At 37.9% G+C, this 241,684-nt stretch overlaps 12 protein-coding genes and 7 long non-coding RNA genes across 46 annotated transcripts; 9 read left to right on the top strand and 10 right to left on the bottom strand.

Moving 5' to 3' along the window:
• Positions 1 to 2,141: 2,141 nt before the first annotated feature.
• Positions 2,142 to 3,939, bottom strand: LOC136251680 (uncharacterized). Its single transcript, XM_066044126.1, has 3 exons — positions 3,816 to 3,939; positions 2,623 to 2,901; positions 2,142 to 2,538 (listed from the first exon to the last, which is right to left on the bottom strand). The coding sequence occupies exons 1-3, from the start codon at positions 3,865 to 3,867 to the stop codon at positions 2,222 to 2,224; spliced, it is 648 nt and encodes a 215-aa protein (XP_065900198.1). The 5' UTR covers positions 3,868 to 3,939; the 3' UTR covers positions 2,142 to 2,221.
• Positions 3,940 to 6,045: 2,106 nt separating this feature from the next.
• Positions 6,046 to 12,961, bottom strand: LOC136249054 (uncharacterized). Of its 11 annotated transcripts, none has more exons than XR_010698016.1 (12): positions 12,658 to 12,961; positions 10,381 to 10,552; positions 9,138 to 9,952; positions 7,820 to 8,500; positions 7,714 to 7,770; positions 7,606 to 7,662; positions 6,888 to 6,961; positions 6,739 to 6,832; positions 6,619 to 6,687; positions 6,463 to 6,555; positions 6,305 to 6,409; positions 6,046 to 6,237 (listed from the first exon to the last, which is right to left on the bottom strand). It is a non-coding gene; the product is annotated as an uncharacterized lncRNA (long non-coding RNA). The 11 variants fall into 11 exon arrangements; XR_010698020.1 differs by lacking the exons at positions 9,138 to 9,952; positions 10,381 to 10,552 and having other exon boundaries at positions 6,055 to 6,237; positions 7,820 to 7,903; positions 8,049 to 8,105; positions 8,354 to 8,500; positions 12,658 to 12,952; XR_010698021.1 differs by lacking the exons at positions 9,138 to 9,952; positions 10,381 to 10,552 and having other exon boundaries at positions 6,055 to 6,237; positions 7,820 to 7,903; positions 8,065 to 8,105; positions 8,354 to 8,500; positions 12,658 to 12,952.
• Positions 12,962 to 13,102: 141 nt separating this feature from the next.
• On the top strand, positions 13,103 to 18,809 carry LOC136249079 (cyclin-dependent kinase 13-like). Its single transcript, XM_066040986.1, has 7 exons — positions 13,103 to 14,334; positions 15,482 to 15,611; positions 15,675 to 15,809; positions 16,111 to 16,438; positions 16,491 to 16,687; positions 16,740 to 16,934; positions 17,060 to 18,809. Exons 1-7 carry the CDS (start codon positions 13,304 to 13,306, stop codon positions 17,204 to 17,206), a joined length of 2,163 nt encoding a protein of 720 aa, XP_065897058.1. The 5' UTR covers positions 13,103 to 13,303; the 3' UTR covers positions 17,207 to 18,809.
• Positions 18,810 to 21,544: 2,735 nt separating this feature from the next.
• LOC136249084 (telomerase reverse transcriptase-like) lies at positions 21,545 to 43,915 on the bottom strand. 8 transcript variants are annotated; one of them, XM_066041000.1, is made up of 18 exons: positions 36,843 to 36,920; positions 35,905 to 35,957; positions 34,989 to 35,075; positions 34,845 to 34,932; positions 34,716 to 34,786; positions 33,544 to 33,684; positions 31,356 to 31,452; positions 31,268 to 31,302; positions 28,862 to 28,990; positions 28,742 to 28,810; positions 26,989 to 27,092; positions 25,573 to 25,666; positions 24,571 to 24,658; positions 24,131 to 24,210; positions 24,000 to 24,074; positions 23,794 to 23,885; positions 21,751 to 21,856; positions 21,545 to 21,690 (listed from the first exon to the last, which is right to left on the bottom strand). In XM_066041000.1, exons 5-18 carry the CDS (start codon positions 34,719 to 34,721, stop codon positions 21,622 to 21,624), a joined length of 1,185 nt encoding a protein of 394 aa, XP_065897072.1. In that variant the 5' UTR covers positions 34,722 to 34,786; positions 34,845 to 34,932; positions 34,989 to 35,075; positions 35,905 to 35,957; positions 36,843 to 36,920; the 3' UTR covers positions 21,545 to 21,621. The 8 variants fall into 8 exon arrangements, 2 of the variants coding, with proteins under 2 accessions (XP_065897072.1, XP_065897074.1); XM_066041002.1 differs by having other exon boundaries at positions 23,794 to 23,864; XR_010698033.1 differs by lacking the exons at positions 21,545 to 21,690; positions 21,751 to 21,856; positions 23,794 to 23,885; ... (9 more) ...; positions 33,544 to 33,684; positions 36,843 to 36,920 and adding exons at positions 36,939 to 37,012; positions 37,113 to 37,249; positions 37,445 to 37,512; ... (5 more) ...; positions 43,132 to 43,349; positions 43,429 to 43,915.
• On the top strand, positions 35,765 to 208,401 carry LOC136249080 (serine/threonine-protein kinase pakF-like). 7 transcript variants are annotated; one of them, XM_066040989.1, is made up of 11 exons: positions 35,765 to 35,889; positions 36,891 to 36,965; positions 37,773 to 38,051; positions 46,309 to 47,266; positions 47,347 to 47,470; positions 47,563 to 47,697; positions 47,753 to 48,080; positions 50,773 to 50,969; positions 51,022 to 51,150; positions 51,202 to 51,267; positions 51,319 to 51,462. In XM_066040989.1, the coding sequence occupies exons 4-11, from the start codon at positions 46,341 to 46,343 to the stop codon at positions 51,454 to 51,456; spliced, it is 2,043 nt and encodes a 680-aa protein (XP_065897061.1). In that variant the 5' UTR covers positions 35,765 to 35,889; positions 36,891 to 36,965; positions 37,773 to 38,051; positions 46,309 to 46,340; the 3' UTR covers positions 51,457 to 51,462. The 7 variants fall into 7 exon arrangements, with proteins under 7 accessions (XP_065897061.1, XP_065897064.1, XP_065897063.1 ...); XM_066040991.1 differs by having other exon boundaries at positions 35,802 to 35,889; positions 36,922 to 36,965; XM_066040992.1 differs by lacking the exon at positions 36,891 to 36,965 and having other exon boundaries at positions 35,790 to 35,889.
• On the bottom strand, positions 63,708 to 64,472 carry LOC136249087 (uncharacterized). The gene is made up of 3 exons (XR_010698041.1): positions 64,265 to 64,472; positions 64,151 to 64,222; positions 63,708 to 63,902 (listed from the first exon to the last, which is right to left on the bottom strand). It is a non-coding gene; the product is annotated as an uncharacterized lncRNA (long non-coding RNA).
• LOC136249085 (KRAB-A domain-containing protein 2-like) lies at positions 65,187 to 69,265 on the bottom strand. Of its 3 annotated transcripts, none has more exons than XR_010698039.1 (9): positions 68,728 to 69,265; positions 67,264 to 67,407; positions 66,805 to 67,204; positions 66,606 to 66,758; positions 66,223 to 66,556; positions 66,108 to 66,165; positions 65,683 to 65,808; positions 65,430 to 65,497; positions 65,187 to 65,374 (listed from the first exon to the last, which is right to left on the bottom strand). XR_010698039.1 is itself a non-coding variant. In XM_066041003.1 (5 exons), exons 1-5 carry the CDS (start codon positions 68,896 to 68,898, stop codon positions 66,420 to 66,422), a joined length of 1,005 nt encoding a protein of 334 aa, XP_065897075.1. In that variant the 5' UTR covers positions 68,899 to 69,265; the 3' UTR covers positions 66,221 to 66,419. The 3 variants fall into 3 exon arrangements, 1 of the variants encoding a protein (XP_065897075.1); XR_010698038.1 differs by having other exon boundaries at positions 65,693 to 65,808; XM_066041003.1 differs by lacking the exons at positions 65,187 to 65,374; positions 65,430 to 65,497; positions 65,683 to 65,808; positions 66,108 to 66,165 and having other exon boundaries at positions 66,221 to 66,556.
• LOC136249081 (uncharacterized) lies at positions 92,724 to 102,867 on the top strand. Its single transcript, XM_066040995.1, has 6 exons — positions 92,724 to 92,826; positions 93,593 to 93,733; positions 100,507 to 101,428; positions 102,104 to 102,224; positions 102,398 to 102,532; positions 102,589 to 102,867. The coding sequence occupies exons 1-6, from the start codon at positions 92,733 to 92,735 to the stop codon at positions 102,664 to 102,666; spliced, it is 1,491 nt and encodes a 496-aa protein (XP_065897067.1). The 5' UTR covers positions 92,724 to 92,732; the 3' UTR covers positions 102,667 to 102,867.
• LOC136251695 (uncharacterized) lies at positions 108,470 to 109,967 on the bottom strand. Of its 2 annotated transcripts, none has more exons than XR_010699156.1 (3): positions 109,203 to 109,967; positions 109,103 to 109,154; positions 108,470 to 109,045 (listed from the first exon to the last, which is right to left on the bottom strand). It is a non-coding gene; the product is annotated as an uncharacterized lncRNA (long non-coding RNA). The 2 variants fall into 2 exon arrangements; XR_010699157.1 differs by having other exon boundaries at positions 108,470 to 109,014; positions 109,130 to 109,154.
• LOC136249073 (uncharacterized) lies at positions 139,761 to 146,996 on the top strand. The gene is made up of 7 exons (XM_066040977.1): positions 139,761 to 142,783; positions 143,650 to 143,776; positions 143,837 to 143,971; positions 144,268 to 144,595; positions 144,649 to 144,845; positions 144,898 to 145,092; positions 145,226 to 146,996. The coding sequence occupies exons 1-7, from the start codon at positions 139,866 to 139,868 to the stop codon at positions 145,370 to 145,372; spliced, it is 4,047 nt and encodes a 1,348-aa protein (XP_065897049.1). The 5' UTR covers positions 139,761 to 139,865; the 3' UTR covers positions 145,373 to 146,996.
• On the bottom strand, positions 162,941 to 165,414 carry LOC136251570 (uncharacterized). The gene is made up of 6 exons (XM_066044037.1): positions 165,269 to 165,414; positions 164,466 to 164,586; positions 164,084 to 164,409; positions 163,794 to 163,941; positions 163,342 to 163,546; positions 162,941 to 163,283 (listed from the first exon to the last, which is right to left on the bottom strand). The coding sequence occupies exons 1-6, from the start codon at positions 165,412 to 165,414 to the stop codon at positions 162,961 to 162,963; spliced, it is 1,269 nt and encodes a 422-aa protein (XP_065900109.1). The 3' UTR covers positions 162,941 to 162,960.
• LOC136248261 (uncharacterized) lies at positions 166,349 to 171,738 on the bottom strand. Its single transcript, XR_010697742.1, has 3 exons — positions 171,634 to 171,738; positions 166,840 to 166,934; positions 166,349 to 166,538 (listed from the first exon to the last, which is right to left on the bottom strand). It is a non-coding gene; the product is annotated as an uncharacterized lncRNA (long non-coding RNA).
• Positions 172,628 to 173,637, bottom strand: LOC136249053 (uncharacterized). Its single transcript, XM_066040958.1, has 2 exons — positions 173,387 to 173,637; positions 172,628 to 173,291 (listed from the first exon to the last, which is right to left on the bottom strand). Exons 1-2 carry the CDS (start codon positions 173,628 to 173,630, stop codon positions 172,819 to 172,821), a joined length of 717 nt encoding a protein of 238 aa, XP_065897030.1. The 5' UTR covers positions 173,631 to 173,637; the 3' UTR covers positions 172,628 to 172,818.
• LOC136249052 (uncharacterized) lies at positions 179,812 to 180,619 on the bottom strand. Its single transcript, XR_010698012.1, has 3 exons — positions 180,515 to 180,619; positions 180,143 to 180,463; positions 179,812 to 180,106 (listed from the first exon to the last, which is right to left on the bottom strand). It is a non-coding gene; the product is annotated as an uncharacterized lncRNA (long non-coding RNA).
• On the top strand, positions 181,678 to 183,070 carry LOC136249051 (uncharacterized). 2 transcript variants are annotated; one of them, XR_010698010.1, is made up of 5 exons: positions 181,678 to 181,714; positions 182,208 to 182,269; positions 182,327 to 182,418; positions 182,653 to 182,808; positions 182,858 to 183,070. It is a non-coding gene; the product is annotated as an uncharacterized lncRNA (long non-coding RNA). The 2 variants fall into 2 exon arrangements; XR_010698011.1 differs by having other exon boundaries at positions 182,653 to 182,800; positions 182,858 to 183,067.
• On the top strand, positions 185,445 to 189,910 carry LOC136249050 (uncharacterized). The gene is made up of 3 exons (XR_010698009.1): positions 185,445 to 186,368; positions 187,978 to 189,642; positions 189,691 to 189,910. It is a non-coding gene; the product is annotated as an uncharacterized lncRNA (long non-coding RNA).
• A 6,752-nt stretch (positions 208,402 to 215,153) lies between the features above and the next one.
• Positions 215,154 to 217,538, top strand: LOC136251799 (uncharacterized). The gene is made up of 3 exons (XM_066044204.1): positions 215,154 to 215,348; positions 215,645 to 216,761; positions 216,976 to 217,538. Exons 1-3 carry the CDS (start codon positions 215,154 to 215,156, stop codon positions 217,536 to 217,538), a joined length of 1,875 nt encoding a protein of 624 aa, XP_065900276.1.
• Positions 217,539 to 217,542: 4 nt separating this feature from the next.
• Positions 217,543 to 219,170, top strand: LOC136251796 (uncharacterized). Its single transcript, XM_066044202.1, has 2 exons — positions 217,543 to 218,266; positions 218,311 to 219,170. The coding sequence occupies exons 1-2, from the start codon at positions 217,543 to 217,545 to the stop codon at positions 219,168 to 219,170; spliced, it is 1,584 nt and encodes a 527-aa protein (XP_065900274.1).
• A 7,008-nt stretch (positions 219,171 to 226,178) lies between these two features.
• LOC136249078 (uncharacterized) lies at positions 226,179 to 235,537 on the top strand. Its single transcript, XM_066040985.1, has 7 exons — positions 226,179 to 227,253; positions 227,715 to 227,835; positions 227,886 to 228,020; positions 232,558 to 232,885; positions 232,952 to 233,148; positions 233,203 to 233,397; positions 235,033 to 235,537. Exons 1-7 carry the CDS (start codon positions 226,196 to 226,198, stop codon positions 235,171 to 235,173), a joined length of 2,175 nt encoding a protein of 724 aa, XP_065897057.1. The 5' UTR covers positions 226,179 to 226,195; the 3' UTR covers positions 235,174 to 235,537.
• Positions 235,538 to 241,684: the final 6,147 nt, after the last annotated feature.

Raw genomic sequence — 241,684 nt, 5'->3', positions numbered from 1 at the left:
CGATTCTTAGATAAATATTTTAGAGGGTGACCATGCACGCACATGCAAAATTTTCGTGTCAGTGAATACAGGCAAGTAACATGTCGGGGAGAATATATCACTGTTCTATACAGTATACATGAATCATTACCACTGTTTCAGACTAGGTCCTGATCTACCCACAGTTGTAGACACTCCTAACAATTCTACAGGCCAACAGGAAAGCTTTTTGCAGGTTTTTTTATTAAGGCTTTACAGCACAGGTGCTGAAGGTCTGTAGGACACCTGGTCCTACAGCCTGTTTAAAGTTGTTACATAAAGTGTGATTGAAAAGGTGGGGAAAGGAGAAAAGAATCCATGACTGGACCTGCTTGAATGCTTACAAGAGTCTGCCAGGTGGTCAGGATGTTTTCTCCTTGTCAATTTCAAGTATACTTATCCATAGGAACTCTAGAGAGTGACTTATCTCAAAGTACCCCTTGTGGAACCAAATGTTCACAGACTGCTGTAGCAAAGGGAAATTTAGTTGAAGCAACCACAAATTTATGTTTATAATTATAAGCATGCATGGGGATTCCAAGAGTATTACTTTGAGGTGACATGTTGTGGTTTAACCTGCATTCCAGATTTTTTGTGATTCATATAATTATTTGTATTAGCTATATATTTTCAGTACACTACAGTATCATTCATAATTACAATCACAATGAGAACATATCCTTAACAAATAATAATTATATATAATATCTGCTGAAAAGATGATAAAGCAACTGATATTAAAAGTTGCAGCTATGGGTCCAGTTACAAATAAGGTAAGTTATTTGCCAAAACCATTCTATTGTACATAATAGCATTAATTTTGCGTTCGGAGGGTCCATGGCAAACTATATATCTATACAAGCACATAAAATTATTGTAATGTGATGGTATAGGGAGGGAGCTGATTTCAATCCCAGAAAACCGCTCTCTAATATGAGGAACAAGTACACAAAAAAATTTGGAATTTTCAACTAGAGTAGGGATCATATCGTATCGATAAAAAGTACTAAAATAAGTTGGAGTAGTCCATGATATTAAATCACAGTAAAACAATAAGAAGTGTCATCCCTACTGTTAGGCACCATGTACCAGCCTATTATACTGGCATAATTTTGAGCATAATAGGTGCCTGAAGCATCAAGCATAATGCTATCATAATAGGCATAAATAATTATGTCATACTGTAAGCAAAATGCATGCCACTGAAAAAAGTGGACAGAACAGTTGATGCCACAGTGGAGTATAGTTATTTGACGTGACTATTATAATAGTTCACAATGCAGCCAAATTCTTAATACACAACAAGTGTTAACTTTTACATTTAACCAGTTGTTCATAAGCAAACATTAGTCATTATCCATCAGAAAGTATCAAAACATGGGAACTGCAGAAAAATTTGAGCATAATTATGAGCATATTGGGCAAAATTTTTGAGCACTGCAGCATAGCATAATAGGCAAAGTTAAAAGCATAATAGGCTGGTGCCTACGTACTGTGCATTTTCCATTATGGTATATTGAGCACAGTAGGGATATAAACACTTCTTATTGTTTTACTGTGATTTAATATCATGCACTATACTCCAGCTTGTTTCAGTACTTTTTATTGATGCGCTATGATCCCTGCTCTAGTTGAAAATTCCAAATTTTTTTGTGTACTTGTATTTACATAGCGGCAATAACAAAATTTGTACCTGCAATGGTCCTGCATGCACTGCATATGGTACAACCTGATGTAAAATTCAGCCCAAGCTGCCTTCTAATGTGTACTGAATACAGTGCAATGTGCTGATTGTCACATGCAGTGAACTAAGTTAGCTAAGATGCAGGAAAACAAAACTAATTATGATGCTATAGCAATATAATTATGCTTTTTTTTCCCATTTCAGTTATATATAGTTGCAATAAACATAACTTGGCATTGTTACTATAATATGTATAGTGAGCATGCAGTTAGATGAGTCAGCTAGTATAGTTTATCACATTTTATAAGGGAGATATTTATGGGATTTCCCTTGATTTAATCATGTAGTACAAAATAAACCTTGCCAGTGGATATGGCTAGGCAGCTTATATATAGCCTACTTCACTGTAGGTATATTTATCTATGCTTCCACTATAGTCTTCAGTGGGATAGTAATTCAATTTAGCATAAATTATATGCATGGGTGTGTGCGCTACAAATATTGTACATATAGTTATTGCTATTTGTACAAGTCACATTTCAGATCTTCAGCTGCTTTTATCAGCTCAACAGCTCTCATTGCATCATACATGTTTCGCCAAACGTTGCGACGGCTTGTGTCTGGATCATTTGGGGTCCTTGATGTCCACCACTTCTTCAACATCTCAGTACACTTGCTGCCAGTTGGATTGCTTAGTTGTCTAATTTTGTCTAGCTCATAAGCTGGGATATCAAGGTACAAGCCAACATCATACCAGTCAGTAGCTATCCTACAGACAACATTGCTCTCAAGGTAAGGAAGGTCCAAGATCTTTTCTTGCCCCAGGAGCTTCAATTCTATGTAATAAACAAAAGAATTGATAAAGTTCATGAACACATTTTCACAGACCAAGAGCATGCAGTTTCTGCATGATGTCTGACCTTGCTGTAGTTGTGAAGCATAGTACATGTTTCCAGCATCTTTAATAGCTTGAATAAGTTCATTAACAGTAATGCCTTTGTTTCTCTGTCTCCATGAATATAACATCTCTTTACAGCATTGTTCAACTGGCATAGGCCGACAGTTCTGCTCAATCTGATCCAATTCTTCAGTAGAGAACATCAACTGAATTCCAACGTCATGCCATCTGTCTGCTATCCTGAAGCCCACACGTCTCATGAGCTGTACAAAACTGTCTGGTTTGTTTTCCATAACCTTTGCTGTATAAAAGAAGCCAAAAATTAAGACATGTAGTACAATATAATATTTGATACTCAGTCAAATACAGCATGTAACTTATCTGCTTGTACAGCATTTTTGTGTTATCTTTGTACTGCACGTGGCATGCACAGTTACTTAATAGCAAGAGTTCATAATAAAGGAGAGTATCCTACTCTCATATACCCCTGTAGAAAGGCGTATCGTGAAGTTATGACGTAACGACAAGATGTTGTGGTTTGTGACGTGCATGAAGCCGTAAAGGTGCAAGAATCGTTAGCACCGTTTCACACTTGCGACGCTCAGGATAGCCGTATTCGCGAATGGCCTAGTAAGAATCGCCTACGAAGCGGTCTTAACCCATGAAGGAACGATTGTAGTTGGATGAGAAACACTTAGAGCTGGAGTTAATTTGGTTGCTAGCGACGTTGGTAGGCACGCATTCAATCGATACCATGTTCAACTAATGACATCATTAATTATACAAAGAAAAACGGGCGAACTCAGATGTGTTACGTCATAACTTCACGATACGCCTTTCTACAGGGGTATATGATCTCTTTAGTATATATATTATGAACTCTTGTTAATAGGGATTTCCAAGGGATTCTCCCTGCTAGTACTCACACAAGCAACCACTTGTCAGGCCATCTATGGTTAGGCGTTTGCTCAAAATGTTATATGATACATGATCTACAGAAAGCTAGCAGTGTATAGGTATGAGGCATGCGACAAAAATTCGCCTTCTGGCTCCGCTAGAATACATGCCGGCATACAAATTTGAGACTCAGTGGTGTTGGCCATAAACCATGCACTTTCAAGTAACTGTGTTCCAGTGTACGCAGTTTAGCGGCTAGTGGACTAGCTATCTAGCTATGTTGCATGAAGACGAGCCTTTAGCTACGTAGCCACGTACCAATGTCGCTGTCTACACGTTGTTGCCACGGAGAGAGAATGGTCGAAGACATCTTTAGATAAAAACAAAGCCAGTATCTCAATTCACAATGGCGTGAAGTAATAACTACTCCGTTTTAAATACGATTGTGCATGCGGAGACGCGCATTGGGGAGGGGCACTGATTGCATCATTTGCTATTTATAGACTAAATACATGATTGCATCATATCTATTAGTATTATACAAGTACACAGAAAAATTTGGAATTTTCAACTAGAGTCAGTGGCGGATCTAGGATTTTTAAAAGGGGGTTTCTGAAAATTGATATATAGCTAAATAAGGCATCTGATAACAATTCTCCAGAAAGCTTTGAGATTTTAGAAGCTTGTAATTTCTAACAAAAAATAGCCTAAAATCCGATCTCAGAGCTTCTAAAATCTCAAAGCTTTCTGGAGAATTGTTATCAGATGCCTTATTTAGCTATATCAATTTTCAGAAACCCCCTTTTAAAAATCCTAGATCCGCCACTGACTCTAGTTGAAAATTCCAAATTTTTCTGTGTACTTGTATAATACTAATAGATATGATGCAATCATGTATTTAGTCTATAAATAGCAAATGATGCAATCAGGATAAATTCAATATTTTAAGCTGTAAATAATTACTAAATACTATAGCTAACCAATATGGTGAATATATACAAGCTGTGGCTTTGATTGCTCTATTAGAGTAGTTACTTGACTGCTCTATTAAAGTATCTTAATCGTTTTTAATGCAGTGGGAGATGAAAAATGAAGTGTTGCTGATGGTTTAATAGCTATAAATGGTGTTACTTAAGTGCAACTGCGTGCATGCTACTGGTATATAGTTGTTTGCTATGACAAATTGTCAATACAACAATGTTTATGCAATGAGAATGCCACTAAGCTAAATTTAAAAGGGGGTTTCTGTCGAAACCCCAGAAACCCATCTGGATCCGCCACTGAGAGTAGGGACCATAGAACATCGACAAAAAGTACTGAAACAAGCTGCATGGAGTATAGTTCGCGATAAATGAGTCACAGCAAAACAATAAAAAGTGTTATATCCCCAGGGGCGGATCCAGGGGGGGGGGGGGCTTTGGGGGCTGAAGCCCCCCCCCCCTTCATATTTAGGCTTTACTTGATCAATATGCTGAGTATTATAATGAAATTTTGTCTTAGCATAATTATATGATCACTAATAATACAAATACTCATAAAATCACCTTATAAACATCTTTCCAAGGTATTATCAGTGGATTTATGCTAAAGTTTATGCAACAAGGACCCGGATCAGCATTGGAGGTGTATAAGATCGAGATACTCTAATAGAGCAGTCAGCTAACTACTCTAATAGAACATTCACTGGAAACATGTAGTTGGTGGAATTTTTCAAATCTGCCTGCACCTATATATACAATGAAGTGCATTGGTCTGTTTAAAGGGCTTCATTCATCTACTTGTGTAGTTAATATGCACTTAATTCAGGTACATAATTTCCATTGAAAATGCTCTCAGATTCAATCTTGTATCATTCAAATTTCAAAATTTTCCACTTTCAACATTTTTATTCTAACATGCATGCACCTAGCTATTCAGTGTTGCATGTGTGCAATTGTGAGAGGGGTACATCATGTATACGTACTTGGTTGTCTGTACCTACCCAAACTTTTCCATTAGCAAAATGCTTCAGAGAGCCATACCTATAATCTAAAGGCAGTATATAAAATATCTACAGGCAGAAAATATTATGAATTTTATGTGGAAATGTCTCCAAATTGCATTATTTTAGCATCTATTTTTCAAAATTTTCCTGGGGGGCATGCTCCCAGGCCCCCCTAGTTCCAGCATGCTTTGCACACCTCTATCCAAGAGATTAGTACCTTGAGTTAGCCCCCCCCCCCCCCCCCCTTTATAAATCCTAAATCCGCCCCTGCACACTGTCAATTTATAATGAATCAGAAGAACAAATTGTTAGAGGAAAGGCCTATATATACTACCATATCAGATTGGTTTGTTAATCGGCTTGATAATAATGATTAATGGTGCACCCTCCTTGCTATCTAAGCCAAAATTTTCTATTTACTATCACTTGTTTCCAACAGAGAATTGAAGAAAGTTCCCAGCTATGAAATTCTGTTATAGACTGGTGGATTAATGAACTTAAGGTGGCTGATATGTTTATAAGGATGATGACGGATAGTGAACCTTTATGTATCTGGTACAGGACGTATTATTTAATCCCAATGATGACATGCACAAGTAAACCATGTGTTTGTGTTGCATGTTTTGTTATACTTACAAGGATGAAATTTCTTACAATATAATATTATGTATTGTACACTGACTCAAATTTTAATATTGTGTTAAATAATGATCTGAGGTGTTTCTTGAATGTCAGTAGACTCAGTATAGGTTTGTCCTGTGATGGATGGAAAGACAGACAGTTAAATGGACATGACTGGTTACATACTGTAGCACATACTCACTTGTACATGCCACCAGGTTGCCATGGCGTCATTAGTTTTCTTCACTGATGAAGTAGAACTCTTTAAGACGGTAACATCACAATTGTAGTTTGTGTGATGATGCTCCTTTGTGCAACCATGGCAACAATAATAGTTTTGTGAATGTGGTTGGTGCTCACCTGTCCTGCAACAGCTTTGATCATGTGGGTGGACACTTTGTTATAGTCAATAAATGCTTCCCTTATCCCCTTGGCAACACAGCCATTCTGAGGCTGGAGAAGTACATGGCCCTCACAACACACACCAAGATGGTAACAACACATCACCACACCCACCTTTATGGTCCGTGCTACCACTCCCACTGGGCTCTGTAGTAAGGCTTCAATTATGCTTATTTGGTAGGCCTGTTACGATGGCAGAAATGTGATACAGTAGTATGTTGTTGTCATGCAAACCTTGTGTTGTAGCAGCTATCACTATGGCAACATGTCACATAAATCAGGGTAGCTACATTTCGTGCTGGGCTAGTTGAGGTGTCCACAACCTTGCCTAACAATGGAGTGGCACAAATGATAGTGTGAAAAAATCACACAATTTATCATACCAGTGTCTCTGAAGTTGTCATCATGGTGATAGTGCCGTACAATTCATCTCATTATGAAATACCACAGTCAACACCTGTGACAAGATCACATGACCTCACAAGATAATACACAAGTAGCGGTTCCCACATATCACCTTTATTTTGTACCATGCGATTTGTCACAGCAGTTGCAACGGTATCGATATGCTGCACAAATGATTTGCTACACAATGGCTTTGTTAGCTTACAGTATAGTTGAAAACACCCACACAAAAAGATTCTTTTTATCATAACCTTCCCAAATAGCACTACTAACAAACCAACTGCTGCCACAATTAACATATCGTAGGAGTGGTCATTAATACAGTACATGAGTTTTCATGTCCCAACAACGGACCAAGTTAGACACCAATTGGGACCTATATACTTGACATGGTCACTAACGTATATTGAAGTGGTCTTATAAATGAGGTCATGAAGTACATCTCAGTTGTGTTTGGGACCTATATACTTGACAAGGTCACTATATTGAAGTGGTCTTACAACTCTTGGCATAGTGACATGACCGTAATTGTCATAGTGGGTTCACTCATTATATTACAGCCACACAACACCCAAAACACTACAGCAGAACCCCTCTATACAAGATATGTGTGAGAATAATTATACTTTATAGTTTATACCAGCACAAAGGAAGAGAAGTTCCATTGTATCACATAGAAATGATAAGATCACGCACCTCTTTTTGCTGACTAATTCAATTCATCATCTGTTGTACCTGACTAGCTCTCTCTTCCTAACAACCAATCAGAATAGCTCAAAGTTTAAAGACGTCAATGCTAATTACCATTTTCTTTTGAGCTTCGTCCAGTTATTGTAGCAGATTGATCTTGTCTTCTAGTTCCTGTGATGATGTCATATAAGCTCATGTGACATGACAACAGAGTATACACCTTCTTAACTGTGTCCCCTTGTGTGACCATTTTTACTGCTGTCTGTTGCTTGTGCACCTCTCCCTCCTCACGTACAGTGTAGCCCTGTGGTAAACAAAGTGTGACCTGCATAACGTAACCACCCACTTAAAAAGTCCACAAATTTTGACCCAAAATCTATATCCGTTTGCCATACACTACACCGTAGTGAGGCCAGCCAAGTTAAGTTACAATAACAGATTATACTCACTGGCTTCTTCACTTACTAACTTGCTACTTCTAGTTGTTCCTTCAGTGATACATTCCCCTGTACAACAACAACAACAAAGACAATTTCACACCGCTACAAGTCTCAAGAAAAGTTCCACCAACTAATAACAGTTTTACTACTCTCCCTCTAATGACTATTTGCACATCAGGGTTGTACCAGTAGCAGGATGCTCTGGGAGCAACAATGTTTTTGAGATTAGCAAGTTGTCTTGCAACATTGTAGAAAACCACTAAACACTATCTCTGTCCCATATGACTATCATCAGTCTAGCCCCACCCCCTTACACTGCAAGGTTAAGCTCGGCTATTTGGTGATACCCGTCTCGTTCCTTAGCTCCTCTTTCAGCTGTGTCATCAGATGCCTGCCTTGAAGCAGGTCTTTGCCTTTAGCTCCAGTGTCTCCTGAGTCATCTGCTCTATATCAGTGCATCCCTGTGACAATTTGAAACAATGAGCAATATTAACACACATTGTGTCATCAAATATACCAACCACATAACAATTATTCAAATACGTGATTAGCAGCACCACTTCTAACATACAGTAATACAAGCATAGACATGCCCGGGGTTATGATGCATGACCAATCTCCTTTAGTAAACATAAAGCTTCACCACAGCAGCACTATAGTATTTGATTATAATAGAATAATGGTTTATGTTATAGCTCCCAACAGAACTGCTTCTAGAACACCTACTACTGAAACTACTACTGCATGTGCACACTAAAAGGATTAGAAAATGGCAAGCCATAGATTATATATTCCCTAGGTGGGGAATATATAATCTATGCCTGAACAATGTGACTTCCGTAAAACAAACAAACGGTAAATTCACAAAATGTAAAAATTTTCTAACTCAGAAGTGGGCCCACAAAAATGAGTACTCCCTGCCAATTCATCTGAGTAAATGATGCAAACTTAGCTGTGCTTTTTGTGGGGTCACCAAGCTGAACCCTCAGCTGAACTGGACACTGAATGACTGACATACTGGCATATCAAATGAAGATAGCTTCTACTCATGTAGTCTCAGGTCCAATTAACCAACAATTGTAGTTTACACTATCATACCATATAGATATATTCAGTGTTCACTATTTCATGTTCTTATAGCCTCGGAATTGCCCTGCGCCTAGCGGCGGTAGCTTAGCAGTGTATATGTTCTATACCATATGCGTATTTTGTACCATACGCGTACGGTACGATTTTCCGTACCATACGCGTACGGTATAGACATACGCGTATGGTACGTACCGTATGCGTATTATGCCTTTTCTCAGTGTCTTCTAGCCTTGCCATCACCTAGCTACAATGGGCTGTCTTTACAAGCATTTCTAGCTGAGTAAACTTAGAACACAACATAATAATCTGCTTACCACTGAGCTGTAACTATAGATTTATTCATCAGCACACACATGCATTTTATCCTTGCCATGCTCATGCATTTTCCACTATATATATATACTGATGTACCTAAATCCTATGTACATTATCTCACTTTGTCTGCTGAACTTCACATGAATGGTACTGTGCATGTATGCTACTTTATAGCTATCAGAAGCATGCATGCAGATGCATGGTCTCATACTCAATTATAAGTGTGGATATCTGACAATTTACAACACAATTGGGTAAATAAGCAAGGAGAGCAATTACAACATGCATGGTAGCTAGTAAGTTCTAACTGAATTATACATATACTGCTTGTGCAAAGCTAATAATTTGAAAACTGAATGAACTTCGTAAGTGTCATCAGTTGTGCAACATGGCTTTGATATACTGTACTATGTACACTCTTCTTTTGAGGATCCAATTTCTTGTTTACGTACTTTTCTTGTTTGTACATACTGTAAATAGTACCACCACTCACATTCATCACACTGGACCTAAAGCAAAAATTAATGTGGATGTTGTTAACTTTAAAGAGTACATTCAGATAAGAGTAGCTAAACATGCATTGCCTTCCCATCCACAAGCATGACAGTAAGTATAGTGAGTAGCTATACAACACACTTAACAAATAAACAATGCTAGATAATATACATTCATTACTGAATTATTCATTAGAACTCATAAACTCGCTATAAAATCTTTGCCATGTTATGTTTCCTACTTCATCTCAGTAGGCAATGCACATGCCTCATTCAATAGCAAAAATTCAGCAAACTACAATTTAAAAAAATTTATTGCACAATTAATTAATATGCACATCAGTCTTAGAGTATAGCATGTCTAATATTGCTATAAGCTACACAGCCATGTAGGTTTACATTAATTTGCAAACTGACTCTACAGTTATATATCTCTTTCCTACCTCCCTCAATGTTATTGTATCAGCGTGCATTCTCCAGCATTTAGGCCTTCCTCTGTTTGAGCAGTCATTACATTGTACTTTTTGAACTCATCTGATTGAAATTGTCTGCTCAACATCCTTTAGCACCACCAGGCATAAATATCCATTTTTAAGTGGAAGTGTACTAACAACACTGTTAAAAATAAAGAGTAACCACCACTCTGAGAGTTCCCAGTGTAGGGAGGATTTAACACCCCATGAAGAGTAACCAACACTGTGAAGAGAATAATCATTACTCTGAAGAGTAAGCGACACCACCTTCAGAGCATGTGTTACTCCCCAGTTACTCCTTTAGAGTAATGGTTACTCTCCAGGGGTGTTAAATCCTCCCTACACTGGGAACCCCTTGAGAGTTGTGGTTACTCTTCATTTTAACAGTGAAATTAAAGGTAAACAAGATTATATGTAGCAACAATGAAATAAAATATTTAATGAAATAATATACATATATATACCTGAAAAAATTGCCAATGGATACAAATTATTTAATATGGTTGCTATGTTTTAACCAATCAGAATGCAGTATTTTAATGCATGTTTATATGGGTATTGTTCTAATTGTAGGGAAGCGTAGGCTCTTGGGCAGACCGTTTATAGGCAAAACAGGCCACTGTATATAATATTATTAATCAATAACTGAAAGAACACAATAATAACTACAATAATATTACAGGTATAGCTATGTGCATAATTACATTACATCATTAACTCTATTACAGATATGAAGGAGGCACAGCATTATGTAATAATGGCCTGGTTTTTGAATTTTCATTGTATCAATTAAACAATGGACCACAAATCTAATAGGAAGCAATATATGTGTAGCAATTGCAGCCACAATGTACTGTGTGGAAGAAGAAACAAAAATTAAAATTTACCATATGTTGTCAGTGTGTGCAGTTGCTATGCAACAGCTAGAAAATTTGTGACCATATTTGCAAAAATGTACCTTTTTCCCACACAAAAGTTTACCCATGCATATTTTGAACTTTGGGGTTTCATAAGTTTTTGAACATATACCTTATAATTGCCGGCAATTATCCACGAGTGTACAGTAGCTACTAGTATCTAGCAGCATTTTGATACTAAGAGCAAGTTTATCAGTGTAAGGAGTCAAGTGTTACACCATTTTGTTTGCTGGTATGTAATATGTGTAGAAAAGGTACCTTTTCATAAATCCGGTCATTTTAACTCAACTATTCTAAAGAACATACAGTATACCAGCTTGTGTATTTTCAAATCAATAGCATTTACACATACTGTATGTAGCTAGGTGTTATCATGTTTTTCGTAAAGCTTCCAACCCAGACGATTGACCTTTATTAATTTTGAATATGTAGAATTCCATCAGATCTTATCAGATCAGCAGGATTTAACACAATTCAAGACTGGATCTGCCAACAGTGTGATGAATTCATGATTGTTTTTATCATATATTGTCTTAAATCAAGATGTCAGTTTCATCACTTATAGTCATGCAATATATCATGCCATCAATATTCTTTTATTTTAAGGAATGCTTTATTTTAAATAGGTTTATTATTATTATTGGTAATACTGTGCAGACCTCTACTAGAGTATAGTGCACAGGTCACAACATACATACATGCAAGTATACAAATTAAATAATAGCTAGTTTTTGTTTGAACTGATCAATATCATCGGAGTCAATCACATTTTGGGGTAGATCATTCCAGATTTTGATTGTCGAAGGGAAAAAGGAGTACATATAAGAATCAATCCATGCCATTGGTTGCATAAATCTCATATTATGACCTCTGGTACTATGAGTGGATATGGGTGTCAGAAATGGATTTGCTGGGATATCAACAAGGTGGTTAATTTGCATCATGCAGTAAAGCAAATTATATCTTAATCGCAGTAAAGCTAAATACATCTCAGCTCTAGAGAATAGAATAGCTAAATATGATTGCTCTATTAGAGTATCTCGATCTTCATGCAATGAACAGAAACCGCTAAGCGAGACTAGCGTCTCCCCCCTCCCTCTTCCCCTAAAATAAATGAAAGCAGAGTGCCATCCGGGGTAGTCAATAGGTATGGCAGTGCAAAAACCTTCTGCTTGATATTATACGCATACCAGGTTAGCTACTGTATTCTCAGATGGTATGATTTTCCATACCATACGCGTATGGTTGTACCGTACGCGTATACGCATATGGTATGTACCATACGCGTATGGTACAAAATACGCATATGGTATAGAACATATATATTCACCTTTTAATCTAACGCAGATAGATTGAGAGCTCGAACATCAATATAATCGTCAGCAGCGCTTTCACCTTGCTTTTCACCCGGCATAACCACTTCCTCCTTCTGCGGTCCGATGACTCCATATCCCACAATCGATACGATGTTACTGACATAGCTAGCCTACATGCTAAACAGGAATCATAGATTCTACAGTTTGCTACATACAAAACTTGGTACAGTCACAGTAGTCTATTCTTGGCTGAAGTAAATTGGTAGAATACAGTATCTTGGCTAGCTATAGCTATTCTAGATTAGTCAGCACCATGCGGGGAAATTCTCGCGGGGGCAGTGGTTTCAGTATAGGGAAACCCAAGTAAATACCCTTTCGTATATTATGTACCATCAGCACCGTTAGAGCTGATATAAAAGAGAAATAAAGTAGAATATTTTTAGTTCAGTAGCTACAGCTTTTAATAATCACAGTTTTGACTTGATAATTACACGTGCATGGCGGAAGCTGTGGCAGCGCTTCACTCTTTGACTTGCAAGCACACTCCGTGCTATCAAGAGTGCCACGACTGTGTGTCTAGTAATATTGTCCAGTCCATTATCTTTGGTGGCGTTTGTCTGAAAAAATGTTTGGTGTTCATCTTCACAAGCCTGTACATTGATGCCGGTTCTGCAAGTCACTAGTGTTTTCCGCCAGGATGCGAGCAGAGCAAGAAACAGGAATAATACAAGTCGTGTAAGCTCTGATACAAGTCCAAATGCTTCGACGATTAAAAGCCATGATGATTGCCATGGTGAAAATCTGCCAAAGCTTTATCTAAATCTAAGTGAAAAGCAAAATGCTCTCAGAAATTTCAAGAAAATTTTTACTATAACTGAGCTGTGTGGAATTTTTGTCCCAAAATGTGTTTGCTGTGGCTGTAATCCATTATTGCTTTTACTTTGCCATATTGCTACTAATATAGCAACAATTGCTTTCAAGATATACATGTTTGAACTACACATGCATTTCACATTTTCATGGTCTCATTCAAAGCCAATTGTGACTGCAGTAATTAAGCACAAGTTTACAAAATTATGCACTGGGAAAAACAGTAAATTGGACATCTGCAAGGCAGTATATCGTGGAGATCGCCCTCTTAAAATTAGACAATCTCTAGAAAGTAAATTAACAATGCAAATGCTTGCTGAGCCATTTGTCAGCTCAGATGATAGAAAGAATCGCAATGAAGTCGGGTTATCTACTACTACTTGTATAGCTGTAAATAATTCCAGATCTCAGATAAAAGTTGGTTTACAGTGCTCAAAGCTTACAGGAGAGGAGAGTGTAGCTGATAAGGCAACTAATAAAGTGCAACTTGGTGAACAACAAACAACACTGAATAATGGACCACATAGCTATAGAGAACCACGTGTACCACCCAGTAACCATTATAAGCAACATAGCAGAAAAGACTTGGAAAAACCCATAAAGACATGGAAGAGGGAAGAGCATACACAAGAAGCTGTAGCCTCATCAGGATATAACAAACCAACTTATGCTGTGTTGGTAGGCAGGACTGTGATGGTGTATGATACAAGTAGGTTTGCATCATTGCCAAACTGCAGCAAATTTATGGTAAAAGAAAGAATAAAAGACTCTTCTGGAGCCACTAAAGTTAAATTAGCTCTGAAGTCTTGTGAAGAGAAAAGGTATATTCACATGGCATACTATTGGAGCAGCAATTTTTTTCTTTCGGTACACACAGTATAAATATTTTCTGCTGTATCAGCTAAATGGCAGCCATGCATCTATAAACACATCTGGTTGATAGAAGTAATAGTACAATCACAATGCAAATGGGACAACCAGCAGGTCCAAGCCTTTGCTTAGAATTCCTCCATGAGGTGACAGACCTCACAGATTTGTTATGTAACATCTGTAATGAGCAAGTATAGTTCTTAGCTAGTGTCTGGCAAGTATATGCAGGGTTTCTTATTTCCGTGTCCCATCAATAATTATAGAAGTATAATAGTTCATGACCCTCTAGTGTATAGATGATTTATTATAATCAGGGCCGCCCAGAGAAATTAAGGGGCCCAGGGCAAAGAGTTAAAGTGGGGCCTTTCACCCAAGTTGTAAGGTGAAGACCAAAAAAAAAAAAAAAAAAAAAAAGGTCACAACCTGCTGGCAATGACAATAACTACCCAGCACCAACCATATCTCCTTATCTATAAGCTTGCTACACTGCTCCTCTGAAGAATACTGTGACTGCTCTATTAGAGTATTTAGATCTGACTGCTCTATTAGAGTATATCGATCTTTTAAACAGGTATTCAGGGGGCCCTTCATGGGGCCTCCTGGGGCCCCTTTCAGGCTGGGGCCCGGGGCAAAATGCCCCAGTTTCCCCCCCCTGTGGGCGGCCCTGATTATAATCATCAATTTGAAGTGCATACTGTGCACAAAGCAACTATACACATCTTTAATAATTTGATATTGGAAACTTTTACTGTAGACTATATAATTGATGGAGTTGTATTAACAAATACAACTATTGTTACCTATCCCTGGGACTACACCATTATACACATAACAATAACATCATATGTTATGTAGTATGCTTCCAGGGAATATACCAACCAAAATTTTACATAATACAATCACTAACAATGAGCAGCTATAACTGACTGTCCAAGGGATTTTCCCATTACAAAACTGTCTTCTGTAAAAGGCATAATACATGATGTCATTGTATGTAATGGTGTAGTCCCAGGGATAAGTATAATGGTTAGCTGTGGTTTTAAAGTGCTAAGATAACATTGCTGATATTAAGGCTGTATGTGGTTACTGTTTGTATAGCACCTACATGCCAACTGAAGAAGAAAGAGATGGAGTTGGCAGAAAATGTAAAGAAGAAAAACAAGATGGAACTGGTAAAAAGCAGCACTTTCGCGAAAATATTAAGATTCCGGGCTGCATTATATACACTGTAAGTATTGTCGCTGAGGTATCGCAGATGGTTGTCATTAAAATAATATTTCAATTTCATTAGTGTGACCAAAGATTTTGTGGAACTATGAAATATCCATTACCAACAGAAAGAGCCACTGATTCAAAGATAGGCAAGGGTGGCAATGGATTTGTCTTCACAATCTATCATGAGCAAAAGCAATATGCTGTCAAAAAGGTTAGTATAATTGCTACTATAAAATCAGTACATTTGAGACTGGATTAGCAAAAAGGGGTCATCACACACTCTTTGCACAACTTCTTTTTTCCAAGTAATGTACAAATCAGTTTCATTTTTTTCTATTCATTAACTAATTGTTGCTCATGTCTGACAAACTTTAAGTCAATAGCTCATTTCAGTCTAAATGTCAAAGTCGGTAAATTAGTTTGATGCCTTATATATAATTATTCACAAATCCAATCACATATTCAATACATATGTATGTATTAATTAGTCATTCAATGCTATTTAATTATAGACTGTTTATCGTTCCAATGAAGTCAATGTCCACTCAGCACTGAACCATAAGAATATTTTACCTCTTTTGGCTGTACTAATGGGAGAGAGACATGAGCGTCACTCAGGAAAGTTCTACTGCTTTCATTTCATGCCAAAAATGGATTATGACTTGAGGCAAATTTTATCAGCTAGAGAAGTTGGTTGCCTAAAACATTTCTACAATCACTGCTCAAAAGATATTGAAAAGTGGCAGACAGGCTTTAACAATGTAAAGTTTATACTTACTGAGACTCTTGAAGCTCTTGCATACCTCCATAGTAATGGATATGTACACAGGGATGTGAAAGGTGGGTAAAGTCACAATGTAGTAATGATATAGTTATGGTAGTATGTATGTAGCCAGCAATATTATGATCAAGATGCAGTGTCGATGTCAGCCACTCTACTGTAAATGTAGTTCAAAGTTTCAAGTCAAACTTGGAGACTTTGACTCTGCTGGTACTGTACCAGGACTTGGTATAAAAGAGCCTACTGACCAGATGATCAAGTTTGCCTCCATCCTGCCACTAGGAACACCAGGATATCGGGCTCCTGAGGTGATGTTGTGCTTGTAGTGTTGTAGTTGGTTGATATGTGTATTAACTACAGGTATCCATGCACATCACCCTATCAGGACCTTATGAAACACTGTACACATTTGCAGTCGACATGTGGTCATTTGGATGTCTGTGTTTGAATATTTGTATTGGGAAGACTGCAGCTTTGAAGCAAAGAGAAGAAGCTTCTCTACTTTTGTCTAAAACCCATCCATGTGGTAAGGAGCTTTGGGAGAAGACAACCAAGGTACAATTTCCTGTGAGTCATAATGTAGGCATTTGTACCAACTCTTGCTAAGATTTTTTTGTTAATTTTACATGTATACCCATCATGAAGTATGTGCAAGTATGATGTTGATAATTTCTTTGCAGATTAAAGAACTAGAGAATACAAAGCCATTTTCAACTGAAAAAGAGATTCTCAACCTTATCAAGAGTTGTCTGCAAGTCAGTGGAGATGCTCGACCAACTGCATCAAATGCTGTTAAGGTATTTAAACAGCATTTACTGGCTGACTGACCTAAAACACCATATCACGGAGTGAATAGGGCCATGTAGTAAGATGCATTTGAAAATGAGCAGGGTTTTGTCAACATCTTATATACTGTTTGCTTGGCTGCTTGGTTCCTGAAAATGCCAAGTAAAATGGTACCATGAATGAAGAAGATATGTATGAAAATCTTCATAAATGCTGTGGACATAACTCCTTGCACAACTGAAATATAAGCAAGTGATGTAATAAATAGGAACAAACAGATGAGTCAAATCTATTTTGGAGGTAATTCTAATTGTGATGGTAAAATGGCAAGTCCAGCATATGGCATCTGAAGGGAAATTGGCAACCAATGCTGAGTTAGAAACTCTTTAAGTGCCATGTATTATGCATGGCATGATGCAATAAACCTAACAAAAAGTATGAAGCAAATTTAAAGGACACAGAGGCATCCTTTCCACAGCCCTTTCTGCTTTAACGTAACTACAAAAGGAATCCATGAACAGTTGAGATACTCTCTTGAGCCGTCAACAGCTCAAATACTGCAGAACAAAATATTTAAAATCAACATTGGTACCAATCTAATGAACCATATACATCCCATTAGCTCACTTTAATCCAGCAGTGATAATGTTTCACTACCCTGGATCTGTCCCTGTGGCATTGATTATATACCACTGTAGTGAAGTCATGATAATCAGCTTATACAATTTGTTACAATGCTATTGCAGTGCCAACTAGGTAACTGGTTTGCAGTTGCAGTCCCATCAGAAATTGCTGTAAATCAAACTGGTGATTGCAGACACATTCAAGTGACTACATGACAGGAACTTATGACAATATTACTGGCAATTGCAGCTACGTACATTGTATATGAAGTTACAACATAACCACATACTCATCTGTAAATATACTATCTCACTAGATGCATAGTTTTGCTAATATAGGTAGTCAGAATCTTGCAACTAAAACTCTGAAGAGTGCAGAAGAAATCCAGACCCAGAGGTGACTTGATCCCTAGCAACATTCAATCTAAGGCATGCCCCAAAGGAATCATACAGCTGAGACTTGATATCTTCTTTGCATGCAGGCATAATATGATTAAAATAAATGATGATGATTGCAGTTATAGCACAAGGATGAAAGAAACAGAAATACAAAGTGTCACTATAAAAGCAGCTGGTTGACATGGCTTATAGTTACTAATCTGCATGCAGTTGGTAATCAGCTGGATTTCTTTAGCAGGTGATCAGAATCTTGACATTGACAAAATTAATCTTGATAATTCTTGAACAATCCATATCCAGACCAAGTAGAAGAGCTACTATAGCTAGTTAAAAGTAATTATAGCAATGAAATTGATGTGCACTGTAAATACTGCAATGGATACCTATTTATTTGCATTACGGTTTTTCTATTTTTAATAAGATTTTCATTATTATTTATATTTGTAAATAGTAATAGTGCTGATCATTTGTTTTGTGAAAATAGTTAATTGTTGAACATTGTGTGGTTACACAATGCGTTTTAGAGTTAAATATTATTATTATTGAAGGAAAAACGCAATACACTATATATGCCTAAATTCAGTATACCAGCAATTACAATTAGGTATATAGCATTATTGAATAAACACATCATGTTAATATTTGTGCATACATGCATGATGTCTATAGAAATATTGTATATATAGTATGTACACATAACCAGATTACATGCCTATGCTCTGCAGTTGCATGCTTCATATATTCTTATTGCTCTCAACTGAATTTACACACTGCATTATGACACATAATTATAATGTGGGGTATACATGCATAGAAAGACAGGTGAGTAGTATATAATAAGACTTCTGACTGCTAGGCTATATCTATTTTCTACATAATGACGTGGGTGAGTTTGACTTTATAATTAGAAGCTGTGAATATGCAGATGCAGGGTAATTTCACACTCATTGGATCTCATATGATCTGACTGTATTGCATATAAGTAGTCCACAATCATATTATGCATTTTGAAAAATAAAGTAAGAATAACTATCACTTATGCAGCAAGGTGGCTAAGGATGAGAAACATTTGGCAGCACTAGCTGTGGACAGAGATGATTTATTCCCTTTAGTGGTAGAATGCTTTAAAGTCTGAACCCCTTTTTTCTTTGAAGACCTATGTATGCAATATAATATTTCTGACAGTACAAGTACCACTTCTCTCCAAACTTTGTAAAAAGGACCTGCTTCAGCATTTTTCTATATGGATGAACATTGCAAGTGTGATCCAGTGGCTAAAAAACTATTTTTTACAACTAGCCAAACCTGAGAGTAAGGGGGGGAGGGATTTGTTACACATGTAAACAAAATTTGCATTTATGTTTGATGTATATACATATTGTACTCTAATTATCATTGTGATTGTCTAAATAGCTAAAGTAGTGAAGAGAATTCTAACTTGTGTAGTGAAGTGTCAGTGGATGGGGGAGGCCAAAGGGGGACTAGGGGGGCTGGGGCATATATACTGCCCCAGGAAAGTTTTGAAATGTAGCTGTGATGAGATTGAATCTGGAAGCAATTTGAGAGAAATGACTGAAATCTAAGGAAATGGTGAATTGAAAGGATTTAAAGAGCTACATATATAGAGGCAGCATAGTTACAGGGTTTGAAAGTAGTTTTTTAGAATAAACTATTGTACAATTAGTAGCTAGATTTTAGGGCAGTTTTAGTCATGGACTGTAATAAAAGTAACTATGACTATAGGCTGAATTGTAGAGGCAATCTCTAATCAAATAGTGAAGTGGAGAATTTTTTTTTTGAAAAATAGCCATCTCAAGATAGGATCTCCAGGTACTTTTAGCCAAATCCCTGTAAGAGATTTAAGCTGCACACGTGTGCACATAATATTATACGTAACTTTGAGGTTATACTTTTCTGTGGTGCAGCTTGCTATTTTAGCCTGACTTTTACAACTAGCCCAATCACTATTTACAACTAGCCAAAAGTCACTTACAACTAGCTTTTTGGCCACAACTAGCCCCCTTTTTTAGCCCCTGGACTGTGATCCTGAGGCATACACAGTGGATTCTTTATCTCCACTCTTACTTTGTATTTCTCTGTATCACCAGTACTATGTAATGTGTGTATAATTGTTAGTGTTATCCAGGGGGCCTGTTATCTTTAGTGAAAGTGACTCGACATTAATCACTCTTACATTATCCAGTCCTACAGTAATATATTAAATCCAAACTGTATATAGAGTCGAAATGCATGCCTTCCATTACAGTAGCATCCCTGTTTAAAAGAGTTCCATAAAACTTGCATTTCAGATTTGAATCAGACACCTTACATACTGCTTCCTGCTTGCATAGGCCCCCCACACTGCTGCACGATATATGTATCATCAGGCTGCATGTATTAACAATGTGGCATGTTATGGTTGTGAAGCTCAGTATATATACAAATTTACTGTCTGCCGTTTATTAATAATATGTATGCCCAAGCCAGCCTGAGAGTGCGGGCATATACCAGGTGAATCCCTAGTGGCCATTGTATACACCATTCAGGTGTACAGTGCTCACCTAATAGGTGAATAGAGCAAACCCATGTTTGCCTCATTTTTTAAATAGTTATCTATGTACATAATTATCGATGGTGGTAACATATAGCACTTGCAAAACATTTCATATGCTATATAGCAAGTACACAGAAGAAGCAATTGTGGTTAGTGGTAGCCATCTAATTCAGGACACCCAAGTAAGTTATTTAAGTATACCTTGCAGTACACAGGACAATATCATGATATTACTAGGATACCATGAAAGGAACCATGCACTTGGGGTTTAACTTGCATATCGCCCAGGAAATATCATCAGAACACAGCTTGCTCACAGCTTTAATGCCCAACTAGTTTAAACTTGTTATATTAAGCGACATGGAGCATTTAATAGTGAGTTTGGGTTTACAGGTTAGGCTAGGCTCAATGTAGTTGCTAAGTTTCGACTAGCTGACTAAATGACGAATGATCAGTAAAATATAATCATTTGGGTAATGCGTGGATGCATATTTCTACCCACCATGTGTCAACCATTGAGGTAACTCTCACATTTTGGACCATGTACACAGACAATTATCAGTGTTTACCAATAGCTGTTGCCCAATGCCATCTTGTGGTTGATAGAGGAATAGCATAGTCAACAATTAAGATTGCGTATGGTGTAATTTGTAGACAAGAGTAGTTTACTGAAGCACATGAGCCTACATTACACTAGTTCAGATATGTACACAGTGTTAGGCCTATAGACTATTTATAAGTAGTCACCATGACTGAAAATGTATTATTAATGATGCATATTCACCCTATCTGATACTATCTAATCAACTAGATGAACAAGTGTCACATACTACTGCTCCAAACCATTTCTTTACTTGTACTGTACAGACATACAGAAGAATTAATAAACAACAAAATCAAAATTATGGTTTTTAACAACTTCCGTAAATCTCAACTCTTCTGATGGAGACTATATGGAGACAACTTAGCTACTACTAACAGTGTTATCAATAATTAGTTGCTCACACACCAATAAATAAGAAGTTCTTCTTAATGCTTTAGTAATCATGTATAATAGTGGCAAATGAGTGGACTGTTTTCTCCTCAAAGTTTTGACAAATGCAGTAAAGCATAACCTAACAACAACATGTAACAGTTATTTAGATATTTGACTAGCTACCTTGGTGCTATTTATATTTTACAAAGAGACCATTTAGGGATTTTACACATATCAAGGTATCCATTGTATTATATGTAAAATTTCTGGAGGAATGGTCTTGTGGGAAATGCATATTAAATCAGTGCTTTACAACTGACAGATAAAGCTTAATCAAATGTTTGTTAGACTTGAGCCTCACTTGAAATTCTTCTATATTCTGGCCACTACATTTTTTGGATGAAAGTTTGCAGCCCATTTGTACCTATAACTACTATAGTTAAAACTGTGCTATTCTTTGTTAAATTCAGTCTTTAACCTTTACAGTATATCTAGGCGCCTGTAACTTATTTTCCCTATACTTGCTGTACAAATCGATTTTTCTGTTGTTGCTACTTTGTAGGACTGTAACTCCTAAAGTTATTGGCGTATGAGGCTGAAACTTTGCCAGAGGGTACACTTGGCTAAGTAGATTATAAATATTGAATAAACAGGAAATTGAAAAATGCACGATCGTGTCGAATTTTCACAGATCCGGTCACATATGGTAGTGTGTCATGTGGCCCAAGAAGCCAACACACGACACTTAGGTGATCAAGGAACACGCTCTTTAACGATCTAGTTGTATTTACCAATTAAATACAAGCCTCTTATTGGTAGCACGATGAAAAAAGCTATGACCACGCCCCTTGAATACCACGTATAGTCCAGTTAGCTGAATCCACTTGAGATATTCTAAAATCACCATATTACAACAGCCAAAATATTCTAATACAACAGTCACATGTGTATATCATAGCTGTAGCTACAACAAAAAATAAGTATGTAATGTACAAATGAAGTAGGGATCTAGCAATAAAAACTAGTGAAACAAGGTTATATGAATGATCAACATAGTTCTGTGGGAAAATCCTTACCTTGATATTAAACAAAATAATTATGTAGGGATTTTTCCAGTTATAGTATAATTTTGTCTCTCTAGTTTTTAATGCTTACATCCCTACTTCATTTGTAAATTGATAATATACTAGTTACATAAAAAAAAACCCAGCTTGTGGCTGGCTTTGCTTTGGAGCGTTACACACACAAAAAGGAGTGATATCTATACCAAAACAGCCAAGTTGTGATAAAAAGAGTGCAGCCCCAAAAATTCAGGATAAAAAGAGTTGGTAAATCAAGAAATGGTTGCAGTGTCAATCAACTGGCACATGCACTTATCATTTTATTGGAAATATTTGTAAAATTTACTGCTACATTTGTTAAATGTATGCGCTTATCAATGACTACAAGGATACTAGGAGAGCATTATTCATGCCCAACAAGTTTCTCAAGCAATTTTTATACAGTAACGCCCAGAGGTAACGTTGCAATCCTTTGCGAGTACTCAAATCCAGGCCACTACTTGACATGATGCATGACTGGAATACATCACATGCAAAGGCATGCGGCTACTGGAGCAGCTACCCAAGGGAGCTTGCATGTCGTGACTACACGTGGTGAGAGTTAGCACACACATACCAAAAAAAAAACCACGGGTCAAAAATTGGCTACATGAGTGTCAACTGCTCGCGAGTGTAACATTACCTCTGGGTGGTACTGTACTAGTATTCAGTAAAATAGTTTGAACAACAATCTTGTGGAGCCAGGTGCAACTGTTAATACAGGCAGTAGTATTTGCTAAGTGTGCCTGATGAGGTAGCGAGTGTAGTGTGACACTTCTAATTTGTTTAAGCAATCATCTGTTGCTCAAGGTTACAGCAGCCATTTCGTCTAGTGCAAGTTTATCATGTGTGCTTAACAGGCATTATTTGCTTAATAATCAGGTGCGCCTAATAACTGCTGTCAGTAGTTTAAAATACTCTAATAGAGCAATCAGTTTTGTACATGTTGATTGAAGGCATGCCAAGTTTCTCTTACTTGCAGAATAAAGCTGAAAGAATGGATCCTTGACTTATGCCTTGAACTTGTCGATAATAGTTTCCTCCAAACTGAATAACATAAAACAATTTCTATAATAAAAGCACCAAATGCAGCAATGAAAAATTATCAAATAATGTAAAAACACAGGGACAAACAATTCGTTCTTATTTTATTTTGTCTTAACATCATGAACAAAATATTACCTTTACAATATTCTGAAGTATGTGCTTCTTCAGTGTAGCCAGAATAGCTTCCTTTTCCTCAAAAGGATACACCACCTACAAAACATCTTCACCATGACAACACCACATGTTATGGTCATGTGTACACATACCTGGTCTGATATGATAGCATTCCTCAGGGAACAATTTGATACTAAATCATTTGCAAACTCAGGGAAGCTGACAGTGTCACCTAAGACAGTCACATATGAAACGGACAAGTTGGTTATCCATGGCAATAGTAAATAGTGCAAGAGTTCATAACAGGTACATACATACACAGAGATGAATTACTCAACGTGAGGTGTTACCATTTGATATAACTGCATAAAACCCAAATTCTTTACAATAAAACCTATCTAATGCAGCTTTAGCTTAAAACATCCTTATACAAAAGGCATTTTGATTTCATGGCTCTCAACACACAGATACACACATGTACACACACGTACACACACAAATACAGGCAGAACCATTGTGAGTGTACATGTCTTGATTTTCATTGTGTGATTGTCCTTTCAATGTTGCTCCACTGTATAACTACTATAGTTACCTGGTATAGTAGCAGTTCTCTTGTAGTGTCTTCTGATCCTGTTCCTAGATACCATCACAGTCACATATCTCCTAATGGTGTACTCATCCTGTAATGAAATACACTTGACCTATGCTGAATATTGTATGTGAAGTATATACAATAGTCAGTTCAAAGATAGACATAAGCAGCTACCCATAGTAATAGTATTATAAATTCACAGAATGCATACATCGTTAACTGGGAAGGTGCACTGTCTTTATTTCTGGTGAATCCATGTTAGTCATGTAATCTTATATATACGTACTAGCCAGTCTAATGGTATTTAGTTTGATGTTGTTGAAGCATGATGGAGATACATATGTATGGCATGTAGAGTAATGGCGTACAATAATGGAAAAGCTACTTTCTTTTGAGTAGCCTAGCAGTAGAGATTTTCTTCAAACAAAGCAATGCTTGGCATGATTTATGATGAGTGTTAGCAAATTTTTGATATGTACAGTAGATGTAAGACAAGTCCATGTGTTGGGACCCAATATGCTTTGCATTAGCTGTCGAAAGGTTAAACAACTGTTATTTTCATAATACAACTATAAGGACAAACCCTAGAGTGCCCATTCTTAATAGTTGTTGAGTACACCTATACCTAACCATTGGTAACGAGTAAGTTTATAAAAACAGCTGTAATTCTTTACTCTTCACCCCTACAAGTTTGTAAGCAGAGGAGTGGTAGGTTTGGATAAACCACTGTCTTAAAATCATGAATTAACCTGCACACCATCTGCAATTAGATACACTAACAGAACAGTCAAATACTTAAATATAACAGTTAGTAATTCAATTACTGTAATATTGGAAGAAGTGATGAAATGTTACTAAGTTAAGTCTTTCGGCACCCACTTATCAGCAGGGATAGGGAGCATGCCTACAGACTTCCCTAGTATTAGTATAATATATGCTTCACAAATTCATGCCGGTCTACTTATTGTCTGAAAAGAATCCCCTTACTATAAAGCTACACACCTCCTGGATGATCTTCTTTATGATGTCACAGATCTTAGACAGGATGATGGAGTCATAACAACATGAGATGTCCACACTGATGAAGAACAGTGATCTGTAAAGAGTGAAAGTGTTAGCACACTTTACAAACTGATACATGTACATAATTAAATCACACTCAGCAAGGTAAAATCAACAATTATAAGACTTTCTAATAAGTACAATAAACTCTCTAATAAACACTAAACCTGTATTAGTGCAACTGTCTGAGACAAATTTAAAGGTCTACTGAAATGGAAAATTCACTTGCATTTTATTGAATAAATACATTGTCTGCATTATGCAATGCACAAAAACACCTTTTAATAATTGTTGCACCGAGATATTAAGCCACACAGTGTAGTTACGTCATGTTGTGATGTAAGACAAAGAACCGGAAGTACTGTTATTATATAATTACACACTTTACAATGGGAAAGGTAGATAAACAGTGAAAGTCTAATGTGCAGGTGACAATACCAAGCTCTCCCTTTCAACTTCATATATGGTGTTCCAAGATTACTTGAATATTCTGTTGGAAAACAATAGCACAGTTGTTCTGTAGTTGCCTATAGCAGCTCAGCCTTTGTGCCTCACTTTATTGAAGCTCACGCTTTATTGTGCTTTACTGAAGTAAGATTAGTTCGATTTGTTTACAAAGCTGGATTAGCAGTACCATGAAACAAACAATGGTATCTATATTACACTTTCCCAAGTCGCTCCTCCACCTAGTAGGGTTAATGTCTTGCCAGTGGCACCATTGTAATTGTTTTTCCTCATGTTTCTCTACCTCCATCCGCTGTATTGGATCCTTCAATGTATTCAAAACATCTAAGAAATAAACTTAGACGTGTTTCGACCACTGTACTGTTGATATACAGTCCCTTTAACAGGTATTCTCGAGCGTTCTTCGCCACAAGACCAGTGTGAATTCACTTACTGGCTTGTACCTACATGCAGTACAAGTTTTTACCATGTTTTAAGTTGTTATCCTAGATATGATGTGAAACTGAATCGAATCTAGCTGTACATGGACAATTCTGTTGCTTTAATGGCACCTCATGCATTCTTTGTCTGATGTGTTATGACGTAATATAATTGATACCACAATACACTAAAAAGTGTTACTACTAAACAAAACAAAATCTGATTAAATCAGATGCACCAACCTATCCCATTAGTAGCAAGGATTGATAATAGCCAAAGTGTATTCTACCATTTCAGTGGACCTTTAAGTAAGGACTGAACATACAACCACTGCAGAATAGTAGATTAATTTAAGGGGGTGTATAATATATAGTTTACTCTCAATGTCACTGAACGTCTAATACCTATTAATCTGGTTTTCAGGACAGATCAAGCCAAACAAAACAAATACACTACAACATCACAACTCACTCTGTTCTGTTTTCCTGTTGAAGTCTTTGAACAAACGGTAACAAAGTGTTATAAATGTCATTAGGACCAAACGCTGAATGACCTAGTTCCTCTGGGTGGCTCATCTGATGTAATGAAAGAAAACAACTAATCAATCTTTGCATTTAGATAATGTAATTATTGCAGTCCTTATGATCTTAACTGTTCAGTTACTTGACTAGAGGTGACTGTTCTATTAGAGTGTTTTACAATTTACGTATACACAAATGAATTACAGTGGAACCTGGGCAATCTGGATACTTGATACTGGTCCCAAAAAATCCCTTAACATACTGGAATATTAGGACACTTTTTGTCAGTCTTTAATATGTGGCTGGATTTCTTATAACCCAGCTTCCACACACACAAAATCAAACTTACGTTTTTACCAGAAATGGATTTCTGGTCTAATACACTATCATATTCCACTCTGTATTTCCTTCAGGACTGGCAAGTCTGGTTTCTGCAGCTGCTTTCTTCCGACCCTGTTAAAGCCATGAGTGGAATATTGGCGCCATTAAATGGCCATGGCTTTGTTGTAATGGTGTGTAGTGAGCTGGGACTCCACAGAGAGCTCTCTCAATCAATTTGGAGTGATTTGAGGGCCATGGAGGGTCCAAACTTGGCCCCTGGATTCCATTCGTCTTCTTGCTCCATTTTATACTCCTATATTAAGCCCAACCACTGCCCCTATTAATACCACCTGCGATATTATTACCCGCTTGAAAACAGCTGCCCAAAACAGGGCATATTTTGGGTATTAGAAACTTATACACCCACACAGTGATAGCTAGTAAATAGATGAATAATTGGTGCAAATTTTGCTAGCACAGCTGTAGGCACTGGGAAGTTATTACACAATGATTACTTAAAATGCCATATCTCCTAACAAAGCTTTGTGTGTCCAAGCTGGGTTTTGTCAAATCCAGTCACATATACAGTTCCACATACAATGTGCACACATAACTGGGTGAATTAGATTATTATGACAATATTTCAACACTTTTCGGTATACAATTTTCTCTATCAAGGAATGTGTTGTTACATCTATCTGCAGGTGGTATTGAAATTCCTGGCAGCACAGTATTGAACCTTGTGACACCCTATGACCTGCTCTTTCCTATTGACATACTACCATATATACCAAATGCATTTTGCTCACCCACCTCTCTTACGTGAGACTATTTGATATTTCTTAATTCATTGGAAAACATTTAAAATGGTAGGAAATCAGCTGATGATTCAATGTCCTGTTAGAGGTGCTCACCCCAGTCATGTTTTGAAGCAATTCTACTATTAGTTTGTGTGTCTGGAATTGCAAATATATATAGTGGTTTCTCATGTACAGTAGAACCTCTATTTAAGAGATACTTTGGGACCAACTGATTTTTTTGTGATATTTTACTGTTATAGGGAGGTTGTCCTCTTTCAGAGGTAAATTTGTATTGATAAAGGTCTATAGGGACCTCAGAAACTGTCCTTTATAAGGAGGTTAAATGTACAGTGTCCTTTCTCAGCCACCATTAAAAGAATTATCAGTGAAGAAATTAGGAAGCAAGCTTTGATTTGGTACATGTGAAAGACAACTCTTGTCACATATAGTAGCGTCTGAATTACCGATATATTTTATTATATGAAGAATGGTACTTTTAGTTAGAAAAGAGGGGTTTTGACCTTCATTGTACAGGCCTAAACACTTTTTTGGCAGTAATGCACATGTCACACTATATGGTACCTTTTCATAGGTGAGTACATGGAACACATTTTGTAGTTTAGAGTGTTCCTGTTTACCAGTTGTAGTCACCTGTCACGACACAATTAATTGTAACACAGTCAAACTGTACTTGATGTTTACCTGTACAAAGGGCAAGTTCAAACGTGACCCCATGTTCGCAATAAGCCTAACTCCACCCACTCTGGGCAGTAGCCATAGTTTAGCCACACCCACTGTCTGCTTCAGCTCAACTATCTCCTTTACTTTATCCTAGTAAACAGAAAATTGTGATCCTTAGTCACCCTCTGAGTAAAACCCTGCATTTTCTTTCTATGAACTCTTCGCTGCCTAGAGGGAAATAGTGCAGTACATAAGCCCTTAAAATTGACATAATCGTTCACTTTTTGATAAAAGCACCAATTTTTTTACAGGGTATATAGAACGTGCACTAAGTGTTTTAAGAAGGGGAGGCACGTAAAAAGTCCTCAGGAACACCCCTTTTTGCACCCTGACAAGAAAACCATTTGTTACTATTAAAAATCAATCATGTTTCTATCAAGTTAACTGCTGGGCCTAGTATCATAGTAGTACAAAGCATACAGCTGGAACATAATAGCCTATTAGTAATCTATAAAAAAACAAATAGTTTTCTCACCTAGGCAGTAAACAAAATCACTAAAATTTCCATTTGCAGGGATCCTGTTAAAGTTTTGGACCTTCAATGCTGATGATTGTGTAGTACTATGTACAAGGATCATCCTGATGTGTATTGTTTCTTTATTAAAGGGGTATAACAAAAGTTATTAATGCTAAAGTCACAGGTGGATATCTCAACAGAAAACCATGAACTACAGCAGTTCAATTATCAAGCACAGAGCTTGAACAAAAGGTCCCTTGTCCTTATACTGGGCACCATATGAAAGGTAATTAAATTTCTAGTTTAATGAAGGCAGTTGCAAGTTGTTTCAACATCTTGTTCTCAAGTTATAGTGCTTTCAATTCAGTGTAATATAGCATAAGCAAGAAAAGTACACAGATGAATATTAAGGTATTTCTTAGTGCTGTGATAATGCTCAAAATAAGGATAAAGGAGCTGGGTTCCAATGAAGTAAGATTTTGAGCACTAAGAAGTACCTTATGACACATCCTTGTGCTTTTCTTGCTTATACTATATTACACTGAATTGAAAGCGCTGTAACTTGAGAACAAGATGTTGTAACAACTTGCAACTGCCTTCATTAAACTAGAAATTTAATTACCTTTCATATGGTGCCCAGTATAGGGACAAGGGACCTTTTGTTCAAGCTCTGTGCTTGATAATTGAACTGCTGTAGTTCATGGTTTTCTGTTGAGATATTCACCTGTGACTTTAGCATTAATAACTTTTGTTATACCCCTTTAATAAAGAAACGATACACATCAGGATGATCCTTGTAAATAGTACTACACAATCGTCAGCATTGAAGGTCCAAAACTTTAACAGAATCCCTGCAAATGGAAATTTTAGTGATTTTGTTTACTGCCTAGGTGAGAAAACTATTTGTTTTTTTTTATAGATTACTAATAGGCTATTATGTTCCAGCTGTATGCTTTGTACTACTATGATACTAGGCCCAGCAGTTAACTTGATAGAAACATGATTGATTTTTAATAGTAACAAATGGTTTTCTTGTCAGGGTGCAAAAAGGGGTGTTCCTGAGGACTTTTTACATACCTCCCCTTCTTAAAACACTTAGTGCACGCTCCATACACCCTGTAAAAAAATTGGTGCTTTTATCAAAAAGTGAACGAATATTTGGCTTAGGTGTTGGACTAAAAAGACTGACAAATAAAATTACAGCCTTTTCTGGTGAATACTCTTGGAGCTTCAGGAAATATGAAATAAATAATATGTACATTGTCTCTCACAAGTGCAATGGAGTTGGAACCTGTCTCATTCTGTTCACTGTGACTTGGGTATTAATTAAGGTATCATTTAGACTTACGTACATTTTCACAAGCACAAGGCTATTCAACTTTATAGAAATGGTGGTGATAAAGTCATATTTTACCACAATGTTGTGCACATAGCTCACATTTGCTTAATGATAGTAAAATAAAACAAAAGATATTTGTATCTCTCTATGAATAGACAATTAAGATGTCATTTACCGAAGCAATTAAAGCATGCATAAAATTATTTTTGTATTATGCATTTTTAATGATGAATGTATATTCCAATCTCAAAAATATATAAGCTACACTGTAGTTGGGTTGGACACAATTATGCTTTGCAAAAATTGCATCTTAAACAATACAGTGGAGTCTGTGTAATATGGACTCTTTAAAACCAAAATGAACTTCCCTTAGCAGCCAGGATCATTGTGACAAGTCAAATAAGTACCAATTACATCAATGTAACGAGTGTATGTCACTACTAATGAGGCTGTGTGTTATCATGATATTAAGGTAGCCGATACGCCATGAGACCTTCAAATAAATGTTTGAATCAAAAAAACATGTCCTCATTTTCACATTAACAGTCTTTACTGCAGTACAAGATCTTACCTGACTAATCCTTGTTAACATAGTCTTTGTAATATCTGAGAAAAAAATACCATGTTACTGAATAATTGAAGATGACTGAGTTACCAACCTTTTAGAGAAAGTTGTTGTATCCTCTTCCAAACTGGCTTTCTGTAATAAAACACTTTGTTACAATGATTGGAGCTCTCAGTAATGTAGAAATATCCCTACAAAGAATAAAGATATGTCAATCCAGTGCAAATACACTAATAGAACATACACAAGAATAAGTTTCCATTTAAGGTTGCATACAATCACTGGACTGGACTAGTGGGGTAAGTAGAGTTTGAGGAAAACGGGAATGGAAAGTGGGAATGGGAACAACGTATGGAAAATGCCTGACAAATGTGATCATGCAATATACAGGTTGGATAGGACAGTACAGTTTCTTTGCAGTATTGTTTAGATTCTTTTGCTAAAATGATCAAAGCACTCTAATAGAGCAATCAACTGCACTAAAATACTCTAATAGAGTAGTCAAGAATGTTTTGTTAACTATTCCACCAGGGATCCCACATTGATGGCCTGTGAATTGATGGGCTATAGCTGTCATAGATTAGGTATATAGACAGGCTAAGTCATCAGCATTGAAAGTTAGCTATGCTCCATTGAAGCCATAAAATTTAAACCATTATAGCATAAAGAGGTTTACAAAATCTAATTAACCGATAGTGCCTGCATATAGATGCAAGAAGTTGTATTTGCGACCTCAGGGAAAAGTCACACGATGGGTATGTGGTAGCTGCAGTATGTGTAGGTGTTAGGCCATCAATAATGTGAATCCCTGGTGGGATACTTAACAAAACATTCTTGACTGAGTGTTTCAATTGTTTTAGTGAGAAGATCAAAACAATGCTGCAAAGAAACAGTATGCTGTAAAATCCAACCTACCCAACCTATATATTGCTTAATGACCATTTTTTCTCATTCCCATTCCCGCTTTCCTCGAATTCTACTTACCTGGACTAGTGGACTGGACTACTGGGCTCAGGTATTTTCCCCTTTTTATCAAACATTTGGGCAACTGGTTGTAAGTATGCTAGTCTCATGTAGTTAGACCACTCTCCCACTACTTAATTTAGCTGACTGGATGACTATATACAACTTGTATTTATATGATGCATGGTTACTACAACATTACAGGTTTGTACATGACAAGACAAATGGTAGTCATACAATGGAGATTATGGTGAGAGACAGAGTTGTAATTCAAACTACACACAATCCTAGCAATATCAAGTAGACAGGTCCACTTGTATATTTTACATTCAATGTAGCATTCATTAGCTACAACCAGTCCCCAAAGATGTGCTAAAAAAGAAAAACTTGAGTTAACTATACATATCCAATGGGGAAGCTATCTAAAGTACAGGACGTTACTACTGGTTACTAGTGTATCTTCACCATAATGTGTATGTAATAGCTTACAACATTAAATTATGTGTGACTAGTCTACATATACGAAGCGAAAACAAAGATGCTTTAAAAGCCACCAGGCTATTGTATTGTAGACACTACGTACTATTCATTAGGACACAATCAAAGACTGGTATAACACAAAATATATTGTATACATACATATGTGTCAGCGTTGAAACCGGGTCGGGTCATCCGGGTCAACCGGGTCACATTTTCTCCGGGTCATCCGGGTCCGACCCGGTTTACAAATTATCCGGGTCTGACCCGGATTGGATCACGTGAGAAATGAAATTGTTCGTTTGACGACGTGGAAACTTATAAACGTTATCGCATAGCTCTTTCGTGAGCCATGCCCACTTATCACATTACCAACATACGCTCAGCCACGCCCATTTATTAGTAAGTGCAGTATGTAGCACAAAACTGAGGGTATCTATGGTGAGGGGTAGCTATTGTCAGTAGGTGATGACCCTTTTTTTTTTAGTCTTCAACCTACAGCTAGACTGAAGTTGCGATATTTACTCAACACGAATCGAACGCTCAAAATGTAGTCTCGTTCGCTCGCTCGAGACTAGCCGAAACATAGCTTTTATCGCACACCTCGGCTTTAATTAATCCGGGTCACATCCGGGTCAAATCTGGGTCTCAGTGGGTCATCCGCGTCAGCAGTAGTGACCTGGTTTCAACACTGATATGTGTAAGTGTTCAGTCTAAATGGCATTAGGGAAACTGCATTATGGTATCCCTGTGGCCAATGAATCCCACAATCAATCAAGGTACTTTTCAGTAACACAATTATGAATACCATAATAATGTGTGAGGTCAACAAGAATTGTTACCTTTAGTAGCTTCACCACTAACTCATCCATCAGCCACAACAACCATTCACTGAAGAGTTGTTTTTGTTTATTACTATCCGTAACTTGTCTCCATCCACTACGACCACTAGTCTTGATCTTCAACCAGCCACACTGAGAAGGCTGTACAGTTGACACAAACACAAAATCATGTAGTTTATAATGATAATGCTCCATGCACAATGGTTCATTCTTTGAAAAGTTAATAGCAACAGTGTATGTCAGACACGCTTTAAGTGCCGAAAAAATTAATTACAATTATGAAGGTCTGGAGTGGAGTGAACAGTAGTCTCGATATGAAGCAGCGAGACATTGTCATTTCTGTTTATGATCATGTACACAATCAGTCTGATGAAGTTATACATGCGAAAAAGTGGATTGGTATGTATTTTCACCCAAAACCCTAAGCGCTTTTGCAAAACAAATTAAAGCTTATGTGAAGAGTGATCTGAATATCCAGCTACCCCACTATTTGCTTATTTTGTACTACACCTATTGAGGGTCACGTGAAATACCAAATGAAACTACAGTATGCAACTAAAGGCAATGGTTTTAGGTGGTGCTTAAAGCATGTCCAACCTCCTTTGAGTATATGTTTAGGCTAAAACATACTTGCAATCAGATCCTACTATTTAATTAGTACCTGTATGTGTCATCATTTTGCTACTTACAAATAACTTGCTTGTGAAACAAATTTGAAACTGCGTCACGTAATGTTTGTACTGTAATAGTTTCAAATCTCAAAGTGAAGTTGTTAACAAAGAATAAAACTGGCTTCCTCTACAGCTAGCCATTATTACAGATACTCTTACAAGTGTACATGGTTTCTGATATAGAGCAGACATAAGTTATGGCTTCTACGTACGTATGTACACTACACATAAGCACTTTACATAATGCATATTGCTTTGTAGGAAGCACCTACAAGGACAAGACAGTGTGGCAATCAGATATTGACTTTTCACTGAGCATTTCCCTGAGTAAAGTTTGGACAAATTCATGGGAAAATCGTCATTTTTTTTGTAGCTGCGTTAGTGGCAACCAATTTCTAATTCTCTTAAAGATAATTTTGGGATAGTGTATACTCCCATACAACTAATACATACAGTATGTAAATTTTGTTACACCATTCACACTGATACCAGTAAACTTACCTTCATCTTATGCAAAATCTGCTTCAAGGAAAATCGTTCATATCTTCCTAACTTGATAAATCTTCTGATGTCTTATCACATTAAGAAATCATTAATATTATAACTAACAAGTGATCATGTTAAAGATACGATGATAGAAAGTGTTCCTGTTTGACTTGCTACCCCACAACACATCAGGTATCACCTGATCAACTACTGATATTACAAAGTCACCAATCTACACAGAAAATGTGTTGTTAACTTCAGTGACTATTAGCTACTATTACTAGTTACCTGACTATGACCGGTATAACATCCTACTAGTATGTCAAATGTGTTGTAACCAGTCAGTTCTCCACTGGGGGACTTCTCATAGAAACCCTGTAGCCATATAAGTATCACTAAAGGGAATTATCGGTGGCATGGAATCACAATAAAGCGAAAATCTTATACTTATGATGTACAATGCTTATCAAGATTGGTCTAGGGGTATAGACCTAGAACAGTAAGCGCCCTCTGGTGTCGTGCAAAGCCATATAAGGGTCTTTATTCACCATTTTGGATGCATAGTTGTCCACCAATATTCTGGTACCATTTGTAGTACGTAAACCATGGAAACATAATAGCAACCGTCATGCTCACTCAATTTTGGTACTCAAATGGCATGGCGTTATAGTAGTTTAGACACTATAAATGGTGAGCATTGGTGGACAATCCTGTTACAACATTAATTCAGTCTATGACTCAACTTGAGTAGATACGGTAACCAGTAATGTACATAAACATCATACAGTCTATACATGACCTTTTGTAATTATTTTCTGAACATTGTGACCTTTGCAACATTTTGCTGAATTCACATAAATTTTAAAAGGGCTTTATTTTAAACCTTAACACTGCTGCACTATTATTTGAAGTGTGTAAGCTTTACAGAAGCCTAAATACATATGAGACAAGCAAAAGGAAAAGTCCCATGAAGCAGAAACTCAAACTCAGACTGTCATCAAATATCACCACTGGAATGATTGCACTGAGGTGACAAATGATATAGAATAACACGTGACTGTCGTGGTTTTTGTACCTATCATAACTGATAAATGAGTTGAGTGATAAAATGTTGTGTGTAGTTTAGTTGGAGTCAGTATCACACTTATGTACAGTATTGTTGATAACATCGTTCCAGATGATTCATATGGTAAGATTTACTTACTTGAGGTATATAGTGGACAGTAATTCCTCAGCTTTGCTTTGTAGTTGGTAGCCCTATACAGTGATAGCATAGTTATTGTGGTTTAGTGTTACCAGCACTCCTACTGTGTAATTTCAGCTGTGTACACATGTGTGCTAGCTATAGGGTCCGTAATCCAAATTCTCAACTATTACAAATCATCCCCCTACCATGTGGGATGTTTGTAGCATTCCATTGCTAATCCCCATGAAACTGGAGACACAACAGTTTACTTTTAAAGGCATAGCTACATTGAAGGAGTTTTGCATGTCCATACCATTTCCCATGAACCCTTCTACTACTTATGTTGAGTCCCATTTATTTACAGTACATCCTATGTGCCATCATTAGGATATGTCCTCAAAACTATAACTGGGTAACTGTTTATGGGCTCTCACTCACATATATGGTCTGTTACACCTCCAGTTAGGGTACAGCAACTAAGGTATATGGTAGCAAGATTCAAATAACACACAAACTGGATGCATGTTGCACCGCTGTTTGGGGCAAGCCCCACACTAGTTGGTAAGCTATGGCATCCGAGTGCTTGAGAATTGCTTTGCAAAGAAAGCTTTTTTGTTAACAAGTTAGCCAATTGACATGGTTAGCGATGGTATGCATAAACTGTATCAAATATGAGGCCCAGAATAGACACGAAGTGCAATAATTATTGCAAAATGTGATAAATATTGCCTAGACAATGTATTGCAGGCACTTGATTAGAAATATTGCCCAACCCTAGTACAGACCATGAACAATAAAATAAAGAGACTATGGTACATACGAGCATCATGCATATACAGTATCAGACAACAAAATGCTGAAAATCAAGGAAAGGTTGAGATCAACAATTGGTAGGTGATAATAGTACATTTGCTGACTGTGGTCCTATGTGATACCCTTTTCTCTGATGTACTTACAGACATATTCCATATATCATAGTACTTTGTATGATATTCTTTGTGCAGTTAAAGTGTGCAGCATATCATCACTGTGTAGTGTGGATTGTAACTCGCTCATGATTGGCTATCAATGACTGGAAGGTGGGGATGAGCTTTATCAGTCTGTGTGGTAATCTTACCATTGGCACCTTTTATAAGGAAAGTACAGTATGATGTAATTATTAAATAATTTTACTGCAAGAAGTTTTAGGGGAAAACCAAAAATAATCCCCTTACACAAAAACACACCTTGTTGACATTTGCTAATGATGCATGTTGCTGTTGAAATTTAATCCAGTCAGAGTTCAGTCTAGCAGTCCTAAAGATATCAACAATCAGATTCTTCCCTCCTCTTTTGCTAGATCTGACAATGTTCAAGACATGACCTAAAACAAGAAGTATATTTGTTGATACGTGAAACCTTAACAATACAGTTAATGATAGTCATAAACTGCATATCATCTTAATTACATAAACTCACAAATATAATATGAAATATTGCTAAGGGAATACTCTGCCATCATTAATATTATTGTAACATATTAAAATGTATGATATTTTCACTTCAATTTAGCACCAACCTGAATCAGGGAAACACTCCCTTTGACATTGAGTATAAAACAGTCCACTTCTATGAATAAATATATCCCTGAAAAAATTTCCAGTAATCTAGTTTACATATTCAGTAGGTAATTACCCACTTTACTTTCCCATTACTCCTCCATCCTATAAAAAACATTATTCATGTAAAAGGGAACCACAAGCACACATAACAGTGCAAACAACCTTTTCCCTTTTTAGCAGATTTCCTTTCCCTAGGTATCTTTAACAAATTACTGTAACTAAGCTTCAATCTTTTTTTAGAAACCATTTGTATGTAATCATTACTTCTTTTCATTCCCCTTTTAGATGGTTGATCATGGGATAGCCTCACTGGTGGTTTATCCACTACATCATTCTCCTCTGGTGACTCATCAGCAGTAAGATAAAGCTCTGACACCTCTAGTGGATTGGACTGCACATCACTACTTCTGATATGACTTGTGGTCGATTCATGATTGTCAACGGTTTCTGGTTTGTACCTCTTTACACTGGGAACACAATCATCGTTTTTACCAGTGGATTTTGTTTGCTTTCGTTGTTTAGAATGAAACAGTGTGGAGTAAAATTTTTGTTTAGACAAGAAAGGTATGCTAGCTGTAGTAAACAGGTTGCCTATAGGAGGCCCTGTATGGGACATATGTAAGCAGTAAACATGATGGTGAGTGGATACATACCAGTGACTTGTAGCAGACAACCTTGATCTAGCTTCATGTAGAGGGAACAGCTTTGCAATAGAAATATCATCATATCATCTCCAATCCTATAGGCATATAATCACTGTGCACAGATGTGTGTTGTGCAATACAACCATTTGGGTGTGACCCTTCAAATAACTTTGCTGTGGGTTTGAATGTTGTAGATGGCAAAATATACATCTACATGCCATATATGTGAAGGTATAACTGCAACATTTTGTCCAGAAATCCCCTTGCCACAAGACCAAATTAAACACAACTAGGAGCATGTGTGATAAGATCAGCTCCAAGAAACCTCTCCATCATATGAGCTCAAAAATTAAAAACTTATTGTTTCAGCTAAGATGACTTACATTCATAGTTAGAATTAATTAAAAGAAAACAGTACAAGTTTGGCTTAATATTACATCTGTAGAGCTTTCATCAAAAACAGAAGCTTACTAAATTCTATATATCTATATATATAGTTATTCATCCCTACTGCATCTAACAGATTTCCTAGGGGAAATTTATGAATTATGGATATAGTGTTTAGCAATCACGTCTATTTTTGGTTAATCATATGGAGGGTTTAATCAACTGGTTTTAACCCATAATTAGAATTGAAACCAGATCGGTATTGCTGACCTGGATGACCCACTAACTCCAATGGTAATCTGGGTCAACCCGGATCAGATCCTTATCTGATCTAGTTTAATTGGTTCTGTGCTGTAAAAAAAAGAACCTTTGCAAGTGGAAAAGAAAATTAATGCGTAGATTCAGGCTGTGAGCTTTGTTCATGAGTACTCTTAAGTAGAAATTGCGTGTGGCTACTAGGGCTGAGCGATGCTGCCATTTTAGTATCACGATCGATACTAAAGCCACTATTCACGATACTGAATAGTTCACGATGCTTACAAATAAGTCAATCATAGCTGGTGCCACATAGTGTATTGCTCAGCATTCCTGCAGGAAGTCCTTATAGGTGATAGAAAACTAGCCACTATCATCCTTGTTTACAGTAACAGTTATTGTAACAGTTATTGTAACACATGCTTTGAAGTTGTTATGGTGTTCACACCTCTCTGCAACGGAAACCTGATGGGTGGACTTTATCATTTACAAGGATTCTTAGCCAAGTACTGCATAACAAATGGATTTTTAATGACAGTAATGTACAGGCATGGTATCACGATAGTTAATAACAAAATATCGCGATATTGATACTTTCAAAACATCGCGATATATCGCTAAAACGGTAGTATCGCTCAGCTCTAGTGGCTATAACTGGATAACCAGTAGTGTTAAGCAGTAGTGCTTCCCCCAATGATTGATCATTGAATGCAGTAAGAATGATATGAAAACAGCTATCTGTTCTATTCATTAAAAGTGTGTGCTATCTAAGTGTCAAACAAACACAGAGCATGCATTCACATACCATCAAGCAAGACACTATAATCAACACATGTGATACAGTGCATAATCATCTGACTTGGACTGGATGACCTAAGCCCAGTTTCAATCCTGACCATCATTGCAGAAATGTGCTTAGCCTTACTTTAAAGTAGTGCTGAAACGAATAGCAATTTTTACTATTCGAATAGTTGTGAACAAAACGACCGAATATTAGATTATTCTTTAAGCTTATGGTTCTGTTAAATAAGTCCTTTTGTTATGGAACAAGGTAAAGCCTTTAGAAAAGCTATTTCTATCTTTTCTAAAATACAATTTTTATGGCATAGATACATCATTTCATTCACGATCTTAAGTTTCAAGGCTGGCTTTTCCATCTGAATACAGTGTACAAAGTGCTTACAATTATTCAAATAGTGTGTTAACAAATCAAATAGTGTCATGCTGACAGAATAGTCAAACAACTGAGCACTACTTTAAAGAGTTCGTTGACACAAGTTTGTCAAGAAAACTTAAGTAAAGCGTTAATATGAACAAAAAGCATAATGATCATTGTACATATGGTTCACATGCTGACCTTAGTAACCTGCATGTGCTTTATGACCAGCAGATCAAAGCCATGGTCACTTGGCCAGTTTTTACTACAGAATTCAAAAACTATCAACTTATGACACACCTGCTAAGCAATTTCTGCCACAATTGTCCATTAACATAAGTAGCAACTGTGTTAGGATAGTAGCTCTCTATATTCTTAGTACCGGCTACCAGTAAACCTTTGTTGTGTCGTAACTATAACAAGACATCATAAATTATTATACGCTCAGATGTACTACCCACTATAAACATGTACCTGCTGATATCCAAGGGACAATGCATTCACTGATGAATTCTTGCATATGTTCTACAGGAAACATGCAAATACAAAGCTTATGTTAAGATGCATCCTTAGTTAGCATTGATCCCACAGGAAAGTAATATCAAAAGCTACAGTATATGCAACTACCATGAGACAATTATTGTTTTACAATGGACATTTATAACAGCTCAAGGAATATAATTACTGGACCACTCTGATAACTTAGAAATGAATACATTACATCCACGCTGTGTCTTTGATCAACAGTACGCCTAGTCTCGTATAGCCAAGCCGCTTTTTTCTCATTGTCAGGGGCTGTTCGAATCCCACACTCATCTTCACACTACTCAGAAAAGTGGGTAGTATTAACCAAAAAAAAAACATGATGTGTTTTCAAATAGTAGCCACTTGCGTCTATGAATCACAAGCATGTATTGGCAATAGACACATTCCAAAATTACGTCACTGTCATAGCAACAGCCTTCTGCCGTTTTGAATGGGGCCACTGACAATAATCATGATTGCACTACATTGAAATATGATGATGAAAACAGCAACAGGCTATGGAAGCCTTCAAGGTTGCAACTTAATGTTTCTGGTTAGATGCAGGTGGTTATCAGGGTTGAACAGGTGTGAAGCAATGACAACAGTAATTGCTTTGTTTACCAGTACAAGGATAGCATTTTGTTTGGTAGTCATTACTGATGTATTAATGAAAGTGACAATGTAGCATAATGGTAAGTCAAGTCTATTGTTTTATCACAATGGAATTAGCACACGGGGCCAATTACACTGCATACTTGTGACATAACCTTGTGATGTGTCAAGATGATTGTGGGATTTGAAGCAAAAATTATGGAGCTTCGCAAAAAAATTCAAAGACTTCAGATTTCAAAATAGGTCAAGATTTAGGCTGTATTGCTATTAGGGCAGGTTCTTCTGATTTTAGGGGACTTGTAGACCCACCTACCCAATAACAGAGAAAAAAGCGGTCTGGCCACATGAGACTACAGTATGCAGAGCCGGCCTTAACCTTAGGCAGGGTAGGCAGCCTGCCTAGGGCCTCAGGCCTGAGGGGGCCTCTGAGCACCAAAAAAGGGGCCTCGGGTTTACGGATTGCATGCACATATATAATAAAACGCTATTCATACAGCCAATTTCCCTTACGCAGACATACGCTAGTGGACAGTTCTAGGTATTCCCAGGCTATGAATAGCCTTCTATCAACTTATATCATTACATAATAAGCACTTACATCGTCATAACAATAGCACCCAGGAATATTCTCTATTGTTCCACTCACGTGCAGAGCTGCACGTGATAGTGAGTATTTAAAAACTAATAATGGAGGGATAGTCAGTGCTGTGACGGTTTGGAGCATACTGTAGGAGAGACATGGCGACCGATGCATGTGAGTTGTACATTACTTAGGAAAAGGTGTACACTATATTAGCCATGGTTTGCTGTAGTTTGGCTGTTCGCCATTGGTGCTCCTTGACTGTGCTGCTTTGGCACATCCTTCGTTTCGCGCCTCTGATTTGGTGCAACTACGTGGTTCTGTAGTAGCTACACTGGATGGAAATTAACACTATGGTTACAGTGAAGTATTGTTCATGATAAAGATGACTGAGCGGGTGAGACACTAGTTATCGCAAAAGTCTGACGTTTCAAGATGAGCTAGCTGAAGAGCTGGAAGATTGCCATACAGTGCTATAGAGCTGTAAAGATATCTGTAAATTATAATAAGTTACACAAACACTTCTAGGATAGAAATAAAGCTGCAAGAACAGCAGCCATACATACATGTGTAGCTAGCATAGCTAGTAGAGCCGTGCAGTCCATGCTGTTTTGCATAACAAGCTTATAAATGTATACAAAGGCCCTACAAATGGGCAATGCTTTGACTCTTAGGGGGGCCTCTAACTTTGGCTTTGCCTAGGGCCTCCAGAATGCTAAGGCCGGCCCTGACAGTATGAGAGAAACCATCATTATAATGATGAACAAATTAAATGTACATAAGTTAAATTGCATGTGAGGCCTCGGGCAACATGCGACCACAAAGTGAATCACCACAACAGAATCACACCGTGGGCATGGCAAGGCAAAAAAAAAAGGTAGCTATTACAATACAAAATTGAAGAATAAAAGAGCCTATCATTAGTTTGTAGAGGTGTACCGATATGGGTTTTTGGCATGTACCGATATCTGATATTGATGTAACCAAAAGAAGCCGATAACCGATAATCGATCCGATATTTGCATTAATATTATAAGCAAACAAAAGTAAACATTTACCTACCCTACAGCAACATGTGCATGTATTCATTGCTATACTCTTCCTGTGGTGGTGTACAGCTTGGGTTTCTATTGTGCAATCCAGACAATTAGGCACCCACAATCTGTACCGATACCAATATTGGTAAAAATTACCATATCAGTGGCCGATATTGTAGCTGATCTGATTATCGGTACACCTCTATTAGTTTGTGTACCACTCCTTACAGTTTCTTGCCAGAAATATCCTCTGAGAAACAGAAATACTGGCAAAGGCAGCATCATCCAACCAATTCTTGACAGCAGACTTTGGAGAATCAATATCGGGGTGAACAAACTTTAAAAGATCAATCTATATAACTTTGCAGAAATCATGTAAAGGGGGTTTACACACTTGCAGAGCTTCCAACAATTTAAATAATTATTCTGTATACACTTATCTACTTACTTCTACTACACTATGGAGGATCTCCAGCTGTGATCGAGTTTGAATAGTGTTGAAGTATCCACCAGGAGTCGTACGAGCTGCAACTATCGTCGTGCGACAAAAGTAAGTGTAGCTGTCATTATCATCATTCCTTATTAGTTCACAATTTGGGTTCAACGTAGCAATAGTATCGATCAGTGTTTTGCAGTAAAAGTATAGGTGTTGGAGCACATCATAAGCTACGAATGAGAATGAATGGTACACGTGCATTTAATATCCACTCTTCACAAAATGCAACAAGAGCAACTCAACACCCACCTCGAAAATTCATTTATAAAGTTCTTCTTTTAGGTATGTATACTCTGGTACTAGCTATATTCATCATTCAGTGAATCAGGTTTATAAGGAGCCGGAAAAAAAAAAAGAAAGATTTATTAAAGCGCACCTCAATGTTGCTTCACTTCCATCCGATAAGTGCACGCGCCAACCGAAAAGGCGGGAAAAATGGAAATCCCTGAAGTAACACAGAACCAGCAGAGGAACCGGCTGAAGTCTGGTGTGTGAGACTTCTAAACATGTTGTACAGTATGATACGTACGCGTTCTTTAGCTGTTAAGCCGTGCACATATTGGGCTAGAAACTGAAATTGAGTCTTGGTTGTGTAATTGTGACGTTACGTTTTATTTGTTGTGTCTGCATGTATTTTCATGCATCTGGGCTAATATTAGGTTTGGTAGGTGGGAAAAAAGAGCAACATATTGCAAAGACCTGGGTTGCACAACTAACTAGCTTTTAACAGCTGCTAAAGCTACTAAGTGTTTGGAATTCTTCACTTTGAGGGTTCTCTTTAGTCAAATCTAGTTTTACTAGGCCTCCATATGACTGATGTTTGAGAGTATGCTGGAACTCACAAAACTAATGACATTAATGCTATTGAGTCTATTCAGTGAAGGGCTACTTGCTGGGTTGTAGGCAGCTGATGGGATCCTGTTTTAAAGTCTTGGACCAAGTCATTGACATATTGTTTCCTCTTTACAATTGGAAACTTATCAAATTGATCTCTGTATGTCTTTTCTGTATGATATTCTCCTGAGCTTACCTCCTTAGTTAGTTTTATAAACTTGTCTCTGTATTATGTTTGTGCCCCTGACAATTACCGTACAGCAGAAAACTTTGGCAAATGGCATTACAATCACCAAAGTTTTATCCGCTATTTTGTTAGCATGAGCAGATAGTCTCACAAGCTTGACAGCTCAGGCGATGAAATTGATCCACAGTGCCACCAAGAAATATGTTGTAAGTATATTCCAGAAGTGTCAGCAGCAGAGTGGGTATTGACGTATCGTGCGAGGTAGCATGGGCTTCCAATTCGGTTGTCATGAGGTTCACTCATCATTGCGAAGACCAAATCATCCTGAAAGAGTTCACAAAAATCCAAACATTGTTTTCAAGAACCAGCAAATAACAGGGCGTGGCATCCTGAGGCAATCATAGATAATTTAAAAATTAAGGTGAAGTCCCTGGCATTCGCCAAAGTTTTTCATTACTGTATATGATAATGATGAAGAAATAAATAAATGTGCAGTCACAAGGACTAATATCTATTATTACAGCTGTTTAAAGATTGTTTACTGTATCCGGAAAATTATTTTTGCAGTATGTAATTTTCACGGTTAGTATAGCTACCATGAAATTTTATCATGTGAAAATTTGTATGTCCTACAAACTTCAACTCACCTTACTAATAAATTAGTGTGGCTCCTGGTGTGTGATAGTATTGTAGGCATATGTGGACTCCACACATATGCTTACAAACAGTATCACACATTCCCGATTTTAAAGTAGGTGTGTCTCGCAAATGAAGCTGGCCTACTGCAAGACTATAGTCTACTGGTAGCTATGCCTCATAGAGAGATTGCCGCTACTGTGTTGCTTTGTTCAGACATGCTTTAGCAATCTGTATGATGATTGAAGTAAATATCAATGCAGTAGCTGTGTGGTTGAGAACAAAAATTTTCAAATCGAGCAACAGTAATCCGTGAAATTTAATATGCGAAAATTCTGGACTAAGAGGCATCCATGAAATTTAAAACGTGAAAATCCTGACTAAGGACATAACTGTGAAATATACATATTGTGAAAATTTCCGGGTATACGGTACCTTATCCTTCCAAGTTGTAGTTTTACATTACAAAATAAATCACAATTCACTACAAGTAGGCTAACCTGAATATGAGTGAATAAAGTTTCAAGCTAAAAAAGACCTCATTGTATGACTGAAGGCTTACCCAGTAAGGCACGGTAATGGTACATGTACACATCTAGCGTATGTGACTGTCTCAGCAAAAATCCGACTTGTTCACATGACTTCCAATATTTAAAATTTTTCTCAGCATTATCTGCAGTATGCAAGAAATGGATTACCAAAGTTTCAGCATTCTGTGGTAAATAAACTACAAGCCCTTTCATTCGCAGCTATAACTCCCATTTGGATTAGTCTACAACATTGCAATTTGGCTTAAAATGTTCACCATGGATTAACAACCAAGATATAGTGTTAGCCCTGTAGTCACTTACTACACTTGCGCATATGGGTATGAAGGCGGCTTAGTTGAAGAAATGACAACAATCTTGTTTACATTTACTGCATTGTAAATAAATGCATGTGACATGCATACCATTGGAGCTATACAGAAATGAAACAAAGACTTTTGAACTATCCATGAGCAGGCGAATAGCATGGTGTATAGTTTTAATTAATTTTACTGCGAGTAATGGCCCAATAAAATCTTGTGTATTTTTTCTTTGTAGCATGCATAATTTTACAATTTAAAAAAAAATTTCATTTATTCTTAATCCGCATGCTTGTGCGAACAAGTCGGGTTTTTACTGAGTTATTGCTGAGACGGTCACATATATTACACATGCTTTTATTTTGTACACATGCAATGATGCAACTATGCTTAATAAGGAATGTGTTTAATTATTAGTAATGGTAATAATATTTCCTTGTTGCATACAGTTAGTTGTGTACCAGTCCATCAGTGTATTAAATTTTGTTACGGTTTTTAGAAGTAGCTCAATACCAACTTGCTTTTATTAATGTAGAAACAACATGGAAACCACTACATCATTTAAGAACTAAATTTTGTTAAATGTCTGCGCCATATTTGAATGTGTGTATTTGTCTTAATGTAGGGCTCATTCGATTTATTGATTTACTTGATAACATGTTTCGTGGAAGTCACTATATATTTTCATGTCCAGTTCAAGAGCCTAATATCTGTGAAGAGCCTGTTGGAGTTCGTTTGAAATCAGCATCTGCAAGAGGTGATAAAGTACCAAAGGATAATCAAAGAAGTTCAAGGAACAAGAAACAATCTAAACCGGCATTGCTTACCACCAGTTTCCAACCATCACTAGCTACTCAGGATGGTGGTAGTCACCGTCATGTCGGAAGAGTTGTTAACATTCACATTGATAGCACTCCAGACTGTGCACAGGCATTGGAATATTGTTTTGAACCTGAACAACCAGACACATTGCAAAAATGTGACTTTATAAATGCAGAGTGTGAGCCTGATAAGCATGGTAGTGCTGCTACCAGTACTACTGCAGCAGCCAAGTCAATACAGAGAGATCATTTACAACTACACTCTGATTTTTTAGATAATGACTGTGTGCCTGGTGGAAATAGTGGTACTGAACCTGCTAAATCAGTACAAAAGAAAGATGATACACAGCTAGATACTGTAAATTTGGCTTGGAACAATCAGAATAGTATAGACTGTCATCCCAGCTATTCAAACACTATAAAGTCTAGGCATAAGACTGGTATAGTTACTGATACTTCAACTGCTATGAAAACACCTCAATATCAAGATCATAATTGGACTAGAGACAATGCTGTTGTTGTTGATGTACCACATAAACATGGAAAGACAAAAGAGAAAAATGAAGCAACTTTTGTTGCACCTTCCAAACCACAATATTATAATAAAGCAACTTACATTGTCTTAATAGGTGATAGTGTTAAACCAGTTAATACTAAGTTATATGCATCCCTTCCTGTCCGTGACAAATACATGGTCAAAGAGCGAATACCTGGAACAAATAAAGTGAAGCTAGTACTTAAATCAAGTGATGAAACTGAAAGGTTTGTATAGTATTACCTAGTTGGTATATTGTGTGTGGCAATTTAACATGAAAATTTCACTATTTTGTTTTGTCACATAGTGAAGTGAAAGATGGATATAAGCAAGTAAACAAAGACGAAATTGATGGGCTAGTACCTGATGGAATTGGTGAAAGATTACATCATCGAGAAAACTGTCGAAATCCTGGCTACATCATTTTTACTGTAAGTAGGTAGACGAATAATATGAAGAGCACTGTATGTATATTCATGTAGAATTACATGTAATTTACATCATTTTCCCATTTTTATTTCAGTGTGATATAAGGTTTAATGGAAATACAAAGTACCCCACACCGAGTGGACGAGCTACTGATAATAAAATAGGAAAAGGTGGAAACGGATTTGTATTTATAATGTTTCATGAAAGAAAACAATATGCTGTTAAAAAGGTATTTTTTAAGTTCTGCATGTCACAATCATTAGCATTTCTTGTGGTGTCTGCAGACTGTATATCGTCCTAATGAAGTCAATGTACATGCAGCTCTTAAACACGAGAATATTCTACCTTTACTGGCAGTTCTTATGGGAGATAGGCATGAACGTCATTCATCTAAGTTCTACTGCTTCCATTTCATGCCGAAAATGGACTATGATCTGCGTCAAATATTATCAGCTAAGGAAATTGGCTGCTTGAAACATCTATATGTTAATTGTTCAAAAGACCTTGAAAAGTTTAAGAAAGCTTTTAATAATGTCAAGTTTATGTTAAAAGAAGTACTCAAAGCTCTTGCATATTTACATTCAAATGGATATGTCCATAGAGATGTAAAGGGTAGGTAGATACTGTGTTGTATATGTGAAGTTTGTTGTGGCTATATGTGTCAGGGGCACAATTTGTAGAATTACTGTAGAGTCAGGTTGTTAAGCACATACGCTTATAATTTTCAGAAATTTTTTGTAGAAGTAATGCCTAATTAATAATTATGGCATATTTAACACAGAATGACTACATTGTAATAGAGTAGTTTGTGGTCACCATGCCAGTGTATAAGGATAATTAACTCCATTTCTGGGTGAAATCCTTCGAGAGATGACCAAGAATATCGTAATCCAGAAGGCTGATTTGTTGTATTATTACAAATTTTGTGACACTAATAGGTTGCCATACTACAAAGCTTTTTTTTTAATGCTGTACCGTCTAATCTGTTTCACAAGCTTTTGGGTTTAAGTGCATATCAAAGTTTACTGTGGAATTAATGCCAATATTCATTGAAACCTTGTTTCCTGTTAACTGCTTACATGCATACCTACTGCATTGGGTAATTATTATTGTAATTAAGATTTTGAGTTGAAGATCATGATAATCATAGAGCAGTTAGCTGCTGTAACACAGCAATCAAAATCATTGACTGGGAGGTATTTTCATAGGTTTGAACTCCTCTACATATATTGTAGCCATTTGAAACTATAGTTAGCTGGTGGACAGCATTTTTTTCATTTAAAGGTTTACTGAATTAATGAAGTAATAATAACCGCTCCCCCTTACTAATTAATAGCTCATAAGGTAACAGAAAACTAGTAATTAATGAATGTTGACTGCTTGTCATTTTAATTTCAGTGAAAGTATACTTATAGTGGGCACAGTAGACGTAAACAAGATCGTCGTAATTTCTTCAATAAAACCGCCTTCATACTAACCGCCTTCATACTAACTGCCTTCATAAGCTTTAATATTAATAAATACTTTGATTTAAAGGTAGAAAATCCATCTCTCCTGGAGGAGACTGAGTGTGGTGCTCGACTAGACATTGGGTGGCTTGCAGTTCAATCCTGGGATAGGAGGAATTTTTTTCCTTTCTTTGGCCCCCTTCTGTTTCACCTTATTGTTGTTAGCTAGGTCAAATAATCTTCTTAAGTCTCCAGTTCCAGTTTGTTAAGGCTGCAGCACATGCTGCTGTCAGACCTTCAGTGCTGGCAACTGTAAAGCTTTAATAATAAATATACCACTTTTGACACCTCAGATCGAAGGAAACCACAGGGTTACATATCACATATTGCCGTGACCACAGGGCGATATCTAGATATCATCTTGTGGTTAGGGCGATATCATGATATAGCCCTGACCACAACTGCCTTTGATGCTGAGGCAGCTACAAAGCATCAGTTCCCTTTGATTATTTATATAGAGATGCTTAAAGTTTTGCATTGTGGGTTTGAGTTAAACATGTTGGTTTAGTTAGGGACATTGTTGTGAAGCAAAAAGATTGAGTGAGTCATCATTGCATTCAGTTACTAAGCATCACTAAATAATCATTTTTGAAATGTGGGGATTGTTTTTCTACAGAGTACATTTCAATTGCATGAAAAGACGCCTCAAACATTCCCAACTTATATGTCTAAGTGTTTATTATTTTAACACCTTTGGTTACTTTATTCATCCACAAAGTGGTTATTTGGTTTAAAATGGTATCACTACAACCAGTGAAACCCACAATCATTTCTTTTTTGTGCCCACAATCGATGTTTGCAAACCTCTGCATAAATTAATGTGGTGAATGCAGCTTTGTCTTCCTTCACCTATTAGGTGAACATACCAGAATGGTATATATTACTTATACCATGGCCACGAGGGATTTGCCTGATATACATGCCCAAGCCCGAGGGCGCAGGCATATATAGGGCTTGGGCATGTATATCAGGTAAATCCCTCATGGCCATGGTATAACTGTTAATAATACTGTACATTTATGCACAAGTGACTACAGGACTAAAACTATACCTTTGTAATATTATTTTAATCCAAATTAATGCAAACAGAGGTTATGGCTGCGAGTGTAGTTTATTTTCTGTTTAGTTGCTGTACAAATCAATTTCTTTGTTCTCCCTACTGTTTAGCACTACAATTCCAACTTACTCACCACAATAAGCTGAAACTTTGGTAATCCATTCCTTAGACACTGTAAATTATGCTGAGAAAATGATATTTGGAAGTTGTGTGAACTAGGTGCTGAGACAGTCTCTCATAAGGGATTAATTGAATAAGCTAATGATTACTGTAGAATGTAACTAATTGTACTTTTATCATTGGAGAGAAGGTTGACGTTGCTTCAGCATGAGATGTGTCTTTTTGCCAACTACAATAGCTGCAATACGTGCATCATGGACCTATAGTACCTTTGTTAATTTTATTTTATTTATTAAAGCTTTACAGCACAAGTGCTGAAGGTCTGTAGGACACCTGGTCCTACAGCCTGCTCAAAGACATTAGATACAAAGACATTAGCTACATAAGGTGTGTTTGAAAAGTCCTCCTTTGTGTCCAGGAAAATAGCTTATAATTTAATCTGTTTTCTTTACCTTGTCATGCATGCATACTTATAACAATCTTTGGACAAAAACCATCACATATTTGTGTATTAATTAAAATTCATGCACACTATAAGTGCATATAGTTCATTGTAGTTAAGTATAAACACGCAGAAGAGAATATTATATGGAGCTGTATTGTTATTTAACCTCTGCAGCTAGCAACATAATGATCAAGATGAGGTGCAAGTGTAATCCACTCTACTGTAATTGTAGTTCAAAATTCCAAGTCAAACTCGGAGACTTTGACTCTGCTGGTACTGTACCAGGACTTGGTATAAAAGAGCCTACTGACCAGATGATCAAGTTTGCCTCCATCCTGCCACTAGGAACACCAGGATATCGGGCTCCTGAGGTGATGTTGTGTTTATAGTGTTGTAGTTGATTGATATGTGTATTAACTACAGGTATCCATGCACATCACCCTATCAGGACCTTATGAAACACTTTACACATTTGCAGTTGACATGTGGTCATTTGGATGTCTGTGTTTGAATATTTGTATTGGAAAGACTGCTGCTTTGAGACAAAGAGAGGTATTTGTGTTGTATTAGCTAAAGTGTGTTTAGTAACAATGTCTTGTGTAGGAAGCAGCACTACTATTATCCCAATCTCATCAGTGTTCAAAAGAACTGTGGGAAAAAACAACTAAGGTATATAGTAATGGTTGTGTTTAACAATGATTTAGCTATATCCTCTTACAGATTCATGAATTAGAGCAAACAAAACCATTCTCAGAAGACTCACAATTACTTAACTTAATACGATTATGTTTACAGGTAGATAGTAAAAAGCGACCATCTGCACTGAATGCACAAATTTATTTACAAATGAAAAGCTAACTTTCACATGTTGCTATATTGCATGCTTCCTCCAGATCAACTATATACTGTATCTGCATGAGCTTAGCCATGGATAGGGTAGAGAAGTATAGAAAAGGTTGCATAAGACACATTTACCATCAGCCATGGCCATAGTCGTACCAAACTTATGAAACTTAGAAATGCAGTGAAATCCTTGGAAGAGAGTTGCACCTATAATTATTATTAAGTAGTTGCAGGTTAGAAGTTTAGAAATGTTTAGCTAGCAAGACTCAGTAAGATCAACCTTAAAAAACCAAAAATATGTCAATCCAGCAGTGGTCCAGTGATTCTAATAATGCGGTGTGTATATACTGACAACATCTCATGTTTAGTAATTGGGTTTGAGTGTGTTCAGAGGGTCCATGGCGAACTATATATTTATACAAGCACATAATGTGATAGTGTAGGGAGGGGGGGAAGTTTCCATCCCAGAAAAAAAAGGAATTCCAAGATAAGGCAGGAGCTGAGCACATCATTTAGTGTAGAAGAACAAAAGAAGTACAACATGATACAGTACAATTAGTATAATTTGTAGTGACATTAAACTTAGATTTGTCTCTCAAGAAGATTGTTTAATAATGAACTACAGGGAGATACAAGCCCTTTAAAGTGCATTTATTAACCTTAGAAGGAGTGACTTGATGTTGGATTTCAGGATTTTTAAATTTTCATTGGACTAAGTCTTCATGCAATAAAAATTATTAATTTAAAGGGTTCCAGCGATAAAAAGCAGTGAAGCAAGAGATGATGGTAGCTATTAGGGAAAATCCTGGCATTGTAGCAATCGAGGGGTTGCCAACACCCCTACAAAATGCCGAAATAGTGTACAAGAATATATCAAATACATTACAAATTAATTTACTTACGCATGATAGCATGAAATTATGAATGACAGGGGGTCACAGAAGCCTCAACAGGAGCACAAGAGTCCTTTGCACAGAAACATATGGCGGTTAAATACCACAAACAGTCATCTTCCCCATTTACCTTGACAAGTCAATAATTCAGACGGAAATGAAAGTATCTGATTTCTAGATTAGTCCAGATTCAGGATTTCTAAATATTTAATAGATTTGATTTTCTCAGATAGTGCCAAGCCATTTGCGACCCCTCAGTTGCAATGTAGGAAAATCCCTACAGAGTAATGCCAAAGTAACCACATTGCTACAATACCAAGTAGCTAGGGATTTTCATGAAGATTAGGCTTGAGCCAATTATGCTTTGAAAATTGCCTATTATGCTTTTGAGCAGTGCTCAAAAATCCAGCATATTAGTACTAGTAATAGCATGGGTAGCAGTGAAATTTGGGATAAATATCACGAGTGTTGTATTGGAAATGGGAATAAATTTCACGAGGCGAAGCCGAGTGAAATTTACCATTTCCAATACAACAAGAGTGGTATTTATCCCAAATTTCACTGCTACCCATGCTATTCCCAGTTAATACCATACTCAGCTGTATATACGCATGCTGTGCATTAGCGTTGCTATGTACGCAATTTGTCATTACGTCGTACTACGCGTCAACACTAATTGGCGCTACATTGTTAACATAAATTCTAGCCAATGAAATTGCAATTATAACTTTTTCACTGCTACCAGTGAAATCATAGATAATGTATGCGTTCCTACTGGATTGGAAACGTCCGTATTATTTACGTAGTGACGTCATAGGCCATCCTCGTTTCGCTGCGCGTAAACTTTATGGCCTCGACAGGTGGAAGATTTCGCTGTTCTTGTAACCAGCAAATTAGTGTTTGTTGTTTACAGCTGGGTTAGTTATCACCTACACTAATTGGAGGCTGGACTGGGTAGGGACGCTGGAGGGCAGTAAACAACAGCGTAAGAAAATTCAGGTTCAAAGGTGAAATATGGTGTTTCAAAACGGTTGTGCAAATTTCCTGAAGAAACAGAAAGTGTAGCATTGTTTCTTTGCTGCTGTTTACACCACTTGTAGCAGGTAGAGTGTAGTAGGCTAGCTAGATATTCACTGCTTCGCTGTATATTTCCACTGCCTCGATAAAACTTCAGAAAACAAGCACTACTTTGTGCTATTGTTTAGCTCAAGCTGAGCAGTACTGAAGCATAAAATTTATTTCAATGTATCATACATTTCTTTGGTTGTGTAAATGCGGTGACGAGAAGTTGGCTAATAGTACTGCTGTTGAATTATTAGCTGGTGCGTACCTGCCATTGTCACCTGTCACAAACAATATTTCTCCCAGTGCCCACAGACACGCTGTGTTTTTGTTCAGTACACAACGCAACACAATAAACAATGTAAAAGGAATGTCCACGCCTTCGAACCGGCCTTCAAACAAGCAAGAGAAAGCCAAACAGCCACTCAACAAATTTCCCAATGTTTGGCGCACCGTAACTAGGATAGGAAAATAATTTAACTGGCGTTTCCAATCCAGTAGGAACGCATACATTATCTATGGTGAAATACGGGATAAATTTCACTGCTACTATTGAGACTTTTGCATGGGCAGTAAAACAGGTATGGTATTATGCCCAAAATTATGCTCTCAAAATCAAGATTACGCTCGAGAACTGACTGTTATAGCTAGCTATCTGCATTTTCTGACTGCTGTTAGAGTATTATAAGTGACTGCTTTATTAGAGTATCTCGATCTTATTCCATAAAGTGTGAATAATTAGTCAAGAAATAGTAAAAATAATAACACTGCAAGGCTTTTGATATGAAATACAGTAATACTGTTCACTGTGTTCATGTTGTGCAGTATTTTTGGCGCAAATACTTTAGTTTTGTAATTAAGTAAATTAAGTTTTAACCGGCTTTTTCGGGCTGCCAACACGGGTTGTTGGTTGACCCTCAATACGTTTACTGTATTGTAAAGTAATAACAATAATTATATAACCAAGTACTAAGAATAATACGAAACGCGGTTAAAATTACGTAATAAATAAATAAATAAATAATTAAATAATTAATAATTAATGTTTGAGAAAACTACGAGGCCTAGAGACATGAACTAACCGGGGATAGATTCGCCTGTGAATGAAGGCACAAACGTATAATCGTCGCTCCTGTTTGTGCTGATGACTTGACCATACGTGTAATTCTATATAACGCCCTGTACCACACCCTTGCTTAATTACTTACATATTGCGCGAAGAAGATTAGTGATGCCCGTGCAGGAGAGCCAGAAGCCACTTGTGTAAACAAGAAGATTACAGAAGCCACTTGTGTAAACAAGAAGATTACAAGTAAGTTTATATGTTTGTAACATCTCAAGTCTCCATGCCAGCTGCCAGTGGATTCACTGATTCATGTAAATAAACAATACAAGAAAACATTAAACTGACATATGCCACGCTCTTTACAATAAGCTTACAGTTACATATAAAATACAAGTAAACAATTTTGTCTTGTGCAGCTGGCATGGCGAACTTTCTTTGTGTTGGTGTCAGGCAATTCAATACGTGCTTAATCTTTTTTGCCTTCACCTGGCGTAGCTACTAGGCTCTAGTGGCTTGGCTGTCTTCCTTTATCTGGTTCATCTGGCTTGCATACGCCTACAGCATTGTGTAGCTATCTCCTGAAAGTTGTGTATGCATAACTATGGTGTGTCACCCATCACTGTGCCATTGCTACATCACTGATGAACCTTACTTAGCTCTAGTTGATGTTGATATGCATTGCTGTATATTGGCTAATAATTTTTATCTACATGGTGATGTTGCCTATAATGTATTGCTGCATACAATACTGCAATAATGTATAGTTCTCTCCTGTATGTTTTGTATACATATACTTTGTACACATCACTGTGCCATTTATACCACACCAATGATGTACTGGCACTTAGCTACTGGTGGCCTTTAGTTACGATGCCACTATAGTGTTATATCTGTCACTACTGTGACATATTGAGTTGATTTGGGGATAATGCATTCACCACCTAATAGCCTCACCGGGGGGCTGTCACGTTGGTGTATGTACTTGGTTATATGTGACGCGGTCCTAGTAATAATAATAATAATAATAAATTCTTGAAAATCGTCCATAATGCTTGATGCTTTTGTTAGCCTATTATGCTCGAAATTATTCCGACATAATTGGCGCAGCCTAATGATGATGTATAGATGCTGCTTTTTTAGTGGAGCACATCACTTTAACTAAGTTTAAGGGGGAACCCTACTAAACTGTAAGATCGGCACACTGTCTAGCGAGAAAGGAGCCTCCTCCTGGCTTTCCGCTTTGCAGACATTGGCGTATTTTGATAAATATTGTCTTTATGCTTAATGAGAAGATTTTACGCCAATCACTTCTTTATACCTAAAGAGAAGATTTTACGCCAATCTTCCCATTAAGTACTTAATGACAAGCTTTTACGCTAAAGTCATTGGCGTAAAAAGCATTATCCTACATGCACTACACATAAAGGGAATATTTTACGCCAAACACTTAAAATTCACTAATTACAGGATTATCCCCACCAACCCTTGTAATCACATGATCTCCACAAACTAAGTACTAGATGAAGGACAAAGAGATTTCATAATGGCCTTACCCATTTAATACAGGGTCATATGAAGCCATACAGCTTTTTATACTCTCCGATATCTCAGCCAAACTAGGCAGTGGGGGGTGTATATTGCTATATACCACTTTGACACCTCAGATCAAAGGAAACCACAGGATTATATATCACATATTTCCCCTGACCATAGGGGATATCTAGATATCACCCTGTAGTTAGGGCAATAGCCCTGACCACAACTGCCTTTGATGCTGAGGCAGCTACAAAGCATTAGTTCCCTTTGATTGTTTATATAGAGATGCTTAAAGTTTTGCATTGTAGGCTTGAATTACAGCTGCTTAAAGTTTTGTATTGTGGGTTTGAGTTAAATATGTTGGTTTAGTTAGGGGCATTGTTGTGAGCAAAAAGAATTGAGTGAGTCAGTATTGCATAGCTCAGTTACTAAGCATCACTAAATAATCATTTTTGTAATGTTGGGATTGTTTTTCTACAGAGTACATTTTAACTGCATGAAAAGATGCCTCAAACATTCACAACCTATATGTCTAAGTGTTTATTTTAGCACCTTAAGTTGCTTTATTCATCCACAATGTGGTTATTTGGTTTAAAATGGCATCACTACAACCAGTGAAACTCACAATCATTTCATTTTTGTGCCCACAGTTGATGTTGCAAACCTCTTTATAAAAGTAATGTGGTGAATGCAGGTTTGTCTTCCTTCACTTATTAGGTGAGCATACCAGAGTGGTATATATTACTTATACCATGGCCACTCGGGATTTGCCTGATATATATGCCTGCACCCTCGGGCTTGGGCATATATATCAGGCAAATCCCTCGTGACCGTGGTATAACTATTAAATGATTAATGTTTAAAATTAAGAACTATGTAAATAATTATGTACACAATGCAAGCCTTGTTTATTGCAATTTAAGGTAATTCAATTTTATATTTGGCTGTAAAAAAGAAAATTAACTACGTAGTTGGATTGTAAGACAAAGTCAAAAAATGGTGAAAATGGCTATCTCAAGATTGGATCTTGAGATACTTTTAGTCAAATCCCTGGGCCCTTTAGTGAATTGCAAGAGTTACGATGCACAACACATAGCTGGGTATTCCAACTTTGAGTTTATATACTTGAAATTAACAAGGAGAAGACATCCTGACCGCCTGGCAGACTGAAACTCCTGTACGCATTCAAGCATTAATCAGATGGCTGCTGGTTTGAGGCTGTCAGGGATTTTTTCTCATTTCTCCACCTTTTCAAACATAAACTTTCTGTAACAACCTTAAACAGGCTGTAGGACCATGAGTCCTACAGACCTTCAGCACTTGTGCTGTAAAGTCTTAATAAATAAAATAATGTTCACTTAGTTCCATTTGGGGTACTTTGAGATAAGAAAGTCACTCTCTAAGCTTCCTATGAATACATATACTTGAAATTCACAAGAAGACATCCTGACTACCTGGCATACTCCTGTAAGCATTTGAGCATTAATCAGATGGCTGCAGGTTCGAGGCTGCCCAGTTCCAACCATGGATTTTTTCTCCTTTCTCCACCGTTTCAAACATACAACTTTATAGGTTATAGGACCAGGAGTCCTACAGACCTTCAGCACTTGTGCTGTAAAGTCTTAATTAGTAGCTACTTCTCTGTGGTGCGCTGGACTGTTTTGTCTAAGTTTTACAGCTAGTGCAGTCACCATTTAAAAAGAAAATTAGCCAACCAAGTCATTTACAACTAGCTTTCTGGCCACAACTATAGCCCTTTTTAGCCCCTGAATCCAGGCTATCTTTTTTTACTGGAATTATAGTAGCATATTTGAAACCATAAACTTGATTAATCTGTATTCTTATAACTTGTAGATATGTGCACAGTAATGGTCTATAACTTTTGAGTAACTGTAGCTCACCACTGGCTTACACTATGCACATATCATTTAGGGGTAGCAGACCATTCAGCAACCATGCCAATTACGTACTCAGATCATCATTGCATGCAAGTTTTCAAAGGCTTGAAGCCAGATATTCATCCAGGATAAAGGTGAAGAAGAAAAGACAGTACAAATAAGTAGTGCATGCATTATTGCAAAGCCATTATGATGGCTATACTGATTTTAGCTGTAATGGACTTTCTGTTTGCTCAGCCAGTGACACGAAACCACCAATGTGAATATAAAAAGATTATCTAGATACCTAAACACCTATCGTAAGAAAGATAAAAATGTGCTTATTGAGATAAATCTTTGTATAGTCTATTGTAAATCCACAATCAGATGGAAAACTTGTGGGAAGTGATAAAATTTCTGACTAAATCACTCATTGACTTTATGTCAATAAACAATTTCACTATAGTATTATAGTTAATCAAATACTTGTTGGAGCTCTATTAGCAGACTGAGTGTTTACCACTGTGTAATAAAAACATCCTGCATGGATGATTCATTTGTGAACATGTAAATACAGTGTAGTTATGTTTGCCTACTAATCATTAAACAAAAGTAACAATGTCAGACTAAATCACCAAGTTTAACTATTGCCTGTTTGCTATATTCAAGTTTTTAACCATGATATTTTACTTCTTAACTGGTCGGACATCTTCATCTGGGAAGTCAACTTCTGTAGTCTCATCGTCATCATAAAACCTTACAATCCACTTCCCAGTATCAATGTTGAAAGTAGATAGCCATCCTCTGTACCACTTACCATCATTATAGCAAACTTCTACTTCATGCTTCTCTCCATTACCTAAATCTAGTTCTACACATTTTCTAGTTTTACTGTCTTGCTTACATTTAGCCTTTTTCGGTGGCTGTGACTTTGTTTCAAAGTGCTGCTTCTTATCAGGTGGTCCCAAAGATGCTGTTTTGTCACTACTAGCAAATTGGCGCGCCTTTCTTTTACATGCAACTTTCATTCGCTGTTCTTCAGATGCATCAGAGCGGCATGTTATTTTGGAACCGCCATCAGCTGCAATGTACTGCAATGCAAAAATCTTGTCCTTTTCATAAAGGGATTGCATTGCACAATGTAAAGATTTCTTCTTGCTGTCACCATTTTTGGCCAATGAATTTGCCCTTTCCACTCCATTGGTGTTTCGTGGAGCCTTATTCCATGTGCTGGAAGTCATCTTTGTGAACGGTTTGCAAATCATCCTTAGGTGGTTAGGCCTTGTCCACCACTCAACCCAATTACTTGCACCTGACCAGTTACATTTAGAGATAATTGCAATCTGTTCTTCTGATAGTGGTATGCTAAGGTGCTGAATCAACGAAAGCTATGATGTGTCACGCAGCACATTAAATAATTGCAAGACATACTGCCTTTCATTGACAATCATGATATGCTTTGAGATTAAGCAAAATACTTCCACAGCTGCTCTTTTGTTTCCTTTTAGCACACCAGCATTAACTCTTTCAGCAACTCTTTGGTAAGATCTAACCGAGTGTACATTACAACCCTTCAACACACATTCAGCTGTGTCTTCACCAACTACCTCACGTAACCCCTTAGCCTCGGTATTACTCCAATCAACAATTATGCCTTTTAAGCTTTCGCCCACCTTGAAATTAGGGTGATCCCTTTGGCATGTGTCAAACATCAACTTAAAGGCTAACTGATAAAACTCAGAGGGCTCTTTGTTTCTTCTCATTCGGGCTACAATAGCCCATTTCATGGTTTTGTAGTCAAAAACGGTTGCATTAAACAAATAAGCCAGCTCAGAATTTTCATTATACGTTGTGTCGGTTTCAACAAAGTCAGCTCCAGCTAAAAGTTGGCTCATTAATGGGCTCATTATGAATTGATATGTCACAGTAGCAGAAATAGCATAATCTCGCATATATGGCCTTCCAATCTTTTTGTAAGCTGCTGATATTTCATGTGAACTTTCATTGATAGCATCTCTGTCATCTATTTTGTCTGCAATCTTTTCCATATCTCCAAGAACAGTAGATACAGCACAAGTATCTCTAACAATCTTTTTCCTATGATAATTGATACGGTCATAACTGCTACCTGAAAGATCAGCAGATCCAGGTCGATATCCTAAACCTTGGCCACACTGTAATTGACGAGTGGTCAAATATGGGTTGTCATCCAAAGTTTTGGTAATATCCGAAACTACCTTGGTAGGGAGCTTGTGGCTCAAGCTTTGTTCAATTGGATGGTTGTGCAAACTCTGCATTGGTGCCACCTCAGTAGTTCGAAGTAACCCTCCAATCCACCTCCTTTGGTCTTCTGTGTTATGGGGGAAAATGTAGACAAATTCTACTTCACATCCTTCCGTAGAAATCAACTCAGCTGTTGGATGCTGCTTACAGTTGTTTTTAATGAATGATCGTGGCAAAACATGGTCACATTAACCACACTTTCTGACCCCATTGCACCGTGAAAGCCAATAATGTAGATGTTCTGATTTTGAATTAATCTGTATTGTAAAGTTATTTTTAGTTGTACTACTCTTACTTAGCTGAATGTCTGACCACAAAAAATGTGGACCACTGTAATGGGGCAAAGATTCAATGTTTTCAGCAAAGTACAATATGTTTCCAGCAGCACTTTCATCATTCCAACCTGGATATTTGTACCTTTCCTTGGTTTGCAAAGGCACCCAATTTTCACTGGAACATAGTAGGGTCTTGAGAATTTGAAGCATATGCTTTCCTTTTCCTGTTCTTGTGCTCTGAGTTACAGCTGTTTTAGACACAGATGTCTGCAATTTTACATTAGGCATGTTCAACTGTGGAAGCAATACTGCCTCTTGACTGGTCAACGCATCTCTTCCTTTACATGTTGGTTCTAATTTTGCATACGCTCCTTGAATGGTTGTAGCTGCAGATCCTAAAGTAGCTGGTTTAATTGCACGTAGAATATATCCTGCTGCAGCGTACTGATGAATAAAGCACCTCCACCATTCCTTAGATAGCCCATGAGGACTCTTCCCATATGCTGAAGGATTTGCCTTGACAATATTTTGCATCCAAGCAACATTTCCACCCCTCAACCATTCAGTAATTTTCACCTCACCTAAACTTTTCAATTCATCAATAGCTTGTATACGTAAGTAAGGCTAATTCTGGTTTTCTGTCTGTGAGCAAACCTATGGTTTGATCACAGATATCACAACATTGCTTGGGGTAAGTAATGTCAGAGAGTTCTTCTCCAAATAACTGAAGAAGCAATTTTCTTCTGCATACCCCTGCTAGATGAGCATAAGAAAATGACAAGGCAACACTAAACTGTTGTGCGGCATCATCAATGTCACTAGGATGATGCTGCCTTGCCATGTCTCTAGCCCAGTACCCAACATGCTGTATGTCATTATCATTATAGAAAATGTAAGCATAAGACTGTTTACCATCTCTTCCTTCTCTCCCAAACTCCTGTGCCCATGCACTGATGGATGGAGGTAAACCATTCCATATGACAAACCTTACATTACTCTTATTTATACCAAGCCCAAATGCACGCGTGGCAACAATCACCTGGATCTCTCCACCTTTCCATTTGATGTAGGCTTCTCTCTTCTCTGATTCTTTCATTTTGCCATAATATCCAATAGCCAGCACATCCCTGTCCCTCAAAGCTAAAGCAATAGGTCCTACGTGACAAGCAAAATCTGTGTAAATAATGCTACATTGCCCCTTAACCAAATCTGTTACGAGATCTGCAAAATTGTTGAAATCTCTGGAGTCCAATGAAACGGATTGTTTTGAGCCATCTGACCTTTCAAAATTACATACTTTAGCTGCTAAATAAATGTTTGCACGATTGACTGAATTTCTCTCAATTAAGGGATCATGCATAAAGACCTCAATTTTGCCTCTACTTGAGGAACAACAGTAGCAGAGAGAGCCATCAGAGGAACATTGGGAAACAATGCATGCAATTCTTCACATTTTCTGTATGATTGTCTGAAGTCTTGCCAATCATAGACAAGATGCGCTTCATCTATAGCTACTAGACCCAATTGATTGTTTGCATTTAGTGCCTGAACCTTTACATGGTTGTCTTTGTCACTAAACAACCATTCTGGGCTCACAACAACCACTGCTACACTCAAATCAGCACCAAATACCTTCTTTTCAGCATTGGGATCTGCTTGAGCTGATCCCAAGTAAACAGCAGAAATACCCAAGTTTTCTAACTCGTGTGCTTGATCTTGCATTAGACTAATAGTTGGTGTAATTACAAGCGTCAATCGCTTTGTATAAACAGCTGGAAATTGGTAACACAGGTTTTTACCACTGCCAGTAGGTTGAATAACCAACGAGTCTCTCTTTTCTAAGACCGCATCAATTATGTGACATTGAAACTCTTTGAAATGAGTTAAATGAAAATATTCAGCAAGTACACACCTTTTAGCAGCTCCATCTAGATCATAAGATGAGAGCAATACATCAAACTCATCCATATCACTGCAACTGTTGTTGAATGTCCTTTCCTATATCACAAAGAAGAATGGGTAATCGCTGAATTCATATTGAAGTCCATGACATAATAATTCATTTAAACATAGATGAGCTCATTATTTTATAGCAATCAGGCTTTAAAGCAGGCTTGTGGCATTGTAATCATACAGTATGATAGAAGAGATCATCAAGAAGTGGGCTTTTCTTTCCAGCCAAAAATATCACCCTTAAATCAGCCTCAATTTTGTCATGACATCTTAGCAGCATTGGTTAGTCAAAGCCAAACCCAAAAATGTAATCAGACCAGCCCCAAACCTTTTCCTATAGAATTAAAAAAAAACTTCTATTCAACATAATTTATGCCAACTGACTGATTGACTCACTAACTAACTAAACTAACTAACTAAACTAACTAACTCACTGACTAACTAGCTGATGTCTCTAGCCAAGCAAAACTTGACAATGGATAAGACTATGGGCTTGATTTCTTCACTGTTCGACATTGCTTTATCAGATGCTTCTCTTACTGTTCTTTGTTTGCAATGCTATGTAATGGAAGGAGCATAGCTGAAAACAGAGTATGATGGCCACCTCCCTTTCTGTTACATAAATGATTGTTGGGATGCCTATTCTGATGGTATCATCCTTTTTTTAATGCGATATGCACAGGTTTATTGTTATAAAAAGTAAGCAAACAAACAAGTAGAAGGAAAAGTTATGAATTTTATAGGGATCAAAGCAAAAAGTAGTGAAGCAAAGGAATAGCTAAAAGTGGTGAAGGTTGCCTATATAATTATTAATCTTAACAAATACTACTGTAGAAGGAAAGTAAAGAATTTTTAAGTTGGATTATGGATGAGTGAAATAAGTAAAAGTGGCTAAACAAGGAAGGTTGCCTATACCTGCAGAAATACTAATGGACATTAAATCCCTAAACTTCAGTCTATACCATGGTTTCAGTTGGGATTAGATGTCCACTGTAGGTGCAATTAACAATTCAATTAATATAGTGCATGGTCACCACTATTCTATTCGTCTATTAATCCCACATATGTACGTGTTGTTCAGCTAGTTACACAGCATTACAGATGACTATAAGAAACATCTCTCCAATGCTACAGAAAACAAGGATGCATTTTGTGACTGTCAACAGAGAGGAGTATTATATATGGATGAAGGAGCAAAATTAAAGAAAATTTTAATTCTATGACCTGCTATGCTACAAGTTCATTAAAAATCATGCCAATTGCCATACAAATTCACTGGTCACAATTCAGTATAAAAATACCTGGGAAATTTACCCTATATAACAGTTGCAAAAATGCTATTATCTAAACGTTTTAGTGTTACAAACATGTCATGCTTAGGCATGAATACATGATTATAGTTAATGCATTGTAATGAATTCGTGTACAGGGTTGGCTTTGTGGTTACCACGAAACATTAACAATTTAGCTAAGTACATGCCAGAGCCTTTGACACCAGCCTCCAGTGGTACTGCACCTGCAGATGTTGAATAGGCTAATATCACAGCCCACTACTGATTATGGTAAAACAGCTAATTATTGGCTTATATCAATACAACTCTTAGACTAGTTGTTGTGACTGATGAATCGTAACTCCAATAATTCTCAGCACATGAAGCATAAATTTCATCAGTGTATTAACTATTTTTCTGTAATTATTTGAGACCATTCCTTGAAAAGTTACCCTTAAGATAATCCATTGTACAGTATACAGTATATGTTTACCATTAACGTGCCCTGAGACTCGACACTACTGCTGCTAATAGCTTCATCCCCATGCTTGCTGGGGCTAACATCCTGTAAAGTACTCTAATAGATATGCTTTACAGCAATAAGTACCTGAAAAGTGTGAAAAGTTCGCTTTGGATGCTTGTGCCAAAGGCTATGGCACTCATCACACCTGTCTTCACTACAGTCATTACAATAGATTAATTCACTGCCTTTTCCACAGCTAACACACTCTCGGTCCATAGTCACTGCCACAGTGCTCAGTAAATGAACGCAAGGTGAAAGCCTGACACCTTGCTAGCCTCTTTGCTAGCACTGTACAACTGCAACCGCGTACAGAAAATTGCATTGTCTTTGCAACAACCGGCCATGCGCGGTTTGAGCATGCGCGTGTTTTGAATAATAATGTTAGGCGCAATCTGTGAATTTGCGCAGTTTATAAATTGCGCTGCGCATTTTGTGAATTCATAAAATGCGCAACAATTTATAAATTGTTGCGCAATTTGTGAACTACCGTAAGAGCTGCGCATTTTATGAACTCTTTGGATTCTGGTCCATTCAGTGTACCGCCGTTACGTTCTTGGCTGATCAAGTGCGTATTATGGCTGCTTTCAGAGAGGTGTAATAAGCCCCACAGATTGGGAAGTTTACTGCTCTGCATGCCCACAGATTGGTAGATGGCATGGATTGCAAATGATGCTACCAATAATTATCGTGTTTACGCCTGGTTATTAATGGTCTAATGTGATCCAATTTTTTCATTTTCTTTTATATAACTTTAATAAGCCCCTTGATAGCTATATGTTTACTACAAGGAACATGGGTCAAGACGGTTCCGCTTTCTCTGTATTGACTATCTCTCCATCCAAGGTTCCTTTGCGTACTCTGCAGTTGGATTGGATAAGGTGCATTCTGTCTGATCAAGTTCCTGCATGGAGCACACATCCAACACCACGCCCCTGATGTACAAGCTAGAACACAATATTTATATTCAGTATAGATCTAATTGATTTTTTAATATTCAAATTCAGCTTGTGACAAAGTTACAATTTTAACCTGGAATTAGCTCTAATACAGCAGTTAGCTATACACAAACACAGGCCCATTCTTTGAACAGCATGGCCCTACAAAGTTAAAACTGTTTTCGTCCTGTGAGATTGTCACTTCATGCCTTCTTAAGCACTGTCTGTGGTACCCCCATGAGCAACTATTGCACCTGACCTATACAGAGTTCACACACATAAATACAAGATTCGTTAATGTAACTAGCGCTTACCAAGGGAGTTGTATCATCATCCACCAAACCAATCATTCCACAGGAATGGCAATAGTCATTCAATGGTTCTAAATAAACAAAATATATATTTTTTTTCTCCACAGGATTATAATTATCACAAGGCATTGACTTCTATTGATGCACTATACTACGTATAAATGCATGTGAACACCATACTATTGACCTGGATGTCAAACCAATGCATGCATGCACATAAGTTTTGTCTACAATGTTTAACTTAACAATGTTTAACTTTTGCATACTGCAATTTCATTCTTTCGGCAGCATTCTTTCGGTACTCTAAGTCTGCTGCCTCCCGAATTGCCTTATGGCGATCACAAGTAGTGAGGTGATCATATGATTTTTCACTGTGTTTTTGCTAACAGAATAATAACATATTGCTATAAACATAAGGGCATTGCTGAAATCACATAGACAGAACACCAAACACTACAGTTATAACAAAACCTCCATGCTTAAACAACTTGATAAAAGAAATATAGGCCTCACATAATAAGGACAAAGATTTTCACTGAAACTAAACATTTTTACTTCTTGATATGAAAAAACCTTGATCCCACAGAATGTATTTATACATGGCTTGTGTAGTTATAACTAGGAGGTTTCACTGGTCAAAAAAGCTATAGCAGTCTACACAAAATTGGTAATGATTTGTACCTCTGAGACTCCGACTCCATGTGATCAGGCGGTGATGACGTATCATCTGTAGGAGATGCTATAGGAGATACAATTGGATTTGACAATGGTTTGTCAGGTAACAGTGGTGGCACACTTTGACATGATTGACGTGGTGACATCCTTGAGCTAGATAGTGGTGATGCACTTCTACTTGGTCGCTGTGGTGACATCTTTGAGCTAGATGGTGATGTACTTCTACTTGGTTGCCGTGGTGACATCCTTGAGCTAGATGGTGGTGATGCGCTACTACTTGGTCGCTGTGGTGACATCCTTGAACTAGATGAGGGGTGATTAACTTCTACTTAGCCGCCGTGGTGAGCTAGATGGTGGTGATGTACTTCTACTCAGTTGTTGTGGTGACATCCTTGAACTAGATGTTGGTGGAAACACAGTTGGTGGTAATTCATCAAATAGCAGTGACACATCATCTAGTTGAAAGCGCCACATGATTTTTTACATCACTATTGAACCACTAACCATCTTTGATAAGATCAGTTAAATCCTCTTCCATTATACAATGGTCAACTCCTTCGGGAAGTTCAGCAAATGGGGCTAACCTTGGTGGCTGGCCAAACACCACTTCATACCAGCTTTGTTTTAAAGTGCGACACACTTGAACATTTAAATTATCTGCAAGGGCACATTACATATTAGTTGGGCTCATACTAGTACTTACATTGAATACATGGCAGCCAGTCAGTCCAAGATACACAGTTGGAATCCTTGTGCTCACATTTAAATGCTTGCAACTGTATTTCTACAAGATGGTTGCTCTTTTCAATTAAACCTTGTGACTGTGAATGGCGAGGTCTACCATTGATTATTGTCACTTCTCCTGGCCACAACTTCAATATCTCTCTAATAACTTCATTAACAAATTCCCTTCCATTATCTGACTGCAATATTTTGGGGAGCCCACAATATGGGAAAACCTTGTGCACAAGCCCACTAGCTACTTCAATGGCACTCTTGTTTATCAGTGGCCATAGCACGTGAAACTTTGACCAGTGTTCCATGTAATGTGCAATGTAGCAATAAGAATCATCTGGCATGTGCCTCATATCTATCAAATCAATCTAAAATAAGCAAGAGTGAATAATCCTCTATGTAAATTATACTCTCTCCCACAACAAACCTGACAACGTGTTAAAAATCCTGATGAAATGATTGGCTTCAAAGGAGCAGTACAATTCTGTGGCTGCTTCAGCTGGCAAATATGGCATGTGCTACAAAAATATTGAGCTGCCTCCCTTGGCAAACCTTCATACATTCTTTGGACCTACAATAGTAACACAATTAGAAATTATGATAATTGTGGGCAAGTTTGTTAAATACACATACTTAAGAATGCCGGGAAATATAATTAGACATACAAACAAAAGTGGGCAAAGTGTGAAATAGGTACTGCTATCAAATACTAAAGAAAATAAATGGCACCTCTCAGAATGTTGTAGTTGAAAACCATACAAATGTGAGATGAAAATGAGTTTTGAATAGTCTTCGTGTATCAAACATCAATCCTGTATTTTAAAAAATAGTCAAAACCCATTTTTTTGTCTGCCTGACTGTCTGTCTGACTTGTCACAACGTCAGAGGCCAAACCAAAGCAAGCAGTACATGGCCACCACAATAACAAACTCACGGATAAACCTTTCTGGTTCTGACAAGTGTCTGTTTTCTGTTATATTACATGATCATCTCCTTCATGCAAGGAAACCATAATAATAAGGTGTTAAATTTCTGTATAGACACTTTCCTTAGAAGAACAAGTCAAACAACTATTTGACATTTAAACTACTGACAGATACAATACATGTAGCTTCAATGATACAATGACATGACTGGACCACACTCTTAAACAATCAGAACACATACATGCCACACTTCAGAGCCATACAATTATGTCCTTTAATTGCAGTCAGCTGCTGTTGAAAACAAAACAATGGGAACTGCACTCCTATACCTTTAAGTATTATCAAGACACTCTAATAAAGCAGTCATGGCCAAATGTGTATAACATAGCTATGCCATAACAAGAACAGTTAACACACTAGTGCAATCAGAAACAAGTTGATGTTGTGCTACTTCTAAAAACCAAGCACCATGCAGCTAGCTAACTCATCTGGAATTAACCATTACTATTTTACTATTTTAACCAATTCGTTTTTTTACTGATAGATATATGCCAATATATTATGGGGTCAACATCCAAACCAAATTTTCAAACTCTTCTGAAGTTATGGCTGTGAATATAAGCACTTGTAGTCAGTATATTCACTGTTCAAATTGATTTCTTTGCTCAATTTTCTACTGTGTAGCACTATATTTCCAAAACTACTTCCACAATAGGCTAAAACATTAGTTGATCATCTCAGCAAAAGCCTGCATTGCACGCACGTAATGATTTCTTTTATTATCTCAGTATTATTTCCAACTCAGTACTCCAAGGAATGGGCTCACATGTTTAGTTACAAAATTAAATTAAGCGTGGCTTTAATATAAACATAGGACCACCCCATCTTCACTATATTATGCAGTCTCAGTGACCATAAAACTTGGTGACACTTTAATAATATGACAGCATACACGATTCCCATACCTCTGCAAGCGTTTTCTTGTAGCCTACATGCCCATTTTCCGTTGAGTGCACACGCTCTAATATATCATAAAACTTCTCAGCTGTTGCCACTATGCGATGATGACCAAAGACAGTTTTGTCATTATCATTCTGTAATATAGTTTTGTGAAGAGAGGCACAAAAAACCATCATTTCTTACTCTTTGCTTGGCTGGCAGACATAGGACATTTTCTAACTTCAACTCTGGATAGTTTCATAAAGCAAACTTCTTCGTTTTAATAACCCAGAATTTGAAGGAGTTTGAAACATTGCTCAGTCTTTCAATTCCATTCAAAACGTCTATGATTTTCTTAGCCTTCTCCTCTGATACTGTCTTGCTTGTAGTGGTGTGATCAAAATACTTCGTTCTGCAGAACTTTTCGAACAGCTCTCTGTGACCTTCTTTCGACATACTGACTAGCTAGCTAACTCGTTGAAGCTCACACCTCGCAAGCACTATAGGAACCACGAGGCCTGAGCTAGGTCTCGTGAACCACCAGGTGTGAAACGAAATTACGTCTTAAATCGCGTGAACTACCAGGTGTGAAACGATAGTAGGTCGTAAATTGCAAACTCGATCGCACCGCGTCCTCGTTCGAGCTGCGCAATTTATAAATTGTTGCGCATTTTATGAATTCACAAAATGCGCAGCGTAATTTATAAACTGCGCAAATTCACAGATTGCGCCTAACAATAAAACGCGCGCAATACCGGGTGCCGTTCAATTCCGCGTCAGTTAAATCATTGTATAACCGGAATTATACACACTTTTACGGCAAGTATACCAGGAATGGTAGGATCATCACTAGTTAGCAAATACCAAAACCCTGTATTGCACGCATTTTATTATTCAAAACACGCGCATGCTCAAACCGCGCATGGCCGGTAGTTGCAAAGACAATGCAATTTTCTGTACTGCGGTTTTTCAAGTTCTTGCAATGCAAAGCGTCATGCGCTATACAAGCATGTATGTGCGCAGCTGTTCAACAGTGGATTTTCAGTGACAACTACTGACTCACAGGACTTCAAGGATGCCTACGCATACAACTTGACAGCCACAGAATATTACAGGAGTTTTTAAAGAACTGCGCATACTGACACATTATTAGCGCATGACGCTTTCCATTGCAAGAACTTGGAAAACCGCAGTACTGTGGTTTTCCAAGTTCTTGCAATGGAAAGCGTCATGCGCTAATATTGTGTCAGTATGCGCAGTTCTTTAACTACACCTGTAATGTTCTGAGGCTGTCGATTTGTATGCGTAGGCTAGCTTGAAGTCCTGTGAGTCAGTAGTCGTCACTGAAAATCCACTTATGAACAACTGCGCACGTACATGCTTGTATAGCGCATGACGCTTTGCATTGCAAGAACTTGGAAAACCACAGTATAGTACTGTATCTGTAATTAGTATCGCGCCAAACGTGACGCATGCGCATGAAGTACTTATTCTTAGTAAAGCACACTGTGAACGTTGATACTGTGGCCATGACTGCGATCATCTAGCGGGTTAACAATCCAACAGCATATCAGGGAGAGCTACGTATGTAAGCTGATGGAACACGGAGGTGTACAGTATGTGAACGTCACGTTGCTGTAGATCACGTGATAGTTTTGAGTAGTGTGGATCACGTGATTATAGTGTTGGTGAGGATAATCCTGTAATTAGTGAATTTTAAGTGGTTGGCGTAAAATCTTCCCTTTATGTGTAGTGCATATAGTGACTCCATAATGCTTTTTACGCCAATGACTTTAGCGTAAAAGCTTGTCATTAAGTACTTAATGAGAAGATTGGCGTAAAATCTTCCCTTTAGGTATAAAGAAGTGATTGGCGTAAAATCTTCTCATTAAGCATAAAGAAAATTTTTCACATTATACGCTTATGTATGTATGACCCCTGTAGAGGAGCATGGTTTTGCTCTGCATAAGGGTGCCTTCCGTGATGCTCTCTGCTTACGCTATGGGTGGCTCCCATCTGGATTGCCAACCCAGTGTGTTTGTGGTCAAGGATTCTCTGTGGACCACTCCATGAACTGCCCTACAGGTGGCTACCCCACCCTTCGGCACAACGAACTTAGGGATTTTACTGCTGCCATCCTGTCAGAAGTCTGTACTGATGTGTGTGTTGAGCCCCCTTTACAGTCTGTCTCTGGTGAAACACTCACATACGCTACTGCAAATCGTGAGGATGGAGCACGATTGGATGTTTCAGCTGTTGGGTTCTGGGGTGGTCACCACCAACGGGCTTTCTTTGATGTTAAGGTGTTTAATCCAACTGCTTCGTCATACCGTGCTACACCAGTGGCTTCATTGTATCGGAGATTTGAAAAGGAGAAACGTAGGAAATATGAGCAGAGGATTAGGGAGGTTGAGATGGGTTCATTTACCCCATTAGTCTTTTCAACGTTTGGTGGAATCAGTGGATGTACCAGCATCTTTTACAAATGTCTAGCCTACTTACTGTCCCTGAAGAGAGAAGTTCCCTACAGTAGCGCGATGTCTTGGCTACGTTGTCGCATCAGCTCCTCGTTGCTCCGCTCAGCGATTGCGTGCCTTAGGGGGGCGCGCTCCCACAGTGGTTGTCCCATCAGCCATAGGGCACTTGACCTTGTACTATCAGAGGGTCGGGTGCCTTCCCCCTAATTATTTAAATTGCTCCCTTTAATCTCAGTCCAATTTTTGTCTAGCACTTCAACATCTAGTGCTAGGGGTGGTGGCAAGGGGTGCTGGTTACCCCGGGAAAAAAAGAAAAAAGAAAAAAAGATCGGCACACTGACTACAACCTATTCCACTTTTTTTGGTTTTAACACTTTGGCATTAAAGCCCTTTTTCTGTCCTTTACTCTTACTTGTGACAAACCCAATTAAAGCTCTGTTGACGATAATCTTCTAGGATTTCAGGAAAGGAATAAGCTGGATCTAATATTTTTCGTGCATGTGCATGATCGCCTGCAATGAGTGTCAGTTGCCAGTCCCAAGTGACAAACAGGACTAGTTGTGGTCATAGACCTAGTTGTAAGTGACTTCAAGTTTAAAATAAATAGCTAGCTGCACTACAGTATGAAATGTAGTCAAAGTCATGTATATGAATGTGTACATCTTAAAATTAATCTCTTTTACAGTCTGAAAGTAAAAAGATCCAACTCATATACAGTTGAGTAAGTTGTAACTTCTGTTTATAAAACACATACATAGCTAATGCTATTATTATGTGCTTTTTTATCAGTCCAATAACATAGTGTGTGTGGTCCACTATTTGATCAAATTATATTATTGCTTGACAAACCATGCATCCTATATTATTTTTATTTTTCTTCTACCAGTTCCACATTATTCAGATGCCTCAAAATCTAGTTGCTTCATACCGAACATTCGCTTGTAATATGCATAGCTACTTACATTATTTACTTTTGGTCACTATTATTTCTTAAAATAAGATCATATTATAACCATTTCTCTCAAATTGCTTCCAGATTCAATCTCATTACAACTATTAATATTTTTCAAAATTTTCCTGAGGACTCCAGACTACCTACAGCTATATAGTTGGTGAGAGAACTCCCATCAGCCTTAACTATCATGACATGAAATAATTAATAGAGCACAAAATACCGGCCCATGCACACTTCAAATAAAAAATTTGTTTAGTTCAACTTCTTCTCTCCTGATCTCATGTTAGCCACTGCATGGGACTTTCAAATGAGATGTGGATTTGAATGTGGAATTATGGACTTGGAAACCACTTGTGAAATTAAAGATCTTGGTGTAAGAGTAGACAAGGACCTAAAATATCATGCGTGTACATGCAATTATCAGGGGCGGTTTTAGGGGGGTTTCTGGGGTTTCCAGAAACCCCCTCTGAAATAGCGCTTGCCCCTACAATTTTGTCTGGGTGATAAAAATTACAAAGAGTTATACATACTGACAATGATGATACTGTATTATATTATGGCTTTTTCTATTGGTCAACTTCACAGCGTGCAAAACCACATAGTGACCTTTTTTTTTGGTCTTCAACTTGCAGCTAGTGCAATTCCAGAGAACCAGAAACCCCTTCTGAAAATTTCTAGATCCGCCCCTGAATTATAGCAAAGCCAACAACTTGTTTCTATAAGACATTAATTTTTTTCAGACATGATATTCATACCCGAAGGCTTCCTTTTCTTTTACAAAGCTATGTGACAGAGTACGATAACACAGTTTGAGGCCCTTATTCACAGATATGCTTAAGATTGAAGAGGCCAGCGGTAAAAGGGGACAAGTGCCATTTGAAAATTTTGGATGGTGGGCATTAAACACAATTTTGAGACATAAGGCCACATAAACTTAATTATTAGTTTCTCATCCCCACCCGCATCGCCATTTTTCTTACCTCATCAAGGATTTTTTGCACCACTGGTGGCTAAGGGATGCCAATTAACACCTTTTAGTCTTAGGAAAATTGCATTTTGAGTCATTTTAGCTGCTAATTCAGCTATCTAGTTAATAAAAATCTGCCCTCCTGCACTGCTATTTTGAGTACAGGAGGATGAGAAACTAACAATTAAGTTTATGTGGCCTAATTAAATTATTGTAATACTTGCTAAAATTGATTGAGACTGCCATAAACTTTCTTTTCTTATCTAATTTGTCAAAATGACAGGGTGGCACCAAAAGGCATAGCCTGTACAAGGGTGCTTCCCTAAACACACATTACAAAAATAACACTACAACGACAAAGGATAATAACACAAAAGTACACTAGTTATATACAAAGAAAAGAAACAATAGTTACAATAAACAAAACACACAGAGAGAGACTTAAAAAGCTATGTAAAAAAATATGATAAATGGTGCGACGAAAAGAATTTACAGATTTGATAGTGAGTGTATCAAATGATACAGTGTTCCACAAAAATACAGTATTCACAAAAAAAGAATAACGGTGACTGTTGATAGAAGATAGTAAAGGTACAATAGACAGTTCATGGGCTCTGGTGCAGGAAGTATTACAGCGATAGTAATCATAAAAGATAAGAGATGTTCTATTGTTGAAGATATCATACAGTGTTGACACAAACAGATAGTTGCGACGATCGGTGAGACTAGGCCAGCGCAGTGAATTAACATAATCATCAGATGACTTACTCCATTTCCTGGAAATAGGATCCCACTGGCTTCCACATGCCCACCTAGCAGCACGACGTTGTACAGATTCTAGGCCAGATATATCACGAGCAGTATGTGGACTCCACACTTGACAAGCGTACTCAAGTAACGGTCTAACTAAACACTTGTAAACTACAGATTTTGCAGCTGTGGTAGCTTCCCATAAACTGTGACGTAGATAGTTTAGTGATCTCCTGGCCTTGGCAGAAATAACTTTACAATGATGAAACCAAGATAAGTTAGATTGAATGTGAACTCCAAGATATTTAACAATAGAATTCCACAAGATGGTGATGCTGTTGATGTTATGCATAAAATTGATCAGTTTCCTCTTGTTTGAAATTAAAAATGCCAAACACTTAGATGCGTTTAGATGTAGCTGCCACATGATTGTCCAAGAATAGATGTTATCAAGATCTTGCAGCAGTAACAAACAGTCAGCAGGACTTTTTATTTCTCTATACAATGCAACATCATCTACAAATAGTTTTAAAGTGGAGTGGCTTACAACATTCTGCAAATCATCTATGTATAATATGAACAGAAGGGGGCCAAGAACAGAGTCTTGTGGCACTCCTGATGTAACAGGGAGCCAGTTGGAATAGCTACCATTGATGATCACTCGTTGGTATTGGCAAGTTAGAAAAGATCAAATCCACTGCAATAACTGGCCAGTGACACCTAAACAATGAAGTTTAAGAATAAGATGCTCATGAGGTACTGAGTCAAAAGCTTTAGCGAAGTCCTAAAAGACACAATGAGTGGTGCTACGACAATCTAAACATGAACTCCAGTCATGTATAACAGACAACAACAGGGTAACAGTAGAACGGTTAGCACGAAATCCAAATTGATTATTACCGATACACCCTGACTTCTCTAAAACAGTTACCAATTTTCTGCTAATAACTTTCTCCATTACTTTCACTACAATGGATGTCAAGCTGATAGGTCTGTAGTTATTTACTAGACAACGCTCACCTTCCTTGTATATTGGAACGATATTGGCTGTTGTCCAGTCTTTTGGGAGAGTTTCAGATGACATTGACTGATTAAATAATTGACTTAGCGGGTCACTGATAAATTCTGCAGAAAGTTTCGGAATGATATGATCTGGACCACATGCTTTACTGGTGCCAAGGCTGGTTAACTCATAGTAGACGTCTTCAGGCATAAAAGCCACTGACTGGATGACAGAAGATAAGAATGTTAAGGAACTCTGTAATGCCTCTAAATTGGAAGCATTCTCATCAGTAAAAACAGAATAAAAATATTTGTTAAACATATCAGCTTTAGCACAATCATCAGTAATAATGGTATTTTCTGAATGAAGAGGTGATAGACTTGCATGGTGATGCTTCACTGAATTGACCCAACTCCAGAACTTCTTGATGGTAGAAGACTGAGAAAGGTCAATGGCTCTCTTCTTAGTTTCATATCTTGTCATAGTATGTATCAAGTTGCTAATGGTGCGATACTTCAATTTGTTAGCAGCTGTAGGATGTTTACGCCTAACGTTATATAACTTGCTTTTTTTATGTATCATATTTATAGTAGATGGACTAAACCAGTGTTTGAGTTTTCTGGATTTTCATTTAACTTTTGGAATAGTTGAGTCAATGGCACACAGAAAGAGATCTTTCCACATAGACCAGGACAATTCAATGTCACCATCATGATCAATAACATTCCAAGGAATTCTAGAATTAAAGTGGGTTAAATCAATATCACTATAGTTGTACAAAAACTGTGTGTTATTTGATATGAAGAAAGCACTGCAGACATTGAAAAAGAAACAGCATTATGATCGGTATCAGGTAAACTATCACAAGGACTGATGAAGGAAACATGATCTGGATGTGTAGTTAATACTAAATCTAATATGTGATCTTTACGGGTATTAAATGGAACCAATTGGGAAAGGAAACAGTCAGATATGACCTCACAGAAAATGCTTGCATCAGGTGTGCAAGGTGAAGGAGAGACAGTGGTCCAATCAATGTTTACTTTACTTTTAAACTCTGTTGTTTACTTAGTGGCAGCATTATTCACATGGTTAAAACAAGCCGTTCTAATTTTTAGAAAATGGAAAATCTAAAATGGCACATGTCCCCTTTTCCACTGACCCCTTCAATTGTTACAGCATGCATACAAGCCACTAGACTTGTAGTCTTGTTGTTGGCATTGGTCATTGTACTTATAATATAACCTGGTCTGACAAAACCGGTCTTATAGCATTTCCATTGGTAACTTATGATCATGACTTTCCAATTGTTTTTATGTATCTACTGGAAACTTGGCCACAGTATTGTGATATGAAAGCTCACAAAATTTCAAAGTGCTACCATATTCACAGGACAAGATATCATTTTGTCAAATAGAGTTAATTGGAAAGGCTGTAAGACTGCATTGTTAGACCTGGTCACATGTATATGAAGAATGTGTTCCAAGTCTTCAACAAGAATGTAAACCCTGATCCTAACTATTTGCTTCCTTGACCTAAATAAATAAAACTGTTTTTCGAGGCCTCCTGTGTCTATTGTTATTGAAGCTTTACAGTGACAAGCACTGAAGGTCTGACAGCAACATATGCTGCAGCCTTTGGATTACCTAACCTGGCAAACTGGAACTGGAAAACCTGATAACAGTACTTGGCCTAGCTAACAATAAGGTGTAACAGAAAAGGGCCAAAGAAAGGAAAAAAATCCCTCCTACCACTAGGATTTGAACCGCAGGTCACCCAATGTCTAGTCGGGGCCACACTCAGTCTTCCTCCAAGACGGCTGGGTTTTCTTCCTTTAACCCAAAGTATTTATTGTTATTGAAGCTTTACAGTGACCAGCACTGAAGGTCTGACAGCAACATGTGCTGTGCTGTGTTTATATCACCTAGTTATTATGACGTCAATATTAATGATTGGTTGTAAGTCACTCCATTTTTGCAGTGGATACATGTCTGCATGTGTAGCTACGTAGCCCTAATAGTTACGTAATTGTTCCCTATAGGTACTATTGCATCAACATACTAATTCATACATGAAACATCATAATATAGCAATCTGCTGAGTTTTGATCCATCAAAAATTCAAATCATTTAGTGGCTGGGGCCATGTCTCCAGTTCTATATGCATCCAAAAACTCACTGCTGCTGGAAACTTACTTTTAATATTCAGCTAGCTGTCCCCAATAATGCTGCATGATCAGGGCCGGATATAAGTTTTAACAAAGGGGCTTCTGCTTTGCTGATTATTATTGTAGCTACAGCCTACCATGCAAAAATATTCGAGCTGTATAAAAAGGGTGCAGCCTTTAAGAAACCTGGGTGAAAAAGTTGTGAAATCATAGGTGGAGGCCATGAAATGGCTGCAATGATGTTGATGATAACAATGCAAACATTTATTAGTGCTAAAGGTCTGTAGGACACCTGGTCCCATAGCCTGTTTAAAGATGACATAAATATATCTGCCCCAGTTGTCCGCAATCACTGCATGTCAAATCTGTATGCTAATTATGCAGAGCTATATTGTAGCCATTCAGATTTGTATGTGATGAAAATATGTTTGCAGTTTGACTTGGCGGATTCTGTGGCTACTTCAGGGGTGGATCTAGGATTTCAGAACTAGGATTTCAGAAGTGTGTGTGTGTGTGTGTGTGTGTGTGTGGGGGGGGAGGGGGGGGAGAGGTGCTAACAGGGACATTTATGATGGATGGGTAAGAAAAATTAACACATGCATGGTAGTTACACAGTGTGGAAATTTTACAAGTTAAGTCTACTGAGATTGAATTTGGTAATAATTTTGACTGAAAGACGATATTTCACTTTGTTGGAGTGGCTCACAATGCTTATATAAAGCAATAATAACAAAGTGACATCATTATTCCTTAGCAGTTGTAACACTAGCTATCACATGAAGGGCATGCACAGTCAGTAGCTTAAGACTATTTTTCACATCATGATCTTCACAGAAAGGGAGAGAAATGGGTATCAGCTGCACATGATTAATACTAAACAAATTTGCAATTGTGCTTTGTTATACTTTATACAGTTTCATGGCTCAAACTATAATATTGTAAATGCCCAAACAGTAAATAATGGGAGGGCTTGTGTGGTAAGTGTCAGCATAAACAGTCAGGATGTGTATATAGCATGCTCAGCTAGAGATTCTGGGGGCATATACTCCTCCATGAATTGAAGTTTATTGCAATCTGTGAGCTGTTTTTAACCAAATGTTGTACTGTAAGGTTGTGAAAAGAGGTTGATTGATTGATTTGATTTATTATTTAGACTCCAGCAATTGGCTATATATAGCCACTCTTCCTTACAATTAAGAGTTAAAAAAGAAGCTACAAAACAACAAACACTCACACTACACTAAAGCTCACAAAATACAAAAACACATGCACATACACAAAAATGCAATAAAAATATCTACAGAAAATAAAAATAAGAAATTACAATTTATCTAACAAACACATAATTATATAATAATCATTACAGGTTGAAATCTGAAAAAAATTCAAAGGTGGGCATGAGGTGGAGTTAAATCAGAAACAATTTAAATTAACAAACAGAACTACATTAATTTTATTGTTTGGATTGTTAGGCAATGTGCAGTAGTGGACTGTCAAACAGAATAAAGAGTAGCTATAAACTGTATGATTAGACTGAACTGTATAAGGCCAATGGTGGAGTAAAGAAATTTTCAGATTTGATCTTGAGAACATTTTACCACATTATAGATATTTAAAATGCACATGTTCATCATTTTGAATTTATATAGCCACTATTCTGTGGTGCAAGTTGCTATTAATATTTTTACAACTATAATATTATATTATAGTCTAAAGTCATTGACATACAACTAAGTTATACACATGGCCACATGTACAATTAACCCTCCTGGGCACACTGACAGTTTATAAATGCTGCAGTATGGTTTGAACTAAAAGTTGATTTTCAAGGGGTTTGGGGTCAAGAAGCTGTATATTTTTGATGCTGATAGCACTAAAATAACATAATATGATGCAGCTGCTTTCAAAGAGTTTGATTTTCAGTTTACTTTCACCAGGTAAAAGGACAATTCCCTCCTTTAGAATTACCTATGATGATTTATGCTGCAGTCTTTGGATGTAAAAGGAAGATGAACAGTATGCTTTCATTGCTTATGTCAATAAAGAACTATATATTAATTATACACAGTAAAAAAAAGTAGTGAATACTGTTGCAAATAATGAGCGTCACTGGAAATTCTTAGTGACAGTCACTAAAATGTACAGTGACGTTCACTATTTGCCACTGTATTCACTACTTATTTTTTACAAGCTAGAAGAGATAGCTGTATATGCAGTGGTCACATTTTGTTTGTGCTATAACTACAATTATAGAGAGATTTAGCATGGAAGTAACTGTAGCTCTGTTAACTTTATGGAACTGTTTTATTTGCAAGAGGAAGCATTTCAACCCAAGAATCAAGTTTGTACCTGAAAATACCCACTCTAAACAGAAGAATAGATTTTCAAGAAGAATTATTGAATTGATGTTTCAGCACAGTAAGGTAACTACAAACTTTAAGCAATTGGTATAGCAAGATGATTGGTATAGTGATAAGATATATATAATAATATTATATATATATATATATATAATAATATTATATATATATATGTGACTGGATTTGTGAAAAGGTACCTTTTTCACACACAAAATTTGACCCATTTGTTGAACTATAAAGGTTCATACAGTAAATTTTTGATCATGGCATAATTGCTTGAAAGTTTCAATGAATGTAGCTACACTATCTGGCTACATTTTGATACTAAGCACAAGTTAATCAGTGTAAGGAGTCAAGTGTTACATCATTTGTTTGTTGGCATGTCAAATGTGTGAAAAAGGTACCTTTTCGCAAATCTGGTCACATATAGTGAGCAGCTAAAAGCACAACTCTACTCAGATAGAATGATTATAAAATAATCTAAACCAAAACAGTCAAGCTGTAAAAAAGAGTACGGTCCCCAAAAAGGCCAGGGTGAAAAAGATGTGAAATCCAAGGTGGTGGCCAACAAATGGCTGTGATGGTAGGTCAATGGCAAAAAATTTACTGATGACAATCCAGGTGAATTTGTGTTGCTTCCTCCAAGTTTCACTAGGATTCGGCACAAAATACACCTGAATTATCATTATTAAATTTTTTTGCCATTAATCTACCATCGATATCACAGCCATTTCTTGGCTGCCACCTTGGATTTCACATCTTTTTTCACCTTGGCCTTTTTGGGGGCTGCACTCTTTTTTTACAGCTTGACTGTTTTGGTTTAGATATCACTTCTTTTTGTTTTGCAAGCCACAAAGCCAGCCATAAACTGGCTTTGGTGCTTCCTTTTAGCTTGTTTTTTTTTTTCCTTTCTTTTCACTGCAGGAATTGTGGAACAAAAGAAACAATTGTGTGCATGTATACCTTTTTGTCAGGTTAAATATTTGTATATTTAACATTGAATGATTATCACATAGGCAATAAGGTGACTTCTTACATAACTGTAGCTGAAACTCTCATCTCATTGTTGGTAGTTGAATTCCTTTCAGGGTGACTTGTTTCTAGCTGAACTCTTTACATGGTGATTTGTTTCCAGCACATATTTCTACAGGGTGATTTGTTTGTAGTTGAGGGTTACTTGTTTCTAGCTGATCTCTCTTCAGGGTGACTGTTCTATTAAAGTATCTCGATTTCGCACTTGCTACACCGAGTTGGATTTTGTGTTATAACTCTGTGGCTTTAAGTATTCTACACCACTGAAGAGCTTTTCTAAGATAATTACTCCATCTGTACAGTGATTTTCAAAGCATAACTCCAAGCGGTTTTTCTGGTAGGCGTGGTAAGTAGTCGTTTATTATTATTATTATTACTAGGCCCGGGGCAAATACAACCAAGTGCAATTACCAACGGGACAACCTACCAATAAGGCAGTGCATGACCAGTACAGTGTGTGCATGTTGGCACATAAATGCAATTATAATACATATGTAGCAGGCCTTAAGAATTCATACTGACCAACAAACGTTTAATTAAGTCTAGGATATTAATTTATGTATCTGTACACAATTTGTGCCCTCCTCATGTGATACCAGTTGTTTAAATGAGGATGGATCATGATGATGGATTAAGACATGGCTGGAGTTGCCAAAGGCAGACCACAGTGATATCTGGGACAAAATAAAGAAGCTGAGTATTTATCCCCCACACTTATATATGTTGCTCATTGTATATATGTGGGGGGCTGAAGCATCCCCCTCCAAAATTTTACAATGAGCAAGCTAGGAAGCTTCTAGAAGCTGTAGTACAAATGCAGTTGCATTTTATGCACAGCAATGAAAAGATGGAAAGAGCAAGGGGAATAGCTAATCTTATCCAAGAATTACTAAGAGGGGTTCATTATTATACTTTTGGTGTAAGTCTTACCTTGTAAACTGCTAAAATCAAAATACTCTAATAGAACAGTGAACTACTCTAATAGAACATCCACATTAAAACTATAAATTTCAAGAATTTACTAGAGTGTAAGCTGAAATTAAACCTATTCTTCTATACCTGTGCACTGCTACCATCACCATTAATTGTACCAAACATCCTGCTATATACCTATCACTTTAGAAAGATTTATACCTTTAATGTACTAAATTATATAAAACATTATTAATTATTGAAAATCTATTCTGAAAACAGCCTTTTCTGTCAAATAGTTAAAAATTTTTTAGGCTCTGTTACAAACATGATTCTTAGGTTGAAATGCTTCTCTTGCAAGTAAAACAATAGTCACTCTTATTATAATAGTGAATTTCTTAGCATTTATAAAGTTCACAAGGCCGCAAAATCTGAGAGCTGTTTGTTTCTGTTTCCCTTACTTAGTCATATCCCATTCTAAATCTAGCAGCTTCTGGAGTTTGCACTATCAAATCCCTTGAAACTCATCTTTAAATGTGACCGGATTTGACAAAACCAGGCTTCCACACACATCCAATTCCTATACTTTAACTGCTTGTAACTTGCTCAGTTAGCATGCTATTGCCGTACAATTTTCAGACAATTCTGTGTGCTAAAAAGGGGTTAGTTGTGGCCAAAAACTAGTTGTATTTGTAGACTAGTTGTAAAACAATTATGCATGGTGATCAGGCTTGTTGTAATTACCCACCGACAGTAATCAGTACAATTACAATTATTTTTTGAAGCCAATCTAATAATTACGATTACTTCAGTATGTAAAATAATGATTAATAATTACAATTACTTTTCAATTACTACTGTACGTTGGGGTACAACAATAACCTACAATTCTCCAGCATTAATCTTAAGGTATATTAACTGTTCAAACTTTTTTGGTAATAGTCTACTTCTATTTGGTCTGAGAATATTGCCACTATGGCTGAATACACACTCAAATGGTGCAAATGTTGCTGGAACTCCCAGCTATTCTTTGCTACTGTATTGTACTTAAAATGGGGTATTTATTTGCTTTAATATTCCAAAATTTTAGAGGGCTTTCATCCTTTGTAAACTCTGTCTCATCAGATATGTTTAAATTCTTCCTCTACTATTGAACATTATGTACCTCATGTGTATCCCATACTGTACATAAAATGTTAAACTATATGGTTAGCAAATATATGCCAATAATTCACTGCAGCTGCATGGACCACATGTCATACACATGGGATTGTGTACATAATCACTAGTCAAGTTATGGGGTAGTACTTTTATATAGCATAACTTTGATTCCTTACATTAATTTTAATTACATAATGATTATTGACTGAACAACTAATTACAATTACAATTACCATTACTTTTATGCTCAGTGAGCAATTCCAGTTCCAATTCTGATTACTTGAAAATTGCTAATGATTAGTAATTAATTACAATTACGATTACAATAAGCCTGATGGTGATGGATGGATCCATCATTTTAAAAGCTAGATTGAAATAGCAACCTGCACCACAGAACAGTGTATGGTTATATATATTAAGTAGATCCAATCCTGTGTTCATATATTCTCCTTGACCTTACATTCAATTAACTATACACTCTTTATTCTCTTTGACAAGCCACTATTACACATTTTCTTAAAATCCAATAATAAGAAACAGTGTATAATTCTGTTTTTACTTCCAACTGAACTCATTCATCTTGTACCCACATTTGGTTAAAACATAGTATATTCTACGGTACGTTGAATATGCTATCTATGGTTAAAAATAGCTTCTAAATTCAATCTTGTGATAGCAAAAATTTCCAGGGGAGTATGCCACCAGGGCCCCCTAGCTGGAGAATTCTATACATGCTGAGTGCACATGCACTCCACACAGTGGTGAGTCTACTTACCCTCTCCACTCACACTTACCCTCTCTACTGTTTGGACAGTAGTTTGAGCAATGAGACTGTAAATTATGCTATACTTCAGAACACTTAAATTGATCATGTGCAGCTGATACCCATATGTTTCCACTACTAGTTCTATAAGATTGGATTTAGCTACTGGCTGTGCTCTTTAGTTATATTGACAAACTGTAGGGGAATAATGCATAATATAGTATCACATTAAAGAGTGACATCATTTTTCACTCAAAATTACTACCAAATTCAATCTCAGTAGGCCAAATTTGCAAAACGTTTCTGTGGGGGCATGCCCCCAGACCCCCCTAGATAGAGCATACTCTGCATGCTGAGTGTGCGAAGCACACTAGTTGTATCAACTTTCTTGCCACATATATAAGTGTCCATGTTAGCATCCCCCCTTCTGAAATCCTAGATCCACCCCTGGGTCACTCCTGGTCGCTAATTTTCTCCTGGTCTTTGGAATCATGGGTGTGCTGCTGTGCGTTATATAGAATTACATGTTCATTCAAGCCATCAGCATGAACAGGTGTAATTATTATACGTTTGTGCCTTTGTTCACCAGCGAGTCGAACCCCGGTTAGTGCAAGTTCACAGGCCTTGTAGTTTTCCCAAACAATTATTTATTTCATTTTTTAATGATCTTATTATTATTTATGATGTAATTTTAACCGCATTTCGTATTATTCTTAGTACTTGGTTGTATAATTATTAGACTTTACAGCATATACAAGGGCGAAGTGACATAAGGAAGGAGATACAAAAAAGAAAAGAGTGTATGCTGATGGTCTGGCAGCAACCTGTGCTGCCAGCCGTAAGATTAATTACAATTAAACTACTTAACTACTTACAAAACAGAAAACAAAAGCTTTACTTACAGAAAAGAAAGAAAGGGAAAAAAAAGGCTACTTAAATTACTTATTCAGGAGTTATATAAGCACATTTATTACAAGGACACAAATAAGAAAAAGTACAGGGATTATCAGGGTTGAAATGATGAATAACATTGTTCCTTGGTTGGTAAATTATTTGCTTGTTTGTTGAAACGGAAAGGGTGCAATCAATTGGGGGTAGGGAGTTCCAGAGCCAAGCTAGTCTGTAGAAGTATGAATGGCGAGTAACATTGTTTAAGGAAAGTTTGTGTTCTAACTTGTTGGAAGTTGATGACCGAGTAGGACCTGTAGCAAATGTAATATAGTCGTGAATATTAAAATGTGTAGATGGTGACTTCAAAGACTTCAAGCAAAATACAATATCAAAAAGCTCTAAGGTGTACATCAATGGCAGTAATTAGAGTTTAACTAGGCGATCGAAATAAGAAGAGTGATAATCAATTTGGTAGATCTTCTTTGAACCTGTTCTAATAAAGTATGTCTTTTGTTAGGTGAGGCCTCCAAACTGGTGAACAATAAGATAACTGTGACCTGACCAAGGTTAAATAGAGCTTTTTCTTAGCCATAGGGTTATGTAAATTACCAAAGGTCCGTCGAAGTAAACCCAAAATTTTGTATGCTTTAGCAGTTATGTAAGAGATGTGAGAGGTCCATGTCAGGTCTGAAAGATATAAGGACTCCTAGGTCCCTTTGTAATTGCTTTATAGGAATATCAGAACCATCTAGGTGATACTGAGCATGAAACTCACATTTAAAACTCAAGTAGTTACTTTTTATGGTGTTAAAGATTAAATCTGTATCATGACTCCACAGTGAAAGAAAGTCAAGATCTAACTGTAAGCGAATAGTATCTTCCTGTTGATTAATTCTATTGAAAACTTTGGTGTCATCGACAAATAAGTAACATTTAGAACTTCGAAGATAGAGAGGAAGGTCATTAATGTAAATTAAGAATAACAGGGGGCCTAGTATGCTCCCTTGTGGTACACCAGAGTAGACTGATAGAAAAGTTGATAAGGTGCCATTTATACACACACACAATGAATACGATTAGAAGGATAACACTTGAACCATTGCCATAAGTTACCTTGTATGCCAAGGGAGTGTAATCTTAACAGCAATTTATTATGGGAAATAGTGTCAAATGCTTTCCTGATATCGAGATAAATAACATCTGTTTGAGAGTTTGATGAGTAAATGTTGTCTAGAAAGAGTAGAAGTTGTTGTAAAGGAGATCTACCTTTTATGGCTCCAAATTGGGATAAAGATAATTTGTCTGTAACAAAATTGATAATTTTATTAAAAATTATTTTTTCTAATACCTTGCCTATGTTACTTAGGATGGAGATGGGTCTATAGTTCTTAACTGATGTTTTGTCTCCTGATTTGTAGACAGGTACCACAATATGTATTTTCCATGCATTCATTTGAGATGCTGAAGGGGCTTGCTCAAAAAAGCAGCACATGATTTTAATATTAATGGTCCAATACCATTTATTCCAGTGGCCTTGGAAGTGTCTAGTGTTGAAAGAACTGTGTACACATCCTGTTCTGATATGAAAATTCTAGTAAAAAAATCAGAGGTTGATGAAGTTATAGGAGTTACTGTATAACTGGGGATGATCTTGTGAAAATGGAGTGAAAATATTCATTGAAAAGACAGGCTCTTTCAAAGTCACTTTGAGCAGTTGTATCGTCTAATTTCAAAAGGTTGGGGATACCTGAGTTTCCAGTAATTCTTTTGATATAGCGATATACTTTGTAATTGCTAGAGATTGTTGATCATTGTTTCCTCATAGTTGGTTTTGGCTTGTGTTGTAAGATGCTGTAGGTTCTCAGTAATGTTTTTAAATTTACTTACAGTATGATCAGTGGGATGGAGTTTAAGTATTCTGTGTAGGGTTCCATCCCACTGATCATACTGCAAGTAAATTGAAAAAACATTACTGAGAACCTGCAGCGTCTTACAACACAAGCCTTTTTATTGCTTGATTGTGTAATTGTTACACACTGTTGGTCTTTTTGTTGTATCTTCCTGGTTTTTAGTTCAATTTCTTTCAAACCACAAAAGGTTTGAGGTTCAGTAGTTAACCTATTCACGCACCAATTTTCAGCTTCTTCCTATAAGTGGTTTATCCTGTAGGTGTGACAACATATTGGTGTTATTGTTTGTGAATTATTGCTAATACCTCTTTGCCTGTTTATCGTATTCCAGCCAAACCTGGTACTATGATGCGCCTTTATGCCCCCCTTCTGTGTGCCAAATGTCAAGGCAATCGGACTTGGAGTTCATGTTTTATGGCAGTTTTTGTATTTGTGAGAAAAGACGAAGAAAAAAAAACGAAGAAATTAAGTCAATTTTTGAAGTCGCATATCTCGGGAATGCTGAAGCGATTTCGCTCAAATTTAGTGTGTGGAGTTGGCGGGTGTGTCCACAGCAAAATTATTGTTTTGTAAAGGCATTTCATTAAGCATTTCTTCTGCTTACCTCACTTACATACGACCAATTTTGGAGTATGCCTCTACTGTATGGTCCCCTTATGTCAGAACTGATATTGCAAGACTAGAAATGGTCCAATGCAAGGCTGCTCGTTTTGTCTTCAACACATTCTCGTCATATATACTCCAGTGTGACCTCCATGTTGTCTCAATTAAACTGGCAATCACTTGAAGTAAGAAGAACTAATGCCATCATCACCATGTTTTACAAAGTTATTATTTGTATTGACTTCTCACAAGATCTCCAACTAGTATTGTCATCTACCCAGGGCTACTTTACAAGATTCATCAGTTTACCTGCTAGAACTGATTAACTCTTTTTTTTTTTTTTGACATGTCAGACACTTGTTTTTACAAATTAATAAAGATAATAAATACTTAAACAGTGGGCAGAAAGGAAAAATCCTGGGAGGATGGTATTGTTGCCATTACAGAGGCAGCATTGCCATGTTGAACATAAATGGCAACCTTCTGAATCAAAAATTGGGTGGCTCTATTATCACCAGACTGTTCCATTACCTGGGAACCTATCCACCTCACTAATGAGCGTGCACATGATCCCCAAGCACCCAGGGTCTCAACACATAAACGGGAGAAGTGAAATGATGGAATCAGAGAAGAATACTTTCTGAACTTAGCTGACTCTGCAGAGTTTACCAGCCGACTGGTACCACTTGCAGAAGTAGATAAATTAGATGGGGCCAGGGTGTCTGAACAGGTAAAATCCCAGAGCAAGGGTAAGCCCCGTGACCAAGGAATCAAAGACTTGCCATCTGGCCTCTTACCATCATTACAACACACACCGACTGGCTCCAAAACAGCAGGTACACCTCCAGACACCAGAACATGACAAATAGTTTCATTCACCACAGCGTGCTGAGGAATACGGCCTCCACTACGCTTGCAAGACAAACCGTGAGTTTCAAAAACATCAACTTTACTGCCACAAACACTCATATTATCATTCTTTTCTCCCACATTCAATTCGACTTTAGAACTCAATACTTGCAAACTTAACCAATGCACCCTACTTAAGGGTGCTCTGTACAGTCCATGTACAGCTCCCATGAAATTACCATAACTCACAAATGGTTTGGGCAAGTATACTGTACTTTCTTACTGGATATAAGCTAACACTAGAGCACACTTTATTCCAAACTCAACTGCTAATTTGCTGTAGAATGCGAGTTATAATTTTTCCTTTTAAACTAGAACTAGTCTTACAGTTTACACACTAGAGCCTTGATACTTTCATGATACACTATACAAAACAGTACAAACTATTGTGCATTTTTATTTTTGTCTTTTAGCTTCTCAATCATCAGATACTCAACTTCCGGTTAACTTCCGGTTTGACACTGCCACCAATCTTTCTTTTCACTTCCATGCTATTTGTCACCTGAAGTTGCTATCAAAAAACCGCAAGTGCTCTTTTTTAGCAAAATTACTACAGTAACTCATCCAAAATTTTCATGCCTTTTGGGTGAAAAATGACAGACTAGTTCTATTTTAAACATAAGAGTGTAGAATAGCAAGGGGCATGCCTGTTGCCTAACACACAGGTGCTAAAAATTCAGTAATAAGTCACAGACTAATTAACGACCATAATATTTCCATCAACGTAAAAGATAACCTGTTTGGCCATGTGACTTGGGAAGCCTTACACAAACTGTACAGAGCACCCTTAAACACATTTTGTCACGCACTTCATCTTTGTAGACAACAGTAATTTTAAGTTTACATCTTTTTACATGCACAGAACACTCAATTATGAGGTATGTACATTAAACAAATTAAATTAAATTAGGCAGCACAGAGCTACGGAGGTACAAAAATCTTGTTTTCTTTCTTCCTGTCAATATACTCACGGTCGGTTGCGCCTTGGCTTCTTGGGTCACACGATACACTACCGTGTGTCTTGATATCCAAGAATCAGCTGGGATGAACAAGTTATGAATCAGTACATGTATAGTCCTGTGATGTTATAAGTCATGTGAACATGATTAATTGTACTGATGTTCGGAAGGTCAGTCACATGACAGTGCATGATACACACTATAGAATCAAACTGGTAATGTGGGTGACATTTCTCTCATTTGTATGTAGTGTAAATGAAATGATTAGTAAATATCAATTTTGTTTTGATGCATCCATGTGCTGCAGCTGATATTTTGACAATGTAATATTATTGGTGAGGAAAAAAGCTATGGCTCCAGAGGTGTAGCTACTTAAAACTGATTAAAGCTTTCTTGTATGAGGAGGAGTAATCTTATCTTGTTACTATTGCTACCATAAATTTAGATTACACGCTGACACTACTACATTGCTTTACAGATCTGTACGGAGTTAAGGGTGAAAACCACATGAGTTCACAGAACTTTCAACTATTGACTTCACACCTTTAATTAAATCGATAATATACTATGAACCCATAATATTATATGAACTCTTGATGAATTGCATATTATGGGGACACACCTGGCTGGAAATATTTTCAGTGATGTGATGAAAGTTCATGAAACGGCAGTGATGCAATAACATGTGGTGGGCCTAATGGTTGATATAATACAAAATAGTGTCATCAATGATATCATGGTTTATTATACAGGTCCATAAAGCTCAAAAGGTTACATAAGTAATTACCTTTAAATTCTTGATGTTATGCTTATGCACGACTCCTGATGATATTAATAATTTCTGAAAAAGAAGCAGAATCAACTTGGTATAGTACATAAATTGTGCATCATATACATATAGGTAGGATGACATGGATAAGTTAATTGAATCAATTGTGCACTAGAATTATATTGATTCAAAAGTAAGCATGTCGACCAAAAATATCAACTAATTGCAAGTTGATATTAACCAACAATTAGTTTGGTTAATATCACCTTATAGTAGCTACAACTGATTGTACATTAGCGTTCAAACCCAGTCGGGTGATTGCCAATTAACAAATAAATGAAAGCATACATTTAACCAAAAGAAGTTATTTTAGTAGTCTTTTAAAAGGAACTGATGCATTGTGATTTTGCAGTGCATCATTAAAAGGTATAGATATTGTGATGTGTAAGCAATTGGAAATATTTGGCACAATGGTGAGATAGCAGTGCATAGGTGAAGAAGTTTAATTTCAGTATAGCTACACAGTCTTTGTTCATAATAGTTTAGAAGAGTTTTAAATACTAATATATATATAATTTTGACCAACCGTTGTGATTCCTTAGTTCTTCCCTTCTTATTTTTCCATTGCCCATATATGCCAAGATGCAATGCTCCTGTAGTTTCTATTAGCCTTCTAGTTATTGGAGAGTGTATCCTCCTAAATCAGGGTAAGATGATATTTAAGGAAGTTAATGTTACACTCAAGCGATCATGCAACATATCACGAATATGATTTGATTAGCTAGCACATTAATAGGAATAAGGTATGCACTTTTAAATTAATAAGGATAATGCATGAGCAACAATGTGCTCAACCAGATACCACGCTTCTGGTTCTGGTCGTATATGTATGCACTTCCTGGCATCAAAGACTTAGTAAATTAGATCAACCAGTGGGTAGACAATTTACATGTAATCGTACTTCATTGAGTTTGCATTGGATTGCCTCTTGGAAATCATAGCTTATATTGTTGGCGAGTTACTGGCAATTAAAAATAGGTTCAAGTGGACACATGCATAATATAAACACACTATTGAAATATTTGCAAGCAGAGAACACCTACCAGGGAGCTTGCTCAATTTCCGAATTTTTCATCAGCCATTTCATTCTACCACTAATTTGACCTCTCCCACCATCTACAGGCCCTTCAACACTATATATTTTCATGACTGTAACTACTTGTTGCATATATCTTACACACATGGGTACATAATAGGCTTCCCATGCAGCGGCTAAGGTCTTATATTATACACCTATGAAATCCCTTTAATCACTAGATTGTAAGGGGAGCTAAAACTTCTGCTGGCAAGCACAGGGATCTAGAGGTGAGTGTTTAGCATTAAGAGTATAATTGTATAAGTGCTGTAGCTAGATAATAAAATTAAAATAGTAGTGATTAGTGACATCACTAAGAAGTTAGTTCTATACTCCATACAAGCACCAGTTGCTTGCAGACCCTTGGCATACTTGCTATAAAGTAATAATACATAATAAATAAATAAATAAATATTCATCATTCTAGTATAGCAGGCTGCAGGCTCCTGATAGCCCTTAGCAGCAAAATCCAACCTTAGACAGCATTAGTAAAACTCAGTCCAGTGTTTTAGCTCACTAGCCAAATCCATGCAGTGTTATAGTTAACACCCTTTACAGTCATCCATCTACACGAGTATCAAGCAACTAGTCGCAACTAACTATAGTTGTATGTTTTAGGGTTGCAGTATTCGACTTTAGGGCATGCGTCTAATATAGTTGCCCCATGCATTGTTCGACTTTAGGGCACTCGTCACTAAGTTGCCCCGAGTACCATATAGCCTGGGGGATATTTTTGCTGATTTTGCATTGTTACCAGCAAAAATTTTATCCTTGAAATATTTAGACCTTCATATAGTTTAATACATTTTGGGAGTGTTTGCAAATCCGCAAAGTTTTTATTTTTAGCAACACTGCTTGACCTCGAATAATTTGCCCCTTGAAATATTTAGGCTATACGGTTAGGAATGCGACAAGTATTATTACTATTAGCACTTTACAGTGACTAGCACTGAAGGTCTGACAGCAACATGTGCTGCAGCCTTTGGATTACCTAACCTAACAAGAACTGGAGACTTTAAATGATTACTTAACCTAGCTAACAATAAGGTGAAAATAGTAGCTATTAGTGTTTGGGTTAGGGTCGGGTTCAGCTTTTGTTTACTGTCGGTTCAATAGCTGGTACGACTTATTAAACTGACTTTCGGTTCAGTATCCATTGCCTAAATAAAACATCATCCTTGCAATATCAGGCTTTAATATACTAGGAAGTGGTTACTGAACTGAAAGGTTTTTATTTTTGCGTCTAGTAGTTTCCCCAAGCATTCGACTTTAGGGACCATGAAAAATAGTATTAGCGTTAGGGTTGGGTTCAGCTTTGGTTTCTTCTTCACCTTTATGTTATGCTCTTCTTACTATACTGAGACCACTACTTGAGTAACACATAAGATAGAAAGGTAAGGGAGGTGGTTAGCACACTTGCCTAAAGCTCCAATAGTCCAGGGTCTGAGTTTTGTGGTTTTTTTTTCGTTTAGTGACCCTTTTTGTCTAAGTTTTACTGTCAGTTCAATAGCCAATATGGCTTATTAAACCGACTTTCGGTTCAGTATCCACTGCCAATATACTAATACGGTGAGTGGAGCAATCAGCTCAATGTTCTGGGTGGAAATGTTTTTTAAATATCTATCTGCATGCATCATGAATACATATTTACTGTGGTAATGATCATAAATGATGCATCATCATGATGTTGCACATGCAGGGGCGGTTCTAGAAACTTTACTTACTGGTTTCCAACAAAAGCCCATTTGGGGCGTGGTCCATTTCTTATTTTACCTAAATATGAATAAAATCACCTTAATAAATCGTTTCACAGTTAAATCTTACCACTCTCAGTCTATACAGAAAGATTTGATGCATTATAAAAGAGTTGCAGAAGTCACAAATGCTTAATCGATAATTATTTTTAGAGGCGCTCAACAACATTCAAGGCTTGGGAGAAGCAATTTTGTGCTGCAGAGAAGTACTTTGATCATTATAAAACTATCTTTTTAGTAATGCACCTCGTTTTAGACTTAAATTTCGCATACTAGTCTATTTAATTATTTTATCGTTTAAAATAGCTGACTGGTTTCCGGAAACCGGTGAAACCCCCCTTAAAACCGCGGCTAGCTCAGTGTCAGTAGCTACATCATAGATACTGCTACATGTATGAATTGAGTAGCTAAACGTGGGGAAATTTATTCAGGGGATTATAGGTGATATCATGTATGATCTATCCTTAGGTAAATTACTTTACGTAATTAACAATAGTATAATAACTCTGCAAATGATGCTTTTATTCATAATTAGCTATAGCGTCAGTAGCAGTATGCTTGTTTCACCAAGTAACAGGCTTAATTTGCATTCACAAGATTCGGTGATGATTGCTTTGTATTCAACGTGTGTGTTGCTTATAGCTACTAAGGTAAGTGCACCTAACTCCGGACAGTTTTTGCTTTCGGTGCTCTATCTCCGCCATGCAAGTAAATTACTTGATCCTTAAAATATGGTGATAAAGCCTATCCTATGGTGCATTGGTCCTGCAAGTTTCATCAAATATCTTCATCCGTCGAGGAGCTGCGCTCCAAAATTCAACCATGTGTAAATTTCGCGCATGCTCCTAACTCCGGACACTTTTTATCATGCCTGATACAGCACTACCAAAGTTGATTTCGAATTTTAAACACCGCCACATTAAACTTGCATCTATTTCCCACCTCATACTCGATTTTGAGAGTCATAGTACCTTTCGTTGCCGAGTTATGGGTATTTCAAATCTAGGTGTATTTACGCAAATATTTATGCAGCTTCAATGAGACTGGCTCTTACAAAATCGTCTATAGCAAGTGTTTGGCTGATTGTTTGCAAACGAAACTTGGTACAGTGGTACATCATAGTTGTCCCTCTACACTGTATTAAAATCAGCCAGATAGCTCTTTGAGTTTGGGGATAAGCAGTGATAATCGAAGAATTTTTGACAATTTTGTTACACACTGCAATAAATAATCACCTCGTTTAGAAAAACTAGCCGGACTTTCAAGCTGATTTTAGGACCACAGCATCATTGTATATGAAGCATTAATCACCTAAATTTTCAAGTAAATGCTGTAGATACTTTTGGAGATATGATGCCAAACATTGGAAGTGTCCGGAGTTAGGAACTGTCCGGAATTAGGCGCACTTACCTTACTTTTTTCGTTCGTCAAAGTCGTGTGGTACCCAATGCTAAAGAGGAACGCGCTGCTATTCCTGGCCGACTACTGGGAAACGGACAACACCACTATGATGGCTCATATACACGGCAGAAGGAGTTGTCTATGGATAATTTTGGTATGGATAATTTGTGGATAATTTGGATAAGTTGCTCTATGGATAATTTGTGTATTTGTGTACTTGTATGTGTGGGTGGTGTAGTGTATGCTATTGTCTTGCTTTGTGTTTATCTTGTATATTCTTGTATGCTTAGTTAGTTGTTGTTGTTGGTTTTGTATCACTCAACAAGGAGGAACGGCATTGTGCCGAGTGTTGTGAGTATAAAATAATAAATCAATCAATCAATCAATCAGTATGACCCATTAGCTAGATAGCGTGCTGTATGTAGCTAGTCACAATTATAACTACGTAGAAACCTCCATACTACATTAATTAGGCCAAACTACTTAGCTAAAATTAATACGTTGCTTAAAAAGTTCATCCTTCATCTGTAGTTACAGCCGCGGTACTGAGCAGCCCTATATAGTGAAAAAATTAAATCATTAGCCGTATCAATGTACTGGAGAATACTTTTTTTAAAAATATAGAAAACATACTGAGAGGTAGCTAGCAGTAGCTGATTAAAAAACAAAGAAACAGGACAATCCCTAATATAGCTAAGACCTGAAATTTGTCAAACACAGATCTCATTAGATATAGTACATAGTCTATACCAATAGAAAAACTTTATTTATTATTAGCTACTATATGCGTTAACTTCCATTCACCAGCAAAGACTTTAGAAAATAGTACAGTTACAATACCTATAATACAATTAGATCTACAAAATGTTGATCGCTTAATAATAGTCAAGGGAGGTAATTTCTTTTTGTTATGGTTTGGTAGATCATTCCAGATTTTACAGGTGTTTGGTCCAAGTAGGTGCCGTCAGTTCTTGCAAATGGAACTGGTAAATTGTTATGTGAGATCTGGTTATAATGGTGGATGCTGCTGTGTGTTGATAGATGAGATTATATCACAAAGTGGGACGCATGTTAAGTTATAATCTTTAAAAAAAGAAACATAATGATCCAGAGTTATATCTACAAATTTCTAGTTCTTGCTATCCAAGTTGATGGGTCATGTTTGATACTTGATACACTGCTGGGTACGATAGAATTGTTAGAGACAAACCTTGCAGCTCTACGATTAATTTTCTCTAGCTTTTCTATATATCTCTTCTTTGCTATGGTGACCAAATTGCACAGTGCATACTCACACTAACAAAAAAATAAGTAGTTTCTTTGTGATGTTGGTTTACTTTAAGACCTTCATTAAAGAAAAGACAGTGTACAGCTAGCTTACACTATACATGTGATGTATAGTGAATGTGTTTGGACCACAGGTTGTACAGTGACACCCAAGTACTTACAGTTCTCAACTACTTCTAGTGGGGTATTGTGCAGGTAATAGTCAAATGTGATCTTATGTTTGGTGGCTCTTGTAACCTTTAAGATGTATCATATGTATAGGTACACTGAATTTGAATAGCCATGTACTTTCCCATAATTTATAAATACAGAGATTTTAAAATCTTCTTGGAGTTGCTGAACATCACTCACTGTTACGACTTCATTTTATAGCGTAACATCATCTGCAAAGAGGCGGACTTTACTGTGTTTTATGCATGGATTATGACTAAGATAGGGCCCAGAACAGTTCTCTGAGGAACACCAGATCTATTGCTACCAAGTCAGATAAAACATTTATTGTAACTTTTAACCAAGATTGCATGGGAAACCACGTTGAAACTGATGCTTCGTCAATAGAAAAGATACAAGCCATCTATAAACTGTTTTAAGGACGTTTTGTTAAACCATCTGAATTTACTTTGATTTTGTTTTGTATCTGTGTGTTATACTCCTTGATGGAGTCCTACACAGTAATAAATAAATAAATAAAAATAAATAAATAAATGTGTTCCAAGATTTTATTAACTGGCAATAATTTTGAAGAGCAGTACTTTCTTGTTTTTTGAAAACAGGCATCACATTTCTAGTCATAGGGAGCATCACCTGATTTTTTCAAATATATAGGAGCTGTGACTTCTGCAATTTCCTTCAGAATCTGGTACTTAATTTGTCTGGGGATCTGATGCTTTAGGTTTTGGAGTTGGCTATAACACTATACCAGGTGTGGTTATATTGAATTTTCCCATAATTGGATGTGGATTATAGGATCTTTGATAGGTAGCAGGTCCATTGGGAATTGAAAGCCTTTTCTTTACTTTACTTTGAGGGCTTGTGCTCCATTATTATTCTTCTTCACTTTCTTGATAAAGCTCCAAAATCTCTTTGAGTTCATAGTAAGAGGGACTCGGTCAACCTTTCTTAATTATTTTATTTATTTTATTGATTAACAAAACTCTTAGGGGTAACACGCTAATGTACAATTACAGTGATAATTATTAAGTAAATAAGTACAACCTAAATGTGTCTGTGTCAATCTAATGAAGATCAAGATAGGGTAAGGAATTCCATTCAATGGCCGTCTAAGGGAAAAAGGAGTTTCGATAGATTTCTGTTCTTGATTGGTAGTGAGAAAAGTTTAATTGATGGTTAGCTCTAGTGTTTGTTTGGAAAGGATGGAGACGGCAAGTAGTGGTGCGGAACAATAAGTAGATTATTTACTAATTTGAATAAAAGGATTAGACTATTATTTTTGTGTCGATCTTTGTAGAGTTGGCCAATTTAACTGGTGTAGGATTGCGGTAATACTGTTGTGGTGGTCTCTTCGCCATGGGTTGTTTGTGACAAACCGTGCAGCTCTGTGTTAATATCTTTGGGAAGAGACTGTGCTTTAGATAACAAAGTTGATACATCAATGGTGCAGTTTAATCTAACCATAGTATTGGTTAGTTGACTTATCATGATACTTTTGAAGTTGCATGAGGTCTCGAACAGATAAAGGAGTGATACTATTCTCATCTTAATTCTGTACAACCTTTTCCAACTAAACATTTAGCTGTTCTGTCTGGGGTACCTTTTGTTTGCACCATAAATTACAACATTAAACTTCTCAACATCTATTTTTTAGACTTGTTGGTGGCAGTTGATTGTGATGGACCAGTAGTATCAGATACAGTAGTGATACTAGAGGTTGTGTGCATGGTCTGTTCAGGCTGTTGAGCAGTACTTTGAAGGAAAGTAGTTTTCTCAGGATGAGTGTTCTACTTTAAGTGCTTGTTAAAGCTTTTGATAGTGGACTTTAGTAGTTATTGTTCCTAAATAGCTAGGTGACAGCATGGGAAGTAAATTAATGGTTATCTAAACATTTTTTAAAGAGTTTGTAAGAGGTCAACACACTGCCTGTGAAGCCAAGCATGACATGTATTACTTCTCATCCCTCTATCTTTGGTGGAATCAGTGATGGAATCCAGACAGACACGTTGATGAATGTGATTGCACAAGGGGCAGTTGCCATAGTAAAAATAATTTTGACAGTTTAAGTACAATGGTTTTCTGACCTTTTGAAGCATTGTATATGTTAAATGAATATTGACAATAGCATAATTATGTATTTGAGGTTGAAATCTTCAGTGTCTGTGGCTATGTAGTTATTCTTAGTACTTGGTTCAATGGCAGATCTAGGATGGAGCATTTGGAGCAAATTCCCCCATCACCTGGAGGAGCCATACTTCTGATTAAAATACTAAACTTTATGTCAGGCTAAGATCAGCATACAAAAACATGCACATTTTACTAGCATTTATTACAAATTCACCTGAAACCAAAGCAAACAAAACTATGAAATTGTCACCCAGCACCTTCATGCATACTAAGTGCCTCTAAAAATAATTATTGTGTTGCTGTTGTTTAAGACATTCAGAGACTTTACAGCCATCTGCAAGGGCCAAAATGGTAATATCAACAGTGAGATACGTACTACTATGAGGTGTATTATTTGCTGTTTCAAAAATGCAGCAGCTAACAAGATAGCTAATCTGCTCTCCCCTACCACCTCAACTTGGCCTGTTTGTGCCCCTTCCCTTGCCAGGTCCTGGATCCGCCCCTGTGGTTAATTGTACAAACCTGAAAGTTGACAAACTGTTCCAAAGTCTGATGATACTTGGAAAAAGGACGCTTAAATGAATTTGTAACTGCTTAAATTGCAATGGATGGCTGGCTCTTGTAGGATTGATGTCAACCAAGTTTTTGTCTTATACATAATAGCTAATGGCACAAAATTCGAACTTTTAAAGTTGTAGCATCCTGCAGAGGGCAGCATTTTATATATTTAAAAAAAGCAAATGCACAACTCAACAAGCCAAGCTGTAAAACGGGTGCAGCCTTCAAAAGCCTGGGTGAAAAGAATGTTGCATGGCAGCAAAGAAATATTTTAACATTGGTGCACTGTGTACATTATTTTATTAACAGTAATATCGTTGCAGCCATTTCTTGGCCACTACCTTTGATTTCACCCGTTTTACAGCTTGTATGAGTATCACTTCTAGATTTCACATAGCTATGCAATTTTGATCAGTAGCTATAGCTAAATGATCACAAAAGGTCAAACAGTTAGTGTAGACTGTGCATGGAAAAGAATAGATGCATGAACAAAGTGGGGTATTTCAGTTTAAAACAAATACTTTGATCAGTTTCTTTTGACTTCATACCCACTAGTAAACCTATGCTATTAACAAATCAACTTCTAAGGCTTCTTTTGAGGTTGAGGGTGCTTTCTAAAGTTGTGTTTAAGTGAGCATTTATTAGGGATTGGTAGAACATAGGTGATCTCTATAATGAACCATGCACTACTGTAGTTCGGATTTATTTAACGCCTATAGCTACTTTTCATATTATATCTGCAGGACTCAATATACAACTTTCTTAGCTTGTTTCTAACTTATAAATAAAGTTAATTAAGTCTGCAAATGTCGTTATGAGTAGCTATCGGACTGTAATCTGTGAGTTATCATTAAAATGTAGCAAATTGGTAAATGGTAGAGGTACATAACTTCCATCTATAATCTAACACTGATCATAACAGTCTGTTTTCTATATACTCAGTACTGTTTGCCAAGTTATTACACACATAATTGGTATAATCCTTTCTCACAAGTGATCATCGTGTGTTTCAATTCATCCTACATTGTAAGAAAATGAAATGCACTGTACACTTACTGAACAGTGCATATAAGAATAATTTATTTTAAAAATAAACCTAGGGTTTATGCTTAGCTACTTGTGTGTAGGCTTGTTGTTACTATTTGTTCAATGTTACAGTTGAGGTTCCACATAGCCACGTATCCACCACACTTTTCACTTCTGTTTAATGCATGGTTCCTTAAATTTTAAATACACTGTTTATTTGTTATTACTATATACAGTATAGCAGTGATAGACTGTTTGAACATATTTTCTTCTGGCTGTTGCGTGGAATGACTGCTGTATAAAGTCATTCTGTTGTTGCAGCACCACATTATGGTAAGTCCAAATGTTACTAAGCAGCCTGGATGATCTATATGCAAACTGCAGAGATAGCTATTCGCATATCGAATCTAGTTACGTAGCAACAAGTACACAGAAAAAATTGGAATTTTCAACTAGAGTAGGGACCATAACACATCGATAAAAAGTACTGAAATAAGCTGGAGTAGTGCACAGTATTAATTCACAGTAAAACAATAAGAAGTGTTATATCCCTACTGTGCTCAAGATACCATAATGGAAATGCACAGTAGGGATATAACACTTCTTATTGTTTTACTGTGAAGTAATATCGTGCACTACTCCAGCTTGTGTCAGTAGCTTTTATCGATGTGTTATGGTCCCTACTCTAGTTGAAAATTCCAAATTTTTCTGTGTACTTGTTTGTTAACTTTTTTTGTAAATAATAATTATGACTGGTGAACCCACGCATACCGCATCTGAAATGGCACCGCGCGCCCCAATTATCGCCTGAAAACTGAAGTATCCATTACGCTTCATTGTCAGCTATGTTCGACCTGTTACGCAGCATTTCAAATCAAGAACTGTTCGAAAAGCACCTCTGCAATCCACGCATACCGAAAGACATGGTGCCATGCGCTCCAGTTATATAATTATCGTCTGAAAAGTGAGGTATCCATTATGCTTTGTTTGTCGGCTATGTTCAACCTGTTATACAGCAGTATGAATCAAGAACTGTTTGAAAAGCACCTCTGATATCAAAATAGCCACTATGATAAATATGGACAATTTCCGTTACGAAGGGAAGCCATCATGTGCTATCGCCAAATCAACACTTTTCACTGTCAGCAAAGATGAATGGGACACGAAGGAGGACACTGGTAAGTCCACGAAGAACGCATTGTACATACTGTGGTATACCAAAAGGTACCTGTCGGTCCGAAGTGACATCAAATAGTGAAAACATCAAGCCCGTAGCCTTAGCCGTTATCGAGTTACGCTTGTCTGAAGGCATCAGTCAGTTACTTACTTACTTACTCAGTCAGTAGAAAATTCCGTTAAATAAATTATTTTTAAAATTCCGTAGCAACTTGTTCAAAGCATTTCAGGTTGATCTGAAAGCTTGTTTGGGCTTAGTTTCACCTAACCAATACTGCCTGATTGTCATTAGGGGAAATTGAGGCTGTTTTTGGGTGATATTATTTCGTGGGCCACACCTACTCCTTTATGGTCCCTACTATATACTACTATCGTAGTGTATGATATAAATTTAATAAGAAAAAATATGGACAAAGTAATGATTGATAATTACCCCAAAAAAAATTTTGGTGACTGTACATGTGTAACTGAAGAGTTGTTGCTGTATCACCAAACTTAATGAACTCTGAGCTAATAATTTCCACAGCTCATATACATTCTAATAATATTGAATTATTTACTTCAACTGTTATTTATGCTTAGATCTCACTGACTCAATCAAACCAGTTCATAGCATGATTCGACTTTGCATCCACTTCTATGCTATCTATCAGCATGATTCCCCGAGATCATTACAACTACAAGAAATTGCCTTCTTCACTGAATCCTTCAAAGATGTGGCAGATAGTATATTTCTAGACACTATCCGTGGTGACAGTCCACCAAAGGAGAACATTTGGAGCTTTGGGAATGCAAAACCACTGCAGAACAACCCACTGAGCATTGATCATAGACCATTTCAATCTCTAACAAGTCATGATGATGGATACCAAAGCACAGGTGACTTACAATCTGGTAATGGCAATGTCTGCTATAGTAGGGTTGAAAATCATCAACAAATTGGATTGACCACAAACAGCTTTGCTGGAGGCAATGCAGAATGTGATAAAGTTAATCTTGGTGGTATTCTAACTCCAGCAACTGGAACATGCACTCAAAGGAAAAACTATGTTGCATCAAAAGAAAACACAATAGCTTTGAAGAATGTTCATTCTGTTGCAGGCTCTCATAATAAACCATCACTTCTATCAAGTGTTACATCTGGCTTAGGTACTGCCACTGCTACAAATTCTTCCTTGTATACATGCAATGCAATGGACAATTATACATGTACTGTAAATACTTCTCAGACAAAAGATAATACAACCATTACTAAGCCTGTTGCAACAACTGGACTCTCCAAATTGGAAAAAAGCAAATCTAAAGAAGAGCCTGTTGTTTATGCAGCACCTCCAAAAACACCCTGCTATAATAAATCAACTTATACGGTTTTAATAAGGGACAGTGTTAGGGTAGTTAATACTAAGGTTTACTCATCACTACCACTTCATAGCAAGTATATGGTGAAGGAGAGGATACCTGGAACAAACAAAGTCAAGCTAGTATTAAAATCATGCTGTGAAAGGTTTGTAGTAGCTACTATATCATAAATACAGTACTGCAGTTTTGTTAGAAACACAGTCTGGACATAGCAAATTTATTTTCTATGACTTCTTAATCAGTAGGTTTATATTAGGGATCATGGAGATTTGGGTTTTCCTAGCCAAAAAATTCAACCAAAAACCAGCTTCACAACTCCATCCTGGCACCTTGGCAGTATTGGTTAGGTATAACCAAGCCCAAAAGTGCCTTCAGTACGATCCTAAAGGCTTCCAATAAATTGTTACAAAATTAAAAAAAAATTATACAATGGAATTGCCTGCCTGCCTGCCTGCCTGCCTGCCTGCCTGCCTGCCTGCCTGCCTGCCTGCCTGCCTGCCTGCCTGCCTGCCTGCCTGCCTGCCTGCCTGCCTGCCTGCCTGCCTGCCTACTTTTTTTTTCTATGATCCCTAATTGAACTTAAAATTTCTAATTTTTCCTTTGTATATATAAACAGTACTTTTACTGTAATGCTTGCATTGATCATATACATGGAGTGTCACTGTGATCAGAGCCTATAAAGTGTAGATATTATATATATACACTTTTCAAAATACGTACAGCCTTACAACTTAATTCCAACCACTGCATGCATACCTGATATTCAGTTAATTTATGTATGTTTAGAGAGAGAATAAGTTGTGCACTTTATCTCACTCAGTTCCATAAAAGAGTCAACCAAGCACCTGCCACAGTCAAATGATGATGAAGAGGTTGATGGGATTGGCAGAGGAGTTCACCATTGTGAGAATTGCAAAAGTATCGGATTCATTATTTATACTGTAAGTATATATCATTGTAACTGTAGTAGAATGATGCTAAAATAGAGCGGTGCAACTGTAAATCCCTTGATCATGATATGCATGCTGTGTTATGCTGTCATTGTGAGTCACCAAAACTGAATATACATATCTTTCATATTTCTGCAGTTAACGTGATGTATGTTACCATATAGTGTGATAAAAGGTTCAGTGGTAGCATAAAATATCCTCTACCAAGTGGAAGAGCTATAGACAATAAAATAGGAAAAGGAGGAAATGGATTTATTTTTGTTATTTATCACGAACGAAAACAATATGCAGTTAAAAAGGTACATACAATAATACACAGGGGGCATAGCTACATAAATATTGTCTTTACTATTAGACAGTGTACAGACCCAATGAAGTCAATGTTCATTCAGCATTAAAGCATGAAATATTCTTCCTCTTGTGGCAGTCATGATGGGAGAACGACATGAGCATCACTCTGGGAGATTCTATTGTTTCCATTTTATGCCCAAAATGGACTATGATTTGCGTCAAATATTATCTGCTAAAGAAGTTGGATGCCTGAAGCATCTGTATGTACACTGTTCCAAGGACCCTGCAAGATTTAACAAAGCCTTTGAAAACACAAAGTATATTCTCAGAGAAACACTCAAAGCTCTAGCTTATTTGCATTCCAATGGATATGTTCATAGAGATGTAAAGGGTATGTATCTTAGTTTATTGTAGTAATGATTCATTTTTTAATTTGCTCACACAGCTAGCAACATAATGATCAAGATGAGGTGCAAGTGTAATCCACTCTATTGTAATTGTAGTTCAAAATTCCAAGTCAAACTAGGAGACTTTGACTCTGCTGGTACTGTACCAGGACTTGGTATAAAAGAGCCTACTGACCAGATGATCAAGTTTGCCTCCATCCTGCCACTAGGAACACCAGGATATCGGGCTCCTGAGGTAATTCCTGAGTAAAGATAATAATCTAATGGTTGAAAACTTTGTGGTAGCTATACATACATGTGTGACAAAGAACCTGCTAGTATAATGTAACACATGTCTGAATGGCTTGCTTGAGGGACAATATCTGATTTTCAGGAGGATATTTAGTGAGGTTTCCTAGGGCTCTGGAAATCCTGAAATTTAAAGTTGTATGTAGCGTCATACTTGCAGCAGGAACACCTAGGTTGGCAGTACCAAGTTACAGATTAAATGGGAACAGGTCAAGATATTATAGATATAGCCTACAATTTAACAGGAAACTTAGTAAAAATGGATTAAGGAGAAAAAGGCATTGAAAAAACATTAAAGTTTGAGATACTCTAATAAAGCAGTCAGGTGTATTCTAATAGAACAGTTAAAACTACTCTAATAGAACATTCATGGGAGAATATTATTAACTTGAAGATTTAAAGGATGATTTAGAAGTTTATATCTTGAGTTTTCATTTCAATTTGATAATGTGGATCACTAACTGACCAGCCATAAACCACATTTATAGGACTTAAAGAGAACCAAACAAAATATTATTGAAAATAGTTTATACTATCGATCCATGAAATCATAAATCTATAATATAGTAAAATTTGAAGCAATTTAGTGATGTTTTAGTGGTTAGGGGCTGTGCCCCTGCACTAAATTCAATGCTAAATCTGAAAACCACCTGGATTTGTCCCTGATTTGTTGTAAGCCTAAACCACTATTTAAATGATAAGCAGCACTTACTTTATAAAAATCATTCACTTTAATTTGTACTGAATCATTACAAGATTTAAAGAGTCTACAGTTAATTTCAAATCAATATTTGGCTTGTGGTATTGATATAATGTAGGCATCTGTGAGGCAACAGCAATCAAGTCATTAGAGTATGGCCATTAGAGCATGGCCTGGCTACTAAAGCCCAAAGTTTGATGCCAGGTTGTGCCTGGTTTTTGCTGTTGTTGTTTCCTTGAGCAAGAAACTTTACTCACATTGCTCCAGCCTACCCAGCTGTATAAATGGGGACCTGGTGTTAACTGGGGAAGCAGTCTACCCAGCTGTATTAATGGGTACCCAGTATTAACTGGGGCAATCTACCCAGCTGTATATATCGATAGGTATGCCTGGGGAAGGAAATGCCAAACTGTCCTTGCCTTGCACAGAAGGTATAGAGCATTGGTTCCTTAGCCTTCTTATGTGAGACTTTGGTGCAGCCTCAGGTTACTAATAATAAAGTGTACATCTATATCCCAGAAGAGAGCTCTCTGTAAGTGCTCAGCTGTTTTGGTAAAAAATGTATGTCTCCTGTGCACACACAGGTAAGCTTAAAGCTTTCAAAAGAAGATTGCATTTGCGGCCACTTTAAAAACTATGCTGCTCTTCTGTGACCATTATAAATCATCATTATACAACTAAGTCTACTAGTGGCTGTAGTAATGCATTGCATCATATTATACAACTGGCCATGTATGAAGAGTTATTACTTGTAGCTATACCTTTAGTCTCCTTTGCTTGTTACAGCACGGGATCAGGTATTAAATACAAATTAGCTGAGTTTCCATATCCTTGGGAAACACAAGTAGTAATCTTTGCAGAAGATGTAAGATTTACCCCAATGCTGTTGAACATAATATTATATTGTTGCAGATTGTCCAGCCATTGCACTGTTGGATTGCCATCTCGGCAGTTCACTAGACTATAAGTTTAAGGCTTTTTACTTGTGCAACAAATGAGCACAAAGGTATGTTGGTGGACTAAGAGGAGATGATAATGGGCTAAAATACCCTGCAGCTGTGTACTAAATCTAGCGCAGATTAATTCTTTGGTCCATTTTACCTTAATCATCTCCTTTTAGTCCACCAACATACTTCTATGCTCATTTGTTGAGAAGACTTTAAATTAGTCCCTGTGTGTACCAAAAGGATCAAACAAGTGTCCTAGCTGTTGCTCACTGGTTGCAAAGTTCACTTCTGGTGTCATTGAAGCATCTGGTGGAATTACCAATGAATTTGAGTAGGATTGTAGGGTGATGGCATGTCAGGGTACGTATTCAGTCCACTGCTGCAATACTATGAGTGGAGTAATCCACTCCTCCATTCAACAAAAACTCTTGAGGTAGCAGGCCAGCAGCTGTGCCAAAGTTTTGTAGCTGCATGACAAGAGATCTGGTGGACTTCCACCATAATACGGAGCTTCACTAGCTGGCAAGAAATTTGGTAGTCTTACTTTAGTCTGTTAGTGTTCATCTGACCCTAGCCTTGTCTTTGTTAATAACCCTTGTTACATGGGCCAGCATGACATGACATTAAGTAGACCCATGAAACCCTATCAACACCATATACAGCAGATACTGAAAATGCGACCAGAAAATTTTGACAGCTAGATATAGAATGTTTGTGCTTATGTATAGTCAACTATTTTTCTTATCCAATTATGTTTCTACATTTTGCTGTCTTCTGCAGAGCTGCATTCCTGTAAGTTCCACTAAAGTAGCATAATATTGGTCTTTTGGAGGCTTGTTTTAATCCGGGATGGTATAATTTGGTTTGTTTAATTTTAAAACAACCATTTGCTAAACAAACCAAGATCCTACATTGAAAGTGGTAAATATTATTTTATAAGTTTACTTTGATATTACTTTGATATGTGTATATAAGGTGTACAAAATTTTCGCGATGTACTGTGGGACAGTGTGAAATACATACTTTACGAACCCTTCACAAAGTACATATATAATATTTGAGACTCTGTCATTCATCTTCATCTTGGGCAAAGTTACCATGATATATGCCATTTTTGGTGGATTTTGCCTCAGAATCATATTATACAAGTATAGAAATATATCATTGGAGGCTAATTTAAGGGTTTATAATTATGACGTTTCATTGACAATTTAATACGGACCATAAAACTAACTGGTGAGCATGCATGGTGGTCTGTAGTTTTATACTCTTTGTCTCATGTTGTTTGGTGCATGCACTATTGATAATGACCTGACAGTTGCATGCGTTTGATGACATGATGATGCAATGGTTTGGTAACGCTGGAGCATATGATTGTGATAAAGATGATGTAAGCTCACAAGTTGGCATACAATATGCAAAGAAGGGTAAAGAGTGCAGTTGAGATTACAAGACTGGTAGCCAACACATTAAGATGGTATTCAAACAATCTGCATATATTTTCAAGATTGGAGGGAATTTTCAAGTTAAGCTGTGCTGTTTAAGATCATCAAACTGACATAGAGTATGCAACTTGATTTTGAGTGACAGTGTATGAAAAGGTGTTTAACTTAATATAATATATAGTTTCTTATAGTGGAGCAGTTTGACTGGTATCACAAGTGGTGCAATAGTTAAAGCATTGTACACAATACAAAATTACAGCACAGAAAGGAATGTGCTGGTGCATACAGCACAAGGTGAAACCATTTCATATCTCAAAGCCATTCTAGTACATTTTCTGGCTTTTATTATAGGCAATGCTTAGCTACAGAGCATTTTTTGAGTCTGAACAATTCAGTTTTTACAGTCTATTTAGGGCCTCATTGAGAAATTTAAGTCTCTATACATATATATCTGCTTCGATGTTTGCCAACTGTGGTATAATACAAAGTAACTATTTTAGTGTTTTAATAGCCACAAAAACCATTGGAGCAACAAAATAATCTGTGAAATTTAGTACACTTGAAAATACCTCTCAAATGGTTCATTGTATACTTTTATATTTGTATCCTGTATGTAGAATGTGCTACATACACTAATCTTGACGCATTATTTTTATCAGGTATCCATGCACATCACCCTATCAGGACCTTATGAAACACTGTACACATTTGCTGTTGACATGTGGTCATTTGGATGTCTGTGTTTGAATATTTGTATTGGGAAGACTGCTGCTTTGAGACAAAGGGAGGTGAGATTGATTGATTGATTCACGTTCAAATGTATATATGTACTATTTTATTGTGTATTAACCCATGTACAGGAAGCATCATTGCTACTATCCAAAATTCAGTTATGCTTCAAAGAACTTTGGCAAAAAAACAACAAAGGTGGGCATTTGATATACATTGATTATGTACATATAGGAATTTTTGACTAAAATGTATTTTTGTATACAGATAAATGAGCTTGAGAGTACCCTACCATTTTCAGAAGATTCTCAATTGCTTGCCTTAGTGAGGTCATGTTTGCAAGTTGATAGTACGCAAAGGGCGTCTGCCGTGAATGCACAGAAGTATCTGAAATAGTACCAACATCAGAACATCTGTAGAAACATTGCTGCCAATATCACTGTCTGTAATATGGTATGCTGTGCAATTCTTATAGCACATACGTTAGTGTTCATACATGCATTTATTTCATCCCCTGTGCCCCTATGTATAGAAATGTTACATTTTAGACTTTAGAAAAGATAATATAAATAGCTGTAAATCGAAGCACATTGACATCTTTAACGCAATGTATAGCTGCTATACAGTTTTTCAATATTTTTATGTTCAATTTAAGTAGTTGCAGTTTGTAATCATTAGAACTAAAGACTGAAAGAGACTGGAGTGCTTACCACAAAATGAAGAATTTAATTAAAAAAATAACAGTGTGCACCAGATATACACTCAAGTAAACACAGATATATACACAAGAACAACACATGCAGGTACACATGCACAAGTGTATACTATACACACCATTGGTATACTTTATAACCTAACCATATAACCCTTACCTGAACCTACCTTCAAAAGCCGGCTCCAAATCAGTATATACTGGATCAACTACTAATATTACTGTACTCTTATCTAGGGCTATCCATTGTGTATAGCTACCTGTATCCTACATCATGCTTTCTGTATAGTGCTGTTAACTCTTGTATTGATTTTGTTTATTTTCACCATAAATGCTAAGTATTGAATGCTCACTATCTCTAGTTTTGGCTTCATCATTCCCATTCACAATACAAAATAGTAACCTACCTGCTGCATGTATTTTTGTGTCAACCACCTTGTGTTTTGAACATCTTGACTTATGCAAATCTGGAAGATTCTTGTTACCATCGAAATGTTACCTACTGTTTAATTGTTTGTTAGTACAAATGCATTGCAATTGTCTCTATGTATTGCTCTCCATCCACTAATCCTAAAGCTGCTCTTGAAGAGCTTACCTCAATCTTAATGTCACTTTCTTCTGCTGCAAAACAAGTGATTTTGACATGTGGTTTTTATATCAATTTGCTTTCTACGTATCTCAGGCATTCAATAAACCTTTTGTCTGACTGGTCTCATGACTACTTATCTTTCAATACCAACAAATTAATTTAGACACCTTTCCTTTAACACAGAGCTTACCACTTCTTATAACATAGACGATTCCTTGATAATGTCTAGCAACACCCATCGTGACCTAGGTATTATTTTATCCACTGACTTGTCTTGGAAAGATCACTACGATCACATTTCATCCAAAGCTTACAGAACACTTGGATTACTTAGATGTATATTCAGCTGATCTATCAACATTACAACAAAGTGAACCCTCTATTTAGCACTAGTTAGATCCCAACTAATCTATAGTTCCCCATTGTGGCATCCCTACCTTATCCAAGATATCTCTGCTCTTGAAAGAATACAGTGCCGAGCCACCAAATATATCCTGAATGACTACATCTCTGACTACAAAACATGCCTTATCAAACTCAACTTGTTACCATTAATGTATACTTATGATCTATGTGACATCCTGTTCTTTATTAAATCAATGAAAAATCCATCCGATCATTTTGACATCTGAACCTTCATCAAATTCTGCCACCATTCTACCAGGTCTTCTTCCTGTAACAAACTTGAACATGTTTCACATCATCTAACAAACAAAGAAATTTTTATTTCAACAGACTACCTAGAACTTTCAACAGCCTACCTTTGACTTAACTAAACCATTTCTTACCATCAAAGCTCAGTTAATCCAAATTCTATGGCAGCATTAATTTTAATGAAGAACTTTAATCCTGATAACTTACACAGTCTTCATTTTTCTTGTCCCTGCAGCATCTGTTCTAAACACCCCAAACCACCAAACTTTAATGCACACAATAGTTAGTTATTATAAGTAATTAAGTACATAACTTCAGGGTCTGGTACTTGTTACCAGATTCCTTTAGTGCAACTTGCTCATGCAGCTATAACTACTGTTTGTATCATTATGTATTTTTAACATTGCACTATAAAGCTTTTTACTACTACTACTACTACTTTTGTCTGACTTCAGCATGCTTATCAGCCATCTCGTACACGTCACAATGCAGTTATAGATTATGTTATTGGGTCATTCCATGTCAAATCACCGAGGAATTGTAGGGTCACCTCTCGGATCTTGACAAAACTTGGTGTGTTTGTAGTACCTATGGTGCTCACCACCCATACCAAGTTTTAGCCTCTTACACCCCACAGTTTCTGATTTATGACCACAAATATTTTGAACATTTCATGAAAAATTGGTTCATCTTTAGTTACAAAATCAACTGTAGCTCACCACTGTGTTAACATTTTCAAATACTAGCTGTGTTAATATTTTCAAATAAAATTTTCACAGATTAAAGACTGTTAATTCATCTTTCAAGTAATCCATAAACTATGGGATATCGTTTTAATTAAGGTTTTAAAAGGCTCTATTAAAAATTTCAATCCGTAAAATTTAAATTTCAAAAAGTGCTGCTTCAAATTATTTGAATTTTATTTAGTAAATAATAATTGGGGTTATAGTCTATTGTTGGTAATTTTTTTTGTGGTGGGGCCACAGTGGGTTCAAGAGATGTAATTAAACATGTTGTGGTATGTAGTGGAATTTTGTTTCCTATTATTGCTACATGTATATGGGAGTGTACACCTCTGATATCCACTCCTGATAAGGCCATGCCAATTATTTTTTCTTATGCAATGAAGGTGTCCAAGTACAGTGATACCTCATACCTGTATTAGTGACCACTTGTATTGAAAGACAACCTTTGTGTGCAATTTATTTAGCTGGATTTACTGTATGGGTAATTCCATACCAGTTCACCAAAGTTTTGATCCCTCAGAATTGGACGAAATTTGGTGTGTGGGTAGCCCAAGAGGTCATATGTGTCCCTACATCCATTGCTTGTATGGCTTCCCTGAAATGGCTTATTAAATACTCTATTTCTGCTGTGATTGTGACCATTCAAAGCATCATAACTTGGGTGTTTTTAAAATGAATTGTACCACTTTAAAGCTCAAAGAATAAGCTTTCGTTTGGTATATTTAACAGCTTAATTTGATGAAGTTGATAATTAGCTATGTCTCCTAATCTTTGACCTTTGCTCTACCAAAAGTACTGATTAGAATTTTTTGTGGATACTTGTCAGACATTCACCTATTACAGGTGTAGTTGCAAAAAGTTTCAGCTTGGGGTCTCTATGGGATTACCAGATATATAGGTAGCTAGCAGTGTTTATGGTATTATAGCAGAAACCGTGGCGTCCGTGGGGGTGCTCTTGGGTTAAAAATGAATAGCGAATAGCATAAATGGAGAAGGGTAGTGAATGAAGTGTCAAAGATATGGAACTCATCTGAAAATGTGGTCCAGTCTGGGAAAACCGGTCTTATCGTCTATAAAAGTATCAAGAAATGCTGGTTTTAAATATTCAGTGTGCTGCAGCTCACCAATAGATGAAACTATGAGTACACATGTTTTACACTAATTTCTTACCTTCCAGAGCATCCATCGTACAAGTAGCCAACAGCTAAGTTTCCTGCCATTTAAGATAGATTTTAAACTGAGATTAACTGTATCAGGCTAGCTCTAAAGGGGTGGGAGGCAGGGGCCAGAAGAAGGCAAGGGGTTATTTGAAAAATTAAAGAGGAAGGTGCAGGGATGGATTAGGTCAAGTTATGGGGCATTCAGATATCAAACTTGGCTGAAATGAAAAGACATTTGTAGCAAAAGTCTTTATTCAACACCACAGAGCTACACAGGTCATCCCTGTGGTGGCCAGAACTCCGTTAAGGCCCCAGATCACTTGTACGGATCGCCACTGTGTTTGGGAAAAGCAGCCAGTAAAAACTGAAGTTTGCTGATTTAGATGATGAAATTTGATAGTTTAGCTTTGTGTTCTTGGTGATAAATCAAATCTGCTGCCACGGGCGATAAGACTGGTTTTCCCAGACTCAGTCACATACATATAACCATGACACTGGATAGAAGTAAATTGATTTAGGATAGCATATGGCATCACAGCACAAGCATAGACTAATTATGTATCAGTTCCAAAGCCACATTCCTGTCAACTGAAAGTAATGAAATGGCACTTTTAATCCACCTGCAGCTCTCCATTGCATTGACTCTCAATGTTCTTAATCACATGATATTACAACATTCAAGGTCTCACAAGTGTGAAGTAAGCCGTTACTTCAGCTTTGTGTGATGTAGGCATTTCAAGTAACCAAATTACTTTACATGTACCTTTTCATACATGTTAAATGAATTGCGTATTATCTAACAGGTATGCATCATGGTAGCAGTGTTTAGTAGGGCTCCTCCTAAAATAAACGGTACTCGTGTGCACCATAATACCACTGTTATAAAACCATCATAGAACAACCTTTATGGAATAGTCTTAATTAGGATCATTCCATGCCAAATCACCAAGGAATCGTAAGGTCACCTCTCGGACTTTATGAAACTTGGTGTGTTTGGAGTACCTATGGTACTCATCACCCATACCAATTTTTGGCTTCATACACCACATAGTTTCAGATTTATGACCACAAATATTTTGAATATTTCATGAAAATTGGTAGATTAATCAACCCACCAATGGCACCAAGATCTACTATGCTGCTCATGAGTTTATGTCATCATTTCAAATTGACTATACAACTTCTTTATAGTAGTGTAGCATTTTCATCTAAAGTGAACTGGTGCTATTACTTTTTTACAGCTAAACTCCAAAATGTTTTTGTTTAAAAACAGCTGACAGTTTTTGAAGTTTTGAAAATTACATTATGTGGGTTGCACAGTGGAAAAATAAAATGTAGGTTAGCTTGATAGCCAGGACTCTTATTAATTGCCCCAATTAACAATACCAAAAGAATTAACAATATTTATTTAATGGTGCACATGCATGCACTCATACAGTACCTCTGGACAGACACTGGTATACCCTCCTTAGAAAGAAATGGGCAATCCTATACAACAAGTCAAGAAAAAGCGAAGATCTTGAACGAGTACTTCTGTACTGTTTTTACACCAGACAGAAATGATGAAGACCTGCCAAGCATTGGAGACTCTCCTTTCTCAAGTATTTCTAAAATCAATTTACAAGCCTCTGGAATAACTAAGCTTCTAAAAGATCTCGATCCATCAAAAGCTGCAGGACCCGACCACATCCCTGCTAAATTTCTGAAGATGTTTGCTGAAGATTTGACTCCATGTTTGTTCATTTTGTTTTCAGCTTCCCTTAAACAAGGCATAATCCCTACAGGTTGGAAAAAAGCAACAGTATCACCTATTTTCAAGAAAGGATCACGATCCGACCCAGCTAACTACAAGCCTATTTCACTCACTTCTTTATTATGTAAAACTTTAGAGCACATTATTTACTCACATGTGATGGGTCATTTAGAACGTAACAATATCCTCTCAACCAATCAGTTTGGCTTCCGCCAAAAACGCTGTGCTGATCTTCAACTACTATTAACCGTCCATGACTTAGCATCCAGGTTAAATGACAATGCACAAACTGATTGCATACTGCTGGATTTCAGCAAGGCTTTCGACAAAGTTTCCCATAAACTCTTACTGTTAAAGTTAAGGTACTACGGAATTACCGGAGAGACAATTAACTGGATTCAGTCTTTTTTAACCAACCGTAAACAGCAAGTTGTTTGTGATGGTTCTATTTCAGAAGCTGTCAATGTTACCAGTGGAGTACCTCAGAGCTCTGTATTGGGCCCCTTACTGTTCCTTGTTTTTATAAATGACTTACCCAGCTGTATCAAATCTACTTGTCGCCTATTTGCAGATGACTGTCTATTGTATCGCCAAATTCACTCTAAGCATGACTCCGATGTCCTACAGAATGATTTACATTGTCTGGAACATTGGGCAAACAAATGGTTTATGCAATTTAACCCAATTAAATGTGTTGTTTTAACAATTACTCACAAAGTGCATCCAAATGTCACACACTACACACTGTATGATCAAATGCTTACCCATGTACAGGAAGCTAAATACTTAGGACTTACATTAGACAGTAAACTTACCTTCAACAAGCATATTGAGTGTATCTGTAAAAGAGCTAACTCTGCCCTAGCATTCATAAGAAGAAACACTCATTTCTGTCAGAGGAATATTAGAGTTGATGCTTATTGTACATATGTCAGACCAATTTTGGAGTACGCAGCTTTTGTTTGGTCCCCCTATACCAACATTAAATTAACAAATTAGAATCTGTTCAAAGGAGAGCTGCTAGATATGTAATGTCCAATTTTAACAGATACAGCAGTGTTAGTGAAATGTTATCAACTTTACAGTGGGACAGCTTGAAGAAGAGATGAGATATTCAGTCTCTATGTGTTCTTTATAAAATCTTAAATGGTTTAATAGATGTTTCACTCCCAGAATGCATGATTAAAAACTCTCTTATCACTAGAGGTCACAACAAAAGATTTGTTACAATATCTTCAACAGTTAATAGCTATAAGTACAGCTTTTTTCCACGAGTAGTCCCTCAGTGGAATGCTTTACCAAGTGTCACTGTCAATGCACCAACTCTACAACAATTCTCTACACTTGTACACCAGTGATCTCTTCAATTACTTAATTACTTATACTTAATTAATTTACTTACTTAATTACTTACTTACATTCTAATTTAATTTGTAACTAATCATTGTACTATGCTCATGCATATGAGTCTTACAATTATAAAATAAATAATAATACATTTTTTACCTAGCGAATTCGGAAAGTATGTGGAAAATTTACGGTAAAATGACCATGCCTTAACAAGGGGGTGTCACGTCGGCTCACGCTGTAGGTAGATCTGCGACCGCGGTCAAAGTCTTGACCGGGGAAAATTTCACCTTGACCCTTGACTTGCAGCATTTATCGTCTTTGACCTGTGACTTGAGCATTTCTTGTCGAACTTTTGACCTACAGTTATTTCTCTATTTTCCTATACGCACCTGCGCTTGTAACCTAGTATAATATTTTCTTAGTGCGTGCTACCAGCAGCTGGGAGAGAAAAATCATTATAATTACGGCGAAATGCCTGTTGGAGCTTTAAAACATCTTCTTAGAGATCCTTACCTCTTGTGAGTTACGTATAATCCCATAAACTTGATAATAGCTACGTATAGTTTTCGATTGTGGGTTTCGAACCTTCCGTATCGTCTTGACCCTTGACCCACTGTAAGAGCTATTTAGTGGCCTTGACCGTTGACTTAGAGTTTGACCGCGGTCGCAGATCTACCTACAGCAAGAGCCTGAGTGACACCCCCTTGCTTAAAAAAGGCAACCCGTCTATAAAACCGGAATCGAAACGGGAAACGAAACGAAACGAAATCAGCCTAGTCTAGTGGAGGACAATCACTACATTGTGCACAGTTACACTATAATATATGTACGCACTGCCTGTTTATGCATCAAGCAAGACTCCAGGTGGCAGATTTCTCTGCACGGCGCTTATCGATTAGAGATATCAAACGCCTGCTCCTATCCGAAGCGTCTGGGGACTCTACAATATAGAGAAGTTCTGTGCTTGGGTAGGTGAGTGTTGATTGTCCCTTAACTACTTTCATAAGAGGTGTGCCATAATAGCCACAGATGGCTTCATCCCTCTCTTAAAGGCATGGCTTCAGACTCGTCAACCCACTGCAGCCAATCACAGGCCTGCCAACCTAGGAAACAGAAAAACCTTGAGACTTGGTCTTGACATCCAGAATGGACTGCTGTATCTGCACATTGTTATAGGCAGACACAGCAAGTTGCAACAGCCCCTCATGCCCATACAATGGGAAGGTAGGCCACCTTTACCATGCAACACACATATACATGCCCATCTTCATATTAGTGTAGCGGCACAACCAAAAAATTGTGCACTTTTTCATAAAGCCATGAAACTTTCAACATAAATAGTAGTACTCAATACATGTAATTTTAGATATAGTGTCATCGCTGAGTTGACCTTTGGTGACTTTTACGGCCATTTTTTGTACAGAAAATTGATCATTTTTGTCTTTAACTCCTTGGGGCAGTAATTAACTTGTTAAAACATGGTACCAAACAAAAGATCTTGCTGATAGAAACAGCTTGGCTTTTATTTGAAGTCAATAGGTGATTTCATTCTGAAGTTATGAATATTTTTATTAGCTGCAAAATTTGATATATTTAAGTATAATTATCTGCCCACAGGTAATTCACACCTCGAGGGCAGGTAAATTTATCAAATTTTGTAGCTAGTAAAAATGATTATAACTTTGTAATGAAATCACACATTGACTTCAAATAAAATCCAAGTTGTTTCTATCAGCAAGATCTTTTGTTTGGTACTATGTGTTTAACAAGTTAATTACTGCCTCAGGATGATAAAGACAAAAATGATCAATTTTCTGTACAAAAATGGCCGTAAAAGTCACCAAAGGTCAACTCAGCGATGGTACTATATCTAAAATTACATGTCATAAGGAGTACTATTTATGTGGAAAGTTTCATGGCTTTATGAAAAAGTGCACAATATTGCCAATTTTGGGGGCTACGCCGCTATACTATACCTGTGCCAAAAACAGCCCAGCTGTAAAAAAAAAGGCGAGGCCAAGAATGCACACGTACATGTTCATGGAGTAACTATAACCAAAAGACATGATAGCAAAATCTGGCCAAGAAAGCATTTACAGTATAGGCACTTTTATGCATTCATTTTCTATATGCTTCGCATTATCACATCCAACTAGCTGTACATGTGTGCTTGCAATATAAACAAACAATACTACTGAGATGATAAAAGATGATCACACTGCATTGTTACCAAAATTAATTTAACTAAAAATTTACAATTGGTTTCTACTTGGCCATCTTTTTATTTTAATATACAGTGCAAAAAGATGGCCAAGTAGAAACCAATTGTAAATTTTTAGTTAAATTAATTTTGGTAACAATACAGTGTGATCATCTTTTATCATCTCAGTAGTATTGTTTGTTTATATTGCAAGCACACATGTACAGCTAGCTGGATGTGATAATGCGAAGCATATAGAAAATGAATGCATAAAAGTGCCTATACTGTAAATGCTTTCTTGGCCAGATTTTGATATCATGTCTTTTGGTTGTAGTTACTCCATGAACATGTACATTCTTGGCCTCGCCTTTTTTTTACAGCTGGGCTGTTTTTGGCACAGGATATCACTACTTTTAGTTGAATGGAGAACATACAGTTACTGAAGATTGGCTATTACTTATATTACATAGGAGACACTGCATGCATGCATGCATGCATAATACAGGCCTGCCAACCTGGAAAGTAAAAAAATCTTGAGATTTCTGTACCTTTATTGTGGTATTGCAGTGTGTAGTAAAAAAAACTGGTAGATGCCATGCTGAGACCAAAAAAAAAAAAAAAAAAAAGGTCTCGACTTTTTAAACTTGAAATCCGTGACATTCGCGCTACAAACCGTGAGAGTTAGCAGGCCTCAAAATCCGTGAGATTCGATCTGCTGCCCTTGAGCAGGGTAGTGAAACCGTGAGACTCACGGTAAACCCGTGAGAGTTGGCAGGCCTGATAATAACAGCTTCAGTATCAGATTAGCTAGCTAAATCAGTAGCAAAAGCTTCAAGTTCAGTGTTCAGAAGCGCTACTAAAAGTGACTTGCTAAGAGAAAACTCGTTCAAACCGTTCAAATTTCCCTCAAGGACTCACGTGATATTTTGCGTGATGTTTCACGTGAAAATAAGAACCGGGGATATAGTGACAAAGTCGAGGCTACCATCTTAATGGCTCTTCCTGAAGCGGTGGATTGGTGATATAACTAGTCTGTGTGCGTAATAAGTGGAGGCGAATCGGCTGCGAGTTGTTGCTGAATATATTCCTTGGAATGGACATGAAGGCGCTGAATGCATCACACTATTCTCCCAACGAATTGCCAAGTAAGTTCGTGTATAAGTCATTGTAAACGGATATAAAACTACCGTCGTAATTTTAGACAGGAATCTCCCACGCCATAGTAGCTTCCTGGGATTATTATGCTTTTGTAGGCCAGATCTGGCTTGTCCTAGCAGCTGTGTGGGTCAGACCGCGAACAAGTTGAGCTGAACCCTAGTGAGAAAACAGCTAAACATGAAAGATTTTAACATTTCAATCAACCAGATGGTTGGTGATAGAGCAGACAAATGCTTCCATCAACAGGGGCGTAGCCAGGACTTTTTTGAAGGGGGTTCGGATTTAAAGTGGAATGTCTTTAGTTACGGGGAAGGCCTGGGTGCTTCCCCTAGACCATGTTTGGACGAAAATGATGCATACACAAAATGTGCCCTTAGGCAGTAACATTAAAAGGTGCTGTTTATGCATCTAACTAGCTAAAACCTACACACTGCTGTTTATGCAGCTTATAGAAACTATAAACCTAGCTGTTCACTTCCAGACAGCATACTGACAGCCAACTTCAATTTCCTAGCACACGGAAGCCCTCCACACTCGAGTCCCTTAGTTGGTAATACTTCTTTCCAGATACATTATTCTCGGCCGGTCCTCCTGTTGATGGTCAGCAACTTCAGACTTGGCTTGTACTCCAATGTGTTCGAGACATCACGTGCCCACAACATGTAACAAATAAACAAACCATTCGTCAAGTAAATATACATCAACAATTCACAGTTTGTGCTAACCTGAAACATGTATAACATGACCATTCAAATTTATCAGCTGCTGCCTTGTAATATGTCTCAACCGACCATTGAACAGTCCTTCGCCATTTCACTCGCACCATTTCAACCATGCATCATGTGCGCAATTGATCACGTGATGCAATAGATATGCTTTTCAATGGTTCAGCATTAATGTGATGCGACCCTCAGGAGTAGTACAGAGGAGCACCAGTGGGCAAGTAGCTACCGGAGAGCTCCAGGGCTGTAAGATTTGGTGTGATTTTTAATTTTAAAAAATCTGCCCCTGAAAGGGGAGTTCGTCCGAACCATCCGAACCCCCCCTGCCTACGCCCCTGATCAACAGTTCAGGAAAGGCAATAAGGCTATATACTTTTATGGCTTCCTCTAATGTATGGTGAAATCTTTGGCTATAAATAATGTGTCAGGCATTTGAATGATTAGCAAGTAAGTCAATGCTACAAAACTAATAAGTTAATATTTTTGAGGGCTCAGCTCAATGCGTACATACAGTATACCATAATTACTATGCATCAATCGATTGATGTGATGATAATATGTGCAGATCTGAGACAACCATGGACCCTACTATATAGTAACTGGGCAGATATGTAGAGTTATGTATACTCTGATATAATTGTTGAGTGTTGTAGTTTGCCAATGGTCAAAGCTAAATTAACTATTTTAGATAGTTTTTTTTGTGATGTTGAAAACTCCAGTTAGGGCCAGGCAATAAAAGATTATTTTTCAAAACAGGAGAGGAACATGCTTAGGCCCGCAAGGTACAGGCTTAGTCTACTTACCCCAGTAGATGCACCATATTATATCTATATATTAATTCTCTTCGCCCACGCACGTGTTTTTCGAGCACTGATCCGTTATTCTTGATCGGATTTCAATCGGATCGCTACCATTCAATTCTAGAATTTGAGACAAATCTTATGATCCAGGATTGGTGGCGATTCGTTGAACTACGTAAAATACCCTTTAAACCACCGTAACTACCCGAGGAAGACACGAATTCGTCCATAACTTTCTTGAGACCCTTATCGTGTTACCAGCCTTCCCCATCCCCCAGCCTACACTAGACTTTTCTCTCCCCTGTGGCCGACAGAACGAGAAACGTTAAAATCGAGGCCATAAAATTTTCAAACACAAACTCCTCCCAGGTTTTTCCCCCGATTAGCTTCAAACTCGCTAAATCAACTACCCGTCCAAAACAATGTGTCATAAGGTGGTTTTCGTGTCTATCATTACGTGCTAACCTTGGTTGCGAGATACTTATCACTTTCAATGGCCATTATAAGTTTACGATACGCGTATACGGCATCCCGGTATACACGCGTTGCCAATAGAAATCAGATGACGTCACGGTTAAAATTTAATATCTAAAAGCTTACATTGAGATAGGATCAATCACTTTTTCATGATTTAACCAATCAAATCAGCGAATTTGATCATGTGATCTGGTGTGTACGCTAACATCCGGCAAACACACTCGCCAGTATAAAAGAAGAGTTTTGTAGTGGGTGTGGCCAGTCCACGACTACTTGACAGAGACTACACACGAAAGATTCATCGGGAATACACAATCTGCACCCTGCTGCGCTCATTACAAGGATAGACGTCCTGAGGCCTACACCGTTGTGCGCTAGACGAAGAATAACTACAGCGACATGAAGACAGGCAGGAGTCAGGGAAGCTTAAAATTGAGGATTACCAGCACACCACTGCAATGGAGAAGGAAACAGTCAATAAAGGAGAGTTTCTTAGTGGGTGTGGCAAGTCTACAAGCGATGATTATTTCTATCGGGCTACTGGACAGAGACTACACAAGGAAGACTCTCCGGAAATACACACTCTGCACCCTGCTGTGCTGTCCACTACAAGATAGACGTCCTGAGGCCTATCCCGCTGTATGCTAGACGAAGTATAGCTACTGCGACAAGTAGACAAGCAGGTCAGGGACTATAGACAGACCTAAAACGGAGGATTACTAGCAACAACAGTGCAAGGGAAAATGAAACAGTCAATAAAGGATAGTTTCATAGTGGGTGTGGCAAGTTAAAATGGGATGATCACTCCGACCAGGCTGCCTACAATGACACACTCTGCACCCTACAGGATGACACCTTTGTGAACAAGGAAAATTACGTTCAACTACTCTAATAGAACATACATCTACCTTACTAGGCGATGAATCGTGGGGACTATATTATCATTTAGTTGCTATTGCAGTCTTCAATGTGTAGGGAGACACGGACACATTTTCACTCCTTGGTAACTCAACAGGGACAGCTGAAACTTCCAGAAGCTCTACTGAGCAACCACTCTTCGTATGAAGGATTCACCTGGGCTATGCTGATATACAACTCTTCACATATACTGGTGTTGACCTTGCTCAGTGCAGCCAATTAACTTGAATACCGTACTCAATACTGTACTGCATACACACTGTCATGTAATAAGTAAACAACACAACAATACCATGACTAGGATGTAGAAATGAAACTCCAATTCAGTTACTCATATTGACAAAACAATCTATCTGAATAATACCACTATATGTGACAAATGCAACTTGAATTAGAATATAGCTCATTGTGGTAATGCACCAACCATTGGTCAACTGATCCTCATGCCACACTCAAGCACTTTATGTTAGTTCATGCAACATCATCCAAATGAAGTACAGAGTACATCCCAATTGTGGTATTTGTCTGCCGCTCAAAACCAATTTTATGTATGTGCATGGTTGTAATGGGACCTGCATGAGTACTGCACAGATGTGCAGAAATTCCAGTGCACAAGGCCAACTTGCATTATATAAACTATAACATCAGTCACTCTTTGTTCATGAAGCCAACAACATTATAGCTAGATTTTAGTGCCACACACAATTGAAGAGATTATGCATGCACATAAGTAGCTATGTGTAATGACTTTGTTGGTATGTAATGATGTGATTACTTCTTGATCATTAGTAATGTTCAAACTTTAAGTGTATTCACACAATAGCACACAATTGTCTTAGTATCACGCACATTTTGCGCGGGTACACCTAGTATATATAATGCACTTATCAATGTATTGCCCTACTACCCCCCTTCGGGCATATATAGGGCTATGGTGGGTACAACCGAATGTTAAATGCCCCATGATAGGACAAACCTATTGTGTCAAATCCCCACCATTGGCTCCAGTTGCAACGTGGGAGATTTGACAGCGTAGAAAAAATACTTGGGTGCTTAATGAATGAATGTCAAATGCCCCATAGTGAAGCAGCAGTTTCATGTCAATTCGCCTTGTAAAGCCCCTACATCCAAGGGGGGTGGTAGGGTAACACATTGGTAGGTGCATAATGAGTTTGCATCATAAACCTTGTGTTGAAATTTAGTCTGTCTTGCTTTTTTCAGCTAATGTGCTTAGCCTCAAACAATCAGGACTGGAAAAACTACAAATTGTCTTCTACCTTTATCTATCAACTATCCAATCACTGCTAGTTTATTAAAATTTCCTTTGCTGTTGTGTAACTTGTTTACCATTATGCTGTAACCATTATGCTGTAACCATTAGTCCCTCCTAGTTTATGTGTCTCCTAGCAACAAAATTGTTATGTCAACAATGTAGGTGAGAACCACAAAAGAAGTCAAGTATTATACTCCAAAATTGGTCATCAATTGCTGCAATATGCTGAATACATCTTGGGAATGAGATGTTCACTTTAACAATAATCATAATAGTGGAAGTAAGTGTTTGTTGACATGTTAATCTGACTATGATTACATGTTTTTAGTTAGCTGTGCCTTACCATATTGTATCCCTTTCTGTATATGCAGGGTGGATACTGATGTTGTGACTGTTGGCGGGTGAGTTTATGCAATGGACAAATCACACAAATGGTGAAGAAAAAATAATATGTGGTACCAAGACCCCACTACTATATTATGAACTCTTGGTGGTACTTCTGCCAAACACTAGTGTATCTGGCTTCTTGTGCTATTGTAGTCTTTTTAAAAAAAAATTTTTTATAGGATCATTATAATGTAAATGTTTACTATTACAATATATCATGCTATCATTAAAGAGTTTCTATAATTGTGGGTGGTTGTATGAGGGTCTACAAAGTGCTGTGTCTGAAAGGTGATGCGCTGATACTGGCTTTTTTAAGTCAACACTGCTGGCTGAAGTTTCACAGGCACTGAAGGTCTGGGGCGGGATTAGAGACGTGCACGGGTAATGTAGCAGTAAATTACTTCAACTGTATCACTACAGCAGGTATGAAACAGCTGGCTATAGCTAGCTATGTACGGCCCTGCATGGGCCGGAGTCACGCTGACGAGTCCGTGGCGAAATTAAAACAAATCAGTGACTGCTCACAATTTAAACCAAGAGTTGACAGCACAGTGTCTATCAAATCAGCCAGTTCGCTATGGCCAATGACCTTGCTCACTTCCACACTGTTTGGGTTTTGGAATTGAGGCGGGCGCCCACACCTCGACGTCATGGCGGCAAGTTTGAATCTTCAAAGAGCACAAAAGCGATCTCATAAACTAACGAACAACTCTTAGCGAAATTAAATGTACAGATACATTGTGTAAAAAGCCCCTGATAGCCGCAGCCTTTTTACAATACGACTTCATGGTTGAAAGAAAATCGCTTCAATGGGATGCGATGATGAAGAAAACGAAAAAAAGAACGATGCACATTTGAATAAATAATTTAATTAACGCATGGTAAATGGGTGGGCGATGGAACAAACTACTCCAACAATTCGCCTGACTTTTCGTGTGGTAGTTACTCATTATACAAAGGTTACATGCCCCTGGTTTCGAGGTGGCCAGGAATCTTAGTAAGCCTGAGATTTCGCCACGTAGATTTTAAAAGATTGCGTAATCAATCCCTCATGTAAATGACTCACAGTAGTGGTCGCGTGTTTATTATATTGTGGGCGCGCGCTTTGTGCTTTTTGGCCTCGCGACTCACTACCGTGAGTCTTGATGGGCATCAATATAGTATCATGAACCACGATAGTGGGTTCATAATAGGGATCGCAGTGGAATTTTTGAAAATCCTAATAGAGCAGTCACCTAAAACCAGCCTTAGAAAGCAGACTCAAGCATAAAACAACCCTCAGAAGGCTTATTATCAAACACTGAACTCAGAAAAATTGTGATATAGCAGTAAAAATGGTCTAGACGAAATTTGAAACATTCAAAAATTGCAAAATTTACGTGAATTGTTCATATTATTATTCATAATATTATTATTATTATTATTCTTAGTTATTATTATTATTATTGTGATTTTGCTGCTGAAAGACATGGATACAAACTAGGGGGTTGGTATAAAACTAAACTAGACTATATAAAATACAGCAGCTGGTGTGCTGATAAGAGCTATCAGCACCCAATTATAAGTTAAGATTACAAGGGAGCAACTAAAAATTACAAGTAAACTAATTAATTAACAAAGGGGTAATTGGGGTGGAACTACACCTGTGACAAGGACATACAATATGATAAGTACAGTAATTATTGTCATCAAAGTTTGAAGTGAACATGGTCCAGAAGATGTTGTTTAACTGTCTCTTTAGTGTTGCTATAGATAGATCTAGATTTAAAGGTGGCAGTACATTCCATAAACGTGGTAAACGGTTAAAATAAAAGTGGCGGGAGGTACTATATTTCATATAATTATGAACTAGCTTGGAATGGGTTGATGATCTTGTAGAACTGTTGCTGTTAAAATGGACCCACTTGGAGATGTCAAAGTGTAAAGATGGATTCTTGATGGATTTAATAAAAAATAACAAGTCATTTAGTGCATAAGTAAACATGAGGGGAAGCATCGACAACTTTAATAGTCTAGTTTTATAGGATGAAGTATAATCATTAAGAATGTACTTTGTGGCTCTCCGCTGAACCCTTTCCAAAAGCTGGATATCTTGAACAAGATTGGGTCGAGCAGTACATAAGTTGAGAACGCACCAAGGAGATGTATAATTGTTTCTTTGTCAAGGTACAGTTGGTTGTAAAACTACGACGGATTAAGCCTAGCTGTTTGTAGGCTCTGGACACAACCATATTACAATGAGCATACCAGGAGAGGTTGTAGGAAATGATTGAACACTTATGTATTGTGGTATTGTAATAGGAACATTAATTAGAATTTGTATGATCACGTGCGTGTTATAGTGTGCTGTGCGTGTAGCGTGTCATTTGTATCCTGTCAATCACGCTAGATCGAGTCGTTCTTCCCTGGTGTGCGAACCTTATCCCCGTCGTCAAGACATACTTTTGGTGCTGTGACCTACTACGGTCTGTTATTCCAACCCCAGTCTCAGAAGTCGTTGTACCGTGGCAATTCTAATTAACGGTACCCCCAAAGGCAAGCTCAGTGTCTACTGTGCACATTTGTTTGTTGCTGTTGTTTTAGCGGACCGATGGAAGAACTCACTCGACTACAAGCCTCGCGTAAGGCGTTCAAGGGACATGTCACCCGACTACACAGTAAGATCGACGAACTAATGAACTCAGAATTTGACGATTACACGATCACATCTCTGACCACTGCCGTCGAGCAAATCAAGAAGAAGGGTGAAAAGATAGCTCAAGTGGATGAAAAGATCGCTACATTGATCGAAGATGCAACGGAACTCGAAGTAGCCATACTTGATGCAGAGGAGTTTCAGGATGATATTATTGACAAAATTACCAGAGCTCAAAGATACATAGAGTTAACCACAGCAAAGAAGTCCCAAAGATCGCCATCACCGCCAAATACTACTCCACAGTCAAACCCTAGTAACTCTCAGTTGGAGAGTGCAACTGCTCAGCTGGAAGATATACATCTAACTCAGTCAAGTACAGTGGAATCAGAACTGGTGAGTACTGTAACAGCATTTAGTGATAATAGACCATCAACTGTGCCATCAAGCACTATCACCCCTGCAGTAAATTCATATGTTACTACAAGCAATATCACTGAGACATGCAGTGCACAAGTCATAGTGCCCACCCTCCCAATGTTACCCAAGATACATAATACTAACATGGGGCCACCTCCGTTGATATCAGCAGCTCCACAATATGCAGATAGTATACCCCCACAAAGGCCAATCACCTCAACCTTATTTGGACCTCAGAACTTGTATGAGCCACCAATTAACATGCAAAACCAGATTAGTGCTGGGTCAACCTCATCAGCCCCTAGAAGTGTGTATGAGCCATTTGCTACAGTTGGCCACAACTTTGCAGCTTCAGTGACACCAATGAACCACAATGCTCCATCACACCAGTCTCAGATGTTTGCTACCAGTCGTCTCCCAAAGCTGATTTTGCCAACATTCTCTGGAGACCCCCTTACCTGGCAAACATTTTGGGACTCCTTTTATGTGGCAATACATGCTAATCCTAACTTGTGTGGCATTCAAAAATTCAGTTATCTCAAGGCACAGCTTGAAGGAGATGCTGCCAGAACCATTGCTGGCCTCCCCCTCACTGATTCAAACTACAACCATGCAATTTCCTTGCTTGAAGATCGTTATGGCCAGAAGCACAAGATCATACTTGCTCACATGCAAGCTCTCTTGGAGATGTCCTCTCCTTCAAACAATCTTACCAGCCTACGAATTTTTTATGATTCCGTAGAGAGCCACATCCGAGGACTGTCATCACTCGGCAAATCCGAACAATCGTATGGCGACTTACTAATTCCGATCATTATGGGAAAGCTATCTGTGGATATCCAGTGGAACTTAGCACGGGAGCACTCGAACTCTCCATGGAATCTTCCTGATTTAATGGCAGGTATCCAAAAGGAGATTAGGATGCTTGAATCTGGACTGTATGACCCACATAAGACTATGCCGAAGTCAACAGCAGCTGCATTACATTTAGGTTCTCCAGATCAAACTGGCAAGAAACAAGTTCACTCTGATAGTAAAAGGAAACAGCAATGTGTGTTTTGTAAGAAGGCTCATTCTCCACATAATTGTGATGTGGTAACTGATTGCCAGAAGCGGTTTGACATCGTCAAAGGAAGTAACTTGTGCTTCAACTGTCTGGCCCATCATAGGGTCTCCCAATGTCCATCTAAATTCCGATGCAGAAAGTGCAAGAAAAAGCACCATACCAGCCTTTGTAACAGTGAAGTGAAGACCAAGCCTGACGAATCAAATTCTGACAGAATGACATCTGATGCCACGCCCACAACCACTGCTGGACTATTAACACCGACATCACAGGCTCCTGAGAACGTCAATTGTTTACTGAAAACTGCAGTGGCTCCCATCATTGCTGGTAACATCAAAGCTCAAGCAAATATCCTTTTCGATGAGGGAGCACAACGATCATTTATTTCAGCCGACATGGCTAGTGAGTTACAAATTACCCCCACATCCACAGTTGATATCGGTGTAGCATCCTTTGGCACTACAGCCACATCTAATCAGACACTTGGAATAGCTACAGTGGAAGTGCAGACAGCATCTGGTGAGCTAATTCCTATATCTGTTCTAATTGTTCCGTCAATTGCAGCTCCCATCCAGAATTTAGTGTCCACTGCTGTCTACACCATGCCACACTTACAGGGCCTAAAGCTTGCTCATCCAGTTACCTGTGGAAGGAATTTCACCATTTCTCTATTAATTGGAACAGATTTCTATTGGAGCTTTGTTGAAGACCACATTGTCAGAGGCAAAGGCCCCACTGCCCAGCAGTCCAAACTCGGGTACTTGTTATCTGGGCCACTACCAACTGCACTATTTGAATGTACATCATCTGCCCTCCTCCAACTCACATCAACCATGACCACACAGGAGTTAAAGGTACCCAACATTGAGCAATTTTGGTCAATTGAGGCAGTTGGAACAGAAGCCAACACATCTCCAGATCTGACATTTCTTCAACAGTACCAAGAATCATCCATCTCACAAACAAGTGAAGGCATCTACATTGCAAAGTTTCCATGGAAAGTCAACAAACCTGACCTCCCATCTAATTTTGCCACCTGCAAAGGAAGAACTCTTACCCTATTGAACAAGTTGAGAAAGTCTCCTGAACTTCTACAGCTGTATGATGGTATCATGAAAGAGCAAGAGCAGAGAGGATTTATTGAGAGAGTGGACAATGATACTGCCGATAATGTGCACTACTTGCCACATCACCCAGTTAAGAAGGATTCGGTGACCACTCCAATCAGAATTGTATATGATTGTAGCTGTCGTGGAAGTGGTAAGTCAGCCAGTTTGAATGACTGTCTCACAGTAGGACCCCCATTTTTGAACAATCTCTGTGCCATCCTACTGCGTTTTCGTATTCATGCCTTCGCCCTCTCTACTGACATAGAAAAGGCATTCCTCCATGTCAAGCTGCACCCATCAGATAGAGACTTTATCAGATTCCTGTGGCCATCAGATCCCCAGAGTGCTGATAATGAATTCCAATCTTACCGTTTTACAGTGGTTCCATTTGGAGCCTCCAGCTCCCCTTTCATGCTTGGAGCAGTGCTGAATCTACACTTGTCAAAATTCCCCGATGAAGTGGCAAAAGACATGCGAGACAATATCTACGTAGACAACATTCTGTCTGGGTGCAGTACTGAAGAAGAACTCCTAACATACTACTCACAATCGCGAGATCTGATGAATCAAGCCAAGTTCAACCTCAGGTCATGGTCGACAAATGGCAAACACCTCCAGGAAATTACAAGACAAGACAAAACCAGCGATCCAAACACTACCGTAGGAATCCTGGGGTTACGATGGAACACAGCTACAGACATGATTTCACTTTCTGCAAGAAAGCTTCCTGCTGTAAACACATATGTAACTAAGAGAGATGTACTGCAGGCCTCATCCCAAATCTTCGACCCTTTAGGGTGGATGACCCCAGTGACAGTGAAGGCCAAGATACTGCTACAAGAAATTTGGCAGACCAAACTCACATGGGATGAGCCTCTCCCAGACACAATCAAAGACCGGTGGACAGCCACTCTAGTTGAGTTAAGAGAACTACCAAACCTGCTAATACCAAGACTATACTTTCCACACAACCATCCAGGTACACGAATTGATAACATTTTTGTGTTTGCAGATGCCAGTACAAAGGCCTATGGAGCTGTGGTGTACCTCAGCAGTAACAACCGTGTTTGTCTTGCCATGTCAAAGAACCGTGTAGCTCCTATCAGATCCACTACATTACCAAGATTAGAGCTTATGGCAGCTGTTACTGCCACTAAACTGACTGAATTTGTCTGCTCTTCAATTCCACAGGAGAAACAATTGGGAGTGTACTTCTGGACTGATAGTCAGATTGTCCTTCACTGGATACACAAGGGCACCAATCCTAAGCCATTTATCGCACATCGAGTCAACGAGATCTGTAAAGCCTTTCCTGCAGCCACTTGGTCATTTACACCCTCAGGTGATAATCCAGCTGACCTTCTTACGAGAGGATTATCTACTGACCAGTTGAAGTCATCAACACTATGGACACAAGGCCCTGGATGGTTGCTCAACAGATCTGCATGGCCTACTTGGACACCTACCAGTATACTCCACATACAAGCAGAAGAAGCTTCTCCTAGTACCCCACTTGTGGCAGACACTACTGAAAGTGAGCCCTGTATACTATCCATTATAGACATATCTCGATATAGCAGCATTAATCGATTGTCGGCTGTAACTGCTTATGTTCTTAGATTTTCCAACAACCTCCACAAGCCACAGAATAAGATTTGTGGAGCCTTGTCTAGCTCTGAACTGGCTCATGCCCGACGTCATATAATTAAAGGCATACAACACATGACCTACCGTGAAGAACTAACTTATCTACTTAAGAAGCAGTCCAAATGTCCAACATTGGTGAGACAACTTCGCTTGTTCCTGGATGACAACCAGCTACTCCGTTGTGGGGGACGGATTCATAATGCTCCCACATCAGAACTTGCCAAGTTCCCAATTCTTCTGCCCATCAACTGTTCATTCACTGACCTCATTGTTATGGATACCCACACCAAGCTCCATCATGGTGGCGTGAGCATTACCGTCACAGCACTACGACAGGTGTATTGGATACCATCAGCACGTCAATATGTGAGGAAGTTATTACGACGCTGTGTGATCTGCAACAAGCTGATGGGAAAACCTTTCAGAGCTCCAGACCCACCGCCACTCCCCAAGGTCCGTGTTTCTGAATCCCCTCCCTTTACAGTCACTGGGGTGGATTTTACTGGGGCACTGTATATCAAGGACAGAGAAGAAGAGACTAAGGTATACATCTGTATTTTTACATGTGCTGTCACACGTGCGGTACACATTGAAGTAGTCTGTGACCTATCTGTGCAAACCTTTTTGTTAGCCTTTCGTAGGTTCTCCAGCCGCAAGTCTCTGCCATCCACAATGATATCAGACAATGCTTCAACATTTCTGGCGGCGGCGGAGGATCTACAAAGGTTGTTTGAGTCAGAGACATTGCAGAAGGAACTAGAACAAAACAATGTAACATGGCGTTTCATCCCCAAACGGGCGCCATGGTACGGTGGCTTCTGGGAGCGAATGGTAGGTCTGACAAAGCAAGCCATCAAAAAGACACTGGGAAGAGCGTTTGTCACGCTCAAGCAACTTGAGACTATTGTTACAGAGATTGAAGCCATGCTAAATGACCGACCCTTGACTTATGTCTCCCCAGACCTTTCTGACCCAGAGCCACTCACGCCTTCACACTTGTTATATGGGAGAAGAATCCGCCAAGTGCCGCATGTCTTAAACAAACCTGAAGAAGATCCAACTTATGTCAATGGTTCCAGCATGAGTGATAAGGTTGACAAACACTCAGTAGTAATACAGAAGTTTTGGAACCGTTGGAAGACCGAATATTTAACATCTCTAAGAGAATTCAACAAGATTTCAGGCCACAACAAGGAGATAATTAAGGTGGGAGATGTTGTGATTGTGCACGACGAGAAGCCGAGAATGCAGTGGAGGCTAGCTGTTGTAGAAGGTCTCATCAAAGGAGGAGATAACTTGACCCGTGCAGCTCACATTAGAATGGGAAACTACAAGACAACTCGCCCAATTGTCAAGTTATATCCACTGGAGGTCTCTGACCCACATCAAACAAGCTCTCAGGGATCCTCTAATAATAATTCACAAGAATCACACTCAGTAGATAAGTCCAGTGATAGATCTGCATCCTCCAGCAGTCAACGTGTCCAAAGAAAGGCTGCCTCTAAGGCATTAAGGAAGATCTCCGAATGGAGTACACTGTTAAGCCGCCCCCCGGAGGATGTAGGAAATGATTGAACACTTATGTATTGTGGTATTGTAATAGGAACATTAATTAGAATTTGTATGATCACGTGCGTGTTATAGTGTGCTGTGCGTGTAGCGTGTCATTTGTATCCTGTCAATCACGCTAGATCGAGTCGTTCTTCCCTGGTGTGCGAACCTTATCCCCGTCGTCAAGACAGAGGTCAGTAGACATCATGATCCCAAGATCTTTAATCAGTTCTGTCGATTCAATATTGTTATTGTTGAGGAAGTACTGAGCTGTACTATTATTGTTGCACCAAAAGTGTAAAACAGCACATTTGGAGCAATTAAATGATAAATAATGCAACACGGACCAGTTGCTGGCTATGTTAAGGTCCTTTTGTATAATGTTGAAGTCTTCAGCAGTCTTAGCAAGATATATTACATCAATGGGAGTGGATAATTCATGGGCTTCAATTACAGAGTTGATAAAGAGGAGTAGTTGTTGTAATGATGACCTGCCTCTAACAAAACCAAATTGTAATGGTGAAACAAGCTTGATTACTTTGTCTACTATCTTGTTGTACACTAATCTTTCCAAAATTTTTGAAAGAATACAAAGCAGTGAAATTGGACGATAATTTTTGATGTCTGTCTTCGGACCTGACTTGTGTATGGGAACTATAAGATGAGTCTGCCACTCACTAGGAAGAGAGCATGAAGTGATGGACAAGTTAATTAAATGATGGACAATAGGAGTAATTGGACCAGCACACTGTTTCAGTACCTCAGGGCTCATGGCATCAATCCCAGCTGCTTTACTAGCATCCAAGGAAGACAGACATTCAAAAACTTCCTCAGGTTGGATATCAATTGAGGACATAGCAGGTATGTCAGAAGGGTTGTCTGCAGTCTGTGGTTGGTCCATAAAACTTGGTAAAAACTGAGTGAAAGTATTTATTAAAACCATTGGCTATACCAAGATCATCATTACAAGAATCAGAGTCAAGCGACATGGCTGCTGGAATAGACCGATTGTTTTTAAGGCTTGAGATAAATTTATAAATTCTGTTGGAGTTTGATGAGGAATATTGTTCCACTAGAGAGGATTCATAGGCTTGCCTTGAAGATGTTATGAGCTGTTGTAGGTTTTCCTCAGTTGATTTCAGAGTAGATTTATTGAATGTGTTCTGTTGGATTACGTTTAACCTTTTTACGTATTGTGTGTAATTTGTTCAGATAGTGTTGTATTTCTGAAGTAAACCACTGGGGCCTATTGGGCGGACGTTGTTGTTTCTTTGGGATGTACTTGTCCATAGATTCATGTAATAGGTCCTTCAACCTTGCCCAAGCAATCTCAATGTTATCAGAATAGAAAATGGCATCAGTGTTATTGAATGCAATAAATTGATTTAGGCCCAACCAGTCTGCTTTATTCAAGTTGTATGTAAGTTGCTTTCCATTTCTAGAGCTATGATGGTGAACAGAAGCACAAATAGAAAATGTTATTATAAAATGGTCAGATTGTAGTGGAAAATCAGTGAGAGGATGAACGACTAAGTCATTGATCAAGTCAGTATCACTGGTGATTACTAAATCCAAAATATTTCCATGAATATGTGTGGGCACAGTAACATGCTGGAACAAGTTGTGATCAATTATAAGATCACAGAGGCGATCAGAACTGTCAGCAGTAGAGGCAAAAGTTTGCCAGTCTATATCTGGAGCATTAAAATCACCGAGTAAAATGACATCCCCTGAGCAACTTAATGTTGTGATATAGGAGTAAAGGTCTTGAACATGATCAGTTTTATAATTGGGTGGCAAATAGACAGCACAGATAATTAAGTTATGATGGGAGTGAACTGAAATTGTTACTATTTCTAGATTGTCTGGAGAAGCAAGTTCAGTGGTTTTAAAGGTAGATTTCACTGCTAGCATGACACCCCCACCTTTGGAACAACAGTCTTTCCTGTATATGGTATAGCCAGTGGGGAGAATCTCATTGTTGTAAATGTAATCATGAAGCCAAGTTTCAGATATTACAATAAGACTAAAGTCTTGCGTATATATAAAAGATTGAAAATTTCTCAGTTTGTTAACAATACTACGTGAGTTCCACAAACACGCAGTTAATTTCAAATGCTTGCTAATTTGATTTACAGGCAACAAGGTAGTAGCACCTCTGAGGGTGCTACCCAGACTGGTCATTTGACACAGAAGCAGCTGAGTTAGCAACAGAAGAAGTGCCAAGAGATGAGTGAGTAGTATCCATATTTTGAGCTCGGACTGATACTATTTGACCTTTACGTATCACTATGTCCCACTCACCAGCATCTCTGCGACTATGTAGTTCAGCTCTTAGATTCTTCTGTTGTTGTCTTTCTTGAGGAGAAAGATCAGGGGTGATGAAAACCGTACGTAGTTGATCACTTTTGCATTGGCGAAGGTTTTTGGCTTTAGAAAGTAGTTGTCTCTTAACCTGAGAGTTGCACACCTCTACCTTAAGTAGGCGTGATCTTGACTCGACTGGACGACCCAGACGGATGGCATTGACTACTTCCAGGTGCTCAATTCCTAATTCTTTGGCGAGAGTGTAGATAAATTTGAGACCATCTTCTCTTCTTGTGGACGCTTCAGAGTGAGTGGATTCTGGGACTTTATGAAAGATGAGATTAAGCTTGCGTTGCTCGCGTTGCCTGTATTCGTCAACTGCCCTGAGAGCCAACACATCTGGAGCTGTGACATTACTAGTAACATTGATGGCCTGTGGAGAGTCAACAACACTACAGGATTTCGTTATCTTACTTAAACTGTTTGTCAAACTGGTTAATTGAGACTCCAAGGCTTTCAGACGGGACTCTATCTCACATTGTTGGCCTTGTGGATTCACTTGCGGGGATGTGGCATCCTTAGGATGCCGCAAAATTGTGGGCTCACATTTTGCACAAAACCAGTGCAGTGAATTAAATTCATGTAAAACAGCAAACATTTTATCACAAACGTTTTGGCATGCACAGCAATACCACTGCTCACAACATTCACATTCCAACATTTTTTCAACAGACTTACTGCATTGTGAGCAAGTACAATTATCCTCCGCATCATCGTCTGCCCTTGTAACAGTTAGCTGCTTGACAGTGGCTTCACTGGCGTCATAGGGGTTAGGCTGCTTCTTCTTGCGCCTAGTTTTAGGCATTTTTCTTTGTAGTGCACACCAGACCGCTGCGAAAGTGTAGAAACACAGACACTAAGGTAGGGGCGGGCGTTTCCGGACAAACTTTGCATGTACTTCAAAGAATCGCTTGTATCTTCTGTAAACCAAGGCTGTTTTTAATACTTTTGGGCTATAACGATAGCCAATAGATAGGCGTATCAACGTGCAAAATTTCAGCCCTGCATGTTTACTGTGGCTGCAGAACGAATGACGTAAACTTAAAGTTTCAATTTTTGTAATAATTTTGTGGGGCGGGGGTTTCCGGACACTATAGTTTTGTGTTCATTTGGCAGGCTTGGTGACTGTGATGGCTCGTATTAATACTTATAACGATTTTCAATTATGTAAAGGTGTATAAGAAGTAGAGATATATAGTTTAAAATGTCAGAAGTGAATGATTTAAATGCGGATTTCAGGACGGATTTGAACCCCAGACGAAAAATCAACAAAACTCTCGACAGAATTAACACTGTTGTGTATGGACTCAGAAAGTCTTCAGCAATATTTGCAGATGAACTGCTTCCGAGAACTCGGCTTTCTGCAGAAACCAGCACACCAATAGTGGAACCATCGCCCACAATCATCATTGTCACAGCCAATCCATGCCTCAGGGTGCTCATCATTATCATAAAGGCAGCCGCACTCCTGGCACTTATTTTCATCCACATCTGCACTGGCTTCTGTGAAATAAGGAAACTGTGAGATCGTTGTACAGAAATTTGTTTGCATTAGCTATATGACACTAATAGCACATACCTGCAACTTGTTCCTCACCTTGACACTTCTTCGCTTTTCCTTTGCTTTTGCCCTTCTCCTTGGTGCTGTTTTCCTCTTCTAGAAGCTCAATGAACTCATCAGTTGTCAGCACTTCACCTTCAAGACGGATTTTCAAATTGTTTCTCTCCCCAACTTTTGGCTTATGCTTCTGTATTTCTAAAATACCAGCGAAGTACAATGTAATGCACATCTTCACTGTGGGAGTTGTGGGCACCATTTCATTTCCACAACTGGTGCATGTAACTTTTGTTGTACGTTGCTTTGGTGGATTGACTGGATTGACCTTGTCAATTTGTTTGTCTTGCTCTGGTTCAAGCTCTAGTGCTGGTGCAGTCATGGGCATTAGCTTTTGCAGCACATGCTCTGGAGAGAATGGAGTGAGACCTGCAGAACGAAATCCGCCTATGCAGTGTTTTGGCATGAAGGATGTTTCCCACAACTTGGAAATTAAACTTGGGAAAACCTTTGCTGGCATGTTCTCCTCTGGTTTCCAGCTTGTACTGCTTAAGGATAGCTCGCCATGCATTCTTCAATGGTGTAAATACTCCAAACATCAAGAGGCTGGAGCAAGTGTGTGGTGTTTGGTGGAAAGCACATAAGCACAACTTTATTGGCTCTAGCTTGATTAATTAGTTCTATGCTGATGTGCGAGTAGTGACCATCAAAGAATAATACTACTGGTGCAGTTTTGGTCAAATGTGCCACAGCAGGTAAAAACAACTTACAAAACCATGATAAGAAGTTGCTTGCATCCATCCAACCTGACTCACTTATACCACAGACTGCACCTGCAGGACCACCCTGCATCCATCTCTGATACATGTTTTTCCCCTTGTAGAGAATAAATGGTGGCAGCCTTTCCCCATGAGCATTACCACCACAATGCACTGTGATATACTGCCGACCTGATCCACCTCCAATCTCATGGACTGTCCTCATTCCACATCTTGCTAACAGTTTCTGGGAGGACACTGAAGTACAAAAGGCTGTTTCATCACAGTTCCATAGCCTAGTAGAAATAGCCTCATCATCAATTTGTAAGCGGTTCTTGGATAGTGCCTCCTTCACCTTATCAAACCAAGCTCTCAGAATCTCTTCATTCCCTGCTTGAGCCCTTTTTAAGCTTAAATGCTGAGGCTTCCTTTCACTGATCATTGGCCACCTTCTCTTAAAGCGTTGTCACCAATCTTTTCCAGGTACTCCTCCATGAAAGGGATTCTCAATACCATTATCTTTCAGGTAGTCAAATATAACTACTTCAACCAGTGCACGAGTTATTCCAAACCCTATCTCAGCAAGTGCAATGCATGTCATGGCAATTTCTCTCTCTTCAGACATGGTCAATACAGTCAGACCACCAGCTCCAACTTTCTTTACAATTCTATGTAAATGATCATGCAGTGTACTGGAAGCCAAACCATACTTCCTTGCTGCTGCATGAGCAGTCAATCCATCCGTTTTACGAACCTCAGAAAGTGCCTTCTCAATGTCGTTCCCACTATAACTCTTCTTCATGCTAAATAGCTATTGAAATTGCCGCGCAGAAATTCAAATTCATTTTGTGCGCATGCGTGCATGCATGTTTACAATACGAAACAGCGTAATGCTCGGTAATGCTACTGTGTGCAGTGTTTGTAACAACTTTACAGGCTTGATACATCACAAACAATGATTGCTAAGTGTAGTGGATACCGTTATTCATGCTTATTGGGTTTAATTTTGTCGTGAGGGTTCTCAAAAAAAGTTTTTGAGCGAAAATACTAATGCATCTTTTAGGAGTTCGCAAGCCCCTGCTACAGTCAAAAGCGTTTGGAGTCTGTTTATACCACTATCGAAGAGAGTAATGTTACAGCATTGCTAGCTCCAAATTTCAGCAAAATCGGTTTCGTTTGTGTGATGTAAGAGCAAGTTGACGATGAAATATCCGGAAACCACAGCTGTCCGGAAACCCCCTTACTTACCTTACTGTAGCTAACACTTGAGTTGTCACTTGCCTGGAGTGATACTTTCCACGGGTATCACAAAGACGGTAATAGAGAATGAAGCGGAAAGGGTAAATCAACAAGAGAATAGTGAAGCTCCAATTATTTTGTTTCACTCGTGTACAGCCCAAAGCTTCCATTTTTTCGTAATAAAAACTACACAGCCTTACTCACTGAGTCCTTCCGCGTGTCCATGACCCATTAATTAACCCGTACTCCACAGATGGCTAACCGGCCTCCACCTCGATAAATTTCTCTAAGTTCTTCGCCATTGCCTGTTGTTCCGTATACGGAAAAAGCCGTAGAAGAACAAAATTACGGGATCTTGTGTGCACAGGGATGCGTGTTGTTCGACTATAGTATTTATAACGTTAATAGATGGCAGATTGAAGTTGTGCAGCACTCTTTTACCTTACAAGATCGCCATAATAGGGTCTCTAGTAAGCTTCCCGTGTTCGCTACGAGAAGCCGTTCAAGCGCGCATGCAAGGCATCCGTTTATTCTTCTTCCTAGCCATCACAGTGAGTGCTTTGTTTGTCCATTATAGGTGGAAGATAAATAGTAGCGCTGATATCATGGCTGCTTTTCACAAAAAAAAATTTGGGTGGGGTGTTTATTACAACCCTATACCATTTAAAAATATTTTGTGGTCTAACCACATGTCATCAACAACCCTCCCATAAGGTATCCATGTCATAAACAAATTAAGGGTGTGAAGCCAGACAGTCTTATATGGGAGGATTGTGTGCTACTGTGCTTATGTCACTATAACTAGCTACTGTGTACTTTAGCACATTCTCTGATCAGCTAGTGACATTAACAGTTGCAAGCATTTATGAACACGTGCTAACCAGACTTAAATTTGCTGACTATACCTATGGTGTTCCACTTTATGACACACTGCTGCTAGCCGGCTACACCTAGGCTTTCCAGGGCTAGAGCCCAGTCTAAGTCCTGGCAATTGGAACTCAATATGCCAGTTTAAAGTAGTCTTGCATGGGTATCACTGCCAAATCCCTGGTAATCGTGTAAGACTGGCTACGCCCTGCACTGGCCACTAGTATAGTGACATTGTGATTTGTACATGCAGACACTGGCATAGGAAGACTTCGGCCAAGCCTAGCCATCTCCTCTTATTTAGCCTGATTAACACCAACTCACACGGTTGCTGCTGCATGCAGCCTTGCATGTTCATATGGGCAACTCGTACATTTATACAAAGGTGTTGCTACAATAATAGCACTATAGCTACAATGTATAGCTATCTCTTCACTACCTATTCTGCTAGACAACTCTATACCTATAATGCACATGCTTGATGTATGCATCGTTCTTCACTTTTTTTTAAAAAAATGGACTCTACAGGAATTATAACACTAACAGTTTGTAATACCATTCTTATAACTTGTATCATAGAGTTTCATTCTTTTCCTTCTTTTAGAATATACACCTAAGACATCTTGTTCTTCTTCAAGTCTCCTGTGCTGTCATCAACACTGTCTCCTGTATGATAGGTGCACAATCAGTAATTCTTCTGACAGGTAGCTAGCTTGTATAGCAGTGTGTTTTCAGCAATGGCACAAAGTGTGATGATGGTGGCTGAAACACTGAGTAGACTATAAGAATTAATATATCCTACTTTATTATTTTGTGCGTGTACAAATCAGAATGAAAATACAGTCTTTATCATAGGTTACAAATAAATGTTGCATTAAGATATCTAGTTAATGAGTTAACCTTTTAAACTGAAAAATCTCTGTTAGCTTAGGCTACACTATAAATTATAATGTGCCAATTAACTTATAATCCAAAAATGGATTTGGAAAAAAAGTACACAAACTAGACCTATTAAAAATTTAAAATAAGAAATAGGGATTGCTAAAAAAGCCACGAAACAAGAAGGGATTGCTGGGGTGGTAATGTAAACCACAAATCCCTATTTTGACTACCTATAAATGCTCCATTTGAGTATAGAGTCAAAATAGGGATTTGTGGTTTACATTACCACCCCAGCGATCCTTTCTTGTTTCGTGGCTTTTTTAGCGATCCCTATTTCTTATTTTAAATTTTTAATATGTCTAGTTTAAAACATGTTGTGCATCACTAGCTAATCTATGCATGGAACAGGTAGACCTGCAGTAAATGTGTGCACGAGCATTATTTCACCAGCTAGCTAAATGTACTAACTTGGAAGCCACTGTATTGAAACAGTTACTCTTTTATTGCTGTGAAGTTGCAACACATAACTGGACTATGGAACATTCTTGATATAAGCCACTAGGTGCTTATAATATCACGTGATGACTTAGAGATGTGTCAATTTCATCCTAGAGGCTGAAAGTAAATACAATACTCCAAACACATACCATTTGTATAGGCTATAAACCCAGGAAAGCAGGTGATCTTGTATGGAGCCTCTTGTGTGACGCACAAACCAAGCGCTTCAGGGTTGGTATTCTGATCAGAGTTCTGACCACTTACAATCAACTCCAGATCTTGCTCCAAATACTCTCCAATGTATTGGTATTGAATAGAAGGCCGAAGGCGAATTCTTGCCACAATGCCCGCTTTTATAATCACGTGATCTTGCCTCTTGTTACTTCTACCACAATTACGTACGCGGGGAAATCCCCTGAGAAGTGGAAATGGCTAGGAAAGGGCATTCTGAGAGCTTTGGCTCTGGCCTGAGCTTGAAAGTGAAAGAAATCCGGTGAATTCTATGGTGATGATCCGTGAGAATTGGTAGGCTTAACTAAAAATCCGTGAGTTTAGAGCTACTGCTTGTGAGACCTTGAGCTTGGTAGTGAAATCGTGAGTCTCACAGTAAATCTGTGAGGGTTGACAGGCCTGCAATCTTTACCGTATTAAAACGGTTTGTAGCTAATGATCAAGTAGTTATTCCTAGTCACTCTTCTTATACACATAAAAGTGGTCAAGGGACAATCAACGCTCACCTACCCAAGCACAGAACTTCTCTATTGTAGAGTCCCCAGACCCTTCGGATTTTTTTTTTAAATTTTATTTTTACAATTCAATTAATGACATACGATAAAACAGGACATAATAAACAAAAAACAAGACCCTTCGGATAGGAGCAGGCGTTTGATATCTCTAATCGATAAGCGCCGTGCAGAGAAATCTACCACCTGGAGTCTTGCTTGATGCATAAACAGGCAGTGCGTGCATAGTGTAACTGTGCACTATATAGTGATTGTCCTCCACTAGACTGTAGGCTGATTTCGTTTCGTTTCGTTTCCCATTTCGATTCCGGTTTTTATAACTATCCATTTTTGCTGTGTCAAACGTCAAACGATACCTAACGGGGGAACCCCAGGAGTGGGGAAATCCATATGAATTACCCTATAGCTACGACTGCATAATCGGGATCACCTCGCAACATAAAAGGAGCAAATCAAGTGGATTGAAATATTGTTAGTACTGACAACAGAACTATAGCTTTTAAAGAGTGACTATTTCGACCTATATAGTAGACTATATAGCTACTCTCCCACTAGATATACTGTACTGTACACGTCCCTGCACTGCACGATGGTAGCGCCTCGCTCTTTAGTTTGCAAACACTCCATTTTGTTTGGTGGCGGTGCTCTCTTGAAAAAATGTTTGGTGTACATCTTGGCAAACTGGTACATTTTTCTGACAGTCAAGGATTTATTTGGCGGTGTACGGAGTGCAAGCGGAGATAAACGAGGAGATAATACAATTGCAAGGCGCGCATGCTCTGAAGCCTATCCGAGTACAAATACTTCTACACTTCAATCTATGCTGACTAAAAGCTATGATGATTGCCATAGTGAATATCTGCCAAAGTCTCAACATGCCGGCCAGCAAAGTGCACTAAAAACCAAGACGATATCATCTATAAGATTAGTGGAGCTATGTGAGATTCTCATCTGTTGTAACTGTACTCCTGGACCAATACCACATGTAGTCTTTCATATTGTACCATTCGTTTGGAAGAAATACTCTTCGTGGAGTCCGTGCTATCAAGAATACTACAAGTGGGTGTCTTTTAATATTGTCCAATCCATTATCTTTGGAGGTGCTATTTTGAAAAAATGTTTGGTATACATCTTTGCAAGCTGGTACATTTTCCTGACAGTGAAGGATTTGTTTGGCAGTGTACAGAGTGCAAGCAGAGATAATACAAGGCGCATATACTCTGAAGCAAGTCCAAGTACAAATACTTCTACAGTTCAATCTATGCTGACTAAAGGCCATGATGATTGCCATAGTGGATATCTGCCAACCTCTCAACATGCACAGCAAAGTGCAATAAAAACCAAGATGATATCACCTATAAGATTAGTGGAGTTATTTGAGATTCTCCTCCTTTCTTGTGACTGTATTCCAATGCCACATGTAGTCTTTCATACTGTACCATTTGTTTGGAAGAAATACTCTCCGTGGAGTCTGTACCACAAGTCAGTGTCTATTAATATTGTCCAATCCATTATCTTTGGAGGTGCTTTTTTGAAAAAATGTTTGGTGTACATCTTTGCAAGCTGGTACATTTTCCTGACAGTGAAAGATTTGTTTGGTGGTGTGCATAGTGCAAGCGGAGATGATACAAGGCGCATATGCTCTGAAGCAAGTCTGGGTACAATTACTCTGACAGTTAAAGGCCATGATGATTACCATAGTGAATATCTGCCAAAGTCTCAGCCAAATCTAAATGCACAGCAAAGTGCAATAAAAACCAAGACAATATCATCTATAAGACTAGTGGAGCTATTTGGGATTCACCTCCTTTGTTGTGACTGTGCTCTAATAGTCTTTCATATTGTACCATTTGTTTGGAAGAAGTACTCTCCGTGGAGTCTGTGCTATCAAGAATACCGCAAGTGGGTGTCTATTAATATTGTGCAATCCATCATCTTAAGTGGTACTTTTTTGAAAGAAAGTGTGGTGTATATCTTGGCAAGCTGGTACATTTTCCTGACAGTAAAGGATTTGTTTGGCAGTGTATGGAGTGCAAGTGAAGATAGTACAAGGCATGTATATGTATGTTCTGAAGCAAGTCTGAATACAAATGCTTCAACAATTAAAGGGGTTCAATCTATGACTAAAGGTCATGATGATACCCATAGTGAATATCTGCCAAAGTCTCGACCATATCTAAATGCACAACAAAGTGCAATAAAAACCAAGGCAGTATCATCTATAAGACTAGTGGAGCTATTTGGGATTCACCTTCTTTGTTGTGACTGTACTCAAATACCACATGTACTCTTTCATATTGTACCATTTGTTTGGAACAAATGCTCTCCATGCTATCAAGAATTCAAATGGGTAACTATTAATGTTGTCCAATCCATTATCATTGTTGAAGCTTTCTTGAAAAGATCTTTGGTAGACATCTTGGAAAGCTGGTACACTTTTCTGACAGTAAAGGATTTGTTTAACGGTGTGTTCAGTAAAAGCAGAAATAATACAAGTTGTGTAAGCTCTGATGCAAGTACAACAATTATAGTAGTTTATAAATCTAGGAATAAAGGCCATGATGATTACTGTAGTGAAAATCTGCCAAAGCCTCAACCAAATCTAACCGGTGCAAGGCAAAGTACACTTAAAACCAAGAAAAAAATTGCTATAGTAGAGTTGGTTGAAATTCTCATCCTTAAAAGTGCTTGCTGTGGCTGTAATCCAGTACTGCATGTAGTCTGTCATGCTGTTAGTACTATAGTACCATATTTGTGGACGAAATACAAAATTGAATTACATATGTGCTTTACATTTTCATGGCAGACTCATTCCAAGTCAGTGACTGCAATAATTAAGCACAAGCCCACAGGACTACATAGTGAGCAAAATGGTGACTTGCATATCTGTAATCATCCTGAGGCAGTGAACCGTGGAGACAGACCTCTTAAAAAACAATCTTTACAGAGTAATCTGACAATGCAAATGCACGCTGAGCTATTTATCAGCTCAGATGATGGGAAGAGTTGTAATGAAAGCACCTTTGGATCAGCTACAAATTGTACAGCTGTAAATAGTTCTAATTATAGCCATAACACTTACAGATCTCAGATAGCAGTTGGTTTACAGCGCTCAAAGCTTACAGGAGTGGAGAGTGTGGCTGATAAGGCAACTGATAAAGTGCAACTTAGTAAACAACAAACAACACTGAATAATGAACCACATAGCTATAGAGAGCCACGTGTGCCACCCAATGACCATTACAAACACCATAGCAGAAAAGACTGTGAACCATCCATAAAGACATGGAAGAGGGAAGAGCATATGCATACACAAGAACATGTAGCCTCATCAGGATATAGCAAGCCAACTTATGCTGTGTTGGTAGGTAGGACTGTGATGGTGTATGATACAAGTCGGTTTGCATCATTGCCAAACTGCAGCAAGTTCATGGTAAAAGAAAGAATAAAAGACTCTTCTGGAGCCACTAAAGTTAAATTAGCTCTGAAGTCTTGTGAGGAGAAAAGGTATATTCACATGACATACTGTTGGAGCAGCAATTGTAAAATATTTGCTTTCAGTATATATTTTTTCTGTGTTAGCTAAATGGCAGCCATGCATTTGTTCTCAGCATCAAAATGTATATGCACATGTGGTTGACAGAAGCAATAGTAAAATAATAATACAAATGGGATAACCAGCAGGTCCAAGCCTTTCTTAGAATTCCTCCATGAGGTGACAGACCTCACAAATTTCTTAATGTAACATCTGTAATGAGCAAATATAGTTGTTGGCTAGTGTCTGGCAAGTATGCAGAGTTATCATCATAATGTTGAGATGGCTTTTTATTCTGTTCTATTTGTCTGCAGGTGTTTAAATGATTTGTCAATTGTTTCTTATTTCCCTATCCCATGAATAAGTATAGAAGTAATAATAGTTTGTGACCCTCTAGTGTATAGCTAACTAAATGATTTATTATCATCATTGATTTGAGTTGCATACTATGCAAAAAGCAGTTACACATCTTTGCGCAATTGAAACTTTAAACGATGGAGGTATAATATAACACAACAACTATTTTTACTTATCCCTGGGACTATACGATTACACACAACAATGACATCATGTATTATGTACTGTTAGTATGCTTCCCAGGGAATATACCAGACTACATTTATTACATAATACATGTAATCACCAGTGATATTATGTAGCTATAACTGATTGTCCAAGGGACCTTCCCATTACAAAACAAGCTTATGTAAAAGGCATAACACATGATAACATAGTTGTATGTAATGGTGTAGTCCCATTGATAAGTATGGTTAGCTATGGTTTTTAAAGCTTAGATCACATTACTTTATAAGGCTGTATGTGGTTATTGTTTGTATAGCACCTGTATGCCAACTGAAGAAGAAAGAGATGGAGTTGGCAGAAAATGTAAAGAAGAAGAAGATGGAACTGGTAAAAAGCAGCACTTTCGAGAAAATACTAAGATTCCGGGCTGCATTATATTCACTGTGAGTGATGCTATCACTGAGGTATTGCTTGTCATTTAATTAATTTTCAAACTTCATTAGTGTGATAGAAGATTTTGTGGAACTATGAAATATCCATTACCAACAGGAAGAGCCACTGACTCTAAGATAGGCAAGGGTGGCAATGGATTTGTCTTCACAATGTATCATGAGCGAAAGCAATATGCTGTCAAAAAGGTTAATATTATAATTGTATTGCTACAATAAAATCAGTAACTGGATTTGCAAAAAGGAGTCATTCACACAGAGTCTTTGCATTACTTCTTTTTTCCCAGTAACATGCAAATTTTTTTTTCTGTATTCTTTAACTGATGCTGTTGCTCACATCTGACAAAATTTCAAGTCAATAGCTCATTTCAGTCTAAAGTTTTGAAATGTCAAAGTTGGTAAATCAGTTTGATGCATCCAGTCACATATTCAATACATATGTGTGTATTAGTCATTCAATGTTATTTTATGCATTTTTATTATAGACTGTTTATCGTTCCAATGAAGTCAATGTCCACTCAGCACTGAACCATAAGAATATTTTACCTCTTTTGGCTGTACTGATGGGAGAGAGACATGAGCGTCACTCAGGAAAGTTCTACTGCTTTCATTTCATGCCAAAAATGGATTATGACTTGAGGCAAATTTTGTCAGCTAGAGAAGTTGGTTGCCTAAAACATTTCTACAATCATTGCTCAAAAGATATTGAAAAGTGGCAGACAGGCTTTAACAATGTAAAGTTTATACTTGCTGAGACTCTTGAAGCCCTTACACATCTTCATAATAATGGATATGTACATAGGGATGTGAAAGGTGGGTAAAGTCACAATATAGTAATGGTATAGTCATGGTAATTATGTAAGTAGCCAGCAACATTATGATCAAGATGCAGTGCCGATGTCAGCCACTCTACTGTAAATGTAGTTCAAAGTTTCAAGTCAAACTTGGAGACTTTGACTCTGCTGGTACTGTACCAGGACTTGGTATAAAAGAGCCTACTGACCAGATGATCAAGTTTGCCTCCATACTGCCACTAGGAACACCAGGATATCGGGCTCCTGAGGTGATGTTGTATTTGTAGTGTTGTAGTTGGTTGATATGTGTATTAACTACAGGTATCCATGCACATCACCCTATCAGGACCTTATGAAACACTGTACACGTTTGCAGTTGACATGTGGTCATTTGGATGTCTGTGTTTGAATATTTGTATTGGGAAGACTGCTGCTTTGAAACAAAGAGAAGAAGCTTCTCTACTTTTGTCTAAAACCCATCCATGTGGTAAAGAGCTTTGGGAAAAGACAACCAAGGTAAAATTTCTTGTGAGCCATAATAAGCATTTGTACCAACTCTTGCTAAGATTTTTTTTGCTATGAATACCTATCACTGCTTGCAAGAAGTATGTGCAAGTATATATTATAAAGTTCATGTTGTTTTTCACAGATCAAAGAACTAGAGAATGTAAAGCCATTTTCTAGTGAAAAAGAGTTTCTCAACCTTATCAAGAGCTGTCTCCAAGTCAGTGGAGATGCTCGACCAACTGCACCAGATGCTGTTAAGGTCTTTAAACAGCATTTACTGACTAACTGACCTAAAGCATGGTATCATGGAGAGAATAGGGCCATGCATTTGAAAATGATTAGCAGCATCTTATATCGTGTGTGACGATCTATGGCCTTGGTGTACTCACTGTCGGTTCTTGAAAATGCCACGTAAAATGGTACCACGAATGAAAATATATATGAAAGTCTTTTATAAATGCTAAGGACATAACTCATTGCACAAATGAAATATAAGCAAGTGATGTAATAAATAGGAACAAACAGATTAGTCAAGAATATTGGGAGATATAACTCAATTTCTGGTGGTAAAATGGCGAATCCAGCATATGGCATTTGAAGGGCTTAGAAAATCTGAAGTGCCACATATATATGTACGGTATGATACAACAAATGTACAGAAAAGTATGGAGCAAATTTAAAAGGCACAGAGGCATCCTTTCCACAGCACTTTCTGCTTTAACATAACTACAAAAGGAGTTCATGAACAATTATCATTATTATTAACACTTTACAGTAATCAGCACTGAAGGTCTGACAGCAACATGTGCTGCAACCTTAGAATTACCTAACCTAATTTCAAGGACTTAGACTTATTGACTTGACTTAGTGACTGACTTAATGACTGATAAGGTGTAACAGAAAAGGGGCCAAAGTAAAATTGAGATACTCTAATAAAGGCAGCAGTCAACAACTCAAATACTACAGAACAAAATCTTTATAATCAACATTGGTAGTAACCTAAAGAACCATACATCTCATTAGTCACACAGCAGTAATAATATTTCACTACCCTGGATCTGTCCCTGTGGCATTGACAATACCACTGTAGTGAAGTAGCTTATGCAATTTACGACAGTGCTGTTGCAGTGCCAATTAGGTAGCTGGCTTGCAGTTGCAGTTGCAGTCCCATCGGAAATTGCTGTAAATCGACACTGGTGATTGCAGATACATTCAAGTGACTACATGACAGGAACTTATGGCAATCTTATTGGTAACTGCAGCTATGTACATTGTATATGTAGTTGCAACAAAACCACATCTGTAAAATTAATATTGGCATAAAGCTTGTTAATACAGGGAGTCAGAATCTTGCAACTAAAACTCTGAAGAGTGCAGAAGAAGAAATCCCAGACCCAAAGGTGACTTAATCCCTAGCAACATTCATGCCCCAAAGGAATCATATACTTGATATCTTCTTTGCGTGCAACCATAATATAATGATGGTGATGATGATGATTGCAATTATAGCACAAGAATGAAAGGAAACAGAAATACAATGTGTCACTATAAAAGGCAGCCTGTCAACGTGGCCTATAGTTACTACCATGCATGCATGCAGTTGGTTTAATCAGCTGGATTTCTTTAGCAGGCGATCAGAATCTTGACATAGATCTTGACAAGATAACAAAATTAATCTTGATAATTCTTGAACAGTCAAGATGACAAATCCCAGACTAAGTAGAAGAGCTACTATAGCTAGTTAAAAGTAATTATAACAATGAAATTGATGTGTACTGTAAATACTGCAATGGATACCTATTTATTTGCATTACGGTTTTTCTATTTTTTATAACATTTTTCATTATTATTTATATTTGTAAATAGTAACAGTGCTGATCATTTGTTTTGTGAAAATAGTTAATTGTGTTGAACTTTTAGAGTTCTGATAATACAGGGAAAACACAGAGTACCATATGCCTAAATTATACCAGCAATTACACTGGCAATTATTGAATATACACATCATGCTTATGCTCAAAATCATGTTAATATCAGTGTATGATGTCTAGAAATATTGTATAGTATGTACACATAACAAGATTACATGTCTATGCTCTGCAGCTGCATGCTTCATATAGTCTTACTGCTCTCAACTGAATTTACACACTGCATTATGACACATAATATATTGTGGGGCATACACACATGGCAAGACAGGCGAGTAGTATATAATAAGACCTCTAACTGCTAGGCTATATCTGTATTATTTCTACATAATGGCGGGGGTGAGTTTGACTTTATAATTAGAAGCTGTGAATATGCAGATGACACTCATTGGATCTCATGTGATCTGACTGTATTGCATAAGTAGTCTGACTGTATTGCATAAGTAGTCTGCAATAAAGTAAGAATAACTATCACTTATGCAGCAAGGTGGCTAAGGATGAGAAACATTTGGCAGCGCTAGCTGTGGACAGAGATGATTTATTCTTTTTAGTGGTAGAATGCTTTAAAGTCTGCACCCCTTTTTTCTTTGAAGACTTATGTATGCAATATAATATTTAAGTACCACTTCTCTCCAAACTTTGCAAAAAGGACCTGTTTCTAGGGACCCGCCGATTATGCTGGCATAATTTTGAGCATAATAGGTACCTAAAAGCATTGAGCATAATGCCAGCATAATAGGTTAAATATTTATACGATAGTATAAATTCTTGCTTGAAAAATGACAATTGCAAAATAAGATCGATATACTCTAATAGAGCAGTCAGTAACTCTAATAGAACAATCATCAAACTGACTGTTCTATTAGAGTATATCGATCTTTTCTCTTACATGCAGCAAGAATTAATTATTTGTGTTCCAGCCACTCATTTTTTTCTTTCTATACAGTGTTAAACTAGTAGCAAAGCATATGAACTAAGGCATGAACATTGAGCATAATCGAGCATAATAGGTTAATATTGAGCATTAATTTAAGCATAATAGGTGAATTTTTGAGCAGTGCAGCATAGCATAATAGGTAAAATTATGAGCATAATCGGCGGGTCCCTACCTGTTTCAGAATTTTTCCTCTATGGATGAACATTGCAAGTGTGATCCTGAGGCATACACAGTGGATTACCGTTCTTTATCTCCACTCTTACTTTGTATTTCCCTGTATTACCAGTATTATATGTATGTATAATTGTTTGTGTTATTCAGGGGGCCTGTTATCTTTAGGCCACTCCTAGAAAATTCATTGTTTCCCATTTCCCGCCCGCATGCAGATTCTCTTCCTGCATGGTCATTCATTATTGCTGTCAATATTCATTATTTATTCTGTGACTGCATAGGCAGCATAACAGTAGCTAGTTTAGCATTTAGAAAGCCCTTTTAGCTAGCTTTTCACTGTTAAAGTTCTTAGTTTAAATATTTCTACTGTATTCTTACCTGTAAGTTAGTTATGAATTTCAAAAAGTAGTGGAAATATCTATAATGAATAATGGATAATGAACTGCCCACCCACATGTATTTTTAAGGTCAATGAAATGGGAAACAAGGAATTTTTTTGGAGTAGCATTAGTGAAAGTGACTCGACATTAATCACTCTTAAATTGTCCAGCCCTACACTGGCCTACAGTATTATATTAAATCCAGACTGCATATAGAGTTGCAATGCATGCCTTCCATTACAGTAGCATCCCTGTTTAAAACAGTTCCATAAAACTTGCATTGCATTTCAGATTTTGAATCAGACACCTCAGATATACTGCTTCCTGCATGCATAGGCTCCCCACACTGTATGAATGGTGCATGCATATATCATCAGGCTGCGTGTATTAACAATGCAGTATGTTATGGTTGTAAAGCTCAGCATATTTACAAGCTATAAGCTACACAATATGTATGAAACTGCAGATGAGACACTTGCTGTAGTGATTGCTTCTGAACACATTGATGCTGTCCTATGGAAATGTGGATCTGAAGATTTGTGGACAGTAATAGTCCATCTGCTTTTGGAGGTGAGACATGCAGAATTGGCTTATTCCTGTTACAGGGTGTAGTCCAACCCTGGAGGACTAGCTAAAAGAGACCTCAATTTTTCTGGGTTGTTGGTATCTGTGAAGCAGTTGACCGCTGTTAACAGTCAAAGTAGTCAATACTATTGAACATTCGTGTGCATTCCAGTGCCAATATCCATGTAAAGCACCACAATGATGATATTGTTGATATTGAGCCTTGAGCTCAAGATCCAGCTGAGTCAGACTGAACATAGAGAAGCTGCCATGTGCATGTGATGTATATGTACATACAGTATATCTACAACTGCAGGTGTAGGTGACCTCCCCTTTTCACTACTTTTTATGCAGGCTATGTACAGCCCCTGATCAAACTTAAAATTCCTTCTACTTGTAAACATAATATTTTGTCACACTTACAGTACAGTCTGCCAGAAGAAGTTTAGGAACAACTATACACATATAAACAGTAAATAACATAAAGATGTTGAAGCATTACAATAATATTATGATGGTAGCTATTATTGCTTTCTTAAAACTTCTGGTTGGAAAATGGACATGGATTGGATATCACCCATTGCTTTCTTTTTATGCTCAAAATAGATTATGGATTATGCCAAATATTATTTACTAAGGAGTTTGCAATTGGTTGTGTAAATCATCTCTATGTACACTCATCTGTATGTTCACTGTTCAGAAAACCTTATATGTTGCTATGAGATCTATTAAGTATATTATACATTTGTCAAAATCTGTGTGCATAGTGACATGTATGTAGCCTCCAAAATTATAATCAAAATGCAGAGTCCATTAAACCAGCTGTTATACTGCAATTTTAGCTCCAAATCTGACGTCAAACTTGGGAGACCTTGATTGGGTGGGTACAAAAGAGCCTATTGACCAGATGGTTAAGTTTTCCTTCTAGGAACACCAGGATATCTGGCTCTAGTCACTGTAATTGCAGTAAAATAACAAGAGCCTCTTTGTTTGTGTAGAAATTTATGAAGTCTGCAGAAAGGCACTGTTTGCCATTTTTGACATTAGAGAGTACATATAATTGTACAGTATTAAGCATAACCACAATTACAGCACCATTTTGCATTGATTTGCATTACCATAATATACATTGTATTCTAAATTGTTGTAACTGTCTTTGATGTTGTGCCACCATCATTTAGAAGAAAATCGGCTTTGTGATAAACCAAATGAAGTGAATGAACACTGCATTCATTTAATAGCCATTAGCAACTACATCATTGTGTGCAGATCATCATTTTGTACAGATCATTATTGCATTAGAGCATCCAAGGATGCTGGAAGTGGATACATCTGTATGTGCATTTTATCCAATCGTTTAGCAAGTACATGCAATGATGTATTATTACAAGTTTGAATGCTATGAAATTCTATATGCAAAGTAAAGTGTGAAAGTCAGAAATTCTTTTTTGTTTGAGACCTTATCCAAAAATGTGTTCTGTGACAGCACCGATCGAATGTTTCATTCATTCTTACAGTTCATTGTTTATTAACATGTCAACAATCATTTGCTTTTATATCAACCATAATTATGTCACAATCATAAGCAACATAGCTGAGAAGCAGCATGCAAGACAGAAAAATGTATGCAAGAACTCCCTGTATTTACAGGCCTAGCCTTCTCACAGGTCCCTAGTTGGATAGCACTTAATATGTAAGAAAAGAAGTGTGTGCAGGAACCTGTAACTTTATCAGGAGCATATACCAAAAACATAAGCCTATGCATATTATTTGCTGTGCTGGTAGTTAGAACTGTAATGGTGTATAACAATCATGGTAAATTCCCTTTGAAGCCTATAACAAAGTACATGATGTAGCATGTAATGGGTATAATCCCAGGGAAATATTGGTTGGTTATGTAACTATATGTGGTTAATTAAAGTTTGTATAGCATCTGCATGCCAACTGAAGAGCTAAGATATGAAGTTTACAGAAAATCTAAAAAAAAAAAGAAAGGATGAATCTGGCAAAAACAGCATGTTCAATGCCAAGCACATTTATCAGATGAATGGACAAGACATCGTGATGAGTAGAATATAGGTAGACAACCTGTTGATTTTTGTTTTAAGTTAATCATACCCTGTATTGCTCTTTTATTATCTCCAAGGAAACCTTAACAAAATTGCTACTGATCTGACCCCAAATTGAGAATTATATAGAAATGTTATATTATTTATATGGGTGAATGTACCTGGAATGCCACAAAGCTGGTTTCATCTATAAAACATCTTACCCACTAGCAAAGATTAGAAGTCATCAATTTACTACCACTGGCATCTGCAATTATGATCTAGGCATAAATGAATTCTTCTCTTTTCAAACTTGCATTGTCATCTTCTTAGAATTCTACCCTAGAAATATGCAAGTGAAGACCATGTACTCTTCTGAGCTACGTGAACAGCTGGACTCTTCTCTGTAGCATGCTAAGTATGTAGCTACTGGTAGGGATGCATCAAACTTACCACACTGCATGTAGCTGCCTTTGAAACACACATGGTTTTGCTCTTTACAAATCAAGCTAGGATGCCTTGGCTTTACAGTACAGATGCTCCCCTGTTTGCCTGTTTGTACACCTGTTCCTTGGTTCGTCCATCACAGTGGAGTACATTTAGTTCTGAGGATTGCCATTACTTTGACATCATGAAATTAGGGACCGGACCTCACTGCTAATCTTTTTCACTGAGTTGTGCAGGTGTGTACTGAACCTGATCATGAATTGCAGCCAGTTGACAGTCCTGATGAGTTCCCTCTTGCTACTTCTAATGCTCATGCAGCAGGGGGCACACTTGGATATTGCTGAGTGGGTTTTGGAGCAATAGATCAGAGGTACTTTATGGATATTTATGTCTTACTCCTTCCAACAGCTTCACCTCTTTAAATAAGAACATCTTAATGTTGTGCTATGGCAAGCATGTTTGTGAGGTAGAGCATGCCTTTTATTATACCCATTGTTTTGTCTGCCACTGAGGGCGCTGTGCAATGTGTAATGCATACACTTCAAAAGCACATGACATAGAAAGAAGGCATGGCACTAATTTTTCAATCTAAAAATCATACATTAGCTACTAGTCCACCATTTCTGTGGGGCAAAAGTATTGTATAAGCCTTGAGCAGCAATGACTTTCAGCAAGGTTTCATTGCATTCTAACCATGGGGCGAAGTACATATGAACATATCAGACAATTCAATGTATTTTAATGTCATTCCGGCAGCTACAGTATGAAAATGTACTGTTTGTTCAATTAGAATTTTAAAAATAAAACTGATTCTACAAAAACCTGTTAATTTTAGCAACTTTTATATGCTCAGCTGTATAGCACGTATATCATATAGGGGGTGGGTAGGTGGGTGGGAGGGTGCGGAGGGGAGGGGTGGGTAGGTGGGTGGGAGGGTGCGGAGGGGAGGGGTGGTGGGCCGCCCACGCGCAAGAAGTGGTTGACAGTGAAAAAACAGTCTATAAGTATCATACAACTGTTTAAATATATACGTTCTTTGACATTGTATGTATATGCATTAGTTTGCAAGTGATAGTTATAAACGGCGAAAAGAATGTAATGAATTGCCCGCCCACGCCCAATTTGCGCCTTCGTTAAAATGGCCTTGCTCAAAGACGATTAAATGTCCATGACGTAGTTTTCTGTATAAATACTTTGGTTTGTTTATCATGCTGTAATATTGTGCTGCTGTGTTATGCTATAATACTATTAATGCTTATATTATTTAATGATGTTTGTTTCTATTACTTTAGTGCACGGTGGGAGGTGGAAGCGTCCATGATGATGATTGGGCTATGTGCAAATAAGGTGAGTGTATGCTTTGTAAAAAGAAGCCCACGTAGCTGTGTAGGGCTCATCTTCTGTACAGATCAGCTTCTGTATAGTCTTTCATTATTTTATTTTTCCCGAGGGGTAGCTAACGCCCACGCAAAACACAGAAATGGTGTACCAGAGGGGTTGCCAATGCCCACACAAAGCACCCAACTGGCGTGTACGAGACTCCCAATCTTTATGTATTTTTAAAAGCATTTAGAGATATTGCTAACTAGTAACTATCTGTACAGTTGTTGATCTACATCTTGTTCTAGTTATTCATGATCGATCATTGTCTACTTTGTTAAACTCACTTTCTCCATTACTTTTACATGATTTTGGATTTAGGATTTGGTTTCTAATATATTTGTGTATTTCTGATTGGATTTCTCACATAGCATACAAGAGTCCCGATGCATTGGCTACCCCTCCCTTTTTACCAAAAGCCAGTTCATCTCTAGTTGACAAAGATAGTGTGACCATCTAATTATGATATTACAAACTAAATTAAATTCTTGATCACAGATACACATTTCCCTAGTTGCTATATGTGGCACACCACAAAATTAACCAATGTAAACAACCATTACCATACCTTGTAGTGTTTTATTTTTATGTGAATATGTAGTGAATGTGTGTGTGTGTGTGTGTGTGTGTGTGTGTGTGTGTGTGTGTGTGTGTGTGTGTGTGTGTGTGTGTGTGTGTGTGTGTGTGTGTGTGTGTGTGTGTGTGTGTGTGTGTGTGTGTGTGTGTGTGTGTGTGTGTGTGTGTGTGTGTGTGTGTGTGTGTGTGTGTGTGTGTGTGTGTGTGTGTGTGTGTGTGTGTGTGTGTGTGTGTGTGTGTGTGTGTGTGTGTGTGTGTGTGTGTGTGTGTGTGTGTGTGTGTGTGTGTGTGTGTGTGTGTGTGTGTGTGTGTGTGTGTGTGTGTGTGTGTGTGTGTGTGTGTGTGTGTGTGTGTGTGTGTGTGTGTGTGTGTGTGTGTGTGTGTGTGTGTGTGTGTGTGTGTGTGTGTGTGTGTGTGTGTGTGTGTGTGTGTGTGTGTGTGTGTGTGTGTGTGTGTGTGTGTGTGTGTGTGTGTGTGTGTGTGTGTGTGTGTGTGTGTGTGTGTGTGTGTGTGTGTGTGTGTGTGTGTGTGTGTGTGTGTGTGTGTGTGTGTGTGTGTGTGTGTGTGTGTGTGTGTGTGTGTGTGTGTGTGTGTGTGTGTGTGTGTGTGTGTGTGTGTGTGTGTGTGTGTGTGTGTGTGTGTGTGTGTGTGTGTGTGTGTGTGTGTGTGTGTGTGTGTGTGTGTGTGTGTGTGTGTGTGTGTGTGTGTGTGTGTGTGTGTGTGTGTGTGTGTGTGTGTGTGTGTGTGTGTGTGTGTGTGTGTGTGTGTGTGTGTGTGTGTGTGTGTGTGTGTGTGTGTGTGTGTGTGTGTGTGTGTGTGTGTGTGTGTGTGTGTGTGTGTGTGTGTGTGTGTGTGTGTGTGTGTGTGTGTGTGTGTGTGTGTGTGTGTGTGTGTGTGTGTGTGTGTGTGTGTGTGTGTGTGTGTGTGTGTGTGTGTGTGTGTGTGTGTGTGTGTGTGTGTGTGTGTGTGTGTGTGTGTGTGTGTGTGTGTGTGTGTGTGTGTGTGTGTGTGTGTGTGTGTGTGTGTGTGTGTGTGTGTGTGTGTGTGTGTGTGTGTGTGTGTGTGTGTGTGTGTGTGTGTGTGTGTGTGTGTGTGTGTGTGTGTGTGTGTGTGTGTGTGTGTGTGTGTGTGTGTGTGTGTGTGTGTGTGTGTGTGTGTGTGTGTGTGTGTGTGTGTGTGTGTGTGTGTGTGTGTGTGTGTGTGTGTGTGTGTGTGTGTGTGTGTGTGTGTGTGTGTGTGTGTGTGTGTGTGTGTGTGTGTGTGTGTGTGTGTGTGTGTGTGTGTGTGTGTGTGTGTGTGTGTGTGTGTGTGTGTGTGTGTGTGTGTGTGTGTGTGTGTGTGTGTGTGTGTGTGTGTGTGTGTGTGTGTGTGTGTGTGTGATAAAGATTTTTTTAAATTCACCAATTTAAATGTGACTGTTTTTTTCCACAGGTTTATACGTTGGAGAACTGCAAACAAATAACTTGAAATTTTTATAATGACCATTATTCAAAATATTTATTTGATTACATGTACAAAATATAAAGATGTATCACGTGATCAAAAAAAGTTATTAGCATGATGTACAAGGACTTATTGACCATTGAAAAGTTGATGAATTAAACATTCAAGAACGGAATACTTCTCCATTGCAACTCGCCCACGCAATATAGCGCGCGCGTCATTAATAATCAGTGCTCAGCCAGGGTATGCGACTATTGGATTGAGATGGTGATTTTTATAAAATTATTTGTACCGTGTAAAACGTTCGTCACGAACGGTATAGCTAGCTGAAGTATTCAAGAAAGGATAGATCTAGCCTGGGATAACCTGGAATCGTTAAAAAGTTCGCGCCTGGATTGTTGGGGTGAGCAAATATTTTCATTGCCAATGGTTCTATGACGGTGTAATGTTAAATCCCCTACTTTGTACCATGAAGAAGGCCGTATTAAGCTGTTACATTTTACGTGAAAGTAGATGTCATGCTGGCCATTCCTGCTAGAACCTGGAAAGGGATTAAAAGTTATCTGACGCTCCATAACAGAGCCTTGAAAACCTGCTTCCAGTGTAGACGCGTGTATCTTGCCAATAAAATTTTTTTTATTAAAAGTCGCTTAATTGTTGGATATGAAGTACTGAATTATAAAGTACAAGTACTTTGACATTTGTTGAATAACAAGTACAAGTACATTACATTGTTTTAAGAGAAATACTTAAGTAAAGTACAAGTACTTTTGAAAGTATTTAAGTACAAGTACAGATTATGCTTACAGTGTTCATGATTGCATTTATGTAGTTTTGGTTGCACCTAATAAAATTGTGAAAATCTGCCATCTGTAAGGTGAAATCTTTCAGGAGTAAATACCTTTTCTGCATTGCTTTAGGATCTCTCAACATGCAGGCACAGAGGAAGATGGTACTCCTAGGATGTTTTTTGCCAACCTTGAAAGCAGAGGATATTTCCTTTGGTTATCTTATTTGCTGGACTTTGGGCCATTGTTACTGCGTCAGCTTCAATGTATTCATCCACCTGCATAGTGAGTGTACTTCGTTGTTTTTGACTTTCTGTTCAGGACATAATCTTTCTTCTTAGCTGCTATAGCTGCCTGCTTCTTATAATGATCAACTAAATCTTTCAGGCCAAAAGCAGTACAACTGTTTCTAAGATCAACAGAGAAATGAATCAGAAGATGGGAAACCTTTTACATCCTGTTTTTAGAGCAAATGCAGCAATTGTGACTTCAACCAAAAGCTGACCAAGTCAATCCAGGAATTATTATCTTTGAGCCAATATATATATATACAACTTATTTCACTTATACATATATATATGTAAAAGGACTTCATTGTGCTTCATGTACTTCAAAGTACTTTGAAGTACTTTAAGTACCTTAAGTACATTGCTTAGAACTTAAGTATACGTACAAGAACATTACATTTGTACAAAAAGTATCTAAGTATAAGTACAAGTACTCAAGAAAGTGTACTTAAGTGTCCTTAAGTACAAGTACCAAGTACTTCGCCCCATGCCTGCAGTGATTCCAACTACTTCATCTGTTCACTTGTACTTATCAAAAGTGTTATGTGGAGAAATAAAAGGAGTTTCATTTGGAGAATCTCTGCTGCAGGTTCATCCAGGATGCAGGGATCTTTCCGCCATCCAAATACTATATCTATGCAAAGCATAAAACTTTAGCGCTTGGCGCGCTGCGCGCGCCAAGCGCTAAAGTTTTATGCTTTGCATAGATATAGTACTTGGAAGTTGGAATTAATGAATTCCAATTTGCAAAGTTTATATTTTTAAGTGCTTCCAGCTTTTAATGCGATGGTTACGGTGGTTGCTGTGGCTTATAGGCGATAATTGAAGCCATTGTATACAGACATTACTGTAAGATTTACTCTCTACGATATGGTTTCCTTGTGGCTATTGCTTTAAGGAAGCATGCTAAATGTATTATCTACATTATATATCTATATTATACAGGTAGCCCTTGCTAAAGATCGAACTACCCTAATAGAACAGTCGGTATATTCGTAAATGACCAGTCACTGAGTTTAATGATTTAACTATAACTTGCATGATCTAATTGCAGAAGTGGTCACTAAATGAGGTCTCAGTGTACTGTATAGTAGTGACTCCCTAAAGTAACACCCCACCACCCCCCTTCCAAATGGACATCCCCTTAAAACTACACCATAGAAGCATCTTACAAAATTTTTATCTACAAGCCTCTATATGATCACAACAAGGCTAGAATTTAAACAACACAGTATATGGTCACCGTATTCTGCCTGTGGGATATACCTTCCAGCCCTGCATATATATATATTTATAATGCTGAATATTTAGCTTCGGTAACAAAGCCTTACTGTGTTCAATATTAAGATTGCCACTACATTATGTATGCACACGCAGTATGCCTCAGAACTTGTGAATCTTGTATCAACCAGCTAGGAGCAAGATGACCACATCTTTTGATAATCAATTAATGCTTACGCAGCACAATCACAAGTTGACCTCATCTCCTTGGCATTGGTGACTGGTAAGAATAAAGAGACACAGAGAAACCCCACTCCATGTAATGATGTACAGATCAGTTGTGTAAGGTCCACTTGAAATACACTGACAATCAGTCACCCTATTTACCCAATTGCAACAGTCAAGCATGCATAGTATCCTAATAGAACACTCACCATATAGCTATATAAAGAAAGTTTAAAAAGTTCTGTATAAGTATGGGTCACGGCTACTTTTGAGATGATGAGATATGGATTCGAAGCCTGTTAGGCCTACTAAATTCTAATAAAGATGCAAAGATTAAATGCATTTCTATAATTATTCTTTTTTTATAACCTAATCCCCTGAGTAGTGGGTCCCAAGTGCACAGTGTTCTATTGTTATTTTTATAATACCAATCGTCCATTGTTTTCCCAGTTATTTTCGGTCTAAAAGTAGTTCAGTGTCCCAAGTACAGTTTAGGTTACGTTATGTAGCTAAGGATGTAGAATATTTTGCAGTCAGACCTTCAGTGCTGGCCAATGTAAAGTATACTAACAAACAAATTTTGTTTTCTGGAGGGAGTACACAGAAGGTAGAGCCTGTACGAAGTATTTACCCATAGCCCAGGCGCCTAAGTGAAAATCTTAGAGCTAAATCACTTTAAGTGAAAAGGGACAAATATCTCAGAAGGGGTGTAAAAAAACCAACCAAATCTCCACACCATGCACCCAGAGAATTAATTTGTCTGAAGTACTCTGTATCTTCTGCAATTAGATGCAATTGTAAGGTAATGACAGATGGTAAATCATTACCGTCCATTATATGCTTCCATATATTTTTTGTAGTACACCAGAATTAAAGGCAGACGCGTATAGTCCATAGAAACACACTGAGGTGTGTTGTTTAAGTATGAATGGAACCATGCATGCAGTTTGATAAGAAGCATTGATTCCTAAATAGTTCTAACAACAGGTGATAATTTAGAATGCCATTTAATGTTTACAAGAATGTAGATATCAGCACTTTTATGTAATTTTTTTCCGGCCCACCATGTATATACAAACCGTGTTAAACTTTACAAGCTCCATGTAATAGTATGCACAATGTAACCAAACTACACTCAACATTTGCAATACTAGTTGTAGGAACTCTGTAATTAGAACATGAACAATGAAAATCATAGATGCACACACATTTGTAAACGTATTCATATTGTATGTACTTTCACATGATTCATTGATATGCTCTGTGTCGTTCTTACATGATGCTGCAAGCAGGGTAATGTCGTTCATACACTTGTAATCACAGAACTTAATAAAATGACATTGTTGTGATATTGGACCAGCAATCGTCTTTGAATTATGCATGTACACCTTGCAGTTGGATGTTGGCAGTTCATGATTCCCTCCTTAAAACCCCATATATGGCGGACGTCAAATTTATTAAATCACATGTACAGGGGGTCAATATTTATCTAAAGTTTTTAAAGGTGTGAATAACGTCAATATCACTATTGTATTGTACATATGTATGTATTAATCACACAGCCCTGCATAACCATATTCATGTCATTATAAAGCACACGTACAGTTTCAATTAAGATCACTCCTGCAGGCATTACTATTAAGGCTGTGGGTTGTCACCATCACAATTATAGTATTTCACTATACGTTATGTTCACTATACGTTATGTTCACTATACGTTATATACATACGTTAGTTTGGTACTCCACATATACGTATACTCCATTAAGGTAAATACAGGTATATACTCTCTAATACAACATTCTTACAGATGATGCCACTTTTAATACAATTATCACTAGATGTTAATTTCTGTGACATTCGTTCGGTAACAATCAGTATGTGCATGTGTGTGTGTGTGTGTGTGTGAGTGTGTCTTAATACGTCCTTGTGGTCGCAGTTTGTGGAGGAAGAGTAGACATCGCAACTTTTGTGGAGCTACCAATTTGTCACTGCTTCAGGAGGAATCATAGAACTCTGCTATAGCAGTGCACTGTACAGCGGACAGCTACCAAGTACCAAGTGTCTTAATACGAGTACCAAGTGTCTTTTTTTATAACCTAATCCCCTGAGTAGTGGGCCCCAAGTGCACAGTGTTCTATTGTTATTTTTATAATACCAATCGTCCATTGTTTTCCCAGTTATTTTCGGTCTAAAAGTAGTTCAGTGTCCCAAGTACAGTTTAGGTTACGTTATGTAGCTAAGGATGTAGAATATTTTGCAGTCAGACCTTCAGTGCTGGCCAATGTAAAGTATACTAACAAACAAATTTTGTTTTCTGGAGGGAGTACACAGAAGGTAGAGCCTGTACGAAGTATTTACCCATAGCCCAGGCGCCTAAGTGAAAATCTTAGAGCTAAATCACTTTAAGTGAAAAGGGACAAATATCTCAGAAGGGGTGTAAAAAGACCAACCAAATCTCCACACCATGCACCCAGAGAATTAATTTGTCTGAAGTACTCTGTATCTTCTGCAATTAGATGCAATTGTAAGGTAATGACAGATGGTAAATCATTACCGTCCATTATATGCTTCCATATATATAGTACACCAGAATTAAAGGCAGACGCGTATAGTCCATAGAAACACACTGGGGTGTGTTGTTTAAGTATGAATGGAACCATGCATGCAGTTTGATAAGAAGCATTGATTCCTAAATAGTTCTAACAACAGGTGATAATTTAGAATGCCATTTAATGTTTACAAGAATGTAGATATCAGCACTTTTATGTAATTTTTTTTCCGGCCCACCATGTATATACAAACCGTGTTAAACTTTACAAGCTCCATGTAATAGTATGCACAATGTAACCAAACTACACTCAACATTTGCAATACTAGTTGTAGGAACTCTGTAATTAGAACATGAACAATGAAAATCATAGATGCACACACATTTGTAAACGTATTCATATTGTATGTACTTTCACATGATTCATTGATATGCTCTGTGTCGTTCTTACATGATGCTGCAAGCAGGGTAATGTCGTTCATACACTTGTAATCACAGAACTTAATAAAATGACATTGTTGTGATATTGGACCAGCAATCGTCTTTGAATTATGCATGTACACCTTGCAGTTGGATGTTGGCAGTTCATGATTCCCTCTTTAAAACCCCATATATGGCGGACGTCAAATTTATTAAATCACATGTACAGGGGGTCAATATTTATCTAAAGTTTTTAAAGGTGTGAATAACGTCAATATCACTATTGTATTGTACATATGTATGTATTAATCACACAGCCCTGCATAACCATATTCATGTCATTATAAAGCACACGTACAGTTTCAATTAAGATCACTCCTGCAGGCATTACTATTAAGGCTGTGGGTTGTCACCATCACAATTATAGTATTTCACTATACGTTATGTTCACTATACGTTATGTTCACTATACGTTATATACATACGTTAGTTTGGTACTCCACATATACGTATACTCCATTAAGGTAAATACAGGTATATACTCTCTAATACAACATTCTTACAGATGATGCCACTTTTAATACAATTATCACTAGATGTTAATGTCTGTGACATTCGTTCGGTAACAATCAGTATGTGCATGTGTGTGTGTGTGTGTGTGAGTGTGTCTTAATACGTCCTTGTGGTCGCAGTTTGTGGAGGAAGAGTAGACATCGCAACTTTTGTGGAGCTACCAATTTGTCACTGCTTCAGGAGGAATCATAGAACTCTGCTATAGCAGTGCACTGTACAGCGGGCAGCTACCAAGTACCAAGTGTCTTAATACGTCCTTGTAACTGCAGACTGCATGCAGTGAGGAATTGCATGGAGGCTTTTGATCAGATTATGAATCACATCACTCGTGTCACCCTAGCTGAATTAATTCCCACACTTTACTGGCAAATCCATTAGCTGCATGTGTTATTGAGTGTATCATCATTACCCTCTGCATTCCACTTTATGTATGTTATGTTGGTGTGGTTTGTGGTCAAGCTGTTAAAACCCCAAACTTTCCAAAAAAAAATTAATTATATGCCTGTGTATACTGTTCTTTAAAATCCATGTATAGTCATGGCATGCTGCTTTAACATACTACTGTACGTTAATGTTGGACAAGTTTTGCATACCCCATTAGCAACAATATTCCCTATAGTGTATAGGCAATATTATGCGTAAATACATATTCTCACATTCACGAAGGTAGTTTTCACTTTAGCTCTTCTAGATCTAAACTAGAGTTTGATATCCAAGGATTTGTCATTTCAAATCACTAGCTATAGCCTCCCCCTTAATAGTGAAGATAAACACATTACATAACAGAGTGACAGACATGCACAGATGGATGGTCTGATGTTCATGTAATAAAAAAAGGGGGGCACACACTATAACAAAATATCCCATATATATGTGCCTATACCTTTATTTAATATGCCCCCAACCACTCCAATAAAATCATTCCAATACAATATTTATTTTGTCGCGTTCTACACTGTATATACAATTTGTTATTTTGTCAATGTTGGTGAGTTCACAGCAGGGGTTATGCTTTAGCAGTTAGCTATCAACCGTCAATCAATTCACAACACATTTAAATGTAACTGTGACAATAGCTCATCTCATATTGCTTAAAATCAGTACACACCCTCCACCCACTCCCACAACAGACTTTAGAGTACACCAGCACTGTCTGGTCACCAGACTATCTAAATAATATCCAGAGAAGATCAGCTAGGTTTACTGTTAACTGCTACTAGATATACGAGTGTGTTACAAGCATCTTACAACAGCTAGATTGCATTTGGCCCATTTTATATTGAAGAAGAGATAAGATGAAACTGATAATGTTGTACAGAATCATCCATATACTTGCATATAGTCAGCACAATTTACCATTAAACCATAATAACATCTCTCGACGCCATTCATGCAGATTCATTTAGCCAGCTACCAGGCTATAGACTGATACAAATATTAATATTGATTCTCTCTTTCAACCATTCTTACGTGGAATAGCCAGTTACCAAATCAAGCGGCAATACTGTATCATAAACATCCCTCCCATTTATAAGAACAGTTTAAGCGATAATTAAATTAAATTTGTACTTTTATGCTCAATTCTAAGTCTTGTACAGTAACTTCTCATTATATAAATGAAATTATACACCATAATGTTGTATAGTTGGGAACCCAGAAGTAATAGGATTTATTGTGGAAACTTTGTTATGCTCTTCACCAACATTATTTTGAGGTTTAATCCCTACAACAGAATATTGGTATATCACTTCAAGTGTTTTTTTTATGCAAAAAAAAACTGATAACTAGCCTACTATACAGAGATGGAACCATTTATGCAAGCATCAAACATGCAAAATACAAGTGTCAATAACCATAACATGATATATCTTAGCAACAGATAAATAGAAATGAAGTAAATAAAATTAACAATAAAATACAATTGCATGTAAAACTCTCTCACAGCTGTGCTGTTAGTTGCATGCTTATATTAATAAAACATAGCAGTCCATCATGGAACATTGTATTGTCACCATTTACAAGTGAATGAAAAATATTGCCAAAGCTTGGCCATTGCTCAGCAAATCGTTCCTTTCTAATGGTTATTAACTCTTGTCTTCCTCTTAAAGGGTCTTGTCCAAACTCATTGAATATAGTTATATGTCCTCCGTTTTCTTCGTACATTCTAACAGCTTCATCTGCTGTTGGAACCAGAGTGTTATCAATTTGCTTGGTCTGATTATTTCGTGCCATCATCACATTCGGGATGCCTTTGTTTGTACCTAAAGTAACGGTGATAAAAATTTCATAAAGTAGCTGGCTATCTATAGTGAAATATACCTGATATGCGATGCTCGTTCCAGGCTGTCACAAACATTGTAGTCCCAACTTGGCTGACGTGTAAAGTGTACCAGGAGACGCAATGTTTAATGTGATCGTCTTCCAGGTTGAAATCGCCATTTTCTTGCATTTCTATTAGAGCGGCCTTTATGGGGTAGTTGACCCTTCCGTTGACCTCTACCCATATCCTTTCGATCACATGATTCTATTACAAGACACCAAAGCAAATCAGTATGAACATCACATGAAATGAAACAACAGTTATTGTATGTGTGTCCCACTCTTATATCATTGTTTTAGAACGTCATCTAGTCAGCATTAATATATTGTTGTTTTTTTTTAATTTGGGGGTTTACCCTGCTTATCCAACTACAATAGCTGCTGCTAAACATCAGTAGTCCACTATAGGTTATTCTTGTTACATCATGATAATGTGACAAATACAATCTCACTTGAGTAGAGGATGTCTGCAGGTGAGGTGGTCCAGAAGGGTTTCGTCTATATCCTGCCAGGTGTTCTTGGATGTACAACATAAGATACCACTCCCTTCCATGGTCAACCCTGATCTGATCCCACATACCATACTGGCATATGGTTTGCCTAAACAATTCAAATGCTAATAATTAAAAGAAATGTGATTCTAACAATACTTCATAGAATTTTAATAATCACTGTTAACGTTATGGATGAATGTGTGGGTAGTAATGCAGTGCTAGTGTAGTTGCTACAAGTAATGAAGTACCTGTACACTGTATCATAAATCACACTGTTGTTTTTAATAGGCATAGTGCTAAATGCCACAATTTTCCGGCTAAAGCCATCCACTGCACATATGTGGGTCACACCAAACATAACATTTTTTTCATTTTGGTCGATGTGTAGTTTGTGACCAAAATAATCTGCCCTGTATGTTGTAGGATTTGTCATCCTGGCAGTGGAGTTTGTACGGGCACGGCAGTACACAGGTGAGACATATCTCAATGATTCGCCAACTCTCTTTTCTCCTGTTCTGATTCCCCTTGATGCCAATACCCCTGTAAATGTTCTGCGTCCATACACAGGACCCACCTATATGTATATAACACATAGTATGGTTTTAAATAAATGGTTATATCATGTTGTACCTCACTGACAGCAGCGGCTACGACCTCATCTAACTCAGGTTTTGTCAGCCGGCTTGTTTTGTGAATGTTCCTTTCACGGCAGAACCTATATATAGGATGAACCAATCTAAGGACTATATTACTTTTGTATGCTGATTATTCATAAACATATATGCAAACCCTATATATAGCTACAGTGTACATTGAATGAAGCCTACATTTGGGTCTCTAAAATTTTGCCATGCATTATATAGCAATGTAGCTATACTATTAAATAAACTGGTAGTGAATTACTACACATATATGATTCTCAGTCTTAAATTACTTAGCCAGTAATAATTGGAATCAGTGCATGTATTAGTTAGACTATTCATGATCATAATAATGGTGATCGTCTGGTCTGGTATACAATATAGTACCTAATGTTTGCGCTTCAATGTGGGGCTAGACTGGTGATATTCACTGTAGAGCATGTATGCATGTATACATACAAGCTACACAAACACATGTGGACAAGTAGGTAAAAAAAAATTACTAGCTACTTACGCGGTAATCTAGCTTGTTAGCCCGTCTCAATCAAACATGATGCAATTAATTATTGTTGAAAACTGAATGCACGGACCCTTTATATAGCTAGTTATATTATCTATAGTTATATACCCATAGCTATTACCTACGTATGCAGCACTAGTGAGCTCTTTTTGCAACTGTAAGTAACTATATATATAATACAGTTCTGACTCTGCAACGGGCTTGCAGCTGTTTGTAGCTATATACAGTAGGTTCATGTACCAAGCTACTTAGCTAGCTATATGTATACAAACCTCTCCAATGAGCGAACACTCAGTCCTTTCCTGCTAGGATATTTGTATTGCAGGTGAAGACTCATACGTTTGTGGGTCCATCGCTCCTTCTCTATTTTCTCCCTTATGAACTCTTCCAACTCATCCAGCAAGCGTATCCCAGCCATGGCTATATATTCGAGGCTATATACCTGTAGCTACTTATTTGCATGGTGCCAACCAATTAGCTATTGTTGAACTGCGCCTCTCGCGTCTATACAATGAGTGTAAGCGGCTGGCCCTGAGGCTAACTAAGGCCAATGAAACTTGATTAGCAGCTTCGCGTCACCGCCCACATCCCTTCACTAGCACCCGCATGGAATTTCATTATTGGCAATTTAGATCGAAATACTCTAATAGAGCAGTCACTTTTACTCTAATAAAGAAGTCACTTTATTATAGGCATGCCAGGAGTACTAATATTCTTTTTATTCAAATGAGAAGTGTTATCCATGCAATTTTACAACACTTTAGTGACAATATGAAGGTTTCTGATCTCAGCACACCCTGAGTAGGCAATAATGAATAATGAATAAAAACCGCCCGCCCGCATCAAAATTTCAAAAATCTGAGCGAGAAACTAGTAATCAAGTTTCATTGGCCTAACTATCTGTACATTATAATTAGCGCATCCCCTCTAGTTGAGATTAATTAACAAGCAATGATAGCTAGCTAGATAAGATCTAATCTTCACATAACAATAGAGCTAAGTAGCTAATTGCAGTTAGTATAATTATATTGCTACTGGAGGCCTGCACTGAGCATTTCAATACTTGCTACATCAGTACTGAATCACGTAATCATGCACTGACCTATCAATGTCAACCCCACTCCCACCAAGCCAGTACGGGATATGTGGGGGTTGGGCAGCACAAGTACTTTTTTGTGTCAAATCCCCTTCGTCACATGGTGCATGGGACTATATGTGGGATTTGACCTAATAATTATATAATTCGTCCCAGCTAGGTAGGGGAATTTGACTTTCCACTTCATCAAATCCCCACTATATCCACCCTACTGGGGGTGGGGCTTGACATTTATAGGTGCAACAAAAAATACACTTCAATTAGCTTCTTATGTAGCTACAGTGAAACTGTATACATCTGTACACACACATATGTACACATACACACACATACACACACAACAAAAAAATGGTAATATTTTTAACATCATTAGCTATATATAATTATAACTACAGTTAATTGCATCCATGTGAGTTAATTGTATCCATGTGTTTTAGGCCAGTAGCCTGTAACAACAGCAAGCATAAGCAAATAACACTGCTTGAAGGTTCTTAGTTTACCAATTTGTTAAGATGCCTTACTGTAGTTATACTGATAGTAAAGTGTCAGTAAACTTAAGTATATGGAACATAATTATTTTACTAAGTTTTAAACTATCAGTAAAACATCAGTGATGCAGGTTTACTGAAAAACTACTAAAATAACAAACAATTAACTGTTCCATATACTGGGGATATACCACTGTAGTAAACTAAGATACTTCAAGCAGTGTAAAACACAGCCCGTATGCTAATCACTACTACTCACTTTGGTCTCCTTCTGTACAGCTACACTTTAATTTTCTCTTGATACAATGTAAAGCAATCCATGAGCAGGTTGTAATCTTATGGTTAATTAGCTATCTATAAAAAAAATAAAGTAATATTGTTAATTCATCTAGAAGAATAAAACAAATATAATGTAATGTTTAATTATGTCTACAGGGAATCTATAGTTACATGGTGCTATAGAGTATCAGTGCAAAGGCACTCTGGGAATACTGAGTGCCTGGGTCATGTTACATAAACTACCAATGCCTCCTCCCCAATGCCCAGGGTTATAGTCATATTGGCTAGTGAGGTGTCATGTGCCCCTATTATTTGTCTAGCAGCTACATGATCATGATACACACACACACACACACACACACACACACACACACACACACACACACACACACACACACACACACATGCACACACACACACACACATACACACACACGCACGCACGCACACACACACACACACACACATGATACATGGCACAATCACACTGCAATTGTTAAACAATCAAAATTAAATAAAATATATATGTACCACATGGATTGCAGAATGGAAATAGAAGGGTGGTCATAGTATAGTTCAGTCCAGTGGTTCGATGCACACATATGGTAATCCCAAATGAAACAAAACCACACTGGTTAAATGGTACAATGGTTGGTTGAACAATAGAAGTTATATTTATGTACCACATGGATTGCATAATAGAAAAAGGAGTGGTTTTTTTGTGTGTGTGTCTGGCTGTTTAATTTAGAAGCCAATGTGGTAGCAATGGTTATAATTAGCACTGGTCACTTCCATTGTTTGAGGCTTGGTCTAATTGTTTTGCATGTCTTCCATCTAAAAAAAAAAGTATCCTGCCTGCTTTAATTTCGACTGAGACAACATGCACGACTTGTACATTTCATCTACACCACAATCTAGCCATCTATATATCAACTGCATATATTGTTAGCTTGTAGCTGTACCATAACTGTCAAATCGATAATTTTTTTTTAAACAAAAAAATGAATAAACAAAAATAAATCAACTGGCTAATAACTATATAGCAGACGATATGCTGGGGAAGACAAAGGAAAATTATTTTTAAATTAATTAATAAAAGTATCATATAATTGTCATATGGTCTGGCTGTATAGCTACACTGACTACAAGCCTGGCTAGATTTGAAATTGTTTGGACGTATGAAGCGATATGATTGTAAAACGATCATATAATTATAGCCATAAAGTGGTTGTATGCACCTTTTGATGCACTGCACAAACTATATATCCTCTCCTCCACCGGTACTTTACTTGTGCTAGTCATGATTCCCCCCCCCCTTTTCACACACTCTCCACATGTTTGCCGTACTTGCACGCACACACACACACACACACACACACACACACACATACACACATGATACATGGCACAATCACACTGCAATTGTTAAACAATCGAAATTAAATAAAATATATATGTACCACATGGATTGCAGAATGGAAATAGAAGGGTGGTCATAGTATAGTTCAGTCCAGTGGTTCGATGCACACATATGGTAATCCCAAATGAAACAAAACCACACTGGTTAAATGGTACAATGGTTGGTTGAACAATAGAAGTTATATTTATGTACCACATGGATTGCATAATAGAAAAAGGAGTGGTTTTTTTTTTGTGTGTGTCTGGCTGTTTAATTTAGAAGCCAATGTGGTAGCAATGGTTATAATTAGCACTGGTCACTTCCATTGTTTGAGGCTTGGTCTAATTGTTTTGCATGTCTTCCATCTAAAAAAAAAAAAGTATCCTGCCTGCTTTAATTTCGACTGAGACAACATGCACGACTTGTACATTTCATCTACACCACAATCTAGCCATCTATATATCAACTGCATGTATTGTTAGCTTGTAGCTGTACCATAACTGTCAAATCGATAATTTTTTTTTTAAACAAAAAAATGAATAAACAAAAATAAATCAACTGGCTAATAACTATATAGCAGATGATATGCTGGGGAAGACAAAGGAAAATTATTTTTAAATTAATTAATAAAAATATCATATAATTGTCATATGGTCTGGCCGTATAGCTACACTGACTACAAGCCTGGCTAGATTTGAAATTGTTCGGACGTATGAAGCGATATGATTGTAAAACGATCATATAATTATAGCCATAAAGTGGTTGTATGCACCTTTTGATGTACTGCACAAACTATATATCCTCTCCTCCACCGGTACTTTACTTGTGCTAGTCATGATCCCCCCCCCCCCTTTTTCACACACTCTCCACATGTTTGCCGTACTTGCACGCACACACACACACACACACACACACACACACACACATGATACATGGCACAATCACACTGCAATTGTTAAACAATCGAAATTAAATAAAATATATATGTACCACATGGATTGCAGAATGGAAATAGAAGGGTGGTCATAGTATAGTTCAGTCCAGTGGTTCGATGCACACATATGGTAATCCCAAATGAAACAAAACCACACTGGTTAAATGGTACAATGGTTGGTTGAACAATAGAAGTTATATTTATGTACCACATGGATTGCATAATAGAAAAAGGAGTGGTTTTTTTGTGTGTGTGTCTGGCTGTTTAATTTAGAAGCCAATGTGGTAGCAATGGTTATAATTAGCACTGGTCACTTCCATTGTTTGAGGCTTGGTCTAATTGTTTTGCATGTCTTCCATCTAAAAAAAAAAGTATCCTGCCTGCTTTAATTTCGACTGAGACAACATGCACGACTTGTACATTTCATCTACACCACAATCTAGCCATCTATATATCAACTGCATGTATTGTTAGCTTGTAGCTGTACCATAACTGTCAAATCGATAATTTTTTTTTAAACAAAAAAATGAATAAACAAAAATAAATCAACTGGCTAATAACTATATAGCAGACGATATGCTGGGGAAGACAAAGGAAAATTATTTTTAAATTAATTAATAAAAGTATCATATAATTGTCATATGGTCTGGCTGTATAGCTACACTGACTACAAGCCTGGCTAGATTTGAAATTGTTTGGACGTATGAAGCGATATGATTGTAAAACGATCATATAATTATAGCCATAAAGTGGTTGTATGCACCTTTTGATGCACTGCACAAACTATATATCCTCTCCTCCACCGGTACTTTACTTGTGCTAGTCATGATTCCCCCCCCCCCTTTTCACACACTCTCCACATGTTTGCCGTACTTGCACGCACACACACACACACACACACACACACACACATACACACATGATACATGGCACAATCACACTGCAATTGTTAAACAATCGAAATTAAATAAAATATATATGTACCACATGGATTGCAGAATGGAAATAGAAGGGTGGTCATAGTATAGTTCAGTCCAGTGGTTCGATGCACACATATGGTAATCCCAAATGAAACAAAACCACACTGGTTAAATGGTACAATGGTTGGTTGAACAATAGAAGTTATATTTATGTACCACATGGATTGCATAATAGAAAAAGGAGTGGTTTTTTTTTGTGTGTGTCTGGCTGTTTAATTTAGAAGCCAATGTGGTAGCAATGGTTATAATTAGCACTGGTCACTTCCATTGTTTGAGGCTTGGTCTAATTGTTTTGCATGTCTTCCATCTAAAAAAAAAAAAGTATCCTGCCTGCTTTAATTTCGACTGAGACAACATGCACGACTTGTACATTTCATCTACACCACAATCTAGCCATCTATATATCAACTGCATGTATTGTTAGCTTGTAGCTGTACCATAACTGTCAAATCGATAATTTTTTTTTAAACAAAAAAATGAATAAACAAAAATAAATCAACTGGCTAATAACTATATAGCAGATGATATGCTGGGGAAGACAAAGGAAAATTATTTTTAAATTAATTAATAAAAATATCATATAATTGTCATATGGTCTGGCCGTATAGCTACACTGACTACAAGCCTGGCTAGATTTGAAATTGTTCGGACGTATGAAGCGATATGATTGTAAAACGATCATATAATTATAGCCATAAAGTGGTTGTATGCACCTTTTGATGTACTGCACAAACTATATATCCTCTCCTCCACCGGTACTTTACTTGTGCTAGTCATGATCCCCCCCCCCCCCCCCTTTTTCACACACTCTCCACATGTTTGCCGTACTTGCACGCACACACACACACACACACACACACACATGATACATGGCACAATCACACTGCAATTGTTAAACAATCGAAATTAAATAAAATATATATGTACCACATGGATTGCAGAATGGAAATAGAAGGGTGGTCATAGTATAGTTCAGTCCAGTGGTTCGATGCACACATATGGTAATCCCAAATGAAACAAAACCACACTGGTTAAATGGTACAATGGTTGGTTGAACAATAGAAGTTATATTTATGTACCACATGGATTGCATAATAGAAAAAGGAGTGGTTTTTTGTTGTTGTTGTTGTTGTTCTGGCAATTTATTTTAGAAGCCAATGTGGTAGCACTGGTTATAATTAGCACTGGTCACTTCCATTGTTTGAGGTCTGGTCTAATTGTTTTGAATGTCTTCCATCTAAAATTTTTTTTCCACTTGTTTTTTACTTTACGTAGCCTTTCTCCCTTGACACTAGGGGATTTGACAAATAAATTCACATTTGTACTTAGCTAGCTAGCTATAGATACACATGACACGGCAACTGAGCTCTGCAGCCTTCAGTCCTGGTTGGTTAGCTAGCTACGTAGCTTGGGAACATGCGTGCATGTATATGCATATACTGTAGAATACGGAACACTTACTAGTGTATTTCATAGCCCATGGTCCATGTCTGTTGCAAATCTTCACTGCTTCTTCTCCAGTCATGCCGGATCACTCGTGAAAACCGCTATAATTTTGAATTTGTCACGTGATCGTGAGACTTGGTTGATCATGCGCGTTGCTACGTAACCTGTAATAGGCCACTACAATGAGATAACTTGTTTCTCATCAACTTCTCATTGAGTAACACATGCGGGCGGGCGGGTTATCTCATTATCTCATTATTGCACAAGCCATAGCATATTTGTACAAAACCAGTATAATAATCCTTTATTTTTAGGCTATTGGCAGAATGCACACCAAGCACTGGTGCACACTGAGGGTAAAATTCCAAGTGCACATAAACTTCAACTTCAGTAACATAGCATTCAAGTCCTTTGCGAAAGTTCCACCAGTCTTGGAGTCATGTACCATGCAGCAGCAGACAGCAGCAGTCTTAGCACATGTAGGCTGGTCAGTCTTATTAGGGGGAGGGGCTGTGTAAGCTTGTGGCAGAAGTAGCAACACTAAAGCTACTATGTCTCTTAGATATGATGGCCCTGCACATAGGGCATGCAGGTCACGATACCAATGCTAGTGTATGGTCTAATGTACACTGTAGCACTCACTATTGATGCCTTGGTGGTCGTTGATGCTCCAGAAAGCTCTCTAATCAACACAGAAGTAAAAAACACTCATAAATGGTGTCTGTATCTCAATGGGATTGCAGTTTTTCATGGAAATAGTGCTTTTCTACGTGATAAACCCACTACCACAACACTCAAAAAAGCCATGCTGCCATCTTGTGCAATAATGAGTGCGCATGGGCAAAAGAAAATTTTGGTGCGGGCGGTTGATGAGAAACAAGTAATCTCATTGTAGTGGCCTTATCAGCACTTTCATGTCAACAGTCATATACAGCCAGATATCATCTAGTTTTATTTTAGTTTCTCTAAACCCCATCCCCATCCTCTCCTTGACTTTCAACTTGTTTGTTTTAAATTTAATGTCAATTTAAAGATTGCATGTGATCACTTACAATACAAATAATAAATAATATGAGCAATGTAGCTAGATAGCTACAATGACTACAATAACAAATATTAATTCAAGTGAAATATACCTGTAATTATAATAATGAAGAAGGTTACAACAAACTACTAGCTAGCTATACAGTTTAACTTTGGTCAACTCTCATCTCCAGCAGTGTCAGTCTCATCTTCTAAGTAACTGCTTACAGCAGTAATCAAGCCATCAAGACCGAGAACTTTGACAGTCTCAAAGTCCGTGTCCCTGCACAGCGGGCAATTTGCTGAATGACTGGTTGCCAGCAACTGCTGAACACATTGTTCACATCCTACGATTGACTTGCAGCACATTGATATAACCATCGGTGGCCTTATCGGGACCACCTGACATATGCAACATTTTAATATATCTTTCAATTTGTCCCTTAATGAGATTGGCAATGTCCTTTCAATGATTGATCTTAAGCCTCTAAACTCATCCCTCATATCCCTCAGTTCATTTTTGATCCTTTTGGCAGCACGAGGTGCCAGCTCTTCGTCAATGTCATCGTCAGCATCATCTTGAATCATATTGAGATCCCTCTGTGTCATGGCATATAATTTCCTTCTGGGTGCCTTCCAGAAAGCTAACCCTGAAAATGATAAAGTTATACATACGGTAAACCACAAGTCCTGTATTGTTACTGTGTACAGTATATGCACATTGCTTTTACATACAGCTAGCTACCTTGAGTGGCAGATGAATTTTCAATTTTTAGGCCATTATTTGTCACAATAACGTGATCCGATCCCCACTTTTGTTGTATTGCAGCCAATATAAACTCAGTGTGAGCCGTAGATTCTGTGATATTCACAAATATCTGGGCTTTATCATGAAACCTTATTGTCCTGCCGTTCTTTGTTAGCTTGGCTTGCACCAGTTTCACAGTGGAAGATGGTGGAGGACGCCTTGCCACCACCGATCTGAACATAGAGTTAGATGACCTCTGGTAGGGAGTGGACGATGCAAGTACATGTACAGGTGGATTGGTCCCGGGTATACTGCTGTTGCTGCTGTTTAAAGACTGGACATGGGAAGATGGGGTCCCAGTTGGGGTCCTGGTACGGCCCTCTGTCAAGTTCCTGCCTTCCACCAGTAGAGTTGAAAAGGGCATCACACCTTCTTGAGACAGGTTAAAGGTCCCATTCTCACTTGGAAAATACATCGATTCGTCAATACTGTCCTTCAAGAAGACGACTGAAGGGTCAACCTGTATGTGAAAGGAAAAAAATGCAATCTATGAAGTACTTAGCTATAGCTAGTTTAAAACAAAAAAAAATATATAAAAAATAAAAAACACCATTATACACTGTACGTATAGCTATGATATAGCTAGCCATAGCAATCCTGCAAGGTAGATCCACGTCCCTCTGTTAGCTAGCTATAGCTAACCTGAAACAAGCGGCGGAGATTTTCAGTAGTCACTTGATGCATGAACACATCAGCTTGCTGTTCTCCCTTCTGCAGGGTAATTCGATCGGATTGAGTAGCCCTATCAGCCATATGGTTACGCAAATGCAGTTTATCTGATGCCTGTCACAGCACGTAGGCTATTTATACCTTGTGTGCAGTAGCTACTAGCTACCTCTACTAGACCTCAAACCATACTTTCAAATACAATACACATTATGCTCCTTCTTTGTTCGACCTGTAGCATTCTTTATTAGATACTAGATTTGACACGTAGTTAGCTAGCTACTCTGACATAGAGGTTTAGCTAGGTAATTAAGAACTATATGGCTGCTTGCCAGTTTAGTTCTTTCTTCTAGTACCCACTAACCACAAGTTTCTATACTGTGCCGGAATATATAGCTAAGCATACTTAAGTGTCAAATCCAGTAACTAACAAAGAATGTTACAGGTTGAACAAAGAAGGAGCATAATGTGTATTGTATTTGAAAGTATGGTTTGAGGTCTAGTAGAGGTCTATTAGCTACTGCACACAAGGTATAAATAGCCTACGTGCTGTGACAGGCATCAGATAAACTGCATTTGCTTAACCATATGGCTGATAGGGCTACTGAATCCGATCGAATTACCCTGCAGAGGGCGTTACCGGAAATCCTAGGTCATGAGCTATTTAAAAAAAATCGATGGCCAAAGTATAGGCACCCATTGGGGAACTTTCCATACGCGAGGGTTACACCTTTGGGTCTGGGTGTAGGACCTAAAGCACACCGTATATACCATACTTCTGCATAAAGTGTAGCGATTACGAGGGGTTAACACCTGGCTATGAATTTTAAAAAAAACATACCATTTTGGCTTGAAGTTGCTGGTAGATCCACCTGGTGACGTCAAATCTATTCGAGTCTGGGTTTAAACAAATCATTATCACAGCAGAGGTGTTTATCGGTGATTTACTTTCAGCTGACAATGAAACACGACTGGCTTTTCCTTAGTAAAATTTCAGCATTCTCTCAACGCCATCTTATTTTTGTTCCATCGATCGATTTAAAATGTTTTATCAAACGACAATCCGCCCTTTTTTCATGCCAGGCGCTTACATTGGGGTGTACTTTGTGACAACAGTGGACGAGAGGTTGCTGTCAGAGGAGTATATAGTGGCGAATGGTGATAAGACATGTATTTGCGTACGCTAACGGGAGAAAAGAAGCGCGTGCTACATTTTGACTGGAACGCGAAAGGTATGGGGATGATTTAAAGATCTATAAACCACACGCTACCTGCTTGCCACGCCGTCACTTTTATTCAGTAAGAATTATAAATGATTGGAATGGACTCCCATATGACTCAGTTAATGTTCATTCAACCAATTTGTTTAAGACACACCTAGATAGATTTTATTATGATTACCAGTATGATATTGTATAGTTATTTTTGTAGTAGTTTGATTGTATAGATCAGGTTTTTACAGGCTTTGCCTCCTTACCTGTACCCCCAATAATAATAATAATAATAATAATACACGGCTGTCCTAGCACTGGCAAGCTGGGTAGTCGGTAGTCTATTTAACAATGGGGAGGGATGGCACATAACACTATGTGATGGTCCCAGAATATGTCTAGCTGACCATTCTTATGAAGAATGTCAATTGTGACCTGCCTAATGTAGCCACCTGCTGAATTAAATGTGTCAATTATACATAAAGTATAAGGTCAGGAAATTTTTTCTTGATTAAATGCTGTACCATCACACTTGAACAGTGCCACAATAGACCGTATTCCAAATGACGTCACAAAATAAAATGGCTGTGGCTATTTGGGGTATTCTAACAATTTCGAGTGAGAGTTCCAATGGGGCTTAATAATATTCAAATCGCTATTCAACCCTGGAAGAAGATATTGACCTAAAACTAACAGGTACAATTATAAGGGTATAAAATCTATTCTCTAATGCCAGGTTAAAAATTTTCAGTTGGTTTTCAAAGTTTAGAAGAAAAACTATTGTTTCTTTGCTGTAATAACCAAACCTGGTAATTTCGCATCGATATCTAGTTTGTTAGTTTCTATATCAATCTTTGAAATCTCGATCGCCATTGGTGATAATACTCGAAAATATAAGAATCCCCCAAATAGAAAATCCGTGTGACATCATTTGGAATACGGTCTATTCATTCTACAATATTACAAGTAACACTACCTTGATATTTTGATCTACTAAAACACCACTGCAAATTAGTGGAGAATACTTATAAATGTTTGAATAACCACTGCATCAAGTGACAGGTAGCTAAGATGCAATATGATGTTTTAAGACAGCACTCTTGTGCTTAACTTGAAAGATAGTGTCACACAGATTTGTTGGAGAGTGTTTTCGTAATACTAAAACACCTTAGTGCCTAGTTATATATATATAAACAGTGAGGGGGTGCCACACCAACATATCCTGTACTCCTATGTTCATCCTCAGTCGAAGTGGTCAACCTCAAAAAATATGCTTTGACTTCTGACTTTCACTAAAAGTTGCACTTGACTCTGGAATTTAGTACATTTTTGTAAAGTACATTTAAATTGTTCTAAATGTATCAATAATTGTATATAACTTTTGAGCTGAGAGCTTGTCCTTACTAAGCATACTGTTTAAATGTGTACTGTTAGGTTTTATTGTAAGCATCATCAGGGGTGTAGCCAGGATTTTTTTGAAGGAGGTTCGGATTTAAAGTGGAATGTCTTAAGAGGAAGGCCTGGGTGCTTCCCCTAGACCATGTTACTAAAATAGTGCATACACAAAATATGCCCTTAGGCAGTAAGATTAAAAGGTGCTGTTTGTGCATCTAACTAGCTAAAACCTACACACTGCTGTTTATGCAGCTATAGAAACTATTAGCCTATTGTAAAACTAACTTATCTTTACTTCCAGACAGCATACTGACAGCCAACTTCAATTTCCTAGTGCACGGAAGCCCTCCACACTCGAGTCCCTTAGTTGGCAATACTTTTTTCCAGCTAAACATTATTCTCAGCTCTCAGCTGATCCAGCTGTTGCTATTTTAACTAGTAGTGTTACATAAAAAATCTGACTGGTTATTGGCAAACCATATATCGTCCGCATTTTTGCATATCGCTATCAGATCGTCACCAAAACAGACATGTTTAAGTGCAACAAATAATGTTTGCAAATGCATTTTCTGCAATGCAATTATCTTTGGCTGATTGCAAAATTCTAGCTTCACTTTGATTTTCGCCTTGACCAAGGATGAACACTAGAGTACAGGATATATTGGAGTGCCACCTTGATATAGGCCTGTCAAGGCTAAAATTAATTTATTGCTAAAGCTATAGAACTTTGTTACGATCAAGGGTGTAGGCAGTGGGGGGTTCGGATGAACCCCCCTTTCAGAAGCAGAATTTCTTAAAAATTAAAAATCACACCAAATCTTACAGCCCTGTAGCTCTCCGGTAGCTATTTGCCCACTGGTGCTCCTTTGTACTACTCTTGAGGGTCACATCACATTAATGCTGAACCATATCTATTGCATCACATGATCAATTGTGTACGTGATGCATGGTTGAAATGGCGTTAGTGAAATGGCGAAGGACTGTTCTATGGTTTATTACAAGGCAGAACTTGAGTGGTCGTGTTATACATGTGTCAGGTTAGCACAAACTGTGAATTGTTGATGTATATTTACCTGATGAATGATTTGTTTATTTGGTAAATGTTGTGGGCACATGATGTCTCCAACATACTGGAGTACAAGCCATGTCTGAAGTTAGACATGTTTCACACTGCACTAAATTAATGCCACTTTGCAATGGCCACATAATACATCATAGAAATTTTCTACGGCTTGGCCTAGTGGACATGCATGCAACCATAAAGTACTCAATAAAACACAGTAGTACCATATGATTTTGTGTATATGTCTCCCACCCCTAAGTTGTGAAGCTATGATACCCCTCCCCTTACTATGTTACGCTATTGTATTATTGTGCGTCGTGATGCCCCTCCCCTCACTATGTTACGCTATTGTATTATTGTGCGTCGTGATGCCCCTCCCCTCACTATGTTACGCTATTGTATTATTGTGTGTTGTGATGCCCCTCCCCTCACTATGTTACGCTATTGTATTATTGTGCGTCGTGATGCCCCTCCCCTCACTATGTTACGCTATTGTATTATTGTGCGTCGTGATGCCCCTCCCCTCACTATGTTACGCTATTGTATTTTTGTGTGTTGTGATGCCCCTCCCCTCACTATGTTACACTATTGTATTATTGTCTGCCGTAATGCCCCTACCCTCACTATGTTACACTATTGTATTATTGTCTGTCGTAATGCCCCTACCCTCACTATGTTACACTATTGTATTATTTTGTGTTGTGATGCCCCTACCCTCACTATGTTACGCTATTGTATTTTTGTGTGTTGTGATGCCCCTCCCCTCACTATGTTACACTATTGTATGATTGTCTGCCGTAATGCCCCTACCCTCACTATGTTACACTATTGTATTATTGTCTGTCGTAATGCCCCTGCCCTCACTATGTTACACTATTGTATTATTGTGTGTTGTGATACAGTATTGTATTATTGTCTATTGTATTACTGTGTGTCATGATGCCCCTACCCTCACTATGTTACACTATTGTATTATTGTGTTTTGTGATGCCCCTACCCTCACTATGTTACTCTATTGTATTATTGTCTGTCGTGATGCCCCTACCCTCACTATGTTACACCATTGTATTATTGTCTGTCGTGATGCCCCTACCCTCACTATGTTACACTATTATATTATTGTGTGTCGTGATGCCCCTACCCTCACTATGTTACACTATTGTATTATTGTGTTTTGTGATGCCCCTACCCTCACTATGTTACTCTATTGTATTATTGTCTGTCGTGATGCCCCTACCCTCACTATGTTACACCATTGTATTATTGTCTGTCGTGATGCCCCTACCCTCACTATGTTACACTATTGTATTATTGTGTGTCATGATGCCCCTACCCTCACTATGTTACACTATTGTATTATTGTGTTTTGTGATGCCCCTACCCTCACTATGTTACTCTATTGTATTATTGTCTGTCGTGATGCCCCTACCCTCACTATGTTACACCATTGTATTATTGTCTGTCGTGATGCCCCTACCCTCACTATGTTACACTATTGTATTATTGTGTGTCGTGATGCCCCTGCCCTCACTATGTTACACTATTGTATTATTGTGTGTCGTGATGCCCCTACCCTCACTATGTTACACTATTGTATTATTGTGTGTTGTGATGCCCCTACCCTCACTATGTTACACTATTGTATTATTGTGTGTCGTGATGCCCCTGCCCTCACTATGTTACACTATTGTATTATTGTGTGTCGTGATGCCCCTACCCTCACTATGTTACAATATTGTATTATTATGTGTTGTGATGCCCCTACCCTCACTATGTTACACTACTGTATTACTGTGTGTTGTGATGCCCCTCCCCTTACTATGTTACACTATTGTAATATTGTGTGTTGTGATGCCCCTACCCTCACTATGTTATTGTGTGTCGTGATGCCCTTCCCCTCACTATATCACACTATTGTGTTATTGTGTGTCAGGATTTCACGTGGCTTTGTCACTCCTTATTACAGATTCATTGCTGTAAAAAAAATTATCTGATAAATATGTGTATGTCTGACTGTGCTACAATGATTTCAAGCAGCAACTATATTGAAAGGTACATATATTATTGTAACATATAACATACATGTTAGAATACAGTGTATGAGCTATTGTAAAATTTAATTTTTGGTACACATTAATATCTAGAGACACTTGCATGTACACATACTACAGACACAAATTCATGCATACATACTGTATACACACTTACATGACCCAACACACACCACACCACACCACATCACACGCACATAACACACACCCAACTAGAAAGACACACATATTACACACACGCACACTATACATGTACATGTACACATACACACTACACACACACACACACACACACACACACACACACACACACACACACACACACACACACACACACACACACACACACACATGCACTACACATACCACACTACATTCACGCATGCACACACACACTACACACATGCGCACACATATCTACACACACACAACACACACATGCATACACTCCAGTGGACTATATTATTTATATCTCTTTTACTTACAGATGAGATTCATCACTTAGGGTTGCTTGTTACAAGCATGTCGTTGCTTCTGAACGTATTCCATATACGTAGCAACGAAATGTTGGTATCAACCAAGCCTTTTTTGTATCTACCACTTCTCCATGACACAATGATTGAGTGTGCTATTAAGTGGATGTGCTATCGTACATAGTGAGTCCCTCTTTTACACTTACTTGTTTTACCTAATCCGTTGCACACTAAATAACTTTGAAGTAGTGTCTCTTCGATGGAGGTGTATTGATGCAGTGGTCGTGCCAAGTTTGTCATCACCAGATCTGTTCATTATCATAATAGTGTAGTGATGCATAATACATTCGTACGTACTTCTTATAATATTAAGTGATTAAAAGAAACAGTACGATGTGCATTATAATACTTAATAGTGATCGATCTACTTGTATATATAATAATCACGATGGTTAATCAAATGAAACTATATGGCTTCACATAAGAAACATACCTTTGTAACATACAATATGCTTGGGTAAATTAAGCTATCATTAAGTGCACCACACAACATTCGTTTCTGTATATATATGTGAAAGTTGTAAAAAAATTGTGTAGTTGCCTCATATGGCTTCCCATAGCATCCAAATAAGGTGGACAGGAGACCAAGTTCTGCTCTGCTCATAACCAAATAGAACATCACTACTTGCAGTACTTGGAAATGCCGATGGTTATGTTTTGTGACCAGAACCACATAGTAACATGTTGTCAGGTAGTTGGTCGGTGTATGGTGTACATATTTGATGTGTTGTGGGAGTGTTCTATTGAAAGGTAACTTGATAGAATGGAAGATCTAGCAATTTTTACGGAAATCGATATCTCAAAATGAAACTCCTCCTTGACCACAATTTTTCACGCATGCGTAGACACACAGTACCTTTACCCATTAAATAAGTTTCAAACATCAGAACTGATATCCAGTCGGAAATAATAGCTGTGAAATCTGCTCCCAATTTCAAGTCCATATTCTGACCACAAGACACACCCACATGTTCTGTTACACATTTTAAAGCTCCTTTGTGACATTTACGACATCTCACACCATTTAAACATGAAAACAATGCTTCAAAGGGGAATTACTGTAAAAATTGACGTAAAACCTATTTTCGCGAGGACCCACCCACCAGGCTCAAAAATTTCATAGAAGGTGTTATTCAAGGTACATTATATTTAAATTGACAAATGACCCTTATACATCACATAATGACCGATATATCAAGCTTTTAGTGATAAAATCCTGCAAAAGTGATGAAACCTATATACATTATCTACAGTAGCTATACCCTATCTTACAAGAGTGCACTTTTGTGAAGGAGTTACACTAATACTTTTAAACTAAAGTGAAGGAGTTGAAGGTCACCGCTCAGGTGAGCATGGGAATATGAAGGGATGGTCAATGACCTGGGACCAGAGGAGGTTGAGCATGCATCTTGAGAGCTGCTTTTGAACTAGTGCAACTTTGTCACCTCATGAAGTTCTAAAAGGATACTTTAAATATTCATATCAGTGTGTCTGAAGTCATTGTACTTAGTATCCCGAGATACCTGAGTATATCCCAGGACGTCTCATAGCATGGATCCACTAGATCCTACAATACTAAGTATGCCGAGATACCTGAGTACATCCCAGGATGTCTGATAGTGGGAAGCTTCTAGATCCTATAATACTTAGTATCCCAAGATACCTGGGTACATTCTGGATGTCTGATAGCAGGGTGTCTGATAGCAGGGAGCCTCTAGATCTTGCAATACTTAGTATCCCGTAATGTGCATGAGCATGATCCTCCCACACGAAGTTCTTTATATTATGTATGTATAACATCTTGCCACATACAGTATGAAAAATTCTGTTTCGTGTTAGGTATTACAGTTGGCATTTGGCTACACCAATCTATTTTACTATTTCAACAACCACTTCCATCGGTATGTTATAGCAGTGTGTCAGTATGCACTTTGTGGTAATGTCTTTACTGCATTTAGTTTGTACAAGAACCTTATGCCCAAAGAAAGTTCAAACAAGATTTTCATGGTTATGGTGTCGATCTCAGGACAGCAGTATGGATAAAAAGGAGGTAACACATACAGTGACTATTAATTTTGTGAAACACTTGCTATCATAAATGCTCTAGACGAACAGTCAAAGTCACTCTTATTGTTATTGTTATTGTTATTGTACTGCTTTACAGTGACCAGCACTGAAGGTCTGACAGCAACATGTGCTGCAGCCTTTAGAATTCTCCTAACCTAATAAAGTGATACCTGAGCCTAAGACTTAAAATTACTGACCTCTGCTGAAACATTTGTAGGATGACATGCCCGCTATTCGTCATCAACTCTCTGCTAGTATGTCAAGTGACAAATAAAAGGCAAGTGCGAGGCAGGGGTCAATAAGAGAAGGAGAGGTCAATGAAGAGGAGACACCACAAGTAGTTATGCCTTACATCTGACCAACTGGTATGTGGGTAAGCAACATAAAACAAGTTTTATGTGTATTCTGATCTTAATGTTTAGGTTTAAAAGATGGAAAACCAGATTTTCACTGACAACTAAAATTAAAGTAACACACACATTAGGATAGTCAATGTGATTGTATACATTTAAATGTTGTAATTGCATATGATGTAATCTTCTATTGATATAAGTGTGTGTAACTGATTTACAATATATTCTGTATGTGTGCTTGTAATATAATATTTAGAATTTGTACATGTTATGGCTCTGTGTTAACTATCTATTCATACATCTTGTTCGTTAACTTAAAATGTAACAAATGGCGAGGAGTAGTTTAGTTGGTTTGCAACAATTGCAAGCGCTTTCGCACAGACCACATTGCTAAAGCTGGCAGAAGCAAAGCTCCTGGAAAGAGGAGGACACAGCAGAGTCACAACAGTCATAAGAAAGAGTCCTCAGAAACAAAGTCTGGCAAATGCAATGGATGGAGTGGATCACATTAACAATGATGACCTCCAACAGCTGAACACTGAGCCTTCAGATGAAGATTCCACTGCCGACATAATCCACGTACATTCAGTCTCATCAACAGTTCCTGAAAGCTACAAAGTGCCTGTTTAATAACTGAATGGCAATCACCTAGTGATGGAACTTGACACAGGAGCAGCAGTATATATCTTTGGTCAGTGAGAAGACATGGTCCAATAAATTGAACAGTCCTACATGTACACTGAAAACCACCTCGCTTAAATTGCATAGTTATCCTGACAGGAAGCTGCAAGTGTTGGGCTACTGCAAGCAATGTAGCGCTGATTAGATGACTAGTCTCTGTCTTCACATCTTGCAATTGCAAGCCTTCATGATCATGCTTCCAAACATATTATTTTGTGGTTATAGCTATAGCCAAATCATTAATCACAATGACTTCATTTTTATGAATAATTGTACTGACTGTTCTATTAGGATAGTTCGACGTTTAGCAGGAGCTAGTGCTGCAGCTCAAAGCCTGTATCTTGTAGCTGTGTAATGTAGATAATGCATTTAGCATGCTTCCTTTAAACAATACCCACACAGAAAACCTAGAAAATCTTACAGTAAGGTCTGTATACAATGGCTTCAATTATCGCCTATAAGCCACAGCAACCACCGTAACCATCGCATTAAAAGCTGGAAGCACTTAAAAATATAAACTTTGCAAATTGGAATTCATTAATTCCAACTTCCAAATACTATATCTATGCAAAGCATAAAACTTTAGCACTTGGCGCGCTGCGCGCGCCAAGTGCTAAAGTTTTATGCTTTGCATAGATATAGTATTTGGATGGCGGAGTGATCCCTGCATCATCCAGCATGTAATGAGTGACTGCCTGGCAGAGTCAGCGATGTAGTCTATTGGACCTTGGCCCTTTAAAGGAATTGTAGTATCCTGTATGCAAGACCAAGATCGATCAATTATTAATTAAAACAGTCTTTAATTTACATTTGGCAGGAATTGTAAGTCAACTTTTGCATGGGATATGCAATCCCTGCATGGCTTTAGTTATATTTCTTGTGTTAAGTTACCCATTTAAGTTATTCCAATCAATGATTGTTCTTAGAAAAAAGGAGTATTTGTAGCTAAATGTCAATCCTTGATTGCAGCTGTACAGTAAAAAAAAAAAAAGTAGTGAATACTGTGGCAAATAACTGGCCATTTTAGTGACTGTCACTAAGAATTTCCAGTGATGTTCAGTATTCACTACTTATTTTTTACTGTGTGTGCAAATTTTGAGGAATTTTTAGCATGAGCGTATGATACAGGAGTTAGCTGAGGCAAGCAACAGTTAGGTCAAGTAAGTTTGTAATAATACCAGCAGTTCTTCTTCTATAGGCCATTGAAGGTAATTCAGCATATCTGTAACACTGTGTTGTTGCTGACTGGACCTATACCATGGTTTATTTGAAACAAATCTGCATGGCTGTACGATGTCCAGTTTGTTAATATTATTGTTGTTTGGTCCCAGATAGTTGAGTAGAAGAATGAACAATTGCTCATTCAGTAGAATGAACAATTGTATAAATGTTCTTTAACTTGAATTGGCGCATTATATAATTTCCTTTTCAGGAATCCAAGAAGTCAGTTTACCTTGCTAGAAATGCAATTAATGTGAACTGTAATTAATTCATGATGAGGTTTCTAAGATAGTCTTAGTTGCCCGTGGTCAGGTCAAGCAAATATGCATCATAATATAATATGTGACTGGGCCTGCGAAATAGGGAATCTGGGCACATAAAATTGCCAAACTTTGATGCATGTGTCATAACGCTGTATTCCATGACTCTGTGGCCATGAATTTTCAGCACTTAGCTATTAAACATTTAGTTGGCTTTACAATACAAGTTACAGAATGAAATTATTCCATCCCAGTACTAAAATATGATCATGACATGTTATGTGATAGGGTGAAGTTTGTGCCCACATACCCTATTTTCTCAGGCCCGGTCAGATAATAGTGGTAGGCTTGACGTAAACATGCGGGGAAAAACCCGTGGAAACAACAAAGATTTTGGGGGGAATCCACATAAAATACCCCTCGTCACGTGAATGTAATAGTAGCTATATATATACCGGTACGCAGATCAACAACTCGTTTTCCTTACTGTACCTTTACCTAGAAGGACTGATCGATCTCCTTGTCCGCGCCTCTAATGCCGCACTAAGTATGTTCTGTACTAGTACTGATGTATCTGGTAATATTGTTCGGGCCATTTTCTTTGGTGGTGCTTCCTTGAAAAGATGTTTGGTTCATATCTTCAAGGTCATGTTTTGGTTGCAGTGGGCAGTCGTTTTCCAGGATTTTTCGCCCCGGTTCGGCCACAATGGTGCTAGCAGAGATAATAGCTCAGGTACAAGTGCAAATGCTCCGGCGACAAGTTCGAAAATGAAAAGTCACGATGCGGATTGCTGTGGTAAAAATCTCCCAAATCCTCAGTTAGACCTAAGACAAAGTGCAAAACCCCAGAAGAAAGGTGTAACTATAACGGAATTCTTCGGGATTCTTGTCCAAAAAAGTGTTTGCTGTGGTGCTAATCCACTATTGCATTTACTTTGTCGGATTGGTTGTATGGCTTGGAAGAAATACAAGTCTGAACTGTACTCTTGTTTTGCATTTTCATTTACTAATTCGAGGTTGGTGACTGTGGTAGTTGAACACGAAATTACAGAACAATGCAGTAATCAAAACTAACTTCCACAGGCTGAAGCAGCAGATCGTGGAGACAAGCCCCTTGGAAGACAATCTTTAGAGAGCAGATCAATGAAGCAAGTACGTACTGGTCCATTTATCAACTCAGATGTTAGGAAGAACACTTTCTTTGGATTATTTACTCAAACTATAAATGATTGTAATCATAGCCTGATTGCCTACAGATCTGAGATAGCAGTTGGTTTACAGTGTTCAAAGCTTACAGAAGTGGAGAGTGTGGCTGATAAGGCAACTGATAATGTGTATGTTGGTAAACGACAAGCAACCGTGAATGACGATGAGCGTAATAGCTATTCTAGAGCTCTGAAACCTGTTGAAATGAAAAGGTATGTCCTTACAGCAAAATTTAATCATGAGAGTTAATAATTACAATACTTGTATAGCTACAGCATGTTATAGCTATACAGATACAAGCAAACTTGATTACTTATTTCTCATCCACAAATTCTAGGATTCAATGTGAGCAGGATATCATAAGTTATAGTTACATCACAACAGGGGTATATTGATTATTGACATATCTTAGTTATTGACATCATACAGTATGGTAGGGATCATGGATTTCAGGCCCGTAGCCAGGGATTTTGAAAGGGGGTTCTTTTTGACCAAAAGTGGACCTTTAGTAAAGGTCCAAATATTGTGACTTCTATTAGAGTGGTTGACTGCTCTATTAGAGTATCTCGATCTTGCATTGCATTTAATCCATGCAATGAATGAGTTACTCAAAGCGCTTAATTTAGTTTCTTATTAGTGGTATCTAGTAAACTGTAGCTTATGGACTTTTGCTCCTGAAAATTTGGACTTGTATACCAAATATTGTGGACCTTTTGGTTACATTATGGACTTTTTTACTGAAATTGGGGACCTTTTTTCCAAGAGGGCGGTTCTTCAGAACCCCCCGAACCCCCCCCTGGCTACGGGCCTGGATTTTTGCATTTTCTCATGAAAAATGTTGACCATACACCTCACAATACATAGTGCCTTATAGTATCAGTTAGGTATGCACCATGCAAGCCCAAAATTCCTTCATGCAGTACAACCCAAAATACCGGGCTAGGAAAATAGGAACGGGAATTATGACCATGGTGAAAGGTTATCATGTGAATACACAGGTCAGATTTTACAGTACAATGTTTCTTTGCAACATCGATCCTTCTGCTAAAATGTTCAAAGCACTTTAATAATAGAGGAGCAACCCTCTAACAGAATTTTAACAGTCACTTGCATTAAAAGAGCAGTCAGAATGTTTCATTAACTATAACTATTCCACCAGGAACCTGCATTGTTAAGCACAGCAAGAACAGAGTCAGTGCACAGATTGGAAACTGCTTTGTGCATGTACGTAAACACAAGGGTTTACACGTTTGCACACTGCTAGTTTCAGTTTGCAAACTGGTTGGAAATGAACTCAATTCCCAAAAGAAGTTTCCTATTTTGCACACTGAGAATTTTCAATTTGTCCACTACTTTGGAAACCTTTTAGTCACAGCTACAAACCACACATGAAGTGAAGCCTTTTTATGCATTTACAAATGTATTCACAGCCCCTATAATGAAATTCCACTTTGCTAGCACTAGCTAATTAAATTCTTGTCACTACATATGGTTATTGTTCAATGAATATTAATCTCTGAATCATACCACACATAAAAATGTAAAAAAAGTTCTTAGTGTCACCAAGAGTTAACAGTAGTAGGATATCACTTTAGCCTTCAGTACACAGTTGAGAATTGTCTATAGTGATCATCTGCAAGAGAATGTAGTAACACACTGAACCAAACATATTGCTAAAAAACACTAACCCCGTATTTCTTGCAGATAATAGTGGTGGATGTTAGAAACTAAAAATCTGTTTGTCATCGAATCACAGGCTAAACAAGCACATAAATTTCTGCACACACCATCATATTATATGTGTATATCATCTTGTTACAGGTTTCTACCAAAGGATGCTCCCTACATGTATAAACAACATTCCATACTTGAAAATACAATTATGTCACGTACCAGGGTCAGAGGTGCTACCATCCACTAACTCAAACATCTCATCAACTTCAACCTATAATGCCTACAATAAACAGCAAGCAATGAGTCTTAGAATTAAATTTTGTATGCTCACTGTTTTTTTTTATTAGCTATTGATTCTCAATCATCAACTTGACTCATGGACAGAATGTGAAATGTACTGCTGTTACTTTAATATTCATCTGTGGATATAATTGTTTTGTGATCACATGCATGCATGTATAGGGTGTGTCTATTTTACGGACCGGACCGGACCGTCGGACCGGAAGTTCCTGTTTAGCAAGCCAAGTGTTTAATACGTTCAAGTCTATTTTACGGACCAGACTAGAAATAGTCTGTGTGCCAGCCCACGAGCATTTTGCTAGCCTCTAGTCACTCTCGCGCTGGGCGTACGTATCTAGCTAGCTACATAGTCCCGCAAAAGCTACAACTGTAGCTTACAGTAAATAACAACCTCAAAAGCAACTGTTCACGGGTGAAGTTTTCTCGTTCATATCAGAGACGACGATTATCTTAGCAATCTTGCAAGCTAATGCCCTTAGCTGCCTGCATGGCAGCAGCAAACGTTTAGCTCTAGTACTGAATAGTGTCGAGCATGCTGTTCAGGTGATAAAACAAATCAAATGATTGCAAATAGTGGCTACTCAACAATATATCAGTCTGTACATGTAGCAGCTTGAAAGCTTTTCATACAACCAAATAATCAAGCATGTGTATAGATAATGATTTGAAGTACAGGCTGAATTTGTAAGCAATACTGACCAAGGAACATATCTGTTCCAAGCATCTTTGTTGCCATAGTAGCTACCACCGAGGCCTGAGGGTACCACTTTTCATCAGATCATTGAAATCTGGTTGCCTTGGAATGTAGAATCACATTGTTTTGCTGTCAGACTTCAAATGCCCTCTTCTTATAGAAGATTCCTTTACTATAGGAAACATTGAAAACTATATTGCTGATTTTAAAGACATTTCAATAAATTCCCACAGCTGGTCATAAAGTAAAGGTCCAGGTTGTCAACCAAGTCACAAAGCAACAGAATAAGTAATGCTAATAATCTATATTCCATAGTCATCAAGATTCTCGCGTATGCATGCATGTCTACAAAAATTAGAATATGCATGCATGGATTCTCTGTCCAAGCCATTTGAGCTCAAACATGAGAGCTAGCTACATGCTATATAACATAAACGTATGTAATTCCTGGTCAGGTTACTGACAGTTAGCCAGTGATGTCTGTCACCATCATGTAGCATTAAATTTTTAGATATAACTAGCACTGACTGCTGATGTGGTGATCACTGTATGCTTTATCAGAAACCCTGAGTGTAGTGACTTGTATAATAATACACATGCATTATATTATTAATTGTAATTACACCCAATCATGAGTGGCCCATTGTCATTTAAGGTTTACTTGTTAGATGGGGACATGATATGGAGGAGACATTAAGACCAACATCAAGAAGCCACTGAGTCATTTGGATCATCTGGGGAAGACCCAATAACAGAGACTGTTCCCTCCCTTTTGCCACATCGTAACCCAAGACATAATTGTACTAAACCTATAAAAGGTATAAGAATTATTTACTATTTAATCATAACTGCTTTGTCAATTAAAGGAGGAGGAGATGTAGCTAATGACTTGTAATAATGCATGTACATTAGTAATTGTAATTACACCAAATCACATACATGCACCTTGATGTAAGTTTCAGTTTTCAGTGTAAGAATTGCTGTAGTTTCATGCTGTTGTGTCTCGAAGTGGGGATGTACCTGTGTATTTTTGTAACCATTATGTGATTTGAATTTTTTGAGCAATTATAACACCTGTATCTATAAGTTTCATGTGGAAACTGGACTGCTATATGTACACTGTGGTATTGTGCGTGAATCAGACTTAGGTAATATTTAACAATTCAAGCATTAAAAAGACTTGCACACATGTCCTTTCCATCTGGTGTCACACACATACTGTGAACCTTCTTGAGCTCTGCCAGAAAGTTCTTTTGCTCCATTTTGATACCAGTATGCAATGCCGCATAGTAAGATTTCCAGTCCTCTGTGTATAATTATACAAACCAATATCACATGAAAATGTTACAGTATAGCTTACTGTGTAATATTGCAGCAGTTTTTTATAGTCTAGCATGCTATACATACGTAAAACACAATTGCAAGTATTATAAAAAAGGCAATAGCTATTATTTTTGACTGGTCAATTTTCCTTGATCTGTATCAGAAGAGAAAAAGTGTTAATTAATTTGATCAATGCTGAATCAGTCTGCCATTGGTTATATACACACTGAAACAATGTTTTGGCTCTGGCATACAGCAATATAGCTAACTATATCCTTCTGAAAAATTTCTTGCTCAAACTGCTCAGCAGCTCAGTGACACCTAACTATAGCTATAGGCAGCAACTAGCAACAGACTAGCAACAAATAGCTACAGTGGGAGTTTACTTTCATGGACTACACTCTTATATAGGCTTAAAAATGATCAACAATTTCTATACCATAAACACAGAGAACTTTTTTGTCATTCTCCACAATTACAACAAGAGGACACAACATGAAATTATTCAAGCCACATACAAATTGCTTGTGATTGAGATCATCCTTCTTTTCAGTTAGAGTGATTAACGATTGGAATTCTTTACCCCAATCAGTGATTGACTCCAACTCCCCTAATCAATTTAAGAATCTGCTGCACAGACACTATAGTAATATAATGTATGATTTTTAATGGGTATATAGCTACTGAATTGTGTGTGCGATTTGGATGTACAACAGGCTACGCCTCTATCCAAAATTTACAATTAATTAATTTACAATTGAGAGAGAGCCATCATTACATGAGAAAATATGAAAAAGAAAGAAGCTCGGACTGCATGCGACCACAGAGTAGGCTGCCTAGAGCACTAGTGTGGGCATGGCAAGGTACAAAAAGAAAAAGAAAAACACACACACACAATTATACACATACAATTACAATGATAATTACAATATTAGCTAACTACATATCTAGTTCGGACACCACTCTTTACATTGTCTCGCCATGAAAATCCTCTGAGAGGCAGAGATACTGGCAGAGGCTGCTTCATCTAACCAACTCCTGATTCCACTTTTTGATGTGTTTAACTCAGGAAGGATAAATCTAAACAAATTGACCAAGTTCTGGATAGAAGAGACTTGGTAATGCCCCAATACTGTTATCTCAATTGTTTCATAATAATTAACGATGTTGAGGCGATCCCCAGAGAAGTCATGTACACATGGCCTTGCAAATGAATTGCACTTGGCTAATCTGCAATCTCTGTCCCTGAATCACCTGCACTGAAGCTTTAACCATCTTACGACTTCGTGTCACAGTACAGCTAAATCTTCACTCTTGTCCACTTCGAAACAATTTAAGATTTAAGATTAGGTACTGGGCAGTCAGCTCAGCTGGTTTGCCCAGGGGGTGAAAACCCCAAATGGTACAATCAAATACATACATACATACATGCAATTTGATAATTAATTACAGTAGTGAAGGTTAAGTACGTAAATAAATTCATCCAAATTTCTTGATTCTATATTAATTGGCCAGTCTTTAACAGTTCTAGGATAATAACTATATTTATAGGTGTTGAGGGTTGCTTGTGACAGAATGAAATGATTGGGGTGATGTTGCCTGGTACAAAATTGAGTTCTTTGATAATGTGAGGGGATGGAGATCGGTAGTGTATTATTAATTATTTTATAGAATAGTGTTAATCTTGATGACTGACGGCGTTGTTGTAATGTAGGTATACTAAGAGAGGACAATAATGACGTAACACTATTTCTGGAGTAATCTGATAAAATCCATCGAGCAGCTCTTCTTTGCACCTTTTCTAACTTATAAATGTCAGTGTTATAATACAGATCCCAAACTGGGGCGGCATATTCCATAATTGGTCGAACCAATGTTAAATACGCTGTTCTTTTAGTATCAGATGGGCAGTTGTTTAGGTTTCGTTTAATAAAATTTAGCACTTTGGTTGCTCTGTTACTTACTGTTTGTATATGTGATGACCATGACATAGTGTTATCAATCACTACACCTAAGTATGTATGGCACTTCTTTATATCGACATTATGACCTGATAAGGTATACGTATATTGTATGGGGTTCAGGGAACGAGTACACCTCAGCACAGCAACATTAATTTTCATTTGCCATTTGTGAGTCCATTCACATATTTTATGTAAGTCTTCCTGTAACTGCTCTGAATCTTGCGGTGTTGTAACAGTCTTGTAAATAACACAGTCATCAGCAAACAATCGAACTGAAGATGTAACTGATATTTTCAATGGCACACTGTTTTCAATGGCACACTGTTTTCAATGGCACAATTGCACACTGTTTTCAATGGCACAATGGCACACTACATTAAGCTGAGATAGCTACTGAGCACCACTAGCTCTGATGCAATGGCGGATCCAGGATGGGGCATTTGGGGCAAATGCCCCCCCCCTTCAAGAAATTGCATACAAGATCGAGATACTCTAATAGAGCAGTCAATTACTCTAATAAAGCAGTCACAATGTTCATGAGGCAGTGTAGCTTACTTATGAAGCTATAAAATTAATAGGATTTTATTTTACATAATATACATGATATAATATATTTGGTAAAGAATAACTAGCTATTATTGTTGTGACCTTTTTTTTTTTGCTCTTCAACTTTTTTCAGCAAGGTGCCCCCCCTCTTTCCAAACTCTGGATCCGCCCCTGTGATGGGGCCCGAAAACCCACGAAAACATCAGCTCTCGCCCTCGAGCATTGCACACGGAATTCAAAAAGCACGCACGATCATGAAAGCATCGATCCACGTGAATACATGCCTTAATTATATACCTCTTCCGGTGTGGTCCGTAAAATAGACCTGCTAAACACCTAGCTTGCTAAGCAGGAACTTCCGGTCCGACGGTCCGGTCCGGTCCGTAAAATAGACACTCCCGCATGTATACAACTGTTTAATCTTACTATGAAATCTAAAGGCCCGTTTGATACTGTAACATCTTCAAATGATTGCAATTTCATCAACCAAGCAACCAATCCAAGTGCCTTGTCACTGATCACTACAAAAACAAACAAATGTAATGGTCGTCCATAGATAATATATACCTCCGGAGGTATATATTATCTATGGGTCGTCACAGCACATTATCAAAGCACACGCAAGCCGTAGCTATCTACCTACCTGATCAGTTGATGTGCGAGGTAGTTAGAGCCTAGAACATTTAAATTACGTCAACTGAGTCAAACTAAGACAAAATGAATCTATCATGGCATCTGAAATCTGTAGTTAGTCCCTCGTACGTCAGACCGCTTCCTTTTCTTCAGTCGAGTCTTCACTACATGTCCAGAAGCCTCGCCTGGGTTCACGCACTTAACGGCGCTAACATTGCGCCATCGAATTTCCGTTCCGTCTTAACAGTTCGTGCAAAATTGCCATGACAGTAGACACGTATGTCAAGGAAAATGCTTGACCTCTGACCGCCGTTTTTGATCACGTGTAGAGTATTCTAACCAGACTTAATTGCTTGTGTCACGAGAGTAAGCCAAAGATCAGAGTCCCAGGGGCGGATCCAGGGGGGGGCTTTGGGGGCTGAAGCCCCCCCCCCCCCCCCCCTTCATATTTAGGCTTTACTTGATCAATATGCTGAGTATTATAATGAAATTTTGTCTTAGCATAATTATATGATCACTAATAATACAAATACTCATAAAACCACCTTATAAACATCTTTCCAAAGTATTATCAGTGGATTTATGCTAAAGTTTATGCAACAAGGACCAGGATCAGCATTGGAGGCGTACAAGATCGAGATACTCTAATAGAGTAGTCAGCTAACTACTCTAATAGAACATTCACTGGAAACATGTAGTTGGTTCTGTTATGGAATTTTTCCAAATCTGCCTGCACCTATAGCTACATACAATGAAGTGCATTGGTCTGCATGTTAAAAGGGCTTCATTCATCTACTTGTGTAGTTAATATGTATGGCAATACTTAATTCAGGTACACAATTACCATTGAAAATGCTCTCAAATTCAATCTTGTATTGTTCAAATTTCAAAATTTTCTACTTTCAACATTATTATTCTAACATGCACCTATTCTTGGTTGTCCATACCTACCCAAACTTTTCCATTAGCAAAATGCTTCAGAGAGCCATACCTATAATCTAAAGGCAGTATATAAAATATCTACAGGCAGAAAATATTAGGGATTTTATGTGGAAATGTCTCCAAATTGCAGTATTTTAGCATCAATTTTTCAAAATTTTCCTGGGGGGGCATGCCCCCAGACCCCCTAGTTCCAGCATGCTTCGCATGCTGGGAAACACCTCTACCCAAGAGATTAGTACCTTGACTTAGCCCCCCCCTTTATAAATCCTAGATCCGCCCCTGAGTCCCCCTAAGCAGCCTAAAACCTAGATCAGGGCAGTATGACAAATTGAGGAGAAGATTGGCAACTACAGCATCTCGTCACGAGTAGACTCTACACTAAGTTTATTGAAAAGTGCAGTGGATCACGTGGGGTTAATATCTAATCCAAAACAGCCAAGCTGTAAAAAAAGTGTGCGGCCCTCAGAAAGGCTATGGTGAAAAAAGATGTGAAATCCAAGGTGGCGGCCAAGTGATGGTAGGTTAATGGTAAAAATTTTAATAATGACAATTCAGGTGAATTTTGTGAAGCGGCACAAAAATTCACCTGAATTGCCGTTATTAAAAATTTTACCATTAACCTACCATCACAGCCATTTCTTGGCCGCCACCTTGGATTTCACATCTTTTTCACCATAGCCTTTCTGAGGGCAGCACACTTTTTTACAGCTTGGCTGTTTTGGATTAGATTTCATTTCTTTTTGTATTTGTATACCCCAAAGCCGGCCTATGGCCGGCTTTGGGACTTTTTTAACCTGTTTTTTTTCTTTACTACAGGAAGAAGAAAAGATGAAGTAGATGTACTTTAAATATTTTATCAGTAAATGTACAAATTATATATGTGACCGGATTTGCGAAAAGGGGTCTTCCACACACATCCTATTTACGAACGTTGGCAGTTCATAATGTCAGATAGGAAAATAGTATTGCCTTGAAATTTGGACAGTGATGAGTAACAACATAGGTTAATACATGAACAAAATTTCAGGTTAGTATCTTCTTTGAGCATAAAGGTATGGTCATTCAAGTTCATAGAATTGGATGTGTGTGGAAGACCCTTTTTCGTAAATCCGGTCACATATAATACATATGTGGCCGGATTTGCGAAAAGGGGCCTTCCACACATCCAATTTGCCAACTTTGACAATTGATAACTTCAGATTGGAAAGAGCTATTGCCTTGAAATTTGGGCAGTGGTGATTTCTTTGCAGCTGAACTCTCTACATGATGGTTTCTTTGTAGCTGAACTCTCTACAAGGTAATTTCTTCTAGCTGATCTCTCTACAGGGAGATTTGTTTGTAGCTGAACTATCTACAAGGTAACTTCTTCTAGCTGATCTCTCTACAGGGTGATTTGTTTGTAGTTGAATTCTGTACAGGTGATTTGTTTGCAGCTGAGCTCTTTACGGTTTCTTTGTAGCTGAACTCTCTACAAAGTAACTTCTTCTAACTGATCTTTCTACAGGGTGATTTGTTTGTAGCTGAACTATCTACAAGGTAATTTTCTTCTAGCTGATCTCTCTACAGGGTGATTTGTTTGTAGCTGAATTCTGTACAGGTGATTTGTTTTCAGCTGAGCTCTTTACAGAATGGTTTCTTTGTAGCTGAACTCTCTACAAGGTAACTTTTCTAGCTGATGTCTCTACAAGGTGACTAGTTTGTAGCTGAACTCTCTACATGGTGGTTTCTTTTTGTAACTGAACTTTCTACAAGGTGACTTCTTCTAGCTGATCTTTCAATAGGGTGATTTGTTTGTAGCTTCACTCTCTACAAGGTAACTTCTTCTAGCTGATCTCTCTACAGGGAGATTTGTTTGCAGCTGAACTATCTACAAGGTAACTTCTTCTAGCTGATCTCTCTACAGGGAGATTTGTTTGTAGCTGAACTCTCTACAGGTGATTTGTTTGAAGCTGAACTTTCTAAATGATGGTTTCTTTGAAGCTGAACTCTCTACAAGGTAATTTCTTCTAGCTGATCTCTACAGGGAGATTTGTTTGTAGCTGAACTATCTACAAGGTAACTTCTTCTAGCTGATCTCTCTACAGAATGATTTGTTTGTAGCTGAATTCTGTACAGGTGATTTGTTTGCAGCTGAACTCTTTACAGAATGGTTTCTTTGTAGCTGAACTCTCTAAAAGGTAACTTCTTATAACTGATCTTTCTACAGGGAAATTTGTTTCTGGCAGAATTTTCTACAGGGTGATTTCTTTGCAGCTGAACTCTCTACATGGTGGTTTCTTTGTAGCTGAACTCTCTACAAGGTAATTTCTTCTAGCTGATCTCTACAGGGAGATTTGTTTGTAGCTGAACTATCTACAAGGTAACTTCTTCTAGCTGATCTCTCTACAGGGTGATTTGTTCATAGCTGAATTCTGTACAAGTGATTTGTTTGCAGCTGAGCTCTTTACAAAATGGTTTCTTTGTAGCTGAACTCTCTACAAGGTAACTTCTTCTAGGTGATCTCTCTACAGGGTGATTTGTTTGTAGCTGAACGATCTACAAGGTAACTTCTTCTAGCTGATCTCTCTACAGGGTGGTTTCTTTGTAGCTGAACTGTCTACAAGGTAACTTCTTCTAGCTGATCTCTCTACAGGGTGATTTGTTTGTAGCTGAACGATCTACAAGGTAACTTCTTCTAGCTGATCTCTCTACAGGGTGGTTTCTTTGTAGCTGAACTCTCTAAAAGGTAACTTCTTCTAACTGATCTTTCTACAGGGCAATTTGTTTGTGGCTGCATTTTCTACAGGGTGATTTCTTTGCAGCTGAACTCTCTACATGGTGGTTTCTTTGTAGCTGAAATCTCTACAAGGTAATTTCTTCTAGCTGATCTCTCTACAGGGAGATCTGTTTGATCTTTCTACAATGCAATTTGCTTGTGGCAGAATTTTATACAGGGTGATTTCTTTGCAGCTGAACTCTCTACATGGTGGTTTCTTTGTAGCTGAACTCTCTACAAAGTAATTTCTTCTAGCTGATCTCTCTACAGGGTGATTTGTTTGTAGCTGAATTCTGTATAGGTGATTTGTTTGCAGCTGAGCTCTTTACAGAATGGTTTCTTTGTAGCTGAACTCTCTAAAAGGTAACTTCTTCTAACTGATCTTTCTACAGGGCAATTTGTTTGTGGCAGAATTTTATACAAGGTGATTTCTTTGCAGCTGAACTCTCTACTTGGTGGTTTCTTTGTAGCTGAACTATGTACAAGGTAATTTCTTCTAGCTGACCTCTGTACAGGGTGATTTGTTTGTAGCTGAATTCTGTACAGGTGATTTGTTTGCAGCTGAGCTCTAAACAGAATGGTTTCTTTGTAGCTGAACTCTCTACAAGGTATCTTCTTCTAGCTGATGTCTCTACAAGGTGACTAGTTTGTAGCTGAACTCTCTACATGGTAGTTTCTTTGTAACTGAACTTTCTACAAGGTGACTTCTTCTAGCTGATCTTTCTACAGGGTGATTTGTTTGTAGCTGAACTCTCTACAAGGTAACTTCTTCTAGCTGATCTCTCTACAGGGAGATTTGTTTGTAGCTGAACTCTCTACAGGTGATTTGTTTGAAGCTGAACTCTCTAAATATGGTTTCTTTGTAGCTGAACTCTCTACAAGTAAACTTCTAGCTGATCTCTCTACAGGGTGATTTGCTTGTAGCTGAACTATCTACAAGATAACTTCTTCTAGCTGATCTCTCTACATGGTGATTTGTTTGTAGTTGAATTCTGTATAGGTGATTTGTTTGCAGCTGAGCTCTTTAAATAATGGTTTCTTTGTAGCTGAACTCTCTCAAGGTAACTTCTTCTAGCTGATGTCTTTACAGGGTCACTAGTTTGTAGCTGAATTCTCTACATGGTGGTTTCTTTGTAACTGAACTCTCTACAAGATAACTTTTTCTAGCTCATCTTTCTACAGGGTAATTTATTTGTAGCTGAATTCTGTACAGGTGATTTGTTTGCAGCTGAGCTCTTTAAAGAATGGTTTCTTTGTAGCTGAACTCTCTACAAGGTAACTTCTTCTAGCCGATCTCTCTACAGGGAGATTTGTTTGTAGCTGAACTCTCTACATGATGGTTTCTTTGTAGCTGAACTCTCTACAAGGTAACTTCTTCTAGCTAATCTCTCTACAGGGAGATTTGTTTGTAGCTGAACTCTTTACATGATGGTTTCTTTGTAGCTGAACTCTCTGCAAGGTAACTTCTTGTATTGATCTCTCCACAGGGCGATTTGTTTGTAGCTGAACTCTCTACATGGTGGTTTCTTTGTAGCTGAACTCTACAAGGTGATTTTTTCTAGCTGAACTATCCCTTTCCATAGTTGCATGAACTCCCTACAAGGTAACTTCTTCTAGCTGATCTCTCTACAGGGTGACTTGTGTGTAGCTGATCTCTATACAGGTTTCTAGTTTCTAGCTGATCTCTTGAATTCTCTTCAGGGTGACTGCTCTATTAGGATGACTGCTCTATTAGAGTATCTCGATCTCGCACTTGCTGCACCAATTTGGATTTCGTGTTATAACTCCGTGGCTTTAAGTCTGATTCTTCTACACCATTGATGAGCCTTTCTGAGATGATTACTCTATCTGTACAACGATTTTCAAAGCATTACCCCAAGCGGTTTATCTGGTAGGCGTGGCAAGCAGTCGTTTTTTTATTAGCTAATCTCGATCGCGTAATTGTTACACACTGTTGGTTTTTTCGTTGTATCTTCCTGGTTTTTAGCTTGATTTCTTTCAAACCACAAACGGTTTGAGGTTCAATAGTTAACCTATTCACCCACCAATTTTCAGCTTCTTCCCATACGCGGTTAACCCTGTAGGCGTGACAACATATTGGTGTTATTTTTCGTGAATAATCGCTCATAACTCTTTGCCTGTTCATCGTATTCCAGCCAAAGTTGGTACCGAGATGCGCCTTTATATCCCCCTTCTGTGTGCCAAATTGTAAGGCAATCGGATATGGCGTTCGAGTTTTATAGCAGTTTTTGTAAGTGTGCGACAAGAAAAAGAAAAAGAAGAAAAAACACGAAGAAACTGAGCCAATTTTTGAAGTCGCATATCTCGGGAACGCGCGAAGCGATTTCGCTCAAATTTGGAATGTGGAGTGCTGCAGTTGGAGGGCATGTCCACAGCAAAAATCGGCAAGGAAGCACAGAGCTACGGAGGTGCGAAAATTGCGTTTTCTTTCTTCCTGTCAATATACTCACGGGTGTTACGCGCCGGCTTCTTGGGCCGCACGACACACTACCGTGTGTCTTGATATCATATATCTATAGATTATCTACCCAGGTGAGTAGATAATCTATGATATATCTGTGGCTCACTGTGTGTGGTTGTCAGTGTCAAGTGCGAACTCAGAGGCTGAGGAATGTGAAAAATTTGGGGGACGGAGGTAGCTAGATCTGGGAATGAAACTAGGCTTAAATATTATTATTATTATTATTATTTTTTATTATTATTTATTACAGGTAATTTATAAGGCTAAACAGCCTGTTACACCTGATCAACAGGTAAAAAAAGTACAAGTAGACTAATTACATACATTTATACATAGTGTTAGATGAATATTGGTCAATCAATTTCTTAAAATCATCAACTGATGCTGCACATGCTACTTCTTGGGGTAAATTATTCCATGGCTCAACAACTCTTCTTGTAAAAAAATATTTCCTGGCATCTGTTCTTGAAAAATATTTAAATAGCTTAAATGTATGACCTCTGGTATGGGTAATGGGTGAAAAAGTAAAAAAATCAGAATGGTCTATATCATACTTATCATGTAGCATATTGTAGACAGCAATCATGTCACCTCTATAACGTCTATAATGTAATGATGGCAAGTTAAGTACTTTCAATCGTTCCTCGTAGTCAAGATTTCTTATAGATTTGATCATTCTAGTTGCTTTCCGTTGGATTTTTTCTAATTTTTGGATGTCTGTTTTATAGTAAGGTCCCCAAACCAAGTTACCATATTCTAAAATAGGACGTACTATTGATTTGTATAAACATGTAAATGAATCTACAGAAATATCCGAAAAGGTCTGTTTAATAAGGCCAAGAAGTCTATTAGCCTTATTAACCACTGCCGAACACTGACTATGAAACTTGAGATTGCCATCAATCAACACCCCCAAATCCTTTTCCTCATTTACCTTAACAATGTCCATCCCATCCATCTTATAACAATATCTTGGATTAAACTGACCTATATGTAGTATTTTACATTTAGAAATGGTGAAAGGCAACTGCCACATTACTGACCATTCAATGCAAGCTTTAATATCATCTTGCAGGGAGGATATTGGGTTAGCACGACTAATGCTGGAATATATTTTTGTGTCATCTGCAAATAAAAGAACTTTATTCCTTAATAATGATGGCAGATCATTGATGAAAATTGCAAAGAAGAGAGGACCCAAGACTGATCCTTGAGGTATTCCACTTATTACATCACTCCAACCAGACATTGAACCATTCACAGAAACTATTGACACTCAAATGGAGGCTGGAGTAGTACGTACTTGTTTATGTTTGTACTAGTGATTACAACAGCATGCAATGGACACTTAGCATAGCATGCCTCTTATAGGAGGGCATGAAATTGTTGAAATATACTGAGGTGCCTTGAAATTGAAGTTGGTGACACTTTGGCTTTACAAAAAAATATTGTCAAGTTATTTGACTATCAGACATACATACCTATTTAATAATTATATAACTGCCAATTCAAAAATCATGCCAGTATTTAATCATGTCATAGACTCATGATGTCATGCAAGGTAATATCGTAGGACTCTACCCCTCTCCCCTTAAAGTTAATGGCTCCAACCTCTCTGTGCTCCCCTCTGCTGCCACTGTCACCAAATGCATATGTCAGGAGCATAGCCAAGAGGGAATGACCATGGGGATTCAGAAAAAAATTATCTTTGGGGAAAGTTTGGGGTGATCCGAGACGGGGTGATCTCTTAGAAGCACCTATGAATGTATATGCAAACTGAGCTCTAGGTGGTTACATTAAAGTTAGTGCATATGCATCTTTCTAGTTGAAATATACACTGCAGTTCTAGGCCTATATAGAACTAATATTCTTTCTCTTCCAGATACGTACTGATGGCCAACCAACTTTAATGTTTAGTATTCCTGCTTTCTCCACGTCTGAGTGTCTTGGTTGGCAAAACTTTCTTCCAAATATAAACATTATTCTTGCTCCTTTCCCTGCTGATGGTCAAAGTAAATCCAGATGTCTTTACTCTTGTTTTCCAATATCCACATGCATTCACAACGTAAATATTCATAACACTGATTCATAATGTATTATATTATGATATACCTATTGAAGAAATGATTGATTCATATTGTTAGTGGTATGTGATCCTCAGGAGTAGTGCAGTGCAGCACCAGTGTGCAAGTATAGCTACTGCAGAGCTCCAGAACTTACGTTTGGCGTAACTTTTAACTTTAAAATGTTCTGATACTGGAAAAAGGAGGCTTTCGAGTCTTCAGAAACCCTTGACTATATACCCTTGCATTTAGAGTGCAAAATATCACTATGTGTCCTGTGTTGTGTATGTTATATTAGAACCATATGTAAAGGTTAAAGCATAGTCTCAGCACTTGACCTGCCAACAACCATTCTATGCATGTACTATAGGATTCATACATCTCCCATCCAGAACTACTGTGCATTAATTCAACTTACATTGGTTAGGTTTCTATGTGTGTACATGCGCTATATAGAGTATAAGTGTGTGTCCAGTGTACATGTGTGATGTGATATGTGGTGTGTTTGCTAGGTGGCAATAGCTGCAGCTACTGGAATTCCTTTGTGTGTATATTTGTGTCTGTGTCTCTGTGTGTGCATGTACGCATGTATACTCACACACATACTGTATTGTGTGCTTATACTTGGGATCACACAAAGAAGGCTAAATCTGTTTAGCCAGAAATTTTGACACTAAAATTACTGAACACACAGATCAGGTATCAGCTTGATCCTTTGGCAATATGCAAAGAACCGTACAGCTTGGATTCATAACTTAGTCTAGTTCTACGTACCTTAACTTGCACATGTGAGCATTTCTCCAGGAAAGGTTGTTGTTGTTGTTCTTGTATGTGGGTCACTAGTCCTTTCCCTGGAGGATTGGAATGGGCTGACTCTTAGCACCTGAGTATCGCAGAGGTGTCTGAACTGGTTCACGGATAGCGATATATGACCAAAAGCTTTGCTCTATTTTGTGTATGTGTGTGTGTGTGTGCGTAGTGCACATGTTTATGAAGGAATATATTTTTTTTGGGTTGATTCCTACGGCTGAGGATGTGCCAATAAAGCACTTTATTGCTTGGCTCGACTTCACTCGTGGTATTCAAGCCACATGTTAACAGAACACAGACAAAATGGCCACAGAGGTTTGCAGTGTTAAGATGAATACCACTGCCATGCCATGAGATGCAATTTTTAACCTCACTTTTTCAAACTTTAATGTACTTTATACGCAAGCTACTATTATGCAGATAATATATTGGAGTTGCATGTATGACGTTGATGTACCACAATTATCATTATTGTGTATATTCATTATGATTGTTATTGTATGCATAATAATAATACAGACATTGATGTCTTCATTAACACACTGCAAGACTAGCTATAGAAGGTCAAAGGTGGTGGGAGATTGGTGGCACAACAGCCACTACCCAGAAGTGTCTACAGCTTCATATAAGCCCAATAAAAATCCTTTCCACCTGGTAAATGTAGGAACATATGTGACCGGATTTGCAAAAAGGTACCTTTTTCACACATAAAATGTGACCCATTTTTTCACTTTTCAAACTTTGTAACTTTTGTATCATTGCAAGCACGTGACTGTAATTTTCCACGAGTATGCCTACAGTATGTGGCTATATTGTGATACGAAAAGAAAGTCAATCAGTGCAAGGAGTCAACAGTTATGTCATTTTGTTTGCTGGTATGTCAAATGTGTGGAAAAGGTACCTTTTCGCAAATCCGGTCACATATGTTCTGTGACATTAATGACACCTGTACTATAATATTTATTTTGATAACATATATCTATAACTCTACATTTGTAAATACGTAAGTCTAATATTTAGAAGATTATGATATAATAATTGATTTGCAAGAATGCCAACTGTGTTGTATGGTGTATGTTAATTATGACATCATACAACTATTAATAGGTGTATTTGTAAGGCTTTGTATGGTTGTTGTGGTTGAAAAGTTAATTGACTGAGTTTCCACATTTGGAAACTGCTTGCTAATTACTTGTGGTATGAAGCATTCTAACTGTCAGAGTTTCCACATTTGGGAACCACTAGTACATAAGTTGCTTATCTCAATAACCATTTGTGGTTGTGTACACAGAGTTTGCAACTTTGAACACTTGAAGTTTCTCAATTTTTGTAAACTGCATTTGTACACATGAAGTGGGCTAATTGAGAAACTGTTGGAAACTAACACTGTTCTTGCTGTGAAGCCTGTGAATTTGATTGACTACGGGTTTTTGTGATAAATTAGGTAAACAGACCAAGGGGTCTGCAACTCTCTTGAAATCTCGTACAGCCCTCTTTGAAATCTTGTTGAAATCTCTGCTTTTGAAATCTGAAAATTGTTGTAAAATTCTGTATATTTCCTGTATACTTCCATATTTGCAGCATCACGTATGCTACATCCAGCATCTCCACAAGTTTACTGAGAATCTGAGAAAGAATTCCGTGTATTTCTGTATACTACATATCACGTGATGCTATCATTCTGGATATCTAAGATTTCAAATGTTCTGAAATCTTAAAATCTTGCTTTAATTGCTTGAAATCTTGAAAAATCGCAAAGATTTGAAATCTTGTACAGGATTTTTCAGAGTTGTGGACCCCTTGATACAGACTAACCATGTCATCAACACTGAAAGTTAGCTACTCTCTTGATACCATAAACATTTTAAACAATTCAACCACTCCGCCTGTGGTGAGTTCATGAGGCCAAAATAGTGTCTTCTGCTCTGGACTACTTTCCATGAGTGTGGAGTATTTCATAACAATCTCTTTATGTTTTACAAGTACTAGGCAAACTTGTACTGTAAGTCTTGTTGTGGGTTTTGCCGCCATTAATCATTTTAACCTCGGTTTAAACATTTTACAAAGTATTCTAATTGACTAACAGTGCCTGTGTATACACCTCAGGATAGCAGTCACATGATGGGATATGTCACAGCTACTGTAACAGTATGTGCAGATGGTGCCAATGAGGAAACTAAAGGTAATATGAGATGGTGCCCAATGAGGAAACTAAGAGTGAAATGCTTTCATGCATGGGGACTCACTTCAGCTTGACAAGCATACTGCTGCATGCATACTCCTAACATGCATGACCATTTTCCATTGGTCGTTCCTGTTCCCACTTTCTTTTCCCGTCCCATTTCTGTTTTCCTAGAATTCTGTTGTTGCTTCTTTGGTTTTAATTGTTTGGTTGCATTAGTAGTTTGTAGTAAGTAGGTAGGTAAAAACAATGGAGCCAGGGACTAGGCTTGCACCAATTATGCCAGCATAATTTCGAGCATAATAAGCTAGCAAAAGCATCAAACATTATGCCAACATAATAGGACAATTTTCAAGATTATAATTAAATTCACAATGTGTGTGCTAAAATTACAACAAAACATGGACACACTACACCTTAATACTGAATTTCATATCAAGAAAATTTGTTCTTGGCTGATTATTCACACTTGTACAAAATAATTATTGAGATACTTTAATAGAGCAGCCACTTACTCTAATACAGCAGTCAGGAAAAGCTGATGTATACTCTAATAAAACAGCCTACTCTAGAGTATAATCTTGATTTTGAAGCATAATTTTGAGCATATAATATGCTGGATTTTTGAGCACTGCTAAAAAGCATAATAGGCTCAAGCTTACCATGGACCTATTCTTGGAATTTTATGCACTTCACAATATTATATACTTGTACTTAGGTGCCTCTGCAAGTAGTCTTGCATGGCCAATCCACTTTTTTCCATCACAGTGTTTCACATGATGTTAAGCCAATAAGAATTTATATGAAAGTGTCTGAAGCTGACTGCATTTGTAGACCATTCACCTGCTGTACAATGAGCATACTAGTCTAATATGTTGCCTAGTTACTAATAAAGTTTAGAAACATTGTACAAATGCACCATGCACAGTGTACGAAGTTTGGTTGTTGAGCTGTTGGACTGAAACTTACTTAGCTATAGTAATCACTGTTTCTCCGGAATATTTGTTTACATAGTGTTCCTGAACTTTAGTAGTTAGGCGACACAATAGATTAGCATGCTCATTGTGCAGGTGATGAGTGACCTATAAATGCAGTCAGATCAGCTTCTTCAATAATTTCTAATTGGTTAAAACATCATGTGGTAGGGAAAAAGTGGATTGTCCATGCAAGACTATTTTCAGCAAAAGTATAGAATATTGCAAAGTGTATAAAATTTAAAATGCTGGATCCTGCAGGTCCTGGTCTTTGGTCCCTGGGTCCCCTTTTATCAGCTACCCTATTTTGTGTCAATGGCCTCTATCATGATCAATTACTTATGAAAAGTCACAACCACTTAATTCATAGCATCAGGCCATTCAGCAGTGCCCATTAATAGAAAACATACAACAATCAAACTTATATCCCTGTGAAGACATACTTCATAGAGTTTACTAAAACTGTATAACTACCATGGATACAGCCCAGTAAGGTATTGGTTATTTATCCTACTAAAGACTAAAATGTATTTATTGTGCTTGTACTAGCTATGCTTCTGTGCTATAGTGATTATGTAACAATTCTATTACACTATAGCCATGATGTAATGATGTAGTCCCAGGGATAAATATCGTTGGTTAAGGTTATTACAGCTACTATACTTAAGGCTGTACGTGGTTGCTGTTTGTATAGCACCTACTTGCCAACTGAAAAGTTGAGAAATGAAACTGGAAGACAATGTAAAGAAGAAAGAGTTAAGATTGGTAAAGGGCAGCATTTACGAGAAAATATTAAGATTCCTGGCTCTATTATATACACTGTAAGTGTTGTGATTCTGTTACTGAGGTATTGATTATGATTACTTTGTTAGTGTGATAGAATATTTTGTGGAAACATCAAGTATCCATTACCAACAGGAAGAGCCACTGATTGTAAGATAGGCAAGGGTGGCAATGGATGTGTCTTCACAATTTATCGTGAGCAAAAACAACATGCTGTTAAGAAGGTTGGTACAGTATATTATATATTACATTTCCACTATAAATGACAATACATGTTGTGATCAGATTTGTGAAATGATGTCTTTCACTCACACTGTGCACTTGAGTACCATATCTTTTATTCAAAGTAACATATACAAATATGAAATTTTCTTATTTCATCAACTTATATTCTTGCTCATGACTGATAGAATTTCAAGTAAATAGCTTAGCTGTCACTATTCAGTAGACTGGACTGGAACACTAAACTACTGGACTGACATATTTTTGGCTTTTGCATATTCTGTGATTGGATTACTGGGTCTCACTATAGTTAAGGACCCTTAGGGAAGCTGCAGCTCACTACTGAATGCTAAATACAATCATGAGTGCATGGGAATGTGCACAAAACTGTCTTTCAATAATTTTGCTATTGTTTGTTATGTTGCTATATAATATACAGCACTTAATAATGCTGATAGTGATTGTTAACTAACGTGATACGCTCAAGGAGCAAGTTAGTCTTGCATGGCCATACCAATATTTCAGCACAGGTGCTAATCGATACCAACTGGAGATTATAACTAAGCACCCTCACTGTAATTGGTATATACCTGTGCTGAATAGAAGTCTGATGCCACGCAAATCTAAATTTGCATCTCCAGCTCACATTTTAAGGATATAGTTTGAAGGACTGGCAAGTTGATTGCTTGTTAACTAGCAATTGCTGTCACATTCTCTGCAACATTTTATAATACACCAGGTTAAGGAGTAAGTGCATGCTGTATAGCAGTATAACAAATATGTAATTATTGAAAGACAAGTTTTCACATATTCCGCCGATCGTATTCAGCATTAACTTCGCAGTGGGCTGCAGCTTCTCTAAGGGCCCTTAACTAGTAGATCCAATCATAGAATGTGTAAAATATGTCAGAACAGCTAATATTCCAGTCCAGTAGTCCACTGAATATAGTGACAGCCCATCATACTCAATTATAAAAGTTGGTAACATGAATTTGATGCTCTATTCACAAATCCATGCAGTTACTTATTTAATATACGTACTGATAGTCACTCGGTGTTATTTTGTGTGCATTAATTACAGCCTGTTTATCATTCCAATGAAGTCATTGTCCACTCAGCACTGAATCATAAGAATATTTTACCTCTTTTGGCTGTACTGATGGGAGAGAGACATGAGCGTCACTTAAGAAAGTCCTACTGCTTTCATTTCATGCCAACAATGGATTATGACTTGAGACAAATTTTATCAGCTAGAGAAGTTGGTTACCTAAAACATTTCTACTATTGCTGCTCAAAAGATATTGAAAAATGGCAGACAGGCTTTAACAATGTAAAGTTTATACTTGCTGAGACTCTTGAAGCCCTTACACATCTTCATAATAATGGATGTGTACACAGGGATGTGAAAGGTGGGTAAAGTCACAATGTAGTAATGGTATAGTCATGTTATGCATGTAGCCAGCAACATAATGATCAAGATGAGATGCAAGTGTAATCCACTCTACTGTAATTGTAGTTCAAAGTTCCAAGTCAAACTTGGGGACTTTGACTCTGCTGGTACTGTACCAGGACTTGGTATAAAAGAGCCTACTGACCAGATGATCAAGTTTGCCTCCATCCTGCCACTAGGAACACCAGGATATCAGGCTCCTGAGGTGATGTTCTTTGATAGTGTTGTAGTTGGCTGATATGTGTATTAACTACAGGTATCCATGCACATCACCATATCAGGACCTTATGAATCACTGTACACATTTGCAGTTGACATGTGGTCATTTGGATGTCTGTGTTTGAATATTTGTATTGGGAAGACTGCTTCTTTGAAACAAAGAGAAGCCTCTCTACTTTTGTCTAAAACCCATCCATGTGGCAAGGAGCTTTGGGAGTAAACTGCCAAGGTAAATTTCCTTTGAATCATAATGTAGGTGATTTTGGTGTTTGTTATTTCTTCACAGATCAAAGAACTAGAAAACAGAAAACCATTCTCAAGTGAAAAAGAGTTTCTCAGCTTTATCAAGAATTGTCTCCGAGTCAGTGGAGATGCTCAATCAACTGCAGCACCAAATGCTCTCAAGGTGTTTAATTAGTGATTGTGACTGGATCTGAATCTTGTACATTCCTGTTGGGATAATAAATAATTAATAATAAACTCAATTTGAAGAGTATAATGTGCAAATATTTTTACCACTATACACAATGATAAATTTACGTTTATATATAGCTTAAAACTTATAAAGGATATATGTGTATTATTAATTGATCAATAATTATGATAAGATTAGCAACGTGCCCAAGAATGTTTGAAGGATGGGGCATTTGGGCAATGTCCCCCCCTCATGGAGGAGCCATAGCTATACTTCTGATTAAAATACTAAACTTTATGCCAAGATCAGCTAATAAAACTCACACCAAAATATGCATATTTTTTACTAGCATTTCACCAGAAACTAAAGTCAAACCATAGAGTGTGTCTACACTCTATAGTTAAACTAGCTATGAAATTATCACCCAGCACCTTCGTACGTACTAAGCGCCTCTAAAATAATTATCATGTTACTGTTGTTTAAGACATTCTGAGCCTTTTAAACAGCTTTAAAGACTTCACGATCATCTGAAAAGGCCAAAATGGTAAATATCAAAAGTGAGATACTACTAAGAGATGTATTATTTGCTGCTTCAAAAATGCAGCAACTATATGTGGATCTGGCTTTCCCTAACCACCTACAACTTGCCTGTTTGTGCCCCTCCCCTTTCCAGGTCCTGGATCCGCCCCTAGAATTGTGGCACAGCTACACACACAGAAAACTTGGTAAAGAGGTGCTCTCAATGCATGCTGTTTAACTAGCTACTTTTGGCTAGAAATTTGTTGTTTATTTAATATTGTTTAATTTGTAAATTAATTCTGGTGAAACGTGCATGATTTGAAAATATATTGCTACAGTTTTTGGAAGGCCATGATCCCCAGCTACCCTGTAGACCTCTCACATCAATAACTTCCTCAAGTCCTAGCCTGATAAATTTACACACTGAGCTTTTAACAGATGCATAATTATATAGTCAAACAAAATGTATAGCGGAAAGTACTGATTATACTAATTAGTGTTCTTTGCTCTGTTTGTTGTTTGTAGATTACTTACGTTTCAAGACAATACAGTGGTTAACACAATCGTGCGTGCAAAAAGGAGGGCTAGACTTTGCATCTTTCTTTAGTGCTAGCACTGTTGAGCATAGCATATTTATGCATGCCATTTCAAGAGGTGATAAGCCACCAGGCACAACCAAAACGTGTTTTGCAGAAAGCTCAATTAAAACAAATCAATTTAGTAGTTTTTTGATTTCTGCAAATGGACACAATTGCAGCAAAAAATTTAATACTATTGTACCAAACTATCATACCAGCACTGATCATAGATATCAGCATCATAACATGTTGCATACTACCGTAGATCGGGAAATATTCGACAGTAAGAATATTTCGTGGTTGCCTATATATACCAATGAAAATAAATTACGCGCAATGTTTTAGTTCACTCTTGAATATTTTCTATTTGCAAAATATTTTTTGGAGGCTGAGCCATCTAAACCGAGGTCAAAGCATGCAAAGCACTTGAGGAATGAGTATACCGTTGGAGAAGAAAGACTAATGGCCTACCGTCAGGGTTCCAATATCTAGTCTCGCATGGCCAGTCACACTGAGCTGGGCATCCATCACAATTGCCCGTTCAATATACAACAGGTACCCGTATATCAACTTCTGCTAATCATATCTTGCATGTTCATTTCTGGCACACCAGTGAAATTATTTGCTGTACAGAAAAATTCGCTAGTAAAATATTTTTGTGGCTTAGGCTGTCCACGAAAATATAACACATTGAATTTATTGTTAAACTAAATTATCTCGAACGAAAATTTCCTGATTTACGGTAGTAAGTTCCTTGGACAGAATAGCCAGAAACACAATCTGGCAGCAACAGGTTCACCATTCATTGAAGCTGGTCTCGATAACTCAAATACACATTTTCCACCAAGCTCAAAGAAATTATCTACTACTCTGCCAAGTACTGGAACAGAAGGTGTCCAGTCACCAGATGTAACAAAAAGGCAACAAGCAACCCTAAAAGGAGTTTATGATAAAATGTGTTATGCAGTGTTAATAGGGAACACTGTCAGAGTATGCAACACCAAATTGCATGCATCTTTACCACAACAGAACAAGTAGCTACATGGTCAAGGAACGAATGAAAGATCAATATGGTGCTACTAGAGTAAAACTTTTGTTGAAGTCTGGCAATGAAAGGTATATATATATATGCTTAATGGTTCATATGTATATAGAAATGTATATACTAAGAAACTCAGTAGACTGTGCATATATACATATCCATGCTAAAACAGCCAAGCTGTGGAAATATGATGCCCTGTAAATTTAAAATTACCTCAGCTATTTCTTGGGTGCCACCTTTGATTTCACAACTATTTAATATGCTACCTTTTCACAGCTTGGGATTGATAGTCCAGTATGTATGTGCACACACACATTATATAGTTATACAACGGCCACGAGTGCTCGTTGTATAATTGTTATGTACCACTCACCCAGAGGCGTAGCTAAGGGGGGACATTTGCCCCCCCATCACCAAGTGTTTTTTTTAAAAACTTCCATCACAAGCTTACCAGTATTAAACCGACACGCAAATGACTATAAATTATGTGCGCTACAACGCAGTATCGCCAGGGTTGCTAGTGAATGCACACACAACATTCAACTCGTTCGTGAATCCATCGAATGAAAATATTAGAGACACACATCTATATTTAGCCTAGATTTCTCACGTGATAGAGCATTTTTGAGCCTAAGGAGTCACCTGCTCAAACTGACCTCGAAGGAGTCACAACTCACAAGTGACAAAGGAGACCAGATGTCAACTAATTAAAATCCTATGGCAGCATTTTATGAGAAACTTCGATCCAGATAACCAGCATAGTTTCCATTTTACATGTCCTTGTAGCATCTGCTCCAAACATCCCAAGCCACCTAACTTTGATACATTTAGCAGCTAATTGTAATTATATAAGTAATGATAAGTACTTAATTTAAGTTATGGGATCTGGTACTTACCAGATTACCTTTAGTGCAATTGTATACAAACTCACTTTTATTGTTGTACAACCATGTACACCTGTAACATTGCACTATAAAGCTAATAATTGAATTGAATTGATGCTACGAACCTACTGCCTACGAGGTGATGAAGTGTTAAATGCACCCGGCAAGATTATTTTCTTGGAGTTGATCACACTGGATCTTTGGCAGTGCAGTACTGCAGTGGCATGCCAGTAAATTTTTTTTACTTTGTCATCAGGCGGATCAGTAACAAGGTTACGAGTTCTGTTTGAACAAGACAGGTGTTAAACTGGGCAATACGTGGTATTTGAATTTCGTCGGTTGAAGTGAGTGAACACGTAATCCTCACCGCAGTGTGCTAGGACTGCAGCACAGGCTGTGGCTACTTGTATTTGCACTAAAAATAACAATGATTGTGGATGAATTTGTTGGAGTACAGTTGTGGCACGTGCGATGATGCTCGACGAATATACCTCCATTGATAAGTAATCAGTACTGGAATAGTTACGTAGTTAGTTATGTATGTTGTAATAATACAACACCGTATGTTGGCTAGCCCACCATTGGGTCATTAGCCCCTTTTTTGCAATCATGAATGATTTTGTGGGGGCTTGCCTGCCCCTCCGTCACCTTCTGGCTAGCTACGCCCCTGAGTCCTAGCACACTGCGGTGAAGATTACGTGTTCACTCACTTCAACCGACGAAATTCAAATGCCACGTATTGCACGAAATCCCAGTTTAACACCTGTCTTGTTCAAACAGAACTTGTAACCTTGTTACTGATCCGCCTGATGACAAAGTAAAAAAAAATTTACTGGCATGCCACAAAGATCTAGTGTGATCAATAGTCTCGCGTGCCAGACGGTTTGTGTGGGGGCGGTAAATAAACCGTCTGGTCACTGTTGCACACTTTCCGTGAACTCACTGGAATGCAATTAGATTACATCACGGTATTGTTTTGCGCCAAGGATGATGTAATAATTGTTCCAATCACCTCTGTGAGCAGACTAAGACGATAATTGTACTGGTAATGTCCTGATGACATATTCGAAACATTGCTGAACGTCTTCCTCGACATTTTCGTTGTTTCACAAATCCGTAGTAAACCATAATCGTTCTTATACCTACGCTTTTAAGAGCCCTGTACTAGGGAAACAAAGATCCTAAGCCCATGGCGTTGTTTAACTTTCGAAAAAGTAATCTGTAGCCGAGATTCAGTTCTTTATTACACTAAGGAATTTGAATTATTAGTGTTGTTTCGTCACAGAGTCCGCGAAGCGATCTGATTGGCTCTGCCAACATTCCGGCAGTGGTCCCGGAATGTGTGCAACAGTTACCAGACGGTTTATTTGCCGCCCCCACACAAACCGTCTGGCATGCGAGACTATGTGATCAACTCCAAGAAAATAATCTTGCCGGGTACATTTAACACTTCATCACCTCGTAGGCAGTAGGTTCGTAGCGTCATCTGGTCTCCTTTGTCACTTGTGAGTTGTGACTCCTTCGAGGTCAGTTTGAGCAGGTGACTCACTGACTCCTTAGGCTCAAAAATGCTCTATCACGTGAGAAATCTAGGCTAAATATAGATGTGTGTCTCTAATATTTTCATTCGATGGATTCACGAACGAGTTGAATGCTGTGTGTGCATTCACTAGCAACCCTGGCGATACTACGTTGTAGCGCACATAATTTATAGTTTGGATCTCTAGCTAGAAGTTAAACCTAATTTAATTTAAAAAGCAGAAAAAAGAAAAAGCAGCTAAACCTACAGGCCTACAAAAACACTGCATGGACCGCCAGCATACACACAGCAAAACCCCCGGACAGGGGCCTTAACAAGAAAGCCCTGCAGTCTACTGGCCAAACTGCAGGGGGTGGGAGCATGAAACAGAGTTCAACTCCCACAAAGGACCGCCAGGCAACAGGCTAAATAGGTGTAAAAATGTCCGGGAATTGTGGCGCCACAGACAAACAGAGAGTTGCTCTAGCAGATGGTGGTATGCTAGGCCACGAGAAATGCCACTTCTGGTGGTTGTCCTCAAAGCAATATCCTGCAAGACAGGACGACTAGCAGCAGACCACAAACCCAAGGACTCAACCACCATTTGCGTGTCGGTTTAATACTGGTAAGCTTGTGATGGAGGTTTTAAAAAAAAACACTTGGTGATGGGGGGGCAACTGTTTGCCCCCCCCTTAGCTACGCCTCTGATTGTATCAGCTAATTATAAATGTAATATAATAAAGATCACGTGATGTACCCTATAAAAGTTGTCTCTCTGTACAATTCTTTGGTCCTGACAATAATAATCACAGCTGTTACAGTGAACTTTCGGCTTGTCTTCGTGACAAAGTGGCGCTGCGAGCAGGGTACATTCTAGTCTGGCGCCGCCCGCCCCTTCGCAAAAAGTAAGGGTCTGGTGAAATACAAATACCTAATCATTTCAAAAGGAATTCAATTAGACAGCGCACGTAATGCTTGTTACGTCAGATAATTGCACTTCAATTCGAACAAAAGTATTGTGTTGCCAAGGCGATTTCTGTGTGAACGTCATTGGCATGCACTAATTGGCTAGCGCCGAATCTGGGCGCTAGAAATGATTTAGTATCTGTATTTCACCAGACCCTTACTTTATGCGAAGGGGCGGGCGGCGCCAGACTAGGTACATTCACGATGTCAGGACCCATTCGAAGGCTTATAGGACCAGCGAAGTCCCGGGTACAACGAGTCATAGGCGGATCTAGGAGACACTGTCAAGGGGGGGCAAGAAGTTTAAGTGCACAACAGTGTTTATTCCACTAAGAGGATAAGAATGGAATTCTAGTACACAAGTTTTATTCATTTGCATAACTTTATTCAACATATAGCTGGATGAATGATGGACATACAATTTTTAGACTGTAGTAGGAGAAAATTTTTAAAAATTAGACCTCCTAGGGTTGAATTTGAGAGAATTTTGATAGCACTTAGCTAACAAAGTGTATGCTTTGCAATGCGTACAAAGATTGGTATAGCCTATCTGAGATAAACCTGTTTGATGGTAAAGTGTATACTAAATCAAAACAAGGAGTAGCTAGTTTTGTTATGATTTGTAAAAATTGTAAATTGCGACTGTTCTGTTAGAGTAGTGACTGCTCTATTAGAGTATCTCGACCTTTGCACAAAATTCAATTTATTTTCCTTGATTTCTTTACAATGTACAGTTTAGCTATAGCGTACATTTATAACTGCTGTCTTCTATTTGCCTATTGGCTTTCTATACTTCTGAATACAGTGTGAATGCATGATTCTAGTTAAGTAGTTCCTGGTATCAATATAGTACTGTAGGTCCAAGGGGGGCAAGAGAAGGGCCAGGGGGGGCACAGCACCCCTTGGCCCCCCCTCAGATCCGCCTATGTTGAACGAGCTATTGAAGAAGCAAAAAACATTCTTCTACTGGCAAACTGGACTTGAAGGAGAAGACCTGGATAAGGAGGAAATGGATGCAGAAACCTTAATGAATAGGTTGACGCTTAACGTACGTATCGATGCTGGAGAGATGCAACAAAGACTGGACGGGAATAATGAAGGACTTGAAAGGAGAAGCGAAAGCTACCGATGAAAAGGAATATGCGCGTACTGCTGAAGGAGATGAAGGATTTATTGAAGCTATCATCACTGGAAATGGAGTAGTTGCCAGACTGAAAGCTAGAATAACATTTATTTCTCGAAAACGCGACAAGGTTAACCTGGAAGCCAGTCGTGTATCGACCTTGACCTCTTCTCAGGCAGGCATGATTGAACACGTAGCAGTACAAGCATCACGTGCAGCAGTTCAAGAGAGTTTGTCATTAACACAGTTGACCCCTCGAACTTTAGATACATCCTTATCAGCTGATACATGCAGCAATGCGTCTTCCGAAACTTTACCTACCAAACTTTGATGGAAATATTTTGAAATGGCCTGAATTTTGGGATGCTTTCGAATCGTCCGTGGACAAACAAAATATTGCTAGTGTCGAAGTTTAGTTTTTTGAAGGGAGCCCTTCGTGGAGCAGCCGTTACAGCTATTTCGGGAATTGCGCTCACTAACGGTAATTATGATGTGGCTGTTACTCTATTGAAGCAGAAGTTTGGAAGACCGGATTCTATCATTGAGATGCTTTATTCTAAGCTTCAGCATTTATCAACAGCATCACAGAGATTTAATAGAACGTATGAAAATATTGAGAGGGTTCTTCGACAATTGGAATCACAGGGAGAGAATGTTAATGGCCAGAAGATATTGATTCATCAGATTCTTAGTAAGTTTCCTCTTGATGTTATTTTGAAGTTAGAGGATACCAAAACATTTGGCCAAGTGTGGACGATGGAACTGTTGCAAAAGTTACTAAGTCAGTATGTGGAAACGCAGGAGAATGCTCAGAGACACTTTGCTAACGTTAAAGGATATGTAACTGGAGTAAGGGATGGTGAAACTTGTCAGGGTTATCAGAGGTATAATCGATACCTGAATGATCATAACAGGGATACAAAACCATCCTCAGTTTCTGTGGAAACCTTTACAACTAATGTTCAAAGGAGAAGTAAATTTGTGTATAATCCTTGTGTATTTTGTCAAGGTGAGCATTTTAATGATGAGTGTGATCAATATAGAGAGTTGTCTGATCGTAAGCAACGATTGCTCAGTCAAGGACGATGTTTTCTGTGTTTGAAGACTGGCCATGTGTTTAGAGATTGTTCATTTGTTCAGAAGAGTGGATGTTATTACTGTGGGAAGAGGAGACATCACAATCGGGCTATTTGCCCACTGAGGTTTGGAAATTTGGCTCAACCTCAACCGAAGAGTGAAAATGTAGTTGTAGCACCTACTCAACTAGACGATAATGAAGCAGAGAAAGTGGAAGTCTTAAACTCCACAAGTGTTCAAACCCAGACATTGGTCAGTTCTGGTGAGCGGGTTTTACTTCAGACTGCTATAGTCCCAGTGCAGTCAAGTGATAAAAGGAAGACTATCTTAGTCAAGGTACTTCTTGATAGTGCCAGCCATCACTCCTTTATGACTAAAAAGTTAGCAAAACAATTACAGTTAACCCCACAGTACAAGGAGTCATTATCAGTTTCAACCTTTGCTGCTAGGAAGCCACAAGATGTGAGTACATATGTTGTTGAGTTTAATGTAATAACAAAGGACAAATGTTGTATGCATTTTCACGCTAATGTCATATTTTCACGCTAATGTCATATTTTCACGCTAATGTCATTGAACAAATAACACAACCAATTCAAAGAGGACCTCTACAACCTGCAGACATGGATTTCTGAGGTCCATTTCAACTGATAGATTAGCTGATTCTATTCCTACTGTAGGAAACTCAGAACCATATTCTGTGGATCTATTGATAGGTTCGGATTATTTTTGGTCAGTTGTTGGTACGGAGAAGATAGTGTTACCATCAGGACTGTTCCTTATATCATCTAAGATTGGTTATATTTTAACTGGAAGTTACCTGGATCCCAAGAGCTGTCAGAAGGGGATACCTGTATCATCATGTCTTGTTATGACACAAATTAACTGTGTTGTACCAGCAATGAATTTGTTGTCATCTGCTGATAGCCCAGTCACTGGGAATCCTAATGTTGAGGATCTCTGGAACTTGGAAACAATTGGTATTGTAGAATCATTGGACATTACCAATGATGATAGAGCCCTGGAACAGTTTAACAAGTCAATTTATTGTGAGAATGGAAGATACTACGTTACCTGGCCTTGGAAGTGTGAGTATCCTGATCTTCCGGAAAATTTTGAGGTTGCTATGAGTAGGATGAGGTCTTTAGCAAAACGTTTTGAAAGGGATAAAGATCTTTTAATGAGGTACAATGAAGTTATTCAAAGTCAGAAAAAAACAAGGAGTGGTGGAAAGAGTAGTTAAAGATATGAAAGAAACTTTAAAACATTATCTGCCTCACCACCCAATTTTGACACCTACTAAGAACACTACGAAATTACAAGTGGTGTATGATGCGTCAGTGAAGTCCAAGAAAGGAGCTAAAAGCCTCAATGAGTGTTTGTATCATGGACCAGTACTTCTACCAGATCTTTGTGGAATTTTATTTCGACTACGACTTCATCCCATAGCAGTACTTGCGGATATCGAGAATGCCTTTTTACAAGTGGGAATTCAGGAACCAGACAGAGATGTGACAAAGTTCTTATGGTTTAAAGATGTTGATGATGTGAGAGTGTCAGAATATGATGTGTACAGATTTTGCCATGTTCCGTTTGGGATCATCTGTAGCCCATTTTTGTTAGCTGGAACAGTTAATTTTCATTTGAAACAGTTAAGAACTCCAGTTGCTCAGTCTATTGGTGACAATATATATGTTGACAATGTGATGCTGGGAGCTACGTCAGTTGAACAAAGAAGTTTTCAAAAGGCATGTATGAATTTAAGAGAGTGGATGTCTAATTCTTCTGAGTTTTTGAATTTGTTACCAACTGCTGAGAGATCAGAAGGATGTGTTGTGAAGGCCTTTGGGATAGTGTGGAATTGTACAGATGACCTTTTACAAATTCAAGGTATCATTCTTTCTGATGAAGATGTAACACCTACTAAAAGGGAAATGTTGAAAGTTATTGGTAAAATTTTTGATCCTTTAGGTTGGTTACTCCTGTGTTGTTCTATGGAAAGGTATTTATCCAAGAATTGTGGAAAGAGGGACTAACATGGGATGAGCCATTACCTGAGATGTTACACAACAGATGGAACGGTGTCTTGAAGAAGTTGAAGCTAATCTCACAACTGAAGATACCTCGTTTTATTGGTCATGTGAGTGATACTTGTAACTATGAACTTGTCGTGTTTTGTGATGCCTCCAAAAGGGCATATGCCACTGTGATATATCTTCGTGCTGAGTATCAGGATAATGTTAAAGTTAATGTAGTGTTTTCAAAACTGAGATTGGTATTGATTGATACAGAAAACAGCAAAAAGCCTAAGAAGGAAATTACTCTTCCACATTTAGAGTTATTGGCAGTGACTATTGGAGTCCGTGCTGCTAATTTTGTCACTAGGGAACTGAAGATCCCCTCTTTAAAACGAACAATCTGGACAGATTCTACCTGTGTTTTGTACTGGCTTCGAACTAACAAACCACTATCATTGTTCGTGGATAACCGTATGAAGGAAATTCAAAGGCAAGGTGATTTATTTTATTATGTACCATCAGGTGAAAATCCAGCTGATTTTCCAACTCGGGAATTAACAGTACCTGAGATTGAACAGTCGAGACTTTGGTGGAATGGGCCAGAGTGGCTAATGTCTTCACGTGATTCTTGGCCTAAGTGGCAACCTCCACAGCCAGTACTACAAGATGTGGAAGCAGAAACTAAGACTGGAAGAGTGTTATATGAGTGTTCTAATGTCGTGACTCATGGTAAACAGGATGAGAAATTATCTGTATGTGGACTTGATGAAACAAAATATTCTACTTTACGAAAACTTCTCAGTGACTTGGAGAGAGATTATTGGAAAGACACATGTTTTGTTGACTACTTGGATTGAAGATTGATGACTTAGGTATACTGAGATGTTACGGAAGATTCTTGAATACCACTCTAACTGAGAATGCGAAACATCAAGACACACGGTAGTGTGTTGTGCGGCCCAAGAAGCCGGCGCGCCACACCGTGAGTATATTAACAGGGAAAAAGAAAACGTCATTTTCACACCTTTGTATCTCGGTGATCCCTTATCCGATTGGAATCAAATTTGTTACAGAGTTTCCCGCCAGCCAGGGGAGTCTACATTCCAAATTTGAAGGAAATCGCTCCAGCCATTTCCGAGATACGAGCTGCCAATATTTCGATTTTTCCCTTCGTTTTTTTCTTCGTGTTTTCGCACACTTGCAAAAATTGCTATAAAACGCAAACGCGTATTCCGATCGCCTTGAAATTTGGCACACAGAACGGGAGTCCAAAGGCGAATCCTAGCATCAAATTGGGTGCTAATCCGATGAATAGCTCAGGATTTATGACCGATTATTCGCGTAAAACAAGACCGATTTGTTGTCACGCCTACAGGGTAAATCGCTTCATGGAATGAGTTGAAAATTGCTATGTAGATGGAGTAACCATCGTAGTAGTGCCTTTTGGTGGTTTGAAAGGAATCGAGATAAAGACCATGGAGATATGACACAAACCCCAACCTGTGTCACAATTACGCGATCGATTTTTATGAATAAAAAAGTATTAGTTTTCACGCCTACTAGGCAAGCCGCTTAGAGTAATGAGCTGTAAATCGGTGTGTAGCTGGAATAATCTTCATAGAAAGTCCTTGCAGTAGTACAGAAGAATCGGAGTACAAACCACTGAGTTATGATTCGAAAGCCAACTCCGTGTAGCAAATGCGAGATCGAGATACTCTAATAGAACAGTCACCCTAATAGAGCATTCGGCTAATTTATTTACTCCATTATAGAATTCTATGTTATTCTGTAGGGAGTTCAGCTGCAAACAGTTAATCTTATAGACAGTTTAGCAAGAAGCAAGTCACCCTGCATGTAGAGAGTTAAGCAAATATATCACTGTAGAGATTCAGAACATTACAAGTCACACTGAAGAGAGTTCAGCTATAAACAAGTCATGCACCCTGTAGAGAATTCAGCTACAATTAAGTCACTCTCTAGAGAATTCAGTTACACACAAGTCACTGTGGAGAGAGTTCAGCTACAAACAAATTACCCTGTAGAGAGATCAGCTACAAACAAAACACTTTGCAGAGAGTTCAGCTACAAACAAATCAACCTTTAGAGCGATCAGCAACAAACAAATCAACTTGTAGAGAGATCAGATCAACCTGCAGAGAGATCAGCTACAAACAAATCAGCTTGTTAAGAGATCAGTTACACACAAATCAACCTGTAGAGAGATAAGCTAGAAACAAATCACCCTGTAGAGAGCTCAGCTACAAAAAATCACCCTGTAGAGACATCAGCTAGAAACTAGACACAATGTAAGGAGTTCAGCTACAAGCAATCACCCTGTAGAGAGTTCAGCTACAAACAAATTACCCTGTAGAGATATTGGCTACAAACAAATCAACCTGCAGAGAGATCAGCTACACACAAATCAACTTGTAGAGAGATCAGCTACAAACAAATCACCCTGTAGAGAGATCAGCTAGAAATGTAAGGAGTTCAGCTACAAGTAAATCACCCTGTAGAGAGTTCAGCTAAAACAAATCAACCTGCAGAGAGATCAGCTGCAAACAAATCACCCTGTAGAGAATTCAACTACAAACAGATAACCCTGCAGAGAGTTCAGCTAGAGTCAAGTCACCCTGTAGAGAGAATCCTGTAAAGAGTTCATCTACGTACAAGCAAATCACCCTGTAGAGAGTTCAGCTACATTTCAAGTCACCCAGTAGAGAGATCAGCTGCAAATTATCCTGTGGGGATTAATTGACATGTAATAAATATATGCATTATATATATAATTTGTACATTTACTGATAAAATCAGAATGAGTTATAAAGTATTTATAAAATCTGCTTCATCTTTTTCTTTTTCCTATGGTAAAGAAAAAAATATAGGTTAAAAAGGCCCAAAGCTGGTCATAGGCCAGCTTTGGGGTGGGGTATACAAATACAAAAAGAAGTGAAATCTGATTAAAAACAGCCAAGCTGTAGAAAAAGGAGTGCGGCCCTTGAAAAGGCTATGGTGAAAAAAGATGTGAAATCCAAGATGGCGGCCAAGAAATGGCTGTGATGGTAAAAATTTTAATAACAACAATTCAGGTGAATTTTGTGCCAATTGACCAAGTGGCACCAAATTCACCTGAATTGTCGTTATTAAAATTTTTACCATTAACCTACCATCACAGCCATTTCTTGGCCGCCACCTTGGATTTCACATCTTTTTTCACCATAGCCTTTTTGAGGGCCGCACACTTTTTTTACAGCTTGGCTGTTTTGGATTAGATCCTAAGTTACTTCCTAGAAGAGAACACCTTACTAGTTTATTGATCACTGAAGTGCATTGTAGAATAATCCATGCTGGTGTTGCCCATACACTGGCCCAGATAAGAGAAGAGTACTGGATTCCACAAGTAAGGGCAGAAGTCAGAAGAGTATTGTTTCAATGTTTATTGTGTCTAAGACTAGAAGGGCCATCATTTCGACTCCCATCTATGCCGCCTTGGCCTAGGGAACGAGTTTCCAGATCTGATCCTTTCCAATTTGTGGGTTTAGATTATTTGGGACTTATTAATGTGAAGTATGAATCTGATTTGAAGAAGATTTGGATCTGGCTTTTTACATGTCTCTCGATAAGAGCAATGCACTTGGAATGGACATTAGATTTGTCAGCCAGCCAGTTTCTCAATTGCTTAAGAAGATTTGTCTCTCGTAGAGGCAAACCAGATGTTATCATTTCAGATAATGCTCCTCAATTTAAGCTTGTACGTACAGTTGTGGACATAGAATGGAGGAAAGTTTTTAAGGACAATGGAAACTTGCTCTCCCTAATGGTAAGTGACCCAAGACACTAACTTCCACAGTACTGTAATAATTAGCGATGTTCAAACAGTCCAACTCTGCAAGCAGCTGCAAATATTCAGGCTTTTGTTGCTTTCGACAGTGAGCAGACTCAAGGTACTGTCGTGAGCCAAGAGGGCAAGTTAATTCAATAATACCTGTCAAAGAAGAATGGGAATGATAGAGAATGAGGTCAGGACGATAAGGTGTGATCAATACTGTTGAAGGAATGATTTCCTGTGCATGGCGATTCATTAAAGCACAAACCGTTTAAGCATAGATTTTAGAGGCGCGTAAGGCGCTTGCGCGCCTCTAAAATCTATGGTTTAAGTCAGCATACACCTTGACATCTTGGTGATCAGCAAAAAGGGTTGTCAACTTGGAGACTAAAATATGCAAAACTTGATTGTGACGATAAGTGTACCTCTGTTGAGATAGTGCCACTGGGCAGCCACCTAGAGTATGGGCTGTAGTTGGCCGGATCAAGTCACACAAGGTACATTTGGCATTACTCTGTATGTGCCAACGACGTAAGTTGACTGCAGTGGGCAGTGTGTCCGAGGAAGCCCTCAACAAAAAGGAAAGCTGTCCAGGGTAAAACCCACTTAAGAGAAACTCTTAATAACGCTTAGACGACACCATAGAATAACTAGAATGACCCACAAAACCACTCGACTTCGACACCAATCCGCCATTTTTTACAGCACTCAATAATAATAACAATAATAATAACGCTCGAATAATATAATGCTTTACAGAATAGTAATTCTGAGGGTCTACCAGTGACCTACACTGACAGCCTAACATACAAATAATAACTATGCACTAACATCTACAGTAACATATTTAGGCCCCTATTTGGTGATTATTAGTTTCTCATCCACCGCCCGCATCCTTCTTAAGCTACCGCATGGTAAGCCATTATTTACTCTGCGCATGCTCAGAAGAACACGTGATACCAAACTGTTATAATTTTTGTTGATGAACGCTACAATTCGCTATATATCACCAGGAGAACTGTTGTTTTCCTTAGCAAATTGCTGTAGTGCCAGTTGCAATCGTGCTCTATCGACTTCATCAAAGCAGGCTTTCAGTTGACTGTCGAAATACAGTTGGCGATCACGAAAAGTAGAATCAGCTGGTGAAGGAAATGTTTGTAGTAAGAAAGAAAGACAATTTGGACAAGGTCTGTACATCAGTGTGTTAATATTATACAATAATGGTATAAGGCCACACCAAGTCAAACCTTAGTTTCTGGTCACCCGCCCGCATGGTAAACCTGGAACCCTAGTTTATGAGGACTATTATTAATATTACAGGTGCTTAAGTGCACGTGACCCAGCAAGACACTTATTTTTTACTGCAAAAGATCGATATACTCTAATAGAGCAGTCAGGGATTCCAATAGAGCAGTCACACTACTCTTAACTCTAATATTAGGTATATATGCCACACTAATAAAATGTTTCTAACTATAGCTAGTTTTGTCCTTGATTATATAGCTGTTCAGATTATAACTGTTACTAATGCTTCTGTAACCAAAGTAATTTCAGTAGCATTAACTACTAGTCCATGCAGATGGGCCATAGCTTTAACTTTATAATTCAAATGTAGTCCTCTAATGATTAGTCTAGTAACTTCAAATTCCTTATCACTGAACACTACAGGGGTATGGAAAGCCGGCAACATTTGGTGAGCTTAAACTTAAACTTAAACTTTTCCATAACTAAAATTAGATTGGTAAGTAGAAACCCTTATAGTTTAAACATTCCCAGATGATCACTAAAAAACACTAGTCTGGAGCACTCAATGACTCAAAACTTTGACAGTTACTTTTTTCAAGGTTACTGAATAGAAGGCTGGAAACACATAGCTAGTGGGCTAAGACTTCACATTTGAATGAAGAATTTCTGATGTGAAAATAGAAGTTAAATTTCATTTTGGATCATGATCATTTGAACAACTTAGCTATAAGTCATAGTAATACTTTCCTGACATAGCTAATGAGACATTTATTTCACTTGGAAAGCATAAGTATAGCTACATGAGTAAAACATTTCCAATAGTATATTCTAAATAAATAAATAAATAAATATACTTAAATGCTATACATCAGTGTATAGCTAGCCATGATCCATCAACAACTTTCCTAGTGCATTTTTTGCCGAAGCACAACTACTTATGTTGTTGGTTAAGTTTGACTAAAAACAAAATCAACATGAATTTGCTAAATTGAGCAAACAATAATACCATACAGTATGTTGTCACAGTAGAGTCTATAGTCCTGAAGTCCTGATCATCCGCCCGCCCGCATCCATTTGTAGGCTTGGGAGTGACCAGAAACTAAGGTATGACTTGGAGTGGCCTAATGGTAATACCCTCCCGCCCGCATCATAATAATTAGAAAGGCTGGATGAGAAACTAATAATCACCGAATAGGGGCCTTAGTTACAAGTGGTTAAAATTGTTGGATGCACAAAGGTATAATGGGTGAATTGTCAAAGTTAGCTAAGAAATGATTCCATAAAAATTCCTTCAATTTCTGTTTTATTACAGCTAATGATTGTGTATGATCAATTATTGGTAGAGAGTTCCATAGTGTAGGTAGGCGAGAAACATAGGAGTTTCGGCATAGCTGCATTGGTATATGGGCTGTCTTGTGCCGTAGGCATTCCAGCCCTATTTTTAAAGTTTGGATCCCTACTCTACGTCATAATGAACTTAGGGACTTCACTGCTGCTGCTTTGTCTGAAGTATGTCATAATGTGGCCATTGAACCAGTGCTGCAACCCCTGTCTGGTGAGTCCTTTCACTATGCCACAGCTAATGTGGAGGATGAGGCACGTTTAGATGTAAGTGCACATGGTTTTTGGGGAAGTCGTCATCAGAAGGCTTTCTTTGATGTTAGAATTTTCAATCCAACTGCTCCCAGTTATCGAAACACAGCGGTTTCTTCCTTGTACAGAAGGTTTGAAAGAGATAAACAAAGGATGTATGAACAGAGAATAAGAGATGTTGAAATGGGCTCATTCACTCCATTGGTTTTCTCCACGTTTGGAGGGATGGGTAGTGCGGCTACAGTTGCTTATAAACGTCTAGCTTCTATGCTATCTACTCAACGGGGCCAATCTTACAGCAGTGTTGTGTCATGGATTAGATGTTCCACCAGCTTCTCTTTGCTCAGGTCAGCAGTGACCTGCTTGCGTGGAGCAAGGTCACACCGTGGCAGCCCTGTGACCATTGGAGCACTTGACCTTGCTATTTCGGAAGGCCAAGTGTTGCCATCTCATTGATTTTTTTGAGTTTACAGTCTTTTTGTCCAGCACTTTTACCATCTGGTGCTGGGGGTGGTGGCAAGGGGTGCAGGCACCCCGGGAAAAAAAAATTATGTTAATATATTAAGCTGACATATAGTTCAGGATATTGAACTTATCCGTAGGAGTTTTAAATGATTTGATTAAAAAAAGGATGTCAGTACCGGAGTGAAACACAAGGAAGATTAACTTACTTTCCTCAATTGATAAGTGGGAGTGGCTACCTCGTTCAAACTCGCACCTTACGCACAATGAGGAAATCTAGTGATCGCCATTTACTAGGTCTAAGTCCTTGAAATTAGGTTAGGTAATCCTAAGGCTGCAGCACATGTCAGACCTTCAGTACTGGTCACTGTAAAGTGCTAATAATAATAATAATAATTACCGTATAGCCGGAAACTTTGGCGAATTTTCCGTGATAGGATTTTGGCGAGAACAAACGATTTGGCGGATTTTAGTTTGGCAAAACATCGTTCACTCGCCAAATTCGCCTAACTTTCCAGCTATACGGTATCCAACAGGTGAGCACTGTTGTGGTTTCTCTCCCTTGCCATGTCAGCACAACACTTTTGTCAACTACGCAAATGCATGCGCCAGCACTCAGTGTATAACTTATGACTACGATTATGACAGATATATGCATGTTGAAAAAGTCCCTGCTCGATGGGGGATATATTAACTGTGGTTGCTGCATGTGGCTTTATTTGTGCAGTGACGGCACACTGAACAGCTTTGGCCACAATGATTGCAATTGCTTACGACTTTAATACTCTGAGCAGCTTTGTAACAGCCGCTATAATCATTTTAACATGGGAGTGTTTCATTCTGTTGGAGAATTTGTTCAGTCTGCAGACATTTCAGCGTGTGATAGTTGACCTAAGCAATGTTGCAAAGCAGTTGATACTACTTAACACCATGGTTGTCTCAAGGTGTAAAGTGTTTACTAAAGCACAAAACAACAAATTGAAAGTCATGCAAGGAAACTATTTTGTGGAGGAGCTTCTTGAATTTGCTAGTCACAATAGCCCAGTTGACTGGCTGCTTCTTACCATCTTTTCGCTTGCACTGAAGCTTTTGATCAGCTATGTCAAGTGGTTTGGATATTCCCAGACATGTACTGAGTGCATATGTCTCAGAAAGATATTTGAGCATTTAAGAGTGGTAGGGTATCAAGCTGAAATGGGAGCTGAAATAGTAGAGGATCATCTACAAACCAGCGGTATAACATGCTTGCAAGAGTTTCTGTTTCGTGGAGAGAAAGAGCCATGTATGCACTTTTTAAACTCTTTTAACTCCTCAAGCCCACAAAAACTCTCTCTGGCCAGTTCATTTACTAGCTATTCTAGTAGCAATAGAGGAAGTGCCTATTTCAGTCAAAAGCCGAGGAGAGTTAATGGTGGAAAAGTCAGCATCACACATTCATTTCTAAAAGGGGAACACAGTGTATCGGATAAAGGATGCGACTCAAATGTGCAGTCAACACAGAATGACACTGGGTATGTTAGCTGTAAAGATCCTTACATACAAAATGATTACAAAACTGTGATAAACAAAGATGATTGGAGAATTCCAGCTCATAGAAGAAATGGCATTTCCAAGATGCCAATGCACGATCAACCTGTAGTTACAGGATATACAAAACCTACTTATGCAGTATTAGTAGGGAACACTGTACAAGTGTATGACACAAGTATTTTTGCTTCACTGCCCCATTGTAATAAGTTCATGGTGAAAGAAAAGCAAAAAGAGGATTCTTCTGGTATCATTAAAGTAAAACTACATTTGAAATATAATGAAAGGTACTTCATATAATGTGTTATTGCTGGATTTGATGTTATAGATGCACTAAGACTCTTCTGTAAGCATGCTTTTTGTCACCCATGATATTTCTATGATGGTTTTAATAACAGCATTTTTGTGGGTGCCATTTTATTTTGAGGGGACTCTACTATAACTGATATGACAGTATACATACATGGTATATGTTTTCCCTGTATAAAGTTTAAATGGCTAAAACCTGTCAGTAGCAATGTATATGTTCAAGATAAAGTGCTATTTTTAATGTTGAGTCTCCAACACACCCAAAACCATTTTAATGCTGCATGTAGAAGCACAAACCAGACATTATGCAGTACATGACAGATAGTTTACTAACCAACATTACATATGGCCATTTCAGTAAGGTCCATTTTAGGCTGTATAAGGTCATGCTTTGGTATCTCCAGCAATGTACATGTGCTTCTTATTGCAACAAATACAGTTCTGACAAGCCATCCAAGGATAAAGTTGAAGAAATAGAAAAGGATGGAGCTGGTGAAAATTATAGTGAACAAATTCATTATCGACAAAACTGCAAAACTCCTGGCTACATAATATATACAGTAAGTCATAGTTATACCTTTGCTATGTATAAGTTCATACATACTCGTAGTGTGACCGAAGATTTTCTGGCAACATGAAATATCCTTTACCAGCTGGTAGAGCTACTGACTCTAAGATTGGCAAGGGTGGCAATGGATTTGTCTTCACAATTTACCATGAAAAAAAGCAGTATGCTGTGAAAAAGGTATGCCAGCAAACGAATTTGTGATAAAATGTAGTAAGGCTATAATGGGAAGTATACAGTACTCTAACATATCTTTAATGTTGAATCTCCAAATGACGAAGTAAAATTCTTGAATTCCTTTAAAATTTGTTCTATCTATCAGAATCATTGAATTGCCGAGTTGGACGTTGAATGAATTCCAAAATCTTAATTAGTTTTATAAGGTGGCCGGGTCCCTTGCATTGAACTGATATACACATAGAATAAGGCATGAATCGTAGCTATAATTGTATATGGTGGTGGTAGTAAATCATAAGCTAGTACAAAAGCTAACATGGCTGATTAATGTATATAGCCGCAGATGGACATTGATGAAAAGGGACCAGAAATAAACCATGCAAGCACAAGATGTCTGCTGATTTACATTGATAGAAATCAATTAAGTACACTGTTAAAATTTGGGTATCCTTGTATCACCCCTGTTTAACTGGAAAAGCAAAGGAGTGTTGTGACCGCACTCCTCGAAAGCAAAAAAGGATTATGGCTGCACCCATTGGTGCTGCTTATTCTATAGCACCCAAAGTGATGTGTTGCAACACCCCTTTAGTTCTGTAGCACCATGTGTCAGGGAGCTATGATTGCACCTGTTCTGTAACACCCAAAAAAGATGCATTGCAACATTATTTTAGTTCTGTAGCACCATGCATCAGTGGGACTATGATCGCACCTTATCTGTAACACCCAATAACGATGCTTTGCAATGCCCTTAGTTCTGTAGTACCATTGTGCCAGGGGCAATGACTGCATCTTTTCCAATATTATGCCACTTTTAATCTGTAGCACTCACTGTGAAAAAAGAGGGATATAAGATGGTATTTCCAGTGGCTTATTGAATACAAAAAAGCTTGATATAACCTGTAGTATACTAACAATCACATGTAAGGCTTTAGTTAATGTGTTAAACATACTGAAACCATATATGTGATGGTATAGTGTGGACATTATATTTGATATAAACTATTTTAGGTAATGTGGTAAATAAACTGAAACCATATATGTAATAGTATAGTATGCATTATACTAAAGTATAACATGAGTATAATACAGGGTTTATATTAAGGCTTATTTGTATTCAATAAGCCAATGGAAATATCATCTTATATCCCACCTTTTTCACAGTGACTGTTTGTCAGGATTCCACCTCTTATAGGATAAATTGCTGCAGCAATACTTGTAATCAACACCATGGGCACCTAAAGATCATAGCAGTACACCATTAATGCAATTTAAGGTGCTTTGAGTAAAAATCTTAGGCTAATGTAACACTTTGCAATTATCAACACCTATACAAGCTGACAACACTAGTGACTTCACACTCCATTCTGGAGCTTATATATATATTGTACCTATACAGAAAGGAACAGGGGCGTAGCTAGCCAGAAGGTGATGGAGGGGCAGGCATACCCCCACGAAACACTCAAAATCATTCATGATTGCAAAAAAGGCTAATGACCCAATGGTGGGCTAGCCAACATGCGGTGTTGTATTATTACAGCTTAAAGAACTAGCTACGTAACTATTTCAGTACTGACTGCTTCCAATCGAGGTAGCTATATTCGTCGAGCATCATCGCACGTGCCACAACTGTACTCCAACAAATTCATCCACAGTCCGGTAGAGCTAATACTTTAGTGCAAATACAGGTGACTTTACGTTAGCCACAGCCTGTGCTGCAGTCCTAGCACACTGCTGACAGGATGACGTATTCACTCACTTCACTCGGCAAAATTGAAATGCCATGTATTGCACGAAATCCCACCTGTCTTGCTAGCAGAACTTGTAAGCTTGACTGATCCACCTGACTGACTGACTGACTGACTGACTGACAAAGTAAAAACAGACTGCACTGCCGTACGTACAAAGGTCCAGTGTGATCGACTCGATAAAATAAACTTGGTACATTTATTTAGCTAACACTTTATCACCTCGTAGGCAGTAGGTTCGTAGCGTCATCTGGTCTCCTTTGTCACTTGTGACTCCTGCCACAGAGAAGCAGGTCACTCTTTTTAGATTCAAAAATGTTCTATCACGCGAGTAATCTAGGCTAAATATAGAAGTATGTCTCTAATATTTTCGTTCGATGGATTCACGAGCGAGTTGAATGTTGTGTGTGCGCAATTGCGCATTCACTAGCAACCGCTGGTGATACCGAGTAGTAGTGTACATAATTTACAGTCATTTGCGTGTCAGTTTAATACTGGTAAACTTGTGACGAAGGTTTTAAAAAAATCATTTAGTGATGGGGGGGCAAATGCCCCCCTTAGCTACGCCTCTGGAAAGGAAACAGCAATACTTATGTTAGAGTGCTATGGGTTGATATAATAAATGTAACAAGTTATTTATGTATTTATTTATTGATTAGCAAAACCCTTAAGGTTACGGAATAGTTTAAAACGTGTGGGCGGAACAAATTACAAAACCTGCTCTAACCCAAGTAGGGATAAATAATTTCAACAACTGTGTTGTGTTAGCAATACAACTAATTGTGCTTGTTTGTTTTTACTACAGAACAATGACTGTTCTTGGGTGTGTGGTCCACAACAGAGCCGGCGATGTTTTATAAAAACGCGCCGCCAAAAACCAGACTAACAGATTATTGAATCCTTATAAATTTCAACACAAGTGATTAAACAACTAAAATATCTAGGTCCTGTGGAAGTGATTTTTAAAGTTACCGGTTGTATAGACGTTTTATTGAACTTTTAGTGGTTTTTTCGAGTGAAACAAGCTTTTTGAAGGCTTGTATCTGAGGCACTAAGAAGAAACACGCCAAAAACGCTTCCACAGGACCTAATAAATCTAATATACAGTATCACTATGCCCCAGAAATGCCAATACAGCCTACAGCTTTTGCTGTATTTGGCGGCGGAAAAACATGGTAGTGACAGCTGGAACTGAGCGATGTACGGGCTGGCTTACTTGTGTTACTACAACAAATTGAAGTGTTCTACCTGCTTCAAACTAAACTGTAGCTAGATAAAAACATTAAATATGAAGGGCTTCACCTTCATTTAAAACTTTTCACGCTGCTAGACTGGTTTTATGGCCTTCTCAAAAAGAATCGATAGGCATTCAAAATTTTGAATGATTGCCCGTGACTATACCGTAACCTTAAGGGTAACACGCTAATGTACAATTACATTATTAAGTAAATAAGTACGACCTAAATGTGTCTGTGTCAATCAAGTATTTCTTTCATCATAAAGACATCCTTGTTCAATGGGTGTACAAACTGCTACCATGTGTTGGTTTGATTTTGAGCCTAGACAGATGTCCTTTATATATAGAGGCTGTCCCTTATTCAGGGGTGGCCTTTTTAAAGAAGTGTTCCACCTTACATGGTAGTATCAGTAGTATAAATTCATACATACAATACAGAACACAACCTTATCCCATCCAATTAACAACTAAAAGTGAATAGTATAGCTACAAAGCCACAAAGTAATCTTCTGTACTTAACTATAGAGGAAGCATGTAAACAGTAGAATACCCAGTTAAACATAGAAGTTGAGTACACTGTTAAAATTGACACAACGCCAATAGTTTTCTAAATTTGAGGGAGTGCTCCTGAAAATAACAAGCACCTTAAGAGGTGTTATGGTCACACCAGTGTATATGTAACACCCTCATATATGAATGAAATCCCACAATTAAAAGTTTCTTTGGAGGTTAGATTATAAGTACATTTTGCAACTATAAAGTATAGAAAGACAAGCAAGTAGGTGTATCTATAATCCCACTGAATTACTGTATTTCACAGGTCAATTGTGTTTCTTAAATAAATAACTATCAATGTAAGTGAAATGACTCCACCCCCATCAAAGCTTCAGAAAAATAATAATGAATGCCTAGTGTGTCACTATCCCCCATCAAAGCTTCGGAAAATTAGAATGAATGCCTAGTGTGTCACTATAACACCCCACTGTAGCTATATAACAACACCCTTGGTGAAAAGCCATGACAACACCGTGAAATTGTCACCATAACTAACACCACATGAGGTGCTATTTTTAAACAGTGGAGTAAGGTGTTGCATAACACTACATAGTTGCTACCACAAGACAATATGGGTGTAGTATAACCTTGCAAAGGTGTGCTCATAAGGATGGCACTGCACAATGAAAGTGTCACCATAACCTGATATATAGTGTAGAACACTGTGGAGTATTATACTAACACTCTTATTTGACACTATAAGGTGCTGTTTTTAAACAGTGGAGTGAGCACCCCATAAAAGTGTTATAATTACACCCCAATTTAACAGTGTATATACACAGAAAATTAATTTAAGTTGAGCATTAAATACAAAACTACAGTTTGAAAAACTGTGTTATGATAGTTCTGTTCTCCTTAAGAATATGGTTGCATAGTTAGCAGTACATGCACTATATAGTACATCAACTGCAAATATTCTGCTGATTATATAATATTCCTACGTGCACTATCATGTTTGTGTTGCAGTGCTGGCATTACATTATTAATGTGGTTTATAAATTAGACTGTGTACCGACCAAATGAAGTCAATGTCCACTCTGCATTGAAACACAGAAATATTCTTCCCCTTTTGGCAGTCTTGATGGGAGAGAAACATGAGCAACATTCCAAAAAATTCTACTGTTTTCACTTTATGCCAAGGATGGACTATGACTTGAGACAAGTATTATCAGCCAAAGAAATTGGATGCTTAAAACACTTTTATAAGAGCTGCTCAAATGACATTAGGAAGTGGCAGACAGGCTTTAACAACATAAAATTTATATTGGCAGCGACACTTAAAGCTCTTGCACATCTCCATGCAAATGGTTATGTGCACAGGGATGTAAAAGGTGAGTGAAGTTTTACATCAAGTAGTAACACATAATTATACCTAATGTAATTCATAAAATTAATAGCCAGCAACATTATGATTAAGATGCAATGTCGGTGTCAACCACTGAGTTGTAGATGTAGTTCAAAATTCCAAGTCAAACTTGGAGACTTTGACTCTGCTGGTACTGTACCAGGACTTGGTATAAAAGAGCCTACCGACCAGATGATCAAGTTTGCCTCCATCCTGCCACTAGGAACACCAGGATATCGGGCTCCTGAGGTGATGTTGTGTGTTTATAGTGTTGTAGTTGGTTGATATGTGTATTAACTACAGGTATCCATGCACATCACCCTATCAGGACCTTACGAAACACTGTACACATTTGCAGTTGACATGTGGTCATTTGGATGTCTGTGTTTGAATATTTGTATTGGGAAGACTGCAGCTTTGAGACAGAGGGAAGAAGCCTCTCTTCTTCTATCTAAAAGCCATCCATCTGGTAAAGAACTTTGGGAGAAGACAACTAAAGTAAGACTTGATAATAACTACAACTATGAATTAAACATCATATTATGTTTGTTGGTCAATAATCCTGGGGGAAATTTAAAATTATTTTCATTAGATATATTTGTGTATATAAAACACTCTAAAGAATACATAAATAGGGCTCACTATGAAATGGATAGTGGTTTTTACTATTCGAATATTCCTTATTTGCAACCACCGAATATTCTTGTTCAGCATTGGTATGGATGAGATATCAATAATTCTGTTGTACAAGATGCCTCTGTAATACAATTCAGAATCAACATGATTTGATCACTTATTTATAGGATCAAGAATTTCTATGTACTCTACACATGGATGTTATATATTTCCTTTGAAACGAATATTCAAATACCCAAACTGGTATTCGAATATTCACCAAATATTCAAATAATAGAAAGCCCTATACATAAACACTTTCAAAAATCCATTATAGGATGGCAATTGTATCCTTTAAAATGGTAGATCAAAACATGGCACAATAAATCTAATGCTCATAACTCAGCTTTGTAAAAGTATATTTCAACTTCTGAAATAAACACCCTAGTAGATTGTCCATAATGCAACTTACCTTAATTGTAAGACTCTCTCAAGAAAGGCCACCTTTGTAGTAGGCTACTTAATCATTTAGCATTTTAGAGATGACAAAACAATATGCATTTGGTCATGAGTGCATACAGGTTGTACCACTCCTTTACTATAGTATGTTCACGTTGAGCTGAATCCTGAAAAACACCTAAAAATTAAAAGTGGATTTTTTCTCAACAGAGTTAACATTTCAGCCAACCAGATGATTATTGGTAACAGCAAAGGTGTCAACAACAGACACGTACGGTTTGGCTCCATTACAAGTTCGGGAAAGGGCTGTAATGAACACTGTACTTATATGGCTTCCCCATAGGAAATGTATTGTGAAAATTTTTATTGGCCGTAAATATTATGTCGAACATTTGAACAAAATGATTTTGAAATATTTTTAGCGGGTCAAGCAGTACTACAAATGAGCCAAATTTCAAGATCATGTGTAATTGCATCCATGAGTTATTAAATGTTTTTGAGGATTCAGCTCAACGTGAACATACTATAGGTGCACACAAAATTAAGAGATCTGTAGCTGCTGAGATATGTTTCCTCCAAATATTCAACTCTTGGATAGCTACCAAAGTGGTGCACCAAACAGATAAACTACTTGTGTTGCAAATTTGCTGACTTTTAGCTTAATATAAACACATGAATTATTTAATAGAAGCCAGCAATCACTTAATTAGTACAGTGGTATAAGGACAGTAAGCCACAAAGTAAGATTTATTAAAGCCATAAATTAGCTGTATATATTCCGCGACAAAACCAGCGAATTGCACCTGATAAGCAAATGCGTTAGTATAGTAAGGTGTTTATGTACAAGTATCGTATTGGATTGGTATCAGCAATTTTTCACATAAAATATATAATTATATTGGTATAAGATCGATAGTGATAAAGTTGTATTGGTCCATCACTAGCATATAGCTACGCATGCTGTATACTTTTACAGTTTTCACTATGTCAGATGAACTATATATGTAGTTGCTGCCTTATCTTTTACTCAATTTATTATGATACATTATTTTCCTACAGATAAGAGAATTGGAAAGAGCACAACCATTTCTTAATGAAAAAGAATTCATCAGCATCATTAGCAGGTGTTTGAAAGTGAACAGCAATGAAAGACCATCAGCAGAAGAAACTGTAAATGTATTTAAGAGAATTCTTTTGTGAGACAAAGCTAGTATACACAGAAGCTAAGAATAATGAGTCAATTTTTATTTTTTGTATGCATACATACATACATACATCATGCTGATACGGATCCATGATAGCACAAATGTTTAATGAAGGAAAAATCGCGACCTAGCTGAAAACCTATCTTTTGGCCACATTGGTCAATTTCTCCTTTATAGAAAAAACGAGGCACTGGTCTGTCTTGTGTTAACATGCTGATTGGTGTGGCAACACTCCAGGTGGTGTGCATGCACTTGGCAGATTCAAGCAGTGCACACCCCTGGGTACAATCACCACTTACCATGGATTTCATATAATTATGTGCATACATACAAAATACACATGACTATAATTATATTATATACAAGTATAAGAAAAATTTTGGAATTTAGATTAGGGACAGTGTATAATGCTGCAATAAAAAGTACTGAAACAAGCTGGATCGGAGTAGTACATAATGTCCAAACACTGTAAAACAATAAAAAGTGAATATCCCTACTGTGCTACACTTGTTTGTGAATTTTTTTGCAAGCTCATGACCACTAAATATCTGCTGAGTTACTCACAGCACTATTATACTAGATTATGACTCATACAATAACAACTGATCAGTGGGCGTGGCTCTACATAAGCCTGCAGGAAATAATGGACGTGGATTCGTGCATACTTATGGACTGATGAATGGGTGTGGCTACCATATGTCTACAGACAGTAATTTACGTAAGTGGGTGTAGATTCGTGCATACCTACACACTGATGAATGGACGTGGCTACTATACATCTACAGACTGTAATTTACGTAAGTGGGCGTGGCTCACGAAGGAGCAGAGCTACGCTATGACGTGTAGTAACACGTATCTACACGTCCACATTTAATTTAGCGCGTGGGGTCAGACCCAAATAATCTGTAAAGCAGGACCTGGATGACCCGACTCGGTTTAACATTATTACTAAATAAACTATATTTATTGACTTATACATTGCTATATAGTTCGCCGTGAGTTGCTCTCTCTGATCGATATCAACAGCAAGTCACGTACGCGTGTGCTTTTGGTGCAACCGGCGACTACGTGTATTCGAATAGTTTGATGCAATATACACTGGTATGGAAGCCATACTGTAGTCTATTAATGCTCAGCGGTAGAACCTTGACTGATGGCCATGGTAAAGAAGGATAAAAGGTAAGACAATAACGCAAGCATTGTATGCTTATCAATATACCAAAGGTTTTTTCTTAAGCGAACTAGAAACGTTTCTGCGAAAAAATTAGAGCTGTAGCTGTAACCACTTTTCCGCTACGCTTGACTGAAGGCGTCAGGCAGGCAGGCAGTAGAAAATTCTGTTGAATAAATTTTTTTCAAAATTCTGTAGCAACTTTACGCAAACGTTTCGGGTCGATCTGAAGACACCTTTGGGCTTGGTTTACCCAACCAATACTGTCATGTCGTAGTGAGGAAAAATTGTGGCAGGTTATTATATCACGGATCGCCCACACACCTTCGATGTCCCTATAATATGCAGTACTGTCGTACTCTATGATACCTTTTTATACCACTTTAGCGTGGGCGTTCAAAGGCGCCGCTCGATGTTGCCCCGGAAATATCATGGGAAAACGGTTTGCCAATGACTTTGATGCCCAGCCAGTTCAAAGAAACGATACGCTTTGACTCGTTATATTGAGCGACATAGAACTTTGTATTGTGGGACTCGTTTTGTAGTGGTTGCCTGGTGGTAGCTAAGCTGAATATATTTGCTAAGATAGGGTCCGCAATGAAAAAATCGATAATCACGAAATTGCCCTCCCCCCTACTATTTCAGCCTGTAGGGCATATCAAAGTATTTTTCTACGTACCAATAAAACTTATTTGTCTTTCTCCATATGACAGGAATCGCGATTGTTTTATGCTGGAAATCGTGAAAAATTGCGCGCTCTCCGTATGAAGTGTGGGTTCCTTCCCATACTTGGCATATATAGTCCAGGTCTATACCCGATTATAACCCACAGCGGAAATAAAACGATTTGCTACTGTGGATTTGGTACGGAGCTACTCTGCCGAAAATCGTCCGAAAATCGTCCGAAAATCACTTATTTTTGGATTCGGAGCAACCAACATAAGGAAACCCCACAAACCTTCACTATACAGCAATGTAGTTTAGTTACTACTTCATGCACAGCGCAAGTTTCATATAGATCTGAGCTTTCCTTCCATCAAACTAAGCGGCATGAAATTTCTTCCTAGCGTGTCTGAGACTAAAAAATGGGAGGCGTGGCTGCAATAACTCCAAGTTTTAGTTTTTCCAACAAGTGATTTAGGTTTCAAAATTATATTGTGACCACCTAATGGTATTATTTTCCAGCAAGACATGGATCACGTGATTATGGATTGATTTTTCGTGTACATTATAGCTATACATGGTTAGCTATGTAGTGGTATAATCTAGGTAAAATTTCACTAGTATTTTAATCAACATTTGATTGAGACACCACTTGTGAAGCATAGAGTTAGGCATAGTAAAACTCGAGTCCTACCAAAAATGGCAGGGTTGTTTGTATGTAAGATCAAGATACTCTAATAGAGCAGTCATGCAAACAGTCTCTAGTCTCTCTACTATTCTGTTCTCTTTAGTAAGAAAGCGGAATCCATAAACAGGAAGAATTAAATATCAGGGTAAAAGTGCAATTGGAAAGAAACCTCAACAGTATCAGATTACTGGTTGGGGGCACACCGTAAATGAATCCACATTATGAGTGCATGGCTATACCCAGAGGCAATATTTATAGACAAGATTAGGTAATAAGAATAATTATGCTGCTAGAGTTTCAATTCACTACAATAGCTGCAGGGGTATTTTAAAAATAAATATTGGTATGAATTGACCATGCACCTTGCTCTACTAAATGGCACAACACACACTTTTGATTAATTAGCTATACCTTCATACTAACTGTAACTGTAAGTTTTTGTACATTCAATTGTAATGATTTGTATAGGTCCTTCTATAGTATACTGCTAAGCAAAAGTTCATCACACAAACTGGCTGTCAAATTTTAATGGTAGAAATATCAATCTATTGCGCAGAATTGTAATTTCCTGTGCCTTAAATTATACTCTCTGGTGGAGGCTCTGCACAGTAATACAATACAATTATATAATTTTAATTGTAAAAATGTATAACTATACATAATTATCTATATAATAATTCTATAACTCTTTTCCGGCACTGTCCCGTCGTTCTTGGTCGGATTTCAATCGGATCGGTACCATTCAAATCTAAAATTTGAGGCGAATCTTTTGATCCGGGATTGGTGGCGATTCGTTGAACTGCGGGAAATATCCTTTAAACCACCGTAGCTACCCGAGGAAGACACGAATGTGTCCAAAACTTTCTGGAGACCTTTATCGTGTTACCAGTCTTCCCCATCCCAGCTTACACCAGACGTTTCTCTCCCCCTGTGGACGACAGAAAGAGAAACAGAAAATCGAGGCCATAAAATTTTTTAAACAAAAACTCCTCCCTGGTTTTTCCCCCGATTAGCTTCAAACTCGCTAGACCAACTACCCGTCCAAAACAATGTATCATAAGGTGGTTTTCGTGTCTGTCATTACGTGCTAACCTTGGTTGCGAGATACTAACTTATCACTGTCAATGGCCATTATAAGTTTACGATACGCGTGTACGGCGTTCCGGTATACACGCGTTGCCAATAGAAAATCAGATGACGTATTGGTCTAAAAGCTTACAATGAAAAAGGATCAATCACTTTTTCATGATTTAACCAATCACATCAGCTAATTTGATCATGTGATCTGGTGTGTACGCTATCATCCGGCAACTAAAAAATTTTTTTTATCAAACCCACCAGTATAAAAGGAGAGTTTCGTAGTGGGTGTGGCAAGTCTACGCGCTATGATCGGGCTACTTGACAGTCTACATAGGGAAGACTCGCCATGAATACACACTCTGCACCCTGCTGTGCTGTCCACTACAAGGATAGAGAATTGTCAGCTACTGCGACACGAATATAAGCAGGTCAGGGACTACAGACAGACCTAAAACGGAGGATTACCAGCAACACCACTGTAAGAGAGAAGGAAACAGTCGTAGTAGGTGTGGCAATTTAACTAGCTATGATCACTCCAATCAGGCTACCTAACAGACTAAACAAGGAAGATTCGCCATTATGAGAGATGAAGAACGGAAAATTACGTTCAACTACTCTAATAAAACATACATCTATCTTACCAGGCTACGAATCGTCGACAACATCATGAAGTGACTGTTGCAGTCTTCAATGTGTAGGGAGACATAAGATCCTTGGTAACTCCACAGGGACAGCTGAAACTTCTAGAAGCTCTTACTTATTCTATTACTCATCTCCGTTGAACTACCCTAATAGAACATACATCGCGGTATCTACCCTAATAGAACACACACAACCTCTCTACCAACAATCAATCAGTCAATCTCTCTCTCAACCTCTCTCGAATAACCACTCTTCATATGAAGGATTCATCTTGGTAATGCACCTTGATTCAGAAAGCAACAAAAAAAACTCTTTATCCAAATCCACATGGTTGTGTTGACCTTGCTCAGTAAAGCTGATAAACTTGAATACCCATACTCAATACTGTACTGCATACACACTTGGTCATGCAATAAGTAAACATTACACTACCATGACTATAGTACGTTCACGTTGAACTGAACCCTGAAAAACAGCTAAAAATTAAAAGTGGATTTTTTCTCAACAGAGTTAACATTTCTGCCAACCAGATGATTATTGGTAACAGCAAAGGTGTCAACAACAGGCACGTACGGTTTGGCTCCATTACAAGTTCAGGAAAGGGCTCTAATGGACACTGTACTTATATGGCTTCTCCATAGGAAATGTATTGTTTAAAATTTGATTGTCCGTAAATATTATGTCAAACATTTGAACAACAAGATTTGGAAATATTTTTAGCGGGTCAAGCAGTACTACAAATGAGCCAAATTTCAAGATCGTGTGTAATTGCATCCATGAGTTCTTAAATGTTTTTGAGGATTCAGCTCAACGCGAACGTACTATAGGATGTAGAAATAAAACTACAATTACTCAAATTGACTACATAAATATACAAAATGAATGTGCCAAATGCAAGTTGAATTAGAACATAGCTCATTGTGGTGACGCACCAACTATTGGTAAATTGATCCTCATACCACAAAGACTTTGTTAGTTCATGCAACATCATCAAAGTTGAGTACATCCCTGCCATTCAAACCTAATCTTTTTCATGTATGTGCATGGTTGTAATGGGACACATCTTGATACGCCACCTTCATGAGAACTGTGTTCTGCATGAGTACTGTACAGATGTGCAGAAATTCCAGTGCACAAGGCCACCAACATTACACAATTGAGGTAATTATGTATGCACATCAGTAGCTATGTGTAATCATGTCTTTGTTGGTATGTAATGATGTGATTACTCCTTGATCATTAGCAATGTTCAAATTTAAGTGTATTCACACAATAGGACATAACAATTGTCTTAGTATCACGCGCATTTTGCGCGGGTACCACTAGTCTATATAATAATTCTATAACTCTTTTCCGGCACTGTCCCGTCGTTCTTGGTCGGATTCCAATCGGATCGGTACCATTCAAATCTAAAATTTGAGGCGAATCTTTTGATCCGGGATTGGTGGCGATTCCTTAAACTACGGGAAATATCCTTTAAACCACCGTAGCTACCCGAGGAAGACACGAATGTGTCCAAAACTTTCTGTAGACCTTTATCGTGTTACCCGTCTTCCCCATCCCAGCTTACACCGGACGTTTCTCTCCCCCTGTGGACGACAGCATGCAATTTTATGTTGAACTATAGACTGCATGTGTATGGTATATATTTGGTAACATATTACATGTGTGAGATGTAGACATTTACTATAGATATCCTTTTTATTATGAGTCATAAGTTTAAGGACTTATGATACTCGGTATAACATGCAGTTTCAATGGCCTATGTCTTCCCACCATGGATCTATTACCTTAAATGTGACTTAAAATGTGATTTCTAAACTACATGTAATTTTCTTCAATGACTTATAAACCTCACATAAATCCAGGAATGGCTATACACATGCATAGACAGAACTACAAAGTGCATATTATACATATATAGTAGAGCACTCAGTACATTGTGGCTGTTGGTATGACAGTTATGCAACAGGCCTTTGATTATTATTATTATTAATTGTTAATTAGCAAAGCCCACTAGGGGCAACACGTTAATGAGCATTACAATCACATATTATATTACTTATAGCGTTCTTAAATATTTCGAGATCTATTGTTTCGATGTTAGGAATTTGAAGGGAGTTCCACTGAATAATTGTTCGAGGGAGGAAGGAGTATTTGTACACATCAACTCTTGTTTGCAATTGAGTTAGCTTGAGGGGATGTTGAGCACAAGTGTAGGACACTGGAGTTGGTGACAATAAGCAATGATCAGGTATTGCT

The sequence above is a fragment of the Dysidea avara genome, chromosome 3, assembly GCF_963678975.1.
Source record: "Dysidea avara chromosome 3, odDysAvar1.4, whole genome shotgun sequence".
NCBI lineage: Eukaryota > Metazoa > Porifera > Demospongiae > Dictyoceratida > Dysideidae > Dysidea > Dysidea avara.
This window is presented reverse-complemented; position numbering and strand designations above follow the sequence as displayed.

Excerpts from the sequence above, each read along its gene's own strand:
- LOC136249079 (XM_066040986.1), top strand. The coding sequence starts at position 13,304 with ATGCCGGTTCTGCAAGTCACTAGTGTTTTCCGCCAGGATGCGAGCAGA. Across the intron at positions 15,612-15,674 it reads CGGGCTGCATTATATACACT|TGTGACCAAAGATTTTGTGG; the intron begins GTAAGTATTGTC and ends CAATTTCATTAG. Across the intron at positions 16,935-17,059 it reads TTTGGGAGAAGACAACCAAG|ATTAAAGAACTAGAGAATAC; the intron begins GTACAATTTCCT and ends ATTTCTTTGCAG.
- LOC136251680 (XM_066044126.1), bottom strand. The coding sequence starts at position 3,867 with ATGTCTTCGACCATTCTCTCTCCGTGGCAACAACGTGTAGACAGCGAC. Across the intron at positions 2,902-3,815 it reads ACGTGTAGACAGCGACATTG|CAAAGGTTATGGAAAACAAA; the intron begins GTACGTGGCTAC and ends TCTTTTATACAG. Across the intron at positions 2,539-2,622 it reads TGCTTCACAACTACAGCAAG|AATTGAAGCTCCTGGGGCAA; the intron begins GTCAGACATCAT and ends TTTATTACATAG.
- LOC136251799 (XM_066044204.1), top strand. The coding sequence starts at position 215,154 with ATGCTGGAGAGATGCAACAAAGACTGGACGGGAATAATGAAGGACTTG. Across the intron at positions 215,349-215,644 it reads TTTCTCGAAAACGCGACAAG|GGAGCCCTTCGTGGAGCAGC; the intron begins GTTAACCTGGAA and ends AGTTTTTTGAAG. Across the intron at positions 216,762-216,975 it reads TAGGAAGCCACAAGATGTGA|GAAACTCAGAACCATATTCT; the intron begins GTACATATGTTG and ends TTCCTACTGTAG.
- LOC136249078 (XM_066040985.1), top strand. The coding sequence starts at position 226,196 with ATGATTGCAATTGCTTACGACTTTAATACTCTGAGCAGCTTTGTAACA. Across the intron at positions 228,021-232,557 it reads AGCAGTATGCTGTGAAAAAG|ACTGTGTACCGACCAAATGA; the intron begins GTATGCCAGCAA and ends TTTATAAATTAG. Across the intron at positions 233,149-233,202 it reads CAGGATATCGGGCTCCTGAG|GTATCCATGCACATCACCCT; the intron begins GTGATGTTGTGT and ends TATTAACTACAG.
- LOC136249081 (XM_066040995.1), top strand. The coding sequence starts at position 92,733 with ATGCTTGTTTCACCAAGTAACAGGCTTAATTTGCATTCACAAGATTCG. Across the intron at positions 92,827-93,592 it reads TGTGTTGCTTATAGCTACTA|CTTTTTTCGTTCGTCAAAGT; the intron begins AGGTAAGTGCAC and ends GCACTTACCTTA. Across the intron at positions 101,429-102,103 it reads TTAAAATCATGCTGTGAAAG|TTCCATAAAAGAGTCAACCA; the intron begins GTTTGTAGTAGC and ends TATCTCACTCAG.
- LOC136249080 (XM_066040987.1), top strand. The coding sequence starts at position 43,615 with ATGGAAATCCCTGAAGTAACACAGAACCAGCAGAGGAACCGGCTGAAG. Across the intron at positions 43,667-46,308 it reads GAGGAACCGGCTGAAGTCTG|GGCTCATTCGATTTATTGAT; the intron begins GTGTGTGAGACT and ends GTCTTAATGTAG. Across the intron at positions 51,151-51,201 it reads CTGCTTTGAGACAAAGAGAG|GAAGCAGCACTACTATTATC; the intron begins GTATTTGTGTTG and ends TGTCTTGTGTAG.
- LOC136251796 (XM_066044202.1), top strand. The coding sequence starts at position 217,543 with ATGAAAGAAACTTTAAAACATTATCTGCCTCACCACCCAATTTTGACA. Across the intron at positions 218,267-218,310 it reads TAAAATTTTTGATCCTTTAG|AATTGTGGAAAGAGGGACTA; the intron begins GTTGGTTACTCC and ends TATTTATCCAAG.
- LOC136249085 (XM_066041003.1), bottom strand. The coding sequence starts at position 68,898 with ATGATGGTTTTTTGTGCCTCTCTTCACAAAACTATATTACAGAATGAT. Across the intron at positions 67,408-68,727 it reads ACAAGAAAACGCTTGCAGAG|GTCCAAAGAATGTATGAAGG; the intron begins GTATGGGAATCG and ends TTACTATTGTAG. Across the intron at positions 66,759-66,804 it reads CTGGCTGCCATGTATTCAAT|ATAATTTAAATGTTCAAGTG; the intron begins GTAAGTACTAGT and ends GTGCCCTTGCAG.
- LOC136249053 (XM_066040958.1), bottom strand. The coding sequence starts at position 173,630 with ATGTTCAGATCGGTGGTGGCAAGGCGTCCTCCACCATCTTCCACTGTG. Across the intron at positions 173,292-173,386 it reads AAATTCATCTGCCACTCAAG|GGTTAGCTTTCTGGAAGGCA; the intron begins GTAGCTAGCTGT and ends TATCATTTTCAG.
- LOC136249084 (XM_066041000.1), bottom strand. Across the intron at positions 24,075-24,130 it reads ATGCTATCATATCAGACCAG|GTGGTGTATCCTTTTGAGGA; the intron begins GTATGTGTACAC and ends GATGTTTTGTAG. Across the intron at positions 21,857-23,793 it reads CTTTCAGCTTTATTCTGCAA|GTTATGCTTTACTGCATTTG; the intron begins GTAAGAGAAACT and ends TGTTGTTGTTAG.
- LOC136249073 (XM_066040977.1), top strand. The coding sequence starts at position 139,866 with ATGGTAGCGCCTCGCTCTTTAGTTTGCAAACACTCCATTTTGTTTGGT. Across the intron at positions 143,972-144,267 it reads AGCAATATGCTGTCAAAAAG|ACTGTTTATCGTTCCAATGA; the intron begins GTTAATATTATA and ends TTTTTATTATAG. Across the intron at positions 145,093-145,225 it reads TTTGGGAAAAGACAACCAAG|ATCAAAGAACTAGAGAATGT; the intron begins GTAAAATTTCTT and ends TGTTTTTCACAG.
- LOC136251570 (XM_066044037.1), bottom strand. The coding sequence starts at position 165,414 with ATGGCTGGGATACGCTTGCTGGATGAGTTGGAAGAGTTCATAAGGGAG. Across the intron at positions 164,587-165,268 it reads AGTGTTCGCTCATTGGAGAG|TAATATAGTCCTTAGATTGG; the intron begins GTTTGTATACAT and ends AGCATACAAAAG. Across the intron at positions 164,410-164,465 it reads TAGCCGCTGCTGTCAGTGAG|GTGGGTCCTGTGTATGGACG; the intron begins GTACAACATGAT and ends ATATACATATAG.